General features: G+C 45.5%; 2 protein-coding genes and 1 non-coding gene across 3 annotated transcripts; all 3 read right to left on the bottom strand.

Moving 5' to 3' along the window:
* Positions 1-61,192: 61,192 nt before the first annotated feature.
* On the bottom strand, positions 61,193-104,705 carry LOC113877605 (heparan sulfate glucosamine 3-O-sulfotransferase 3B1). Its single transcript, XM_027517844.1, has 2 exons — positions 103,751-104,705; positions 61,193-65,033 (listed from the first exon to the last, which is right to left on the bottom strand). The coding sequence occupies exons 1-2, from the start codon at positions 104,296-104,298 to the stop codon at positions 64,415-64,417; spliced, it is 1,167 nt and encodes a 388-aa protein (XP_027373645.1). The 5' UTR covers positions 104,299-104,705; the 3' UTR covers positions 61,193-64,414.
* Positions 104,706-129,902: 25,197 nt separating this feature from the next.
* LOC113877069 (protoheme IX farnesyltransferase, mitochondrial) lies at positions 129,903-238,853 on the bottom strand. Its single transcript, XM_027516804.1, has 7 exons — positions 238,708-238,853; positions 233,637-233,770; positions 231,562-231,883; positions 215,466-215,590; positions 157,623-157,693; positions 143,633-143,865; positions 129,903-131,740 (listed from the first exon to the last, which is right to left on the bottom strand). The coding sequence occupies exons 1-7, from the start codon at positions 238,748-238,750 to the stop codon at positions 131,337-131,339; spliced, it is 1,332 nt and encodes a 443-aa protein (XP_027372605.1). The 5' UTR covers positions 238,751-238,853; the 3' UTR covers positions 129,903-131,336.
* A 7,836-nt stretch (positions 238,854-246,689) lies between these two features.
* On the bottom strand, positions 246,690-246,760 carry TRNAC-GCA. Its single transcript has one exon. It is a non-coding gene; the product is annotated as a tRNA-Cys (tRNA).
* Positions 246,761-288,358: the final 41,598 nt, after the last annotated feature.

Raw genomic sequence — 288,358 nt, 5'->3', positions numbered from 1 at the left:
AGTGCTATCAAATTGTTTGTAGGCTGCTCCTTGATGAAGGCTCTGAACCTAAGATTTGCTATTTCTAAGTTACAGGAGATTAACAGGTATTCAGGTTAAAGACTAGCCTCAGCATTGACTTCTTCTCCTTAAGACAGCTTTGCTAGGAGAATAGATCTTAAAAGTTCTCATTATAAGAAAAAAATTCTAACTCTGTGTCATGATGGATGTTAACTAGACTTGTGGTGAGCATATCTCAATGTATACAAATATTGAATCAGAAAACAATAAGAATTCCTTCCCATGGCAACTTGAAATAGATACTGGGGGTTTTGGCTTCTCATAGATGTTTTCCCTAGGACATATTTGCATTGAAAGAATGCTATGAGAATACTCATAATCGAATGAGACAGACAAAATACATGCACGTGTGCACAATACACAATATACCACACACACACACACACACAATCACAGCTTCAACTTCAGACTGATCTGTAGGAATAAGTTCTTCAGCAAGGATTTCATTTCAAGGAGGAGCTGTCGCTGATTCATCCTTGTGTTCTCAGAGTCTGAGACAATATTTGGAATACATTTGGCACAATCAAGACAAGAAATAGAGCTGGAATGGGTGTCTCCCTCTGCGGTTCTGTTGTTTAATCCAATCTCTTGCTCCATCTAAAATGGTTTCAGGAAGCAGCCAGGAACAAAGTCATAAACTACAGAGTTTCTAGGTCCACTTTGGACAATCCTTAACGAGCGACTCTGGCTGCAGCCCATGGAATCTAATCTCCTCCACTGTCAAAAGAAGGTAGAACCAGATGACACTTGAGGAACCTTCTAGTTCTTATCATGATCATACCAGGTCAGACCCAACATATAAATAACTACGGTTCATCAGAACGTCAGAAGACAGACACGACAACCCACACAAAGCAGTCTGCAAAACTGCTCCTTATGCAAAGCTCCAAAGATTTTTAATGTGTTTTCTTAAGTGTCAGATTTGTTCACTTGAGAGTTGAAAAATATATTTAGTCACATGCCCCAATTAAAAAAATAAACAGCATTCCTGATCTATTCATCAGAGCTGTTCTAATCACTGCTAAAAATAAAGCCTTTACCCTGAGCTGCATCCAAGTCATAATAATTAAATACCAAGGAGCAGAAGCTTGAAAGGGCTGAGGTCTGATTTCATTCCAGATGTGCATTTTTCACTGAGTATCAAAGTCACAGAGTTTCTGTGGGGCAGCCAAGGCGGCTCGGTGCCAATCTGAGAATTTTCTTTGACCTACAGAAAGCTAACCTGCTGGACCTGAAATTCTGAGTGAGCTGAGCTCATCTTCCAGGGCTGCCTAATGTTTTAATGACCTCAAATTGACTTTAATCTACCTATGAACACATGTGTAATCACAGCGACGTATCAGCCTAGAATAACTTTCATAATATGTCCATCTCCTAGCATGTCACATTGAAGACCAAGGCAATGAGATAGTTCCCGAAGACTAACCTTGTCCTCTGCCTCCCAACCCTCTCCGGTATAACATGCCTTTCAGAGGTTAATAAGGCTACAAGGTCGTCTTCTCCACTGGCTAGTTTTAGTACAAGCCAATGTGAAAGTGGAAGTTGCTCAGTCGTGTCTGGCTCTTTGCTACCTCATGGACTATACAGCCAATGGAATTCTTCAGGTCAGAATACTGGAGTGGGTATCCTTTCCCTTCTCTAGAGGATCTTCCCAACCCAGGGATCGAACCAAGGTCTCCCTCATTGCAGATGGATTCTTTTCCAACTGAGCCATCAGGATAGGTCAAGGAGGGAAACATTTTCTCTCCCGAGGTGCTTGGAGAAAACCATCTTTGAGGATTATGTACCATTTTAAAAACAATTCCAAACGTCGATGAGACTGTTTGTCTGTTGAGATAGGTGTGTGAAACATTCAACTTGGCTGCCTTGAAGGTCAATGCTTACAAAGCTTAATTCAATAAATATTGATCATTTTCAACATTAAGGGTATGCAAAAGAAGGAGAAAAAGATGAAGGAAACAAAGATGAATGGAAGAAGGAAAGACAAGAGAGTAACAGAGAAACAGGAGTAATGGGCTCAAGTGATGGAAGAACAAGGAGAAAAAAGGAAAAAATATTTTATCTGCCTTACCTCTTCTCCTTAACAAACAATGAGTTCCCTGTGACAATAGTTTAACAGATAGCAATGACAAGATGTACCTAGAAAATTTCCCAATTCCAGCCCAACCTGATCTTCTCGGAGGAGTCGCCCAAGGTCACATGAGGTCAATGATAAGACCCGTGTGCTGTGGCCCCTCCCTCCATCCAGTCAACCTAAGGGAACTCAGTTGTTGTTGAATTATTGAAGGAGCCCCAAATGATGCTTTAAAGAATTACACAACAGACCTGATCTATCTTGAGAAATTGAAAAAAAAAAAAAAATTGGTAAATTTGTTGGAGTCAGGTGAAATTTCACCAAGGATGAGTGTTTTCCCAGCCTGCTAGGGTAGCTGAGAATCACCAGCCAATGTTCTTCAAAATCTGTGTGAGCCCAGAGCATCTCGGAAGGCCACCATCTGCCCAGATGTCTCAAGGACACAGTGTCCCTCCATCACTGCTTCAGGGAAGTCGAATGTTTGGGGTCACCATAGCAGGACAACATGCATGCATTTGTATTTTCTCTATAGATTTTTCTTCCTTCCCACTTCTAACTGGCAGCCAGTGTTGTGTTTTGCCTTCATGGGTTTTAGAAAGTGGAAAATCTAGAGCTGTGTTTCTTCTTATCTTTGATGAAGCCTAAATTAGTTGATGAGATTAAGCTAAGGGTCTGAAAAGAGTGACAGAGACCGGGAGTGCCTTTAGGACAGCAAGATGGGAGCAAGAGGTGCTGGGTCCTCCTTAGGAAGAGGCGTGTGGCTTTTGTCCTGGCCTGGATCTGGGTCTCTGTGGTTTTCCATGGAGGAGACCAGAGCTCAGAGGGGACACCTGTGAAGTACAGAAGGACTCTGGCCATAAGACCCACAGGAAATTTGGAGCAGAGACAGTGGGCATCTCAGGGGGACTGGTGGTCCCTGGGTCTAGGGGCTTCTCTACACTTTGATGCTATGTCCAACCAGGTATCCAAGGCCACCGTGCATACCTGTGTGATCTGTGTCCTGCACAAAGTTGCCTGGCCATGGCGGCAAGAAGTAGCTGGATTCCAGCCTTCATTCATCTCACCAAGCTATGCCCCATGGCACAGGTGTACCTCCTCCAAGAACAGCTGCCCTTTCCCAGCATCCTTAAAAGTGCCATATGGCTTGGCAGTGCCCTTGCTTGAGAGACAGAGCATCTCCAGTGACTACGCATCAATTTCCCATCGCTAGAGGATGATGGGGGGCTTCCCTGGTGGCTCAGTGGTAAAGAACCCACCTGCCAGGGCAGGAGACACAAGAGATGTGGGTTTGATCCCTGGTTTGGAAAGATCCCCGGGAGAAGAAAATGGCAACCCACTGCAGTATTCTTGCCTGGAAGATCCCACGGACAGAGGAGCCTAGTGGCCACAGTTCATGGAGTCACAAAGAGTCTGGTACGACTTAGTGACTAAAATAAAAGCCACAGAGGACTATGGGAGATGCTTGCAGCCGGACGTAGGTGCTTAAAGAAAGAAAGCAGTGGAGTACCAGTTGTAGACAGAAACTCATACCCTCTACACTGGACACAGCGGCCGGCCTGTTTCACATCACAGTCACAGGCCAGCGTGCCTGTCTGTATCTTAGAAGCACATCGTCCAGAGGCTCTGTCCCTGTAGACATGCAACAGAAGATGCAGACGGCTCATTAGTTCTCACTCCCAGGGAGGCGGCCGTGGAGACTTATTAGATGTGACTCCACCTGGGTAAATTAGACGCCCTCAGACCCACCCTGGAGGCCAGCAGCTGGGATGAAGGTGGAAGACCATCTCCCACGAAAGCAGTGCCGAGTCCGGGAGGCAGTTCTGTGTGTTCTGAGGCACACACAGGCCTCCATTCACCTGGGGTATCCAGAGTGGATACTGTCCCACCTCCTTGGCCCAGGACCCCTGGTCTCTGACCCATGCAGATCTCAATCAGCCAGAGTTATTCCACTGTGTCCAGGCTCTGTCTTCCTTCAAAATCCCTAATTGTGTGAAAGCCAACATTCCCTTGAGCCACGGCCCCCACCTCCATGACTGGATCATCCCATCTCCCCCTCCCCACCCCTCACCTCTCCCAAGTGTGTGTCGCGTTTAGTTTCTTCTCTTAATGAACTGTGCCAATCATTAAGGAAATGCTGCTGGAACCTTATTACTCTTGGCCATCTTCCACTCATTAGCCAGCAAGCCAAACAAACATCGCCATTTATTGCTGCTTCCAACCTCCAAGTCCAGCCAGGCACTTCGAGATCCCATCAACTTTCCCATCCACCCCGCTGAGAAAACACAGTCGGGCCAGTGCTCAAGAAACATAAAAAGATGTTAATATTGTACCAATAACCGTGAGCAGAGCTGCACGCCAATGATTATACATCCGTTTCCTGCCTCTGGTCTCTTCCCCAGACCCTCCATGGAATAAGTAATTAGAGGAAGAGTCACGTGACCCATAGCTAACAATAGGGATGCATTTGGATTCCCCAGTGGTGAACTCTTTGAAATGTACACACACTGTTTTGTTTTTTTTCCCCAACTTTAAACTTTTTATTTTGCATTGGGGGGGTGGGGCAGTGCTTCCCTGGTGGTTCAGACAGTAAAAAAAAATCTGCCTGCAATGCAGAAGACCCAGGTCCAATCTCTGGGTCAGGAAGATTCCCTGGAGAAGGGAATGGCTACCCACTCCAGTATTCTTGTCTGGAGAATTCCATGGACAGAGGAACTTGGTGGGCTGCAGTTCTTGGGGTCTCAAAGAATTGGACATGAATGAGCAACTAACACACACAGTCGATTAACAACGCTGTGATAATTTCAGATGGACAGAGAAGGGACTCGGCCATACATGTACATGTATCCATTCTCCCCTAAACTCTGCTCCCGTCCAGACTGGCACAAAACATTGAGCTGAGTTTCCTGTGCTCAGTACAGTAGGTCCCTGATGGTTACCCATTTTGAAGATAGTAGTGTGTACCTGTCCACCCCAAACCCCTTAAATATTCCTCCCCACCACCCAGCAACCATAAGTTTGTTTTCCTGTGGGTCTTTTTCTGTTTTCTAAGTTCATTTGTATCATTTCTTTTTAGATTCCACATAAAAGGGATGTCATAGGATACTTCTTCTCTGTCTGACTTCACACACTGTTTTTGTTGATGTGATTAAATATCCTTTTTGAGTTGTATCTGAGTTTTGGCAGAAGGTTGGGCGTGATCTCAAACTAAGCTGAAATCTCATTACTATGATCCACTTGTACTAATAAAACTTCATCCTTGATGTTGCGTGCAGTGACCCCTTGGTAATATCAAGGCAAAGATCCAGGTGTCACAGGGGTCCCCCCAGGAAACGGAAGCTAGAGACACCGTAACTGACTACAACACCCAGAAAGAATCCACTCTGATCTGACCCAGGGAAAATAACGTCCAAACTCTCCAATTCCTTTCAGCCTTTGGGGGGCGGGAAATGCATTTAAAAAGAAAACCTAATTACATTCATCGCCAAGAAAGCAAATTTAGATATGAAGAACCAGCTAAGTTTTTCTTCTGCTCTTTCAGCCACTTCTGGTGCTTCTTACAAAACCACATCAGACAAGTGAAACCCCCACTGAATAAGCAGAAGTGAGTTTACATTAGGCCAATGAAAACAGCAGATGCTAATTCTGGAAACTCACATGAGGTCACTTTGGCTTCATCCTCTGTCTCTTTATGTAAAGCAAACAAATGCCTTCTTTTGTTTGCTCTGTTCTGTGACTAGATGCTGCTGGCCGACTGTGTCCAAAGAAAGCTGGTAGGATTAGGAAACGCCCACTCTGCTTGAGACTGCAACCTCAGTCCACTACCGCAACCCCTACTTAGAGAGTGCTCCTAGGGTGCAGAAGCCCTTGAGCATCCAAAACCAAGGAGTGTCCGAGAAGGGAAAAGTAAGAGGGGCCACATGCCCAAGACCACGAGTGGAAATAGACACCCAGGTGAAAGGCCCTGACGTGGGTCTTCTTCACAAAGGATGCTGAAAACAGACCAACTGTGCATGTGGGCAGGGTGTCCCAGGTTTCAAAGCACTTTCTCATTTCGTTTGCTCTTCACACCGGCTCTGAGAGGTTGTTTGGGCAGGTGTTATGCCCATTTTACAGATGAGAGACTGAGGCTGAGAAAAAGCAGATGACTTGTGTGAAATCCTGCGGCCAGTAAAGAAAAATAGAGGCTTTGATGCAAATCCCAGTTCCCTTCCTGCTGTTCCCATGAAGGATGGTGGTGGTGGGAAAGACAGGATGCAGTTGTGGGTAAACTCAGCCCTGGGTTCTGATTGAGAAGGGACTGCTCGCTCCTGCCTGGCTTGGGCAGCCCCCTTTGTGACCAGGGTGCCGGAGGGAAGAACACTGTGCTGAGGTTGCGTGGGCAGTGGTCCCTGGAGACACCTGGAGACAGAAAGGCACGGGGCCCACTGGAGTGGTTCACCTTGGATCAAGCACCTCAGGCCGCATGGAACTCGTTATCCTAAGGGCCTGTTTCAGTGGAGAATTAAGAGGTCAAGGAAGGCTTTGAGTAATGATATGGTCAATTGATGCAAATTGGATTATTAAGAAGGGAGCCAGGACTCTGAGGGCTTTTCCCCTTGTGCTTGGGGGTGATGCCTGGAGGAGGGACTCAGACACTAATCCTCAGATGGCCTGATAGGGGCTGAACCAAAGGGGAGTTTTCTGTGCAGACCATTTTTGTGGTTTTGATAAATAATCCCCTGGGAACAATTGAAAACACTTTGGCGCTGGGACAGGGCTGACATCAGTGATAGAATCCTAACTCTTTTTTCTTCCATTCCTACTTTTGAGTCTTTGGAATACAGCCTTTGCAATAGATTCATTTACAGCCTTTTGGAATAGATTCATTTCTGACTAATTAAAAAAAGAGAAACAGAATAGTAAGACTTCCATGAGTCACATTTCCAATAGGCTATGCTCACCTCATAGCAGGTATGGTCTGCTAAGTTGCTTCACTCATGTCTGGCTCGCTGAGACCCCATGGACTGTGGCCTGCCAGGCTCCTCTGTCCATGGGATTCTCCAGGCAAGAATACTGGAGTGGGTTGTCATGCCCTCCTCCAGGGGCTCTCCCAAGCCAGGAATCGAATCAGCATCTCTTTTGTCTCCTGCATAGGCAATCTTTCTCAAGATCTTTACCTTCAGTGTCAGTTTCTTTCTTTCTATATATATATATACACACACACACACACACACACACATATACAATCTAGTGTAAATTTTTTTGCACCAGGGAGATTCTTATGCACTGATTTTTTTTTTAATCAAAGGACAATAAGGAAGCAAAAGGTGGAGAGGAGATGTGATAAAGTTGTAGGGACCGAGCAAATAGTTCTCCATACAAGGCAAACAAAACAGGGAAAACCCTAAGTAAAGGGCTCCCTCTGCATTATGTGCCTCGGTGATAAAAGCAAATGGAAAATTTCAATTAACTTGATGGAAAATCATTGTAAAGCAATGATACTCCAATAAAAAATAATAAAAGAATAAAATGAATATCTACAAGGATACTTTGTATAGCCAATATTTTATAAAAACTATAAATGGAGTATAACCTTTAAAAATTGAATCACTATGTTGTACACTTGAAACTATATAATACTGTAAATCAACTACACATCAATAAAAATAAATAAATAAAAGATATTAAAATCTTTAAAAAGTGAATGGAAAGAAGGACACTGAACAGAGATCTAGGAGAACAGGAATAAAAGGAAGTAATAAGTACCTTAGGGCTTCCCTGGTGGCTCAGCAGTAAAGAATCCACCTGCAATGCAGGGGATGTGGGTTCCATCCCTGAGTTGGGAAGATCCTCTGGAGAAGGAAATGTCAACCTCCTCTAGTATTCTTGCCTGGAGAATCCCATTGACAGAGGAGCCTGGCAGGCTATAGTCCATAGAGTTGCAAAGAGTCAGACACGACTGAGCAACTAAAAAACAACAATTAGTACTTTGGGGAAGAAAAGGATTGAAATCTGAATCATTCCAGTGGGGAACACCAAAACCCAAAGCAAGGCACTCTGTGTATAACTAAGAAAGAAAGTACAAGAGCAGATTAAAGAAAGTCCTAAAGACTGGGGTCATCGGTCTCTCCCCCAGATGACCAAGCACTCAACCATCCTGCAAGTGAATGAGTCCAGACTCTCCAGCCCACCATCTCCCCCATCACAATCTTGTACATTCTTCTTCCCAAATTATCTCCCTATTAAGTATGTCTGACACACACCACACGGGCTCCCTGGACGGCCACAATCTAAAATAAACAATGGTGAGGAAGGTTCCTGTGATACCGTCCGGTTCTAATCACCATAGGATTTCATGGTCCTTGTTAACTTGCTATCAGCAGCCACTGAGCTGAGTACCGCTTAGTCCAGTTAATCCCCCCCTGGACAGTAGGAAGGTTTCTCAAGTAAAAGCTGTAAATCTTGGCTGCTCCCACTCCAGACGTCCAGCTCATTAGAGCAGCTAGAGATGCATGAAGCTTATAATGACAGATTGTCCGCCACCTGTCTGACAGTGGGGTCCAGGCACCGTCTAAACACACCCCCAGTGGGGGGAGGAGTGGCGTTTCCCTTCTTGGGATTCCAAGACCCAGAGACGGTGAGGAGAGGCTCCGGGTCTCGTGGATGAAGGATGGACGGAACTCTGCAAAAGTCAGAGACATTCCTCAGGGTTCTGTGGTCCTCCCTCCTTCCCAGTGGAGAGGAACCAAGACACAAGACATGTTTCCCCAATGGGGAGGCAGGTGAAGGCCCAGGAAATGGTTCTGAATCCCCATGGTGGGAGAAGGAATCTCTTGTGATTTGTTGGTAGAAAACACAGCTGCTTGTGTCAGTACTCTCCTTCCCAGGATGTAAACATTGGAGCTGCCTCTCAGCTTCTCCCTTGGCTCTTTCTTCCTTGCTAATACCTGCATATACTTTCCCTATGATATCACTGCTCTCCCAACGCCAGCCTCCCAGTCTCAGTTCAACTTCTTCACCTCTGATGGAAACTGGTGCCACTGCCTGGTTTGTGGGGTTTTTTTAAGATTTTTTTTATATGGGCCGTTTGTTGTTGTTAAGTCTTTTTAAAATTTGTTACAATATTGCTTCTGTTTTATGTTTTGGGGTTTTTTTGGCCATAAGGCATGTGGGGTCCTAGCTCCCTGACCAGGGCTGGAATGCACATCCCCTGTGTTGGAAGGCAAGGTCTTAAGCACTGGATAGTCAGGGATGTCCCACCATTGCCTTCCCTCTCCCCTCCGCTACCTCTCATCCCATCCTTCATACTAACCTCTTGCTAAGGCAAAACTTTCTTCCCTTCTCGATTAACCTTGTGAATAGTGGCTCCTCTTCCCCTGCTTCTAAAATCTGAACACTTTATTCTGGCATCAAAGGCTCTGCATCACCTGGCCCATGTAGATTTCCACCATGCTACCCACAGCTCCAGCAGATGAACTTTACCGCAGGAGTCCCCTGCGCCCACACCAGATTCCCCTGCCTTGCGTCTCTGCCTGGCTTTGCTCTCTCTCTGTCTGTCTAGTCTGTAGCCCCAGGTCACACAGGATTACTGTACCCCTGAAACATAGTCTGAATTGAAATACACAGGTCCTGAGACATAGTAGGAAAGAAAGAAAACAAAACCTCACTTTTATAACCAAATCAACATGTGCTATAAGATTTCTAAGACCGAATACACAAAATGCTTTCCCCAGTAGCTCAGCAAAAAAGAATCTGCCTGCCAATGCAGGAGACATAGGTTCGATCCCTGGGTTGGGAAGATCCCCTGGAGAAGGAAATGGTAAGCCACCAGTATTCTTGCGGGGAGAATCCCCATGGACAGAGGAGCCTGGTGGGCTACAGTCCATGGGGTCACAAAGAGTCGGATATGACTGAGTGACTAACTCACATGTTATATATTATTTTACTTATATATAAAATTGAGAGTGTGAAAGATTTATGTTAAGGAATCAGCTCATACAACTGTGGGGTGGTCATGTGTGAAATTAGTAGGGCAAGCTGGCCAGCTGGAAATTCAGGTAAGAATTCACATGGCAGTCTTGGGGAGAATGTCTTCTTTGGCAAACCTCAGTCTTTGCTTTTGAGGCCTTCAACTGATTAGATGAGGCCCACCCATATTATAGACAGAAACGTGTTATACTCAAAGTCTAAAGAGAGGGAAGGAGTTTCCACTTAAAAGCCTCAAGCCCATGGGGGCAGGAGGAGAGACGTGACTGTCGGGACCCACAAGCACAGATGAGTGGTTGGCATGCATCCCCCCACAAAGTGCTTCCTCACCGCACTAGAGGGCTTCTGCCTCTCTCTCCTGGGGCAATACCTCAGAGATCTGGCCAGAGTCCACACATGGTCCCGTGTTTCTCTGAAACAGCCCGAGGACACGCGTGTCCATTGCTTGGAGCAATGACCACAGCCCCCACCACCACTTCCACTTCCTGACGCCCACTTGCTGCCTCACACCTGAGCATCCAGTCTTCATCCCATCGCCTAGATTTGAGTGTTCTGGAATACAGTTTCCCAAGATTCCTAACATCTTGATCTCTGCTTTGCTGGTCTCAGTATTCTGTCTTCTGGGGGGGAAAAAAAATGTTGTGTGGAAAGGGAAATTAACAGTTGATGAGTTCTAACAACAGCACTGGTGCGTTTTCAATTAATCCTAACAGCCTCTGAAGCTCAGGGAGGCAAAGTAACTCTATTAGTCTGAGTTGTTTTCCATGGAAATGATAGAAACCTAACTTAAACTAGGGAAACCCGAAAATGAGATGTTGTTTCCATTGCTGAAAAGTCCAAAGATGGAGCTGATAGATCAGGCCAGGCTGACCCAGCATTTCAGAGGAGGCCCTGGGAATTTGTGACTTTCTGTTTCTCAATTCTATTTTCCTTTGTGTCGGCTACATTGATAAAAGTGGCAGACAAAGCCACTGGAGCCCTGAGTTTACATTGTCCAAACAGCTGGCAGTCCAAGCAAATGGTAATAATAACAATAATGATGTCTCCTTTCTTAAAAGTTCTTGCAAAATCCCTATGGCTGGTTCTCATTAGGCCAGAGTGGATCCCATGACTATTTTGAAGGAAGGATAGGGTTAGCCTCCCCAAGACCACATGACTTAAAGTTGGGGAAGGATGCTTTCCCCAAATAGAAAATACGTTTTCCCCAAACATATTTTTAAATGTGTTTATCGTCCTCCTCTTGTAGGTCTTGTAGAAAGAACTGATGCTTTTGAACTGTGGTGCTGGAGAAGACTCTTGGGAGTCCCTTGGACAGCAAGGAGATCAAACCAGTCAGTTCTAAAGGAAATCAACCCTGAATATTCATTGGAAGGACTGATGTTGAAGCTGAAGCTCCAATATTTTGCCCACCTGATGCGAAGAGCCGACTCACTGGAACAGACCCTGATGCTGGGAAAGATTGAGGGCAGGAGGAGAAGGGGGTGGCAGAGGATGAGATGGTTGGATGGCATCACTGACTCAATGGACCTGAGTTTGAGCAGGCTCTGGGGATTGGTGATGGATAGGGAAGCCTGGCGTGCTGCAGTCCCTGGGGTTGCAAAGAGCTGGACACGACTTAGCGATTGAACAATGACAACAAATCATCCTCCTCAAGACAAAGAGGAAGATTGACTGGGGAACGACTCCCACACCAGGGGCCACAGAAAGGACCACAGCTAATATTTTAAGACTTTCCATTATACGTATTTTTAAAGCACTCAGTTCTTCCAGCTGGTCCCTCCATTTGACACATGTTCTTGTGGCTTGGTGGTCATACCTTGGTACCTGCCCATATCTCTGTTCTGAAAATCACTACCAGCCATAAGTGGAGGATTTTAAAGCCTGGCTCTGGAGTGGGGCGAGGCAATGGGGCAAGAAGAATTAGCCTCATTACAGGATTTAAACTAGAGCATTCAAACTCAAACTTCCTTTATCCCATTTCAAATATTTGTTCTGCAGAACAGTATTCTCTTGTGATGTAACAAGGAGAAAAGTTTTCATGATCAAATAAGGTTTGGAAAATAACACTTAATATCCTCCTTCTTGAAGACTCTCCCAAACTCTGGGAAGTTCTTCAAAGAGGGACCAGTTGAACTCGTTTGATGCAATGTTTACCAAATTGCTCTGTCTTCAAAACACTCTTTATAAGAGACAAATATTAACATCTTCAGAACAAAATGATACATAATGAGAAATACTGATCTGAGGGAGTACCAGTATACCAAGGCCATGGGTTTTGGGATAGTTCAGCAGGTAAAGAATCCACCTGCAATGCAGGAGACACAGGAGACTCGGGTTTGATCTCTGGGTTGGGAAGACCACTTGGAGGAGGAAATGGCAATCCACTCTAGTATTCTTGCCTTAAAAATCCCATGGACAGAGGACCCTGGTGGACCACAGTCCAAATGATTACAAAGAGTTGGACATGACTGAGCAACTAAGCATGGCATGGCATGGATCAAGTTGAGCATATGGATAAAGCTCTCCAGTAGATTCAAATCTTTGGATAACACCTAAGGATTATTGTTTTTGTTCAGTCGCTAAGTTGTGTCTTATTCTTTGTGATTCTGTGAACTGCAGCACTCCAGGCTCTCCTGTCCTTCAGCCTCTCCCAGATTTATTTTTACCGGATGGTGATGCTGCAAAGGTGTGAGTGATGCAGGAGGAAAGAAAGCAAAGGGAGGGGAGGCATTTTCCTGCCTGCTGAGTGTCTGAGAGGCAGCAAGGCAAGGCCAGGAGGAAGGGAACCCCCTTTTTCCCTCCTGGAAAGAGAAAACAGAAACACCTGGGTTGTCACCTTGAGAACTACCTTGTCTAAATCTAGACTTCACCCGCAACATTGATCACAAAGGTTTACATTTTCACTCATAAAGTCACTCTTCTCTCTGTATGTCCGTGGGCCCCTAATTAAAACCAGACCCCAAGCTGTATGTAAGCTGTGATGAAAATAGTCCCCACTTACATACAGGATTCTTGGGACCAAGAATAATTCAGGAAACCAAATATGTGTGTGAAGATGAATGAACAAGGATATTCATCGCCTCATTACTTAGGAGGAAGAAAACTGCTCAGCGATATGGAAATAGTTAAATAAATTATAGTGTATTTGTATTATATATTACAGCTATTTAGAGTTATTGATCCTGAGGAATGTATAATGGCATGGGAAACTGTTTATAGAATTATATGCAATGTAAAAAGCAGGATAAAGTGTACACAATACAGTTCCAAATTGATTAAAAAAAAAGGGAAAATGTGTGTGTATATATATATATATATACACACACACACACGCATATATATATATATATGTATGTGTGTGTGTGTACATCTGTATACACACATTTGCTCCTACACATGTCTATTGGGAAATACTCTTAAAAGGTTAACTGTATTTTTGTCTCTGTGGTGGGATTGTGGGTATATTTATTTATTATTTACACATTTCCTAATCTTCTAAATTTTCTGCAGAAAGTCTCTATCATTTGTAGAATTGGAGGAAAAAAAACACCTCATCATAAAAGTTACGAAACTCCCGTTCTGCCAGGGATCAGATTCTCTTCTCTTAATATGCACTGAAAATAACTGGTTTCACCCGAGGATCAAGTGTCTCTGAAATACTCCCACCAGGCTTCCTTCCTGCTCCCCATTCTGTTGTTTGTTATTGTTCAGTCGCTCAGTCGTGTCCAACTCTGCATCCCCATGGGCTGAAGCATGCCAGGTTTCCCTGTCCTGCACCATCTTCCAGAGTTTGCTCAAACTCATGCCCATTGAGTTGGTGATGCCATTCCACCATCTCATCCTATGCCACCCACTTCTCCTCCTGCCCTCAACCTTTCCCAGCATCAGGGTGAAAACCTAACTGAAGAGAATGGGAGAAAAATCACACAGAGCTGCCACATCAGGTCCTGTTTTCCATCCAGATAATGCTTTGCGGGCACAGAGGGGAACAGAAGCCATGGACCACTTCCACTGGCCTTCTCAGTTTTGCACACTGGGTCCCTTTCTGCTCATGTGCCTGGATGGCCAAGATGCCATGTTCATGTTCTTCTCCCACAGTGTCCACCTGGCATGAGCCACCTGGCTGATGTTACCTGTACGTAACGAGTGATCCCGAGTAGAGTTACAGTGTGGAAGCCACCTGGCAGTGCTGCAGGTTTCATGAATATCCTTGGGAAGAAAGGAGCTTGCTCTGCATTCCCTGAGGCCTGTGGTCTTTCAGGAGCACTGTCTTGAATCTCATCACTTGAAAAGTGTCCTGCAGCTCCCTTCTCCACCCCCAAATCACATGCCAGCTGCTGGCAAACACCCGTGTCCCAAGGAATGCTCTAGTGGTCATCCCCACAGACTTTTCTGGCCTCTTTGATTGATCCCAACTGGTTACTTGGGAGGAGAAAAGGGGGTGTCCCATAGCTGGGCTGTGGGTTCACGTTCATTGCCCTGAAGCAGGGTTGGATACTGCAGAGTGACAGCTGTGTGCATGATCAGGAGATTCTCCACTGGAAGCAACGCGTCACCTGGAAGGGTGAGGAGGGGTTGGAGGGGCAGCTGGAACAGATGCAGAGCAGACCAAAAAACACACAAACAGAAAAGCCTTTCATATTATACTGAAAGCAGCCAGTCTGTTTTCATTCACAGACAGCATGATCATCTATATATAAAATTCAATGAAATGTACAAAAAACACCGGCTCATTGGACACGAATTTGAGCAAACTCTGGGAGATAGTGAAGGACAGTGAAGCCAGGTATGCTGCAGTCCATGGGGTCACAAAGAGTCACAACCTAGCAACTGAAAACACACACAAAGCTACTAAACTAGTACACGGAGGATACAAACTTGATATACACAAATCAGTTGTGTATCTACGTATTAGCCATGAGCAATCAAAAGGGAAACTAAAAACACATCCTTTAAAGCATCATCAAAAAATATGAAATACTTCAGGGTAAATCAGACACAGTAAGTGTGAGAAGTTTATACTGAAAACGTCTTGCTGAGAGAAATTAAAGAAGACCTAAGTAAATGGGAAGGTATATTGTTAAGAGGTCAGTTCTCCCCAGATTGATCTATAGATTTAACACAATTCCAAGAAAAATCCCAGCAGATGTTTTTATAGAAATTGACAAATTCTAAAGCTCTATAGAAATGTTGAGGACCTAAGTAGCCAGAACAACTTCAGAAAGAACAAAAATTTATTATAAAACTATATTTGTCCTGTAGGAAACGAGTTGCCAGTCCAGGTTCGATGCATGATGCTGGATGCTTGGGGCTGGTGCACTGGGAGGGCCCAGAGGGATGGTATGGGGAGGCAGGAGGGAGGAGGGTTCGGGATGGGGAACACATGTATACCTGTGGCGGATTCATTTTGATATTTGGCAAAACTAATACAATTATGTAAAGTTTAAAAATAAAATAAAATTAGAAAAAAAAAACAAACTATATTTGTCGAGGCAGTATGGTACTGGCAACCAGAGAGACAAATAAACCGGTGGAACAGAATTAAGCATCCAGAAGTAAGCCCAGCAGTATTAAGAAAATTGACTTTCAACAAAGGTGCAAAGGCAATTCAGTGGAAAAAGAACCGTCTTTACAACACATGGTGCTGGAAAAATTGGATATCCATATGCAAAACAACTTCAATCCATTCCTTACCCCATGTATACAATTTTACTCAAAATGGATCACAGACCTAACTGTAATATCCACAACTGTAGAATTTCCAGAAGACAATGTAAGAGAAAATTTTTGCAAACACGAGTTAATAATTCTACAGTGAATAATCTGTACACAGGATTTTGTTCTGTTGGATGTGTGTCTTCAGGGTAAATTCCTAGAAGTAGCATTGCTGGGTTGAAGGGTAACCAGGTTTGTAGTTTTGTTAGATATTGTTAAATTCCCCACCATAGAGGTTGGACTATTTTGCATTCCCACCAGCAGCATGTCTGAATAACTCATTTGGGGTTTCTTTGTTAAAAGAGTTGGTTGGGATTTACCCTCAGAAATTTATTTTCAAATAGTTTGGGGCATGAGGCCAAAGCATCAAAAGTTGTTAAAAACGTGTAGATGATCCTGTATAACCAAAATTGAATCTTGTACACAGTATTTTGTTCTGTAGGACAAATTGAACACAAAAGATTTAACTCTGAAATGAAGAAGAGACAGAGAAGGAAAAGGAGAGCCTGAAAAATGAGACAGAGATGATGCATACAGAGAGGAAGGATGGGGGAAAGAGAGCAGCATGCCAGAGAAGACCAAGGGCAAGAACAGACAAGAGCTGTCAGGAGCACCCAGTGTCCATGACATACTGTGATTTATCATAAGAAGTACATATTTGGTCTCCGTCCCAGTTTCTGGGACAGAACACTTAAAACTCTCGGAATTTCCTAAGAGATGAGAGCTATAAAGGTGTCTTTCATTATGTTAATGAGATGACTCTTGGAAAGTACCTAAGGGTGGGGGCTGCCAGGGGGACCAATCCAGTGATTAGAGAGTTGGAAGCTTTAGTCTCATCCCAACCTCCAGGGAGAGAAGAGGGTCTAAAGATTGAGTTCAAGCTTTGGGGGGCAGTGATGTAACCGATGATGCCTGCGTAATGTTGTTGTTCTGTTGCTCAGTCGTGTCCGACTCTTTGCAACCCCCCTGGACTAGCCTAGCACGCCAGGCTCGTCTGTGTATGGAATTGTCCAGGTAAGAATACTGGAGCAGATTGCCATTTCCTCCTCCAGGGGATCTTCCTGGACCAGGGATGGAACCTGCCTGCGTCTCGTGCATTGGCAGGCTGATTCATTACCACTGAGCCACCTGGAAGCCATGGCTATGTATACAGCCTCCATTAAAAACCCAAAGAAGTTCAGAGAGACCCAGGGTTGGATCTGGGGAGAACAGCATGATCAGAGAGGGCTCAGAAGCTCTGCATCCTTTCCCCACACCCTGACCTCAGGCATCACTTCCACTGTCTGCTCCTGACTTACATCCTTTTAGAATAAAACAGCAATCTAGTGAGTCCGCAGGTTCTCTGAGTTCTTGGAGTCACTGGACCACTTAGTCACTCCCAAAGAGGGAGTCATGGGAACTTCCTACCTGTGGCCTGTTGGTCAGAAGTCTTAGGTGACAAACTGGATTTGCAATTGGTGTCTGAAGTGGGAGTGGGACTGAGCCCTTAACCATGGAATCTGATGTTGTCTCCAGGTGCATAAAGTTGGAGTCTAGTTCAACTGAAGGACACCCAGCTGGTGTCTAAGAATCACTGGGTAGTGGTGGGGGGGGAACCCCACACATTGAGATTGACTGCAGAATCTTAATGTCACTAAGTTAAGTAGAATGGGTATAAAAAATTCCCATGGGAGGGATTCCTCTGGTGGTCCAGTGGCTAAGAGTCCATGCTCCTGAGGCAGGGGGGCCTGGGTTGCATTCTTGGTCAGGGAAATAAATCCTGCTTGCTGCAACTGAAGATCCTGCTAAGACTTGGCATAGCCAAATGAATACATATTAAAAAAAAAACAAAAACTGCCCATGGAATCTACTCTCATGCAGGCTGCAACAGGTCTTATAAGAGGTGTCCTAGTGTGGGGAGTCGGACACGACTGAGCGACTGAACTGAACTGAACTGAACTGAATGTGGGGATGGGAACGGGAGCCAGGATGAAGTGAGTTGAGAAGGGCAAGGGAGGTAAGTTGATCTAGACAGTAAGTTCAGAAAACTCCTAATAGAGTCTAAAGGTGAGATCATTTTTTAAAGGATGAGAATGTTAAAAAAAAAATGTTTATAAGTGAAGGCAATCGATGAGCTTGAGGAGAGATTGGCTGTTCAGGAGAAATAAAAGATAACTCATACTATAATGTTCCTAAGAAAGAGGAAGAGGATGAGGTCTGAAGCATGCTTAAAGAATTGGTTTCCATCAGGAAAAGAAACAGCTCACCAGTAGAACAAGAGAGAAGGAAGACCAGAAGGTACAGATCAGATTGTCTGGTAGGACCAGGATTGTTGAGGCTTGGATAGCAGGATGGTTGAACTATTCCTACTAATTGTGTCTGTTTTCTGTGAAGAACAAAATCAGGGAGTCTGCTCAGAGATTATGAGGTGGGGAAGCTGGGAGTTGGAGGAGACTGGAGAAGGCTTGGATCAGCCGCTACAGAGGGTCAGAGTACAAGTTGACCAAAGACATCTGAAAGATGGTCCAGTTTTCAAGGTCAACAGTCATGAATATATGATGGTAAATCCACCCTGTTGTGTTCTTCTCCAGCTGCTCACATACAGAAAGAGAGAAAGTGTAGAGTGGATTTCTCTAGGATTGGAGGTCAGCCAGAAGGAGCATGATCAAAGTCCAAACGGGCAGGAAGTTTGGGGAACTGGCAATAGGGCAGCTGAAATAATGGCCATGACATCTAAGTGGGATAGATATCGACAGGAAGAAGAGGGAAAACAGAAAATAAAGGGACTGGAGGTCACAATGAGATAAAAAATGACTTAAGGAGTTTTCTTTAAAAAGCCGAGCTGGTTGAGACTTCCTGGCGGCCCAGTGGCTTAGACTTCACCTTCCAATGCAGGGGGTGCAGGCTCCACTCCTGGCTGGGGAGTTAAGATCCCACATGCCTCGCAGCCAAACAACCACAAAGTAAAACAGAAGCAGTATTCTAATAAATTCAGTGAAGACTTTTAAAATGGTTCACGTCAACAATAAACAATCTTAAGAAAAAAATAATGAATTTAAAAAAATATCTGAGCTGGAAAGGGTAAAAGGTGTGGTCAGTAGAGGGTCCCTGCAATTAGTGACACTGGAAATGATGCTAAGACTCAGACAGACGGCAAGTCACAGAAGTCCCTGGAGAGAAAATTAAAGATGGAAAACGTCAGCGTGTTAGATGAGTGTGTTTGATACGTGAACTTTGTTTTCTCTGCCCTTTAGTCATTTGGAAAGTATGCTTCCTGGTTTTATCTCGACCAGTTCTTATTTTGAGGTTTAAAAACTACATCCCGGAACATTTATTTCACCAGTTATCTCTATTAAGAATAAAATAATGTCCCCCTGGGAACAATGAGGAAATTGTATTTTCTCCTATCGTTCTGTCTCTTGGTTTTTGTTTTTGTATGACAGGACATTAGACTCGAATTATATTATAATTAGAACATGATCCTTTTTCAAATGTTGCCTTTTACACTTCCATTCTGTTTTGTGATCAAATTTATTAACATAAAACAACCATCTGAAGACAGGATTTTCCCTGTGCTTCTTTCGGGGGGTCACTGCCATGACTGTCACTTTTCTAGAGTTCTGTGTTTTTCTTTATTCCACCTTTAACCTAGTGGCTCAGATCGTAAAGAAACTGCCTGCAATGCGGGAGACCCGGGCTTGATCCCTGGGTCAGGAAGATTCCCTGGGGAAGGAAATGGCTACTCACTCTAGTATTCTTGCCTGTAGAACTCCATGGAGACTATTGAGCGATTAACACTTTTCCTTTCACCTTTAACTAAACCAAGTCTTTGAGTAACTTTGTTCAGGTTCTAAGTATGGGTTGTACATCTAAGAACCTTCAGTGATTCAGATATATATATATTCAGATTCTTTTCCATTTTAAGTTATTACACGATATTGAATATAATTCCCTGTGCTATACAGTAGGTCTTGTTTATCTATTTTATATACAGTAGAATGTATCAGTTAATCCCAAATTCCCAATTCATCCCTCTCCCCTCCCCTTCCCTTTTGGTAACAATATGTTTGTTTTCTATGCCCGTGAGTCTGTTTCTGATTTGTAAATAAGTTATTTTGTATTGTTTGATTGATACTTTAATATATTGACTTTTTAAAAGTCTCTATATAGAAACATCTTAAAAATATGTCACACTTTGAATCATTCCTTTGTACGACTTACACAGTGCCCAGAGCCTGCGAAATGATCCATGCATGGGTGTTAAACAGAGCTATTGTATTAACTGTGGAAAAATTAAAAAGGAGGAATTGTCCCTCTTCATATCCTAGAAGGGCTTCCCTGGTGGCTCAGCTAGTACAGAGTCTGCCTGCAATGCAGGAAACCAGGGATCGATTCCTGAGTTGGGAAGATCCCCTGGAGAAGGAAATGGCAACTCACTCCTTATGCTTGCCTGGAGAATCCCATGAACAGAGGAGCCTGGCTGGCTTCAGTCCATGGGGTCACCAAGAGTCAGACATGACTGAGTGACTAAGCACACAGGCAAGTCTTAGTTCTGCATTTTTAGAAGGAATTGATGGAATTTATAGGAGACATTGAATGGGAGGAACAGAATTTTTTAAAGACAGAAGATTAAGGTTTATTGAAAGATAAGTATCCATTCCCCTATTTCTTTCTTTTTTTTTTTTTTTTTTACTCCAGATGGTACTAGAACCCATCATTCCCCTATTTCTGATCATACATTCAGAAATGTATTCATTTCTGAAGTTGAGAATGTAGAGAAAAAGAGAAAGAGTTTGAGGGGTTTTAAGGTCAGGAAACAGGTCAGTAGATGCGCCACCCTGCAGCCCATCCACACAGCTCAGAGCAAATAAACATTCCTGGATCTTTATTTCTTTATCTGTAAGTGAGGAAGAACAATACCAGGATGAAAGACTTGGAATCTCTAGTGAGATCATGGACAACTGTAAGGAATGGCGCACGCATCTGGGGGCACCCTGCACTGGTCCGGCGCCTCCGGGGACACCAGCCTCCGGGACCACCTCTATCTACATCCTCCGGGGCTTGTGACTCAGAGCTTCGTCTCCTGGGCTCCGCTGGCTCCTTCTCTTCTACGACAGACCTGGCACACAAACCATGAAGCTCTCCCTCGCAGATGTTCCAGCACACCCGTCCCCACTGGGAACTCCCGGTGGCCTCAGCCCTGCTGACCCGCGGATGTGCTAGATCCATGGCCATCTGTTACAGTGCCCTGTCCCTGGCAGAGTGACCCCAAGACTCAGGCCACGCTCTCCTGTGCTCACTCGTCTCACCCAACCTGTGAAAACACAGGCACCTCTGTTCTCTAACAAGCCGTCTCTGAGCAGAGGACCCGACAAGAAGGGGATGTCCTCTCTGGAGATGCAAAATGACTGTTCAAACATTGGGATAATATCTCCAGGTGATCATGTGCATTAACATCAGATCAAGTCCAAACTCAGCGCAACTGCTTTGTTACTTGACTGCTATCAAAACTGCAGTATTTTATTGTCAATTACTAAATTAATATCACATTACAAAACATTTGGACTAAAGAAAATAAAAATTACTCCACATTTCAAAAAAAAAAAAAAAAAAGTGAGCAGTTGTGAAATCATGGACACTCTGGCATGCGTGTATGCTTAGTCAGTCGTGTCTGACTCTTTGTGACCCCATGGACTATAGCCCACCAGGCTCCTCTGTCCATCGGATTTCCCAGGCAAGAATACTGAAGGGGGTTGCCATTCCCTTCTCTAGGGGATCTTCCTGACCTAGGGATCGAACCCAGGACTCCTGCCTTTCAGGCAAACTGTTTACCATCTGAGCCACCAGGGAAGCCCTGGCAGTGGTCCTTTAAGAGATATTTCCAAAAATAGCTGAAATAAGCAAAGCATCCAGAAAAATGTGGTCTCTTTGCCCTCTGGCCTTCCCGGCAGACCTCCTCAAATGCCTCTATGTTGCCTCATGCCCCCAAGAGTGGGGCTATTTATTGCACCCCACACTCCAATAGAGGTTCAATTAAAAATCAAAACCTGGCAGCAAGCACCTGTTTTCTTGTCAGACACATTGTAAATTGCATAAGAACTATTTTGGTGCAATTTACAACATTGGAAATAAAAACACACTCATGCGACGATTTGTCTGCTGTAGCACTGGGAAGTCTGGATGCCTGGGCTCCTGGTCAGAAGCTGGAAAGTGGCCAATGAAAGGAACGTGCTTGGGGGTGGAACACTTCTAGTGGTGACCACCAACAACCAGGAGAAATGCTCTTCCCCTCCTCTGGGTGCTGTGTAGGAATGAAATGGACTATATATATATATATATATAATTGATTTATTTGGCTGCTCTTGGTCTTAGTTGCAGCACACAAAATCTTCATTCTTTTAGTTGTGCCATGCAAACCCTTAGTGGCAGCATGTGGAATCTAGTTCCCTGACCAGAGATCGAACCTGAGCCCCCTGCATTGGGAATGCAGTCTTAGCCACTTGACCACCAGGGAAGTTCTGAATAGTATATTTAAAATATTAAGCACAGCATCTGACACATTGTATTTTACAATTTTTTAAAATTTTATATTGGAGTATAGTTGATTTTTCTGGATGCTTTGCTTATTTTGGCCATTTTTGGAAATATCTCTTAAAAGACCACTGCCAGGGTTTCCCTGGTGGTTCTGATGGTAAAGGGTCTCTGCATGCAATGCAGGAGACGTGGGTTCGATCCCTGGGTTGGGAAGACCCCCTGGAGAAGGGAATGGCAACCCACTGCAGTATTCTTGCCTGAAGAGTCCCACGGACAGAGGACCCTGGTGGGTGATAGTTGATGGAGTCACAGTCAGACACGACTGAGTGACTGACACATATAACATAGTTGATTAACACTGTCGTATTAGTTTTAGATGTACAGCAGAGTGATTTGATTATACATACAAAAATCTATTCTTCAAATTCTTTTCCCCTATAGTTTATTACAGAGTGTTGAGCAGAGTTCCCTGTGCTATACTACAGGTCCTTCTTGATTGTCTATCTTATATACAATAGTGTGTATATATTAATCCCAACCTCCTAGTTTATCCCTCCCCCTGAGCTTTCCCCTTTGGCAGCCATAAGTTTGATTTTTATGTCTGTGAGTCCATTTCTGTTTTGTAAATAAGTTCATTTGTATCTGTTTTCAGATTCCCCATATAAGTGATATGATATTTGTCTTTCTGTCTGAGACAAATACTTCACTGCATACTTACTTCACTCAGTATGATAACTTATAGGTTCATTCATGTTGCTGGCACTTGTATTTTAATAGAAGCAGAGAGGATTGGAGGAGGCTGACTTTAATAATAGTAACAGAAGTCATCATGATGGTAGTGATAGTACTAATAAATCCTGAACTAGAGTCACGAAGAGGTAATCTGTCCAATCTGTCTTCCCAGAGTCTAGGAAGGCTTAGTAAAGACACAGAAAGGCAGATTTTTAAAATAGGATAGGGTACTCATGGGAGTACTTCCCAGGTGGGGCTAGCAGTAAAGAACCCACCTGCCAGTTCAGGAGACGTAGGAGACACGGGTTCAGTCCACAGAGTCACAAAGACCTGGACACGACTGAGCAATAAACAACAGCTGTTTATGTATATATACACATATAGTTGTTGTTCAGTCACTCAGTCGTGTCTGATTCTTAGAGGCCCCATGGAATGCAACACACCAGGCTTCCCTGTCCATCACCAACTCCTGGTGAGCTTGCTCAAACTCATGTCCATCAAGTTGGTGATGCCATCCAACCATCTCATCCTCTATTGTCCCCTTCTCCTCCTGCCCTCAATCTTTCCCAGCATCAGGGTCTTTTCTAAAGAATCAGTTCTTCCCATCAGGTGGCCAAAGTATTGGAGCTTCAGCTTTAGCATCAGTCCTTCCAATGAATATTCATTGGAATATTAGTCCGGAAGTTAGTCTGCTATTTTCTGCCATCTTCCCCTTTATCACTGGGAAAAATGAAAGTGAAGTCACTCAGTCATGTCTGACTCTTTGAGATCCCATGGACTGTAGTCTACCAGGCTCCTCCATCTATGGGATTTTCTAAGCAAGGGTACCAGAGTGGGTTGCCATTTCCTTCTCCAGGGGATCTTCCAGACCCAGGGATTGAACCCAGGTCTCCCACATTGCAGGCAGAGGCTTTACCATCTGAGCCATCAGAGAAGCTGGTAGGAAAGGAGAGGAAATAAAAACAACATCTCTGCTTCTCCTCCTGCCCTTCTTAATTAGATATAATATTCCTGGAATTCTTGGTTATAGGGATCTTCAGAATTTGTCTCCCATGGGCTCTAAAGGCCAGGACTTTCCACCATCACAGCTAAATGGCATTTGGTAACTTAGAGAAAGGTCCAAAGTTTTAATTCTGGGACACCCCAAAAAAATGTAAAATAGACTTCTAAGTCTGTCCACAAGGCAGTTAGAGTGTAACTGTGATGCATACAAGATAAGTTGCTCAGACTCACCTGGACTTCTAACAAAAGGACAGAAAGTCAGAGAGAATCTTGGCAAAGCTTTGTTGAGTCAGTGCTAAAAGATAGAAATGAATATGTGTAATGTAAAGCAAGGGAAGTGACTTTAGTAAGCCTTATATATTTATATACCAGAGCTTATTAAAGTCACTTCCCTTGCTTTATATCTCAGAGCTTGCTAATTTATAAACCTTCAGTCACCCACAGCTTGAAAAATTTCGCACTTCTGGTGAGGGGAGTAGTCATTCATTTATACATTTGACAAATATATAACAAGCTCAGTCTTCAGGGAGCTCACAACTCAAGCACTTGCCCTCGACTGAACAACTCACTGGAATGTCCACTAATCTTTTCCTCCCCTCCCCAGCCCCAGTCACCTCTTAATTGGGAGCCCCTGTCTCTTTTCAGAGGTAGATAAAGACCGGGATGACAATTTAGAGAGTCAGCAAATAACACTCTAGAGATTAAATTCTTATCAATTACAAAACTCAGCTCCAGCTTCTCCTTTCTTTAACAGCTCAACCTTTCTGCAATTAGCTCAATTCAAATGAGAAAAAAACCTCTCACTGTCCCTGAGGGACCGGGCTGGTTGTTTCATTCATGTGATTAGTATTGTTGCTATTGCTATTACTTTTCAGTTCAGTTCAGTCACTCAGTCGTGTCTGACTCTTTGCGACCCCATGAGTCACAGCACGCCAGGCCTCTCTGTCCATCACCAACTCCCGGAGTTCACCCAAACTCATGTCCTTCGAGTTGGTGATGCCATCCAGGCATCTCATCCTCTGTCGTCCCCTTCTCCTCCTGCCCCCAATCGCTCCCAGCATCAGGGTCTTTTCCAATGAGTCAACTCTTCACATGAGGTGGTGAAAGTATTGGAGGTTCAGCTTCGACATTAGTCCTTCCAATGAATACCCAGGACCGATCACCTTTAGAATGGACTGGTTGGACCTCCTTGCAGTCCAAGGGACTCTCAAGAGTCTTCTTTAACACCACAGTTAAAAAGCATCAATTCTTCAGCACTCAGCCTTCTTCACAGTCCAACTCTCACATCTATACATGACCACAGGAAAAACCATAGCCTTGACTAGACGGACCTTTGTTGGCAAAGTAATGTCTCTGCTATTGAATATGCTATCTAGGTTAGTCATAACTTTCCTTCCAAGGAGTAAGTGCCTTTTAATTTCATGGCTGCAATCACCATCTGCAGTGATTTTGGAGCCCCCAAAAATGAAGTCTGACACTGTTTCCACTGTTTCCCCATCTATTTCCCATGAAGTGATGGGACCAGATGCCATGATCTTCGTTTTCTGAATGTTGAGCTTTAAGCCAACTTTTTCACTCTCCTCTTTCACTTTGATCAAGAGGCTTTTGAGTTCCTCTTCACTTTCTGCCATAAGGGTGTGTCATCTGCATATCTGAGGTTATTGATATTTCTCCTGACAGTCTTGATTCCAGCTTGTGCTTCTTCCAGCCCAGCGTTTCTCATGATGTACTCTGCATATAAGTTAAATAAGCAGGGTGACAATATACAGCCTTGACATACTCCTTTTCCTATTTGGAACCAGTCTGTTGTTCCATGTCCAGTTCTAACTGTTGCTTCCTGACCTGCATATAGGTTTCTCAAGAGGCAGGTCAGGTGGTCTGGTATTCCCATCTCTTTCAGAATTTTCCACAGTTGATTGTGATCCATGCAGTCAAAGTCTTTGGCATAGTCAATAAAGCAGAAGTAGATGTTTTTCTGGAACTCTCATGCTTTTTCAATGATCCAGTGGTTTTAGAAAAGGCAGAGGAACCAGAGATCAAATTGCTATTACTTTTACTATGATTTAAAATTTTTATTTATTTATGGTTGCACTGAGTCTTCACCGCTGCTCTCAGGCTTTCTCTAGTTGCAACGAGTGAGGGCTACACTTTGTTATGGTCCATGGGCTTCTCTCCCTGTGGAGCTCAGACTCTAGAGCACAGCCTCTGAAGTTGTGGCATACAGGCATAGTTGCTCCGAGGCATGTGGAATCTTCCCAGAGCAGGGATCGAATCTGTGTTCCCCACATTGACAGGTGGATTCTTGGCCATTGGACCGCCAGGGAATTCTGTATTACTGTAAGTATTGTTCATACATATAGACTGCCAATGATACATTGTGTTGATACATATAGGGCATATAGTGCCAATGATACCTATAGTGCCATGTACATACAGTTGATACATGTAATATACATACAGTTGATACATACAGTGCCAATGATACATTGTGTTGATACATATAGAGTGCCAATGATACATGTATCCAGTGCCAGTGATACACTGGAGAAGGAAATGGCAACCCACTCCATTTGCCTGGAAAATTCCAGGGATGGAGGAGTCTGGTGGGCTGCAGTCCACGGGGTTGCAAACAGTCAGACAGGACTTAGCAACTGAGCACGCAGTACTTACTCTGTGTCATATGGTATCAAATAAATACACATACATTTAATGTGCGTAGTGGCTCAGTCATGTCCCACTCTTTGTGACTCCACAGACTTTAGCCACCAGGCTCCTCTCTCCATGGGGAGTCTCCAGGCAAGAATACTGGAGTGGGTTTCCATGCCCTCCTCCACACACTTAATAGTAGCAGGTTATTACAAATAATAATATTATCATTCCAATTTTACTATTCTTGATTAAAATATTATTTATTCTCAATTAATATTAATAAGTGGGGAAACTGAGTCAAAATAAATTAGGTAACCTACCTCAAATCACCCAGCCTAGTAAGTGGCAGAGCTAGGATTTGAACCCAGGCAGTTGGGTAGCAGAATTCATGCTCTGAACCACAGCAACACAAAGCAGCTAGATTTTAAACATGTTTATTCTGGCCTGTGAGAAGATAAAGTGTTTGTTTTGTTGTTGTTGTTCACTAGCTGAGTCATGTCCAATTCTTTGTGACCCAATGGACTGAAGCATGCCAGGTTTCCTGGTCTTTCACCATTTCCCAGAGCCTCCTCAAATTCATGTCCATTGAGTCAGTCATGCTATCTAACCATCTCATCTTCTGCCTCCCCCTTCTCCTTTTGCCCTCAATCTTTCCCAGCATCAGGGCCTTTTCCAATGAGTTGGCTCTTCGTATCAGGTTGCCAAAGTATTGGAGCATCAGCTTCAGCATCAGCCCTCCCAATGAATATTCAGTATTGACTGGTTTGATCTCTCTATAGTTCAAGGGACTCTTAAGAGTCTTCTCCAGTACCTCAGTTCGGAAGCATCAATTCTCCGGTGCTCATCCTTGTTTTTGTTTCAACTCTCACATCCACCGATGACTACTGGAAAAACCACAGCTTTGACTATATGGACCTTTTTTGGCAAAGTGTGCTAAATTGTAACTCTATGCAGTGCTTCCTTCACTGAGAAATTCTTGCCGTGAAACCACATTGGCTGAGCTAAACAGTATGTGTAGTCTCCTAGCTGATTTACATTCTGGTTCAGAGTCTGGATCTCCTTAGCAAACAGTTCTTAACTACCACTTGTAGACAGGCCACTAGTGAGTAGGGCCCTTGAACCACTCTACTATGCTGCTGTTCTCCCTACCTCTCCTACAAGACCCAGCATCCACATTTCTTCTGTAAGACCAGGATTGTTAGCCAGAGATGTACAGAGAAGTCAGGACGGGTCAAACACTATCAAACAGTACAAAGAAAATCTTAAATGGATGAAAAGATTCCCAGGTCCCATCTCACCCCTCCAAGTAGCATTTAATATCTCTAAGATATAGATGCCTCTATGGGAACAAATTCTTTCCAGACGGATGTACAGAAAGGCTTCTTCCAGCATGGCAGCAGGAGCCCTTTGTAATTTAGCTTAGCTTTGAACCCACTCTTGTAGGATGCAAAATAAGCCAAATTATGGTTACCCTCTCAGTAAGAGATAAGACTTCAAGATTTGCCTTTTCTTTTATATGGATGACCCGAAGCTATAGCCGGAGAAGAGTGCTCAATTACAAAGCACACTTGAAATAGAATCCTGTTTCAATCGGTCAATTAGTATGGAATTTGGACTGGAGAAGTGCAATTTCATGTGCCAAATGTGGAAAGGTAAAGAACTGCAAACACATGCAACTCTTTGATGCAACTGAAAATTGGGACCTGAAGTTCCCAAGGGCTTGTAAAGGCAGGAACGGCCACAATTTCCCTAGGGGAGCACCAGGAAAAAAAACCAGTAAGGCATCATGAAACTTTGCAAAGGATCCAGCTAATTTTGAAGATTGGATTCCCCACTGAACATATGCTGAGAGAGTACAATTTAGTGGCCAGATGCGGGCTCTGGGTTAATCCCCGGCTCTGCTGCTTATAGATTTGTGAGCAACACACTACTTACCTCCTGTGCTTCTGTTTCTTTATCTGCCATGAGGTCTGCCTAATAAAGACTTGATGAGGATTAGCTAAAATGCCAAGCAGAGGACCTGGAGCAAAGTAAGCACTCCGTTGGGGCTGACCCTTATTAGAATGCACGGATCACTCCCATTTTGGCTTCTGCACTTTAAATTTGGGCAAATGTGCACCTTTTGGAAGCCTTCATTTCTTCATCAGTAAAATGTTGGTAAACGAACCTTCCTTCCTCCACCTCCCACTGGGTTGTTATAAAGATTAAAAGAGATAATACATGTAAGATCCATTATAATGCAATACCTGGTATTTAATAGGAGCTTGGTAAGTGGTTAACTGCTGTAGCCATTACGGTCCAGTCAATTAGAAGGGGGAAAGTAGAAGCAGTGACAGATTTAATTTTCTTGGGCTCCAAAATCACTGCAGATGGTGAAAGCAGCCATGAAATTAAAAGACACTTGTTCCTTGAAAGGAAAGCTATGACAAACTAGGCAGAATATTAAAAAGCAGAGATATCACTTTGCTATCAAAGGTCTGTATAGTCAAAGCTATGGTTTTTCCAGTAGTCATATACAGATGTGAGAGCTGGAACATAAAGGAGGCTGAGTGCCAAAAGAATTGATGCTTTAGAACTGTGGTGCTGGAGAAGACTCTTGACAGTCCCTTGGACAACAAGGAGATCAAACCAGTCAATCCTAAAGGAAATCAACCCTGAATATTCGTTGGATGACTGATAACTAAAGCTGAAGCTCCAACAGTTTGGCCACCTGATGCAAAGAGCTGACTCATTGGAAAAGGCCCTGATGCTGGGAAAGAATGAGGGCAGGAGGAGAAGGGGGCTACAGAGGATGAGGGGATTGGATGGCATCACGGACTCAACGGACCTGAGTTTAAGCCAAATCTGGGAGATGATGAAGGATAGGGAAGCCTGATGTGCTGCAGTCCATGGGGTCACAAAGAGTCTGACATGACTGAGCGACTGAACAGCAACATCCTTAAAGGCCTGGAGTGAGAATCACAATTTAAAAAGAATCTGTAAGAATAGCTAGGTACTTGATAAGGTGCTCAATAAATGTTGTTCTCTTGTTCTGCCAGTTTTCATATTTATGCACAGCTCTGCTTACACATACCCAGGAAATACCAAGTAGCTTGGAATCCATGTCAAATGAAGTACAGTATTAAAAAGTGAACAATTCACTGAAGTCTTATAGTAACAGTCAACCAATCAACCAGCCAGTTGATGGGTTTGGGAAGCCCACCCACACACATCCCCCAGCAGGTGGGAACCTCTCCTGGTTTTCTCAGACACGAGGCATCGTTTTCACGGACTGTTAAATCAAAGGCAAGGTGAAAATCACTGTCATTAAATGGGAGAAGAAAAAAGAACTTGGACTGAGATTTGTACAGGAGAAAACAATATTAAAATATCCCCTGAAATGTTTCCATGTCATTAATAAGAGGAAGAAAACCCCTTCCTATCTTTATTACCAAAACTAACTCCCTTTAAATCTATTCCTTTGTTCATTTCTGATTTTCAGCAGTTCACATCTCATCTCCCCAGTGAAATCTAATTTCCATAAACGCTTTACGGAATTCAAAGAGGACAGATTGCTGAATCTTCCTAATATGATTAATAACTGCTAAGAGGGTATAACACAAAATTAATGGGAACATTTAATAATTCTCCCATTGGAATTTCCTTTGCCTTGAGTTCCCGGCTGGGAGAAAGTTAGTGTGTACTTTCTGTAGATGGTAGTGTTTAATGGAAACTTTGCAGAAATTAGAATTAGACCTTTGGTGAATGGGGATCTTTAATTTAATTTGTTTTTACTGCCAGAACACGGGGAGTGACTCATGGCGTATTACACCAGCAGGCAGCCCGTTTAGAATTCAGTTTTGTTGTGATCACCAGGGTAATGACTTCTCTAAGGCCTAGTGTTGGGAGAACAGCGTGGTTTAGTTATTCCAGGAATCGTAAATGTCATTAATAAAGTCCTAGAGGAGCAATCGCATCGCAGAGCAGCCTTATAAACACGGGACTCTGGTCACTCTTCACATACTTGAGAGGGGAGGGGGATGCCTGTACTGTGCTGGGGGAGGGGAGGAGAGAGAAGGGGGAATGGGGCCCTGAAGTTTACTTGGATTTTTTTCCCCCTTAAATTCTGTCTCCAGTTTAAAACACAAAAAAACAACCCTTTGTTGCTAAATTTTTTTTCCAGTGTATTTATTTTTTTAGTGGTATTTATCAAGCTTATTCTTTTTAAAATTTATTTGCAGTTGGAGGATAATTGCTTTCAATGTTGTGCCATACAACAAAGTGAATCAGCCATTAGTATACATATGTCCCCTCCCTCTTGAACCTCCCGCCCAGCCTTCACCCCATACCTCCCCTCTAGATTGTCACAGGGCACCAGGTGCAACTCCCTGTGTTATACAGCAAATTCTCACTAGCTGTCTATTTTGCACAGGGTTATATATATGTTTCAGTGGTACTCTCTCATTTTGTCCCACCCTTTCCTTACCGACAGATGAATGGATAAAGGGTTATGGTATGTATATACAATAGAGTATTACTTAGCCATAAAAAGGAAACCATTTGAACCAGTTCCAGTGAGGTGGATGAACCTAGAGCCCATTAGACAGAGTGAAGTAAGTCAGAAAGAGAAAAACAAATATCGTATATTAATGCATATGTATGGAATCTGGAAAAATGGGACTGATGAAGCTGTTTGCAGGGCAGGAATAGAGATACGGATGGAGAGAACATTCTTGTTGCTAATTCTTGGGTTGCTGTCTGCATTCTGATTCTGTGGTTCCCACCACTGCCAGGGAGAGCATGTCTACCCAGAAAGAGCCCAGGAAGGTAGGGTTTGAAAGGCAAATGCTTCTCTGAGGTGCACATACACACCCAAGGGATCAAAAAACAGGGACTGAAACAGATTATGCTTGTATGCCAGAGTTCATATCAGTATTTACAACAGAAAAAAGGTAGAAGCACCTCCAGTATCCATCAAGGGATGAATGGATCAACAAAATGGGGTGTTTTCATGCTGTGGAATACTACTCAGCTGTAAAAAAGGATGAAGCTCTGACACCTGCTCCAACATGGATGAACCTTGAGGATTTTGTGCCATGTGAAATACACCAGACACACAGGGACAGATAATACATGAGCCCACTCACATGAGGTCCCCAGAATGGTCAGGTTCATCAGACAATGAGTAGAATGGAGATTACCAGGCTCTGGGATGGAGACAGAATGAAGAGTTAGCCCTTAATGGTCAGTTTCTGTTGGAGGAGTGAAAACATTTTTTGGTGATATGGTGATAGTTGCACGACGTTGGGAATAAACTTAATACCACTGAACTAGACTCCTAAAAATGGTTTTTATGTTATGTATTATGTATTTTATGACAATAAAAATACTCCCTAAAGTAAGGAAAATGCACTTCAGGAATCTTTCTTCTGCTTTTTCCTCCCTCCTTCCTAAACCACCCTGTTTCTCTTCTCCTCTCCAATGGAACGCTCACCTTCCCATATCATCCTTAAATATGGGGATGGGAGAGGAAGTGCCTGCTCATAGCAGATGCTCAATTAAATGGTCTTCCCTCCCATCCATGACTCTGTGTATAAGTGAGACTACAGTGCCACAAGTTTTCTACTGTTTCTCTTTCTATCTTGTTGATTTTATTTTTTCTTTCAAATGAAAGCATTTAAAATTACTTTTACTGATAGAGAGTCTGGTTCTTTCAGAACCTGTTCTTGTCCTACACTGAGATATGCTCACACCACAGTCAGTGTTGGGAGAAGGCTTTTAAAATAGCCTATTAAGAGGATGATTTTATTTAGAATTCAGCCCATAAGAGACAGCAGCAGAAAGCCAAGAGAAAAGCAACTCATATCATCCCCAATTCCAGAGGCACACCAGTTGTCTGATTGACAGTTTTTATCACAGGGACCCCGAGACTGAAATGGGGTCCCACCTGCCTTGTACACACACCTGTCACAGAGACAAAAGTTTCAGCAGCTCTTTCTTAAGCTTGAGGAGTTAACGTAAACGCTAGCAACAAAAGCTAGGGTTTTTCCCTCGCTTTTGTAAAAAGGAGTATTAAATAAACTGTTACACCTGAGAGAGTGAAATCCCCGAAATGAAATATTTTGATTAGCAGATTGAGAGCGGTGACAAAGCTTTTCCCTAGGTTCAACTTTATAATAAAATATGTGCATTCAATCGGGATTAGAAAGGCACCAGTTTGTACCTAGATTGTTTTTTATTGTAAGATTTTTTTTTTTTTTTGATGTGAGCCACTTTTAAAGCCTTTTTTGAGTTTGTTACAATATTGCTTCTGTTTCATGTTTTGGTTTTTTGGCCATGAGTCATGTAGGATCATCAGAGAAGGCAATGGCACCCCACTCCAATACTCTTGCCTGGAAAATCCCATGGACAGAGGAGCCTGGTGGGCTGCAGTCCATGGGATCGCGAAGAGTCGGACTCGACTGGGTGACTTCACTTTCACTTTTCAGTTTCATGCATTGGAAAAGGAAATGGCAACCCACTCCAGTGTTCTTGCCTGGAGAATCCCAGGGATGGGATCACATAGAGTCAGACACGACTGAAGTGACTTAGTAGCAGTAGCAGCATGTAGGATCATAACTCCCTGACCAGGGATTGAACCCGCACCCCTGCATTTGAAGGTGAAATCTTAACCACTGAACCACCAGGGAAGACCCACCTACATGCTTTATTGATAGTTAACTCTCAGTTTTCTTACAAGGAGGAAATAATCCTAAAATACAGATTTGATAGGAGTTATTTTTACCCACCTCTTCTCCCTTCCCCCTAAAATTCATAATTTGGCTGGAGAGATAGACTGGAGAGGGTTTTTCTTTCTTTCTTTTCCCCATTTGGTGTGGCTATTTTCTTCCACAATCAAAAAGCATTCCTATGATGTATAACATGCTATTGAATGTTGCTAAGATGAGTTGTTTTTAATAAAAGGCTCTACTTCCAATTGTAGGGTCTCACACAATGAAAAAGCTGACTCTGGCCTGTTTGTCAGATCATCCTGAGATGCTTATTATTGATATCTAACCTCTGCAGGGGGCTCAGTGGTAAAGAATCTGCCTGCCAGTGTAGGAGACACAGGAGATGCAAGTTTGATCTCTGGATCAGGAAGATCCCTTGGAGTAGGAAATGGCAACCCACTCCAGTATTCTTGCCTGGAAAATTCCAGAAGGACAGAAGGAACAGAAAGAGCCTGGTGGGCTACAGTCCTTTGGGTTGCAAAGAGTCAGCCACTGAGCACGCACACACTACTACCCCTAACCCCTGTCAAATGGCATGGTTTTGTATTACTCCTGGTAATAGCTTGTGCCTACATTTTAAGGAAATGAACCAAGAGTTTCTTGGGCAATGAGCTTAGGAGCATACACCCATAAAATAAGGACAACAAACACATACATGACTGTTTTTACAGGGCTGAGTGAAGGCCTCTAGAGAGCCTAGACTCTTTGAAAGACTATGCTGTCCCCCATCTCTTTGTGATTCAAAACACAATAAAAAACAATAATAAACTGCACTTACTGCTATTATTATTGAGGCAGATTGTTTGCATTGCCTGGGCTTTCTTGGGATTAAATGGCACACTTTGGAAGCCCAAGTCATGGCTTTGGCCACCCAGGTGCTAAACCGAGGCCCCTCCAACACAGCATGTACACGGGTCTGTGGTTTCTGCCGCCAAGAAGCCTCCTCGAATGGAGCAATTGATCCAGTGTTTCAATCATCTCACGTGACTAATTGGATCGACCATTTTAATGGAATTGTCTCATCCATCCAAACAGTCAGTCAATTAAATCTAGCATCAGTTTAACTGATCTCCCCACCTCCCCCGCCCCTTCCTCCATGGAACAGACCCAATATCTGAACACAGGGAATTCACAGGTTGTTTTCACGTCATGTACACATGGCCTTAATGACGGAACTGGACCCGTGCCACCGCTGAGTTCATCGACTACACAACAATCACTTCCTGATACGTGGCCCCTCCCTGCCACCTTCTTTCAAACAAAATAACATCAGCTCAGTATCTATTGGTACAGCGGTCAAAGAGCTCTTGGCTTGAGCCTTCCAGGTTCTGAAATGTCTTCATACAAGTTCTGCCAAGATATACTTTAGAGGGTAGACACCTACCTACTCCGTGAATTATAGCTCCTACAAGCACTTACATGCATATCTGAGTTTGGCAATGTGACGATACCGTCCAGAAAATTCACAGCACTTTCAAGTAGAAATATGCCAGCCTGTTTCTCCCATAAACATATTTGCCCAAGTCCTCATTTTTTATTCCCAAACTGTGGTCACCTAGGTACAGACAGCATCCAAGTCTTTGGTGCTTTAACTGTCCCTTCCTGGGCACATATGAGGTCCCAAATGCCCATTAAAGGGGATTATAGAGCTGTCATAAAGGGTTGGAGTGTGTAAATTGATACAACTTCTACAGTGGGCAGTAGAGCAAAATCTTTCAGAATCGCAAACACATACATGCTTTGTTCACGAAGTTCACTTCTCAGAATTTGTCCTACAGATACACACACTCTCCGATTTATGGCATCACCTAGTCACTGTAGCTTTGTTCAACCAGCAGAAGATTGGAAATTACCTAAATGTCTGGTAAAATATGTTATTGTAAATGTGTACAATATTCAGTCATAGCAAACATGGAAACTTTTTATGCATAGATATGGAACTGCCTCCCAGATATAACATGAATGTTTCAAAAGTCAAAGTGAGGGACTTTCCTGACGTTCCAGTGAGTAAGAGTCCATGCTTTCAATGAAAGAGGGCACAGGTTTGATCCCTGATCAGGGGACTAGATCCCACATGTTTCAAGGTGCTGCCCCCACAAAAAAATTTTTTTTTCTGCACACACTTTCCCTCTTTCCTTGTTTTTAGGGTCAGTCTGTACACACTGTCAGATCATATAACCATGGAGAGTGCCGTCCTGTGCCCTTTTTAACTCCCCTTTAATCTTAGTTCCACAGTAACTTGATGTTGAAAGCTCTGCACTAGCCCTGATGCCACTGCCTCTGACTGTTTCAGTTCTAAGTGCTCATCTTCTAGAACATTCCTCAGTAAGGGATTGTCTTAAAGATGCTCTGCCTTTCCCTCCAGCATAAAACCTTGTGGTCAAAAGCTGATAATAACTGAATTCTTTTCCTGAGTCCCTGGCTGCTTTTACCTCTCATCCAAAAGCTTTATTTTTTTAATTCAAAGCCTTTGCTCAAATATGTGTCTGTGTTGGTCATTCCGGGTTGATACTCTCAAAGACACGGTGAATTTCAACGTGTAGTTTCTAATCTTGTCGTATTTCAGAAATGTTCTCTTGCTTTATAGTTCCTGCTGCTGCTGCTAAGTCGCTTCAGTCGTGTCCGACTCTGTGCGACCCCGTAGATGGCAGCGCACGAGGCTCCCCCGTCCCTGGGAGCCTCCAGGCAAGAACACTGGAGTGGGTTGCCATTTCCTTCTCCAATGCATGAAAGTGAAAAGTCAAAGTGAAGTTGCTGAGTCTTGTCTGACTCTTAGCAACCCCATGGACTGCGGCCCACCAGGCTCCTCTGTCCATGGGATTTTCCAGGCAAGGGTGCTGGAGTGGGGAGCACATCACATTGCTTGTTTCTCTGGAGACTCACGTTATCCTGAGGTCAGACGCCATGGCTGCACAGCTTGGGTTTCACACCTCCAAACACAGCTCCTTCTCTCTCTCTCCTTCTCTCTCTATTTTTCTCTTTCTCTCTCTCTCTTCCAGGCTCTTACTGACTACAACCCTCACTTTCCATTTTCCTCCCTCCCTGCTCTGTCTTTACTTGATGGCTTTTTTTTTTTTTCTTTTCCCTAAAAAGACCATACACTCCTTAATAACTAAGCCATCATCTTTTCCATCTTTTCTGTAGCCCCAAAACTGTCTCCACACTGCTCTGAGCTCCCTGCAGATAGCCATCAAATATTCTTGTAATCAAATCAAATAACCTCTTTGCCACCAACTAGCTCTTGGTGGACAGTAATCATCTACTTCTTTCAGTGAAGGAGGGGTTGTGATAGAGATCTGAAAGCAGAAAATGCCTTCAAATTTTCAATAGGTGTTTGGGAGTCATATGACCAGCTGCCCCCTCGTTGTGGGTCTTGCCTAATCTGCTGTCAGAATCCTGGTTGGAAAGCATAGACTTCTCCCGCTGGGTTTGATTGTTTGGTTGAAAAAGTAGTGCATAGCTTCATATATCATTATTAACAAGGAAGAAAGGCCATTAAAATTTTTACTTACACTCGCTGGATTTGTGGTCACTTTTTGCCTCTCTTATACACTTAACTTTGTTTAATAACATTGTTCTCAGAACGGATTCTATTTTTCATAATGTGAGTCATTTTTGTGTACTATATTGAAAAAGGTCCCTTATTTTGTCTTTGACTAATATTGTGTTAGTGTACCCCAGATAATTAAAATAGTATTCAAAGTCTTGTTTTTCATCTATTAGATTTAAACAGTTTTTTTAATCTTTTCTCATTCATAATCAAATTAGATTATTTTTATCATCCTTTTCCAAAATCACTTATAAGCAAAACAGTTTTCAAATGTTTTTGCTGGCAGGGCCCCATCCAAAATATTTTGAAAAAACATTTATTAAAAAAACTTTTATTGCACGTTTACATAATCACAAAAATATCACTTCCAGTTCTTTATATTTTATGAACATTTGTAAATAAAATGGTTATGTCGTTCAAAAAGTTTTTTCTTCAATAGGTCAATCTAATACTCAGCAGTCTAAAGACTCTTGAGAGTCCCTTGAACTGTAAGATCAAACCAGCCCATCCTAAAGGATATCAACGCTGAATATTCATTGGAAGGACTCACGCTGAAGCTGAAGCTCCAATGCTTTGGCCACCTGATGCAAAGAGCTGACTCATTGGAAAAGACCCTGATGCTGGGAAAGACTGAGGGCAAAAGGAGAAGGGGGCAGCAGAGGATGAGATGGTTAGATGGCATCACTGACTCAATGGACATGAATCTGAACAAACTCCTAGGAGATAGTGGAGGATGGAGGAGCCTGGAGTGCTGCAGTCCATGGGCGTCACAGAGCGCTGGACACGACTTAGAGACTGAAAAACAGCCACCACAATTTTTTTAGATTGCACATATGTGAATATTTTTCCTTACGTGTCTGACTGACTCCCTTCAGTATGACGATCTCTGGGTCCATCCATGCTGCTGTAGACCTTGCTGATGGCTTAAACTGGCTTGAATGAAGAACTGGAACACCACCGACACAGGGCTTTGGTGCGAGAATGCTTGTACTACACCTGAACTTCCACAAAGATAAGCCAACTCTGCAACATTCCACCGTATACTGCCTCAGAAAAAGATCAGTAGGTCCAGACTAGTCTTCGGAATGAGCCATCGTTCTGGTCTAGAGGACAGATAAAGACAACTAGTTCCCAGTGATCTGGATCTTCCCGGTCCAGGATGGATGTGAAATCTTCCTTGTTTCAGAAATGGCAAGAGAATATGTGCCTGAAAAGCTAGTTTTGTTGCTTGAATCCATAGACATCTGGGGCTTCCCTGGTGGCTCAGTGGTAAAGAATCTGCCTGCCAGTGTGGGAGATGCAGGTTCGATACCTGATTTGAGAGGATCCCACATTCCATGGAGCAACTAAGTCACAACTATCAAGCCCACAATGACTGAGCCTGTACCCCAGAGCCCGGGAGCCACAAGAACTGAAGCTCATGTGCCCTGCGGCTGTTCTCCCCACAAGAGAAGCCACCGCAATGAGAAGCCTGTGCATCACAGCTAGAGAGTAGCCCCCGCTCGCTGCAACTAGAAAAAAGCCCTGTGCAGCAATGAAGACCCAGCACAGCCAAAAATAAATACATAAATAAATGAATTTCAAAATAAACCAATAGACATTCAAGGAAGCCTCATCAACAGTAACACTGGGCCATTTCTTCTAAAAGTGCATTTAGAGAAATGATTCTTCTCAAGAGCAAGAACTCTGTTTATATTTTCCCTCTTCTGAGCAAATTTACTCAGGAACATGGAAATCCTGATGCTATCCACGTGCAAACACTCTGAAATCCAACCATCCTGATGCTATCAGACAGAGGCTTATAAAAAGAGTTTATCAAAGTCAGGGGGTCAATTAAGGTGAGTGAAAGAAGCCCGGGCCCCAAAAGACAAATACTGATGATTCCACTTGTATAAGGGACATGGTGTAGTCAGATTCATAGACACAGAAGGTAGGACAGTGAGGGCTAGGGGCTGGCGGAGGGGAGTGAGGAATTATTGTTTAACGGTAGAGATTCAGTTGAAGAAGATGGAAAGTTCTGGAGATGGATGGTGAAAGTTGTATGACAGTGTAGACGCTTTTAATATCACTGATTTATATACTTTAAAATGGTTAAAATGGTCCATTCTATGTTTTATATATATATATATATTACCACAAAAACTCGAATTGTGGTGCAAAGACTCTTGAGAGTCCCTTGGACAGCAAGGAGATCAAACCAGTCAATCCTAAAGGAAATCAACCCTAAATATTCATTGGAAGGACTGATACTGAAGCTGAAGTTCCAATGCTTTGGCCACCTGAGGCAAAGAGCTGACTCATTGGAAAAGACCCTGATGCTGGGAAGGATTGAAGGCAAAAGGAGAAGGGGGCAGCAGAGGATGAGATGGTTAGATAGCATCACTGATTCAATAGGCATGAATTTCAGCAAACTCTGGGAGATACCAAAGGACAGAGGAGCTTGGCATGCTATAGTCCGTGGGGTTGCATAGAGCTGGACACAATAGTGATGGAACAACAAGGGACTTTAAAAAAAACAGTGAAGCACAAGGAACTCGAAAAGAGTTGGACATGACTGAGCAGCTGAACAACAACAGCACAATGAATTCCATTCTATCTCTGCAAACGCTGAATGCAATCCAATATTCAAGCCTGAAAATGTAGAGGAAGGTGGTTTGGGCTTAATTTTCTTCCATGTGGCTGAACTCAGTTCCTCTGATCCAGAACCTTACTCCTCAACCAGACCCCAGGTATCATGGTGAGTGGAGGCGCAGGACTGTGGCCTGTGTGTGTGAGTGGGTGTGTGAAGGGACTGGGTGAATTTACGCAACTGAGCAGAGTGGAGGTAAACACAGGGCCAAGGAGACTACACTGCAGGTGAGAGGTCATAGAACAGCATTGGGCAACAGAGATTTCTCCTACAGTAGAGACAACTTTTAGGAGCACAATTAGACAAAATGCGTTTTTATTTTTAAAACTTGAAGATCTCATATCTACCACCTCCACTTAGAAGAATTTATAGTCAGGAAGAAAATGTAAGTATATATCCAACACTTTAGGCACAAGAACGGTTTGTTGTCGTTCAGTCACTAAGTCGTGTCTGACCCTTTGCGATCCTATGGACTGCAGCATGCCAGGCTCCTCTGTCCTCCACTATTTCCCAGAATTTGCTCAAACTCATGTCCATTGAGTCAGTGATGCTCTCTATCTCATCCTCTGCCACCCACTTCTCCTCCTGCCCTCAATTTTTCTCAGCATCAGGGTCTTTTCCAATGAGTCAGCTCTTTGCATTATGTGGCCAAAGCATTGGGGCTTCAGCTTCAGCATCAGTCCTTCTAATGAATATTTAGGGTTGATTTCCTTTAGGAAAGGGAAAAGTGAAAGTGAAAGTCACTCAGTTGTGTCTGAGTCTTTGCGACCCCATGGACGATACAGTCCAGGAATTCTCCAGGGCAGAATACTGGAGTGGGTAGCTGTTTCCTTCTCCAGGAGATCTTTCCAACCCAGGGATTGAACGCAGGCCTCCCTCATTGCAAATTCTTTACCAACAGAGCCACCAGGGAAATCTATCCTTTGACAGATTTGACCTCCTGGTCTTTGATAATTTTCAAGAGTGGTTTTGAACCCCAAAGAATCACATAGCAAATGCTCAACAAATACTTGTTGGTGACCCTCCCCTCTTCACCCCTTGTTGAGAACTGAGTAAAAAGCCAGGAATCCTAGGTCTCCACGCTGATGAGCAGAGTACATCTAGTGGGACACCTGCAGGGTGGTTCTCGCAGCCTGGTCCCCTCCCCAGGCACCAGTCAGAAGCCTGCTGTGTCCCGCTGCCCATCAAACACACATTTTCTCTGCTCATAACAACCATTTGCCAAAAGCGTCATCAAACAACTAACTGCACATTAATTGAACTTCCGAAAAGAATGTGCCCCGGGGTGCGTTTAACGGAAACCTTACACACTAAGGTAACACGATTCTGTAAAACACAAACCAACACTGTCAGAAGGCTGCTAGCCCACCGATGAACAAACTCACCAAGCAGATACGTGTGATTCCATGGCTGTACACTGAGTCCTTCTCAGATTGCTTTATCCAGATTTTTGCTGTCTTGGTTGTTGTAATGCTTACTGCACTGCCATATAATCCCGAATTTGTACAAAGGGGTGATTAATACTAAAAAAATACCCGCATTACTTGAGACACATTTCTGAGGTTTACAAGAAAAACTATCCACATAGATGGGCTGGAGTCAGGGCTGTCTGAGGAAGGGCATTCTTGCCTCTTTGGATCAACGAAATTGATGGAATGATGGTTAGGGGAGTAAGAGATGAGGACATTCTTGGGTGGTTCTCGTCTGCCTCTGTGAGTGGGACGCTGAGTTTTCTCAATGGCTAAGCACACCCACTTGGGTTTTGTAGCATTCACCCTGGGAGCTCCTCCACGTCCCGCGGCATCCACCATGACCATGAGCACTGCCTGGAACAACTCCTACCGCCCTCACCCTGATCTGCCCCTGCCATCGGTCTCTGCCTGGCCTCTGGGAGCCCCCCCAGCCAGAGTGAAGGTGAGGCAGGGATATAATGGCTCCTGCTGGTGCTGCTGCTAAGTCACTTCAGTCGTGTCCGACTCTGTGTGACCCCATAGACGGCAGCCCACCAGGCTCCCCCATCCCTGGGATTCTCCAGGCAAGAACACTGGAGTGGGTTGCCATTTCCTTCTCCAAAGCATGAAAGTGAAAAGTGAAAGGGAAGTTGCTCAGTCATGTCTGACTCTTCGTGACCCCATGGACTTCAGCCTACCAGGCTCCTCCATCCATGGGATTTTCCAGGCAAGAGTACTGGAGTGGGGTGCCAATGGCTCCTGGGAACCACTCAACCCCTGGCTGAGAAGACTTACGGGTAAATAGCTCTGTTCTCCTTCCTCTTGGGTGGGGCAACTCTGGAGTTTCCTCTGTAATGTCTCCTGGGGATCCCCAGAGGCACTGAGCTTAGGTACTCACTGTGAGAATTGCTCAATAATGAATGCATTTTTTAAATTTTACTTTTAACTGAAGGATAATTGCTTTACAATGTAGTGGTAGTGTCTGCTGTACATCAACGTGAATCAATCATAATACTATCTATCTACTTATCTATCTATCTATCTATACATCCCCTCCCTCCTGAGCTTCCCCCTGAATCCTCATCCCACCCCTCTAGGTCATCACAAAGCTCCGAGCTGAGCTCCCTGTGCTAGACAGCAGGTTCCCACTAGCTGTTTGTTTTACACATGCAGTGGATATATGCCAACTCTACTCTCTCAATTTGTCCCACCCTCTCCTTCCCCGGCTGTGTCGACAAGCCATTTGAGCACTGGTTTCCTTCCACGTCTCTGTCACCCTCCTCCCTGCTGATGTGTCTTAGGATCACCTCCCAAATAAACTACTTACACAAAATCTTCACCTGAGGACAGCTTCTGAGAAACCCAAACTAGGACTCGATTTAAAGAAGCACATGTCATAGAGAACAACTTGTGGTTGCCAAGGGGAGAGGGGTTGTGTTGGAAGTTTGGGATCAGCAGATACAAACTATTATAAATAGAATGGATAAACAATAAGGGCCTACCGTGTTGCACAGTGAACTATATTCAGTATCCTGTGATAAGCCATCATGGAAAAGAACATGAAAAAGAACGTATATATGTGTTTAACTGAATCACTTTGCTGCACAGCAGAAATGGACACAACATTGTAAATCAACTATGTTGCTGTTGTTTAGCTGCTAGGTTGTGTCTGACGCTTTTATGACCCCATGGACTATAGCCGGCCATGCGCCTCTGTCCATGCGATTCTCCAGGCAAGAATACTGGAGTGGATCACCATGCCCTCCCCCAGGGGATCTTCCTGACCCAGGGATCGATCCTGCATCCTCTCCTGCATTGCAGGCGAGTTCTTTACCAGCGTCCCACCTGGGAAGCCTGTAAATCAACCATACTTGACAAATACGTGTTTAAAAGAAGCACATGTCAAAAGTGGAGTCTTAAGTTATTATTTTTTCTCTCTCCGTGGGTCCCCTTCTAACTGGTGGAACATAGCTGAGCATCTCTCCTGCACTGAGACCCCAGGTCCAGGCATCCCACATGATCTCTCAGGGAGACAAGAAGAACAAAGCTCATCCTTTCCCCGACCCACCTCAGCACCCTGCTCTGCCCCACGCTCCCCCCTGCCAGCTGCTTTCAGTTGTCTGCACCTACAGGGTCCCCAGGCAGATGTGGGGGAGAACGGGTTCTCACCAGGGTGGAGCGGGACGAAGCACAGCTGGGACCGCCGGCAGGGGCCTCTGCCAGGAGCCTCCCCCCCGGGGTGACTGTGTGCCCGCCTGCCGGACTCTGCAGCCCTGCTTCTCTGCAGTGACCCCGGGTTTCCATGAGCCTCCCCTCCCAACCCGCTGTGTATCCTTGATCTCAGTTTGCTTTTCTGGCCCCTGACCCCTCTGTCGGCCCAAACTTCAAGTGTTATCAAGCTCTTTTGTCCTCATCTCCGCTCTGTCCTGACCGCCTGAACCGGCCGTCATCACCACACAAGCACAGAAGGAGGGGGCAGTTCATGTGGTCAATTGAGTGGTTAAGAAGAAAAGAGGTTGCTCTTATTTCTTTTTTAAAAAAGCAAGTAACTTGTTTAACTTGCATTGATCAACCATTTGACCTAATCGACTCATCGGTTCTGACGGTCAACCCGATAGAATTGGGTAAACAAATGGGGAAAAGCCAAGAGTTCAAGGCCTCCCATCCTTCCTTCCTTCTGATCTGAGAGTGAGGAAAATCGCTACCAAAGAAGTGGAGACTCCAAGCTCGTGCTGTCAATAGACCTTCTTTATTTCATGAAACAGTCGTGTTTGAGGACACATAGCTTCATCTTCTCTGGGGTTTTAAAAACATTTTGTAAATCTCTTCTAGAAAAATAAAAGCAAATTTCTCCCAAAGGCATCCATGCTTTGGGTGGTATGTTAGGTCTTAAAATGATCTCACTGAGCAGATAAGTAGGTCATCCTGAAACCACCTGGAAAGTCTTGGTTTTAAAAAAATCGTCAAAGGAAAACATAACAACAGTGGAGGGGACAAAGCGGAGGGAAAGTCCAGAATTCCATCAGCCACGCACATACATGCACATAGGTATACGCTTTCCCTGTAGACTCCCAAATAAGGCTATGCATCAGTCACCTAAAAAAACGGGGACTTATTTCCCCAAACAGAAAAATAGAAATACTTTAAAATATATTTAATATATTAAGAAAACACACATCTTGGTGTTTTATCTGTTGGGCTACAGCTAAGGCAGTGTTTTTCATTCTTTCATTTCCCAGCATCATTTAATAAATTCGTAAATGGCAACCTACTTACTTCAGTATACTTTGCTGGGAAATCCCATGGACAGAGGAGCCTGGCGGGCCACCGTTCATGGGGTCAAAAATGAGTCGGATACAACTTAGTGACTAAAACCAACAATAACATCCCATTTACAGTGAAAATAAAAGCATCTAAAAGCTCTGAATACATAAGCAAATTGATTATTTTGACAAAACAGATTCATCAACATAATTGAAGATGTGAGTAATTTTTAAAAAAAATTATATCCACGTTTCAATTTTTCTGGAAAGTAATTTGACAAAATTCAAAAAAACTTTAAAAATACTTATTCTGGGGAATTCTCTGGTGGTCCAGTGGTTAGGATTTCCTGATTCCACCTCAGGGGGCAGTGTTGCAGTGTTGACTATAATACAAACCTGGAAGCAACTTACATTCCAACATTAGAATTAGACATAAGAGCAAATTATGATATATTTATGCTATAGAATATCATCAAAATTATCACAGTGAAAAAACAGTAATAATGCTCAACTGCTGCTGCTGCTGCTAAGTCACTTCAGTCGTGTCCGACCCTGTGCAACCCCATAGACGGTAGCCCACCAGGCCTCCCTGTCCCTGGGATTCTCCAGGCAAGAACACTGGAGTGGGTTGCCATTTCCTTCTCCAATGTATGAAAGTGAAAAGTGAAAGTGAAGTCACTCAGTCGTGTCCGACTCTAGCGACCCCATGGACTGCAGCCTACCAGGCTCCTCCGTCCATGGGATTTTCTAGGCAAAAGTACTGGAGTGGGGTGCCATTGCTTTCTCCAATAATGCTCAAAAGTAATGTTAAATAAAATAGGATGTAAAACTGCATAGTTGGTGTAATTTCAACTAACTTATGAGCAAGATACACACACACATGTGATGTCATTCACCGCTGACCCACCGATGATGTTCACAGGGACAGAAGTCTGGAAATTTTGTGTTTCCCCAATTTTACAGAGAATAGAACTTTTCTAATAAAATGAGCCCTACCCATGGGTTGGTTGGTGAGACTCATTCACTCAGTACTTGATTCCATTACGCACTTCTGTGGTTTTAGAACTCAACATGCAGTGAATTTTCAGGAATATCTGAGGATAAGGGAAACCAAATATTCAATCAATGACTCAATGACTTAGCAAATACATATGAATAAAAAGGACTGGAGGAAAAAAAAAGGATTGGAGGGAAATTACCCTTAAACAACACATTTTTCTTAGGGGTGATATTATGTACATATATATATATAGAGAGAGAACATATATATAATCATTACTAGCCAAGGAATTAATGCTTTTGAACTGTGGTGTTGGATGAGACTCTTGAGGGTCCCTTGGACTGCAAGGAGATCCAACCAGTCAATTCTAAAGGTAATCAGTCCTGAATATTCATTGATAGGACTGATGCTGAAGCTTCAGCTTCAGTATTTTGGCCACCTGATGGGAAGAACTGACTTACTAAAAAAGACTGATGCTGTGAAAGACGGAAGGCAGGAGGAGAAGGGGATGACAGAGGATGAGATGGTTGGATGGCATCACCAACTTGATGGACATGAGTTTGAGCAAGCTCTGGAAGTTGGTGATGGACAGGGAAGGCTGGCATGCTGCAGTCCATGGGGTCAAAGAGTCAGACACGACTGAGCAACTGAACTGATTATTATGATAATAAATATTATATAAAATCACTACTATTATTTTATGTTCTCCTGCATTGCAGGCAGATTCTTTACTGTCTGAGCCACCAGGGAAGTCCCTTACAGTAAATATATGTACTATATATACATACATACATATATATAGGGCTTCCCTAGTGGCTCAGATGGAGAAGGCAATGGCAACCCATCCCAGTACTCTTGCTTGGAAAATCCCATGGACAGAGGAGCCTGGTAGGCTGCAGTCCATGGGGTCGCTGAGGGTCGGACACGACTGAGCGACTTCACTTTCACTTTTCACTTTCATGTATTGGAGAAGGAAATGGCAACCCACTCCAGTGTTCTTGCCTGGAGAATCCCAGGGACAGGGGAGCCTGATGAGCTGCCATCTATGGGGTCACACAGAATTGGACACGACTGAAGCGACTTAGCAGCAGCAGCAGCAGCAATGGCTCAGAAGGTAAAGAATCTGCCTGCAATGCAGGAGACCCAGTTTTGATCCATGGGTCAGGAAGATCTCCTAGAGAAGGGAAGTGCTACCCACTATTCTTGCCTGGAGAATTCCATGGACAGAGGAGTCTGGTGGGCTACAGTCCACGGGATCACAAGGAGTCAGACACAACTGAGGGACTTTCACTTTCCTCCTATCCTGGACATGGACAATTCTTTCCGCAGGGCCCACAGTGTGACTGAGTCCCCTTCACTGGCATACCCCTCCATGATCTCTCTCCTTCCCGGTCTCATGTACCCCTCCCTTTCTCCTACTTCCTGGGGTGACCTCGAATGGGAAACACCTGCACCCACATCCTTGCCTCAGGCTCTGCTCTCAAGGGAGCCCAATGGGGACACTTGGCTCACAGTGGCTTTTCAGTAAATGTTTCTGGATTGGATAGACGAGTGAATAAATTCTCACTGTGCCTGGTTTGGGCTTAACAGTGTCTGGCAAATCCTTTTCTCAGAAAGGGTGAGAAATCATTACCATAAACCAGCCTGTGGTAAAAAGAATCAACACAAAGAAATTTCAGGATAAACTTGCATCTCCTTCTTTTCATAGAACAATTTCATGCTATTTAAGTTATTTGTACAACCCATGGACCGAAGAGCCTGGCGGTTGCAAAGAATCAAACATGATGGAGTAACTGAGCACCCATGTAAGTTATTTGTTTTAATAAATAAGGCATGTTTCCCCAAAACCCAGGCCACAGTATTGTAGCCATATTTTTCCAGGTAAGGGAAACAATCATTCCAACCAGGAAGAGAGCCACCATTTTCAAAGGACCACTGTGGTCAGTGTATTTTTGATCTCCCTTCTTTCTGAACAAATAAAGGTCATGGGGTAGAAATCACATAGGTCACTTTTGACTAGTTACACATCATTAGGAAGATATTTCAGCTCCCCTATTCATGAGTCTCCTAATTTTCTTGGTGGCTGCTTTCAACATCTGTGAACAGCTGGACAAACCCAAGGAGCTGGGATTGGTTCTTATATGGCCAAATATAAACAATCATTGGGACACTGATTAATTTCTCAAGACTCAAAAATAATTAAGGTAACAGTAATCCCTCACCCACACACTCCCGAATTCTTACAACCATTTAGTGGGGGAGGCGGTGGAGGTCAGCCATGAAATCCTGTTCCCATTACTGCCCTGTAGGTTGTTACATGGTGTACCCTTGAGATTCATTAGGGAAAAAGACCCTTTGGCTGCCTGGACCTACAAGCTGGGAGCCAAACACCCATGCAAACCCCGGGGAGGGGAACACCTCCTTATGTAAACCTACATCAGAGAAGGTGCTGTGGTGTGTGCGCTAAGTCCCTTTAGTCTTTGCAACCTCATGGACTGTAGCCTGCTAGGCTCCTCTGTCCATGGGATTCTCCAGGCAAGAATACTAGAGTGGGTTACCAGGCCCTTCTCTAGACACAAGAGAATATTTAAAGGTAAATACCTGGAAAGAATTGAGAGCAGGGACTGAGATAGTTCACTCATAGCAACCAAAAAGTAGAAGCTACCCCAGGATCTGGCAACAGATGAATGAACAAAAACTGTGGTCCATACACAGAACTAAATAATATTCTGCCAGTAAAAGAAGAGGGTTTTCACTTCCTTCAGCATGGATAAACTTGCAGGATAGATGCTAAGAGAAGTAAGCCAGTCACACATACTGTATGACTCCACTTTAGAAGGTTCGTAGAGGGGTCAAATCCATAGAGACTGAAGATAGAATGGAGGTTGCTGGGGGCTGGGGGAGTGGAACAGGTGATTCGTGTCTAAGAGGGACAGAGTTTCAGTTTAGGAAGATGAAAAAAGTTCTGGAGATGGACAGTGGTGAAGGTTGTGCAACAAAATGAATGAATTTAATACTCCTGAACATATACTTTAAAATGATCAACGTGGTAAGGTTTATGTATATCTTATAACAATTTTAAAAAAATTAAGCACACATCTCTACACTAGGTCTTAGAAATTCAATGCCTCCAGGGATCAGGCAAGTAGCTCAAACAATGATACTGCAGGCTGTCTTTGTCCATTCAAGCAGCTATAATAAAATATCACAGTTGTTGTTCAGTCACTAAGTCCTGTCTGTCTCTTTGTGACCCCATGGACTGCAGAATGCCAGGCCTCCCTAACCTTCACTGTATCCTGGAGTTTGCTCAAATTCATGTCCATTGAGTCAGTGATGATATCTAATCATCTCATCCTCTGTTGTCCCCTTCTTTTGCCTTCAATCTTTCCCAGCATCAGGGTCTTTTCCAGTGAGTTGGCTCATCGAATCAGATGGCCAAAATACTGGATCTTCAGCTTCAGCATCAGTCTTTCTAATGAATATTCAGGGTTGACTTCTTTTAGTATTGACTGGTTTGATCTCCTTTCAGTCCAAGGTACTCTCAAGTCTTCTCCAGCACCACAATTTGAAAGCATCAATTCTCTGGCATTCAGCCTTCTCTGGGTAGTTTCAGAACAACAGACATTTATTTCTCACAGTTCTGGAGGCTGGAATTTTGAGATCAGGGGGCTAGCCTGGTCCAGAGAGGGTCCTCTTTCAAGTCATGGACTTCTTGCCGTGTCCTTAGCTGGGGGAAGGACCGAGGAGCTCTGTGCAGTCTCCTTTAAATGACACTAATCTCATCCATGCATCCTTTTCCCACTTTTTGCTTTGTGCCTCTCTTCCATCTGGTAGTTCCTTTGGGGAGTGATATCTTTTACAACACAGCAACTCCTCTAGATACGAATGAGTTCCAGTCTGAGAGCACATCTGTAAGTCCAATTTGTTCATAAGTCCAACAAAATTAGCCTAGCTACCCAACCAGCACAGCAGGCTATATCATTCTGTACCATAATGAACCCTAAGTTGTTTCAGTCGTGTCTGACTCTGTATGATCCTATGGACTGTGGCCCACCAGGCTCCTCTATCCACGGGATTCTTCAGGGAAGAATACTGGAGTGGGTATTCCTACTCCAGGGGATCTTCCCTACCCAGGGATTGAAACTGCATCTTTTACAACTCCTGCACTGGCTGTGCTGTGCTGTGCTTAGTCTCTTAGCTGTGTCTGACTCTGCGACCCCAAGGACTGTAGCCTGCCAGGCTCCTCTGTCCATGGGGATTCTCCTGGCAAGAATACTGGAGTGGGTTGCCATGACCTCCTCCAGGGGATCTTCCCAACCCAGGGATTGAACCCAGGTCTCCTGCATTGCAGGCAGATGCTTTACCATCTGAGCCACCAGGGAAGCCCATGAATACTGGAGTGTGTAGTCTATCCCTTCTCCAGGGGGATCTTCCAGACCTAGGAATTGAACAGGGGTCTCCCCCATTGCAGGTGGGTTCGTTTTGTTTTGTTTTTGTTTTCAGGTGGATTCTTTACCAACTAAGCTACCAGGGAAATCATAGGTGGGTTCTTTACCACTACAGCCACCTAGGAAACCCCACTGTACTGTAATAGGTTTATAAAACTTTCTACACATATAGTACATTTTTTAAAAAAAGAAGATATTTTGAATCTTACAGTATGGTACTTTGAAAAGTACAGTAGTCCAGTACAACAGCTGGCAAACAGGGGTTGGCATCCATGAACAGGCAGGAAGAGTTACTGACTGGAGGTGGGAGAGGAGGTGGGAGATGGTAGAGCTGAAGGATCATCAACAATAGGAGACTTGGAGGACAAGCTTCAGTGTCACTCATGCCTGACATGGATGGAACACACGTTCGCACCTTTGAAAGTTCACAACTTGAAGGTTCATGTATAGGGGACCTACTGAACAGGCAATTTCAGTCAGTTCAGTTCAGTTCAGTTGCTTAGTCGTATCCGACTCTTTGTGACCCCATGGACTGCTGCATGCCAGGCTTCCCGGTCCCTCATCAACTCCTAAGCTTGCTCAAACCCATGACCATTGAGTCGGTGATGCCATCCAACCATCTCATCCTCTGTTGTCCCCTTCTCCTCCCACCTTCAATCATTCCCAGCATCGGGGTCTTTTCCAATGAGTCAGTTCTTTGAATCAGGTGGCCAAAGTATTGGAATTTCAGTTTCAGCATCAGTCCTTCCAATGAATATTCAGGACTGATTTCTTTTAGGATTGACTGGTTGGATCTCCTTGCAGTCCAAAGGACTCTCAAGAGTCTTCTCCAACATCACAGTTCAAAAGCATCAATTCTTCGGTGCTCAGCTTTCTTCATAGTCTAACTCTCACGTCCATACGTGACTACTGGAAAAACCATAGCTTTGACTAGACAGACCTTTGTCTGCAAAGTAATGTCTCTGCTTTTTAATATGCTGTCTAGATTGGTCATAGCTTTTCTTCCAAGGAGCAAGCATCTTTTAATTCCATGGCTGCAATCACCATCTGCAGTGATTTTGGAGTCCAAAAAAATAAAGTCTCTCACTGTTGCATTGTTTTCCCATCTATTTGCCATGAAGTGATGGGACTGGATGCCATGATATTAGTTTTCTGAATTTTGAGTTTTAAGCCAACTTTTTCACTCTCCACTTTCACTTTCATCAAGAGGCTCTTTAGTTCTTCTTCGCTTTCTGCCATAAGGGTGGTATCATCTGTGTATCTGAGGTTATTGATACTTCCCCAGCAATCTTGATTCCAGCTTGTGCTTCATCCAGTCTGGCATTTCACATGAAGTACTCTGCATATAAATTACATAAGCAAGGTGACAATATACAGCCTTGACATACTTTCCCTATTTGGAACCAGTCTGTTGTTCCATGTTCAGTTCTAGCTTTGCTTCTTGACCTGCACGCAGACTTCTCAGGAGGCAGGTCAGGGGGTCTGGTTTTCCCATCTCTTTCAGAGTTTTCCACAGGTTGTTGTGGCTTTTCCCTTCTCCAGGGGATCTTCCCAACCCAGCAATCGAACCCAGGTCTCCTGAATTGTGGGCAGATTCTTTACTAGCTGAGCCACAAGGGAAGCCCAAGAGTACTGGAGTGGGTAGTTTATCCCTTCTCCAGGGGATCTTCCCAACCCAGGAATTGAACCGGGGTCTCCCCACATTGCAGACGGATTCTTTACCAACTGAGCTATCAGGGAAGCCCAAACAGGCAATTCAGTGAGTAAAATTCTCTGGACTGTGTGAGCCACTCCAGTGAATTAATTGAACCCACAGAGGGGATTTGTAAGATCCTCCCACCTATAGCCATGTGGTCAGGAGGCCGATGACAACCTGGACTTGTGATTGGGATCTGGAGCAGGAGGCAGGACAATCTGATCAGACTGAGACCTCACTCATGGATCTGATGCCACCTCCTTGGTGGTGCTGGAAAACCCACATAACCAGATTCAGTACTAGAATTATTTTACCTCTCAACAAAGTTTTACCTGTATGAGGTCAAGGATCACACCCACTGTCAGAATATCATAGGTCATCATTAAATGTATTCTGAGTAAGTGTATTGTAATAACTAAGACCTTTTAAAAAGCAGTATGCTTTAAAACTCTTTAGTAATTACATGCAACTTAAGTAATTGCAATTGTACTTATAACTTAATACTTTTCTCTTTAAAATTAAATGGTTCTGAATCATGGATGGATCTAATCCTGGCCATGCACCAAGCTTGAGAAAAGCTCATTTTAATTTACCTTGAACCTTTTTTTGACATGAATTATGGGAAGAAAACTTTAAGGCTTCAGCACTAAGTGTGTGTCTACTAATAAAATGTGATTTTGGAGTAATCTGGCATAAGAAGGCTTTGAAGGAGACACAGTGTAAAAAAATTCCCCAAACGAGTTGAAACTGAGTGCCTTCTGAGGTGTGGAAAGAGGCAGGTGACTCAGGGAGATGTCATTTAGGTTGGAAGCCTTGAAGAATTCACTGACATGCATAACTTTCATTTATAAAACCAAACATCTTGAAAAAAGAGAAGAAAAATGTGAATAGAGAATTTAAGGCAAACAAAAGCAGAGCATGATTAGAGGTGAACACAGCTTCCTATGGTGGCCCATAAAACTGTGTCATGGGGTGCAGGCCAGAAAGACTGTCCACCAGAAACTTTAAAAGTCTAAAGAAGTGAGTAAAAGAATTTACTACTCAGAGGCAATCACAACAATATTCTTGCATAACACATATTTCAATGTGTTTTAAATCATTGCGATAACAATGAAGATACAATTTCATATCCTACTCTTTTTCATCTGATACTACAGAAAATCCATTTTTTCCCAGATAACTATGGCTAAAAAAGAGGGAAAGTGGGACTTCCTTGGTGGTGCAGTGGTTAAAGAATGTGCCTATCGATGCAGAAGACACAGGTTCAATTCCTGGCCAGGGAACTAAGATGTCACATGGCATGGGGCAACTAAGCCCTCCTGCCTCAACAATAGAAAAAAAGATCCTGCTGCTGCTGCTGCTAAGTCGCTTCAGTCGTGTCTGACTCTGTGCGACCCCATAGACGGCAGCCCACCAGGCTCCCCCATCCCTGGGATTCTCCAGGCAAGAACACTGGAGTGGGTTGCCATTTCCTCCTCCAATGCATGAAACTGAAAAGTCAAATTGAAGTTGCTCAGTCGTGTCCGACCCTCAGCGACCCCATGGACTGCAGCCCACCAGGCTCCTCCGTCCACCTAGTGCCGCAATTAAGGCCAATAAACAAATATTTTAGGAAAATTAAATTTAAAAAAATTTAAAAGAGGGAAAGCAATTCCATGATGTCTTTATACAGGTCATAGCCTTTGATTCTGTGTTTGTCTACTAATTCTGCTTATATCTAGACTAAGAAAATAATCCAAAATGGATAAGTATGTCTAGAATTTTCACTGAAGCATTATTTGTAATAGTAAAAAATTTGGAAACAGGTAGATTTTCCAGTAACAGGAAAAAGGCTAAAGAAATTATGATAAATGCATAAGATGGACTACCTTACAGTCATTAAAAATGATGTTTTCTAATAATGTGTATTGTCAAAAGCATGTTTAATGAGTAAACTGCTGCTGCTAAGTCACTTCAGTCGTGTCCGACTCTCTGCGACCCCATAGACGGCAGCCCACCAGGCCCCGCCGTCCCTGGGATTCTCCAGGCAAAAACACTGGAGTGGGTTGCTATTTCCTCCTCCAATGCATGAAACTGAAAAGTGAAAGTGAAGTCGCTCAGTCGTGTCTGACTCTTAGCGACCCCATGGACTGCAGCCTACCAGGCTCCTCCGTCCATGGGATTTTCCAGGCAAGAGTACTGGAGTGGGTTGCTATTGCCTTCTCCAATGAGTAAATAAGTTCTGTTAAATAATTAAAGTAGGATACAAAATTATATACTTTTTATCTAGTCTATATAATATACATGAATAAATTTATATACAACTGAATATTTGACCTATGGGTGTTCAGCATGATTAATTCCAGGTGGTAGGAATCAAATGATTTTTATGTTCCCATTATATTTTTCTATAGTTTTTAAATTTTGCATAATAAGTAGGCACTAATTTCCTTATCCAAAAGGGGAAAGATAATATTTTAAGAAAGTTTCTTGATTGAGTTAATGCAGAAAAGTCATTAGAAATAAAAAAAAAAAAAAAGACTTGGATAATTCCACACTATACATGAGTGATAACTGTAGATAAATCATACTTGTATGACAGTCCTTAATTAGGTGGAAATAGTAGTACTTAAAAAAACTTTCTTGGCTTCAGTTTTAAAGCTTTTGCTTCATAAATTCCAAGCTAAGTACTAGAGCTGTCAGACCCTCCAAATCAATCACTGCATTTCCAGACCACATTTTTTTTTTTCTTTACGACACTTTTGAAATGTTATTTCACCATCTTAGGGACTGAAGATGATCGAGACAATAGAGGATTGAATTTTACCAACTCTTCAAGTCAAAATTTATTTTTTCAGGGACATATTTATGTTTCTTGCCTCTGAAATAGGGCAGTCAGTGCACAGAACAGCCTGCCAAAGGGAAAGATGCTAATGTTCCATGAAGAGCTTAAATGGGTTTTCTTATCAGTAGTATAGTTTCCAAGCAGGCCAACCCACAAGGCCATGGGCAAGAGCAGACCCCTGAACAGGGCCTGGTGAGCTGGTTGCAAAGAAGGGAGCAGCTCTCGGCCCCAGGGAGGCACTGTTTCTGTCCACATTTGCTTTAAAAGTTGAGGCTGATTATTCTACTGGAAAAGATACAGACTCAGGGTCAGACAGGAGGGTAAGTCCTGGATGGACCACCTGAAAGGTGAGTAACTATTTCGACACTTGCTTCACCTCTCTTGATAGACTTGAGTTTATCCTTGGTATGGCAATCAGGGGGCTTCCCTGGTGGCTCAGACCGTAAAGAATCTGCCTGCAGTGCAGGAGACCTAGATTTGATCCCTGGATTGTGAAGATCCCCTGGAGAAAGGCATGGCAACCCACTCCAGTATTCTTGCCTGAAGAATTCTCTGGTCAGAGGAGCCTGGCAGGCCACAGTCCATGGGTCACAAAGAGTCAGACAGGATTGAGTGACTAAGTACACATATGGCGATAAAAGTTCTTCCAACAGTGAAAAAAAAATCTCCAGCTTTTGCAATTTTGGCCATTGATTTTTGTTTTCATTAATTTTTTAATTTGTATTTTTTGGCTGAGAGACATGTGGGATCTTAGTTCCCTGACCAGGGATCTAACCTGCACCCCCTGAATGGGAAGTTCAGAATGGCAACCCACTCCAGTATTCTTGCCTAGGAAATCCCACAGAGAGAGGACCCTGGTAGGCTACAGTCCATGGGGTCTTGAAGAGTCGGACATGACTTAGCAAATAAACAAAAAACTTTAATGATAAATTGCATTAAACCAAGTCATCAATCAGCAATTTGAAACACTTGATGCCTCATGCAATAGATTGTTTATGTATGTGTATGTGTGTGCTGAGTTGTGGCCAACTCTTTGCAACCCCATGGACTGTAACCCACGAGGCTCCTCTTGTCTATGGAATTTCCCAGGCAAGAAGACCGGAGTGGGTTGCCATTTCCTACTCCAGGGGATCTTCCCGACCCAGGGATCAAATCTGCATCTGTTGCATCTCCTGCACAGGCAGGCAGATTCTTTTCCACTAGCACCACCTGGAAAGCCCCAATAGATTGTTTGATGCTATGCAAATGCCTGGATCCCCAAGAGGCCAAGAAGCCTTGAAGAACAAACATTCAAGGTGAGATATTCCACAGCTATTGACCAAGTTATTATTGGACATTTGGTTCCATTCATAGATCACTGAAGAAAAAGAGTTCAATAGTATCAGAACAAAACCCTTTAAAAAAGAAACAATTATTATTTTAAAACTCAGTGGAATAATAACATTTTTCCCCAGGGTCCCCAGTCTGGCTAAGATCTTCTCTGATTTCCAACAGTTCAACCTGTCCTTCCAGGCTCCCAGATACTTAAAGAGCTCATTTGAACTGGTGGTGCCCATAATGTAACATCTGGGTAAGCAGGTCACCTGGAAAGGCAGGGGTTGGTCAGCAAGCCAGGATCTGCCACAGCCACCACCCCAACCAGGCCCTGATTCTGATGCCCCCCTATCACTATGGCAACGGGTGCAGCCTTCTTCTCTTCCCATCTCCACCCGGGTTTCGTTCCATTGGTTAAAGCAGTCACATCAGCAAGTCAGCATGATACCCTAGTATGTGAGTGTCAGGAGGTGTGGCTCACAGGGGTCACCATCCACCACAGGCCGTTAGAAGAGACCCTCCCTGAGGAATTCAAGCAGATGGGGGCTGAGATCTGAAAGGTGAGTGTCTGGTTAGCAGGGCAAGGAGTTAGGAGAATAGTATCCACAGAGAGAAAGAAAACTACTGCAGCTGGAGCGAGGGGACCAAGGAGGGATGTCCAAGACAAATGAGGGGGTCCGGGTTTATGTGAAATGTAACGGGAGGCTGTTTAAGTGCTTTTAGCCAAAGGAGTGCACCGTCCAATCTGAGTTGTGTTAAAAGATGCTGCCAACTTCTGTGAGCAGAAGAGCTTGCAGGGAGCAGCAGGAAACGCGTGGGCGGCCAGGTGCAGGGCGACTGCAGGAGTGCACGGATGCAATGGCAGCTTGTACCAGGTGTCAGAGGACAGGAAGGAGTGGATGGATATGGGAGACTTCTGGAAGTCGTCTTGACAGGACTCATGATGGATTGGACGCGAGGAATGTGCAGGAAAGAGATGCCAAGAAAGCCTCCAAGTTTTCTGGTTTGAGTGCTACAAGCAGGCGAGACAAGGGAAGATTTAGAAAGGAGAACCTATTGAATGGATTTCAACTGGGGGCATGCTTTTATTGGAGATGCTCAGGGAGACGTCCAAATAGGTGGGAGGTGGGGGGTGGGGCGCAACTGGCTGGAGGAGTTTGCAGCTCAAAAATAGTTGGACTGCAGTGAGCTTGCTTGCTTGAACTTGCCTGTGATACCATCTTCTGTTGGCCCCTCTAGAACCCTCTTGCCCCTCCCCCAAGGGGCAAGTCCCCATGGATCCGCCTACAGTTTCCAATTGGCTGGATTCCTGCATATTTGCATTCTTGCAAGGATTGATTCTCTTCCTCTGCCTCCTGACCACCGTCCAGCCAATCACCTGGTGGCATCCTACCGGTCCGAGGGTTTGGCCCTTCCCTTCCCCCACCCCACGTCTGGCTGGACCCCCGCTGTCCTGGCTTCCCACAGTACCTCCTCACCGCCCTTTATCACACTGAGTTGCATCTTTGCCTCACCCAAGAATTCCTCGAGGCAGGAAATGTGTCTTGTTTAGGTTGTGTCTGGAGCAGCCATAAGCACTCAGTAAATATTTACTGAATGAATGAACTCATCTCTGGCCTCAGCCTCTTCCTGCTCCAAGTCATAGGGAACAGCGCACCCCAAACAGGCATCTCTGAACTTCCCTCCCATCAGACGACTCCCCTTCCTGAGGACTTCCGGAGCCTTCTGTTGTTGACGCTTCCGATGGAGACGTGGTGGCGTCTGGTGCTCCTTCTTCTGCTAAAGATATCGAAAGAGAAAGCACGCAAATTTTGAGGTCAAGATTTGTGGAGAATGGTTACAGCTTCATCTTTATAAAGATGAAAAAGAGCCTCTGACACCTGCACAGATATGTAGGGAGGAGGGACGAGCATCAGTGTGTTCTATTCACCTTTCTCAGGACTCTATGCCCTGGGGTCCTTAAGCCCTTTTTAGTTCCCATAAGACAGACGATCCCAGGCTCTCAACTGGAGAAGGCAGGCTTGAGCCCGCAGATGTATGACTACAGCAAGTCTTGGGCAGTACCGTGAGCACTTGATCAACTTTAACCCCCAGTATAATAAACATGAGTGGGAATGAAAAAAAAAAAAAAACTAGATGCTAGTGATGGGCACTGTCTGTTCAGATAAGCTTCTTGTAATTGAGAAGGTGACCCTGAAGGAATCTTCCACTTTGAATGGCCCATCAGCACCCCTGAGGAAGTCAACTGTGTATTCAGTTGTGAAGGATAAGGAGAAATAACAATAGATCCCATACAAAGTGCCAGAAATATATTGGTGAAGACTGAATTGAGACCGGAAGACGACATAAGGGATTTCAAGGATTTGAGCTCTCTTTTTAAAATCCCTGATGATAAATCTGTCATCCCACTTTTGGGCAGTTTCAGGGACAGGTCAGTCTTTCCAGATGGCGCTAGTAATAAAGAGTCCACCTGCCAATGCAGAAGACATAAGAGACCAGGGTTCCATCCCTGGGTTGGGAAGATCCCCTGGAGGATGGCACAGCAACCACACCGGTATTCTTACCTGGAGAATCCCGTGGACTGAGGAGCCTGGAGGGCTACAGTCCATGGGGTCACAAAAAGTCGGACACAACTGAGCGCTTGTCAGCAGCAGCAGGAATAGGTTAGTGATGATAGCTTGAGGGCTGCCACATCAAAGAGGACCCAGTGGAGTGAGGGACACCAGGTGGTGATGACCACTGTTTGAAATGCTGCCAGATGGACTTTCCCTTAGAGAAGACCCAGAGTTCCAAGGGGTGACTGCTTAGTGCTGTTCTCAGTAAAGAACACGGAGCAGAGGAAAAGGTACCTGAAGAAGAATCCAAGCTCTCCAGTGTTAAACTGAAGTGAAGTCTAGGCTCTCACACGCTGGTTTTCAGACTTTAGTAGGAATCAGAACCATCTGGAAAGCTCGTGAAACCCAGAGCTTCTGACTCAGTAGGTCTGATACCAGGTCCGAGGATTTGTGTGTCTATCAAGTTCCCAGGGAATGCTGATGTGGTCCAAGAAACACACACAGAGAACCAAGGCTCTCAGCCTCAGCTCCATATTAGAGAGTCAGTTGGGGAGATTTTCATATTATAAAAATTTTTTCAGGTTTACTGAGATATAACTGACACATACCATTGTGTAAGTTGAAAGGGTATGTCTTGATTGAATATGTTTATAAATTGTAACTTAGGGAATTCCCTGGTGGTTCAGTGATTAGGACTCTGCGCTTTCACTGCAGGGGCATGGGTTTGATCCCTGGTCAGGGAACTAAGATCCCACCTGCCAGGTTATGCAGCGTGGCCAAATCAATCAATACATTAATTAAATTGCAATTTGATGATCACCACTGTATCAGCTGGGCTTCCTTAGTGGCTCAGAAGGTAAAGAATCTGCCTGCCATGTAGGAGACCTGGGTTAGGTCCCTGGGTAGGGAAGATCCCCTGGAGGAGGAAATGGCAACCCACTCCAGTATTCTTGCCTGGAAAACCCCATGGACAGAGGAGCCTGACTGGCTACAGTCTACGAGCTCCTCTGTCCTGTCCCATAACTGCCATTTCTTTTTTTGTTTGTGGAAAGAACCTTTAAGATCTGCTTTCTTAGCAACTTTCAGGTACAGAATACAGTATTATAAGCTATAATCACCATGCTATATGTTAAATACTCAAGCTTTTGTAACTGGAATGTTGTACCCTTTGACCAATATCTCCCCATTTCCTCCACTCCCGGCCCCTGGTAACCACCATTCTGCTCTATTTCCCCAAGTTTGCCGTTTTAGATTCCATACATAAGTGAGATGACACAGTATTTGTCTTTCTCTGTCTGACTTATTTCACTAAGCATAATGCCCTCCAAGTCCAAGCTCAGGGAGCTTTTGTACCAGCGTTGGGGCCTTGTCCCCTAGAGATTCTAATGTAATTGTTCTGAGGTGTGTTAGAGCGTCAGTAATTTTTAAGACCTCTCTAGGTCATCCGAGTATTTGCCCAAGCTTGAGAAATACTGCTCTAAACTGTGCCATCAGGTTAATGAGTAGATTTTAGGTCCCTTTTATTACCTTTCTGTAGAAAAAGCAAGAAATTGATGGGCTGGGGTGCGAGGTCAGGTCAGCACTCAAGACCCACAAATATATCAACCAGTGGCATACTCCTGGGTTTGAAGGAGTGAGCTCTATAAAATGCAGGCTTTTCAACACCAAATGTTAACTGGAGACCTGTTTCTTAGCTGAGCAGCAGGCATCCCCCCATTTGGAGGGGTGCTCTTCTCACTACCTTTCCAAAATGGTAAGCTGGACTCAACCCCAAAAAGCAAATCGTTCCCTCTTCAATTCTCTTCCCTCCTTCATGGCAAGAATGCACATCTCAGGTTAAGTGCAAGCCTTCAACAGGAGTGACCTTTGCCAGGAGCAGAGGTTAGCTTATGGCAAACATGGTTTGAGTTATACATAACTAGGAATTATTAGCATCAATTAGTTTTTGTTCTATTAATATTTATGCTTTTAATTACAATCGCTTCTTTATGGCATGAGAGAATGGCTATTCACTTGAAACTGTTAAGGTGTTTCCTTTTTAAATTGAATAAAATTTCAGTTCCACAAAATGAATTAAATCCAAGACACCTAATATACACCATAGTGCCTACAGTTAACAATACTATAGTGGATTCTTAAGAGTTTGCTAAGAGGGCGGGTCTTGTGTAAAATGTTCTTACCACAAAAATATAAATAAAAATAGTGGGTGGGGGGGACTTTGGAGGTGATGGCTATGTTTATGGCGTTGGTTTCACGGGTGTGTTCTTACACTAAACTCATCCAGCGGTATACGTTAAACATGCACATTTTTTGTATACCAATCTCGCCTCAATAAAGAGGCTTATAAAACAAACAAAAATAAGAGGTCAGGATTCTTGAGCCTTAATTTATTAACTTAGTGTCGGCTACTTTAAAATGCAACCAGAGGGACTTCCCTGGTGGTTCAGTGCCTAAGACTCCGTCTCCCAATGTAGGGGGCCAGGTTTGATCCCTGGTCAGGAAACCAGATCCCACATGCTAAAACTAAAGATCCCACATGCTGCAACTAAGACCAAATAAGACCACAGCCAAAGACATAAATATTTTTAGAAAATAACAATAAAATAAAATGCCACCAGAAAGTAAATCTCAATTGAAAATTTTAAAATATCAAGTAGAAGAATGAATCGAATGTTTAAAGTAGTAAATAATAAACCATATAACCATGGAGATGGTATGCTTTGTTAAAAGAAAACAGGTTGTTTGCTAAAGATATGGACCCTGATGCTGGGAAAGACTGAAGGAAAAAGGAAGAAGGTGCCAGAGGATGAGATGGTTAGATAGCATTACGGACTCAACAGATGTGAATTTGAGCAAACTCCAGGAGAAAGTGGAGGACAGGGGAGCCTGGTGGGCAACAGTCCATGGGGTCACAAAGATTTGGACACAACTTAGTGACTGAACAACAACCACCACCTCCCTGTCCATCCACAACACATAATAAAACACAGAAGTACCCACGAGTTGGTAAAATATATTTTATTTGTTCATACAAAGAAATAGTATGAATTACCAGAATTTCATTTTCCTAGAAACATCTTTCTCTGTGTAAAATTAATTTGTGTTATACATAGGACAAAATACTTGATTTAATTTTTTTTTTTCCTTTTTGTACATATTGGCTATTCTAACATCCAGGTTATAGAGGAAACAGCTAGGATTTGCACAGTATTTCAGATTACTGGGTTGAACGAAACTCAGTCATAAATTAATGTTATAAAAGTGAAAAAAAAAAAATCTAACCACACCTTGAAGTTTTATTGACCATCTTTCTTGATCAACTGAAAAGAAAAAGACATGGACTTCCACCTTGGCCTTTTCGACACTGAGTGTCTCTAGTTGAATGGACTCTTCCATTTTTCCTTTCTTATGAAAATATCCTGGCAGGACCTGACACTCTGTTTCTCCAATGTCTATAATGTACCTGTCACTCAGAGTGACTTCCTAGGAGGAAGGAGACAATTTCTCCTCCTTCATCTTCCAACTAGATGTTCATCATGCAGTCTGTGTACCTAAACACCTTTCCAGGTCCCACGTACCAAGTTCACAGACTCCTGGACAAACACCTCAAAGACAGCGTGGGCTAGATAGGAATAACAGAAACCTCCAATTATTTTCTCAGCATTTTTGTTTGTTTTTAAACACACTGAGTGGAGTAAAGAGTACCTCATGAATATCAGAGCTTTTCCTGTAACCTGGAAGAAACCCAAAACGTGTGTTAGGACAAAATTTGCCAAGAGGTGATATGGCGTTTGCCTTCTAGCAGCGAAAAAGTTAAGTTGGTGATCTTGCAGATGGCTGGAACAGGAAGAAAGTTAAGGCCTGATTTTATGTGTTGCCTGACTTCTCCAGGAGGAAGGCATGTGGGCCCTGTAATAAGTATCACGCGATGGAGTGTAACCTTGGGAGCTGTCGGGAGCAGTCAGAAACCACAAGCCCTCAGACCCCTAGGAAGAGATGCACAGGAAATATGATTTATTTGTCTTCCACGGAAAAACTCACTCTAGTCCTTCAATGCTAATTATCAACATCTGTTTGGATTCAAGGATTTGACCTAGAATGGAACCTTGACTCACTTCAGTGTTCATGACTAAATGACCCTCCTTCAAGCTGAGGATTTCCTGTTTCAGTTTTAAGGCAGAGAATAAACAACTTAATCAAAAATGGTCCAGCTTGAAAAGACAAGCAGGGACCCGGAGGGGAAGGAGAAGCTTGTGTGCATTTCCCCCACGGCTTTGTGGCAAGCCCTTCTCTGAACTACTCTGCAACTGGACATCACGTGCCACATCAGGGCACCAAAGCGGCCAGAAAGCAGACGGTGCAGGAGCAGGTGGTGGCTGTGGACTGACTCGGACTTGAAGCCATGTTCTACTGTAACGGAAAAGAGGCGGTGTTCCGGTTTTATTTCTAATTAGCTTTCTGACTGGAGAAATGCATGATCAATCAGCACCCTTATGAGGATGTCTCTGACACCCAAGCAGCAAGAAGGGAGAACCACCCCGTGATTATGGGCGTTCCCCTAAGTGCAGGTTCACCTCGGCTTGGTAGAGGCAGTAACAAAGCTATGGAATGATTATAGCATCTCAGGAATGCACAGCTCCCTGCCCCCTCCCCATGTCCATCCTCCTATACCCAACCTACATGATGACAGTTTTGCTGCTAAGCACAGACTAGCTACGTGGGCAAAGACAAATCAGCTTATCGGCAAGACATCCCTTAAAGACCAGTGTTTTGTTTCTCTAGCGAGCGAGTTATCGCATAGAACAGACAAAAGTGTCCTTTGTAACTACTGCAACCCAACCAGGTTGACCACATCTTCCCATATATTCCTTGATGAAAGTATAATGCAAATGACAGTTCTTTGATGGTAGAACCATTCTGGGTTAGAAAACTGAGGATCAAGTGAAGAGATTATTATTATTATGTCATATTGCTATACGGTTACCCAAGAGCCACTAGCTGGTCAGCATCAAATGACTCCCCCAGCCTTCCCACCCCACCCCTCCCTCCAGAGAGAAGCAGAGGAGAGCATTCCACATCAGCAGCTACTAGGCTGGTACTTCTCCTGCCGGGGCCTGGCTAGAACAAGAGATAGCCCAGGCTCGAGTGTCACAGGCAACACGGGGCCAGCGTTCCCAGTCTCTTTTTATAAGAGCCACTCCTGGTTCTGTCTGGCTGTTGGCTACAGACTATGTTGTCTGAGATGAGCTAGAAATTTCAAGGAGAGGAATTCCAGACCCCAAATGGGGGCTGGTCCTGGCATCTTGGTGGAGTCAGGAGGGAAGGCACCTGACCCCTTGAGGTCTTGACACCCAGCACCCCTGGTTTATGCTGGTCATTCTGCTAGCCGGGGGGATTCTTTGGTGTGTCAAGGCAAGAACTGTCTGCCTGAGAACAGAGCATGATGCACTCGCATGCAAATTAGAAGGGAGCATCTTTATTTCTAAAGCAGCAGCCAAGCACAGGACCTGGGAAAGGTGCTGTGGGGTGGTGGGCGGGGGCGGAGGGGGTTCTGACATTTACATACACTTCAAGCCAGTTGATGAACTGGGGATGGGGCAGAAGAGGAGGCAAGGCGGCAGCCTTCAAAATCAAAAGCTAAAGTCCATGAACTTGACCCCTCACCAGCAGGCTCTAAGAGGACATGGATGTCCCTGCCAAAGTAGCGATTCTCCCCAGTGCTGAGTGGACTTGAGGGGGTGTGGGGGCGGGGCGGCGGACCTAGCACTGTGGTCTGGAGTCTGCGCCCTTGGACGTGTCAGAAAGTGGCCGAGGAAGCTGCCACGTGGCAGTCTGTCACCTCAGAGCTCCCAGAGGTGGCCAGGCAGCCAGGGAAACTGGAGTTTCAGAACAAGGAGATGACAAATGAATCCAGACAGCGATCGAAGGCTGCATACCCGTAACAACAAAAATCTCAAGTTGTGCTTTTCTTTAAATACAATGGGTAGAAAGGAAACTCAAAGGAGGAAAAAAAAAAATGGAAGCACCATCCATTGCAAGGACAAGAAAATATCAGAAAACACTTTGGAATGTTAACAGATTACGTGACTCTCTAAAAGAGTGTGGCTAGGCAGCTCAGTGAATTAATTGCTTATGAATTAAAAATAAATTATTATAAAATAGATTTCTGTACATTTTACATACATATAATCTCTCTCAATATTTCCTAAGCCCAAGAGGGTGCCATCAGTCCCAGCCGAAGTCGTGGCCCGTCATCTGGTAGAACTTGCGGTTGAAGGGCCGGTAGAAATCCCGCAGCTGCCGCAGCACCTGCACATCGATCTCGGGGTGGGGTCTGCCCTTGGTCTTGCCCAGGCAGTGGGGGCGGCCGCTGCCCTCCGCCTTCTTGAGGCAGGGGAAGCCCTTGGTCTGGTTGAAGTAGAAGTGCTTGTCCGAGATGATGCGCTTGAGGCCCAGGAAGTCCTGCACGCGGCCCAGCTCGCCGGCCGGGTCGCGCACCAGGCGCTCACCGCTCACGAAGAGCATCTGGCGGGCGGGGAAGTGGCGCAGCCAGCGCTCCAGGTGCTCGGCGTACAGGCCGATCTGGATGGCGCTCCACGAGCGGTCCACCAGGCCCGCCGAGCGGTTCCGGAAGGCCAGGCTCTCGAAGCTGGGGATGTCGGGCCGCTTGGAGAGCGTCTGCGTGTAGTCCGACACGGCCCGGGTCACCGGGTCCCGCACCACCACCAGGAGCTTGGTGTCCTTGGACATGGCCGAGATGCGCGCGGGCGCCTCGCGCGTCACGAAGTAGCTGGGCGTCTTCTCCATGGTGATCTGGCCATCCAGGGTCCTCGGCATCAGGTCCCTGCGCGGAGTAAACAGACCAGGGAGGGTGAGAGGTCACAGCTCTTTGGTCACACGTCTCAATAGCAATACTTTTTTTTTTTTTGCTATTCTTGCTTTTTTTTCTGATTTATTTTTTAATTGGAGGGTAACTGCTTTAAATATGTTAATTTCTGCTGTATAACATCCATGAACCAGCTGTATGTATCCATATATCCCCTCCCTCGAGACTCCTTCCCACCCATCCCGCCATCCCACCCCTCTAGGTCATCACAGAGCACCGAGTGGCAATGTCAGCACTTTTAATCGTGGCCCCATCTAATTTCAATGCAAGTCGAATTTCAGAGCTGAGAGATATAGGTACGTCCCATCTGAAGGTTGGAGGCCAGATGCTCTCCACCTAGGATGGGAAGGCACTTTAATTTAGGGTAGAAGGAGTAAGATTCGACCTTCTCTGAGATCTTCCCCCCAGTGTCACCTCTCCCTTATTTTGGGGGGTATTCAGCTTTTAGATGGCCCCGAATATCTGACTTCAGAACACAGAGACCTCTGGCCTCTGGATACGTGCCTTTCAAAATAATATCACCTGGAGCGCCTAGAGATTTTGGTGTCCACGTGTCCTCGCTTTCCTGCCTTGCTGTGCTTATCACATTGGGACAAAAACCCTGTGGACACAGGAAGGAAAATGTCCCCTGGGCCAGTCAGGGTGTACTAGCATCGACACAGTGACCACTGACCAAACGCCTTCACTGTGAAAGACATCCCTGAAGGCCTCGAGGCACACAGCTGCCAAGAAATCGGGAGGATTCAGATGAAGTATAAACTGATGCGAAGAGAGAATTTGCTGAGACACAATTCTAGAAGCCTCCAAAACTACTTCAGATTCCATTTTTTATAGCTAGCTGGTGGAAATCTATTTTTTATAGATCCCTGGTGTATGATGCAGGGAGCTCAAATTCAGTGCTCTGTGATAACCTAGAGGGGTGGGATGGGGTGGCAGGTGGAAGGGAGGTTCAAGAGGGAAGGGACATGTGAATGCCTATAGCTGATTCATGTTGATACATGGCAGAAACCAACACAATATTATAAAGCAATTATCCTCCAATTAAAAATAAAGAATTAAAAAAGAGACAGGGACTTCTTTGGTGGTCCAGTGGCTAAGACTCATTCCTTGCTGCCAATGCAGGGGTCCTAGGCTTGATCCCTGGTGAGGAAATGAAGGGTCCACATGCCACAACCAAGACCCGGTACAGCCAAAATAAATAAGTTAATAAATACATATTTTTAAAGGGAGAGAGAGACTTGTATGATATTTATTTATTGCTGCATAATTTAAATGTAACTATATAGGCAGAACTTGAGCAAATTCCAGGAGATAGTGGAGGACAGGAAAGTCTGGCAGGCTGCAGTCCACGGGATCGCAAAGAGTCCGACGTGACTGAGCACCTAACACTCAGGCTGTTCTAAACGTCCAGCTTCAAGCCATCCCTAATCTGCTGAGACCAAAAGTGCTTTACGGACATGTTTATAGAAATGATGATATAAACTCACACGAGCCAGAAAGGGCAACAGACTCCTCCTTCACAGCGAATTAGAGGAAGCGGGCGTCTCCCTGATGGGGGGTGGCCCCACAACCCTGCAACCAGCCCCAGCTTAAGCTAAAGCTGGATTAACCCACTTTGACCATGTACCACTTAGATGAAGGTAGCCCTGTCATCAGGCTAATTCGATGGAGGATTAAAGAGGGCCTAGCTCTCAACTTATTCTGCATTTCCCTCAAAAGCAGGTCGAGTCTGATTAAGTCCGAATTTTTTCCCTGTGTTCAGCCACCTACATCTAGACCAAGTCTACAAGAAGGGTTCAATAGTCAAAATCCAAGTGCTATCCCTATGACTGAAGAAAACCTCACCCGCCACATTCTCCAGGGCCACGCACGTGGGGCAGGTTTGGAGTCTGTCTGTAGAGGGTCTGAGTGACCGAGCACAGGCGCTGAAGTCCAAGCCCCTGGTCTGACTTTCAGCACCCCATGGATTGAGGTGTGTGCCCCTCACCTGTCCATGCCTCCATTTTCTCAATTGGTCTGTGAGAAAAAAGATGATGCCCACCACCCAGGGTTTCTCCTTGGGACCGAGCCTGGGAGTGAATCGGTGCCAAAGAAAGGTTGTCAGTTCCCTACTGTTGACAGCGTCAGGGAAAGGGTGCAAGGAGGCAAGGGTCACACGCAGGGAGTGGTCACTCCCTTGGTTCACCTGTAGAGGAGCCATAGGGATGCCCCTGGGACAAGCAAAGCTTCAGGAAGAGTGGACGTGGCTCTCTGCCCACCTAGGCTCCAGAACCACCTCTGAACCTTTGCTGCATGCATCCCCTCGACGTCCCTAAACAAGGGCCTGGCGATCATGGAACAAAATGGCCAAGTGAGAGAGCCCATATCAGGATGCGCAGAAAAGGAACAGGAAACGGTCACCATCTTATAGTCCAAAGGCACAGCCCACTCAGCCATAATGCATCTTTGGACCAGGGTCAGATTCTTGGGTGACCCCCTGCCACGCTGCAGTATGAGCTCCAAAGGAGCCCGTCTCCCCAGGACAGTCCAGAGGTTGCACACAGATGTCAGCAAGCACTCAGGGTCTTAAGACTTTCCCTGTTTATCAATAACAGCTGGGGAACTGCTGACACGGAGTCTCAGTCCCCGTCCACTGCAGGCTCCACAGCCGCCTTTCCCTGAGTGTGTGTGGTGTGGACACAGAGAGCTGATGGGCGAATGTGCTACGGGGTTCTCCATCATTTCAGCAGGTGCTCCCTGAGTCCTCTCCATGGGTTTCCAGGTGCATTTCTGGGGCAGGGGGAGGGGAGTAGAATAAGCCACACGAAATATGTCTCTTTGGGTTAAGGATTATTTTAGGCTGATTATTTCTAAGAAACAATGGACGTTGAAAGGCTCTGAAAACCAGTTAATGCTAACTTTTAGTAAGAGACATTTATATTTATAAGGGAAATGCTGGGAAAGATTGAAGGCAGGAGGAGAAGAGGGTAACAGAGGATAAGATAGTTGCATGGCATCATAGACTCAGTGGACATGAGTCTGAGCAAACTCCGAGAGATAGTGAAGGACAGGGAAGCCTGGCATGCTGCAGTCCACGGGGTCACAGAGTCGGACACGACTGAATAACAAGAGTGTCTTCCTGTCTGTACCAGGAGGAGAAGACTGGCTATATCTCTAGAATCTCGTATCCATGGAGTTAAGTCTGCCCAACAGCTGTGCCCTTATCTACTGGGCTTTTTCCCGCCACCTCCCAGAACTGGCCTCCCCCTTCCAAAAATCTTTTGTCTCCAGCTGGAGATGGCATTTAAGATGGAGGCTTGGGCTGTTTCCAAGACTTGCTCAGGTTTCCTGGGCATCTCCCTTGTACACAGGAGGGACACATGTTATTAAACTTGTTTGTTTTTCTTCTGTTGACTGTCTTTTATTACAGGGAGCTGGGTTGGGGTGGGAGCATCTCAGCTAAGAACCTTGAAAGGAGGGAAAATTATTTTTCCTCCTCTCTCCTGGTCCCGAGGCCTGGGCTCAGACAGAGTGGGGCATCTCCCCAGCATGGCCCAAGAAGTGTGCTGTTGACCCATCTGGGCAGTTCTTGCCTCTGTCAAACAACTCTTCTGTCACCCTCCACCCTCCCTGCCTCCCAGGACCCCTGGTCCTGGAGCGAAGCCCTTTCCTATTCACTTCCTGGGCCCAGCTTCTTCCCACCCGCATCCTTCACTGGCCAGGCTCTCCTGTCCAGACACTCAGAACCTCTCCGGGCACAGCAGTGGCTCTGAGAAGAAAGGATGGAGACATGGCCGAGGGTGACCCCCCTTACGTGGGCCCTGCAGCTCACCCCAGTGACCCCTCCAGTGGTGGCTCCAGCCGTGGACGGGCCTCCCAAGCCAGCAGGTGGGTTGCAGTTAAATTGAGCAGCTCATTAGGAAAGCCAGTTTCTCAAACTGATAGCCACAGCTAATAATCTAGGCGGTGCTTTGGGGCTGTCAGAGAAATTTTCACATACTGCGCCTCACCTAATCCCTCGCGCACAAACCTTCAAGAGAGCACTGCCAGCCCCAACCTACTGAGGAGGGAGCTGGGGCTGACGGGGAGGGTCACCCGCCACCAGTAGGCCGAGAGCTGAGACCCGGAGTCAGGCCCTCTGATACCATCAACACGCCTCCTCCACCCAGCCTTCTGCGTTTACCCTATTATGATGAAATATACAAAGAGCTACACACCTGTCTTTTCTTTAAAGAGATACCTGTATTTCTTCTTCTCATTTGGAGATTAGCATCTTAATAATAGGTATTCCAGGGCTAGAATCACATGACTATGATCATAATTGTTCAAAGATGAGTCAGATTTCGAAACAATAGATGTCTTAGGCTCACACACGCTTGCTGCTAATTGCATAGGATGAGGCTGGGGGATCAGGACAGGATGGAACAGTAGTTCTTCCTGCCAGACGCTGCCCCCCATCCCCACCCCATCCTCCCCTCTCCACCACGTGGGCAGGAAGGGACACTCTTCCACACCTGGTACACATTCCCCACACTGTTATGAAGCCAGTGGACCTGGAGGTCTCTCTGGGGCAAGTCTCAGGAAGATGCATGCTCCCACCCACCCATCCTCAGGACAAGAAGAAGAGATGCTAAGCAGAGGTTTCAGGTGCCACCCACGACATTCAGGCCTGGGGATGACCAGTCTAGGAGCATCAGGGCCCTCAAAGACCTGGACCACGGAGCAGGAACCTGGGAAACTGCAGGATTTGCAGCGGATATTTCAGGCTTTCAACATGTTTCAGGAAACTCAAAAGAAAGCAATGGGCCCCTTGGCAGTGGCGGGATTCAGCCTTGATGCCGAGGGTGCTGGATGCCCGGGCCCTGCCCTAGACCCACAGAATCAGGCCCCTGTGGGTGGGGTCCTGACAGGGGAATCTCTCTGATGATGCCAACCTGCAGCCAGGCTGGAAGTTGTCACCCTGGGGCATCCATGAGCTGGCAGCTGCTCTGTACTTCAGCCCCTTATTCTTCGGATGCCCTGTGCACCTACGGGTGTAGGGCACGGTGCTGGGTGGTGATAGAGGGCCCCCATGATCAAGAAAACAATATTGTTAACAGAACAAAAGCTGTTCAGCTAATCCAAGGCAGGATTTGAACCAAATTCCTGGAGTAAAGTCTAGAGAACTTGGGGTCGTATCCTCCCTGCCAAAGCAGATCAGGACCCAAAGGGAGGGTGATGCCCACCTGCCAATGCATGAGACACAGGTTCGATCCCTGGGTCAGGAAGATCCCCTGGACAAGGAAATGGCAACCCACTCCAGTATTCTTGCCTGGGAAATCCCATGGACAGAGGAGCCTGGCAGGTTACAGTCCACGGGGGTCACAAAGAGTCAGACACGACCGAGCAACTCAACAACAACAAAGACATGCCTGTGTGCAGATGCAGAGAGATGCGCGCGTGCGCGCACACACACACACACACTACACACACACACACACACACTACACACACACACACACACACACTACACCGAGCTAACTCTCAAACACAAATCAGGCTCTGAGTAAAACAAAAGGAGGCACACTGAAAGAACTAGAAGAAACTCGCGTGATGAGACTAAAAGATGCATCTAACTCTTTCATCATCTAAAGTTAGATAATATCAACACAAACAGAAGAAAAAGAAAAACAACCAGGTGAAGAAGAGTACAAGCCCCGAATTATCTAATTTACGCTTTTGCCAAACTCATGGCTTAAAATGAGACTAAGGTCTCTTCATTTTTGAAAAGCTCATGACACTAAGATGCATTGATGTCAAAATGACCACTGGGCCGTTTCCTCTTTCACAGGCTTGTGGCAGGTGAACCAGGAGGATGTCTAGAGTCCGGTTTGAGGACACAGAATCTCAGCCCCGGGTCTGGGCGCTCACCTGCACCTGTGCCTTCGCCAGACTCAGGAGTAGCTGGGAGCCCACCTGTGGACTCAGCCTCCCGAGGGGCGTGGCCGTCACGGGCTTTGGAGAAGCCCAGTGTTTACAATGAACAGCCCATGTCTCGACGGGGCTCTTATGCGTTACCTCGGAAAGCAGACTCTTAAAAACAAACCTTCAAGCCAACAGGCGGAGGAAATTTGAATGAACCAGACAAGTTCTAAAAGCCTTGTAATTCTGATGTTCTTCAGCAGCCAGTGTTGCCCTAATTTTCTTTTTCTGCTTCTTTTCTCTCTTTGGATGGCATGTCGGCTCCCAGAGTCCAGCAATTGAACTTATTGTTGGAACTGGCAAGTTACACAAGAAAAAAGAGGAAGATTATTGAGATGGGTGTAACCCATCGCACTACAGCCAAACAGATGCTGAAACACTGACACAAAACAGATGATGGAAGTGAATGAACTTGAACTTCAGAGAGCAGACAAAGCTGCAAGCCGCAATGGGGTGGGGTGGGCCCAGCTCCCTCTGGGACTGAGGAAAACTAGAAAGAGGGGAGGATGGGAGGATGACCTCTTTGTTTGGTTCCAGAAACACCATATATATATATATATATATATATATATAGACAGTAGTATAGATAAAATAGATAAACAAGTACCTGCTAGATAGCACAAGGAATGCTACTCGATATTCTATAATGATATATATGAGAAAAGAATCTGAAGAAAGATATAGTTAAATAGATGCTAAGTCGCTTCATTCGTGTCCGACTCTGTGCGACCCCGTAGACGGCAGCCCACCAGGCTCCCCCGTCCCTGGGATTCTCCAGGCAAGAACACTGGAGTGCGTTGCCATTTCCTTCTCCAATGCATGAAAGTGAAAAGTGAAAGTGAGTCGCTCAGGTTGTCTACTTGAAAGTTACACAGTCTTCTAGCGACCCCATGGACTGCAGCCTACCAGGCTCCTCCGTCCATGGGATTTTCCAGGCAAGAGTACTGGAGTGGGGTGCCATGGCCTTCTCCAATAGTTAAATAGATAGAGACGGGTATATGTATAACTAAATCCCTTTGCTGCACACCTGAAACTAACATAAATTAGTTGTAAATCAACTCTACTCCAATTAAAAAAAAATAAAAGAAATAGTCTCATGTTTCCTGACCTCCAATAAAGATCTTTTTTCTTCCTTTTTAGAACCTACTTTTTAACCTACTTACATAAATCATCATCCTGTCCAGTTCTATGATTTTGGAAAATGCACAGAATTGTCTAACAGCCAGCATCACAGTCATAATCCAGCTCAATTCCCTCACTCCCCACTCTTTCTCTTGCACTGCTCCTTTCCATCAAAATCTAAAATCGAACTCTGTGCACAAGGCAAATCCCCTTACAAATGGCCCTAGGCTGCCCAAATCCTTGTGTTGATACCATTGGGACGGAAATATTGATTGAGAAGAGAAAATGGTCAATAGACTTAGACGATTTGACATCACAAATCTATTTACCATTGCTTTAAAAGAAGAAGCAGCTACAAGTTGTTTCCAGGTCTCTGTCTTCCAGTTCTGGCTCCTAACTAGCTTGGCCCCCATCCCCCACCTCACCCCCACATCCCTGCGTCCTTGGCTTCCTGGTCTGTAAATCAGTACCACAGAGAAGGTCAAATTCTGATAAACTGCCCTGAGGACAAACTCAGGGTGGGGAGGACAGGCCAGGGAGCCACGATGCCATATCATCTTTAGACTTCCCAAAGCCCACATCCTGGTGGCTCAGATGGTAAAGAATCCACCTGCATTGCGGGGGATGTGGGTTCGATCCCTGAATTGGGAAGACCCCCTGGAGAAGGAAATGGCTACCCACTCCAGTATTTTTGCCTGGAGAATTCATGGACAGAGGAACCTGGCAGGCTACAGTCCATGGGGTCACTGAAGAGTCAGAAATGACTGACTAACACTTTCACTTTCAAAGCCCACATCCAGCCTCTGAGAGCTCAAAAGCCCATGGTGCGGCCAGGAGAAACCTTTACAAACAGAATAATCAGCCTCTCTAGGAAGGTTACATCTCTCCTCCCACCCTGCAAACAGATAGTAAACAGTCAAACCTCCTCTCACAGTCCCAAATCGGTGTGGGAAGTAAGGATACCCCCCTTAGAAGGGCTAAACAAATAAGGTGCCATTTTAAAAAAATAGCTGTTAAGTCGCAAGTTTCAGCTGCAAAACTCAAAAGCCCTGGGATCCCAGGGATGCAGGGAGTGGGACGCTGAACAGAGCAGAGAAGGGTGAAAACACCTTGAATGATACATCGTGATGGACATGTGGCAACATGTCACACAGTCAAGCCCACAGAACACAGCTCAGCTAGGGTGGACCCTGCTGTGAACCGTGGACTTGGCGTGACGCCTGATGTGTCGGTGTGAGCTCGTTGTGACCAGTGGACCACTCTGACGGGGGGTATCAGTGGTGGGGGAGGCTGTGCTTGAGGGGGAGCAGGAAGTGCATGGGAATGTTCTTGAACCCTCATTTGAATGCCCATGCTTGGTTTCCAGAACTCTGCCCTTTCTGCTTGATTTTGCAATGAACCTAAAACTGCTTAAAAAAAGAAGAAAAAGAAGAAGAAGGTTGAGATCCTGTCTGTCCTCATCCTGTCTGTGGACTACGGCTTCCTCCTTGGGAAGGCCGGGGTCACGCACCCTCGTGTCCTCAGCCTGGGCCACCAGCACTGGTGGGCCGTGCTCATGTGAGTCTTTTCCGTACCCTCGCCTTCCCCTGCAACTCTGGGCCGAGGGCTCCTCCTGGGATGCTGAGGCCACGGCACCTTTGCATTCTCTATGCTGCCTCCTTCACCCCCAACCACTCAGGAAGAAAGAAAACCCTTTCCTCCTGGGGTTTGTCCCTGATATCTTGACCTGTGAACACAGGTAGGACATCTTAACCTGTAAGCAGCATAAGGGACTAACTCTCCAACTTCCTGCCTTGAAAATATATGACAAAAAATAAACTCAGAAGACAAACAAAAAATAACAAGCCTTCTTTTACGAAAGGATGCCCTTGGGTTCTTGGGATCTGACTGCTCTCCCTTAGCCTTTCCTCCTGGGCTCAGAGGCCCACTGCCCTGCCTGGTCCGCAGGGGAGGGAGTTAGGCTGAGGTTGGCTGAGTGCCTCAACCTCCCATCACTGAGGCCAGGGAAGCACTCAAGTGGCCAACTTGAAAAGGGTAGAAAGGGCTGCTGGGGGCGTGGAGGTGGGGGGGATGCTGCCTGGAGGAAAAGTGCAAAGCTGCTGACAGTCCAGGAGGTGACAGATGCTGACAGGTTGGGGGGAGAGGCAGGGGGACATGTCCCCAGGCTTCAGCGGGCACTGGGTGCTCTGGAGTTAAATCATTTTAAAAGAAAAACCGGGGAGAGGGGCTTCCTTGTTTGTCCAGTGATTAGGAATCCGCCTGCCAGTGCAGGGGACGTGGGTTCAATCCCTGGTCTGGAAACTAGGACCCCCTGTGCAACGGAGCAGCTGAGCCTGTGAGCCACAACTGCTGAAGCCCACGCGCCCTGCAGAGCCCGTGCTCGAGAAGCCACCGCAAGGAGAAGCCCACACACCGCAACTAGACAGCAGCCCCCGCTCGCCACAACTAGAGAAAGTCCACACAGCAATGAAGACCCAGCAGAACCAAAAGTAAGTAAAAAAAAAACAAACCTAGGGGGAAGAAAAAGAGCAGTCTCCAGGGTCATTACCATCCTAATCGAAGAGGTTTCTGCTGTGACAAGTGTGGGCAGCTGGGGTCCTGTTTCCCGAAGGCCTGTCTACCAGCCCTGAACCTCCATCCCAGGTGAGTACCCCAAACTGTCCCCAGGGCAGCGTCCTTCTCCCTTGGGAGTTTGTAAGTCACAGTGGACTTCAGGTGGATGGGGGACAAAGACAAAGGTCTAGGCTTGTGGCTTCTCTTCCCTTGCAGAAGATGAGAGCTGCAGAGATGAGAAAGGAACTCTTCCTGCAACCTCGACTGTGGACCAGGAGACATGGTTGCTCCTGAGACTTGTAACTCGAGCTGTAAGTGGTAACCCTGGGAAGTTTCATCTTTAAAGCAGTTTTCTTCCCTGGGGAGGAGGGAGGAGGGCTGGGAGGAAGGTGGGGATCAGCCCTCGGCCCCTTCTTATCTGGAAACTTCTTCCTTTGTAGGAAGTCTCTGAGCCCAAGGATTGGAAAGCTCCCTTTCAAAGGGCCACACATCTCCATAAATAATTATCTCCGTTTGGGCGAGATGTTTGCATATCAAAGAACTCCTTCGGGAGTGTTTAAAATAATTTAAAATGAAATTATAAATAGTCTGTTGTTCTCCTCGTTTCTCTGGTCCCTGGAGCAGTTGGGCTCCCGGAAGTGATGTCATTATTCATTATGAAGTGTACTGGGTCTTTTTACTTACTTTATTAAAAAAAGGTAATGGGTAGGAAAGAAGAGACATAACAAAGGATGGACTCCCCCAGGCCCCCTCCTCTGCCAGCCCTCGCCCCTTTCGCCCCTCCCACCCCTCAACCCCCACCGCAAGGATTTGGCCTCCATTGTATGAGAATTTCAATACTGCTCAGAAAATGAAAAGCCTTTGAGTGCCATAAGGGGGTGGTGCTCAAAAGAGCATCTCGCAGCTCTGGGTCAACCCAAGATTCCTTTCATTTTGGCAGAATCCTCCACTATAGACCCTGCTTCACAAAGGCCTGAGTTCCTGTTCCTGGAAGGGACTGGGGGGGCTGGGGGGCAGAGGGAGGGTTTCAATTAAAAGCTAATAGCCTTTTGTGTCTGGGCGCTCTGGGGCACTGCTCGTGTTTATTAGACCTCACTGTGTGCGGGCACAAACCATGTGAAATCAGAGTAATCTGTGCCCCCCGTTTCCTGGAAAAAAAAATTGTTTTTGATCAATAGAAAGAGAGGAAAAAAAAGTTTTCTGGGAAGCGCAGTCTTTAGAAAGTAAAATCAGCCTGTCTGTGGGCAGGGGGGTGAGGGCAGAGCTCAGGACCCAGAGGGAAAGGAGACCTCGGCAGCACAGACAGATGTGGGAAGGCTGTCCCTCCCTGGACAGATTCTTCTCTGTGTAGACCCGACCCGCCCTCACTTCTGATCCGTGTGGGCTTCCCCTCTGGAATCCGCTTCTTCTCCCCGGGGTGCTGGGAGCCTGGCTCTGCCTGGGTGACTCCCCAGCAACAAAGGGCCAGCCCTCAGGCGGCTGCACTGGCTGGTATGTTTCACAGGCTCCTGAAATCCTCTCCCAGCTCAGGCTTCACCCCAAGAAAGGCTTCCCCCATCCCACCCCACCCCTGTGCTCTTGGCAACCAGGTACAAATGTTAGTAAACAGACCCTCACTCAAGAACCACTCAGCACCACCAGTCAACACAGAGTGGATGGAAATCACTTCCCCACACAGGGAAGCACCCCTCTCCTCCACCGCCCGCACCCAGGATAAGGGGAGGGGGCTTCCTGACATAGCGAAGTCTACCCGGTGCTGGACGCTTGAAGCCTGGGCCTCTGGTTCCTGCGCAGCCGCTGACAAGACTTGACACTCAAAGCTTCGGGCTCAGTGTAGAAAAATTAATGGGTGACTTCCTTAACTCAGAACGACAACCTCCAGGTCCATCCGTGATGCTGCAAATGGCATGATTTCATTCTGTCTGACAGCTGAGTGGTATTCCATTGTAAACAAACGTGATACAAAGGAACTTATTTACAAAACAGAAACGGACTCACAGACTTAGAGAACGAACTTATGGTGGCCAGGAGGAAGGACAGGGAGAGCGGATAGTTGGGGAGTTTGGGATGGACATGTACACGCTGCTACATTTAAAATGGATAACCAACCAGGACCTACTGTGTAGCACAGGGAACTCTGCTCAGTGTTACCTGGAAGACTGGATGGGAGGGGAGTTTGGGGGAGAATGGATACATGTATATGTATGGCTGAGTCTCTGCTGTCTGAAACTATCTCAACATTGTTGACTGGCTATACTCCAATTCAAAATAAAAAGTTTAACCATAAAAAAAGTTGATTTTGACACTAATAAAAAAAAGTTAATGGGAATTTTCCTGGCGGTCCAGTGGTTAAGAGTCTATCTTCCAGTACAAGGGGTGTAGGTTTGATCCCTGGTCAGGGAGCCAAGATCCCACATGCGTCGTGGCCAAAAACCTCAAACATAAAACAGAAGCAATGCTGTAAAAAAAAAAAGTCAATAAAGACTTAAAATGGTCTACATCAAAAAATCTTTTAAAAAGTGAATGGACTGGTTTAAAAGGGTTGTTGGCTTTAAAATTCTATAAGGGGACCCTTACAATCTCCATCTCTCCCACCACACCCTCATGCCACCTCCCTCCCCAGCCAGTTGTAGGTTGGCACAAGTCGGTACAGGAGAATCTATACAAATATTTTATAATGGAATAGGTGCAAAGGGTACTTTAGGCACCTTGAGGATACAGGTCAACCCCACGAATGTAATTCAGACAGAGGTTACTGTCAAGGGCACCCCCAAACTAGGCAACCTAGTGCCTGAGGAAACAGAAAGGGAAGTAGAGCTCAAGGTCAGGCTGTGGGTCCTTAGGCAAGTTGTCTAACATCTCTGAGCTGTCTCTCCTCATTTGTGAAATGGAGATACTTTAAAAAAAAAAAAACAAAACAAGAATGAGACTCAGTCGTAGTTCATACGTGAACAAGCTCCTAACACAGCGAAACCCTACCTAAGGGTAAGGTGGGATGACCTCCACTCATGTCCCCACTTTATCTCCTTTGACTTACGGCTGTAGGTGCTAGGGAGATTTCTAGGGAAATATTGCTAAGGAAAAAGAAATTCCACGTTGGTTCTCACATTCAAAGTCTCTTGTAAAACAAGTATTTGAAAGTGTCTCCATTTCCTGGAATTCTCACTTGTGCCAGGAAGGATCCCATGGGTGGACCTTCTTTCTTAATCCCCTGGTAGGACCTTGGCAACCAAGGAAAACCAAGCTCCCCCTCTTGCATTGATGTTACTGAACGGACGTGATGATCCAAGCCAAAAAGGAGCAGGAAATGAGGCAGTCTTTCATACGAACGCATCCTGCCTCAGAAGGTTCTTTCTTTCTTTCCTTCCTTCCTTCTCTCTCTCTTTCCTCCCTCCCTCCTCTCTCCCACTCTCTCTTTCATCCCTTCTTTCTCTTTCTTTCCTCCTTCTTTCCCTCCCTCTTTCTTTTCCTTTCTTCCTTTCTTGCTCTCCTTCCTCACCTCTTTCTTTCCTTGGCAGAGAATGAGGTTTACATGAAGTAAAACAGTCCGTTTAGGGGCAGGAGCCATCTGAGACTGATGAAAAGAAACAACCCAACTGCTGAAACCAGATCCACAGAGTGAAGACTTGACATAATCCGTTACCTTCCTGCCCCCTGACTGCGGGGCCAGCGGGAGTTGGGGATGAGAGAAACCCCAGTCAACTCTTAAGTCCAAGACAATGGCTCCATCCTGCTCCCCACTCCCCTTCCACTTGACAAACAGAACCCCATTTTATGGTTATCAGCTGAAAACAGTATAAAGTAAATTAGGTCAATAAAAACCCCAGACATAAGTTTGAGTAAAGCTCAACGGATGGGAAATGAGAACAAATAAACTCCCCTTATCACAGGCTCTAAATAGCTAAGAACATTTTAGAGAAGAAAAGAGGTGCTTTCTGCCCATAGAGAACATCCCTGGGAGTGTATTAAGCTGGAGACAGACGCTGCAGACAAAGAAGACCCGCGGTTTCACGGTTTCTTATCTCACACACCTAGCAGCAGCAGCACTTTCTTCCCAGTGGGTCTAGGTGCTTGAAGGTGTCTTGAGACAGGAAGTGGCACGCAAGGCTGATGGAAAGTCTAAAGACACCCATCAAAGTCTACCCTCTCCTATGCTTATGGAGACTCTCAGTTTGGAAAGGATGGAGGCTTCTAAGAGCCAATTTTCAGGAGGAGAAAGGTAAGTGCAACCTCCTCAGAGTCTCATCCACTTATTGTCACAGACACCATTTTTTATAAAACCTCAATACATCTGTAACAGATTGCTAAGCAGAGCCCAACTTGCCTGTATATTTCATGTCCGAGGAGAGGAGAAATGCAAAGTCTTGGAGGCTTGAAGTTTTGCTTAAGTGTTCTGGATTATTTGAGCATATTCCCTCATGACGGTTCATATTCTGTGAGAACCTTTTGGTAGATGGTGAGTCTTACAACTTCCAGCCTTGCTTCTGTTCTTGACACAAAGCATTCCCTCCCCCTCCCCCACAACTCCCGCAAGGGAACAAGACTGCGAGCACCAGGGGGATCAAATAACCAGATGGTTAGTGAGAGGGCTGCTAAGAATTACAAGTGAGATTAGCCTTTTACCCTGCATTAGCCCCCGTGAAAAACTAACCCTGTAACTACTTTTGAGCCTAATGATGATTTCTAAGAACAAGATGTTTGGTTCAATCTTATGGCCTGCCATATTTTGTTTTGTATTTCTTTGGACGGTACCTCGTAAGACGGTACATCTTCAAAAGAAATACAAGAAAAAGGGCAAAAAACCTGGGATAGGAAGCACTGGAAAATAATCTGCTGAATGAACACATGAAGGAATGAAAGGAAATTAACTTGCAGTGCTTAAAGCTAATGACTGGGGGTCACAGGGCAAATATGTAAAGAGAATTGGGGGCAACCTGGGATGATAAATTACCATTTGGGGAAGGTTTGAAAATGGTGACCATATCAGGATCTGAATGCCCAAAGTAATTAATCCTAGAGCAACATTTATGTACCATCACACCCATTACATTAAGTGACACTATTCCATCAGGAGGCCATCCACATAAAGAAGGTCTTGACCTTGCATGCTAAGCTACAGCAAAGAACAAGTCCCTTATTTCACCTGAGGGACAGACGCCAGCCATGAGCTCCTCTCACTTTTGAACTTTGGATGCCCCGGAGTTTTGAGGGGGGCAGTAATAAACCACCAATGGATATGAATCTGAGCAAACTCTGGGAGATGGTGAAGGACAAGGGAGCATGGCATGCTGCAGGCCATGGGGTGGCAAAGAATCATACATGACTTAGCGACTGAACAACAACAGTAAGAAAAAGACTAGGAATGTGGGCAGGATCTCTCATGGATGGTTAAAGAATCAGGGAATAGACTAGAATCAGGGAAGGACTAGGAATGTGGGTGGGATGGCGGGTGGGATGGCTCGTGGACGGTTAAGGAATCGGTGACATGGCGTGCAGGGATCATTCACAGGGACATTTCTTGCCCTCAGGGGGCTTACTGTGTATTTGGAGAGAAATTCCACATCCAGGAAGTTCCCCAATAGACACTGCATTGAAATGTGCAAAACAAGCATCCATAAGTCATGTCCTTCGGGACATCTGCAGCTTCCTTGAGCTGGTGCCAAGGCCGAGGGGAACAACAATGTCAAGAAGAAAAGATACCCAAGTGTAGGAGCATAAGGCAGTGGTTGAGACACTGGGCTGGGACTCAAGTTTATTTGTTTGAGGAATGGTGAGAAATAAGACTACAACGATTAGGAAGTGGCTGGAGTGGCCCCCTTTCCACTCTGCCCAGCCCTTCCCCCACTGCTTCCCCAACATCTTTTCCAGAAGCCAAACCTAGAAAACTTCACAGCTTCTCATTATGTTGAACAAGATGTTCAAGTTTCCTGGCCGGGAATCTCCCTACCTTTCCAAAAGGACATGCTTGTCCCATTCCTCCATTCTTACCCTTCACCCCAGCCACGGGCAAGCAGAGTCCCCCTCCTTCTCGTACGTTCCTACAGCACTCATTCCCACGCTAGGCTGGGTTAGCAATTCTTGCTCCCTTCTTATGATCCTACCCTGCCAACAGCCTCCCTGCAAATATACACATGTGCGTGCACCCACACACACACACACACATACATGTTAGCATACCCTTTCTCTAGCTGCTATTATCTACTTCCAGGGGGTTGAAGCCTGGACTTTGCCTTATTTGCACTGTGGCCCAAATCAATGGCTCTTAGATGAATGAAGGTGCATAAATAAACAATCGCTAGAAAGAACTTGGATTTGATCTCAGACAATGAGAAGCCACATCAAACATGGGAGTGAGCAACCTGAAGGTGTATCAGGAGTCGGGGAGACAGATCTGGGCTGTTAGCTGATGATAAACTCCGTGAGGCTACTGAAGCTCAATATAAGAAGGTGTAAAGAACACTGGAATAAGCAGAAAAGATTACTGGGCGTCTCCAGTGGAAAACTGAACAACACGTTATCTGGAGATAGCTTTCTTATTGCTTTTGAGATATTTGGCAACTCTGTAAATTATAGATAACAACATGGCAAGGCAACATGATTCTTGACCATAGGCATGCAAATAAGTGCCTTCTGGTAGAACTTCTGTGGGTTTCCCTCTCCACTGCCCACTACATGGGAAAAGTCAAGTTCGCCCGCTTGTAATGTCATCTCAACGTTCCTTTATTCCAAGGAAACTGAGGTTCTTTTGACTTCTTTGGACCAATGGTAACAGCTGCCATGTTCTCTCATTAATAATAAGTAAAATAAAATCCTTAACATGGTCATTAAGGAAATATAATCCTTAACATTGTAAGTGGATGAATCATGATTTTACCTTTTGCCTTTAGAAAATTATCCTTTACCAAAAGCCTGGATTAGCCATGTGCTTTTCATAAGAGTGCTATCCAAACGAAGATGTGGTTCGTATGTGTACGTGTGTGTATACACATATGGATTTCCCTGGTGGCTCAGATGGTAAAGAATCCGCCCGCAACGCAGGAGACCAGAGTTCAATCCCTGCATCAGGAAGATCTCCTGGAGAAGGGAATGGCTACCCACTCCAGTATTCTCGCCTGGAGAATTCCATGCAGTGGAGCCTGGCAGGCTACAGTCTACGGGGTTATAAAGAGTCAGACATGAGTGAGTGAATAACACTTTCAGTTTCATACATGTACACACATACAATGGAATCCTACTCAGCCATAAAGAGAATGAAATAATGCCATTTGCAGCAACATGGATGGACCCAGAGATTATCACACTGAGTGAAGTAATTCAGACAAAGGAAGCCAAATGCCACATGACATCAATTATATGTGGAATCTGAAATAGGACACAAATGACCTTATCTATGAAACGGAAATAGACTCACAGACATAGAGAACAAACCTGTGGTTGCTAAGGAGGCAGGGAGGGATGGAGTGGGAGGCTGAGGTTAGCAGATGCGAACTATTACATAGAGAATGGATAAACAAGGTCTGACTATGTAGCATAGGGAACTATATTCAATATCCTGCAATAAGCCATAATGGAAAGGAAAATGAAAAAGAATGTATATATATATATACACACACATATATATATATATACTTTTCTGTACAGCAGAAATTAACACAGCATTGTAAATCAACTATACTTCAATAAAATAAATATAAAAAGAGTGCTATCCACACCAGTGGCTTTTACCCCATAGCATCCTCTTGATACCAACCACCTTCCCATCTTAGTACCAAGAACAGTCATGCTTTCTGTTGCGCAAACAGCTCGTTTGAATGACTTCTGTAACTGAGGCCTGTCTGTCTGTGAAGGCTGCCATGAAGCTGAAGGTCATGTCCACTATGTGGCCCCCACTATGGATTCTCCTTTCTTACTCTCACATTTTATGTGTTTGTGGCCCTTTAAGTATCCTTCAAAAACCACCTGAAGTATGTGTTCAAGAAGGCGGACACAGAATAAATGCAATTCCGTAGATCTGAATGGGAACGGGGTATGGGGGCGAAAACAACGGGACAGCTGATTGGAAAACACACTGAAGGGAGGAAAAAAGGAAAGCAGGTTAGAGATGAGGAAAGACCTTCAGTTTTTTAAGCAAGATGGATCAAGATGGACGATTATGGGTTCTGAGTTCACCCACAGAAACTGTGGCTTCCAACCCACTATTCAGGATGCAAGTCAGGACACAATGAAGGTGCTCAGCCCAGAAATGATATAAACACAAGAGGGTTTAGGATTCAATGTCTATGTAAAAAGCAGAAACGGAGATAAGGTGAACATGACCCCAGATTCTAAGCTAGCTTTATATCCAGACAGATTAGCCCAGGTGGGGTGCGAGGCTCCCTGGCAGGCCAGCCTGGAGGCCGGGGTCGTGAACGACTGCCTCTCCCTGCAATGCTCAGCACTGCCCTCCATTCACTGACAAAGCCAAATAAAGACCTTTAAGATGCTACTTTCCCAAATGAATCCACTTCCAAATCCAGGGCTGGGAACACACAGCACTAAGCCTGTGAGCAAACACTCCTAAAGAGGAGAACAAGAGACTCCTCTCTGCTGCCCCATTAGCACATTCGGGAAGTTAACATACCTCCCTTCCCCCTGCTACTCCCCCCAAGGACACTGTTTCCCTGGGTTGGCTGAACGCACATCAATTAACTTGTCACATGGAGTCAGGCAGGACCGCCAGGTACCAAAACGAGGCATGGAATCAACTGACTGTAAGGATCCCAAGAACTGGAGTCCTGACCATCTTTTTTCTCTTCCCTTTTTTTTTAATTGAAGTATTGGGCTTCCCAGGTGGTGCTAGTGGTAAAGAACTCGCCTGCCAATGCAGGAGACAGAGAAATGGGGATTCGATCCCTGGGCTGGAAGATCCCCTGGAGAAGGTCATAGCAACCCACTCCAGTATTCTTAGCTGGAGAATCGTTTGGACAGAGGAGCCTGGTGGCCTACAGTCCATAGGGTGGCAACGAATCGGACACGACTGACGTGACTTAGCATGCATAGTTGATATATATCATGTAAGTTATAGTTAAACAATATAGTGATTCTGTATTTTCATACATATACTCCATTTAAAGTTATAATAAACTATTGGCTAGATTTCCTGTGCTGTTTAATATATCCTTGTAGATTATTTATCTTATATATAGTAGTTTGTACCTTTTAATCCCCTCTTTCTATCTTGCCCCTCCCTCCATCCTCTCCCCAGTAGTAACCACTGGTTTGTTCTCTGTGAGTCTGTTTCTGTTTTATTAATTTCATTTGTTTGTTTTATTTTTTAGATTCCACATAAAAGTGGTATCATACAGTATTTGTCTTTCTCTGATTGACTGATTTCACTCAGCATAATACCCTCCAGGGTCATCCAAGTTGTTGCAAATGGCAGAATTTCATTCTCCTTTACAGCTGAGTAATATTCCATTGTATATGTACATACCACATCTCCTTAAGCTGTCTCCATGAATGTGTAATTCTGAGAGATTTCTTTATGAGATAAATACAGTGTCTATCCAGGAAAGGACCCCTTTTCCTGGGGCCCCTCTTCCTCTGAAGAGAGAGGGTTCTCCTCTCACTCGGGTCAGAAATGGGGCTTATTAATTATCATTACAGAATGTTACCCTTGCTGCCTGCAAAACAGGCATGCGAATCTCAGAGTCATGCCCTCAGAGCACAGTGCTCCCACTTTTAGGGGTTGCAGAGAATCTGGGGAAAGGGCTGTGTTCTCTGGAATCTCTAAGATCTCACATGCTGCACAGTGAGGCCAAGAAAGAAAAAAATCTCTCAAAATTCCAGCGTTCTGCAGGGGAAAAAACACTTGCCCCAAATCCTAAGACCAACCTCAAAGACCAAAATGGTTCTATACGGCTCACCCAGAAAGCTCTGCTCCCCACTCTGCTGGGGACAAGGAAAGAACCAGGATTGCACACAAGGTGTTTTCAGGTACCACAGACAGAGGCTGCATCCACTCTGCTCTCCTTCTTCTCTTTAAACAAACCAGGTGCAGAAGGCAAAGCGAGCTGGTTCTAAATGTCCAGAGGCCAGAAGTCATGGCTCAATCCATCTTTAGAAGCGGGGAGATACACAAAGCTGTGCCAGGCTGAACAAGTCTCTCCAACCAAGAAAAACAGGCTGATAAATTAGTTCTGCGAAGCCACAGAGCAGAGCCCCCAAGAATCAACTCAATAGGCTGCCTCCTCTTCTAGCTCATTAACTATTTGAGATTACCATCATGTGGGGAGTCGCTTCTCAGCTGGAAATTAAATTAGCCTGGCTATAAACCAGGAATGTCGAGTGGAAAGTATCTGATGAGCCATCCTGGGGAAAAAAACTCCACCACCCAACACCATCCCCCAAGCAGCTTACTCCCACCCTCCAAGCTGGGCCCCTCGGTGCAGCGTCTCTTCTGAATGATGAGGAAAACAACACAGCCAAAGGGGCAAGACTACTTTCTTGGTTTTGATTTTCAGAGAAAAGCACAGTTCACCAGGGCCGCTCCTAGTCAAATAACCAAAGACGTGGCTTCATGAGACGAAATGGTCAGGAATGTGGCATTCAGAAAGAGACAGAGTAACAAGTGTTCAGATTAGAAAGAAAGATTAGAAAGAAAGGAGAGAGTGAGGAGGGAGAGGATAAACACATAACACACAACTAGCATCCTTGGGGATGCTCCATGCACAGTCGTCTGCCCAGTGAGGGGGCAGCAGGTCCTGCCTGCACCTTCACAACAGGTGTGTGCTTGCAAAGCCACCTCATAATTACCAGGTTTGGCATTTTGGCGCTGGCAGCTGGGTCCGCGCAGATCCTAAGATTTCAGGAACCAGCCTCTGCAGGGCTGTTCCTGCCGCGGGTCTGTGAGCCGAGAAGTAGAATTTCTAATTACACGGCTTTGGGCTTTACCCTAATGACAGGCTCCATCCAGGCAGGCAAAAAGCACGCAACTAAGAGGATATAGGTCTTCGAGCTCATCCTGAGAGGCTCCTAACGCTTGCCTTTTTTTTTTCTGGATGGCATCTTCTCTGATCACCAGCAAAACAATTCCTGTTTCATACTATTCAGTGGCACCTTGTAAATACCTCTTCCAAGCTGAAATACTTGACAGAGAGGAAAAGAAAGATGCATGATAAACTGTATTAGTTGCCCCCTGGTTGTTAAAGGCTCGCTCACCAAAGACCTCAGTCCCCTTGATGCTGTTTTCCTCGCCTTCCTTTCTTTTCTGCTGGTCCTTCCCTCATCCACGACGCTTTTTCACACAAACCTCATTGCCTTTTCATGTGTGTTCCTTCTGCCAAGAAGACCTCCTTCCTTACTTGGTCTGCACACGAACTCCTATTCATCCATCAAACCCCCCACCAAAATCGTCCTCTCTGAAGCCTTTCCAGGGACGCTCCTTCCCCACTTAGATTTAATCAGTCCTCCTTCTGCAATATTTCTTTGCCTTGAGCATCCTTCTCTTTTTGCCTGCATTACACATGACTGTATTTAGCCACCTCACCCCCTGCCTTTGCTCGCACACTCTATACCCAATATCCACATCATAGGCTAAGCCCTGTCCCCGCCCTCATTTACAGAGACCCCAATGGGCACCACTTCACACTAAGAACAAGGCTAAGAACACAGACAGCTTCCTCTCTGCCCCTAACCTGCCCTCTTTCTTTGATCTCTGATCACAGTGGCTGCTCACAGGGGCCTGCTCTTGTGGGCAGGGACCTTAGATCCTTTCTCTTCCTTCAGGTCTCTTCCCACCATCACCCCTTTAAAAAGGCCTAAAATAGCCCTTTTCTCCCATCATCCTCTCCCCCACAACTCTCCATCCCCTCTCTCTGTTTTATGTCTCTTCATGGCTCCTAATCACCGCAGGGGATCTTCTATTTCTGGTAGTTTGCTTGCGTATCGGTCTCTCGCCCATCTCCCTAGTAAATAAAATGTAAGCGACAGGAGGGCAGGATCAATGCTGACAAAATAGGCAATCAATAATATTTGTGAGATCAATAAGTGGCTGCATCCACAGAGCCTGGCACAGAATAGCTGCTCAGTAAATTAATAAAATCAATCTGCAACTAAAAGGAAAAAAGCTTACATCTGTGGCCATTCTAACCCAGGGACACCACAAGTTAAGTGAAACCAACTGGATTTGTCCGCAATTCTCCGTCCCCATAGCTGGTTTTCAAACGACACAGGCCACAGGGTTTGTGCTGTTGTTCTTCGGTCGCCAAGTCATGTCTGACTCTCTGCAACCACGTCGACTGCAGCACTGCTGGCTCCCCTGTCCTTCACTATCTCCCGAAGCCTGCGCAAATTCATGTCCATCAACTCAGTGATGCCATCCAACCATCTCAGCCTCTGTTGCCCCTTCTCTTCCTGTCCTCAATCTTCCCCAGCATCAGGATCTTTTCCAGTGAGTCAGTTCTTTGCATCAGTGGGCCAAAGTATTGGAGCTTCAGCTTCAGCATCAGATTTGTGGAGATACCCCTAATGCTTACCACCCCTAGGTGGTCCTCTCGAGAGATTTCACTGAGGAGAAAGAAGCCAAAGGATTTTAGAGTTGAGACAGAACAGCCCCAAATCTAAATTAGAATGCAATCGACAAGCAACCAGCAGTCGGCAAATCCTTCAGGGAGGTCACGTGCTATAGATGAGTGGGACTGAACCCGAATGGTGCTGTCACCCGAGAATTATCTTTACCTGCTGCCCAGACCACAGCTGCCCACTAGCGCCGGGTCCACAGCTCCAGCATTTGGGACCTGCCTCCCATCTGCCACAACTAGGGGGTGAGCAACCATGGAGGATACACGCCTTAGGTGCCAAGCCCTGGCACTTCCCATCCCCAAATGCAGAGTCCCCCAAAGACACCATCTGGGGTAGGTCCTCAAAACAAATGCAAGCTTGAGTCTCGAGGAAACTGGGACTCATTCTCCCTCCTGCACAAATGCTCCTTTAACAGAACACACACACAAAAAAGCCACAGGCCTGTTCCCTACTTCTGTTTCCAGCTGGGACTGTAAGAAAACAACCCTAAAAATAACCACGAGTGACAGAACATCCCCCTGGAGGGGACGGATGGAGAGAGACGGGGCCGGTGCACAGGGTCCGACACTGGTCACATGTGCAGCCCCCTTACCCAGAGCCCCTGGCCAGACTCTCCTGGATCCACCCCTTGACCTCTGGCTCTGGTTCTTCTAAACTGAAATAGTCTCTGGATCAGGGAAATGCAATTCTAAGCCAGGCTTGACCAATAACTCCCATCACTTTTATAAGCCAACATGGGCCACTCCCAAGCTTAACTGAGTTCCTTCATGGTAAGTGGTGGGAATAGGACTGTATCACTCTGGGAACTCTGGAAACCAGGAGCCCAGAGTGCTCCTCTCGGATCTGCCCAGGTTCTGAGGCAATGGCCAGGGTTAGACCTACCCAGCAGGGCCAGGGAGCAGGGGCAACGTGGCATTCTCCCCTGGCTTTCTCTGCTTGCTCAGAATCTCACCCCAGAGGGATGACGGGGCTGCCCCCGCTGCAGAACCGGGGACCAGAGGAGGGGGCGGGCGGTCCTGCCTGTGGGCTGCCATCTGTTCCTTCCCCACATCTGCAGCCCAGTTGGGACTTGGGAAGAAGGGCTGTCTTTCCCCCACAGCCCTTTGGGACAGTCACCCAAGTCCCCAGAGACGAATGCTGGGTTCTGTCCCTGCTCCTGACCACCACGGAGACACAGACTCCTCCTGGAATTCCAAGAGCCTCGCACAAACCATCCAGTGGGGTTGCGTGTTGTCCACCCAGAAAACCATCCATATACATTTCTTGCTTTCTCTGCCTTGGAAAGACCACATCATTTCATTTTCCTTAAAAATACATTCATATGATTCATGCATAATTTGTAAAAAGTCTGAATTTCTTCAGTATGGGAGGCTCTGCTCACCCCAAAATCTCCCAGTGAGTTGAAGGCCTAGCTTCAAGATAACATTCTGCCTCTGAGCCGGCTTCCTGCACCCTCTCCCCATCCCCAACATGTCCATATCACTCAACCAGGCCTTGCTCTGGGCCTCTGGGCCTTTTCCACAGAGCGGCTCTACCCTGAATGCTTTCTGGGATAATCAGCCAGCAAACTCCTATGCATACATCAAAGCTCAACTCAACGGTGACCTCTCCTTTGGGCCCCCTTCTCTCCGCTCCTCTGGCATTTCTCATTTTGTCCTATATTATCTATCACTATGGCCCATTGCATAAGACTGTGAGCTCCCTGAAGTGACTGACAACAGTTTAACATCTAATTTTTCCAAGTACTTTCACACCACTTGGCCCATCGTTGTTCCAAACCGTCTGGAGGATGCAATCAAATCACGAGGGAAGTCCCATTAGGATGGCCACCCAGACACTCCGATCATGACTTGGCAGGAAGGCTGTGTCGTTACTGCCTGATGCTCACAGTCCCATGGAAAGAGAAGGTGGGTATTAAGTGTCCCGGTAAAAGATACGTAACTTTATAGGAAAGGAAGTGTGATAAGAGTGAAAAGCTAGTCAAGAATACACCATTGAGGACCCCACTATGGTGTGAAACTGTTCACCTCCAGACCGTGGGAAATGCCCTAGCCAGACTCCTCCCCCACCTCCAGGCGGGGTGGGGGGGCCATGCACACAGGCACTCGGATTTCACCCAAGACGAGGAGGGGTCCTTGCTAAGTGCATCAGGAGATAACAAGGTCATTGGAGCAAGCAGAGTGCATGAAGGGAAATGCAGATCCACCCTCCTGTAACTCAAGGTTTGCACCAACAGGGAAACGAATCCCCATCTCACTCCATAAAAGGTCCCACTCATCTCCCTTGCCAGCGACACCCAATCTGAAAGTTTCCTTCGTTTCCAGTGCTGGGACACCAAAGAAGACTTCTAAGTGTCCCCCCCTTGGCCCTGACACAAAGAAGGGAAAATGCATGTTAAGAAAAAAAGGCTATTGGCTTTGTTTGCGGCTCAAGGCTGCCAGTGTTTCCACCTGGCCCTGCGGTTACTTCTCAGGCTTCTGTGCGGGGAGAGCAGTCAGCCTGGGGTGATGATAACACAGATGGAGACCATGGGGGCGACCCTGGACCAGGCAGGGTGCAAAACAGCCTCGCCCCTTTGCCCAGAATCATCAGACATCCTGCTCTGTATAAATAGCACAGAGACGAGCCCTTACCTTTGAAAACAGACATCATAAGCTTCTTGGAAAGCTGAGCCGGCAATTAGCCCGCCGAGGGCACAGCGATGGAAGCTGGCGAAAGAAGCTGGTGGCCAGATCCGACTGTGAGACAATAAGGAACAGTGTGGACTGTGTTCAAGGGAGAGACAGATGCATGCCCCACCCCAGTTCACAGACCCAGCTGTTCTCCAGCTCCAGCCAGCTGCTGCCGTGAGGATGGCAAGCCCAAAACTGTCAGATCCCTCATCAAAAACAGAAAACTGGGGGTGGGAGGATAGACTGGGAGTTTGGAATTGATATGTACACACTGCTATATTTATTTTTCTAAAGGGAAGGGGTTTTGGGGGGGGCGTTGTTTTGGCTGTGCTGGGTCTTCATTGCTGTGTGTGGGCTTTCTCTAGTTGTGGTGAGCGGGGGCTACTCTATAATTGGGGTGCATGGGCTTCTCACTGCAGTGCCTTCTCTTGTTGCAGAGAATCAGTTCTAAGCACATGGGCTTAACCACCCTGCAGCATGTGGGATCTTCCTGGACCAGGGATTGAACCCATGTTCCCTGCATTAGCAGGTGGATTCTTAACCACTGGACCACCAGGGAAGTCCCACATTGCTATATTTAAAATAGATAACCAAAAGACCTAGTGTATATCACAGGGAACTCTGTTCAATACTGTGTAATAACCTAAATGGGAAAAGAATTTGGAAAAGAATAGATACATGTATAACTGAATCACTGTGTATACCTGAAACTAACACAGCATTGTTAATCAACTATGCTCCAATATAAAGTAAAAATTAAAAGAACAGAAAATCTGCATTTGTATGTGCAATCTCCAAATCTGTCAATATCGGCAATAAATTTGCATGTTTTTAAAACACTATAAATATTGCTGACAAAGGTCTGTATAGTCAAAGTTACGCTTTTTCCGGTAGTCATGTATGGATGTGAGAGTTGGACTATAAAGAAGGCTGAGTGCTGAAGAATTGATGCTTTTGAACTGCAGTTTAGAGAAGACTCTTGAGAGTTCCTTGGACAGCAAAGAGATCAAACCAGTCAATCCTAAAGGAAATCAGTCCTGAATACTCATTGGAAGGACTGATGCTGAAGCTGAAACTCCAATACTTTGGCCACCTGATGTGAAGAACTGACTCAATGGAAAAGACCTGATGCTGTGAAAGATTGACGACAAGAGGAGAAGGGGATGACAGAGGATGAGATGGTTGGATGGCATCACCGACTCAACAGGCATGAGTTTGAGTAAGTTCCAGGAGTTCGTGATGGACAGGGAAGCCCGGTGTACTGCAGTCCATGGGGTCACAAAGAGCTGGACATGACTGAGCAACTGAACTGAACTGATAAATATTCATTCAAGCATTTCATTTAAGTCCATCAACAGGTGAACCAATCAGTAGTGGTAAGAGGTAGGACAGTGGTCATCCCTGGTACAGGAACAGTGTCCAGAAGGGAGTATGGATATGGCCCTGGGGACTCTGGAACCACTATTACACAGGGATGTGGCTTGTGAAAATTCATCAGGGTGCACACTTAACAATCGGTACACTTTTTCGTAGGCATATGAATAAAAGTTACCAAAGAAATACATATATATGTATATATGCGTGTGCTAAGTTGCTTCAGTCATGTCCAATTCTTTGAGATCCCAGAGACTATAGCCCCCCAGCCTCCTCTCTCCATGGGGATCCTCCAGACAAGAATACTTGAGTGGGTGGTCATGCCCTCCTCCAGGGGATCTTCCCGACCCAGGGATCGATCCCATGTCTTCTGTGGCTCCTGCATTGGCAGGTGGATTCTTTACTACTAAAGCCACCTGGCAAGCCTAAGTATATATATGTATATATACACATATATATAGGTCAGATATACAGATAAAATTTATTTTCTTTAAATATTATTTTCTTCAAATAATACGGAAAAGAGTACACTTCCTGGAAACAATGGAGGGCCGTTTTGGATAAAGTATACAGGAATCAAGGCCACGCAGAGAGGTAGCTGAAACAGCAGAATTCCTTCAGGTGCTTCAACTTCTATACAGTTTCTCCCAGTGTTGGGGTCGGGGTGAGATGTGTTGACAGGTGCTCGCAGGCAGAGGATGTCATTCAGAAGGATCGATGCACATGGTGGTTCTGGCATGGGTCAGGGGTGGTGACAGCAGGGCTAATGACCTGAAGAGTAAGGTCCGAGTTCTTGGTGGAGGGTAGGAACTCCATGGGCCAGGGCTGCTCAGGGGGAAGACCTTCTCCTGCCAGCTACTGGGGATGATACACAACAGGGAGTGTACAGAGCGGGGGCAAGGGCGGTTAGGTGTCAGATGATGAGGTAGCAGAAGATCGCAGAGGGTTTCAGTGTCATGAGAACTAAGAACCTGAGTGTCCTGCTCGTGGTGGGCAGCTTCCGGGAACAGGTGAGAGAAAGAGATGGGCTGGCGAATGGGGATATGGAGGGGGGCTGAGGTCAGAAAAGGAGCATCAGAGATACAGATCTTATCTCGGAAGGGCATGGGGGATGACGCCAGAGGCTGGGGTCAGTGTAGGGGTGACATGCATGAAAACCACCAGCACCCATGTAAATGTCTTTGCAACAGAGACAAGGCTGAGACTGAGCATAAATTGGGGCAGAAAAAGAGGAAAAAAATATAATCCTGGGGACACTTTAATATAGAAAAGCCTGTGTTTGGGGTGGGGTGGGTAGAAAGAAACAACAAAGGACAGGGCTTAATCTGCTCCAGAAGGAATGTCCTGTTGCATTTCAGCCCGGGAGAGAAGCTCCTAGTTGTGGAGTTTGAAGGGCCCTCAGGAAGGCCTTGAGTTCAAGGGGCTGAGCCACCTACAGACACAGGTGGATGGCAGTGGTCATCTCTGTGAGTGCCCCTTTCCTCCTCTGCAGACTAGGGGAACTCACACAAGAAACAGGCTGCTAAGATGAAACAGGCTCCAGCCGCTGGCTGGCACACAGCATGCCTGGCTTGCTAAAGAGGAGCTGTTTTCTATCCCTACTGTGTCACCTAGTAACTGACATCCCCTCTCCTTCCTTCTTCTCAGCTTTCTCTGGAACATCCCCAGAAAAGTGAAATACAAAATCACATTTCTTAATTTTCACTATTTTATTGCACACTCCTTTGTCTCCTTCCAATGGTTTTTAGATGTATTAATGGTTTTTGTCCTGAACTTGCTCTGACACCTCTTTGAATCTGTAGATTTTAGTTCACTGATGAACACAGGCCCCTCAAGGACAAGCTCATGTCTCTTGATCTTCCCTGGGACTTCAAGTGCTGCCTAGGAGAACCCTTGATAAAAGGAAGTGCTCAAACAGGGCATTTTAAGGGCACTGATACAGTTCTGCTGTTGTTCAGTCACTAAGTCCTGTCCGACTCTTTGCGACCCCATGGATTGCACCACACCAGGGCTTCCCTGTCCTTCACTATCTCCCGGAGTTTGCTCAAACTCATGTCCATTGATGCTGTTGTGTATGACACACTAAAGATGGATAATTGTCATTATATACTTGTCAAAACCCATAAAATGTGTAACATCAGATGTGAATCCTGATGCAAACTAAGGATTTTGGACGATGGTGGTTCATCAGTGGGAAAAAAAGTGCAACTCTGGGGCTGCAGGTTGATGGTGGGTGTGTGGTACTTGTGAGAGGCAGGGTGTATACAGTGTTTTCACTCAATTTCGCTGTGAATATAAAACTGCTCTAAAAAATAAAGACTATGTATATGTTTTTAAAAGGAAATACTCAATCAGGACTTCCCTGGTGGTCCAACAGTTAAGTCCACACTTGCACAGCAGGGGGCATGGGTTCAATCCCTAGTCAGGGAACTAAGATCTCACATGCCACACAGTATGGCAAATAAACAAATAAATAAATGCAAGCTCTCTCTCTATATATATAAAGTAAGCGCAGTGGCTCAGTGGTAAAGAATCCGTCTGCTAATGCAGGAAATGAGGCTGGAGCCGCAGGTTCAATCTGGAATATCATCTGGAATAGGAAATAGGAACCCACTCCAGGATTCTTGCCTAAGAAATGCCTTGGGCAGAGGAGCCTAGTTGGCTACAGTCTATGGGGTCGAAAAGAGTCAGACACAAGTTAGCAACTAAACAACAACAACGAAGTAAGTGTTTGCTGGGTAAGCTTTTTTTTAAGGTACACATAATTTATAAGAATGTATTATTCATTGACTAGCAATGTAGTGCATGCTCATTCATGTCCGACTCTTTTTGACCCTGTGGACTGTAAGCCCACCTGGCTCCTCTGTCCATGTAATTTTCCAGGCAAGAATACTGGAGTGGATTGCCATTTCCTTTTCCAGGGAAATGAGCTTCTCTAGTGGCTCAGGGAGTAAAGCGTCTGCCTGCAGTGCAGGTAGACCTGGGTTCAGTCCCTGGGTCAGGAAGACCCTCTGGAGGAGGAAATGGCAGCCCACTCCAGTACCTTTGCCCGGAAAATCCCATGGACCAAGAGCCGGGTAGGCTATAGTCCATGGGGTTGCAAAGAGTCAGACACAACTGAGTGACTTCACTTTTTACTTTCCCTTTCCAGGGGATCTTTCCAACCCAGGGATCAAACCCGCATCTCTTGTGTCTCCTGCATTAGCAGGCAGATTCTTTACCACAAGTTCCACCTGGGAAGCCCTCATTGACGATAGAAAAAGACTTAAAAGGGTCACCTTTCCCTTCTTCCAATCAGCATTTCAAGTCCATGACAATGTGAGGAGAGTTCCTTCCCTTGCTCTCCTACCCCAGATCACACACACATACTTGGGCATCTATAAATGCTCTTTGCTGGGACAGGATGTTTATTTCTTTGTGGATCTGTGTTAACTGCAGCACCAGCACACGCTAAGTGCCTGGAGAATGAAACAGTCAGAGGAAGGACCAGCATTCGAGTGGAATGGCTGGGCATGCTGAGCCAGGGTGCATTTCCAGTCAGAAGGGGAGGGTTTCCAGCCAGAAGGAGGAGGACTAGTAGGGAGAGACCTTTTAGCTGGGGATGAGGGAGATGCACCTGGAGTGATCTGGAGGTTACCTTTCTCTGTCAGCTGGGTGTGTGGTCTCCCTCAGGGAGATTACTTTAATGCGCACGTGGGCGAAGTCCTGTGTTCCTTCAGCATCTCCTGTGGCAGTAAGCAATGTCCTAAATGAGTCCCTGCACTTTTAGGACAGGTCATCTCCTGCACCGCTGAATAAACTTTCAGGACAAAGCTGTGTGTGCTCAGTGTCTGTGTCTGACTCTTTGCGACCTCATGGGGTGTAGCCCACTAGCTCCTCTGTCCATGAAATCTTCCAGGCAAGAATACTGGAGTAGGTTGTCATTTCCTTTTCCAAGGGAACTTCCTGACCCGTATCTCTTACATCTCCTGCATTGGCAGACGGATTTTTTACCAACTGCATGCCACGTGAGAAAGCCAAGGCTGCCCTCATCCAAACCCACAGCAGAATTCTCAGCGCCACCGTGTAAAGCTCATCCCAAGAGAAGCTCAGATTCTGCCTGAAAAAGGTCAGCTTATTAGTGCGGGCCCCCTGGCCCCCGCTCTCCAGATGCCCGCCAGTGTGGCTGGAGGAGCAGAAAGGCAGCTTCCAGGCTGCCGGTGAAGACATTCCTTCCCCTTAGAGGCAGGGGCAGCTGCAGGCTGAGGGCAAGGGGCAAAGAGACCAAGGGCGCCCGGGACAGCGTGTCCCTGAGGACCCCAAGAGCGCCGTGGGGATGGGCTGGGGAGGACGGGCCCTGACCTCAGGCCAGCAGAGACCCACGATTGGTAAGGGGGCTGAGAATTACTGGGTTTTCCTTGCCCTCCTCTCCTGTCCTTTGGAGTCTTCTCCATCTCTTCATCCTGTCACTTAAAGGGTCACATTATAGGAATGAACCTATTTTTGGTTTTCTATTTGCTGAACTGCATTTTAAATATCCCTTATAGAAGTCAATGAACTGAGAATTACATATTTCATCCCCAGTCCACCCCATCCCACCCCCAAAAGAGAAAGGTGAGGAGTGGTGGTGAGAAGAAAGCAAAGAACCATGCAGGTTGAAAATGGTCCCACTCTCTTCCCCACCCACAGTAAGGCCCGAAAAAGACAAAGCTTCCACACCCAGATCTACAGAATTCATTCATTCAGACGCACGTCCGACACCGCGGACAATGGAAAGGCAGACTCAGACTCCGGCGTCCTCACTGCTCCACCCAACAGAGGCAAACGTTCAAAGAGACACAGATCAGCAGAAAAGCCCAGTTGGTAAAGCGGCTCACAGCATCCGCGAAGCTCGCGGGAAGGATGCGCAGCAGCTAGAAGCCCGGCCCCGCCGCGGGCGGGCCCGCCCCACTCTGGGCGGGGCCACCCCTAAGACGGGCTACCATTGGCCTCCCGGCTCCTGCTCGGGCCAATCAGCGTGGGGCCAGGCCCGCCGGCACCACCCACTGCGAGCGCGGGATGCTTGACCCAGCTGCGCCCAACAGGTGAAGCCCGAGCGCGGCGTGTCGGCTGGTCACGTGGCCGCGGCAGGCGACCCGCTGGGCCGAGGGGCAGCCGGGCCGCGGGCCCCGCCCCCGACACGAGGCGGCGCCGCCATCTGCTTCCTCCGACCAGATGCGGGGGTCCCACGCGACCCAGGGGCCGTGCGCTCTAGTACCCGAGGCCAGCCGGCCAAGGAGCCGCGTTTCGCGCCCTTGACTGCACCTCGCCCACCCCCTCTAGATCCGGGGGCTCCGCGCAAACACCCCTATGGCTGCCAGAGAGCACACACGTGGCCTGTCGGGCCTGCTGGGACTTGTTGGCCACTTCTGTCACCGGACCCTCCCTCCCGCCCCCATTCCTTAAGTCGAGTGTGCGTGAAAAATCTTATCTTCCCAGTGTATATGTACCTTTTTTCCTTCCACTCTCCATTTGTTGCCCCAAGCTTCATGTTGCCTAGAACTATCTTTCCAAGTTTTGTGAGTTTCTAAGCGACTATAATCTTGTTAAGTATTGTGTGGCAAAGATCTGGGGGGGGGGGGGGGGGGGGGGGAGAACAACAGGAATTCTGGATCATGTGCCCCTAAGTTGCTTGATGAACGCATATGGCATCATTCATATCTACTCAAAGGGTAGTTTAAAAGAAGTGACCCCTTGGCAATAAATAGTCTAGCTTGGGCTGAAATGCAGTGTACAAAAATTAGAGCCTTAACACATTTGCCATAGTTAGGACAAAAATATTTTTGTGCCAAGAGTTTATCTGTTCTGTTAACAACTTAAAGTCACAGCAAATTCTTGTCCACACACACACACACATACACACAGACACACTTTTAAAATGCAACAGAAGATATAAATGCCTTGCTGGCAGTACTCTTTATGCAAGTTCTCTCTCCAGACCTGGACTCATAATTTTTAAAAGCAGCTCTCTTTGGGAGGCAATAAAGTGCACTTCAGCTTTGCGATTTAAATATGCTTCATACTTGACACAGTGAAGCACAATTTTTTAATACCCCAGTAAACTTAGGCTACTTTTAGTATTTTTCAAGTCACAAAACAGGTATTTAAGGGAAGAATTTCAGATATAAAGGAAACCAGTATCACTCTTATCGCCATACTGAGAAAATTAATGGGGGATTTTATTAGCATTAGATGTATTTTCACAGTCTTTTGGCTGGAATGAAAATTATTTATTAACATATCAGTAAGCTGGTAATTGCTCCTCACATCCTAAACTTTTCCCCAAATCTAAAATCTGAAAGAAAAAGCAACATACGCTAATATTAGTTTTATTTGATGTTAGTTTTATTTTGGTATAGTTTGAGGAGAATAGGCGAGTTCTAACAAGGTCATCTTTTAAATATATATATATATATATATATATATATATATATATATATTTTAAAGTTTTAAGTTCTATTCCCAAAGAGTTTTCAAAGATATCAGTATCTTATTTCTTTTTGGTCATGGTAATGTTTTCATTTGAGGTAGGCAGCATATTGTATTCATTACCCTTGAAAATATGCCACATACTTGGGGAATTCATTTTGCTGGGATGCCTGACTATCCCAACAGCTTAGCACTGAAATTTCCCTTACTCTCTGGAATCACTGATTGTTAAAAGAGAGAAGTAAGTAGCACCCTATTTGGGAACTAAGTCTATTCACAGCAAAAGAAGTGCTCATTATGCTGTGCCTTGAGACTGGACATTTTGTGTTTCTGTCAATCAACTTAATTTCCATGTTCATAGAATTGAGAGCATAAAGTATTCAAAAACTACTGATATAGAAAGCCATGGGCAGGCAGCCCTGGTCATGTATTTCAGTCGTGAAGCTTCAAATAAATGCTTTTTTTTTTTTAATTCTTGGTGTGCTTTTAATTCTAAATAATTTTGGTGATTCAAAGAGTCATCTCATATAATCAGAAAACCTTATGTCCTACAACATTTTCAACAAAACAGTATATCAGCATATATATCTGGAGTGAGGTTTTTGTGACATATTGATTTTTCAAACTATCAAAAGTTTTTCGTCAGACAAAACATAACAACAGCAAAGCAGGAAAAAAAAACCCAGAAGCTTGTGATGGGTTACTTTAAAAAATATCTAGCAATAAATATAACTTTAGCTGGGAAAAATATCTTTTATAATATAAAATATATTTATATTATAAAAGATAAATATTTATAAATAGTCTACATTAAGTTGAAAAATTTCAATAATCTGGCTCCATTAAAAAAGCAAAATCTAGTTAGTAGCTTAGTCAAATTGCAGTATTCTATTTTGATACATATTTTTAATAATGTGGGTTGCAACCTGATTTTTTAGAGACGAGTTCAATAATAGCGTATCATTTGGAAAATAATAAGTGTAATTTAATTCATGAACTTCAGCATTTTATTTACCTAAAACAAATAGGTTGCTATTTAATATTGACTATTTTATTAACTCAGAGCATCTGGGAAAACACTTATGATTAGGTTAATTTATGTTATATTTTCCCCTCAACTTGTAAAAGATTAATCAACCATTTTATGGTCTAATTTAGGTGCCTAATTGAAAACAGAATCCAACACATGCTACACTGTCTTGCTAATAAATCTTGACAGCTTTGTAACAAGATGGTTTGTATTTCAAATTGTTGCATATAAATGTAGATTTTTGATCTTCACTCAGCAGCTTGAAGTGAGCTGCATATTTGATTTAAATTGGAATGAAAAAACACAGTTACTTCAAAAAGATTATCCCCAATCAGGTCTTATCTTAAAGTTCGCTTAGGGAAGACAGAAACAGTCTTTGCCACCAAGTTTCTGAAAACAGACTAGATAAAGAGGGGAGAAATTAGTTTTCTCAGCATTTGTTAAATTTAAAATGTAGGGAAAGTTGCTATTTTCAGGTATAAGCTTTCCAGACAGAGATTTCTGAAGTTACTGGGTTTTAGATTCTAATACTAAAGCACTCTACTCAAAATGGTAATGGTCTTCTGGCTAAGAAGTCCACATTTTCAGTCTTGATTTGAAGCACTGCACATTTTTAAATGAATAAATTCATTCCAGGAGTTTCTGGAACATCTCCTTTAACCCTGTGTTCTCCCACGTCTCCCAGCCTTAAAAGAGGACAAATGGAGGAGAATAAACTTTCTCTCAGTGGGGACACTTGCCATGTTTACTCCGTCTTTATGTTTGGGGATATTTGTGTCATGTTAGTGACTCCATTGATTCTCACTGTCTGGTGCAGGCAGAGAAAGGAAACTGCCGCGGTGATGTAATTACCCTCACTTGGTTATAAACCAACTTTGGATGTCCTTACTGTTACTATCCTGTTCTGGAGCTGGTCTTCTTTTACGCTGAATGACAAAGTGAGCAACCCTCGTTGAGGTCACTGGAGGTACAAAAGAAAACTCAAACCCTTTAAAAAAAAAACAACTCAGCAACTCAGTTATGAATTCATCATATATGACCAATATCACGTTTTGTCACTTAAGCAAGGGAGAATGGCACAGTGACCTCTGGAGCAGGACTCCCTGGGTTGGTGTTATCAGCTTTGCCACTTTCTAGCTGTGAGACCTCAGGCCAGTGTCTTAACCTCTCTGTGCCTGTGTTTCCTCATCTGCAAAAGTACAGGCTTCCCAAGATCATGATGAGGATTAAATTTGCTAATCCTGTAAAACCTGAAACAGTTCCTGGCACATAGGGAAAACATTCAGTAAGTGTTAGCTGCCAACCTTACTAAACTACACACACTGCACTTTTTTTTTTGTGGCCACAGCATTAAAATGTCAGTTTAGTTTTTATAGCCAAACATGGAAAGAACAGTCAAGGTGGAAAGTCTAAGGAATATTTCCATATATTAAAAAAAAAAATAGTTACACCATATTTGGCTAACTTAAATCCCAAACTGAGGTCATTCAAATTTGTGACAATCTACGAAACCTAAACCAAATCAAAAAGAGAAACTTATTAAAGAATATATACTTAATTTTGGGCTTCCCTGGTGGCTCAGATGATAAAGAATCTGCCTGCAATACAGGAGACCTGGGTTCCATCTCTGGATCAGGAAGATTCCCTGGAGAAGGAAATAGCTACCGACTCCAGTATTCTTGCCTGGGAAAACCCATGGACAGAGGAGCCTGGAGGGTTACAGTGCATGGGGTTGCAAAGAGCCAGACAGGACTGACTGACTGTTCACAGTTTAAATCAATGTTGAAAGCCTAAATGTACTGGGTGGGTGTTTCTCCATCTTGGCAAGTGTGAGGTTCTCTTGAACCACCTGTCTCTGTTTTTCAAACACTATCACCCCCTGCAACAGAAGGTAAGGGCCAGTTTCAAGAGAAGTCCTGATAAGCCCCTCCGGTGGGATCCTCATAAGTACCTGCTAAATTTGGGAGGCCAGATTCAAGAGTAAGCTGAGTGATGAACTGGAAAAGTAAACCCAGAAGAGTTTGCATCCCCGACTAAAACAGACTCTTAGGTTGAAGGGCAGCAGTGAAGAAAGCGGTGACTGAGCACGCAGGCAGGAAAGAGGAGGCAAACTTCCCGACTTCTGGCGGAAGGCAGGTCAGCACCGCATCGCCACCATTGTGGGCTCCATCCCACCAGGATGCCGCCCGATGGTGTCTCGTTTTGCCACGTCAAAGGAACTACTATCAACTTGGGAGCCTTCAAGCAAATCTGCCCAGGCCTTGGGTTACCGGTTAGGCCCGCACCCGGGCTGTGTAGCAGTCCCTGAAACATAAGTTTCCCTCAGCCGCTCCCTCAGACACAGGCAGAATCTCCTTCTTCAACCCATGACCAATGCTGACCCTTGGATTCAACCATCCATTCTTGCCTTTCGAATGTCTTCCCTGTTTCCTATTTTCCAGCTTTGAGGATTTGTTTTAACTACTTGCTTCTGAACTGCAACGCCGGCTAATTATTATTTATACTCTTCTCCAATCCAGTGTCTGATGGCACAGACGGAGCCGAGCAGAGCTCCTCTAGCGAGCAGCAGACTGGGGCCCGCGGACAGAACTCCGCGGGGCGGGGGAAGAAGGGAGCTTGCTTCCTGGACACAGGATTTTAGGAAAAGCCTTCTGGGTTAGGCTTCTTCTCCCGGTGTGGTCTGTTTTTCAAGTTAAAACGGCCGCCTTCAAAATAATTAAGTCCACACATTTGCCCAGACATTCAGAATATTCCAAGTTAATTTAAAAGTTGTAAGTAAGCAGATGGCATTGAAAAGATTCCTTAATCCACTAACCCTGCGGCCACGCACCGCGCGGATCGAGGCAGCCCCGGAACCCAGCTTTGGGGGAGAGCTGCGACGTTTACAGTTCGCTCCTCCCGCCGCGCTCCGCGGGGTCATCGCCGCGGGCGCTGGGCCTCCGGGCCGGACAGTCCGCCCCATCAGTGTAGCCAGGTGACTGCCGGGGGATAAGGCACTTCCCGCCCTCCCCCTCTACCCCCTCCAGCCCCGAGGCCCGGCCAAGCCCCCGCGCCCCCCAAGCCCAGCCGCCCCGGGGGCCACGATGATAGCGGCTGCAGGCGCGCGGCCAGCCTTTCCAGGGCGACTTCGTTCTTTATTCAGCATTTTGAGTCAATCAAAAGGAACGTGGCAGGTGGAGGGCGGCCGCCCAGGAGCCTGCGCGAGTCTTCCTGTGGGGATTTCCACTGCCTGCCCAGGTGCTGCTGGAACCGCCCGACATTAAGGATTCAGTTCTTTTCCTGTCAGTTCCTCCCAGTCCGGCCCCCCGGCGCGTCTCATCTCCGAAAACGCCGGACTGCCTCCGGCCTACGAAGGGTTCTACCTGGAGGGCGCTAGTAACCAGCCTGCCTGTCCCAGCCCCCGGAATCGTTATCCCCCGAGGAGGAGGTGCAGTGGTGGCTGGAATAATGACAACAATACAGTCGATGACAATAGCCGGCAATTAGCGCGGCCCCCATCTGCCAGCCAGGCACCGCACGCGCCGGCGCAGTCGCTCCTTCGCGCGCCGCCCGGAGCGCAGGTGAGGGCGCCGAGGACCCCCGCTAGCTGCCGGGGTCGGGACGAGCATCCAGGCGCCGGGCTCCAGAGCCACCATTCGCAACAACCAGTGTCCAGGGCCTGAGGACGGTGGGAAGGGTGACTGTCAGGCCTGGCTAAACCTCGAGACTTGGGCAACTCCTGACAATAATAAACGTTAGGACAAAAGGGAGGGGGAGGGCGAGTTCGGGGAGAGAGCGGTTTTAATCCGCTCGGCCAGCCCCCTTTTATCTTTCGAGCTCTCCCGGTCCCCAAAGAGGGGATGGGGGCAGGGATGGGGTTTGGTTTGACTCTCTTCTTTTGTTTTCCGAAATCCCCAGCCTCTTGCAGGCTGATTGGACCTGGAGGGGTGCTGGCGAGTCGAGGGAGTTATGTTTGTGGGGGTCGGAGGCAGTGACCGGGGAGAAGGGCCGGACCCCTGGTTGGCGACGAGACTTCCCGAGACCGGAGTCTGGATCCCTTGCTCACCCCCGCCTCACCGGAAACTCAACCAACCCAACATCTCACCCCCAAAGGCTGCGGGAGGCCTTGGTAAGAGGTCGCGATTATGACCCCCGTGGGGTGGGTGGCAATGTCCCTTTGGAGCCGCACCCATAACCCGACCCGAGAACCGAGTTTACGGAAGCCCACGCAACCCACATTTCTCAAATCCATGCACCCATAATATTCTTTGCACCCCGGCGCTTCAAGGGCCCGCGGAGACACGCGTCCCGGCCCCGGGTCTCTCAGCGTCCGGGCCTGGGAAGCGGAAACCGGTGGGCCGTGCTCCGGGCGCCTGGAAGCCTTCAAAGCTGCGCGCCTCCCGCCGGCTGCAGTGCGCGCCTTTGCCCGACAGGGACCAGCACCGCTCCACGCGCCGCGCGCCTGCCCGCTCGCCCTCCGGAGCCCAGGCTGCCGGGCCGCGAGCGGCCTGACCCCCTTCGGAAAGTGAACGGACTCCCTGCGGCCTCCGCAGCACGGTGTAGCTCCCACCCTATCCCCATCCAGACAGCAGAAGCTGCTCTAGAAGTTGGTCTGGGGCGGAGACCGTCCCAAATCCGAGAGGAAAAATAAAACACGAGATTCGTTTGAGAGGCGGCCGCAGTTAGAGGGTTGCGCGCTTTTCTGAGCACCTTCCCAGTCGCTGGCCTCTTTCCTTGAGGAAAGATCGCAGGGCTAATCCCTAGGCACCGTGGGCCGCTGAGCCTGGAGAAGTGTCTCCAGACTGGGGCGAGAGCGGAGCCCAGCGCACCCCGTAAGGCGCTGCGGGCCAGCACCGCGCGGTCGTCGCTCGGTTCCCCTTCCCGCCCGGGTGGTCCGAAGTTGTACCCCTGTCAGCTCTCCGGTGTACATGCCACGCCTGCGTCCTCTCCCCGTCAGGATCGCGGCTGGAGCCCCTGGCCCTGCCCGGGACACTCACCGGTACCAGGCGAGGCCCTTGTCGTAGCTGCGGTCGAAGAAGTGGGGCTCCGCGCCCACGGCGCGCACGTCGGGGTGCACGCGCAGGAACTCCAGCAGCGCTCGCGTGCCGCCCTTCTTCACGCCGATGATGATGGCCTGCGGCAGCTGCTTGCTCCCGGACCCGCTGAAGAAGCTAGAGATGGGGCTGGGGGAGTCCGGCGTCTCGGGGCTCTGCTCCTCCTGGCTCGCGGCGCCTTCGGCCATCTCTTCGCCCGCAGCCGACTGGGTGGCTGGCGAAGCCGGGAACGGCAGCCTCGGGGGAGACCCGTCGGGACCCGGGGCCGGCGGGGCGTGGGCGGCGCGGGACCCGGAGCCCAGAAGCAGCAGCCCGGGCGCGGCGGCGCAGGAGCCGGCGCACGAGTAGACGAGCAAGTAGAGCCAGACGCAGAGCATGGCGAACAGCAGCGCGAGCCTCCTCCTCACCGGCGGCAGGGGCGGCGGCGGCTGCGGCAGGAGCCGGCCGGGGACATCGAGGCAGGACCGGCCGCCGCTCAGGCGCTGCCCCATGCGCTGCCCGCGCGCGCGGCGAGAGGCATGGCTCAGCACATGGCGCAGGGCCCGCCGGAGCAGGGAGCGCGGCGAGAGTTCCCTGGACGCCGGGCGGTTCGGCTTATTGGCCCCGCGCGTCCGCGGTCGCCGCTGTTGCTCTGCCCCAGGTGGCGGCGGCAGCTGCACTGCCGGCGGCTTTTGACATGTTGCCGGGAGGAGCCACAACTGGAACGAAGGTCGGGTGGTGGCAACTGCCGGCCTGGGACTGCGACGCCGCGCTCGGGGCCGGCAGAGCTCCGCACTCCGGCGTTTCGACCCCTCTGGACTGTGTGCGCCGCACAGCCGCTCGCCGGGGCTGCCTCCTCACAGTCGCGTGAACCGAGCTCTGAGCGCAGCCCCGGCGCTTCCCCCGCGGAGGCTGCGAAGGAGGACTGCGCAGGAAGAGCGCCGGAGACCGAGGCAGAGTGGGCGGGCCCGGCCACCGGGAGTGATGGGTCACTCCACCTACCAGAAACCCGGAGCGCCATGCAAATCCCGCCGCTTCGCTGAGGGCTCGGCAGCCAACCAGCTCCCGGAACATGGGGGTGTGGAAAGGCTCTGGGGGCGGTGGAGAGCAATCGGGGGCTGCTGTTGGCTGAGAGACAAGGGGCGGGCCTGGAGGGGCGGAACCAGGGGCTGGTGACAGGCGCAGCTGGGAGTAAGGATGCTGGAGAGACCGCGCGTGCAGGGAAAGCACCGACCTTCCGATCGCTGCACCCCGGCGCCCGCACGCACTTCCGCACTCGTTCCCCAGGAGCCGGGCTCGGCTGCATTTGCTCCTGTGTGCGGACACGCGTCCCCATACAGATGGTTCGCGGGCGGGACGGTGGTGTGTGCGCGCGTTAGAAGTAGGGAAGGGGTGGAAGCGCAAGAGTCTGGCCGGAGATGCCCGCCCACCCTACTCCGGGACTCGGAGGGGGGCCCTTCCGGAACTGGCACGGGTTTAGGAAGTTTAAGTGGAAATCGCTGTCGAACTTTTTTCTTTTTTTAAGTCTCCTTCTTACTGTTTGCTGGGAGTTGATCTCTCTCGGGCAGCAGGTTAACGCTATCGGTGGATGGTTAGATAGTTCCTGAGAAACCATCCTTAGGAAAAAGTCTTCCCTTGCTTCCCAAAGTGCTGGAGAAAGGTCGGGAGAAACTAACAGGGAGTTAAAGGCTGTGGGAATTTTTCCCGGCGCCGAAAAGTGTGTGTGAAAGTTTTGTCCGGATATTGGTTGTTGGGTATGTTGGAAAACGTTCTCTTCCCTTCCCATGAATAAATATCAAAGCCAACATTCGCCTGCATCAGGAGTCGGTTTGATTTGCTGACCTGTTACACGAAGTATTAGGTGTTTTTTCTATGTCAAAAGTCAACTCGGAGCAAATCGATCCCAAAGTTGCACATAAAGTCAACTCGAAGTCTCTTGTCTAGAGTTTCCTCCGTAGAGTGACCAGTCCCGGCCTGGCGGCGGCCTCGCTGCTGCATTGATGCGCCGCGTTCCGGTTGGAAGCTTCGGTTCACCCCGGCGGCACTCAGGAAGTTCTGGATGAGAAGACTCGGCCCCAGAGGGGTCAGCGGGCTTCCCACGCTTGGCCCCGCGTGGTTCCGGGACAGAACCTTCCTTCCGATCCCGACCTCCACGCGGCCCCAGGCTGAGCGCGGCCCCCGCTGCCTTCCCAGTGCGCGCGGGCGGGCGGCGGAACCGCCGATCCCCGGTCCCTCTGCCGCGCTGTCCCCTCCCGAGGAAGTTCCCCAAGTCCCTCAGTCTCGCCGCGAGTCCTGTTCCCCTCCGCCAGGAACACAGCGAGGACGCCCCTCGGTCATGAGCTTCTGAAGTTGGAAAGTGCTGGAGAGCGGGAGCGGCGACCCCGGAGGGTTCGGGTGACCCTGCGGCCCCCACCCGGCCCCCATGCCCAGCTGTGCTCCGGGCGACCTCCTGGTAACTCTGGAGCCCAAGACATTTTCTTATGGAGTGGCTGAGGGGGAAGTAATTTAGGAAGAGAATTCCTCCCCCTTTTATATTCGCAGGGAAATTTTATTCCCAGAGCTCTTTTCCCCTCTCCTTCGGAAGTGACTTATCTCCCCTTAGTTTTTAATTACATTAATTTATTACTAATTTATTTTAAAGTTCTGAAACATGAGAATGTATTTCTGAGCATTAGCTTAGGCCAACTTTTTCTTTTTCTCTTTTTTTAAGCGAGAGGGAAAATGTTAGTGTCTCCGAAGCGTTTGCTCAAATTCGTATTAATTCGGGGAATGAAGTCACTGCCTGCTATCTCTAGGCGGCTTCGAGTTTGGGGACGTCTGTGGATTTGGGGGTGGGTGAGAGTGGTTTATGATTTGTGCGTGTTCACACGAATTGTAGCTACCACACGGATAACTTTGGGCGTGGTTGGGTGTGAATGTTATAGTTTGGTTTTGGTTTTCTAAATCGATAATTCTGATTAAAAATGGTCCCTGTCCTGAGGGTTAGCAAAGTCCAGTGTAAAATAAGAAAAAAAAAAGTCAGTTCGCCGGATATATTTAGGATTTTTTTTTCCAGGGGCGAAGGGAAAGAGTGGGTAGAAGCAAAGACTTGGGCATCGGAAACCGTCAGGAGAGCGCCGCGGAGCCGAGCGACCCCGGGCCAAGTCGCCACCGAGGCCAGCCGAGCGCGTTCGATCCCCACCGCCGAGCGACGGGCGGCGCGCTGACTTGATGTCCTCGGTGATCCTGGCCTGAGCAGCGCCCCGCGGGCAGTTCAACAGGGCGGAGCAACCCTGCCCCGCGACCCTGCGCTTTGACCCTTCTTCCCACTCGGCTGGTCAGCCCCAAAGAGCTCCGCGAAATCCCCGGGCGCGGCGGCCGCTGCTGGCTCTGCCTTCGGTCAAAGCCGTCTCCCCCCATCGTCCCAATCAACTGATGCGTAACCCGAGGTCAGCCTGCAAGGATCTGTCGGCGCGGCCGACCGTGAACCCAATTGGAGATTCTGCCCTTAACCTGTGCTCAGCAGTGCTGGGTCCCCACGCCACGTGACCACCCAGATGCGAGAAAGGCCGCCCTTGGATACATTTATGCCTAAGTTTGGCCAGCCCCGGGAAACCGAGAGAGGAGCGAATGGGATTTCAGCACACGTGGAAGGGCTGTTTTCTCTGGGTTGGTTTTTTGCGCTTACCTAATATGGGATGCTCACCTAGGACCACGGACGGTCTAACTTGGCAGGCAGCCCCTTCCCCTTAGAAACGCACAGGCCGCCCCAGGGGCCACCTCCTGTCCCTCTTCACCTCCTGCTGCCTACCACGCTGTCAGCTCACTATCTGGAGCTAAAATCCCCCATCTGTAAAGCAGGGGACTTGCGCCAAAGTTTTCCGCCTGAAGATTTTCTGGTTCTGGGCTCCAGCCCCTGAGGCTCATCCCGCCCACCCTCCGGCTCCCCCAGCCGGGCCCCCAGCTGCTCGCTGCAAAGGTCGCACTTCCTGGGCTGCCTGAGCTGGTGGCCCGGAGCCCGGTTCCTGTCACCGGAACCCGTGTCCCCTCCCTGCCCCCCAGCCAGGCGACCCCGGAGTTGGCAGCTGCAAGCTCCCTCCACCCTATGCCCCGCTGCGCCCAGATGCCCGCCCGCAGGGGGGCGCTCCGACAGCTGCGGGGTGGGGCCGGGGGGGAGGATCTCGGCTCCCCAACTCCCAGGGGGCTGTCCCTGGCGCACCTCAGAGCCCCCTGTCCTCGCGGAGAGCGCCGGTCAGAGCTGAGGGCTAGAGGCAGGCTAGCAGACCGGCCATCAGAAACCCCTTGAAAGAGTGGCTAGAAGGAAACGGCCAAGTGGAAAGGGCTTCCCAGGCTGCACTCCAGCTGCACTTGAGGGACAGTGTGTCTAGCGGCCTCAGTTGGATCCATCACCCCGGCGCCGGGACTCTGGCAGTTTGAGGTCCCAGGAGGACCCTCAGCACATCACAGAAGAGAGATGACTGCTCCTGTCCTAAGGATAAAAGAACTCTGGTGCTCAAAAACAACAGAAAAGAACTCTTGTGGTTGATGTCCTGAGGAGTCAAGGTTTTGTGCTGATTCCAGCTCCCTCACAGTGGCCTCTGTGCTCTGGGTTTGGAGCTTCCCTTGTCCTCAGGCTTCCCTTATCCGAAGGCTCCCTCTGGGCTGGGTCATCAAAGGCTGGAAGTTTCACTCTTCTGCAAAACACAGCCCCTGGCGGGAAGTCCTTCTACACTGCCTTGCTGTCACCAGGTTCTGGAATGGCTGTCTACTCGCCTCTGCAGATCTAGGGCGGTGATGACACCTCCCCTTTCCAGCGCCAAATCCGTGCCCTCCCCAGGTTCTCCTTCCCCTCCAGCATCTTTGTAAGTGGTCCTTCTGTTACACAACCTGTGCATTACTCAGGTGATGTCCCACAGCTGTCCTGCCAGGACCCTGACTTTGTCAGTGTTAGTTGCAACCCCATGGACTGTAGCCCACTGGGCTCCTCTATCCATGGCATTCTCCAGGCAAGAACTCTGGAGTGGATTGCCCTGCCCTCCTCCAGGGGATCTTCCCAACGCAGGAATCAAACCCTGGTCTCCTGCACTGCAGGCAGATTCTTTTCCGTCTGAGCCACCAGGGAAGTTTGTCACTAGGGTTGCATTACTTTGCCTAATCTGGTTCCCAGCCACTTACCAGCTGTGTGACTTTGAGTAAGTCACACACCCCTTCTGAGCCCCAGTACCGCTGGCTGTCATTGCGCTCCTCTGCTCCAGATGCTGTCAGCCCCCTCTTTCTCCTCTTTCTCCGTCAAGGTCTCCTGGCCGTGGAAATCCTCCAAAGCCGGTCCTGCCTTCAGTCTTTCGGGCCCGCGCTGGAGGAGGTCACGTCTTAGAAATGATGGGTCCAGCTTTAACTTTTCCTCCACAAACTTCCACGGACATGTAAGGCTGCGACTCTCCTAAGTGTCTCCAGGAGGCCCGCTTCCCCAGCCCCTGAGACAGCATTTCTTATGATCCCTCTGGCATTTCTCAAAACCTCTTTGAGAACATAGATGTCCACACCTTTACACCACCAGATGAGCACCCGCCTGACTCCTCCCAACTCCTCCTTCCTCCCTCTTGTCACAGTGGAGGCAGCTGTGGGCTAGCCTGACACAGAGTGAGCCCCAGGCTACTCTGAACCTGCTCCCTTCTCACCTCCCATCTCCTCACCCATGAATCACAGCCCTTCTGTGTGGACACAGACAGGCCACCCAGTCCCGGTCAGTGAAGGACGAGCTGTCTCACACAGCCTCCAGCTGTCAGGCCCTCCAGATTGCAGAGGGTTCCTGCAGAGGCCGGAGGTCATGCCCTTTCCCAAGCATGGGTTGGGGGTGGGGACATCCAGTGACCCCGCAGGAGGAGAAGGCCTGGTCATCCTAGTCAGCTCCAGGCATCTCTGAGAGCCTCCTGCTGGGTGGGCAGAGGATGTGGGGCTCGAGTTGCAGCTGGAGTCTCCCTCTGCCCAAGCCTGCCTCGACTCCTCCTCCTCCAGGTGTTGGTCTCAGGGCAACCTGCATGCTTGTCCAGAGCCCGACCTGACGTATTTCCCTCCCTTTCTAGCTCTTCTCCAATGACTCAAGTGGTAAAGAACCTGCCTGCCAATGCAGGAGACGTAAGAGATATGGGTTCGATCTCTGGGTCAGGAAGATTTCCTAGAGGAGGAAATGGCAGCCCCACTCCAATATTCTTGCCTGGAGAATCCCATGACAGGAGGAGCCTGGTGGGCTTTAGTCCATGGGGTCACAAAGAGTAGGACATGACTGAGCACACGAGCAAGCAAGCCTCCCTCTCTCTGTTGTGCCATGTGTCAGAATGCCCTTCCTTTTTGAGAATGGATAATAGTCTATCCTTAAACCATGGATGGCATCGTGGACTCAATGGACATGAATTTGAGCAATCTCCGGGAGACAGTGAAGCAAAAGGAAGCCTGGCATGCCGCAGTCCAAGGGATTGCAAAGGGTTAGACACGACTTAGGGATGGAACAATAGTCCATCGTATAAGCCACACTTTGTTTATCCATTTATCCATCAATGGACAGTGGAATTGCTTCCACTTTTGGCTATTATGAATGATGTTGCTATAACCAAGAGTATAACCATATTTCTTCAAGACCTTCCTTTCAATTATTCTGGATATCTACCCAGGAGTGGAAGTGCTAGATCCTGTGGTAATTCTTTTCACTTTTTGAGCAACAGCCACATTGTTTTCCATGGCATCTGCCCTGTTTTACATTCCTACCAACAGGGCAGGAATGTTTCACTTTCACCAAAGTGAAAACAAAGGTTTCACTGTCTCCACACCCTCACCAACAATTGTTATCTTATTTTTTCTCATAGCAGCCATCCTAATGGGTGAGACTTCACTGTGTTTTTTAATTTACATTTCTTTAATAATTAGTGCACCTTGCAGTATTTTTACACATTCATAGGATAAACTTTTTATAGTTTATAAGCCCCACTTACAGAATGGATGGGGACATCTGATGTAATACAGAAGAGGAATTTTCAATCACATCAGCATTTAACTTTAAAAATAGAACAGGAATCCAGATTCCTTACCAATACCCTTAAAATCCTGACCTATTTGTATTTTTCAGCCATCACAATGGGACCTTTTCCAGATACCTGTCTGGTCTGTACTGAAACCCACCTTCAGAGACAGTTTCTTGCTGCACACAGAGAGAGCACCCCTAGAAAATGGTGGTTTCTACCACACCCAGGAGTGTGAATGCCCTACAGTCATCTGCTCAGGGAATTTAAAGAGCTTTGCAAGTAGCAGGTGGCCACCTGAAAACCTTTGAGCAGATTCTCCTTGCTTATTGGCTAAAGAGGAACCCTGAGAATCCTCAGCGGTGTCTGGGGGCACCAGTGCTTCCTAGAACTTATCTCCCAAAGGTCTGTATATGGTTCTAGATATTTCCTGCTGATTCCTCTTAAAGTGGCAGGCACTCGCTGGACACGGTGTCATGTGGACCAACAGCCACAGACTTGCTGTATCACACACAGATTTTTCTCAGACCAAAGCCGCTGAAATATAACTCGCGATCCCTTCTAAATCCTGAGACGTGTTCAGCCTGGAACTGTCCCCAGAGCCAGGTGTCTGTGACCCTGTTTTTGCATATCATCACCAGTTTCTCCGGTGTGCCTTTAATAAATGCAGACGCACACTACCTCTTGTTCTCTTTTGCATCCAGAAGGCTGCTGATTCCACGGGTTTCCAGCTCTGCTCCACAGTCCCTTTAGTCTCATGCCAATGTCACACCCACTTCACGATGGACGCCCTGTCCTCTTTCGATTCTGACCGTTCTTCTCTGCTTTCCACTTCTCCCTCTGGAAATCACCTTCGCAACCTATTCCTCATTTCTAATAACCAACAGTCACCAAACAGACAGATGTAACAGATAAGTGAGTTGCCCGTCGTCATAAACGCCACTTCCTGCCCCGCCCCGTCTCCCTGGCTTTGCTAAGTGCATTATGGAAAAAACTGGCTGTACAACCAACAAAGATGGATTTCCTGTTGACTTCCATTAGCGCTTGATGAATTTTGAACTTTTGGGAAACCCGCTTAAAATAGGAACACATGGTACTTTTTGTGAAGTAAGAGTGTGAATATAAAATAGTGATGCTGACTTCATCATCCACGCATGACAATTAGTTCTGAGCCTGAAAGGTGGGTTTTGTCCCCATAGTGGTCTGCCTACCTCTTCAACTCCCAGCATCAGACTTTCAACCCCATTTCCATCCGGAAGGTAAAAAAGTACAAAAGTGAGTCTACTTAAGAACCAGCTTAGTTTATAAAACCCAGAGCAGCTTCTTACTTGGTTTCCCTAATTCTGTGACCTGAGGAAGTTACTTGTGTGTTGAAAGGAACACACTGTCCTGGAGAAAAATTCTCTCTGAGGAAATCGCGTTTAGCATTAATTCAATGGGCGTTTAGCCCACAGGCTCTGCTGTGCTCATCTTAACTGTACTCATCATCACTCATTTCTGCCTGTCCCTCTCCTGCTCAAAGAGTGGTTCTTGGTTGTGTGCACTTGTGGCTCTCAATTCCGATTTCATCTGGACGAGACTATCTGGTTCTGTCACCTGCTTTCCCACAACTCTTTGGAAAGTTAGTAATCTCTCTTTGCCTCAATTTCCTTCTGTAAAGTGGGTGGTAATGCCATCAGGGCTTAGAGCAGTCCTAGCCCCATGCTGGCATCTAGAATATGCTGGCTCTCCGCATCAGAAGTAAATGACCATCACCTCACTCTCCCTTGCCACAATGCCCTCCTCTGTTCTGTAACTCATGATGGCCCATGATTCTCAGATGAGCAATTAGAGATGGGGTGCCTTCAGAACCTCTGGAGCTGAAAACACACTCAGATGTTCTGATCCAACCCCGTAGGGAGCACCCTCCCGCCTTCCACCCCCACGGACATTCCCCCATGAGCATCACTTGAATGCCTCCTGTTCAGATACGTGTCCTGAAACTTGGCCGATGGTGTAGACCATGCCTGGCCGGGTAAGAGGGGAAGGCTGAGGAGGGGAGTCTGAGGAGGCAGAAAAGCCGCAGACGCAGTCTGGGCTTGTAGGTCGGTGTTACCAGATCTTCTAATTTTTCCAGCAAAGCTAAAATACAAAACTGGGTTTTTATGTGAAATTGCCTACATTTTATATGGGAGGGGATTTAAAAAGTTATATTTGAAATAAAATTTTAAAAGAGCCTTGGGGGTCATTAGGCCAAACACAAATAGATCAGACTGAGAAACTCCAACTGGTAACCTCTGGCCTTTACAAACCTCTGTTTCTTCCAGAGAGTTCCTGAGCCCAAGCAGAAATGACAATGTTTGAGTCAAAAAGACTTCTGACTCTTGTTAACAGAAGTGAACACTGATTTCCAACAAAGTGAAGGTCATCTAAGCTGCAGCAAAAGGGGCCAGACTGAGCTTCATCCCCCATGGCCCCCACTCCACCACGCAAGAGACTCCCAGTCCAGCCTCCCTCAGGGAGAAGCCGGGGCCATTGTCGATGGTTCACTTTCTCCTGTTGGTACATTTCATCATTATCCACAGACCAACTCTCCCACTTTGTGAAAACCCTCCTCCACCCCTGCCCTGGCGCCTGGCACCATCCTAGACTGACAGTCAGTGGCCAACAAATTGTTGTTACTCAAAGTAATTAAAGTAATTAAGCACACTGGGTTATTGCATGAGAGTAATAACTTACTTAATGGCCCACTTAAATACTTTTTAATGTCAGTCTGTGGTCTGCTTTAGAGCGCCTGCATTTTAAAGTGAGTGAGATTCTGGATCTTCCACTAGCTCCAAGTCTTGATTCATTCGTTTATTCATTCATGTATTTGTATTTTCTTGAGCTACCTCTTTGGCTAGTCCCTGTGTTAGCAACAGACACGCAGTCCACTGGACTTCACTGGCCTGTGGTTAAGACTCCATGCTCCCCACGCAGAGGGCATGGTTTCGATCCCTGATCAAGGAACTAAGATCCCACATCATGTGGCCCAAAAATTTTTAAATAAAAATTTGTCATTTAGTTGATAAGTCGTGTCCGACTGCTTGTGACCCCGTGGACTGCAGCACACCAGGCTCACCTGGCCTCTCCACTGTCTCCCAGGGTTTGCTCAGATTCAACTCCATTGAATCAGTGATGCCATCCAACCATCTCATCCTCTGTTGTCCCCTTCTCCTCCTGCCTTCAATCTTTCCCAGAAACAGGGTCTTTTCCAAAGATAAATAAATAAATCTTTTCCAAAAAGAAATACATAGAAATCCAGTACATGCCTTCACACAACTCACAATCTGCAGAACCATCTTGACAGCTTTAAATACAGATATAATAAAGGTATCTATTCATTGCATTGGAGAAGGAAATGGCAACCCACTCCAGTGTTCTTGCCTGGAGAGTCCCAGGGATGGGGGAGCCTGGTGAGCTTCCATCTATGGGGTCGCACAGAGTCGGACACGACTGTAGTGACTTAGCAGCAGCATTCATTATACAAATGAAGAAGACAGATTAGCTTAATACATGGACACTAAGGGTGAATTCCATTGGAAACACATAGCCATAGACATGGAATCTCTCCCCACTTCCTGGCCCTCCTAACTGGTGGCTCAGAGACAAACAGTTATTCCCTAAAGGAACTGAGGAAGGCTGAATGATTCCTGCACTGCAAGCTGGCATTGTAGGAACACAGATCTGGAAGAGGCTTTGGTGGGCCCTTGGCTCCATCCAGGAAGAAATTAATGACCTTTGAAAGCAGCATTTCATGACCTTCCATCTGTCTTTGGCCTCAAGGACTCCTGAGTATAAACACAGATACTACCTAGCAATGATTCAAGCCATTAGATCCCATTGGGGAAGTCCAGAGAAAGTTTGTTTTGGTGAATTCAGGCTTGCTCTGGTAAGAAATGATAAAGGGAGTCCCTCATGCTGAAATAAAAGGATGCTGGAGAGCCACTTAAAGTTGGATAAATAAAGATCCTCGATAAAAGTAAATACATGGGCCAGTAGAAAAGCCAGTATTATTTTTATTTTATATATGTTTTAAAAGACAGACACATAAAAATCAAATCATATGATGCTGGACACAGTGTACAGATGTAATCTTTTGTAACAATATAACATTAAAGAGGTGGATAAGGAACTGTATGAGAGCAGAGAATGTGCTGCTGAAGTTAAGTTGATAGCAATTGCAATTAGATTGTTATAACTTTAAGACTTTAAATGTGTCATAGTAACCATCAAGAAAAGATCTATAGGTACATGGAACTCTGCTCAATGTTAGTGGCAGCCTGGATGGGAGGGGAATTTGGGGGAGAATGGATACATGTATATGTATGCCTGAGTCCTTTTGCTGTTCACCTGAAACTATAACAGCATTGTTAATAGGCTATACCCCAATACAAAATAAAAAGTTTTCTTTTTTAAAAAGGAAAAGATCTATAGAAGATACACAAACGGAAGTGAGAAGGAAATCGAAGTGTGTCACTACAAAAAAATCAACTAAGCATAAAAGATGGTAACAATGGAGGAAATGAGGTACCAAAAAACATCTATAAGATGTACAGAATCCAAATAGCAAATGCAGCTGTCCTTCTTATAAGTGGCCACTTATAAGATGTGGGATGTGAGACCAAGGAGAGGAGAGCCAGTACTTTGTGGGTGACTCAGAGGAGAGCTGAAAGAGATGGGCAGACTGACTTATTAGACTTCTTTATTTTTATTTCCCACTAGCCATCTTCAGAAGAGTGGAGAGAGGTTCACGGGATGGGATGGAGGTTTATCTACCACTGGAGGGGGGTTTCTCTTTTTCTTGTCCCACACTGGTCAAGGTTCATCAGTTGGGAGTGACTCCCACAGCTTTCCAGTCTGCATTACCTGGCCCTTCGTTGGTGCAGCACTGCTGTGTGCTGTGTTTTTCAGATTTGAAGTTGGACAGGCACAGAGGTCTGCATGGCAGTCTCCCAGAAGGAATGCCCACCCACAACTTGAGAAGGCAGCTCTGTTTTGATAAAGGGTCTCTATGGATGTCATGAAGGTAAGGATCCTGAGCTGAGATCATTCTGGATCAGGGTGAACCTTACATCTGATGACAAGTGTCCTCAGAGGGAAGAGGAGGACAGAGAAAAGTCCACATGAACATTGGAGGCATAGCCCGGAGTTTGCAGCCAGGAGCCGAGGGGCCCCAGAAGCTAGAGTAGCCAGGGACCCGTCCTCCACCAGAGGCTCCGGAACCAGTGAGGCCACCCACGTCACGAGTGTCAGGATGCGAGTAAGTTTCACTGCTTTAAGCCACCAACCGTGTGGTCATTTGTGACAGCGGCTCTAAGAACTGCATATGAACTAATACACCCATGGGGCTGTCCATACAAAGACCGGGAGAGGAAGAGGCAGCTGAGGAGACAGCGGGTAAGCAAGTGTGTGTCCCAGCTCCTCCTGTAGACCTGCATGGAGGGGGCATGACACCGAAGGAGCAGGTCTGTGTGCAAGCGCCAGGTGGAAAGTGAGGTTGGAAGAAAAGTGGGTGGAGGCTGGGGGCTGTGAGATCAAAGGGAGTCACTGGCTCTTTAAAAGTGGAGGCTGTTGTCCATGCAGATGGTGGCAGGATGGGGAGAGAAAAAGAGACATAAATACAGGGCTGAGATGACCCAAGGAGGGTGGGAAGGGACTGTTGATGGGGATTATCTGGCAAAAACTGAGCCAATGAATGAATGGCTGCAGCTTTACGTGCTGATGATGAGATTGAAAAACGTGCCCCAAAGATATCAGGCCCCAACTCCCAGAAACTGTGACTAATATCTTAGACAGCAAAAGATGTGATTAAGGTACGGGTGTTGAGATGGGGAGGCTGACCTGGGTTGTCTGGGTGGGTTCTGGCTTGGGATGTACATGTCCTTCTATACGAGAGGTTGGCGGTGGGGGAGATTCGCATACACACACACACACACACACACGGGAGACGGCAATGTGTCAGAGGAGACAGAGACTGGAGTGTGATGGTCATAAGCCATAAACCAAGGAGAGGTAGAGGCTGGAGGAGGCGAGGACGGAGCCTCCCCTAGAGGCTGCGGAGGGTGGTTACTCCTGTCAACACCTCTATTTCAGCTCAGTGACTTCAGACTTTGGGCCTTCAGAACTGCGAGAGAACACGTTTCTGTCATTTTTAAGCCCCTCCGCTTGTGGTCAGTGGTTACAGTAGCCCTAGGAATCTTACACACATGGGGTAAGGGGTTCCCCAGGTGGCGCTGGTGGTAAAGAATCTGCCTGCAGTGCAGGATATGCAGCTTCAATCCCTGGGTCGGGAAGATCCCCAGAAGGAGGGCACAGCAACTCAGTCCATCTTTCCAGGAAAATCCCATGGACAGAAGAGCCTGGTGGGCTGTGGCCATAGGGTCACAAAGAGTTGGGCATGACTGAAGTGACTGAGCACACAAGGACTGGTTTGGCCCTAAGTCATGGCTCCTGCAGGAGGACTTGGGGGCTCGTGTAGAGGAAAGGGAAGTGGGGGGCGGAGGGATGAGGATTCCACCCCATAAACATGTTCTGTAGCAGATGCCGCTGGACACTGTGAACTGCACATGCTCAGCCTTGAAAGACAAGAACAGAAATACCAAGTGCTAAACGCGCAGTAGAGATTCGAGGAGGAGGTGGGGGTGCGTGGAAGACTGAGGCCCCTTTAGGAGGCACTGTTGTGAGAAGGCGAACTCAGGACCAAAACAGAAATAGAAAGGACCAGACGCCTGCAAGGAGCAGGCAGTGGGGACGAGGAGGAGACTCAGGTAGACGCCCTGCAGGGCAGACCCACGCGCCCACCCTTGCAGGGAGGCTTTGCGGCTCTGTTTCCAATCTCACTCTACTTCAGAGCTGCTGGCAGTGTCTGCCCGAGGCCAGAACAATTGGACAATTCAGGGAAATTATTCGTCAAACAGTTCCCTGGGGCAGCCCAGTACAGAGCAAAGCATACAAATTCTTTACTCTGGTTCCCCCCTCCCGCAACTTCTAAAATGGCAAGAATTGTGCCCACTTTACAGATGGGAGCCCAGAGAGGTGGGAACACACCCCTGCCATCACAGAGTCCAGGGTCAGACAGACCCGGATTCACGTTCAGATCTGTCTGCCTCCTAATCGCGTGGTTTCACCATCAGTGTGTGGACAGAATGGATATATATGGTCCTGGAAATCTCTGAGGCAGTCAGCCCGAGATGAAACATGTCAGCGTAAGTAAGACACTTAGAAAGAGTGAAGGAAAATCTCTTAAGAGCCACCTCCACATATTAGGGGGCTTCCCAGGTGGTTCAGTGAGAAAATATCCACTTGCCAATGCAAGAGGCACAAGAGATGCAGGTTCCGTCCCTGGGTTGGGAAGACCCCCTGGAGAAGGAAATAGCAACCCATGTCAATATTCTTGCCAGGAGACTTTCATGGGCAGAGGAGCCTGGTGGGCTACAGTCCATGGGCTTGCAAAGAGTTGGACACGAGTGGGCACAAACGCATGCAGGCCCTGTATTAGACACCGGGGGGTGGGGGGTGCATGGACCCTCTGAAATTGCAGAATTGTAGCAGCATGGGTTCATTTTCTAGATGGCAATGGTGTTACCTCTTATGGGAACCTCAAAATACATTAGTCTTACTGCTCTAGACATAAGACACTGTGCCAAGTGTTATGAGTAGCCATCAGTCTTCCTAAATCTAGCTGGCTGCCCATAGCCCACAAATAAAGACGGTGCTTTGGGAAGAGTCTATAAAGTTGACATATAAATATTTTTGTTTTATTTTTCAGCCTCGGCAGCCTCCGTCCGGGCAGTTCTGGTCACATGCAGGTGTGATATAAAGATATAAAAGCTGCCCACTGAGAGGAAACCCAGAAGTTGCCAAGACCTTGACAATTACATAAAGACTCTATTAAAACTCTTTACAGCCTTGTGTCTACAGCCCTGCTCATCTCACTGAAACTTCCTAAACTGCTAGGCTCCCTTCTTAGTGAGGGGACAAAGGTTAATAAACAGGGTGGGGACTTCTTCGGTGGTCCAGTGGCTGAGACTCCGCATTCCCAGTGCAGCGGGCCAGGGTTCGATCCCTGGTCGGGAAACTGGATTCCACACACCACAACTAAGACCCAGCATAACCAAATAAAAAAATATTATTTAAAAAATAAACTGTCAGCCTCCTCTGTATCAGAGAAGTGCAGCTGAGTGAAGGAGAGAAGCTTGAGTCAGCGTCAGGCAAGGATATCCTCCTTACACATTTGTCCTGCTAAAACCCACCTGGACTAGCCTAAGTTGGAGGAGCAGAGCCAACAGGACTGATGGATTGGCTGGTTGGTAAGGAATTGGCTACCACAGTTATGGAGAATAAGTCCTAGGACCTGCAGAGGTGGCCAACGCAGGAGAGCTGACGACAGGGTCTAAAGTCAGGGGATGTTCCAGGTGAAGGACAGGGCACAGAGGGCCACTCTCCCTCCCCACCTCTGTGTTCTATTCCTGTCTTCCACGGACGGGATGGACCGTCCGCACTGGGGAGGGTAAGCTGCGGAACTCAGTCCACTGATCCAAATGTCCATTTTACCCAGAAACATCTGCACAGATACCCCCAGAATGACATCTAAGCAGATAGATATCTGGCCCCCTGAGGCCCAGTCAAGTTGACACATAAAATTAACCACCACACGGGGCAGGGCTCTCATGGGGTGGGGGGATAAAGTAGGAGTTTGGGATTAACAGACATACACTACTACATATATCACAGATAAACAACAAGCACCTCTTTGTAGTACAGGGAGCTATGTGCAATATCTTGTATAATCTTTAAGGGAAAAGAATCTGAAAAAGAATACATATGTATAATGGAATCACTTTGCAGTACACCTGAAACTAAGACAACATTGTAAATCAGCTGTGTTTCACTTAAACACACACACACACACCTAGCTCACACACCATCTGCTTCTTTACCCACTGGTTCACCCCCTCCAGACCAAGAGGAAGAGGGTCCCACTTCCTCTACAGTGAATTCCCCTTCCAGTCCTCCTCCTCGTCCTCACCCTTCAAGCCCTAAACATCCTCAAGAATTGCCTAAAGGTGGAGAAACCAGAAACTTGGGGCTTTCCACGTGGTGCTGGTGGTAAAAAAAAAAAAAAGAAAGAAAAGAAAAGAAAAGAAAAATCACCGGGGTTCAATCCCTGGCTCTGGAAGATCTCTGAGGGAAGGAAATGGCAACCCACTCTAGTATTCTTGCCTGGAGAATCCCTTGGACAAAGGAGCCTGGCAGGCTACAGTCTATGGGGTCGCAAAGAGTGGAACATGACTGGGTAACTTAGCACATACACACGTCAGTCGAGCTAAGGACGAGAAGCTCCATTCTAAGACTAGAATGCATCCATGGGACCTGTCATCTGTGTCCTGCAAAGGAAGAAGATTTCTGTCCACGTCTGCTAAGCCTGCTCACAATCTAGCAGCTTAGGAACACCTGCGGGCACTTCAAGGCCAGCAAGAGGCCATAGGTCCCTCCTGCTTCCGTAAACTCTCCTGAAGCTGAAGCCAAGCTTCCAGTCCATTCATCTGTGAATCGGGGATTATAATCATCGAAGGGACCATTTTAGGTCCCAAGTAATGAGGTGGGAATATCCTAGTGGCCAGCTTCTAAATCTAGATCTCGGGTGATAGTTGATATACCAGACGGTGGGCACAGGCCTGTGGGTCTTGGTGAAGCAAAGTGGCTTCTTGGTGAAGCAAAGAAGCACTTGTGAGCCAAGTGGCTCAGCTGCTGCTGCTGCTGCTGCTGCTGCTACTGCTAAGTCGCTTCAGTCATGTCCGACTCTGTGTGACCCCATAGATGGCACCCCACCAGGCTCCCCTGTCCCTGGGATTCTCCAGGCAAGAATACTGGAGTGGGTTGCCATTTCCTTCTCCAATGCACAAAAGTGAAAATTGAAAGTGAAGTCGCTCAGTCATGTTGGACTCTTAGTGACCCCATGGACTGAAGCCCGCCAGGCTCCTCCGTCCATGGGATTTTCCAGGCAAAAGAGTACTGGAGTGGGGTGCCGTTGCCTTCTCCGAAGTGGCTCAGAATCTCCCATCAATTCTAAGCTGCAGTGTTTGGAGGAAGTTATCCACCGTCTGTACTTACTGTCCCTTTGTCCAGATGGGCACCAGGGTCAGAGCTTCTGGAGCTCTTTCATTCTGTGGGGCTCCCAATAGTACCTTCATGTCAAATAGAAGCTGGGGGAAGCAAAGGCGATGCAAGAGTAAGAAAAGGGACCGGGCTGTGGGGGAGGTGCTAAACCGGAGGGGGTGGGGGCCCGGGGTAGGCTGGGGCGAGTGTAGCCTAAGACCCAGGGGGCCCGGGCTAGATGGGACCCTCCTTAGAGGGGGCTGGCCACCTGGCCTCCTGCTGTGCCCAGCAGCCAATATGTTTTCGCCTTGTCGATGCTGGCGGCTGAGGGTCTATCCCTGGTCTCATTTATCTCGCAGTGTAGTGGGCTCAGGGAGCAGAGGGACCATGGTTCCAACTGAGAGTCTGAAGGGGGAGGCCTTCCTCCTCTCCCGAGTCCCCGGCTGATCACAGAACAGAACCGGCTAAGCCCTCCCTCCCCAGCTGCCCAGCCTCCGTGTTGGAGCTGCTGCCGGAGCTCCGGGTGCGCGAGTGCAGACGTCAGTGCCTTTGATCTCTGAGCACGATGACATAGATTTATCAAATGTTTGCCTCTTTCTGCCTGTTTGAAAGGCTGATTTATGGGATGCAGCCTTAGCCTCCCTTCCTTTCTTGAAATATGAAGTGCTTGTGAATAGCCAGGGTAATATTTAATATCCTGCCAAGGAGCCTCTCACACCGCCTAACAAACTCACTACATCCCGCCCAGTGGACCACGTCTGTTGGGCTCCTCTTTTTGGACTCAATAAATTAGCATTAAAATGCCTCACAGATAATGCCCAGTTTCCCTTTCTAGCTGAGGGAGCGGGGACAATTCCAAGGGAGGGGACCACAGCCCAGGGTCGGAGAGCCAGGCTCTTGGCAGATGCTTTCGTGTTCCAAGTGTCCAGGCAGGAGCTGAACAGAGGGGAACTTGATGCTCACATATGCTCAGGGTCAGAGCGGCTGGAAGACGGACCCGCCTGGCTCGTTCCTGACTCTTCCATCCAAAATGTTCCCTAAACAATTTCCTGAGAATGTGGAAGTGTCTTCCAAGAAGCACTTTACTTGAAGAAGAAAGCAGCTAAAGTTGAAAGGTGCTGATGCAAACAGTCTTGACGGGAACTGACTTAGCTTTAAGGACAGCTCTGCATCTCTGAAGAGGGTGCAGGCCTGGGAAGTCCCGTGGGGGTGGCTGACTTGCTGTAAAGAGCAGATAGTGAGATGCCCTGGGTTTTCACCTTGTTAATGGCCTTGGAATAAATGGACCTTCACTCATGCCTGTATATGACGAGGTTTTTCCTTACAATGAGTTGGGAACCACAGGTGGTACATGATCAGGCTTGCCCTCGTGGTGCTGGGCATCTGAGGGTCTGCAGTCACTGGGCACTGCCCATGCTGGGCCTCTCCTGGGGTCCATTTCCTCACCGTCGGGACCCCAAGGCCTCTCTGAGGACCAGACTGTAAAGCAATTCCCCTTTGCCCAGCCCCTTCTCGGCAGGTTCCTCAAAACTTCATGATGGGCAGGGTCAGTTGTGTCCTGTACATGGGCTGATGGACGTGAACCAGGCTGATCAGATCAGGAATAAGCCCAAACCCTAAGTCAGGCTAATCGGAGCCAGCATCTCAATGTCAAGACTTCCTTTCTCTCTAGTCTTGAACAAGAAGCTGTCACTAGTCACCCAGCTGCCCACCGCAGAGGGGAGCACAGTTACCGGGTCTTCTTGTTTCTTCCCAAGGGGTGGCAGGCAAAAGGCAGGGAGGTTTGCTTTGTTCACCGTGGCACCCCCAGCACCTGGCCCAAGGCACGTAGTAGACAGATATTTGTGAATAAAGGAATGAATGAGTGTCCAGGGGGTGTCTGTTTTTAAGGGGAGAGAGACTGCTATGAGTGGGGCCAACGACAAGCAGAGAGAACATTCTGTCGCCTGGATCAAGCTGTGCCTGAAGTCAGCTGTTTCTGGATCTTTCAACTACAGGAACCAATACATTACTTCTTGTAAGCCAGTTTCAGTCGAGTTTCCTGTCACTGGTAATTATGAATGTAAATTGGTACAGGACGGTAGGTTAAAGGTTAACTAATGAGCACACACTCTGCTGTGACATTAGCTGTAAATTCTTCTCCCAGTTCTGTATAGATTATCTACATCTGGATGTGAACAAATGCCAAATTCAGTCTGAGAGGCCTGAATGAGTCTCTGCCATGATTTAGGTAGGTTTTAGGGCAAACAGCTCCATCCTTATTTGCAAAGTGAGCTCAGGTCCTCTGGATGGATGGGTCACTGGATCATTCAGATTGGAGGGACTCAGCAGGTGGGGAGAGGGAGGGAAGCGAGGAGTGTGGGGAAGTAGTTCCTGCTCTGGAAACTTTTGGGCAGAGGCTTAGGACCCTAGGCCATCCTATCACGCTTGGGGGATCAGTGAAAAGTGTGTTCGTTGCTAAGTCGTGTCCAACTCTTTGCAACTCCATTGACTGTAGCCCGCCAGGCCCCTCTGTCCATGGAATTCTCCAGGCAAGAATACTGGAGTGGGTTGCTGTGCTCTCCTCCAGGGTGTCTTCCTGATCCAGGGGTCAAACTAAGGTCTCCTGCATTGCAGGCAGGTTCTTTTCCATCTGAGCCACCAGGGAAGGACTGTTTCAGGGAGGCTGGACTAGGTGTGGACGGGGGCTGGATGACAGGGTGAGGTGGGCGGGTGTTTCCCACAGAAAGTAGGCCCAGCAGTCTGAGTCAACAGTGACTACAGACAGGAAGAGGACATGAGCTGGGGAAGGGGGCCCCCTCTTGGGGAGTGGCGCCACCCTGCCTCCCTGGCCTGGGAACCGCCGGGGATCTTCCCTCTGCAGTCACCTCTCCCCCCATCAAGGTGTGGACCTCTTTCTGTGCCCTGCACTCTTCCGCCCAGACCCCCTTGGGGTCTCTCCCCTCCTCCATCCTTCCAACTAGCTGTCACTCCAAGGCCTGAGTCTTTTTTCTAAAGCACAAAGCATCACAGTGCTTTGTCCTGAGTTGGCTTCTTATCTTGAAACTCGCTGCACTGAAGGGGAGAGAGGCCAAGGGTCTTGAAGGTACAGAGCCGGACCCTGGTTTCCTGTGGGACTTGGAACGTCTGTACAGAGGCCACCTGACCCCGTGTCCAGGGCACCGAGCAGGAGAGGGGCTCACAGCATGAGATGGAGCTTGGTGCAAACTCAGGTCTGGAAACTGACATGTCTCTTACTGCAAGGAGAAATTTTAGGGAAAAATAAGCAGCATGATGCCAAATGAAGAGGTGAATCCACAAACAATATAAGAAAAAAAAAAAAAAAAGGCTAAGACTATGAATGAAAGACTTGGAAGATCAGCACTGAGGTCCAGTCCACAAAGGACATTAAGTTATTTGCACAGTATTGCCATGAATCTGTATATCTTTTACTTTTTTTAATTTTAAAATTTTTATTTATTTTTAAAAATTTTAGCCATGCCACACAGATTTTGGGGTCTTAGTTCCCCAACCAGGGATTGAACCCAGGCCCCTGGGCTGTGAAAATACTGAGAACTAACCACTAGGCTGTCGGGGAATTCCCTATATATTTTTTAAATGTATTCAGGTATTTTGATTTTGCAATAGTCTAATTTTGTTACTCATCTCATTGTGTCCTTTTCAAAGTCCCTCTTTTATTTTTCTAGCAGAGCTTCCTTATGGCCAATTAATTATTTGGCCAAAGAACCTAGAACCTGAGAACTCCGGGGCAGAAGCAGGAATGGCCTGTTTGTCTACTTCCCGCTTCTGCCGCAATCCCCAACCCCCCTTGCCCCAGAACTCTCCAGACGGTAAGCTCCTGGGGTTGGGGCTGAGTCTGGGTTTGCCCCTTTGTCCCACACCAGGCCCAGCTCATGGCACCTGGATGGTCACTTGCTCAGTGGACGAGAGGGGCAGGCTTCTTCCCTCGAGGATGCCTTGTTTGATTTGTGTTTGTCTGTTTGTTGAAGCTGGGGTGGGGGGCTTGTTTGTGTTCGCCTGGCTAATGCTCTGAGGATTGTTTATCTTGTCACTTGGCCCCTCTTTAGATGTTTGGGATGGAGTTACTCTGCCAGGCACTCCTCTCTGCCACTTTCAGAGTTTCCTGTCTCAACCCCTGCTTTCCCCACCCCCACCCTGAACAGCCTTGGCGGCTCTGTTCTGGACTTCACTTTAGAGAGAGGAGCTGTGGGTAGAGCCGGCCATCTGCTGAGGACAGGCTTCTACCGAGACCCGGAAGCACCATCTTCACTCCCCAGTCTGGCTGACCTGCTGTCTTGCACTTGGGGTCTACTTCCCGCTTCTGCCGCAAACCCCAACCCCCCTTGCCCCAGAACTCTCCAGACGGTAAGCTCCTGGGGTTGGGGCTGAGTCTGGGTTTGCCCCTTTGTCCCACACCAGGCCCAGCTCATGGCACCTGGATGGTCACTTGCTCAGTGGACGAGAGGGGCAGGCTTCTTCCCTCGAGGATGCTGCTTTCCAATGGGTGGCTTTAGGGAAGGGGCCGGAGCTGGAGGAATACTTGTCTCTGCTCCACTGGGACCAACACGAGGTGGGGGCATGGGGTACAGGCCCTGTGCAGTATATGCACAGATTCTCTGTGAACGTGTTTGGAAAAAGCAAAGCGAGAGAGAACGAGAGAGAGAAATTGTGGCCAAGAAGCCAACTTGACTAAGAACACCTTGCTGCTAAGTTGTTGGGCGTTGGGCCAAGACAGCCCTGAAGATATAGGAAAGAGTGAGCATATACTGCACTTTGGAAAACAAAGGCTGAGTAACTTAAGGAAGGAATGATAGTAACTCATCTTGGCTGGACTCTGGCCATTTTCTTCCCGAAACAGTGAGAGCTGTATCTGCCCTGGACTTAGTCCCACAGGGCCTGTACCCCACGCCCCCACCTCGTGTTGGTCCCAGTGGAACAGAGACAAGTATTCCTCCAGCTCCGGCCCCTTCCCTAAAGCCACCCATTGGCTCCTTTGCTCACCGAAGAGGCGCCACCATGCGGTCACTACTGAGTCCCTTCCATTCCAGGTGCTGGTGGACCCAGCAATGAGAAGCTGGCGTGTTTTCCTCACTGAGCTTGGGATCTGATGGTCGTGGGGAGGGGAGGCGGGGGGACTGTGAACGGAGGGGTGAGTGACACGCGCCGGCTGCACACCGACAGGCGCTCCAGGAGACGCCGCAGGAATGGCGGTGGGTGGGGGGTGGTCTGCAGTTAGAGAAGGCAGACCCCAGAAACGAGAGAAGCTGTGGGTGGTGGCCTGGAAGCGGGGGGAGGGCCTCTGGTTAGTGCAGTCCCAGACTGTCCCGTGCGGGGTGGGGGTGGGAACAGGGACTGCCCCAGCAGTGGGGTGAGGGCAGTTTACAAGCTATCTGCTCTTACCTGTTACAAACGGCTTTCCAAGTCGGTTCTGTCTTGATCCTGGGCTAACAGACTGACTACAGGGGCCTCTTGTAGCCAAGAAGTGGTTATTAACTCAAAAAGCACTTCCTTGAATAAAGAAGATGTGTTCATAGACATTAAAGAGAATGAAATAATGCCATTTGCAGCAACATGGATGAACCTAGAGATTATCATACTGAGGGAAATAAATTGGACAGAGAAGGAGAAATATCATTATGACATCCTTTATATGTGGAATCGAAAAAGAAATTATACAAATGAACTTACAAAACAGAAAGAGACTCACAGACTTAGAGAATGAGCTTATGGTTGCCAGTGGGGGGAAGGATGGGGGGAAAGGATAGTTAGGGGGTTTGGGATGGACATGTGCACTCTGCTGTATTTAAAATAAAGAACCAACAGGGACCTACTATATAGCACAGGGAACTCTGCTTAATGTAGCAGCCTGGATGGGAAGGGAGTTTGGGGGAGAATGGATACATGTATGTGTATGCCTGAGTCCTTTTGATATCCACCTGAAACTATCACAACATTGTTAATCAGCTATACCCCAATACAAAATAAAACATTTAAGAGAAAACAGTGTGCTTATAACAAGGGGAAAAAAAAAGTACTTCTTGAGCACGTAGTCTGGGCCGAGAATCACTTGAGATACTGGAGAAGGTGCTGAGGAGATGACGGCCCTGCCTCCACAGGGCTTATGCTCTACAGAGACAGATAATGAATTAGTCAGGAGATAAATACAGAGATGGACACAGAGTGTCTTACAGCCATTTCAGTGAGGCCAGAGGGTGATCCAGGGTGAGGGGTGGTAGAGGAGCCCAGGAAGAGGGAATGAGAGGCTTCCGGCAGTTGAGAATTGTGGCGCAATGGGCAGGATGGTGTGGGGGTGGGGGGGATTGGCAGAGGGGAGGTGGTTCTAAGATCAGAGCGGGGAGCAGAGCTAGATCATGGAGGGCCTCACAGGTCTTGTAGAGATTCTGCATTTTATTCATGGAGTGAAGAGAAGCCCTCAGGGGATGGAGAACAGGGGCGTGTTGTGATCAGCCTGGAACCTTGGCAGGATAACAATGGCTGCTACATGGACAACTCAGTGGTGGGGACAAGGGAGAGAGAAATTACGAGGCCATGAGGGTGGCAGTGGAGGAAGTGAGGGGAGGTCAGACACGAAGAATGTTTACAGGGGGCTCAACCTGTGGCCAGACGCTGGCCTCCTAGACATCCTGTGACGTGCACAGGGGGGACCAGCAACAGAGTGACAGAACCTGAATTAGGAAGTGAGTGTCGGAGGTTCTTTGATCCAGAACACCTCTTTACCTCTCACATTTGCTTGGAAATTGTAATCTCTCCAGCATGAGGTCAATTATGCGTGGGTTTTCAATAAAAAAGAAGCAAGTAGGGCCTTCCCTCATGGTCCAATGGTTAGGACTGCACTTCCACTGCAAAGGGGTGTGCGTTAGATCCCTGGTTGGGTAACTAAGATCCTGCAAGGAGCGAGGCCAAAAAAAAAAGAAGCAAAAGTACACTGCTCCCACTTAACTTTTCCTCTTGGCAGTTTATAAACTTATTTAAAATGTTTGACAGCTGATGGGAGAAGACCTAAAGCATGCGTGGCAAAGCTGAAGGCAATCGCTGGACCCTGTTTGTCTTCCACTTGCTTTGTATTTAGCTGCCTGTTGGTTGTCACCATCGATCCTATAAGACGGATGGAGAAAGTGTGCCCTAGACAGATGAAGTGCATTGGCGGGGATCGCCAGCTGGCCGATCATGGCAGGGAAAACGCTAAGGCAGCAGCACTCTGACCTACTTCTTAAGTGCGTTCTCTTGGGCTCTGAGCATGTTGTTAGAAAGGTCAAGTGGGCATTTCCCCAAACATTTTCTCCCCTGAGTTCCTCCTGTGGTCAGTTACAAGGGTCCTACTATTTAGAGTGTGTCCAGAGGGGTGGGTGGCTGTCAGAGGACAGAGTCTCCAGCTCTACCTAAATTCAGAAGTGTGAGTGTCCCATCACACTGGAGTCAGCAAGCAGAACAAGCTCTGCTCAGGTCCTGGCACTGCATGGGGAACAGGAGTGCTGTGTGTGCGTGCGTGCTCAGTTATGCCTGACTCTGTGCAGCCCCACGGACTGCAGCCCGCCAGCTCCTCTGTCCATGGCATTTCCCAGGCAACAATATTGAGTGGGCTGACATTTCCTACCTCCAGGAGATTTTCCCAACCCAGAGATGGAACCTGTATCTCTTATGTCTCCTGCATTACAGGCAGATTTCTTACCACTGTGCTACCTGGGAAGCCCTGAGTCCCAAGCTACTTTCTTAGCAAAACAAACAGCACATGAGGATGGATTGACAGAAAAATAAACTGTCAGAGGGATATTCAACTCCATACATCCTCAGAGCAAAGCAGTCTCCAACAGCCTTGTATTTCTCCTTCAGCATCAGGGCCTGGGGCACTCAAAACGTATTTAAAGTGCAGTGAAGATATTTGTATTGGGCAAGATGTACCCCATTTTTCTGTTTGAAGACAAACCAACTGTGGGACCGGGCAACAGCGTCCCCCTCACTGTGGGCCCACGGAGAGGGACCCTGGGTGAAATTAGGTTTCATCCATAATGGATGCAGTGTTTTTACTAAAAGGAAGCTGGTACAATTTTCCCAGTCAGAAGGAATATTGTGTTGAGTCGTGTTTTTTAAAAAGCTAAATAGGGAATTGGAACGACCCTTTTCCTTGTCATTGGTTTGCTGTATTATGAAATAACCCAAGTTCAAGTGCAATCCTGTTGAAGCTCAGGCTCCTGCTCCTGCCTGCATGGCCCCTCTAGCCTTGCAGCCCGGGGCCTGATGGCCTCACGGCTGAGTGACGCTCACGTCCAGACCGGGCATCCCAGGCTGGGCTCCCGACGTAGGCAGGGAAACGCTGGGGTGAGCAAACTCAGACCTTCCTGTCTTTAGCCTTCAGTCTTAGGAGGCCCTCTGTATGCGCTCGTGCCACCCCAGCATGGACTGCAGGCTTACCCAGTGACCTGCCGGAAGGATGCTTGGGCGCCCGGGCTTCATCCGCCTGGCAAGTGCTGGCGGTCAACGGTCAGGGCCAGAGCCCCCGGCTCTACAGGTGAAGCCGCAGGATGTCCAGAGGCCTGGATGAGCAAGCAGCGGTCTGGGCTCTTGGGAGCGTGAATACCACATTCCCGTGAGGGCCAGGGGACAGGGTTTGGGAAGGTGGTCCTCAGAGGGTGGCCCCTGGGAGGTGTGAGAGCAACGAGGGCGGGGCAGTGAGGGGTTATCGAGGTTTGAGCGCTGAGGAGCAGGGGCGCTGTTCCTTATGCAGACCGTGCAGCAGGCACTGTATATTCCGAGCAGGAGAACAACAGGTAAGGAGGTGGGGAGGCCCCCAGGCCCACTTCCAGGGCGATGGAAGGGAGACTGGGTGACTGAGCAGAGGGTGGGGGGTGGGGGGATTCCTTCAGGCGCGCCGGCTGCTCGTTTCCACCCCAGCGCCTGCCAGTCCCATGGCCGCTCGTGACAGTCAGGCAAGTGTCACCCGTTCTGCCAGGAGCCGCAGACGAGTGGAATGATGCCACACACACTGTGGCTCGAGGTGCAGGTTTATTGCAGCAGAGAACCCACGCGCCTTACAGATCTTTGGGCTGGGGACCGCCCGCCAGACGCGACTTTGTCAGTTCCCGCAGCGCGACCTGAACACGGCCAAGTAAGTGCAGTCAAAAATCAGATGCTACCTGCAATCGCTTTGGGCATTTTCAGAGAAGGGACATGTTGAATGTGGCTGAAACTCCCAAATAAATTCCTCCCAGGGCAGCAGTGCCCCGGAGACAGAGTAACTAAAACATCCTGTTAAACCTCAAGGCCTTCAGGCAAATGGGACATCCGGTAACTGGATGATGAGGCGGACTTGGGGGGCTGGGGGAACCGCTGGTGTCGGAGGCCACCCCTGCCTGCGGGGACCCATGCACCACCCCCCCTTGGAGGGGGGGACCAGAAGCATCCCCACTAGGAGTCTGGCTTTTGCTTCTGGCTCTCCAAGCCGCTGGCTGTGTGGAGGCTACTTTCTAAGTCCTGAAGATAGCAGGGTGGAAATGTTTTTCACCAAAGGAACAAGGATGTGAGCTGTGAGGGCTGGCTGGCCCAGCTCAGCCCCTTCTGACTTCCCTTCTCACTGGACCCTGAGCCCAGCTGACGAATGCAGCAGTGGTTGAAAAGGGAGAGGTGGGTCAGAGCCGGAGGGGCTTCTGGCTTTAAGTCTAACGTGCCCCTTCTAGAAAGAACCGCTCTGACACCACCTGTGTGGGACAGTGGACTTTAAAGATGCCCTCGGTTCCCTGGGGTTTCTGAAATGCTGCTCCCTAACAGGATGGGGACAAGGGCCGGTCTGAGATTCCCAGGTAACCGTTTGAATCCTCCCTGAGGTGGGCGGCAGCCAGTACTTGGTGTTCTATTAGCATTTGAGGGGGTATGAGGCTGAGAACATGGGGCAGGAGCTGGGCCCGGCTCATTCACAGAAGGAGGGCTGCGGCCGGCAGCTGCATTTACTCTGACGCAGCCTTTGAGGGACCACAGGCCACAGAACCACAGATGCCAGCGTGCGAGTGAGCACCTTGTCTGGCCTCCCTGGCCGGCAGGTGGGGAGGGCCGAGAAGCAAGGTGAACCTGCACTTCGACCTGAGGGAGAAGACGAACCAAGTGGTGGGGTCGGAGGAGGGCCTCTGTAACAACCCTCAAAGGAAAACAAGCAAACAAACAAAAAACCCACCCTCTCCTTGTGTCAATCCACAGAGCCACTCCGATTCTCATTTGGGGAACATTTTGGATATCACCATGAAAAAGTCCAGTGGTCACTGAGCACCAAATTATTTTACAGCCTCGTTTCAAACGCAGCAAGTTTGCTCCTGGTGCTTTGGAATAACCAAAATATTTCTTGCCTAACAGCAGAGTGAAAAAAAAAAAAAAAACCGAAAACCCTGCACGTCTCCCTGGACGTCTTCTGCTTTTCCCAGAGCGGGCGGCCGTCAGCTCTGCGGAGCCCCCGTGCCCTCCTCCCCCGCTCGCCGCTTGCAGGTAAGCATCAGCAGCAGGAGCAGAGGCAGGTGCCAGAGGCTGCAGAAGAACAGCTTCCGGGAGCTCTTCCGGTCCGCGTCCCGGTAGAACCGGAAGCCGAGGTAGGAGATGTACAGGTTGATGGGCAGGGCGATGACCGGGAAGGTCCAGGTGGTGACGTCCAGGGCGGGTGCGGCGACGCACATGGCGAGCAATGCCAGGCAGTGGCGCAGGGCGACGCGCCGGCACAGGGCCGGGTGGGTGACGGACATCATGCAGTAGCCGCCCCGGGAGTAGTCCTCACGGAGGCCCCAGCTCAGCGCGTTGAAGTGAGGGAACTGCCAGGAGTAGAGGATTCCTCCCAGAAGACAGGCCCCTGCATGGAGGGGGAGGCGGGGAACCAAGACAGGCTGTCGTCAGAGGTTTACACAGGCATCTCCTCCGCCCGCCCCCAGATGGCGGCGGCCCGACCTGAGCGCTGCACCCCCTCCCACCACACTCCCAGCCTCCCCCGGGTCCTCTGCTCAGAGGCCGAGCTGGATATGGAGGAGGAAATGGGCTGGGGCGCTGAATCCTCTACCGCATCCCACGTCCTCACGGCGGGGGAGGGAGGCTGGGCACCTGGGCACCTGGGTTCCCACGGGGCTGAGCACCTGTGGCTCCTGCCCGCTCTCTCCGCCCCCACCTCCCCCCCGCCCCAAGTGCCCACACCATGACAAGGGAAGACACGTTCAAGGGCAGCACTGTCCGGTGAGAACGCTGGGCTGCGCTTTTCTCTCTGCTTCCCCCAGCTGGCTTGCGAGTGAGGGGCTTGGGTGAGAGATGGAAGGACCCTGCTGGCAGCTCCCTAATGGGCACCACCAACAGAACCTGAGTGCCGTGGGCAGCCCGGGAGATGCGGGGGTGGGCGCCACAGACAGGGCGCACAGGTACACGGCCGGCACCGCCAGGAGGGCGGGGTACTCCACAGCAGGAGTGGAGAACCCAGAGTGGCACGGGGGTGCTGTGTCCAAGGCAGGGCAGACACCTGCCTGTCATCTGCAGTTTTTTAGGACAGGTGAACACCTGAGCATCTCTCCTCTGGAGCTGGGTTTTCCCTAAAACACCCTGGGGTGAAGGCTACCAGTTACTGAGCACCTCCTACTAACAGACACTCTGTCACCTGACTTAATGTGACTGCAGGACTTTAGGCAGATTTTATAATCCTCATGAGGGCTCCCCGGTGGCTAAGAATCTGCCTGCAATGTGGGAGACCTGGGTTCAATCCCTGGGTTGGGAAGATCTCCTGGAGAAGGAAATGGCAACCTACTTCAGATTCTTGACTGGGAAATTCCACGGACAGAAGTGCCTGGTGGACTACAGTGCAGAGTCACAGAGTTGGACACGAGCGACTAAAATAACACATAATCCTCATGAAGCAAACGAATCAAATGATGCTAAGTTCTCTAACAAGAGGTGAAGGAGGAACTCGGCAGGAGCATGTCTGATTTTCACCCTGGTTCCCCCACTGCACCGGGGCTGTGTCTCCCCAGGGGGCCGCAGCCATTCCTGGGAAGACAGTTCAGGTTCATTCCTCCTCTGCGCACACAGGACATGTTCCCCGAGTGCCTACTAAGAGGCCAGCATGGTCTGGGAAGGCTGTCAAGTCCCCCCATCCATTCTGACCCTATCTGTAATTAGCACATATACATCTTAGTTCATGCAAACACTCCAATCTGAACAGTAAAAGAAGCAGCTTCTATTTGTTGAATCTGCTGGCAAAGAAAGGATGGTGCCTGCCACCCACTGGGGATGACCCTGGATGTCAGAGAGGCAGCGGCCAGCAAGGAGTCCAGAGGGCGGGGAGCGCGCAATGCAGTGACACTGACGGCTGCGACTCAGAGACTCAAACAGGGCGACAGGATGCATGACCTGGGAGTGACTGCTCAGGGAAGACCTTCCCAAAGGTGACGGAGAGCCACGGCCAACTCCACTATCCTGCGCAGGGTGGCTCAGTGTGTGTCCGGGGCGACGTGAAGGCTGCGGTCAGGCTGTGTGTGTGTGTGTAGACAGGCTGGTGAGGGTGGAGCCCCCAGTGCAGGGGTCACCAAGGAGGGGTGACGGGGGGCAGACGCTGATGCCTTTCCTCCAGGCGGTGGACATGCACAGTTCTTGGTGGAGACGTGGAGGTTCTCTTAGAGGCCGTCTTAAGTTTGCCCATCAGACATCTGCCCCATGAAGACCTGGCGGCTCGTTCACAGGCCCCGTGGAGAGGAGACACGTCCAGACTCTCATGCTCCCAGCACCTTCCTACGGGCAGGGCTGCCCTCACCTCACAGATGAGAAAGATAATCAACTTGCCTGAGGCTCTTCTGCACCCCTGGCACCTTCTCCTACGAAGTTGCTGCCAAACAGCGACTGACATCGTTTGGTGGTCGGGCTTCCCAGGTGGCACTAGTGGTAAAGAACCCGCCTGCCAATGCAGGACACATAAGAGATGTGGGTTCAATCGCCGAGTCGGAAGGTCCCCTGGAGGAGGGCAGGGCAACCCACTCCAGTATTCTTGCCTGGAGAATCTCATGGACAGAGGAGCCTGGTGGGCTACAGTCCATGAGGTCGAGAAGAGTCAGACATGACTAAAGAGACTTGGCACACACGCATGCCTGGTAGTCATCAGAATGTTGGCCACATTATGGGGGAGAGGAAGGCTTGGACAGACAAAGTCCGTTTATTAAGTAAGAGTGCTGGTACCTTAAAAAAAAAAGTTTGTTCTCCTGCAAACACACAGACGATATTCTTCTTGACAGTGAGCACCCTCAGGGAATTAGTGAGACAGAAGCAAGGCTGGACCACCCAGGTACAAGTGAAGTGGGAAACAGGGCGACAGAAGGCCCGCTTCTCCCTCGTGGTCTGATGACAAAGTAGAGCCACCCCCGGATGTCGGAGGGACCAGCACGGAGGAGGCAGTGTGACTGGTTCTTGGGGCACCAGCCACTGAGAGGCTCTGAGCACGGCGCCAGCCCAAGGGGGACCAACAGGACAAGCTGTGTCCCCTGGGCACCGACATCGCGATCATTAGAGGTGGGGGAGGGGACAGGTAAGCCAGGGCTCAGGAGCTGTGCTGCTCTTGAAATGGCCGAGAAAGAACCAGCGCAGCTGGGAAACCAGCCTGGAAACGGTGGAAACATCAGGCTCCCATGTGGAGTCTCGCTTGTCTTTCTCGAAAGCCCTCTTTTTTCGTGTGCCAGCCGGACTGTTCTGTTTTGCTCAATACACATTTTCAGGTATGCTTCTCCTTAAAATAACATAATTAAAAAAAAAAAATCATTTTCCTAAGAGTAGCATGCTGCTTCCTCCGGGGGGAGGAAATTGGGGTAGGGGTTTGGCTCCTGTCACAAATGAAAAGAGCTTTAGAAATCACAGCTGAGCCTTAATGGACTGTAATCACACGTCCCCACCCCCGCCCAGTTCTCCTCCGCTGCAGCGGCCTCAGCTCCTATGAAAGATGTGAAACAAATGACCGTCTCCATCGAGATAAGGCGAGTGAGCACAGGAAGCCTGGAATTAGTCTGGGGGCTTGGGGGAACCCACCTTCCTTGTGGGGGAAACATAGAGCCCTCAGTTTCCTGACTCAAAGGCCTCTGCTCACCCTCGCCCCCACAGAGCAGTCAGCTTGTACTGGGCCTGTGTTCTGCGACAACAGATACTGACTGCACACCCACTGTAGGGCAGGCTTGGTCTGCCCTTGAGGCCCTTTTTCTGCTAGCGTCTCCCCACGGACAGAGACAATATAGGAGGCACAGGCCGGGGGATGCCACCTTCAGTGCAGGGCTTGAGGGGAGCTCACAGGAGCAAGACCTCAGTTGGCCCTGAGGAGATCAGGGAGGGCTTCCTGGAAGAGGTGACATGTGACCTGAGATCTGAAGATGGTCTCTTTGAGTTTCAGTCCGTTCACTCAAGCGATGCGTGTTCTTGTTTTCAATGTATTTCCTCATTTTCCTGCCTAGCCGCAGAATCTTCTTATCTACTGGGTTTAATCATATCCAGAAGGCATGTCTGCTTCCTTTCTTTTAAGCAAATATCTGTGGGTCAATGAATACACAGAATACGGCAGTCTGTGATGGTTGCCGCAACTGTGCCTACGACTCTCCAGAGGATGGGTGAGGATGGATGACTCCACGATCCTGTTTGCAGGCAATTCCGGAGGAGGTCCGGGGGTCGGGGGCCTTCCTTCCTTCCCTCCGCACACACAGAGAACACGGGAGCTCGCCAACTGTGCTGTGTGTGCGGACGTGAGGAGAACCCATATCTCCCGGCCCCTCCCCGATTAGGGGGGCACCTAGGTGAGCAAGGCCAGCCAGAGTCTTCCCAGCCACTCCTGGAAAATACTCTTAAAGCCTCTCTCAGCCACCTCCACACCACCCTAAGGTGCGGAGAGCCTCACCCTGTGCTGGGGCCCATAGCATGAAGCACTTCTGTGTTTTGTGGCGAACCGAGTCAAGGTGATCCCAGCCGAGCAAGTTCCCAACACAGCGGAGATGAGATGCTCCAAGCTAGAGCTCCAGCTCTGTCGGAACTCTTCCAGAAACTAATCCCTTCAAACAGACTGCAGTGGTTGCAGCTCACTCGCTCTCTCTGCTGCCCTGCGGGCTCACATTCAGCCCTTCCCACTCCGACCCCAACCACTCGCGGCCAGCCGCTGTCCACGAAGGGCCTTGAAGAGCAAGAGACGCGGCCCCAGCAAAGCCTGTGCTGGGCTCAGGGGCCCTCCCCTGCCGACAACGGGCTCCTTCTCCACGCGGCCCCCACCCCTTGGGAGCTTTGGGGTGATGGCTCATGTAAACTGGGGGCTTGCTGGGGGGTTGGGCTTGGCCAAGCCTGAAGCTTCAGGGCCAGCGATTTCAAAGCCTTGTTTCCGAGGGTGAACACGAAGGCGCCCATGAGACCGATCAGCCTCTCCCTTGTGATGAGCCTCCAGGATGCTGCAGAAGGGGCATGGCGACACAGGATAGGTGAAAAGTCCCCTGAAAATAGGAAATGGGGTGGCAGTGGCCGCCTGCCCTTGAAGGTTCTCCAGAAGGGACAGAGAGGGATGGAGAGGCGAGGCAAGGAGGGGGAGATGCTCACCCTTTCCCCGCTCCCCTGGCGGTCCCTGCCCGCCATCCACGAGCAGCCCTTCGCAGTTTTGTTTGAAGCAAAGTCGAGAGCAGAGGCAGCACAGAGCCCTGACTCCCAGGAAGTCAGGGCTTCCCTCCCCTTCCTCCCGGTCCCTGGGTGTTTCCTCACCTGCTCCCCACGCCTCAACTCACACTTGAAGGTCTGGCCCTTTATCACACAAACACAAATCTGTTTGCTGAACAGAACTGACTCTACTCCGGGCCGGGTGGCATCCGCCAAGGCCCAGCTCCTGTGATCCTGACCAGCTATGTGACCCAGGGGTGACAAGGCCGGATGCTGTGTACCCAACGGTCGCCAGTTACACTGCTGAGCTCCGGCTGGCGGTGTGTTTTTCATCCCTCCCTGCTTAGGAGTTTGTTTTTTCGGCTTAGAGCTCTAAGTATTGTTTGGTTTGCTAATATTCCCATAATGTTCCCTGTTTACCCTGTCTTTAGAAATGTCATTTATCTTAATCATCTCGTGGTCTAAGGCTAGGTATGGAAAAATCTCACACGAAAGGAGCTCACTCGTTTTCTAGTCTGATTTCGAAGCGAGGCAGCACTTTAAAGAGAATCTTCAAAAGTGCTTGGGTTAAACAGCAGCTGGTACTTGTAAGCCCTCAATAAATATTTGCGGAATGAATGAGTGAATTCTGTCCTACCTTCTCATCCTGGAATAAAGGAGGTAAATAAGGTGAGACAGTATCTAGCATTTTGTAGTTTACCAGCAGGGGCTAAAAATCCTCATTCTCTGTTTGTTACTAGAACCATCCATCTGTTGAGTGTCACTTCCTGATAAGAGCTTGTTCCCGAGTCCTCATTTGTATCTGAAAGTTGGCTGACATAATTAATGTCAACCACACAACGACATCAGAATTACAGACCAAAGGCGACTCACAGACCTCTATGAGCCAGTCACCAGACCCATCCCATAAACTCCCAAGACCTGGGACTCACTCAGACTTAGGGAAATGACAAAACAGAATCTGAGCCTTTTTAAGAAATGGGGGGCGGGGGCGGGGCAGTGGGAAGAGAGGTGGCTTTGGCGTGGAGGAGGCGGAGGAGGGGAGGGCAGGACTGTAGCCTGAAGCCTCTGAGATAAACTAGACAGTCTCTGGAGGTAAACACTGTCAAGAGGCTAATGCGTGTGGCTCCAGAGCCAGAGTGTCTGCTGTCGGGCCCTCACCCACGGTCCCCACCCCCCCGACCCTCCCTAAGGCCCTCAGGTCACCACTTTCCTCGCTGGCCACTGCCTGCAGAGTCAAACCAAGCACTTCTGTGCCTCAGACAGCGAGCTGGCTGTGCTAGGGGCTGGCCCTCTTACTCAATCTTCCTGAGTTTTAGGTGGTAAGCATTTTTAATATTTTCTGCTAACAGCAATGAAGCCAAAAAAAAAAAAAAAAAAGGCAGCAAAGTCATTGGGTAGGTGGGAAGAAGGGTCTCAGAGGAGAAAGGACACAGGAAAACCCCTTGTCATGGTCACCTTTATTGGCACAAGAGTGTTTTCGGGCTGAGCCCTGGCCGGGCCCGGCCCCTCTGAAACCAAAACTCCCCTGGGAGAGAAGAGCCACCTCTTTACCGTTCTTTGTGCAGCTGCAAACCAGCAGACACGGAGAACACCTAGCGTTTGTTTAGCTTTGACAGTTTCCACCCATTAATCTGTTTGTCTTCACCTTCCACCTGGCCCCCCAGTCCTGCTTCACAATCACCCCTCCCACCCTAGGCTGGATTCCCAAGGGGCGGGTCAGCACGGGCTTTGTACCCTCACCACTGGGGCATCGAGACCACCTCCGGGAGAAGTTCTCTCTCATGTGTGATGAAAACCAAGCAGACAGCAACGATGCCATCGTGGGAAAAAGAAACTAGAGCCCAGGGCTCTCCTCACGCTTATCTTACATCTTCGCTGGAGGCCGGACAGCAGGCCCTTCAGTGTTCGGGGCCCTGAGGTCTTGATGGCCCCGTGGCCACCACAAAACCACAGAAAGATCCAGATGCTAAGAAGTGAAATGAAGTTGCTCAGTCGTGTCCGACTCTTTGCGACCCCACGGACTGTAGCCTACCAGGCTCCTCAGTCCATGGAATTTTCCAGGCAAGAGTACTGGAGTGGGTTGCCATTTCCTCCTCCAGGGGATCTTCGCGACGCAGGGATGGAACCCAGGTCTCCCGCATTGCAGGCAGACACTTAACCGTCTGAGCCACCAGGGGAAAGGATTAGATGCTAAGAAGGGGGAAGGGTGATTCCAAACATGGGATTTCTTTACTCCATCAGCCGTCTGCGAAGCACTGTTTTCTGCAGCTATTTAATCTGGTATCTTTCCTCCCAATGGGGTGGCCAGTTCCTTCGAGGAAGGACCTTCAAGGTGAGGCTTGGGGATCCCCATTGCACATGGCCCAGAGCTGTGGCCCCTCACTTGCGATCACTGTCCACCAAGCCCCAGGAAAGGGCTTTAGCACAGGTCTGCCTGGTCAGGGGCAGTGTCTATAGAGTGCTGGGGCTGGAGTGTGAAGTCCTAGCTGACCAGCTGGGGAAAGTGAGCTGGAGTGGGGAGGGCATGGATGACGTTCTCATGGAGGCACTCATGCCTCCCGGCCCCCACGCACACGCTCTCTTCTCGGAAAGCACTTCCCCTCTTCAAGTAAATGGGACGTGATTTAGTTCAGAAGTCACTTGGCTCCAAAGTCTTTGTGGACAGACTCGGGGGGCCAATTTAAGAGAGCCCAGAGGCCCCGCTAAAGCTCTCTGCTCAGTGATCACCTGCCTGCCTCTCCCTGAAGATGCTGAGACAGGAGGAGTCCGTGGGAACTGGACTGGGTTTGGTGACTGCATCTCACAGGGCCCTGCATGGAGTCGGCTGTGGGGATGGTTCAGCAGGGGAGTGAGACCAGCAGCCCGGCCTCTGTCACCACCTTGCCCCTCTCCGCAAACGCCACCCCCCGCACTGTGCCCTGCAGCAAGTTCAGCAGAGATTTCCAAACACCTCTGTCCTCATGGCTGCTCATGGTGATCAGTCTTTGGAGGTTTAAAGACAAGAAGGGTTGGAGATGCCACAGAAGAAAGGAAAGATTTCTGGCTGCTTTTTTTTTCCCCTCTCAGAAGGGGTCCTTCAAACAAACACGACCCCTAAGATAAGAACCCAGAAGAGATATGACCACCTCGGTGGATAACAGAAATGGCCCCGATACCGCATCAGTGACAGGACCATCTGCCACGCCCTCGGTCCAAATTCCTCTGTGTTTCCAGAGCATTCTGCAGTGAGAACACTCTCTGGTTCTGTCTGTTCAGACTGGCGGTTCTCAAATGTGGTCCCTGGATCAGAGGCATGAGTATCACGTGGGAACTTGTTAGAAATGCAGGTTCCCAGGCCCCATCCCAGATCTACTGAATCAAAGCTCTGGGGGCAGGGCCCAGGAACCTGAGTTTTAACAAGCCCTCCATCCAGGGACAATGATGTATACTGAAGTTTGAGAACCATCGTTTTGGACTCTGGCTGGTGCCTTCCATGTTAGAAAATGCAGTTCTAGAAGGTGACCAAACTATATAAAATGCTAGCCAACTTAGTCCCTAAAGTCCCAGCGATACAAATCTTTCAACTGTATTCTCTCAGATTCTGCCTCATCTTTTTGTGTGTCATTTTCTCCTGTACTCACAGCTGATGCTCAAGAAATATGTGTCGATCGATATCTGGTGACTGACTTCGGAATATGTTAATTTTTCCATCTGGAAAACGGAAGGTACTTATTCACTGATTCGTTATTTCATTTATCCAATTCATTCCAAGATTTATGGCTTAGCTTGAGTTGGCTCTGCCTATCAAATCAACGTTTTGAAACTTTTGAAGCAATCTACAGCATCACGTTAAGTAGAATCACTCTTTTTGTATAAACCTGACAAGGCTTTCTGTTGTTTCAGTCACCAAGTTGTCTGACTCTTTGCGACCCCATGGACCGTAGCCCTCCAGGCTCCTCTGTCCATTGGCTTTCTGGGGCAAGAATACAGGAGTCAGTTGCCATTTCCTTCTCCAGGGGATTGTCCTGACCTGGGGATCAAACTCATGTCTCTTTCATTGGCAGGTGGATTCCTTACCACTGAGTCACCTGGGAAAACCCGATGAGGCTTCGGGTGTATGATTCGATCTGTGCTGGATTAGGATTCTGGGGGCAGTAAACCATGCCGTTACCGTGTGCCCCTCAGTGCATCTTAGAGATCTGTAGCGAAAGGATGTAACAGAGTCAGTTTCAGAGGTCACAGAAGGACCTTGTGTGTGTGGTTACTCAGCCTGTCAGGCTGCTTTGCGCTACACCAGGGTCAGTCCAGGCAGTCACAGGCTTGTTGCTTAGGATTGAACATGCATTCTCGGCTGTGGTCTAAACAAAGCACAGCCTGGCCTGAGCTGCTCTGTGTGAATGAGTTTGTACACACATGATGAGATCTGGATTGCAGAAACACTATAACTCAAATTCAAGGGGGAAAAAATTTACTTTAAATATGACTGCTAGTCGTTTAGCCAGACCCAGACTGTGGCTGAACAAGGGCTCTGCCTGGACATGCGTCCTAAGTGGGAGGACCTGAGGAGCGCTTGCTCTCTGGCCTCCGGGGATGGGGCTCGAGCCAACGTGTCCTGAGGCCCAAGCTCCTCGCGGGGAACTGCTGGGAGGATGATGGGGCCTCCAGCCTACAGCGGGAACCGTGGTCCTTGCACCCTGCATGAAGAGCTGGCCGAGTTCTCCACGGCCGCAGACTGACTGCCCTCGCATCCCTCCAGAGGCACCTGCCCCTGGGGCTGTCACACTTGGCCCTGACCCTGGCCCTGGCTGGGATTCCCTAGACAGAAAAGGCACTTTGGGGTGCCTTGCTCCTTGTGCCAGGTTTGAGGAAACTGAATAGGACCTGGGGCTGCGTCCAACAGATGGGTGGGTGGCCTGGCACAGGCGTCCATGTGTTGGGGCAGCAGGACCCGGGTGGGAACAGAGCACATGGGGGAGGCAGAGCCGGGGAGCCACCTGCTTGCTTTCAAATGTCTGGGCATCACTGGAAAGGCCTGGAGGGGAGAGGCAGGAGAGGCTAGTTGGGTCAAGGCTGGGGCTCCAGGCAGAGCTGAGCAGCAGGAATCTGAGCAGGAGGTGCCCAGATGTGCACTTAAAAGTTTACAATTGAAAACCGGGGGAGAAACTCACACGTCATCCAGTCCAGGGATGCCAGACCTGTGCCCTCCCCTCCCTCTTCCCTCACCCAAGACAGAGGTCACTATCGGACCCTGTTAGTGACTTGGTTTTTCCAGTAGTCATGTACAGATGTGAGAGTTGGACCGTAAGAAGGCTGAGCGCTAAAGAACTGATGCTTTCAAACTGTGGTGCTGGAGAGAACTCTTGAGACAGCAAGGAGATCAAACCAGTCAATCCTAAAGGAAATCAACCCTGAATATCCATTGGAAGACTGATGCTGAAGCCGAAGCTTCCAATACTTTGGCCCCTTGATGTGAAGAGACGACTCATTGGAAGAGACCCTGATGCTGGGAAAGACTGAGGGCAGAAGAAGAAGAGGGCAACAGGATGAGATGGTGTGGGGTTGCAAAGAGTCGGACATGACTTAGCAACTGAACAGCAGCAATGGACCCCAGCGCTCTTCCCTGCTAAGCCAGTAGACATCTCCTTGTCTGCAAAGCCACAGCCAAGTCACTAGGAATTAATTGCTCAGAGTCTGCAGACGAATGAAATCTCACGACCTTCCTTCATTTGCAGTAATACACCATCTCTATGAATGAGGAAGACTTAACAACAGCTCACTGAGTCTTCACAACAGCTCAGGGAGAGAGGCCGTGACAGCCTCGTGGGAGGCGAGGAGGTGGCCACCTGAGGAGGTGAGGTTCTGTTCTGAAGGGCAAAAGCTAAGCAGGGAAGGGGGCGCCAGGGTTCCAAACCCAGGCCCCCTCCCCCAGGGCCACCACTGCCTCCCACTCGCAAGAGACTCTGGTTTCAGGTTCGTCACAGAACAGACCGGCAAGGACGCATTAGGATATTATATTTGCAGATTCATGAGACTCCGCCATTACAGGATATTAAAGCCTCTCTAAGAGACCATCCAGTCAAGGTGTCCTCGCCTTTGTGAGCTTGCCAGGATGGAGTGTAAGGGCTTTTATGAAAGTCTCAGGGATGTGGCTTCTGGGGCAACGGTTTATGGTCACCGGCCTTCTGATCGCTCATTTGAAAAATATGTACTTAGACAGACTGCAAGAAACCTCACCACTTCCTTCCTAAGTGTCGGTCAGGAACACTAATTACTTGACTAATTAGACTGTGAAACTTCCCTTACAGATGGTAAGAAGGACCTATTTTCACCCCACAAATTTAGCCGTGACATCCCAGCCAAAAACCTGGAGGAGTGTTTCAATGGTTTTATTGTAGACAGCATGAACAATTTAAGCAAATCATATAAAAATAAATTAGAAACTAATGAAAATAGTCTGTCCTCTCTGAAGAGGGGGAAATGACCTGGTTCTGGGGGAGGGAGGAACCTGCTGACGGGGCTGCGTCTGCTGAGCCAGGCGGGTGGGGGCCCAGCCCCGACACCTCCTCAGGATGTGGGCCGACCCTCCGCAGACAGGCCTCACTTGGCTCCTGACTTTCAGGCACTTTCTTCTCATTCTACATGTCGTCCTGTTTCCTCCCAGCCGTTCCCCATGCAGAGAGCGTCTGCTCACCCAGAGGCCAGGCCGCACGGTCGCCCTGCAGCTCTGCACTCAGTGCTTCCCATGGCCACATTCATTCGATTGCCAAAGGACTGCTGCTGTTCTTTAGCTGCTAAGTCCTGCCCGACTCTTTGTGACCCTGTGGACTGTAGCCCACCAGGCTCCTCTGTCATGGGATCCTCCAGGCAAAAATACTGGAGTGGGCTGCCATTTCTTCCTCCAGATTCAGGGATCAAACCCGTGTCTCCTGCATTGGCAGGTGGATTCTTTACCACCGAGCCACCGGGAAAGCCCCTGGCAAAGCACTAGCCCAGAATAAAACGTCTACCACCAAGCACCGCAGCCCAGGGAAGGAAGCAGGCTCTGACTCGCGGTGGCCACTCATGGGAGCTGCTGCGGGGGGCACCCACGCCTCGGGCCTGTGGAGAAAGAGGCTGAAACACTCACCAGCATCCAGGCTGCCTGTGGCCGCAGTCCAGCCCATGACAGGGGGGATGGCCCCCACGACCGCCCCCACCCACGTGTTGGCGATGCTGACCCTCTTGAGCGGGGTGTAGCAGCAGGTGTACAGGAAAATGTTGAAGAGGCCCAGGGCGCCCGTGAGTGGGTTCACGCCCCAGGTCAGCAGGGCGACTCCAGGAACCGCACAGCATGTGGCGAAGGACACGGCGAGCAGTGGGCTGGAAGAGAGAGCAGGGAGCACAGGTCAGTGTGCGCGGTCAGAGCCGAGCAGGGGCGACTGGGCCTGGGGCAGGGAGTGAGCTGGAGGCAGCGCTGGCCTGGCCTCCTCCTGGGCCCAGGACATCCTCTGGATGTCATTTAACACGAGGAGGGACTTGCCTGCCAGAGCGCAGCTGCTCCTCCTGTATTTGCCAACCGGGGTTCACAGAGCGAGGAGGGCGGAGGCCTCTGAACCCTGGGTTTGAAGGGAGGCCCTGCCCTACCCCTCCCTGGCCAGGGGTTGTCCCAACCTCCCCATGCCCATCTGGGCAGGAGCGATGACGACCCCCCACCCCGGGCTGAGGGGAGGGCCGCCCGATTTGTGCCTGTTCTGCACACAGTTAGGCTGCACACCTGGTGGGAAGCAAGCGGTTGTGACGGATGAAGCCCTCGGAACCCAGTATTTAAGATATGGGCACAACCAGCATCTTACTTCTGGCAGAGTTCTCCCCATTTATTTATCCTTTATTTAAAAACATCACCCAGTTAGCAATAATGGGTAAGACTAGCGTGTCTGAGTACACCTACGTATAATAAATTACAGGCTCAGCATGGCACCAGCTCCACACAACGAGGAGACTGTCCGCAGTGACGGCACTTCCTTGGCCGGAGCACGGTTTATGGACACGTGACTTTCAAAAGAGGTGGCACAAGGCTGTACGTCAAATAAACGTCTACAGCGTAAAGATGACCGCAAGCCTGGCCCTCAACAGAGCCTGCTTTCTGAGGTGGACTTTGTGTGGCATCTTGTGAAAGGCTTTGTGGGAGCCTGGATGAACTGGGTCCACCAGTACCTGCCTGTCCTCATTCTTCCCGAAGCAATCTAAGCAGGTGCTCGAGCCCGCTTCCCCGAGGAGAAGCCACGGTTCACTCCTGGGCTCCAGCATGTGCCCACAGGGACCTGGGAGTCGCCAGTGCACAGCTCTCAGGGTCTCTGGTTTTGGTGAGGCCATAAGGGCGAGGGTGGCCGTCTGTCCCCTGCAGACACGGCCTGTGTCTGGGACACTGCCCACCTGCCCCTCAAGGAATAAGACGAGCTGGGGGTGGGATAGGAGGGCAGCAGAGCCCACCTGCCAGAGACCAGGGGGTGTCGAGGTGCTGGCATGTGAAGGGGGTAGGACCCTTGCAGAATCCTGGCTCCCACGCTGACCTGGGGACCAGCACTGACCCCTCTCTCCCAGGCTATGATTGCTTGGGCCTGCAGGTGGAATTCAATGAAATGGGAGTCTTGATGGAAAGAGAGACCATCCGAGGGGTATGTTGTCCTGGCAACGGTGATGGAGACCCTCTAACCACACCCGAGACTTGGTGCGTGTTCAATCTGACAGTGAGTTGCCATCCCCTTCTCCCAACCTCCTTTGCATCTGGCATCTGTGAGGCCCCCTAGAGGCTGCTCAAGCCACCCTGTCCCCCCTCCATCCCTCCCACCCGAAGACCCATAGCTGGGGTTCCTCCAGGGCTCATCTCCCTTCCCAATCCTCAGAGTGATGGTGGCAGCTCCTCTCCTGCCTTCTCAGACTCCAGCCCTTCAAGAGACAGCTTTCGCTCTTCTGTAAGAGTGACAGATGCCCTCATCTTGACTTCTTCCCCCCATTTTTGCTCTCATTTTTCAAGGTAGACTCTCCAGTTTTGCTCTTGCATAATCCCCTCCCTGGTTGGGCTTTTACCTTCTGCCTCCACAGCCACTGAGCGCCTGCATCCTCACCTCAATGGCCTTGTTTACCCTTCCCCCAAGGTTCCAGCCATCCTCTCCGAAGCCAAGCCTGCCCACAGAACGACTGCGCCCACGGTTCCACCTCCTGGTCCCCCCCTCTCCTGCTGCACACCATGGAGCTGGACTCCCTAGTGTTCCTGTCGGGCAGCACACACAATCTTCCAGAGGCAAGGGGAGGGGGCTGCCTGGGGTCACTTCTCACACTGCTCTAGAAAGAAGACCCAAAATGGTTGAAAAGCAGGGCAAGCATTATATCTGCTCTTCTTTCAATCAGGTAGTTCATAGCTTATAAGAAAGATATTTTTTTTCCCTATGGCACTCTAAAAAGCTAGTTTTATTTTGGGTGGGAGAAAGATGTGGCTCATAAACATTTTTATTTTTCCTGAATTGGACCTTGTGTAAAAAAAGAAAAAAAAAAAAAACTGTTCACTCCTTCTCCAAGGGCTCTGGAAGCCCATCAATTCAAAGGTATTAGTGTTATGAAAAGACCTTTCACAAAAGCACGTTTGAATTTAAATGATTGAGATAGGTGATTTTACCCGGAAGTTTAGTTTCTGATCTTTGTCAGAATCACAGAGAATCATGAGGTTCAAGTTTGGTGTTTAAATCTGCGCTCAGGGGCACAAATGAAAACTGGGGAGGCTGACAAGGCACGTAAATAAGAATGAGGATATTTACCCAGGAAGCCATGACCATCCTCAGCACCTAGATCCTTGAGGGACCCACTTCCTGCTGGTCCAAGGAGCTGGGGTCAGCTCATGTTGTGGGCAAAGGTGCTCCAGTGGCTAATTCTGTGAAGTTTATGTTCCTGTGGTTTACTTTTCATAAGCATATATGTTTATCAACAGAGGGATGGATAAAGAAGATGCTTCACACACACACACACACACACACACAATGGAATATCACCCAGCCATAAAGGAGAATAAAAGAATACCACGTGCAGCAACATAGATGGTCCTAGAGATTATTATAGTAAGTGAGGTAAGTCAGACAGAGAAAGACAAATACCATACGATACCACTTATGCGTGGAACCAAAAAAAAAAAAAATGATACAGACAAACTTATTTACAAAACAGAAGTAGAGTACAGAGGTAGAAAACAAAATTATGGTTACCAGGGGATGGAGCGGGAGGGATAAACTGGAAGACTGGGACTGACATATTCACACTACTGTATGTAAGGTAGATAACTAATAAGAGCTTACTGAATAGCACAGGGAATTCTACTCAGTGCTCTGTAACGGCCTATGTGGGAAAAGAACCTTAAAAAAGAGTGAATATATGTATATGTATAACTGATTCACTTTGCTGTATACCTGACACTAACACATTATAAACCAACTATACTCCAATTATGTGTCTCTATAGGAGGTTTTCTGAGAGACTCTATTCTTGTATTTAAGGGCTTCCCTGGTGGCGCAGAGGTTAAAGCGTCTGCCTGCAATGTGGGAGACCTGGGTTTGATCCCTGGGTCGGGAAGATCCCCTGGAGAAGGAAATGGCAACCCACTCCAGTATTCTTGCCTGGAGAATCCCATGGACGGAGGAGCTTGGTGGGCTACAGTCCATGGGTCGCAGAGTCAGACACGACTGAGCGACTTCACTTTCATACTCCAATTAAAACTTTTTAAAAATAAAATAAAAAGTATGTATTCTCACCCTACATTTGAGAAAAGGCGGGGGGGGGGGCGGCGGTAAAAAACCATGTTATAAAAGTAACGTACATTCATTTCAGAACATTTAGAACTAAATTTAGAAAATCACACAAAATATTCTAAATTAGCTATTCAAAGAAACATGTTGGTTTATATCTTTCTAGCTTTTTTTCCAATGGGAAAATATGTCTACTTTTTGTCTACTTGATATGTCTACTTTTAACTGAGAACACAATGAACTGTGGCTCTGTTATTCTATTTTCAATATATCTTAATAATTTCCCTATGCCATTAAGAATAACTACATCATTATCATTAATGGGGCTTCCCTGATAGCTCAGGTGGTAAAGAATCTGCCTGCAATGTAGGACGACCTGCAATGTAGGGTCAGGAAGATCCACTGGAGAAGGGATAGGCTAACCACGCCAGTATTCTTGGGCTTCCCCTGTGGCTCAGCTGGTAAAGAATCCTCCTGCAATTATCATTAATAGCTACATGGCCTATTTGGTGGGCAGGCCATGATAAATTCAGTCAGTATGTCCACTTAGTATTTTTCCATTGTTTTAATTAGAAATAATGTTGGGATGAATATGTTACAGACAGGTCAGTGTTTACAGCTCTGATTACGATAAATTCTGAGACTAGGTTCCCAGGTCGCTAGGGCAGATGACGTGCACATTTTTAGGGGTTTTGACTTGTACCCCAGCCTGTACTCGAGAGTTTATTCTCTTTACCTCCCTCCCAGCGGTATACGAGAAAGTCTATTCCCAGGATCTGTATCAATACTGGGCATGAAATTCAAAACAAAACAAAACTGAACAAACTCAAACAAGTTCGCTGAGACAGTCTTATCCCCATTTTACAGATGAGAAACTGAGATTCGGAACCAGGACCTGTACTCAGGTTTCCTTCTGGGCTCATTCATGTACCCTGGGGGTTCCCCTCTAACCAATATGTGGGGGACACTGGTCTAATGCCACCTACTGACCATTTCTGGGGTCTGCTGGAGAATCCCATGGACGGAGGAGCTTGGTGGGCTACAGTTCCTTTAGTTCACACCACTTCATATGTAGCTAACTTCCTGCTGTATCCCCTGAGATGGAAATGACTGGGAGGCACAAATTATTTTCATAAAAAGGGACAGACTTGGGATGTAATACACTGAGCAAGACAGACGTGGTCTTCATCCTGGGGGCGATTATCCTGGGCTGGGAGACAGTAAGATAGGCAGGATGTCGAGTGGGGAGTGAGCTGCCAGGGAGCAGGAACCTAGTTCTGGGGTAGCAGGGGTTTGGGGTGGACACAGGAAGTTCAAGGACTTTTAAGCCAAGCCTGGATGGACAGATGGGGGGTGGGGCAGGCAAAGGGTGGGGAAGCATGTTTCAGGGGTGGGAGGGGTCAGAGAGCATAGGTCGCGGAGGCCATGGGGAGGCCTCTGGGCAGAAGTCCTTTCTGCTTCTTAAATCGAGGAAGAAAAGGGTCTGACCTGCTTCTGAGAAGGAGCCCTCTGCCTGCCAGGGGGGACACCATTCACTTCCCTCTCAGAAGAAGTCCGCGTTAGGTACTTTTTTTGAGGAAAGTGACTTGCCATCACCCCACTATATAATTTTTATCACATGCTTACTTGAGAGAGGGCTTCCCATGGCTCAGATGGTAAAGAATCTGCCTAAAATGCAGGAGACTCGGATTGGATTCCTGGGTCAGGAAGATCCCCTGGAGGAGGGCATGGCAACCCACTCCAGTATTCTTGCCTGGAGAATCCCATGGACAGAAAGCCTGGCAGGCTACAGTCCATGGGGTTGCAGAGTCGGACACAAGTGATTGACTAAACAACAACAAACAACAGCCTGTAATCTACCCTCCAGATACCCCCAAACCCACGTGGAGAGAGGGAGGGTGGCAGGGAGTAGGCCCCCTTCTGCCCAGTGGCCTTGGGCAGACTGACACCAGGGCTGTCTCTCTCAAGGCTTCTTTTGACTTTTTTTTTCCTGGACAATTTTGTTACATTTTGAGACCCGGGTTCGATCCCTGGGTCAGGAAGATCCCCTGGCAAAGGAAATGGTAACCCACTCCAGTATTCTTGCCTGGAGAATCCCATGGAGGGAGGAGCCTGGTAGGCTACAGTCCTTGGGGTTGCAAAGAGTTGGACACAACTGAGCGACTTCACTCACTCACTCACTCACAAGTTAAAGGAAGCCTTGTTTGAAATAAGGCAGAATAAAAGAGTTAAATAAAAGAAACGTGAGGGTTTTGGTTAGAATCTTTGTTTACAGTGAAAATACATCAGTGAAAGAAGCAAAGGGCTCTTTTTGAGACTGGAAACAGGAAGAGGAGGAGCAAGAATAAAGAGAAAATAAATCAAGTGGGGTATCTGGTTTATTTTTTTAAAATTCTGATTTACCATGAAATCTTTAAATATCATGGTGATACTAAAAGTTGCTTAAGTTTAGCTGTTTTAATAAAGACATCTGTTTTTGATATAGAGAAAGATTAGAAAAGAATGATCATGTCTCATCTTGGTTACATACAACTATGGTTTTCTGCCTTACTCTCATAAAATATGCTCAGAGCTAAATCTCAAAGACTTGAAGGACAATTTTGTCAAGCACCGATTTCTTATTATTTTAGGTCAATTATTTATCATACCCTTTCTCCTAATCATACTGCTCAGCCCTTGATCAAAAGACCAACCTCCTCTCCCTGTTCCTATGGGTTCTGGTAAGTACCCTGAACCTGGAGAAGGACACCCTTTGCCCCGTTATTTCTCCTTTTATCAGTTATTCTTCATTTAAAATTTTTGTTTACATTTTTATCACTCTTTATTGCTCCATTCATCATTTAATTTCCTTAGCAGTTCATCTCCACTTCAAGTGCTACTCTGAGGCCTGATTTCTAGACCTAAGATGGGAAGGAAGGTTAATAAGGAAGCTTCCTTGGGTTTCCTCAGGCTGGGGGTGACCCCAGAGAAAGAGGGCCTCCAGAATGTCAATTATTAATTATAAATTATAAAGGTGAGACAGTGTGAAACATGTTTCTAAAGATAACAGTTATAACGGAAGAATATTTCTATTTTAAATTAAAACTTTAAATCAAGAATTTGATTATAGCAAGTCACAAAAATATAAATCAGAGCCAGAAAAAACTAGGTTGATCACACGCAAAACATTTTTAAAAAATGTGCTCTTACAAATCTATACCACAGTAGCTGTGATGGCTTTCATTGAGAAACGAGGAATTAATATGTCTGTGAGTGGATACTGCTGAAACGAATTTATGAAGGAGAGATCATAAAAGCAGGTGAATGGGCATGATGATGTTGCGAACATTTCTAATTGTCAATAAAACAGGAAAAAAAAAGTACAAATAAGGAAAACAGCATTACTTGATGGATGGGGAACAGAGGTGGGAAAAGGTCCAGCAATTTTCTTGAACTAAAAAAAAAAAAAAAAATTCTTTCATATCCGTTTACTCATTCATGCAAATAGATTCACGGCTCATGCTGAGGGTGGAATGATTGTTCATTTCTAAACTCACATTCAAAACTGAATTACATTTTAAATGGAGAGACCTTTCTACTGAGCACCAGTGTGAGGTCTTTCTACTCCCGAGTTTCCTGCCCAAGGCTACCACGGAAAAGAAACTAATAGATCCGAGTGGCGGGGAATTTGCTAACACGTTTCTATGAATTATTTATTCTTCCCATAAAATCTAGTACTTCTTTGTTTACTAAACACCAACCTTTACTACCTCTATCAAAGTGTAATTTTCTATAGAAATTAGGAACAAATGAGAATATACAAGCTTTGATATCTACTTATTCCATTTAAACACAATTTAAATTGCCTGACTTTTAAATGAGTTACTGGAGAAACGTGGCCTTTCTGTTTAAGTAATGTGTCAGAGAGGTCTATAAAATGTTATATGAAATCAAGAAGGCATTATATTCTAAGCAGCTCTGTAGGTAATTGGTTTACACAAAAACTAATCTCATACTGCTTGGTCATTTTTCCAGAATAAATGATTTTTAAATTATAAAATTCCCTTTCTTCAAAAACAACAACAACAAAAAACTCAAAAGCGTAATCAAACCAAGCCAATTTAACTTTAATTTCCTGAATAAATCCCACATTTGAGCTTTGACCTGAGTTTTTTTGGGGAAGTCTCCACAAATAACTGTTTTGAAAAGAGGTGCTCTTACAAATCTACCACATTAGCTGTGATGGGTTTTATTGAGAACCAAGGAATTAATATCTCTGTAAGTGGATATTGCTGAAATGAATTTATGAAGGAAAGATCATAAAAGCAGGTAAACGGGTAAGACAGGGGTCCCGGATCTTCCAGGGACCTGGGGGTGATAGAGGAATTCAGTAGGTGGTCCCTGCCCTCACGGGTGTGAGAAAACACTGAGACCACTACACTGGAAACTTGGTTTTCATGGACAGAAATAGGAATCTTCTCCTTAAGAATTCCAGAACCTTGGTGCAAACTGCACATTCTTTTTTAATTGGAGTATAAACTTGCTTTACAATGCTGTGTTAGTTTCTGCTGTACAACAATGTGAATCAGCTGGATATATACACATATCCCCTCCCTCTTGAGCCTCCTTCCCATCCCACCCCTCTAGGTCATCACAGAGCACCGAGCTCAGCTCCCTGTGCTATACGGTAGCTTCCGGCTAGCTAGCTATTTTACACACGGTAGTGTGTCAATGCTATTATCTCAATTCGTACCCTCCTCTGCTTCCCCCACTGTATCCACAGCCCCTTCTCTATGCCTGTGTCTCTATTCCTGCCTTGCAAATAGGTTTATCAGTACCATTTCCCTAGATTCTGTATAAATATATCGGTTAATATATGATATTTGTTTTTCTCTTTCTGACTTACTTTATTCTGTATGACAGACTCTAGGTCCACCCATGTCTCTACAAACGACCCAATTTCACTTCTTTTTACGGCTGAGTAGGATTCCATCGTATATACGTACCACACCTTTATCCATTCATCTGTTGATGGACATTGTACCATTCATCTTTATATGCCCCGTACCTAAGGCTGGGGCCCAAAATGTTGACTGAAATAAACCTTTACAAATCAGGCAAGACAGAGAATGTGATCTTAAGATGACTGCTCCCACAACATCAATCAACGGGAGTAGCCTTTGATGATGACAAATCTTTTCACATCGTCTAATGTGAAAGGAAATGGCAACCCACTCCAGTATTCTTGCCTGGAGAATCCCATGGACAGAGGAGCCTGGCAGCTACAGTGCATGGGGTTGCAAGAGTCAGACACGACTGAAGCGACTCAGCACAGCACATTTGAAAAGAGAGGAAGTGAAGTGACAGGAGGTTAGACCAAACGATTCCAGGTATTAATAAAGGTGTTTGCTTCTATGACTTATTTCTCACGTGACTGAAAGGATTGGCTGTGTAACTGTGATGTGATAGTTAACTCTTTATATTCATGGTTCTTAGAATATTGTAGGTATTTTCTGGTTGTAAACAGGGGCCTGGGGCCCAAAGGATCTCCCATGCCCAGGATTGCTGTCAACAAATACTGACAACTCACGATGCTTCCAAAAAGTCATGAATGCATTCTTCCTTCTTATGACAATGAGAGAAAGAGAGAGAGATTAATGTTGAGGAGATACCCGTGTCCCTCTCATTCATCCACTGTGATGATTCTGCGTGATGATATAAAAACAGACTTTCCTCTGCCTGTTTTTCCTACTATCGTTTGGCAAGATGGAATGATTTTAAGGACAAAGTTCTAGACATTAGCACCACTGTTCTTAGAGTTGAGACCAAATCTGTTCTTTCTGCCACTTTTAATGACTGGTGAACACTAAAGAAAAAGAAATTTCTACACTTATAAAATGTTTATGCTCTTATTACATTTGCAGTATATACACACCGAGAGACTAATCATAACCACCCGGACCCTGCAGAGCTTCACCCGGGCCGGTATGTGTCTACTAGACCAGCATGACAGGGGGATGAATAACATTCCCAGGTCCCCTGCAGCCCGCTAAATGTTTACATTTGCTTAAGTGCTTACTGGTAAAACCTTCAGTAAATGTGAAAAATGTCTCCTGTAAATCCCTATAATACTTTGGCTAAACCTCGTTCTTGAAGTTAATAATGCCAACTAAACAATCCATTCATTTCACTTCGAAAACTCAATCTTCATCACTCATTTCACAACCAGGTATGGGCTGCCCCCAATTCCGAGTGTTTTAATTTATCCCCTCGAAGACTAACCTTCCTCTCTGCTCTTATCGCTCCATCTCTCCGCTCACAGCCCACACCTAAACCTACAAGTTCTGGATCACTCTCGTTGGATCCATTAAGTTGGGAAAAGTAACGCTGACATGTATTCTTTCCCTGTCAATGTGAGGGAGCTGGAAAATGGATAATTCAAAGGAGACGGAAAGAAAATAACCAAGAAGGCCCAGCCCATGTCTGATTTCTTCAGGGAGCTTTCACTGCCCAGCTGGTCTTTATCGGAGTCTTCCCTTTCTGACCTCCCAGAGAACTTCTTGTTTGTACCAATTCTTTCCATTTCCCTTGATCCATGTCTATGGGCTGCCCCATCTCATCTGCTAAGCACTTTATGCACGTGGCATAATTTTTCCACCCAGATTCAAGGCCTTTTGAGCATGATTTAACAATAAAACTGACGGTGCTGGTTCCACTCTAGGTAATCAATACCTTCTTAATGAATTGAATTAAACAAGGGAATTACTGAATTCTAAAACACAGAGATGGCCTTGACATCCTTAAGATCAATTTTAGTTAGAAGAGACCAGGAAAAAAGTTTTTACTTAGAAAAAAAAAATACACAAGCTATATATATCTCTCTTAGAAATATGAGTCTGCAGGGCTTCAAGTTAGAGAAAGGTGTATATCTCTGTTCTGTCTGAAAACTAACAGGAGAGTGAAGAGAAGACAGAAAACCCCAACTAGAATCAGGAAATGCTCCCACAGAAGAGTGGCCAGGTCCAGGAGGACAATGAGAGGATGCTCAGGTCCATGACCTGACATCACTGCTCAGAACGTCTCCCTGAGGCTCCGACTTGAATCAGAGAAGGACTGGGGAATGCAGAGGGTGCTCTGGGTGGGGGAGAGGACCCCAGTTAGAAGGCGACCAAGTAGAATCAGGGCCAAGGGTGGCGCAGGCTGCTGGATAAAGCAGCCGTGTAGGAGTGGCCTGGGTGCTGCCCCCTGCCGCGAGCCCCGCACCCATGCTTAACTGTCCTCCACTCCTTGCCCTCGGCCCTGGGCACTGGACCGGGGCTCGGCCAGCAAACATTCTCTCACCGGGCCTTGGGCCTGACACAGAGGACTCGGCCAGCAGGCCTGGGGGTCAAGGCTGAGGTTCCTAGTTTGATGATGAGTCAATTTAAGTGGAAGCAGGGTTTGAAGGGGCGTCCCAGGTGGCGCTGCTGCTGCTGCTGCTAAGTCGCTTCAGTCGTGTCCAACTCTGTGCGACCCCATAGACGGCAGCCCACCAGGCTCCCCCGTCCCTGGGATTCTCCAGGCAAGAACATTGGAGTGGGTTGCCATTTCCTTCTCCAATGCAGGAAAGTGAAAAGTGGAAGTGAAGTCGCTCAGTCGTGTCCGACTCTAGTGACCCCTTGGACTGCAGCCTACCAGGCTCCTCTGTCCATGGGATTTTCTAGGCAAAAGTACTGGAGTGGGGTGCTAGTGGTAAGGAACCTGCCTGCCAATGCAGGAGACATAAAAGACGAGGGTTTGATCCCTGGTTCAGAAAGATCCCCTGGAGGAGGGCATGGCAACCCACCCCAGTATTCTTGCCAGGAGAATCCCATGGACAGAGGAGCCTCGTGGGCTATGTCTATAGGGTTGCACAGAGTCAGACACAACTGAAGTGACTTAGCACGCATGCTCGGGGCTTGAAGACCCAACATGCAGAGGAATGAGGTGGAAGCAAACAGTAGCCTGGACACGGGGGTGGAAGGGATGAGGGGATGATGCCTTCTAGAAGACTGGTGGTAAAAAGAGGAGAAGAAAGAAAAACCAGATGGAGCAGCTGACTGGACAGGCTCCTCTCTGTGACAGAAGGACTGCTCATCCAGATTTGAAGTCAGAGGGGAAGGACCCAGTGGAGTGGTAGGGCTGGCAGAAGCGCTTGGAGGCCCAGGGAGGCTGAGCCGAGGACCCGCACTCTGCAAGCTGCTCTCCTGGCCCTGAGCTTGGTGATCAGAAGGCAGAAACAGGGTCCCCAGCTGCCAAAAACAGGTGTCAGATTCTGGCAGTGATAACCTGCGGTGGACGACACCTGGTCCCATCCTCCCGGAAGAAACAAGGGCTATCTGAGGAGGAGTTTCTGAGGACATTCACTCTGGAGCACTCCTTATCCTCTGACCCCTCCCCTCTGCCACTTAAAAACCACAGAGTCCTCTTTATCCAGTTAGGATCAGTGCTGCAAGCAAAACTCAGAGCTTCATCACACGGAAGGTGTTCAGGGACACTGGACGCGTGCGTGACAGGTAGGTGACAAGAAGGAAGGACGATACTCGTGAGGGTGTAAAACAACAGAAGAACAGGCAGCTCGGGGCGTCAAACTCCGTCTTGATTTTGCCCACTCCCCCAACATTGATTTTGCCCACTCCCCCTTCCCCTGGCGTCATCCAGGCTCCAGAGCCCTGGTCCCCTGGGCATAGCCTTGGCCATGCTGACGCTCAGCCTCAGGGGCACAGATGCAGGGGTGTAGCCCCCAGTTAATAGAGGTCAAGTCTGCGGGGAGGAGCTGATCCTGGGGGTATGAGTGCCGTCCTGACCCCGGAGCTCCTCTCTCCAGATGTCCTCAGATGTAGACGCCAAGCTCTCTACCAAATGCACCGAGACTCCGGTCCAGCCTCGGGCCTCAGGAATGCTTCCTCAGTGATGTGGAGGACACGGTACTCAAGTTCATCAGGTGGCCCCCGAGCCATTAAAGACTCAGATAGATAATTCTGCCACAGAGGCCCGGAGCCAGAGGAAAAAGCAGAGGGCCTCGGGGTCAAGTGTTTCCATAGGAAACTGAACCAGTCACCTGCGATTACTGCTCTCCGGACAAGACCACCAGAGAAACTCACAACCGGCCCTGCGAGAGTGAAGAGGGATTCACACGTGTCATCTTAATATAAAAACACTTCTTCTTTCTGCTAAACACGTAAGAAGCAGTCTTTTCCCAAATAGTTAACGCTTTTTTTTTTTTTTAACCTTAAAAATTTTACACACGCAGAATTGGCATTTTATGTAGGTAACCGACAGATAGTTAAAAGTGCTGTCCTCTGTATTCTCCTTGGGAAAATGAAGCAAAGAATAATGCAATGTCATGGATGTTTATGGCCATGAAATGGCATTTTAGCTGTAAAGATTTTTTTCTCTTTGATTCTCAAAAATGTTAGAGAAAGTTTTTGTGGCCTAAGATGTAAAGGGTGTGTAACTACTTCAAAACTAGCCAGTTATCTCAATATGCCTTGTTTATCAAGTATGTATTCAGGGTCAGTTTTTCCAATATCTGAAGCGTCAGAGACAAACAGTAGCTCAGTAAAAAGCAAGGCGTGAGCACAAAGTCTAGCAAACGAAGCCCCCGGGAGGACTTTCTCAAGACGCTGCGAGGCGCAGTCCATTCAGCCCATGTAGATCAGCCCTAAGGCAAAAGTAGATTCTACTCAGAGTCATCCTTCATGATCCCCTGAAGTCACCATAAAGGACACACGGGCTTATGTGTGTACAGTTCTGGGAAACAATGACTAGGTGCACTGAAGTCTGATGATGGCTGGATTAAATTAAGAGGGAACAAAAGAAAAAAGTCTGTGTTTACAGGGCTGGGCCCTCAGAGTATCTGCCTCCGAGACAACTCTGCAGAGGTGAGAGGTGGAGAGCTGAGAGGGTTCTACATCCGGGTGGTGGATGCCCTTCTGTCTTCATGCTGATGACACAGGCGTGGACTTTGGCTGTGCTCCTGAGGGCGGGGGTGGGGGGTGGGGGTGGGGCACGGCGGTATTCTTCTCACTTTACTACACAAGGCAAAATACAGGGAAAAGGGGACTTCTCTGGTGGTCCAGTGGTGAAGAATCTGCCTTGCAATGCAGGGGACCAGGGTTCCATCCCTGGTCGGGGACCTAAGGTCCCACACGCTATGCAGCCACTAAGCCCGCATGCCACTGTGAGAGAGTCAGACCACCGCAAGGAAAGATCCTGCAGGACACAATCAAGACCTGATGCAGCCAAATAAAATACATAAATACTTTAAAAAATACAGGGAAATGATTTGGGACGGATGCGCAATGGAACGTTTTGTAACATGGAGGAGACAGACATTCATGATTTTACCTGATCTGTCCACGAACCAGAGGTCTGTTCTTTGTCCTGTTCATGTTTGAATCAAACGGAACCTCAAAAAACTGCAAAAAGATTGAAAAAACAATTAAATACAGCATGAAATAGTTATTTTCTTTCTGCTTTAGTTCTACAGTTTTTTCCACAGCAAATTTCATTTTAATTTTGATACTGTGAATACTCTCGGTACTCTTGAGAGAAAAGTTCTCTGTCCAGAACACGCAATACTTTGAAAACCATGGGTTAAGTACATGGATGTGTTAGAATCCCAGGGACGGGGGAGCCTCGTAGGCTGCTGTCTATGGGGTCACAGAGTCAGACATGACTGAAGTGACTTAGCAGCAGCAGCAGCAGTGTTCTTCAAAGCCACTGCTTCAGGTTTACAGCATTAGTGCCGTACACGATTTCAGAATCTTTCACGCATCCTGAAGACTGTGAATCAACCAAGAGTCAGCTGACCTCGGAAAATGGGCTGCTGGAGTCAAAGGCCAGGTCTGAAGGAAATATTAATAAGAAGTCAGATGGGGCTGTACACAAGCATTTAATTGTCTCCCATTCTCCTACCACTGAATAAATGTTAACAGCATTTACTCTCATGTTTCAGTATCGAAGTTACAAAGGATAGAGGGAGACCATGACTCAGCTGTACATCCATTCATGTGCTGAATACTGGGGTTGTTTCTCAGTTTTGCCTATTAATACTGGAGTGGGTTGCCATTCCTTTCCCCAGGGGATCTTCCCGACCCAGGGATCGAACCTGCGTCTCCGTGGATTCTTTACCACTGAGCCACCAGGGAAACCCCCCATTTCCAACCACTGAATATATGTTAATAGTCTTTACTCTTGTGCTACAGGATTATAGCAACAGAGAAGCAAGGGACTCTGTGACTCAGCTGGAAGAGAAATGAACATGCCCTAGAGATGAATAAAGGGGCTTTGCCTCCTCTTTCAAGGAGTCTATCAGTGACTTGTTGGTTGTAAGGGGGAGAATTTAATCCTGTTTATTAATACAATTATTTTGCCATCACCTTATCTGGAAGTATGACTGAAGGGTATGTCGAGCACCAGGCTGACCAGGGCGAGCCCTGAGGGGTCAGTGCCGTGTCCATTCAGCTCACTGGGAATGAGGCTGCCCAGATGCCCCCTCCTTCCAGCTCTAGTCTGGAGCACCTGCAGAAGCACCTGGAAGGTGGGAATGCAGGAGCAGCCATGTTTACACCTGCAAAACTGGCGTGAGGTCAGGCATGACTGTGGCTACACACAACAGCTGGGACCTGTCGGCTTGCACTGCTGGCCCTGAGGGACACTGCGCCTGCAGCTGCCCTGGCTCCTGCTGGACCTCCCTGGGCTGCAGCCCACGCCCGAGCTCGTCCATGTCTCGTGACCTTGGGCCACGTCTGTGTGCTGCTCTATGGCCAAGCGTACCGCTCTCCTGCAGGTCACCTGCACCATCAAAGCAGTGGGAAACGGACACCATGGTCCAGTTTGCTCTCCTACATCTGGGATCCTCCTGCGGATTCTGGGTCACTCGGGTCTGCTCTCTTCTGCCTTCCCCAGGCCCAGCACCAGATACAAGGCCTGCATCACACCCAGGGTTGCACCAGCCCACAGCATTCAGGCCTAACCCCTGTGGTAGACCCTCGTATCGTTCACAGTACCGCATCCTGATCAAACCTTAACTGATACAGACCTCTTCTCTACTACTTTCAACAGGGCCACTGTTTACAAAAGTAGTTAATGGTGGCTCTCTGGCAAAGAATCTACCTGCCATGCAGGAGTTGTGGGTTTGATCCCTGGGTTGGGAAGATGTCCTTGGAGAAGGGAATGGCTACCCATTCCAGTATTCTTGCTGGGGGAATCCCACGGACAGAGGAGCCTGGCGGGCTACAGCCCATGGGGTTGCAAAGAGTCGGACACTACTGAGCGACTAAACGACAACACAACACAACTGTTCAATATGTTCACCTTATCTATGATCTCAATGACAGGCTTCCTAAGACTGGCGAATTTATCATCCTTAATGTCAAAGAGAGCTATACAAATAGGCGCTCAATAAATGACAAAGTAAATAAACCATCCCTGAAGATAAATCTATTTGTAGAGTGAGTTACACTTTGAAATGATTTATAAGTGTTAAAAAATTCTTTGCCTGTGAGAGTCTATATTCCCTACTGAAGGAGTTCAAGTTACACACATCCCGTCTGCTCACCTTCCCTCCCTCCCTCAGTATTCAAACACATTCTGTATTTCTAATAATCTTTCCTTCATGACCTATTAATTTGACTTCACAGGACTAATGAGGATTCCAATTACAAATCATGTTATTTAAATGTGGGTAAGGTGTTATCCAATATAACACAGAAACTCTTGTGTAAATAACTTTCTTGGCAGTTCTTGAGTATCTGTGCGCACGCACCCAAACACACACTCAGTTCAGGAATTCTACTGAAAATTTTCATCTGGATGAAAAAGAGATGTTATTGTTTCTATGTTCCTGGCAAGTCCGTCATCCAGAGATGGGAACTGAGGTCTAGGACGCAGCAACTGAACTCCAGGGTGCCACGACTTGGCATCAGCTTCTGTCTCTCATGGATGCTGAAATGTATCAGGACAAGCAACATCTGGGTACAAATAGCAGCTAACCAAGACCTTCGGGTCCTTTCAGGGAGGGATCGACAAGTCCTCCCAGCACCATGGGATCAGAGCTCGTTATGCTGCTTCTCATGCATTTTCTATAATGCTTTTCAGTTAGGGTCACGGCTTTGGTCTGGCTATGGAAGCCATGTTCCCAGAACATAAAGCAGTGTATCTTCAGGTGAGACATTTAAGCACTTTAGAACATAGAGCTGGTTTCATCTACTCACATTTCCCCGCCCTGTGCTTTATCATCCTTTCATAATGTTATTATCGTTTAAGTTGGCTCCAACTACTTGGAGCCAAAGAAGTAAAACTCCTACAACTGATGTTGAAACTAAAATACCAATGCAGTCTTACCAGCCCTTAGAACATACTGTTCGCTGACTTTTTCATGCATCCTCCCTGCTTTGAATAATGCCCGCAGTGGTTGGCTGCTTTGGGGAATGCACGCGGACAACCGCTCAGCCCAGGCCCCTCCTCTGAAGGCTCAGGTCATTAGGTCTCAAATGGCCATGTCACCCCGTGCTTCACCCCACACCTGGACACAGTAGCTGGTTTACTGAGGGGGTATCTGATTCAAACAGTCTCTGCTTGGGGATTTAACAAACCAAAAGCCCAGAAAAGTATGCCCTCCCCACTCCTGGGCTGCCTGTGGCCACAGAGCAGGATAAATGGAAATGGAGGAGAGGTCCCACACTGACGCCTTGGATCCATTACCTCCAAGGCTCCATCTCCACCTTTTCTAGCCTTGCGTGCATGCGTGCTAAGTCACTCAGTCATGTCCAACTCTTTGTGACACTATGGACTGATTCTCCAGGCAAGAATACTGGAGTGGGTTGCCATGCCCTCCTCCAGGGGATCTCCAGCTTAAGCCAACCCAATATGGGTCTATCCCTTTAATTTCAACGTTCCAACAGAGGAAGACTGTAAGGACGTCAAACATGAGAGCAGTTGCATTGTCCAGGAGGGAATGATATGTGCTTTTCCCTCAGAAAACAACTTCTTTTCTACTTATGTTCATTTCCAAAATAAGTTTTTGTCCTAGTCTCTTTTCCCTTATAAAAACCCATCAACCTTTTGGAAGTCCTTTCATCAAAAACCTCCCCTCTTACTCAGGGTCCGGATCCCACCACCCACTTTCCCAGCTCTCAGATGCTCCCCATATCCTGCCCTCTACTAGCCCAGGAGCTGTTCTACGCGGCAGACTCGGGGCCGCAAGTGGCAGAAACACACCTGAAACCAGCTCAGAGAAAAGCGGGCCTTTATGTCCTATAGCGGGCTGTGCCTGCTTTAGGGATTTCTGAGTCTGGCGCCACACGTACTGCCATGATTCTGGCTCTTTCCATCTCTCGAGTCTCTTCTGGGTGCTCCCGCATGCAGAGGTCTTCCAGGAAGCAAAACGGCCCTGGCAACCCTAGACGCTCAAGCTCCTAGTTGACCCCAGCAGAAAAGCTTATTTCCTGACAGCTCCAAAACAGAAGTCCACAACTACCATGGCCATGAATTCCAGGGACGAGGGGGTGATGTGACCACAGGGAGGGAGAGGTGGAGAGACACAAAGACACAGTACCCCACTCAAACGACGAGGATTGCCTTCTCCAAGACAAACGCTATCACCAGAAGAAAACAGGAGGACGGTAGACAGACAGATGCAGTGAAATTACCTCTAACTCACTGCAAAGCTAATGGCCCCAAATCATTTCCTTTCACACGTCACACCTATAAAATAACTTGCCCACTTTCGTCCTAGTTTAAGATGAGAAGCATTAATCAATAGAAACGTAATAAATAATTTATATTAATCTTGTCTCAGAATCAGTTTGGGAATCAATAGTTCTATCTGTTTATTTAATAGGGTGGTAAATGGATCATATTTTCCCTCCTCATAGCCACATGTAGATACAAGTCACTATTATACCAATAGATAAATATTTATTAGATGCCTAACATGGGCTTCCCTGGTTAGCTCAGTGGTAAAGAATCTGCCTGCAGTGCAGGCGATGCGGGTTTGATCTCTGGGTTGGGAAGATGCCCTGGAGAAGGAGATGGCAACCAGCTCCAGTAATCTTGCTTGGGAAATCCCATGGACAGAGCCTGGCTGGCGGGCTATCGTCTGTGAAGTCGCAAAGAGTTGGACATGACTGAGCGATTAAACAACAACAATAAACATGAGATCCTCACTTTTCTATTATACCATGCTTTTTACATTAGCAGATAATTATTATTACCCAAAGAGATGTTGCTCTGATAGAAAACATACCTATTAGCCCTTCTAACAGATAATTACATACGTAAGATACTTCTGAATTTTTGTGAGCCAAAATGAAATAGGCACCAAAAGTGGGGAGAAATAGAACTCGGCCCATGTGATGAATTTCCTATTCTCACTCTGATTAAGTATACGTTATGCAAAAAGTAGACATATTCTAGAGCTGTCCTTAAGTCGGGCTCAGGAAATATTGACTTTGATAACGAGGTGCAGCTTTTTTCTTTTTCTATGCTAAATAATGGGGGTGATGCGACGTTCTTCTAAAGACTCAAAAGAAAAACAAATGCATGAACCTTGTCGGAGTTTGTTTTTCCATCCATCTTCTCAAAGCTGTCAACAAGTGTTTGTCATTCCAAGACGGCCCAGAGCCTCCCAGGTCCAAGATAATGTCTCAGACCAAGTTAAAAGGGATGTTAAATAAATAAGTTAAAGTCCTCGGAGGGGCACCTTATCCAGCAGGGTCTCATACTGCTGCTCGCAGCTCACAAGGCAGTTAAGATATGCACTCAGCCTGGTGTGTCCCACTGTCACACCAAGAATCAACAAACTAAGTGGGACTCACTGTTGCCATTGATTCTTCCCCATGAAGTATCTGAAATAAGGTGTGTGTGTTCACACATGGTGACTGGGGCAAAGTTCGCCTCCAAATCTGCTACTCAAGCCATCATTAAGCTGTGTGTTAAGGCTTCACCACCAAAATGTCACATGACACTTATTAGAGCCCTAAACGACCACATCCTGTGAGTAAAAGAAAACTCAAAAAGTCACACTGGTTTTGAGGAGCTTCAGAAATGGTGAACCCTTTCTCCTACCAGAGGGCTCTCAATTTATAACACTGCTTTTTGAAAAAAGATGGAAGGAAAGTACACGGAAATATTTACAACTGGGTAGAGAGGATGGATTGGAGAAGGCAATGGCACCCCATTCCAGTACTCTTGCCTGGAAAATCCCATGGACAGAGGAGCCTGGGAGGCTGCAGTCCATCGGGTCGCTAAGAGTTGGACACGACTGAGCGACTTCACTTTCACTTTTCACTTTCATGCATTGGAGAAGGAAATGGCAACCCACTCTAGTATTCTTGCCTGGAGAATCCCAGGGACGGGGGGAGCCTGGTGGGCTGCCGTCAATGGGGTCGCACAGAGTCAGACATGACTGAAGTGACTTAGCAGCAGCAGCAGCAGCAGAGAAGATGGAGAGGTGACTACTCTTTTTGTATCTTACAACTGTCTATAAAGGCCATGTATTTTCTACTTAGGGGGAAAAATTAATAAAAATTTTTACCTACATGAGACAAATACAAAACTTGAACAGACTCTTTTTGGATTAACCAATAATTACCAAACGTATCCAGTATAAAGCCCATAGTGAAGCCTTAGCCAACAAAGTGAACCTTGTTTCCCCCAGAAAGAACCACAAGGTGAAAAGTGGATCCTAAATATTTCCAGGGACACCCATTTCCCCATCCTCTGTGCCACTTCTTTCATTCAGGCAACTATTTTATCATTTGGCCTAGATTACAACACCTCCCAACACTTCCTGTCTGCAATACTGACCACTCCCCCCACCCCCATCAATTTCAAACACAATAGTCAACACCATCTTTTCAGGTACAGACTTGATTATTCTAGTTCCCAGAACAAAACTCTCCATGGCTCCCTCCTGCCCAGGGAGTCAAGTCCAGCGCTCGCACATGGCATGGAAAGCCCTTCACAGAAGCTCCGGCCCCTTTACCTCCCCCAACCTTCTCTTCTCTTCCCCTGACAGGCTCTGCTCTCAGGGTCTGAACTGCTTGTTGGGTCCTCAGTTTGCTGTCAGTTCTTCCACAGTCTCCCACGTTTCTCTGCAGGGACCCATAGTTGTTGCCAGGCTGCATCCGTCATCAGTGCAGGACTTGGGGCAGGGGTCTGCCCTTCATTCTGGTGTTCTGTGTGACCTCAGCTGTGGAGTCCGCCCAACAACCACCCACAGGACCATAAGGATTCACTACAAGTTCACAGTCACCAGCGTCAAAGGGGCTTGGACCACTCACTCCTGGACCACCCCCTTTGACCTCTCTAGCCCACTGGATCTGCTCCTCTCCACAGAGTTGGTTTTTAATCTGGTTCGCTCTTAACCCTCCCCATGGACAGAGGAGACTCGTTGGCCGCAGTCCAGAGGATTGAATAGAGTCGGACACGACTGAAGCGACTTGGCAGGATGCATTCTCAACCCACATGCAACCTCCACCTTCCCTCCACCTGGGCTGGCGACCCCATGCCCTCCCACCTCCCAGAACACCCATTCCACGCGTCAGCCCTCTCCCTACAGCACATCCGGTCTGCATCTTTTGGCTGCGTTGTTCCTATCCATATCTCAATGTGCTTCATTTCCTCCAACCCCGCACATCTCCTGACATTATCAGCTGATGTGAACACAAGGTGAGCATTTGGAAACGAAAGGAAATGGTCTCTAAGATGACGTGAAGTCTGGGGCCCTCATCTTAGCCAGCATGATTAGTAGCAGGAGGTGTCTGTGGCAAGGTTATGAACCCTCCAGAAATCTCCCAGTAAGCTCCAAGGAATTTCTATTCTAACAGCTGCCAAGGACTATAATCCTATCTTTGCAGAAACCATTTTTAAAATAGTTTATTCTGATGGCCAGTTTTGGAGAACAGGAAACAAATAAATGCATGAATGTCCACTAAAGAAGACTTATGTGAACAGACTAAATCGCAAATATTTTCTTTAAGCCCACCTTTGAACTCAGATTTCACAGATTAAAAAAAATTAACCTTTCCTCAACTAGTGATACTTCATCCTAATCTAAGAGGACATAAGACTAGCAAGTTAATAAATTCCTGCGGATTCCTCCACAACTATTAAAAAAACAGGCATGTTCACTGAAACCATTAATGGTGATAATACAACATTCTGACCTCTGAAATAGTCCCCTAAAATACTATACAGAGTTTAAATGCCACCCAGAGCATAGAAGATGAACATTTTAAAAGGCAAGAAATAAGTAAGATCACCTTTGTCTATAGAGGAATCCACAGCAGAAGAATGATGATACTCGACAAGAAAAGGTGGTATAACAAGTTGAGCAATAAAACTGGCCAATCTGCAAAGGCTCAGATGCTGCCGTAATAACATCTGGTCCCAGCGGGGTTGGGGGGTGGGAGCCAGAGAAATCATTAAGCCATCTGAGACGCTCCAAACAAAGAAACTGTAAAATTCTGAACTATAAAGTGAAGGAAATACACTTAATCCCGGAGGGGTTGCAGTATGTATTTCAACTGGGTGATCCCTTCTCCAGTGAGGACACGGTGATATGCCGAAACCTGGAGTGACACAGAATCTCAACCGACTGGATGTGGCCCGGAGCCAGCCCGCGCCAGCACCCAGGCACCTGTTGGTTTAATCCTCGCATTACTCCAGACACCCAAGGCGGGTGGGGGTGCAGAGAGGAGGAGGCCAGGGGAATGGGGAAAAATACATCTCATTCATTCTGCCGATCAGAGAATGCATATCTTAAAAAAAATAGTTACATGTGCTTTCTGTAAATGTTCAATAACGTGTTAGAAGATTAACACATTTCTTCTAAGATTACGGTTTATTTTTTGAACTTCAGATCCTAGAGGGTGCAAAGGGAGATGTTTGTGAGTAAGCAACTACTTTACTTACTATATTATCTTAAGCAAAGTGACTCGAAACTCTCTTGAATGACCCTGTTTCCTTCTGTCACTGAGATTCTACGATGGGGGTACAATTATAGTTGCGTTTCAACTTCAATAAAATTTCTCTGCTGCCCATTTTCCCAGATCATTCTCAAATAGTCTTCTGCCAATTAGCTAAAGTTATTTTTAAATAAGCTTTTGAAAGTCTTTGTTGAAAGCAGGTGTATTACAAAATGTGCTTCTTTAGGAACTTATGTGAAAGAGAAAAAAAAAAAAACTGAAATGGTAAATAAAAACAATGACTATTACATCAAAATAGTAAGAGATAAAATACTTGTATCAAAAAATAAAATAGCACATAAAATATACTGGGGCATTTTCAAAGCTTTAAGATGGGAACACAGGTGTTATATGTGTAAGTCGTCACTAAGTGGAACACTTTAGACAGCTTTTCACAATCTTTTCTGTTCCTCTATTCCCACTGCTTTTCTTTCAGTCTAATGACTGGACATGCCTCAATTCTGTGTCTCATATATTCAGAATATATATCTCAGCACAGACGTGGGCCTATGGTTCCTTTGCTGAAAGACAGGAAACGGCTGAAAATACTTTTGGTAGGGCAAGACACCTGTCATGCACAAGGATGGGATATTGGGTAACTTCCCAGGACCCTCAAAAGTTGAAGTATATATAACTTCTTTCCTGAGGAGCTAAACAAAAACTAGTGATACAACATGGTTTTCATTTTTTGAGAGCGGAACATGTGCACTGACCACCTTACAGAAAGACCCAGAAATAACACAGTGGTCAATGCACAGAAGAAAAGCTTTCCATCTGTACACAGAATACCTTCAGCCCTCCTGTTAAAAGCAGACTAGGAATACATGCTTCCTTTTCTAAGATATGTGGATAAAAATTCCAGATTACTCAGAGTTTCTAGGAAGAAAAGGTAGAATAGAGTTCTGAGGTTCATTTTGAGTTTTTCAATGAGAACTTTTTAAAAGTTTTAACTTAATTAAACACAGCATATAGAGAACTTAAATATGTCTAACCTTTCTGTTAAATACTAACGTAATCCCAGAAAGTGGACAAACATTTAAAAATGCCCATGAATTACAGTAGTTGACTAGTGTCTGTGAATTTATTAGTATGATTATGCAGCTTAGATGAATGGTGAAGCCACTTATCGGCCATCAAATCCCAATACTTAAAGAACTGTAACTGATGACATGTCCATGTATTTTCTGTCTGTATCACTGCCTCAGAGGCAATTCTTGGAACATCGGGAATATACATGCTTCTCTATGTTTGCACAACTATCTGTGGGAAGTGGCAATCTAGTTTTCTAAGAGCAATGTCTTAATGAAACACTTATTAAGAAAAGGTTTTGATTTTAATGACCACCTTTCTTTCCAGTTTCTTTTTAAATACACTCTCATGGGAGGGCTTCCTAGGTGGCCTAGTGGTAAAGAACCTGCCTGCCATTGCAGGAGATGTAAGAGACATGGGTTTGATCCCTGGGTCCGGAAGATCGCCTGGAGGAGGGCAGGGCAGCCCACTCCAGTATTCTTGCCTGGGAAATCCCATGGATAGAGGAGCCTGATGGGTTACCATCCACAGAGTTGCGAAGAGTCAGATATGACTGAAGGGACTTGGCATGGCACGTGGGAGGGCAGGTTTTCTAAGAGATGTGTATCCTTCCCTCTTTACTGCTGGTGATGCAGGACAAGAGCAGAAGGAAGCCTCCATGTGGCGATCAGTACAATAGCAAATGACGAGGTGCTGGCACCAGGCAAATGCTAACTAGTACCCAGGGTCACAATTTACACATGAAACATGTAAAAACTTCTTTGAATGCACATTCAATCAGAGATTTTACTTTAGAAATACCAAATGGACCATAATTCACCTATATTTTAAAAAATCTTCCATATCAGGTACTGCTTATCTCCTGTGAGGTATTGAAATCCTTACATTTATATGCCAGGATAAAATATTAATAGTAAGTAACAACAACCACGGCCACCCCCTCAAAATCCACAACAAATGGAAAGGTAAACAGACCCTTTATAATTAAATCTGTAATGATAAAAAATCAACGTTAGATAATAAGTGTCTTTATAAAAAACAGTCTCCCAAATCACCTAACCATTAAGGCATTTATTTTAGTTTATCAGTTGACAGTGACTTTTATTCCTCAATGAGACTCGTACTTCTCATTCTTTAAAAGGCAGTCTTTACAGGGATAATACAAATTAACAAGACAAGTCATTCTTGGAAGAAAGGGTTGGGATTTTGTCAATTGATCTTTAACAGATAAATCAGCACTATGACTTACAATTAGGGTTAAAGATCCTAGACAATATTTGCATATGAATTCCTGGAAGAATGTATGAGGAACAAAAATAAAGCAGAATCTAGTGTATACTAACATATTTTTCAAAATGATAGCTCTTATAATCAAATATATTTGAGACATCATTTTATTTATCATACTGACAAACATTTTTAATTTTTTAAAATTAAAATCAATTCTATTAGAAGTTTATTATTTTTTTTTAAGAAAATTACCATCACAAATCAAGATTTTGAAAGCTACGCAACCAAGAGATCAGATGTAATACTGCAATTAAATGAACAGGCTGGATGAAGGTTACTGGTCACACATATTACATAATATTGAATAATCTAAATCTTGTATTGTTTCATAAGATGTCAATGAAATTACTATTAAGAATATAAAATGCTTGAATTAAAACAAAACCAAACAGGAACATGAAAATAAGAATATATTATTTCAATATCACTTACAAAAGAAAAAACATTCTTATGAAGGGCAGTAAAGGAACTCGAAACTTAACGAGTTTAGTTTGTTTTTAATAAACTCCACTTCTGAAATAACATATTAAGGAAATGATCTAGAAGTAGAGGAGAAAACTACATGATGGAAATTTAAATGGGGACTTTCCTAGTGGTCCAATGGTTAAGAATCCACCTCCCAGTGCAGGGGGGACACTGGTTCAATCCCTGTTCAAAGAACTAAGATCCCAGATGCCACAGGGTAACTAAGCCCAAGAGCTGCAAAAAAAGAGGCCACGACTAGGACCCGATGCAGCCAAACTAAGTAAATAATAAATAAATATTTTTAAAAAGTTAAGTGTCTGCAGTTGCTTCTAACAGATAAACACTGGAAGAGAACTCAAGAAATGCTTAAAATGTGGTAAGAACTTTATGGACTATCAGGCGGTCATTAAAAATGATAATTAAGACTCTAATAGTACAGAAAAATGCTTCAAACACTAAGAATGCAGTTCATAATTTATAATTTGTCCAGAATGCTGGGTCTATGGGTTTTTGCTCTGTTTTCCAAATTTTGTTATTATTATTATGAGAAAAATAATAAGCACAGAGAATAAACTATACAGATACATGTGGCTACATTTTAAAAGATTTGCAGATGGTCTGGGAATATTTTTTAAAAATTAAATGTTACGTTACATTTTCCCAACCACATTAAATCTTTTAGGTTTTCCAAAACCCATTACATACGTAGAAGTTTCATCACAAATGCTTTTGAAGGTTAGTTTGAGGGAGAAAGTCTTTATAAACATGGCAGGTCAAACAGACTTCGAGAAGAAGCTCCTTTTAGAAAAGGTTTCTTCACTTTTAAGAACTCTCCTTTAAATTATATTTTCCATAGCTTTATTTGTTTATTCATGGCTGTAGCTTGCTAAGGCCATATTTCTCAGAATTTTTATTTTTTACTTTTACAGCGTGGTCTAATATGCTCAAGAATTTACAGACACTGAGACCAGCAAGCTAGGACTACAAGCCGAAACCCTTTCCAATATTAAATATTAGAGGCAACAGAGGGATTCTTCTAGGTGTCAACAGAAAGCCTCATATGAACACACCTGCAGTTTCCACTTTGAGCTGTGATGGTGAGGAACAAAATATCTAAGCCTGTAATCACTATGTAATTTATTTTACTTTCAAAAAAACCACTGTCTTGTTTAGACACTACAAAAATAGATAGGTAATTCCATTTGAAACATTCTTTAAATTTGTTATCAAAGAAATAATTGACAGAACCTGGCTAATCTTGTGAGGGTTCATTCAAATGTTAGCTTCTCATAATAACCAGTCACAACCTGAGGCAGGTGAAGACCTATAGTAGGTTTCATAACCAAATGAATGTAATGGACAAGCAAACACAGAACGGCAATGGGACAGTGCCTTCTTAACACTGATACGGCTAAAGCAATGCACTGACTTATTCTGAACGAATCAAGAATAACGTCCCATTAGTGGTGTCACTCACAGGGGGCTTACTATTTCCATGCCTGGGCTCAGTGTTTTGTGCATTGTCTTATCCCATCCCCCACCCTCCCCATCTTCTTTTCAAAATACAATTTTAAAAATCATGGATTGTTTTTGAAGTCTTGATTAATCAAACACATACCCCTTGCATTGGAAGGTGAAGTCTTAACACTGAACCACCAGGGAAATCCCAAACCTTATCTCTGTTAGGTAAGTATTACCACAGTGTTCCTTCGAAAGATGAGGTAACTGAGGCCCAGACAAGGAATTAACCAAGGTTGTAAGGCTTGGATTTGAAAGCGGGCAGGCTGAGTCCCTGTGCTCAATCATGGTCCTACACGCCATCCAGCACCGGAGGCTTGAGCATGAGACACCCCTGGGATGAGGAGGTTCTAAGGTGCTGTGAGACAGAAACCCTGGCTCCAGATCAAATGCTAAGTTGTGTCCGACTCTTTGTGACCCCATGAACTGCAGGCAGCATGCCAGGCTTCCTTGTCCTTCACCATCTCCCGGAGTTTGCTCAAACTCATGTCCATTGAGTCAGTGATACCATCCAACCCTAAGATCCTTAATTTATAATTTAATAAGAGGCAGCATGGTAAGATTCACAGAAATGCAGATGATCACTGCTGAAAGTCAGGTTCAGGGGGAGGAAAGACTCTGAGTCTCAGGACCAGTACATCCAAAATATGGCCCACCAGGACTGGGGTACAAGATTCCTGAGAACTTTTAGCAAAAGTTTATGTTTAAAATATTGTATAATATCACTTATAAGTGCAATCAAGAAAATCAGAACAAATGAATTTATTTGCAAAGCAGAAACAGAGACCCAGACATAGAGAACAAATGTATGGATACCAAGGGGGAAGGGGGGAGATGGGCTGGATTGAGAGATTGGGATTGATACTATCGATATCTATGTATTAAATATTTACACTATTGATACTATATATTAAATAGGTAACTAATGAGAACATACTGTATAGCCCAGGGAACTCTACCAAATATTCTGCAGTGATCTAAGTGGGAAGGAAATCCAAAAAGAGGAAATATATTTATGTGTATAGCTGATTCACTCAGAGGTACAGTAGAAATTAACACAACATTGTAAAGCATGTATACTTTACATCTACACTATACTCCAATAAATTTTTTTTTAAAAAGTCTATGTTTACTTGTCCAGCTACTGCTTAAGAATGGTTGGGCTAACCCTTCACAAGTAAGAAATAAGAACTTAAAGTAACATTTCTTGCCACCAACATGGCGGTTATCATTAGGGGTATAACACAATAATCTGGAGACTACATTTCAAATGATCTTATTCTTTTCAAAAAGAAACAAAGATATGCTCACTTGCAGTGGAATCAGTTATAAATTATTGGACACAATTCCAATATCCAACAATGTGGGCTTAGTTAATGCAAATTTTGCTTTATTTGTAAAACAGTGTAACATACAAAATTGATAAAAAAAAAAAAAACCTTTTAAAAGCAAATAATATTCAGTAACATGTGAAGTTCATGATTTGGTATGAAGAGAAAAAATAAAATTATGACATGCCATATATAGTATAACGCCTGTGTATGTGCATTGAAAAAAGATTAGACAAGAGCTATAAACCAATATATACTCCTTTCTAATGTAGTGCTCAAAATTCTCCAAGCCAGGCTTCAAGAGTACGTGAACGGTGAACTTCCTGATGTTCAAGTTGGTTTTAGAAAAGGCAGAGGAACCAGAGATCAAATTGCCAACATCCACTGGGATCATTAAAAAAGCAAGAGAATTCCAGAAAAACATCTATTTCTGCTTTATTGACTATGCCAAAGCCTTTGACTGTGTGGATCACAATAAACTGTGGGAAATTCTGAAACAGATGGGAATACAAGACCACCTGACCTGCCTCTTGAGAAACCTATATGTAGGTCAGGAAGCAACAGTTAGAACTGGACATGGAACAACAGACTGGTTCCAAATAGGGAAAGGAATACATCAAGACTGTATATTGTTACCCTGCTTATTTAACTTATATGAAGAGTACATCATGAGAAACGCTGGGCTGGAGGAAGTACAAGCTGGAATCAAGATTACCAGGAGAAATATCAATAACCTCAGATATGCAGATGACACCACCCTTATGGCAGAAAGTGAAGAAGAATTAAAGAGCCTCTTGATGAAAGTGAAAGTGGAGAGTGAAAAAGTTGGCTTAAAACTCAACATTCAGAAAATGAAGATCATGGCATCTGGTCCTATCACTTCATGGGAAACAGATGGGGAAACAGTGGAAACAGTGAGAGACTTTATTTTCTTGGGCTCCAAAATCACTGCAGATGGTAACTGCAGCCATGAAATTAAAAGACGCTTACTCCTTGGAAGAAAAGTTAGGACCAACCTAGACAGCATATTAAAAAGCAGAGACATTACTTTGCCAACAAAGGTCCGTTTAGTCAAAACTATGGTTTTTCTAGTAGTCATGTATGGATGTGAGAGTTGGGCTATAAAGAAAGTTGAGTGCCGAAGAATTGATGCTTTTGAACTGTGGTGCTGGAGAAGACTCTTGAGAGTCCCTTGGACTGCAAGGAGATCCAACCAATCCATTCTAAAGGAAATCAGTCCTGAATATTCATCAGAAGGACTGATGTTGAAGCTGAAACTCCAATACTTTGGCCACCTGATGCAAAGAACTGACTCATTTGAAAAGACCCTAATGCTGGGAAAGATTGAAGTCGGGAGGAGAAGGGGACAACAGAGGATGAGACAGTTGGATGGCATCACTGACTCAATGGACAGAGTGTGAGTAAATTCCAGGAGTTGGTGATGGACAGGGAGGCCTGGCACGCTGCAGTCCACAGGGTGGCAAAGAGTTGGACATGACTGAGCGACTGAACTGAACTGAAAGGAAATTTTAATCACGTGTGTCCCTTTAATGGTCATCACCGTATGAAATACTTGAAAGAACTGAAATTAGAGGATTGTGATTTAGTTTATTTTAATGTAGTAAAGGGCTTCCCTGGTGGCTCAAGAGTAAAGAACCCGCCTATGATGTAGGAGATTTGGCAGGAGCCATGGGTCCCATTCCTGGGTCAGGAAGATCCCCTGGAGAAGGAAATGGCAACTCACTCCAGTATTCTTGCCTGGAAAATCCCATGGACAGCTCATGGGGTCACAAAAGAGTGGGACATGACTTAGCGGTTAAACAATAATGTAGTAAAATTGCTAGGTTGCAGAAATATGTTAAAGAAATGTTTTGAATGTCTCTGTTAGTCAAGAACAGCTTGGAATTAAAGAGCTCTGATAAAAATCACAAAACTGTAGGTCTGCATGGAGTGAAAAAAACCCGAGAAATGTAAGTAATTTATTTGAGAACATGCTGATGAATCTAGACATAAACTGCACTTGACAGCTGAAAACAGTGGTGATTTCCCAATATCGGACTGAAGAATCCCCAGTCCGCCCCACTGCCCGGAACGTCAGGACTCAAATCCCCCTGTCCTCGGACACCCAGAGCATGGCCTTTCCAGTCTGCCTTAATGCTATTTAGTTTTTCCTACATTCACTCATTTAAAGTGATTTGCTTTAGAAAGCTCTCATAGTCTATAGATAAACATGTATCAGACTCCTAATCACACTCCTAACACTATCCTTAAGATTTTCTGTATTAAAACATTAAATATATGGTGACTCTTGCAGGGAGAATTATTTGTATTCTCCTTATCTTTGCTCAATATTTTAAAAGAAGTGTTAATTGTTTACTTCTGCTTTGTATATATTCATTTCCAAGAGGAAAATTACTAGGTTAAAAGCTATAAATACTTTTGGACCTACCAGTCAGACATACATGTATTGTGTTCACTCTAATAATCTAATATTTGTTTTATAATACAAACTTCCCATGTCATTAAGTGTTACTTGGAAATGCTGACTTTTACGATATTCATAGTATGCCATTATAGGGATAAAACATAATTTAACTGAGTCCGTTTTGTTTGTTGAAATCATGTCCAATAGATTTTAATAGGTATCGTATTTGCTATCATATCATATCTTGATAATTTACTTTACAACATTTCTAGAAATGGACTTTCTTGGTTGAAGAGAATATACATTTTTAACAATTTTAAACTACCAAAATTTCCCTCCAGAAAGATTGTCGCAATTTACATTCTCCACAGCACTGAGAGGGCCTGCCTTCCAGTGTTTTCACTAACATTATGTAAAACAATTAAAAAAAGAGAAAAACAAAACAAAAGCATATTTACCTATTTAGTTGTTAATCACCACATGTGTCTTTTCACTGATTTAAAAGCAGTTTCAACATAGGATACAAACTAAACTTTACAACTTCATAAAAAGGCTTAAGTTAATAAAGCACTGATTGTGAAAATGAAGCCATCAGCACCTGCAAATATCTGTATGAACAGGCTACAGTCAAGCATGTTTTTCTGTCTTCTTTCACTATAATTAATTCCTAAATTAATTCCTAACATTGTGAGTCAAGGTAGACATCTTGTTCTGCTAACCTCATAAATAAGATAATTAAAAAAAAAAGAACACCCTGGCAAAAACTGTTTTGAAGGAGGAGATTCACTCTAAGTTTTGACACGCACATATCAAGAAAACAAGTAAGTACAGCGGGCAAACAACCAAAGACTCAACTGGGCTTTAGGGGGAGAAATTTTCTGAAAATATCAGTACACAGCTGCAGCCAAGACAACTGCAAAAAAGAGGGTGAAGCAGACTGGTAATGCATGAAGGCAAATCTAGACGTTTGGGTTAACAGCGAGAGAAATGTCTAGAAAGATGTCTACGTAATTACCCAGTCTTTCCTTGAAAGGACGCTTATTACTCAAAGGTCAAGTGCGTAAGTCACACCTCATTTTTCTGTCGTATGTGAAAAAGAAACTGCTGCACACAAATTAATTTTCTAGATTAACAGAGTAATTTTCTATTTTGAATAACCAAATGTTTGTAAAATTAAAGTCAAATTTTGATGGAAATGTTTCTAAAATTTCTATTTCTGAGCTTTCAAAACTATTTACTTCTGAGCCTCGTCTGACATTGTTTGCAGTAACTGAGGGTGCCTGTCTTCACAGATTGCTCTAATTCCTCAGGTTTTAAAAATGTATCACCTTTGTTTTCCTTTTTTGTTTAATGCCAGCGTTTTCTTCTTCATCTTCATCTCTAACCCTTAACTTACTATTTTTAATTTTCTGTCCTTACTTAAACACAAAAAAGACTAGAAGGGAAAGGGAAAGAAAAAAAAAAAAAAAAAACAACAACCAACCAACCAAACCACTTGATTAAATATTATATTTTATATACTTGATTAAATGCAATTATCAAAGGCAGAGCTTTTAGGGTAGTTCTCAATCTCTATTCCAACCTCTTTTGTTTACTGTGCAAATGCCAAACATTTCTAGGTTTGAAAAAGATTTCAATCAGAGGTGTGACTGACTTGCAGTCCTGAAATCTAAAAGTTTCAATAAGGCTGAAATGGGTGAAGGTGGTCAAAAGGTGCAAAAGTCCAGTGAAGAAATATATCCTGGGGATCTGAGGTACAACACAGTGGCTATAATAAGACTGTGTTGTCTATTTAAATGTTGCTAAGAGAACAGATCTTAAAAATTCTCTTCACAAGGAAAACAAATCTGAAACTGTAGGGTGATCATTTTGTGATATATATAAATATCAAATCCTTATATTATACACATGAAACTAATATAATGTTACATGTCAATTATATCTCAGCTTAAAAAGAAGTCTAAAAATTCCAATAGGTTAAGTAGTAAGATGGTGAGAAACAGTAAGTCCAAATTTGGACAAAACTCTGAAAAATGAAGATGATGTTCTTTATATACATTTAGAGAAAAGTATAAATATTTTATTGCTTCTACAATATAATGCTAGAGACTTTCCATGTCTAATACAGCGTTTTTTTCAAAGTGCAGTTCCGGGGCCGTGTGCGTGGGAATCCTCTGCGATGCTTAATCACAAGGCCCCACCCCGACCTTCTGAAACAGAAGAACATCTAGGAGTGGGGACAGGAGTCTGCCTTCTCCATCAGCTCTACAGGTGATTCTTTATATCCATAAAACCTGAAAACTACTAATCTAGCACCTAAAACCGGTGATGTGCTTGCCACATGCCAATACGTTTTTGTTCCCAACAAAATAGCTGCATGAGCTCCAAAGAAACTTTTATCATTACGGTAACGGTTTATTGCCAAAATTATTCCAAGATTTAACTTAATATAATCTGCGTGTTCCTCTGATTTTAAAAAAAACAAAACAAGGTAAAATGTGTCAACAGAACCAATGAACTAAACTGTGCAGGAAAAAAGGGAGCATTTCACGTAAATTTATCTTTAAGAGTCAACTCTTCACAAATGAACAGCTTTACAGTATGGATCTTTGTGCCCACAACGTAGGAACAGAGATATCATCATATATATATTTAAGATAATTTTTATATGCATAGTTATGCACAGTTGCTCTTTATTCAGAATGAAAGGAAAAAACAGTGCTATAATTTGGCTGTGTGGACCAAAAAGCATTCTGAAAACAAAGGCGAGCGGGTATCCTGACTCTGATGTTGCGATGGTTTTACAAGACACCACTATGGAGGGGAAGCTGGTGGAGAGTATATGAGATCTCTTTGTATCATTTCTCACAACTGCATGTGAGTCTATGATGACTTCAAGGTAACGAGTTTAATTTGAAAACAAACAAACAAACAAATCTCCAAGGGCATTTAATTTAGGCTAGAACTAGCACTTTGAAAGCTGTACCTTCTGCTACTGAAGTTAAATGGCACTGCTGGCTTTTTCAGCCCTTATTAAGCCAGTTGATTTCAAAATTCTCTCCGAAACTGTGCTACACCACACGTATTCCTCGGGAGCAGGTTTAATTTCCTTTTTATGTGCTTGCGATCCCTTTTTAAAGGTGAAAACATCTGTGTCCCACATACAAAGCAAAATTAGGCTTTGCACAGAGTCATTCTCTGCTCTGAAACCCTATCTGACAAACGCGATGCTTTTCATCTCCCAATATGAGCAACCACTAAGGTAATTCTAAGACCCAGTTAATTTTTTCCAGAAAACAGACAGTTTCTAACACACAAGTTGTTTACTAAAGCAAACAGAGACTGTAACTTTGTATTTTTATCTCGATTTTCTTTAAGAATTCGTTAACAAGCATGTAAGCGTATCATCAATAATATTCCAGAAGGTCACAAGTGTCAGCGACGACTGGATGAAATGTGAAAAACTATACTCTTTAAAGATCTAGATGGAATGGATTGTGAATAATCATTGCTTTTCCCTTCAGACATTAACATCTGTTGAATTTGAAGACATTATGCAGTCTATATCACGAAGTCTTTTGATTACAAGTAAATGAAAAATTATTATTAATATTTACAATTTAACACTGACTCAAAGAACTGTGGTGAACACCAAGTTCCTCTCTGTAAAAGTTAAGTCATTCAGCATCTATGTCATGTTTTACAAAAAGAAAAGATTTCTATATGGTAACACAGAGCCTCGCTTATGCCGCCCAAAGTCAACATAGACCAAAACTTCATGAATTAAGATTTTATTAGAGTTAATGAAAAATCTGAATTACAGACAAATTTTTTTAAAAAAGGATGTTTCCTTCCTTGATTTCAACTATGATAATAAGAGTTTCATGAATTTAAACTTTATTTAATTAGTCATTCCCATCATCCATACTGGAATCAGGGTGAAACGGACAATCACGTAGAAAACTCTTTCATTCTACAGAATACCATTTTAAATACTATTTGGTGTTGGTAGCGACAGCAGGCATTTAAAATACTTGATACCAACTGTTTAAGTGTCTTCAAATATATTAATATTTTGTCAAGTTCTCTGTATTACACATCAAGTAAAATTACAGACCATTTTTGTTAATTCAATGAATCACACCATTAGCTATGATAAGGGCATACAAACAAAGATATAGAACCCATACTCAAAGATAACTCCTAATTAAAAGAAGCTCTTCAAGCGCTTTACTATTCTGATTTAATCTGAAAAATAATATTGGATTTCTTCAGAAATATTCCATAAATTGAAGCTTTCACAAATCTAGTTAGTATAAATTAGTACAATTTAACTGTAGCTGCAATAATACAGCTTAATGGTTAACCAGAGGTTCCCTCAAAACTGCCTTTAATGTATGTCACAGAAGTAATTTATTAACAATTTATTTATTTAGTCCTAAATAGGCATTTCTAAAATACTTCCAGTTATTTTAAAAAATACATTCAACAAACTACAGTTATGACATCTTTGATTTTTTATTTTCATGGAAAGTACAAAAGTAACCTGTAGCCCAATCCAACTAGATGGATACAAAGTTTAGTTACTAAATACAAAGTTTTAAAGTTTTATTCTATCATTTCTAATCAAGAAACCTAGTGAATAAATGGCTTATTTTTAATAGGTTGCTGGGAAATTCTAGGAGAGTTTTTCAAATTCACATTCACCCAAGCGTCACCTGGTTCCTCTGGAAAGAATGTTACAAGCACCACACATCCCCTCAACAGAGGGGGAAGCTACAGGCATTACCACACTACACATTTTTAACTTAAAAAGTACACAATGTTGTAGAGTTATTATCCTCCAATTAAAAATAAATAAATTAAAAAAAAGAAAACTGGCTTTTCCCACGGTTGGCACTGCAGTCCAATCAACTAACCTGCAAGAGGCTGAGAGGAAATTATAAAAGGAAAAAGAAAACATGAGAAATTATTAGTCTTTGTCTTTGTCCTTTGTATTGTGTTTGCTTCACTGCTATTTCTTTCTTTTTTTCCCACTTTGCCTGCTTATCTTCACTACACAAAAAAATTTGAAGTTACATTTTTTTTAATTATCAAAATCAAGGATAAGATGGAATTTCTTGACTTTTCTTTATCTAAAACAAGGGATATGCTAGGTTAGACTCCACAGTCCTCTCTCGTTTCATTTCTTAGTCTCTATTTAATATAAGATGGTAGCTAAAAGTAAAAATAAAACTGTATTTGAGGATTATTTTTAACATATCTTTTCTTCCCATAATAATGTTATTCATTGAAATTACATTTACAAAATTATTTAGACATTGTTTTTTAGCTTTCCGATTAAGAATATTATGAAGATATATAAAAATAATATTATGAAGAATTAAGTAAATTTATATTTATTTCCAGCTTAAAAAAAAGTTCAACAAAATCTCCAGTTGACTGAATTGTACTGTTTTCTTTAGGAACAAATCTAAAATGAACTAAGCTCAAAATAAGAACAATTAAAAAGTTCTAATGACATAATTCTTTCAACATTAGATTATTAAATATCTATAGTAACAGTGCATAATTTTTATCTATTATTTAAAGATTTCTTATGCTATGATTTAGCATATAAGTAAAAATAACCAGGATTATTCTTTGACACAGTTTCTTAAGGCAGCAAACAGTTTTTTTTCTTCTCAAATGACTTAATAGGTTAAGAGGTTAAACTAAGTGAAAATGCAACACTTTATCAAAAAACTATCCTACAATAGGCCAAAATAATTGTAAGATGGAAAACAATACATAAAATTTAATTTTTAAGATCAGGAGAACATCATGGATGGAAAATTTAAAAAAAAACAACTATTATGCTCATACACCATGACGACCATTCATTAAATTGCTTATAAACCAAAAGCAAGAGAAAGCAGAGAATCAAGTTAAGGTATAAAGGATCATACCTCCACGTTGTTTAAAACTGATACATCAGTTGTTTAACTTCAGATAAAACTTTCTCAGGTGAATAGTTTGACCATCTACACTTACCCTCCCTCGGAATTTAAAATAACAAAAGCACAGAACCTGGTTTCATATAAGTATCTTAGGCACAAGTGATCGCACAGCTGTGGAAATCTACGTCTCAAATATCAAAAATTCCTGATATAATAAAATGGTGTAAACTTAAACCACCCATTTCTAATCCAATTACTTTATCTCCTCATCTCATCTGCAATGATTTCATGATGTTTGAATAAAGAATGATGTGGCATTTTGTTCGTGATTAAATTCTAACGCAGGATGGAGGAATATTATGGAAAAGGAAACCCAGACAAAAGCAGGCTTAAGCATTTTTAAATATATACAACGGATGAAAATGTACAGATCCTTAAGGAAATGTCTAGTTAGAAGGAAGTCGTAAACAACTCATTGGTTCTTCATTTTATCATTTAATCCCCCAATTTTTTTTTAGCTGGAAAACCCTCTGAATGAAAGGGACTCTGTCAACAAGCTACTGACTTTGGTTTCAGAATCTCCTTTGTAATCACTCTCCCCGCTGATGAACATCAGCAGTGCAACTTACAAAGCAGCGTTCTTCACTGCACTGAGTCTGTCTAACCACTCCTCTGCATTTACTGCTGTCACATGCTGACAATGTTGTATAATAATTTTCAGGGAAAAACCTGTTTCATAATTTTTTAAATATCAATGCTTTCTGAATTACTGCCATTCGAGTATTTGAAATGGAATGCCATCTGCGCCCTTGGCCCCATCCAGCATATTTGATGGCACAATGTGATCACCTGGTCACATTCAGCGACCTTAACTCCCTGGGAAAAGCTGGGCCCAGAAGAGAGCCCCTTCCCAGGGGTAAAGACTTAAGTTTCCCTGAGGAAAATGAGCTGTGAATTGGAGCTTCCCTCTCCTACTCCCTTGATTTTTTGCTAAGGGGTCCTGCCAGACATGGAGGCAGTTTTAACGTCTCCCTAGGTTCTCAAGGGGGTTTCCCAGGTGGCTCAGCCTGGGAACCCGCCTGCCAATGCAGGAGACTCGGGTTCGATTCCTGTGTCGGGAAGATCCCCTGGAGAAGGAAATGGCAACTCACTCCAGGATTCTTGCCTGGAGAATCCTATGGACAGAGGAGCCTGGTGGACTACAGTCCATTGGGTCACAAAGAGTCAGGCTCGACTGAACGACTAAGCCACAACAAAAGGCCCAAGAAAGGAGAAAAGTCAGAGGCAGAGAAGTTCCTCTGGGGGTAAGAAATCAGCCGGGGAACAGAGAGGAAACAAGCTAAGACAGGGCTTTCTGTGCCTCCTCAAATTGTTTCCTGGGCTCTGCAGACGACCATACCTGGCACTCCAAGCTGCTGCACAGGTTAATTAGGGAAGCGTGTAGATACGGCATCTTCGCCTGGCATATGCTATGTGCTTATTTATCCTCACCCTAAACTCAGCATTCAACAGTTTTTTAGTTTGAATCAACCTATTCTCACGGAATGTTTGAAATTTTTCAGCCTCAAAGATTTATCAGTAAATTACCTTTAAATGGCATTTCACAGCTTACGTAATGTTTTCACGTACATTATTTCACTTGGAAGTGTTTTTTTTTTCATACACGCGTTTTTATAAACCTTAGGCAAAATGAAGACAGGAGGTCTGTGCCATTTTTCGTGTGTCATATCCTGCTTGGTTGCTTCTAGATTTTCTCTTGGGCTAAGATTTAACTGCATAAAATGCAGGTCCTTTTTGCTATAAAGACTTGTTGATGCCAAGTTTTGAACCACAACATGTCAGTGATACAACGTGGGAGCAATTCAAAATATCTAACCACCAATGCAGCATGGGCCTGGGGCCAATCCAAAGGGATGCTGTCCCCTACCCCAACTCTCAGGTTTCAGGTCCAGGGAGTCCTGGGTTGGTGGGGATGGGGTGGGGAGAGACTGCCTTATTTACCAACGCATAGCTTAACAGCCAGTGTCTGCCAACTAGCGGCCCTGAACACAAGGTTTTTATCCCTATGTTTAAAGTGGACCGTTTGGCTCTACGGGAACCAATGGGTCCTGAGGACTCATTCTTCTAATCTCACACACGGTCTTCGATGCCTTGATGTCCCTTCTTGTACATTATACAGTTTTTTTCTACTGGCTGCACCAAGAGGCATGCGGGATCAGCATTCCCTGACCAGGGATTGAACCCGTGCCCCCTGCATTGGGAGCTCAGAGTCTTAACCACTGGACCACCAAGGAAGTCTGTGCACGTTATACATGGCAGATGCCCCCAAAATGGCCTTCTGTGATATAAACTCTAACTTTTGTACATCAGCTGACAAATAAAACATCTGAGCTGTTACCAAGTGTGGTTTTCTATTTTCTCGCATTTGACTTTGGTTGTACTGTTGTTTTTGTCTCAACAGTAGTATTAGGTTTTTTACTACTAAAGGTATTTAAATATTTTATTGAGTCTTCTCGCATATTTACCTAGTGAGTGAGTGTGTGTGTGTATGTAAAGCGTAGCTACTTTACTAGTGATCAGAGAAACTTTTTTTTTTTTTGGCCGCAGCGTGTGGCATGCAGATCTTAGTTCCCTAAGCCCAGAGTCCACCAGCCCACCCAGGGAAATCCCCAGAGAAACTTTAAAGGAAAAATTTTCCCATAAACTTGCACCCTTTGGCTTCTATTTATTGGATTAAGCTGAGAGATGGTGTATTTAACTGTGAAGAAGATGTTTAAAATTTTAAGATGGGAGACGGCCGAGACAGTGAGGACCACAGAGACGACGGCCAAGAAAACAAGTGTGATGGTGAGGACGATGACCAAAGAGGAAGTTCTAAAACCAACAGACCTCATTTAATTTTTAGAGAAAAATTCTTCAGTGTACACGTTAAAGGCCTCAGTTTCTATGTGAGAAAACTGGGGTTTTGTGGGTAGTGACATATAAACACCCCTATTAAGTGGAGCTGGCATATGATTCTAGGCCTGTTCTGCTCCCAAACTTGTGACCTTCACCAGTATATGATTACAGGGGCTTTTGTCTATTAAAAGCAAGGTACTCATTTACAGAGGCAGTGATTGGGCTTCAAATCTCCCAATCATTGATGACCATTACTGAGATTTTATCTTAAAAGAGGCAAAATTACTCAATAACAAGAATATAATAGTGCCTTGACTTGTGATAACATTTTACAATTATGGGAGCAATGTTTTCCCAGAAAAGTAAAAGTGAAAGTGTTAGTTGCTCAGTCATGTCTGACTCTCTGTGACCCCACGGGCTGCAGCCCACCAGCCTCCTCTGTCCATGGGATTCTCCAGGCAAGAGTACATGGGCTGCCATTTCCTTCTCCAGGGGCTCTTCCCGACCCAGGGATGGAACCCAAGTCGCCTAGCATTGGCAGGTGGGTTCTTTACCACTGAGCCACCTGGGGAGCCTGTTTTCCCAGGAGGGAGGAATGATTCTGAGGGAGGTACAACACATTCATTCACAGGATACTTATTTCTTCAGTGCAATTTAACTGGGGAGTAAAAACTCTCCACTTATGTCCAGAGGATTTTACTTCCTTGACTTCTGTTGGAACGCCTGAGTGGCAGGGGCTGACCTTAGCATGTCCACTCCATTCCCCCAGGAGAAGAGATGAGAGAAGATGCCGGGCTCACAGGTGTGCACATGTGGGACTAAGGAGTATCACAAGCTAATCTATGTCGGCTTCTCAATATGCGACTACAGGGCTTCCTATACAAGTCGATCCTCAGGCTGAAAAAGGAGGCGGCGGCTTACAATCTTTATTTTTTAACAAATAAAAACAAAACCACTGATCCTATTTGGCTCGATTTCACCCAGTCATCCTGACCTCTTGCTAAAACACTTCTGCAAAAGTGGACTTTCCTGCAGACGTGCTTTTCATGTACGGGAGTTTGTTTTTGTGGAGCACCAATAGCCTGCATCTTCACCCCTTTTGCTAAAGGGGCACGTGGCTTACAGCACAATGAAGAAAATGACTGAAGCGATTACCAGTGGTTTTCTCAAAGGGCCTTGAAGAAACAAGGTAAAGGCAAACAAAAATACAGGAGGCTGAAAGAAGCTGGTTTACCCAGATAAGCCTAAAATAAAAATAGCTCTCCTACATAACCACAAAGAGTAAGATCCTGGCCAAGATTATAAAGGATGCAAACACCACAGGAAGTTTTAAGCTGACTCAGGCAGTATGTGTATAACTAGAAATCAAACAACGGGATTCAGGTGGAGAAACTGGGAACTTGAATAAATAGTTCTTCATGGCAAGGGGTTCATCAGCTGAGGAAAGGTTACATTATTTATATGGTGATGCAGAAAAACAAAATACTATTTCATCAAAGGGAAGAAATTTCATTTGTGCAAACTAAAACTGAAGCCTGATGTGCCTGGCTGTATCTTAAATCTACAGAAAAAGATTTATTTTTACTAATGCAAAACGGGTGCTTAAAAGAAAATAAATGTAGAAATACAGATTTTAGAAATGCACCTTGAGATACACTCTTCTTAAAGCTGAACACTTTTGTTTGGGTTCTGTACTCCTGCCGTAACTCAGTCCAGCTGTACAATCATAAATCCATCCGTAATGTACTTAACTGACCCCTCTCAAAGCACCCTGCCCGCCTCCTCCAAGAACCTTTTTATTTAATTATCTAAATATTTGAGGTGAAAGCATTTTTACAAGAATTCATGCATGCCAAAAAAAAAAAATTAGGAATCTCCAAATAGGCACACCCTATTCGGAGAATTCATAATTTGTATCATAAGTCACTCAATTTTGATGGTTTATTCTCACCAAAAGAGTATTTGTGAAGTTATTTCTGTCCAGAAATATAAAACAGTATAAGAAGTATAATAAGCATGAATTATAATCAAGTCACAGCTGAAACAAAGATATCTGACACTTAGTGTTTTTTATTAATGACTCAGGAAAAGCTTTTTGTCAAATGGGCATGTTCAGAGCTCACATTTTATCTTGTAAGTATATGACAAACTAAAGGAAAAAAAGATTACAGCTGAAAATGTAAATGCTCAAACCTAGAGCATTAAAATGTAGATGAAACAACATTGATTTATAACCCTTTTGTGTTTTAAAATCTACTCATAAGCATATGGTAATTTTTCATATCTTTTTTAATTAAAAATTCAGTTAAGTGAAATTGCTTATTAAACTATGAGAGGTATCAAAAAGAGTAAAATTAAACAGAAAATGTTTACACTGTACAAAAAAAAAAAAGATAAATCAGATTTATATACAGCATCTGCAACAAATTTGAGGTACTGGCTAAGGCTTTAAGGTTCTACGCTGTAATTTAAAAACCACACACACAAAGATTCGAATTACTATTAAAAATGCAACTTTTGAACAAATTAAAAATACTTCTGAAGGTGGTGCTAACTTTGATGTGGCCCTGTTACCAGACTGTTTTGGTACCTGAAGGCAAAAGAGTAACTTCTCAGTAGCATCTAATTGATAGAACAATACCTAAGTGTGCAAGACAAAATTAAAAAAAAAAATTACTTTTTATCTTTAAGTACAGGATATTAATAATTTAAACATAGGGCAAAATGCATAAATTCTCAGTGAAGCACACTCACATACATAACATTTTTATTTAATAGAACTCACTAGCTCAAATAACTAGTTCTTAGTCTTGACCTATCTGAATATAAGAAGTAGAATGTATTTACTGCATTTGAACTTTTCTTCAATAATCTTAAAACTTTCTCTGCTGCAAAGAGAGTATTTAAAGTGAGTCTGGCTTATTTTCATTTATAAATGTTAAGGCTTTACATTAGAATATATCTTATCTCTCCCTCTTCACCATCAGTATGTAAAAACATCAGAAAACTGAGGGAAGAATAATAAATAGCTGAAATGTGCTTATTATGGCAGACTTGTGGCCGATCCCATTCGAATGTCTCGACGGTATAACTTTACTACCAGGAAAAGTAGATACAGGAAGAACAGTCTTCAGAAAATAAGTTACTCAAAACATTAAACTCACAAAAACATATACCTACAGTAGAGAAGTTGATTTAGTAGTAGAAAGCAAATAGCTCAAATTCATACATTGCTCCATAATCTACTTTAAAATGAACTCTCTTTAAAAGAGCTGAAGTTAATTCAAAACTTATACCATAGTCTTAGTCAAATTAAACTATTTTCTTTCAAGATTATATTTCAAAGATTTAAATACAAAGCCTGGGACTTTCAGTCCTTTGCATCAGATGTAGGATTCTATCATTTAAGGAAAGATGAATTACAGTTATTAACAATCTAGTTCTTCTAAAGTTAAGAAAAAGTCAGAAACCAAACCAATATGATTTAGCATATTTCAGTAATGCCCATACTGAATAATACTTAAATATTTCCTTGAAATTTTAAACATTAACTAATCAAACATCACAGGGAGCAAAAAATATAGATGTTAATACTGCAAGAGCTTGAGAGAATTAAACACCAAGTTACCAAAGGAATATTATCAAGTTCACCCTATTGCACCCTCCTGCATGTCCCATCCAGCAACCCCCAGTCCCCTACAAACACTCTCATAATAGTGAGCTCAATAAAGATGATTTTCATAAAAAAAAAAAAAAAAAGAACTGTAACCACTGTCACCATTAAACACACTTGGTTCGATTAAATGGCTTAAAAAATGTATACCAATAAAAGTATAGAATGCCCTATTAACATTTAAACACATCTGTATAAAGTCTGAAAGTTGCAAAGAGAAAAAGATTTACTTTCAGTTAATTAGTTGTGGTAACAGGATGTTTATTAAAGCTGGATTTATTTTTTAAAAAATATACACTACACATCTTCAAAATGGGGAAGAGGATTATAGAAATCAAAAACTTCTAAAAGTGTGTTTGAATGCCGTAATTCAAGAGTTTATACACTGAACCTTTTATTCAATGGGTCCACTAAAGGAATTTAAATTAGTGAGACCCAAATGGCTTAAGTTTAAATGGATATTGATGGAGAAGTAAACATTTGGCTACGTTTTAAAAGAAAGATAAAACGGTAAAGTGCCTTCAAGCTAAACATATTTAAAATAATAAATAGAAAGTAATGAAAGATGCATCCTTATAAGGAATGAGGGGCGGGAAAAAAAAAAAAAAAAAACCCCGGCGATGAATCAACACAAGTACCCCCTTATTAATCGCGGTGTTTTGTTGGAAGCATTTTTCTAATTGACACTGAATTAGCATTTACTATCCCAGAGAGGGCTCTCCGTGGCGAACACTTTAATGGAGGTTGTCTGATGGCTTTGGCTCGTATTAGAGGTGTAACAAAATAGATTTAGCGCCCGGCGTTGGCCGTGGTGGTAGGGGTGGCCCCGGGAACAGCCCCCTCCTCACCCGCAGGACTGTGCGTGGAAGCCTGCCCTTGACTCATACATCGGGTCTCCTGAAACAATGTGTTAATTATGCATTCGCTGTGAGTTCAGACACTGTGCTTAATATGATTAGTGCTGCTGTCTACCCGACTTAAGGGCTGATGTGTATTTTCAAGGCTGAGAGTGAATTGGATGCCTTCGACTACCCAGAACATTCGCTGTGAAGTCTTCTCAGGGGCTGGACAAAGGATGTGGAGACGCACAGGCCTCGGCTACCGAGGCCTGGTTCAGCTCTTCAAAGTCTAGGCATTTCCCTTTGTAATCCCTGCTCCAGTTTGTTTTCCTCCCCAAAGAGCTGCGTTTCATCGTCTGGCTCTGGACGCTGGCCTCTGAACATGTTTTAAATTTTACAATGTGGTTTTTGGTATGGAAGTAAAACTTTATTTTTCAATAGCCCAAATGTTTTTCTTTCAATGAACCTCCTTGGTCCAAGGCTAATTTGGCAAAGAATGGCTTGAACGCTGTGAGAATCACCAATAAGCACCTAAAACCTCACTCTTGATGGTTTCAGGAACCTTATTACATTTTTATTAATAAGATGACAACGCGGTATCAGAAGGGCACGCTGTCAGCTTCTATCAGCCGCAGGAGCAGAGCCTGCTATTTTCGGTGTGTGTTGAAAACTATGGCCCCCGTGAAACGTTTCAACTGGAGGTGACAGGATAAAAACATTCCTGGAGCTATTTTACCAAGGTGCATTCATCAGTGACAACCTGTGTAAATACATTTAAAGATGAAGTTCACGTTTCATTGTTCACATTTCAGGGGGGAAGAAACCCAACCAGCGTCTCATAAATCAATTTGTCACCTGCTTTTACTGGCCATTTTCTATTGGGTTTCAAACCAAAGTGAAAACTGATAATGCAGTAGGAGAAAGAATGAGACTGAAACAATTCTACATGAAAAGGAAAATTTCTAAAATTGGGGAACACTTGTTTCACGTATAACTTATACACTGGTTCTGATTCAACATTAAACAACAACAACAAAAATCCCTGGTGTTTGCCACATTCACAGGCTGAAAACATCCAACCCTCACATGGCTGCTAAGAGTGAAAGTGGAGATTTCACTTTTGACAGTGCAGGGAGAGGCGGGCAGGGGAGCCAAGGGGCACCCGGAGCATGCAGGGTGCCGGGCACTGGACCCCTGACGGCAAGACCCTGATGGACACGTCCCCTCTGTATGTAATTTCCACAAGTCATCAGCTAACAACGGGCGCCATGAGATGAATCACCATCCTAAGTACCAAGAGGCCCATTACCAAATTACACATGTGACATGGACCACAGGGACCAACAGCCACCAACAAAGGCAGCAACACCTCCAAGCTCATGTTCTGAGCGAAGTGAGAAAAAATAATCAACTCTAGATCAATTCATGGCAATCCTCCGTTCATGGAAATCAGGGGGAAAAAAACTACTGGTGGATTCTTAGAAGAAGGCACACTTCACTGAAACTATCCCCCACTGCTCCATCCTTGATAGAGTGGCACTGATGTGTAATAAACACTAAATACCAGTCTCTCTAAAGGGGCTGCCCCCAATTCACAAAGTCTACGCCAAGTTCAAGAGATGAAGCAGCTCTTTCTACAGCTAGGATGGAGCTGTCTGAGTCTAACAGAGTGGTCACTCTGCAGTATTTGACGCAACAACTGACCTATTTATAGCAGAAAACCAGAGTCAGGTACCTGATTTATTCTTTAGAGACCCACTGTGGCAGCAGCATGAGAGAGAGAGAGAGAGACGTGAAACCAACCCCATGCAATCAACTGTAACCTCTGTAAACACTGGATCTGCTTTTCAGTAACACAGGGCAAGTCAGGTTTCACAGCTGAGTACCACTGACGTGGGCACTGAGAAAAGAGGAGAAGAGGGAAAAGCACTTGACAATGAAGGGCCAATGGTCCACGTCTGCACATCATATGATTTGACTTAAAAACAGACTGATGAGAGATCCTTAAAGCGCTCTGCACATACACACAGGCACCTGCTGTTCGCAGGCTGGTGCCCCTCCTTGGCCCCCTGAGCATGAGAACTCTGCTCTCTGCATAGAACGCACTGCTCCCACCGTCTCACATTGCTTAACTTGGAGGAGAGCGGATTTCTTCCTCAACTTCACAGTTTCTTTGGGATCCACGATTTGCATTAGCATGTCATACCAAATAGACCACAGAAATAACATTCACATTCTCTATTGAATGCCTTTCCTTATAAACTGCCTTCCTAGTTTTATGATTGGTATAAAATTTTTCTTTTTAATCAGACAAATTAGTTTCATATGTCTCCATCCTTTTCCGAGCTACTTCATCCGCTCCGGGAAAAAAAAGCCCTGAGTTCTGAGAAAAGCTTTCATTTTCACAGCTTGTGCATCAATAATATGACCTATGTGAGTCCATTTCTAGACTCCAATAGTCTTAAGAAAACTACTGCGTTGAGGCTGCTGAGAAGAGAGTTACGATTGGGGAAATTCAGATTCATGATGAAAGATTTTGAGTCTGCAACTTAGAGAAAAGCTCTGAAACTGTCGCCTCCCCAGACCAAACGTTCACTGCATGCACTGTGAACAGGCGGACAGGTGCTGTGACAGGAGAAATGAAGGCCAAATTTGGGCTCTGGTGCCCCCGGCACAATGAGTTCAACTCTGAATCTCAGGATCCCGAGCTGTGCTCCTGCTCAGCCTCTTTCTCTGCACCTCGGAGAGCTGGGGAGGGAGGGAGACCAAAGATGGGCTCAGGAGACAGCTCTGTGCACTGAGAGGGGCCCCCGAAAAGCCAGGCAGTGCTCTCCCATGGCCCTCTCTCCATCCACATCCTCTCCAGAAGCTGGACGGGCTTGGCTTCTGCGCTCAAGACCTTCTTGCAGCAGGAAGGCCCCATGTAGGGGCAGCTCCCCCAAAGGCAAGCACTAGAAACATTAGCTAAACTTCTTAAGGTTCAGGGAGGATTTAGCTGGTTTCTGGCAGATGCATACTTAATTCAACATGGTTTACTGAATGAATGGTATGCCGGTCATTGGACCATCCAGCACTTGGCTTTCATGATGACCGAGAGGCTGAGTCTCAGCCATCCCAGTCACTTGGCAGGACTTCCTTCAGTCGGCCAAGGGCATCTTTCTGCCTCAGAGCATCCCAACAGTCACTGCCACCAACCAAGATTGCGGTCAGCCCTGAGCTTAGAAGACCTCCGACTACAGGGAGAGAGTGGAAAGCAGACAGATGGGGCAAGGCTTCCGGTCCTCATGTAGAAACCCCAGAGGAGCAGGGCAGATCCAGAGAGCACTGCCAGTGAAGGGGCGACAAGACTCTGGGAGCAGGTATCCCTGGTGTGGAGGTTTGGTCAAAGCAAGGCTGGAAATCTGGTAGGTGAGTCAGGGTCGAGAGAGGGCTCTGAACTCAAGCAAACTTCCAGTTCTGTCATTTGCCCAAGTGATCTGGGGCAAATCACTTAACTTCTCCGAGCATCTGCTCTTTTTCTAAATGTTCTACTTTAAGTTGGGATTGAACCCGAGTCCTCTGCATTGAAGGGCAGATTCTTAACTACCAGACCACCAGGGAAGTTCCTGAGTATCCATTTTCTCATCTATCTAGTGGTGAAAACAAGACTTGGCTTACAGGGTTGCTATGAAGATAAAATCGGATGACGGACATAAAGTGCTTGGCGACCTAAAGTGATGCTATTATTAGCATCATAATGATCATGGTTATTTGTGGAGCAACAAGCTGAAGTCGGAGGAAGCAGTGAGTCACCTGGAGGCCTGGCAGGCCACAAGCAGAGCAAAAATATATATATAGATATTTAAATTATATATCTGAATATATATTTATTTAAAGCATAACCTACTTGACAAGGAAGAAGGAGTCACAAGAACTTAGGGGTGGAGGTACCCCTCGGCAGGCACAGGGGCAGAATCAGGGTGACCCCTGGCCTGAGGCATATGGCATTCATACTGCTTCAGTGGGGACAGGAACCAACCCTCAAAATCAATCTAGTAACAGATTAGATAGGGCTTCCCAGGTGGCTCAGTGGTAGAGAATCCTCCTACAATGCAGGAGACACAGGTTCGATCCATGAAGTCAAGAAGATCTCCTGAAGAAGGAAATGGCAACCCTCTCCAAAATTCATGCCTGTGAAATCCCATGGACAGAGGAGTCTGGCGGCTACAGTCCATGGGGTCGCAAAGAGTTGGACAGGACTGAGTGACTAAACAACATCAAAAGCAGATTAGATGGAAGATGAAAGCAGATTACTGGGAACACACTTGAACAGACAGAACAGTGTGGAATGAGAACAGGGGCAGCATCCAGCAGTTAAATGTTAGCCCCATATTTATAGCTCTGATAATAGCGAGGTTCTTAGTGGGAGGTGAGCTTTCATAACAGTCCATGGACACCCACAGGCACAATCCCCCTTAGCGAAGCAGGCCTCCTACCATCTCTTCCCTCACTGCTCCCTCGACAAATTGGACATGTGCCAATGAAAAACATCTACAGAAAGAAAAGTCATCCAAAACGAAGGATGCCAGCCGACCAGGTTCATTTCCCACTGATGTGACCAACTCTCATCAGGTCAGCAACTAACAAGTTCGTGGTCCCCCAACCACCACACTGGAGCATCAAATGGGAGTAAGAATGCGTAAGAAATGATCTTCAGGCAACCAAATGTGCCTAAAATTAGCACAGCCTAATTTTAACATTTTTGAAATTTCCATGAAAGCAGAAGTTAGGGAATTAACTACTTAAAGAAATTTAAAGAGAAAGTTTGGCGTCTCTTAGAAAAAAAAAATTTTTCCCCCCAAGTTTATGAAAATGCATTGTTGATCATTTCCTCACCATAAAAAAGTCCAGGAAAAATGTTTCCTCTCATCATAGTCTTATTTATAACTGTATTAAGCATCTCTTGAGTTTCACTATTTTTAAAACATTAAGCAAAGAAACTATGATAAAACTATGACCAACTATGAAAAGTGGGCGAGCAAGGACTCGGAGACATCACAGATGGCAGCTACCGATGGGCTCTGCGGGGTGATGGCGACTTCACATTGGAGGCTGCCAGAGCTCGTCCAGGGTTCTCAGTCCCTGGAGGAAGGGGACTCTGGTCACAGCACAGTGGCTGCCACCCAGGCCGGCAGATGCATTTGCATGCTAGTACAGTCAAAGCTCTGCGTGAACTAATTTCTCAGAACGAAGGCCCCTTTTCCCCTCAAATCCATTTCTTCGTCCTTATTATCACTATCACCTCTGAGATTCCTGTTTCCTAAGTCACTGGGGCCGTGATGACAATATGCAATTGGCCACTCGCCTCGAGGCTCTTCCTAGTCAGTGACTCTGCTACTGAAGCAGACCCGACTGAAGACTGTGACACTTGATGGCCTGGCTCCGCTCTGTGACCAGCAACTTCCCCTCTGTCTCCTGCCATCAGAAGCCCCCCTCTCCTTATGGCCCAGTCACGTCCGTGCAATGCCTGGGCTCAGGCTACTTCTTCCAACTGGATCCATCCTCTCCTCAGCCTCAAATCCTGCACACTCTACCAGGCTAAACCTCTAGAAGCCTGAGACCATCTTTCTTCTGAGACATCCTATGCAACTTTATTTCTCTTATTTATTTTGTACCTTTAACCCAAGTTACCTGTGTGTGTATCTACTTCTTGGGCTTCCAAGGTGGCTCTAGTGGTAAAGAATCCACCTGCCAGTGCAGGAGATGTAGGTCTGATCCCTGGGTCAGGAAAATCCCCAGGAGGAGGGCATGGCAACCCATTCCAGTATTCTTGCCTGGAGAATCCCTGGACAGAGAAGCCTGGCAGGCTACAGTCCATGGAGTCACAAAGAATCAGACACGACTGAAGCAACTTAGCACGCACGCACAGGCGTATCTATGCCCCACTAGGCTGCAAGAACAGACATAATGTTCCATTTGCCCGTCTCCAATGCCAGCACATGATACAGGCAGATGCCATTATTACCATCTGCATTTTACCAGCAACCGACATCAACATATACAAGACAAAATAGCTGAAAACAAGTCAAACACATGAACCAGTTGCTTCCATAAAGGTATGAACTACAAACTTACATAAAATATGCAAAGTGGGACCAGGAGATACCACCCGGGGGCAGATGAAGAGCCCCAAACAGCAGAGTTGGTGGGAAGGGGAGACAACCCATGGTGGCAAATCACCACACCTGCAGTTTTGAGTGAAACCCCGCACAGCCCGCACCAGGGCAGATCTGGGCTGCAGAGACCTCTGTTAGCTGAGTGGGGAATAAACAGGGGAAATACCAGTGGGGCCGCTGAAACCTGCCCACACGAACAGTGGAAACAGTACCGAGAGGTAGTAGAATGTACGTTCAAAAAAAATCCTACCAGTAATAACAAAAGTAATCTTTGGAAAGCATTTGCTTTTTACTCTCAATTCATAAAAGAAGTAAAAGAAGACACGACAACATACTTGTATGGGAGAAAAAAAAGCTTCTTGAGTACAGGTATATGTAGACAGAAAAACGGGAAAAATGGGACTTGATTTTTCATTCATTTGACTGCACTGGGTCTTAGATGTGGCATGTGGGATCTAGTTCCCTAAGCAGGGACTGAACCTGGTTCCCCTGCATTGGGAGCACGGAGTCTTAGCCACTGGACCACCAGGGAAGTTCTGGGACTTGATTTTAAAGGAACTAAAAATCTAAGAGCTGACTGAGAAAACTTAGGAGTGAACGTTAAAAAAAGGGAAAAGGTCTAAAGTTTAGAAATTACATTTACTAAGAATGTAAAGTGTGAGCAAACAGGAAAAAAAAACAACCCTGTGTATTCTTTTGATTCTTCTATGTGCTTTTCTCCCCTGTATCTTAAACTTTCTGGAGCTGGGATCCATCTGCACGTTGGCTGGCCTACCTAATGCTGTTTCATGTTATATCTGTACCTTCCTGCCCTTAGTCGCTAAGTTGTGTCCGACTCTTTGTGACCCCATGCACTGTAGCCCATCAGGCTCCTCTGTCCATGGAATTCTCCAGACAAGAATACTGGAGTGGATTGCCATGCCCTCCTCCAGGGAATCTTCCCGACTCCAAGATCAAACCTGGGTTTCCTGCATTGTAGGCAGATTAGCAAATAGTCTTAGGAGCTGGGAGATGCTTTTGGATAAGAAGACTGAATAGTGTAAAGATGCCTTTTCCACAAATAAATTCGCACATACAGTGCAGTTCTAATGAAAACCCCATTTCTAAAAAATACTTCAAAACAATGATTCTCAACTTCATCTGAAATAATAAGCTGATGAGAAGCACCCAAAGAAAGTCTTGAAAAAAGAACTGCACCGCAAGAGAGTTGCCCCTGACCTCGCAGATATCAAAATACATTACAAAGATAAGCTTCTTTAAAGGGTGTGGTTTTGGAAACACCAGAAGGAACAGATTAGTGAAATAGAAATACATCCAAATAAAATAGAATGGTAGCTATTTTGAGACTGGCAGTTCAAAATGATCCCTGGAAGGACAAGCTAACAATTTAAAACCATATTAAGTTAAATCACCACCTCATAACTTATTTTTTTTTTAAGGTAGAAGGCCTTTCTAGTTAGCCTTCCCAAGGGAGATATCATCACAAAATGACAGATTTGAATATTTAAAAATGTAAGGCTTCCCTATACTCCAAAATAACAAATAAATGTAAATCAAGGGCAATATCAAGGACAGTTTTGGAAAAATATCTGCAACAAATTATTACACACCAAAGGCCTTTACATGTCATTTGAAAAGAAAGTGTCTTCATGCTAAAATAGACAAAAAGACATGACAGGACAGCCTTGGCCACTGACAAACTAGAAAGTACAATGACTAATGAATACTTGTAAATAACACACTACAAACGTAAGACTCATTTCCTTTTCTTAAGACCTAAGATGCTTCCCTGATAGCTCAGTTGGTAAAGAATGCAGGAGACCCCACTTCGATTCTTGGGTCAGGAAGATTCGCTGGAGAAGAGATATGCTACCCACTCCAGTATTCTTGGGCTTCTCTTGTGGTTCAGTTGGTAAAGAATCTGCCTGCAATGACGGAGACCTGGGTTAGATCCTTGGGTTGGGAAGATACCCTGGAGAAAGGAAAGGCTACCCATTCCAGTATTCTGGCCTGGAGAATTCAATGGACTGTATAGTCCATGGGGTTGCAAAGAGTCAGACACAACTGAGTGACTTTCACTTTCATTTTTTTCAAGATAAGTAAGATGAGAAAAGTGTGTTGGTTGATGTGAAGAAACTGAACTTGGGGGCAGGAGGTGGGATGCTCACCAGGGCCTGGGGGGGTCCCTGGCAGGCTTGGAGCAGAGGATGGCTGCTCTCATTCGGGTTTTAGGTCACCCTGGGATGTCATGGGCTTCCCAGATGGCTCAGCAGTAAAGAAACTGACTGCAGTGCGGGAACCACGGGAGCCACGGGTTCGATCTCTGGGTTGGGAAGATATCCTGGAGTAGGAAATGGCAACCCATTCCAGTATTCTTGCCTGGAGAATCCCATGGACAGAGGAGCCTGGTGGGTTACAGTCCATGGGGTCACAGAGTCGGACAGGACTCAGCACCAGAATGTTGTGCTGACAACAGGCTGGACAAGCAGCAAACCCCAGTGAGAGGCTATGCATAACCCAGGCAAGTCATACTAACCATCCTCCAGCCACTCCTCAACCTCTACAGCTGTGTGTGTGTTTGTGTGTATGTACACAATCAACATAGTGTCCCGATGGACTGAATATAGGGTCTGAGAGAAAACCAGGGACTGTGGATGACTCCCGTCTCTGGCCTGAGCAACCATCAATTGGACTGACAGCAGCTGAGACCGGCAGTCAGAGCAGGTTTCTGGGGGGGAAACCAGAAGGTGGGTTTTAGAAATTGCCTTTCTGTTGGCATCTCACAGAAATCGAAGCGGAACTGCTGAGTGGGCAGCAGGATATGTGAAGAGTCTGGGCTTCTTTATTTTTTATCTAGTTTTCCCCTCTGGTAAAGTTGTTTCTTTCTCTCTTTCTCTTTTGGCTGCACTGGGTCTCTGTTGCAATGGACGGGTTTCTCTAGCTGTGGCGTGTGTGCTGAGCGGCCCCACAGCGTGTGGGGACTTAGTCCCCCAGGCCAGGATAGAACCTGCGTGTGTATTAAAGGCTGAGAGTGAACTGGATGCCTTCAACTACCCAGAACGTTCGCTGTGAAGTCTTCTGCATTGCAAGGCGGACTCTTCACCACTGGACAGCCAGGGAAGTCCCCACGAAGTTTCTATGAGGAGATGCATCAGTGGACTAGGTTTTCACTAATAGCTACTTGCTGTAAGCACAGAGAACACATAATTCATGACCTCCAAATCATTGTGTAATACCAACTGGTGAAGAATAATTTTTAAAAGTCTTTGAATGACAAAGATGAAAGGAATAAACACTCTCTTTAGTGTTGTGTGAGAAAACCTGCTGTGCTATTAGAAATAACTTTTACATCATCATTAACTTAAGCTTGATTCTATCTGCCCCTGAAGTATTACTCAATTTTAATATAACTTGTTTTATCGCAATCTTAACGCTAACCCTTTCAAAGATGACTAATAAGTTTCCGAGACAATCTGTACAAACAATAGGATTATCCTCTTCTCCACCTTGTAAAATGTGATTTTTTGACTAACAGCTGCCATGAGGTTAGAATAACAAATGCCCAGGGCAACAATGTTGACTTAGGCCCCTTTGACCACTGAGCTACCTGATCATTTGCCAGCTCATTTTCTCATTCAACAGCCTTCAGTGAGTGCTGGGCGCCAGGGATTAAGAATAATAAAAAATAATGCCCTTACAGCCAAAGAGGGGCTCAGAGGCTAGGGAACATTCGGATGTGTAAAACATAACATGCAACCTAAAAAATGGTGTCACAGAGAGCAAAGAGGAATTATGAGACGAGAGCAGAAGGCATGAACACCCAGAAGAGGTCAAATGAAGTCCTAACACAAAAGCTTACGGAAAACACGGACTAAACAAATACTGATTAAAATGATCTTACCGGTGGAAATTTGCTGTATGACTCAGGGAACACAAACTGGGGCTCTGTGACAATCTAGAAGGGTGGGATGGGGTGGGAGGTGGGAGGGAGGTTCAAGAGGGAGGGGTCACATGTATACCTATGGCTGATTCATGTTGATGTATGGCAGAAACCAACACAAAATTATAAAGCAATTATCTTCAATTAAAAATAAAATGAAAAGAAAACAAGAGATTGGGAAAAATAAAAACAGATGAAACAAGAAATTGGAAAAAAGTGATCTTAGTGTAAAAGGTTAATTATATTGATAATATGGGAATATTTTTGTGCTACCACATACTAATCTCTAATGGCTGTACTTAAGAAAAACCATTTAAGGTGTTTTCTATCATGTCAATAAGAATTATATATGTTTATGACTGCAATTCTTCCATTAAACTACTTAATTCTGACATATTCCTCAAACACCTAGAGTAGACCTCTTTTGAATTCAATAAACAAGGAGCCCATTAGACTGAGGTATCTCTAATATCTCAGCAGCATGTATACCCAAAACAGAACCTAAGCCTGTAAATGTTTCAAGGTGAAGGAGTCAATACCTAAGAACAGCCAATCACAAACTGCCAGCCATGTTCCCAAATTAGGTGATCCCTGCAGCCACAGCCAATCAGACCGTTTCCTGGTTTTATTGGCCTCTGTCTGTGCAAAGCCTTTCCTTGGTTCTTGCTTAGTGGTTAGCACCCCTAACCACTTCTGGTTTGGTGTTGCCCAGCTTGCATGGATTTTTGCTCAAATAAACTCTTAAAATATTGAATACACCTCACTTTACCTTTTAACATCTCTTTCACAGAGGATGACAGTGTCTATGTCATTTGCTGGCAGCCTCAGACACTTTGTAGTAAAAACATCAATAGCACATCCAGAGACAAGTCTTTGATCAATGAACTATTAATGAATGCTGAGTTCTTTACTCTTACACTCTCCTCTGTAGACATTTAGAAAGCAAATCCAGAATTCTACGTTCGATGACTGTTTAGATTTCAATTTGACTGAAGTGATAAAAGTAAGGAGGCAAACAGGCATGACAAAAAAAGTAAGAATGACATGTTTATATTGATTTCTGTTTTTGTGAAAGGAACAGTGTAACTAACTGGCTAATTCAAATGATTTTGTTAAAAGTTCATGCAAATTGTTTAAAACTATGCTTAGAAAAGAATAAAGATACTTAGAGTATCATACTTCATCTGCAGGTGGACATTTGTAGGGGAAAAAAATGGGCTAATCATGAAAAGGCTGATTAAGACATGTGGATCACTATTTAAATACTTAAGCCAAGAAACATACTAATATGGAACGGCACGAAATGTAAATTAACACAGGATCTGGTCTTTTAATTTGACAGCTGTTTGACAACTGCAAAATGGAAAATTGACCTCAGACAACTGCAAATAAATGAGAGACGATTAAGGTAAAGAATTTCACATGGAATGATACAATATCCATTGTAGTAACTTCTCACAGGGGGATAGATAAATGCAGGCTGGAATTTTTATTGTCTTTGAAGGTGCTGGTGCTCAACGGACTTAAATTTCATAGAATACTGTGTGGTACTCTCTTATAATTAATGGCACTTTCTGAAACATAATGCCACCACCACCATTGGTGGAGAAATAATTGTAAACACATTTGAAATTTCCAATTTGAAAAATTTCAAATTGTTTCTTGAAGCAATTTTCAGCTGACCTTCCTCCACTCTACCTTTTGCTAAAGCAGTACCACACCCCCTTTTTTAAAATTGAAAATAATGAGCTCTTCTATGGTACAGTTTGAGAAGACACAGGTGTTCAAGAAAGCCAGGCACTTCATCTCCCAGCTAAGATTCAGTGGTGGCTCAGTGGTAAAGAATCTGCCTGCCAATGGGTTTGATGGCAACCCACTGCAGTATTCCTGCTTGGGAAATCCCATAGGCAGAGGATCCTGGCGGGCTACAGTCCATAGGGTCTCAAAGAATCGGACATGACTTAGTGACTAAACAACAACAACAAAAGATCTAGTGGCTTGATTCTATCTAATCTACTGAGATAGTTTGTACTTTGCTTTTCTTGGCACGAAGAAAATAAGGGGAGAAAAGTACACGCCACCATTTAGCTGTGAAGAATTCTATTTTCAGAAGGCAGACTTTTTTCTTCTTCTTAAAAAAAGTGTTGATAAATGATAATATATAAATTATGTCCTATTTCAAAGGCCAGACTTGGGGGTGACCAAAGAATTTCCTTGAATGTTCAGGGAAAATTCAATCCACTGGCAGGTTTTGTCTGGTCTACATGGGATTAAAAAAAAAAAAAAATTTGAGCCAACATTTCACATTGAAAGCTCAGGAAATTTCCCAGGAAAACCCAAGTGTCTACTGAAAAAAAGATGGAGGTTCTAGCTGCACGGGTTCTGCTCAGGCCAAACGTAGCAGCTGCTCCTGGGCACTCGCCTTCCAGCTCATCAAGGCCACCATGCAGCCTGACGAGAAGTAAAATGTGGGAGGAGGAGAGTCCAAAGCATCTGCCTCTGAAAATGGAAAAAACTGCTGAGGGTAACTGAGATGGGTTCCCCGTAATCACAGAAGAGCTTTAAGAAAAAATCCCTCATCTCTGAGGCATGTCTATACTCACTTTCCAGCAAGACTGCTTCCTACAAACACTGTTAAGAGTCCCAGGAACTAGGCAGCCTATCGGGAAGGGGGTTGCCCAGCCAGATCTGTGCCCAGGGAAGTCCCTCCTCAGGCCCAGATGCCATCCACAAGAAGACACAGGTGAGTGCTGAGGTCAAGCACAGGCTTCCAGCATCACTCCCTGATCACCTTCCTGTGTGTCCTGAACGCCTTAACCGCTCACCACAGTTGTGAGTTTACGTTTATCTGTGTCATTAAGAAAAAAAAAATTTTTTTTAATTTAGCTGCTCTGGGTCTTAGTTGTAGCACATAGGGTCTTTGATCTTGTTGCAGTATGCAGGATCTTAGTTCCCTAACCAGCGAGCGATGGAACCTGGGACCCTGCATTTGAAGCATGGAGTCTTAGCCACTGGACCACCAGGAAAGTCTCTGTGTCATTTTTTGACATCAGTTCTCTCGCCAAACAGTAAGCAACATTCATCACCGACTTATTCATATGCTGAGCTCCTACGATGTGTCGGCCAATTTTTAAGGATAAAACCAAGGCTCTGTTCTTGTCATGCCGACATTACAAGTTGGGGAAACAGACAAGAAACCAAAGGACACATCACAGGAGAGGAGAGGAGTGCAGAGGGTGGGCGTGCCCTTTACAGAAGCGGAAGCTGGAATGAAGCCTGGACACCTGTGAGGAGGTGGTGGGCGAGGGAACCTGAGGGACTCCTGGGCAGGAGACTTCCTGAGGGGTAGGGGATGGTGGCAAAAAGCTGCGTGGCTGGAGCGGGGTGAGCAAGGTTGCCAGGAGGAGGAGGGCAACCCTTAGAGGGCACCTGGGGTTTTACTCTGAGTTGATCCATCACCCGTCTCTGACATAACTTCCTTCTGTTTGTCCAAGATCTTTATCTTTCCATCACAGGAAACACTTTGGATGTTCATGCCACTCCCAGCCCACAGACTGCAGCCCCTCCACTGTTCTCAAGTCCAGGCTGCTCTCCCCTACCCCGATGCCTTCACTCTTATCTGATGACAACCGCCAGCTTCCGGTTTCAGCTCCATGTTCTCCTTCTGTCTCCTGCTGCCTCTACCCATCTCTACACAAAATATGCAGGCCCCCCCCACAAAAAAAGCCCAAACTGAACGATCATTTATTTGCCAAGACCTGCTCCTTCTTCTATATTCCCCACCTCACTAGATGACACTCTATCCATCACTCCACATCTACCCAGTATTTGTTTTTTCCAGTGGTCGTGTACAGATATGAGAGTTGGACCATAAAGAAGGCTGAGCGCTGAAAATTTGATGCTTTTGAACTGTGATGCTGGAGAAGACTCTTGAGAGTCCCTTGGACAGCAATGAGATCAAACCAGTCAATCCTAAAGGACATCAACCCTGAATATCCATTGGAAGGAAAGACTGATGCTGAAGCTGAAGCTTCAATACTTTGGTCACCTGATGAGAAGAGTCGACTCACTGGAAAAGACCCTGATTTTGGGAAAAGATTAGAGCAAGAGGAAAAGGGGGAGACAGAGGATGAGATGGTTGGATGGCATCACCGACTCAATGGACGTGAGTTTGAGCAAGCTCCAGGAGACAGTGAAGGATAGATAGTGCTGCAGTCCATGGGGCTGCAAAGAGTCGGACACAACTGAGCGACTATATTTTTACTTTTTTCGGCACTAGGACACTGAATGAAGGATCAAGTCCTCTAACTTGATACCTCTCCTAATGGCACCCTTTCAAGCTCTCATGATCTCTGCTTCCTGTCTGAAAAGGTTTGTCCTCAAGCTTTGCTTCACAGAATGCCTAAATCAATTTTTTATAGAAAGAAAATCTGCCTACCTCCTTTCCTCATTCAGTAAATTCCTATTAATAAGAATAGTAGAGTGGGTAACCATTCCCTTCTCCAGGGGGTCTTCCCAACCCAGGGATCAAACCCAGGTCTCCCGCACTGTAGGCAGCTTCTTTACCATCTGAGCCACCAGGGAAGCCCAATAAAAAGTAATAATAATTAACGTCAATTGCCTACTTTCTAAGTACCAGGCCCTTCTTTAAGAATCAAATATGTCATTTAACTTTCTCAGCAACCTCCTCTGTTGAGAAAGTTAGGTGCCCAAGTCACAGGTAGACACAGAGCTGGCACACCAGCCTGGTCAGGGAGCCTGGGCTCTGCCCTCAGGCTCCTGACCTCTCTGAGCACCTCTCTTGTGCAGATAAACAGACGGGGGTGATCAGATGCATCCTTACAAATCATGAAGAGCACCGTGAAGGGACAGCGCAGGTGTGATGCAGGGCAGCAGTCAGGGGGCAGGTGGGGCCTGCTGCCACTGCGCTGCCTGGTCCCTCACCACGGTCCTCCCCTCTGCCTGGTGGTGTCTCCCTGTTAAAATATCTATTGCCCATCTTTTGCTTTTCCACGTAGACTCTGAGAGAGAATCAACCTTCCTGTCAGCGCAGCACATGACACAGGTGCCCAGGGAGTGTCTGCCATGTGGCTAGCACTTGAGCTGCTATCCCTGCGGTGGAAGGAGGTGGGCGCTAGAGAGGGACCAGACCACACAGCCTCCGTGGGTCAAAGCTAGCATTTTCTTCTCTACCCTCTCAAGAGCTTGAGAGCCAGCATGGGTATGATGGCTTTATGACCACCCACCAGCGGTTGCCCAGCACCTCCAGGGGAGTCTGGGTGCTTGACCCCCCACCCCCGCTAAAAGCCCTGCAGTGGAACCTCACAGCATCCTCCCCACCCCGTATCTCAGGCTTCTGCTGTGCTGTGATGGACACACATCCTCTGGCTGATGTTTCACGTCTCTGGGTCTTTACTTATGACGTTCTCGCTGCCTGGGAAGATCTCCCCTCATAACATCCACCTAGTAAGTGCCCACCTCACCTTCAGAGGCTCTGGCCCCTTCTCCAGGAGGCTCTCCTGACCTCCAGAGGCTGAAATGACCCCTGTCGACCCCTCCCTCGTACACCTACAGCACGGCCCGACTTCTACCCCTGTGTAGAGCTGCTCTGCTGTATTGTTTTACTGCTCTTATTTATACAACTGCCTTCCTCTGCCACACTGGGGGCTGCTCTTTTTGATCACTCGTGAAAGGAGTCAATACTCGTGTGAGGATCCTTCCTGAAAATAACTTTCAAGAAGAGATGGCCACACTGGATGAGCATTTCCTACTACCTAAAGAACTTCTTTCCACCAGGCAGGGGAACATCAAGGGGATTTCAACAGCCTACCCCTCCTTGATAATTCTGACTTGAACTAAGCAGAATAAACAAAATTCTGTGCAAGTGAAAACTAGTTCAGTCGCATATTCCTGACTTTCAAAGGCATTAAAGCCAAGTCCTGAAGCCTAAATGTTCACTGAGCACTTAGGGAAAGGGTCATTTTTTAATACAAGCTGACTGTACTTAAGCCAGGATGGCTAAATATCTCTCTGCTAAAAAACTTAGGAACTGTTTTTCTTCTTCTGTGAAAACATGTCAGACTTTGAATTGAAGGCCTGTCTAACTGTTCCAGGTTAACCACGTGCTTATTTAAATAAGCTATGTTGCCATTCAGTCATTTATTCAAGAGTAAGTGAAAACCAAGGGGGTAGGGGTAGAATCCATGCTCAGTCCCTTACTAATACCCTAATTTACCAAATCCCTGAATATTTTTATAAGAATTGATAATCTGGACTTAAGAGTTTTATATTCTTAACACCTGATGTTTTGGTTAATCCCCATTATTTTAAATTAGGAGTTGACAGCATTAACTTTGGAAGAGAAATCTTTATTCACATATCTTCAGAAAGCTGTTTAAGGTAATTATACACAGCACTGTTTAATCCTTCTTATTAGTTCACCTAATAGCAGTAATATGAACGACTGCAATTTTCTACATCATCAGCCATAGTTTTGCTAAAAGCAACACCAGACTAACATAATTTTTACTCAGATATGTTAATGAAAATATTAGGATGTTACACTAGACTTTCATTTCAGCGTTACTTTCCTTTTTTATGAGCTAGCAGGTAAACATCCTCCAGGATTAAAGGAATCTCATTGGAACAAAAGCATATTATCTTAGCATTGTAAGGTTACACAGTATATTTTAAGGTACAAAGATACTCTATGTTACAAGTATACATAAATCTTATTAACTACTAAATTTTCTCTTTTGTTTCATCCTATCTTTACGTTCCATCACTCAGATCCTTCAGAATGTCTTTGTTCCCCCTTGTGATTGCTGCTTCCGGGAGAAATCTGGCATAGCATCTAAAGGAAACGCCAGCGCAAGGTTTTCCTTAAGATTAATCACACAGGTAAGCAATTTCCCCTTCTTGCCAAACAGTATTTTCTAAAACTTCTTAGAAAATCAATAAGACAGGGCTGGGTGGTCGTGGCAATGTGAATTTTAGGATTTACTTTAATCACTTACACACACATTTTAAAGGTCTGATAGCTTGCCTAAAGCAGTATGGAGCTCCTTTACTGGTTAGAAATAGCAGGAGACAAAGGATTCTCAGAAGTCAGTCTGTTTTCAAGAGCACAGGCCTCACAGACCTGTTCCACTGTCCACTGCCGACACCCTGATTCCTCTTCAAGAGTCTGGGAGTTTGGTGTGGAATTCAGAACCATCAAATGACTCCAATTCTAAAGTATAAATACTAAAGCATCCACTTTTTTCATGTGTTAAACTTTAAAAGCAGTGACTAAGGCAAAGAGAATATGAGATGGTCTCCCAGGGTCAGTCTACATGGTCAGGTTCGACAGCAGTGTCATCAATGAAGAGTCCATCTAACCCAGAAAACAGCAGGGTCAGGAGGAGGAGGGGCTGTGGTTCAGAGCAGAGAACAGATATGTTTACGGGATTCAGAACAAGCTACTGGGAAAGGCAAAACATAACTGAAGATTTTGGGGAAAGAAAGATAATTTGGGAAGAAACTCAACTTGACCCCTGCTGGCTGGTGAGATGGAGCCAGCCAGGGAGGAAGCAGGTTTCTATTTCCCAAATCACAGTCAAGCACGACCCACTACTCAGAGATGCAGCCACAAAGCCCAGCTCCAGAAACCCAGATTAGCCTCACTTCTGTTATCTCCATGCGAGTCTCAATTAAATATCTGCTTTTTTGATTTATCAACCTTTTTTCACCAATAGTACAAGTATTAGTCGCTCAGTCATGTCTGACTCTTTGTAACCTCATGGACTGTAGCCTGCCAGATTGCTCTGTCCATGGAATTTTCCAGGTAAGAATACTGGAGTGGGTTGCCATTCCATTCTCCAGGGGATCTTCCTGACCCAGGGATCAAAGGTGGGCCTCCTGAACTGCAGGCAGATTCTTTACCATCTGAGTCACCAGGGAAACCCAATATTTTTCACCGATATTTTTTAGATTTATTGGAACTGACAACGCAACTCCACAGGCCTCTGAAATGGCAGAGCACGAATGACAGCTGCTGAGCCTAAGTCACCACATGTTCAAACACCGGGCAGGTATTACACACTGCTGCTGCTACTAAGTCGCTTCAGTCGTGTCCGACTCCGTGCGACCCCGTAGATGGCAGCCTACCAGGCTCACTAGGAATACATAAATATGCATATTCACTCACACACGCACATATTCACACACACACACACACGCACGCGCGCATATTCACTCACACACCCACACACCCACACACACACATTATAGTTTGCAAGGCTAACCCAGGGCTCTGGGTTAACACTGAGGAAAACAAACACGTCTCCTTGCCATTCTCTATATTACGACCCTAACTAGAGACAAATGGATGGTAACCAGATTCTCCAAGTGGGCCCAAAACAGGCCAAACTTGTATATTAACAACAATCACAACAGCTAACATTAACGGAGCACTTGGCTTTCATAGAGATGAGGGCCTCAAATCCTCCCATCTCACTAGAGACGGAGATGTCACCAGCCCATGAAGGTCCCCTCGCCTCGGGGCTCCACAGCGAGAATGCCAGCAGTCACCTGAGCAAAGGTGACTTGTTCAGCGGCAACAGCCCTCATCTGAGTGGTGCTGAGACTAAAACATCCGAGTGAGAGGAAGAAGCAGCGAGCTTGGGGTCGCACCCACAAATCCTGCTCTCAACCCCGCCAGGCTCAGGTGTGCAATCAACAGCACAGCTAAGCGTCACTTCATTCTTCCACAACACAACCGGGTGGTGCCACCGCACAGCCAGTTAATGCGGCACGTAAATCATAAACACTGTCTATGAACCTATGTTCAGACCACTGTCGACTCTACATCTGCAGGCAGAGCTTCACCTGGAGGTATTTAGGTTATGAATTCCAGTGCCAAACTCACTCGACTCGGCTGGATCATTCTGGAGCAGAGAATCAAATGTAATTTAGGAAGTATTTGGGGTTTTATATATATAAATGCAGGAAAAGAGACTCGGCATTGAACGTGCGTTTTCTTTCTGATGTTGCTCAGTAATGCTCATCATTTGCCTTCTATGAAAAACACATTTAGCTGGAGACTCCCATGTGCTACTCAGAGACCCTGCAGACCCAACTTAGAGCAGTAGCTAATCCGGGTTGTCTGAATGAGCCACAAGTTGTGGATTTCAGAGGTCTTGGAGGGAATGCGAGTCGCCCACCAGTTAAAACATCAAAGTCCAACAAGTCACAATATTTGGGAGAAAAATACATTTCTCGTATATTGATTTTTCTTATACACACGATGTTCTATAAATCACATCGCCGGCGCTCGCTGACATCAGTCGGACTCGCCCAGGATACAACACCAGGTTCCCTAACCACTTCTGTCCACCATGGAAGATGAAAGTCAGTTCCTATTGCTTAAGGCAGAATGCAGAGTCAAAACAAAAGAAACATCAGAGAAAGCGAAAATGGAGAGAGACGCTTTAGATATTAATCTTGTATTCGCTGGGAAAACAGGAAAATCTTTATCTGTCTCCTCTCTTGCAGTTTAAAAGCCTGTGGATTTTCTTCTGCCCTGCCCACCCTATAATTCAGAGCTCTTTATCCAAAGCTCTTCCTTTTTACCTTATTTCAGCCGTGAAAAGTCTCTCAAGCATTGTCAGTATCAAACAAAAAACACGTCTCTTCTTGACCCCATTTCATTCACACCTCTTGATCTCTTTCATTTCCTTTCATAAAAATTCTTCAACATCCACAGATACACCAGACCCCAAAGATAACAGAGCCTTATCGCCTTTCCCTTTCTAATTATAACCTACCCCTCAGATCTGAAACTTGACTTACGTTTTGGGCCTTTCTTGTAATTTTCTCCAAAATAACGTCTCAGAGAACATCAATAGTTCTTCTTAGAGCTAAGTCTAAGTTATGAATTCATTTGTCATCCATTTGATCTTTCAAAAGAGTCAGTTTCTGAAATCCTATAAACCTAGATTTAAACAAGCCCTAGCTAATACATGTGAAATGCTCAGAACATGACTTGGCATCTGACAGGTGTGAAGTTAAGTATCAGCTATGACTGTTGTTATGATGGAAACTTCCTGCTACTTCCCTTCACTTCCCCCGTAAATATCCCTTTTTTCCATTATGACTTCCTGGGCAATTTCACCCTGCTGGCCCGCTCTCTGCTGTGGGAAGAGGGGATGGTTGCTCGAGATCAGGGAATCCTACTTACCAGTATCAAGGAGTTAAGCGTTCCCCTGCAACAACACAAGTGCCTGTAACCACAGTTGGAAAGTGACTGGGAGCACCGGTCATGTGGACGAAGGGACACTGAGCTTTCACAGACAGGAGAAGATGACCCGCTGGTTGAAGGCAGGAGGAGGCCGACCTCCGCTCAATAGAAGGAAGACATTTCTAGTCACCAGGTTGCCCATCGATAGAGCCAGGTACTCTGGGTTCGATCCCTGGGTTGGGAAGATACCCTGGAGGAGGGAATGGCTACCCACTCCAGTATTCTTGCCTGGGAAATCTCATGGATAGAGGAGACAGGTGGGCTACAGTCCATGGGGTCACAAAGAGTCAGACACGACTGAGTGACTAATGCACCCTGCAAGCAAGTGACAACTGTAGTAATCAATTTCTGCCAGGGATATTGTAAGAACTAAAGAATTCATCAAACCTCTTCAACAGCTTACTGATGGCAGAGTAGTAACGGAGGGAAATACTCTTTGTCTGAGTTGCAGGTGCTCACACCCAGCACCACAACTGGCACGACAGTAGGTCCAACAGGTGCCTACAGAGAGAGTGAAAGTGAGGCAAGCCAGGTGGCCTGGGTCCAGTCGGTGCACTTGAGAGGAGAAAAGCCAGCGCCTGAGCCCCGATATTCTGATACAAAGATGCTTTTAGCACAGCTCACTTATAGTGAAGGGCTTCCCTTGTGGCTCAGCTCGTAAAACATCTGCCTGAAATGCAGGAGACCCTGGTTTGATTCCTGGGTCGGGAAGATCCACTGGAGAAGGGATAGGCTACCCACTCCAGTATTCATGAGCTTCTCTTGTGGCTCAGCTGGTAAAGAATCCACCGGCAATGTGGGAGACCTGGGTTCAATCCCTGGGTTGGGAAGATCCCCTGAAGAAGGGAAAGGCTATGCACTCCAGTATTCTGGCCTGGAGAGTTCCATGGACTGTACAGTCCATGGGGTCGCAAGGAGTCAGACATGACTAACAGACTTTCACTTTCATTTACAGCGAAAGAGGTGAAGTTTTGGTGGGCTACGAATAGAAAGACTGGTGATTTCCTGTCTGAATTGGAACACTTGAGAGTCCAAAGGGGCATGAAGAGTTATTACACGAGGAACAGCAGCACAAACCAGGCCGTGTGGTCAACCTGGCCATCAGCGGGCAGAAGAAACGTGAGCCAGGCTGCCCGAGGCTGAAACCATAGCCAGGATCTCAAGTAAAATCAGAAGGAGAAATTATCAAAGCAGCAGTTCTCATTGGAGGGACTGTGGTTCCCAAGGAACACTTGGCAAAGTCTGAAGACATTTTCATTTGTCACACTAGGGGGGTCGGTGCCAACAGCACCCCGTTGGCAAAGATGGGGACACTGGGAAACACCCCCCGGTGCTGAGGACCATTTTCCAGCCCAACCGTCAGGAGTGCCGAGACTCAGAATTTCTTTATTAAAAATTACAAGATCTGACTGAGTTAACATATGAAACATCGGCATTTAAAAAACCCCGCCCAAAGACCGCAGACCATATTCAAACCCTACAGGACAAAAGTTAATCCAGTCTACAGACAGCAAGACCTCTTGAACGAAGGCATATGTCCAGCAGCAAAATGGGCTGACAAACAGAAACAGCAAGTAAGCATTTAAAAAGTCTCCTGACGAAAAAAACCCAACTCCACCTCCTGAGTAATCAGAACACCTTGAATCAAAAGGGCAACATCTAAGGACACCTATAGACCCAGCATAGGTTTCAGGGTCAGTGAGAGCAGTCCCGGGGCACCAAATGGAAGTATAAGCAGATTAAAGCAGAGACCTTCAGGAAGAAATTTAGCTGCACTTAAAACACACATCGTTTTAAATTTTAACGTTCTTTTAGTTAAATCACACAGCTTCAGCAATCTATCTAAAGAAATAGTGAAGGACGGGGTTCAAAGATTCAGCTGTAAGAATTTCAGTTCAGGATGATTTATCTGGGCAAAAACTGAAAATCCCTAAAATGTCAAACAAGGAGAAACTGATTAAACAAATCATGGTACATCTACAGAAGACTCTTAAAATCATGCTATAAGGCAAATACTGACATGGAAAGACGTTCGTGATATACTACTTAAAGGAAAAAATATATAGAAACTATGCATATTACATAAACCATTTCTGTGAGATATTAATATATGCCTGAAGGTATGTGTGTGAAAAAGGCCTATACAGCAATAACATAAATCAAAATGTTAAGCAGTGGATCTCTTCGGTGCTGGGCTACAGGCCACGAGGGCAGGGCTTGTTGCTTTTTCTCTACTGTGACTCTAACACTCAGAACAGTGCCAGGCACAAGCAAAACACAACATTTAAAATGTCAGTTTTACTTATTTATAGTTTCTTACAGATTTTGCAATAAACACTTAATTTGCATAATAGTTTCTGCCTTCCTGTGGCTTTTTTTTTCACACTCATAAAGCAATGGCATTTATTTAATATTTTTACTTACAATGATTCACCTTTTTTATTGGGATTTAATGGCACAATAATTTTTTCAATGTTGCTTTTAAAAAAAGAATAATTCAACGGTAAAACAAAATGTTTAACAATAGAAATGGAAACAATGCCACCTATCCCTCAGGGTTGTAAGGTTTAAATAATAATTTGTGTGAATACACTCTGTAAATGCTAAGGCACTGCATGAATGTTAGAAATTAATTATTCTGCTAAAATCATACATTCCAGAGTTAAACCATTGTCACACATGCTTTGGCTGGTGGCCTTCCTCCCAGCAATTTTACTTCCCGTATTTTGTCCTCTAACAACAAAGGTGTGTGTGGCATCACTTGTAGGAGCAGAGCTAAAAGGGCAGAGGACTGGCTCAGAGGCTGCGGCATAGCTGTGAAATCAAACAGTGCGTCATTATTAAAATCAACCTGTATATATGCACTTATTGATACACACTCTTGATCTTTATTTAAAAAACTCATGCATATGTAACATAACTAAAATAATCCTACTTCAGTTCAGTTGCTTAGTCGTGTCCAACTCTTTGTGATCCCATGGACTGCAGCATTCCAGGCCTCCCTGTCCATCATGAACTCTTGGCATCCACCCAAACTCATGTCCACTGAGTCAGTGATGCCATCCAACTATCTCATCCTCTGTCGTCCCCTTCTCCTCCTGCCCTCAATCTTTCCCAGCATCAGGGTCTTTTCAGATGAGCCAGCTCTTTGCATCAGGTGGCCACAGACTGAAGTTTCAGCTTCAACACCAGTCCTTCCAGTGAACACTCAGGACTGATCTCCTTTAGGATGGACTGGTTGGATCTCCTTGCAGTCCAAGGGACTCTCAAGGGTATTCTCCAATACCACAGTTCAAAAGCATCAATTCTTTGGTGCTCAGCTTTCTTTATAGTCCAACCCTCACATGCATACCTGACTACTGGAAAAACCATAGCCTTGACTAGACGGACCTTTGTTGGCAGAATAATGTCTCTGCTTTCTAACATGCTGTCTAGGTTAGTTATAACTTTTCTTCCAAGGAGTAAATGTCTTTTAATTTCATGGCTGCAGTCACCATCTGCAGTGATGTTGGAGCCCCCCAAAATAAAGTCAGCCACTGTTTCCCCATCTATTTGCCATGAAGTGGTGGGACCAGATGCCATGATCTTCGTTTTCTGAATGTTGAGCTTTAAGCCAACTTTTTCACTCTCCTCTTTCACTTTCATCAAGAGGCTCTTTAGTTCCTCTTCACTTTCTGCCATAAGGGTGGTGTCATCTGCATATCTGAGGTATTGATATTTCTCCCGGCAATCTTGATTCCAGCTTGTGCTTCTTCCAGCCCAGCGTTTCTCATGATATACTCTGCATATAAGTTAAATAAGCAGGGTGACAATATACAGCCTTGACGTACTCCTTTTCCTATTTAGAACCAGTCTGTTGTTCCATGTTCAGTTCTAACTGTTGCTTCCTGACCTGCATATAGGCTTCTCAAGAGGCAGGTCAGGTGCTCTGGTATTCCCATCTCTTTCAGAATTTTCCACAGTTTATTGTGATCCACACAGTCAAAGGCTTTGGCATAGTCAATAAAGCAGAAATAGATGTTTTTCTGGAACTCTCTTGCTTTTTCAATGATCCAGTGGATGTTGGCAATTTGATCTCTGGTTCCTCTGCCTTTTTTAAAACCAGCTTGAACATCTGGAAGTTCACAGTTCACGTATTGCTGAAGCCTGGCTTGGAGAATTTTGAGCATTACTTTACTAGCATGTGAGATGAGTGCAATTATAATCCCACTTACAGCTTATTAAAACAGTATCTGTCATGTCAAACAATCAAAATGGTTGTGATGATAATTTTCTGATAATTTTTATCTTTCAATTTGTTAATTCACTCTACTTGAGCTCACTCAGCTTTTTCCTTTTGGCCTCTCTGTTTTCAAGATAAGATCAGTCAAAGCCATCTATAACATTTTATTTTCCAGTCGCTGAATTTTATGGATTGTTTTCAGCCCTGGAAGGCACTCCCACTCTCAAGCTGCCCTATGGCTTTAAATGAAGCATGTGTATGGTTTACAAAACATGGGTGTAATTGCTTTTTACATTTTCATGTTAGTGGTTTCTTACATATACATGTATCTCTTTATGCATTAGTCAGGACTTCATATATCAGAGGCTAAATCTCATTTTCCCTCCTTAAAAGAAAGGTTAAGAACTGCTTTCCAAAGCTTTATGTTTCCTACTTTTACACAGAGAGATCACAGAAGTAGGGTATAAAGAATAAACACTCAGAACTAAATGAATAACAGCAATGAGAAGTATTTTTAAAAACATGAAATGTTACTTGAATCCTTCTGTAAATGGGACAGGGGACATTTTCTTCCCACAGAACTCTATCAGAAGCTGGAGATCGGTCTTGCACACCAACCACACTTCTGCACTCTTTTAGTGGGAAGCCAGCTCCTTTAAAAAACCAGGAAGCTCTTCCTTTTCGACTGTTTCTTTCTCTGCCTGCTTTCAAAAGCTCATGCAAATCCTTGTGGCCTTGTGCTCTTTGATGCTAAAGAAAAGCATCGATGAAAATGGCCTCACCTTCCTTTATTTTATGAGACTGCTTAACAACACTAGAATTAAAATATCCCCAACGTTATTTAGAAAATACTGTCATTTGAGAAGCTGACTCTATAATAATGATGAAATTCAATGATGGAAATCAGTGAGATATTTTTAAGTATTACAAGGCTTCCAAATGAAATCAGAGCCCAAGACAAGTGGAGGGAAGCAATTCGGATAAACAGGAGAGGATGAGGAAAGTATTTGTGTGCCCAACAACCCTGACTGAGGGTGGACACCATGCCCAACGCTGCTGAGGCCTGTGGGGGGTATGAGAAAGTTCTAGAAGAAGAGCGGGACAGTTGTGTGTGTGAGAGGCAGGCAGGGCTAGGACACAAGCCTGAGGAAGAGGCAGGATAAGACTCTTGGCATTTGTCATCACAGAAAGAATCCCCCTATGGAGGCTGTAGCTTCCTGAGCAGTTTAAAACCTACAAAACCCAACTCAGCCGCTGGAGCAAACTGTGAAATAACATGGCCATCTAAACGCATTTCAACTTCAAACATTTCTAAAACCTTGGTTTGTGTTCAGCTTCCATAATAAACTTCTGCCTAATATAAGTCATTCCACTTTATTTCCTCCAGATATTTCTTTGCTACAATTGAATGGTTTTACTCCATCATGAATCCTTGACCACCTTTTTATTCCTTTTGGTGGTGATGGTGGGGGGCAGGGGGTCAGACAGCTCCAACTCAAGGCCAGTCTATTTTTTTTAAAAGACTTTTTAATGTAGATCATTTTATTTATTTTTTTATTTCATTTTTTAAAGTGTTTATTGACTCTGTTACATCTGTTTTATGTTTTGGTTTTTTCGGCCCCAAGGCATGTGGGATGTTAGCTCCCTGACCAGGGATCGAACTCATACCTTCTGCCTTGGAAGGCAAAGTCCTAACCACTGGACTGCCAGGGAAGTCCCCCACTCTGTGTCATCTTTTACAATATCTAGGGACAATTTGATGTTTATGAGCTTGTGTTGCTATTTTCTGAGTCTCCATACTTTTGTCTGAAGCCTCTATTAAAATCTATGTAAATGCAACAGAAGACAACAATTGATATTATTAATCTTATGACCTGGATTTATAACTACTGAATACATACAAGTGATAATTTTAAAAATATTTTGAAAAATAGACCCACAAATAGTCACATAAACCCAATTTGCTTATACTGCTTTTTATTCAATCGTCATTAAAAACGTGTTCATTGTGAAACCGTCATCAATCTCTTCGCTGGGGAACAAGGGAGGGTGCAACAGGAAGAGATGGCTTGTGGTTTACAGGAGGGGTGTGGGGCGGGGGCGGGGTGGTGAGTAGAGCTGCTTGAACCTCCTGTAGCACCGTTTTGATGTAAAATCGGAACAGAAATTTAACTTTATTTGAAATGCATTGACCCTTCTCCAAGCAGCCGATAACACATGGTAAAAGCACACCGATTCTAGATGTTCCCGAATGAAAAGGCTCATGCTTTGCAGACTACCAGCGCATGCATCCACTTGGCCAACCTGTTTTCCTGCTGGTAACTTCAATTCCTGTTTTAAAACCATGCCAACTCCTCTTGGGTGTTCTGGTGAGGAGAATGACTTTCTTTACGTTTTAGCCAAGACTTTCCCATCACAATATCTTATGAGAAAGCCACAGGGCTGGGGCACACACTGCAGTGACCAGGCTGGGGAGGGGAAGGCATTTTAGAGAATTATTTTGACATTTAAAATAACAGGGAGGGGAAGAAGCATTAAAAATAATGTGCTAATTAATTTTTTTGATATATTCTGATTCCACGGGCCAAGTTTACTGAGGACTGAATTAAAGAATTTTTTTTTAAAGATGGATGTGCTTGTTTAAAATACACTGTTTTGCATAGTGGTGGTTTTAAAATGCAAACAAGTCAAACCAAAGGAAGAACAACACATAATAATGTAAGCTTGGGGGAATGTGCCTGAAGTCGGAAAGAGGAGAGAGGCTGATAGCTCTAAAGCACTTTCTAAAAAATAAACTATTTTAATTGAATTAATTAATTAGCTTGTTTTTTGGCTGTGCCATGTGGCATGCGGGATCTGAGTTCCCCAACCAGGGATCAAGCCTGCATCCTGTGTATTGGAAGCAGAGTCCTAACCACTGGACTGTCAGGGAAGTCGCTCTAAAACACTTTCCAACCTTAAACCCTGGTCATTTGAGAAAGATACTCTATTGCTCTCGCTTCTGAATATACCTGAAAACGTTTCACCTGAAAAGAAAAAGACAGACTGGTTCGGGACCCCAAACCTTGCAAGACACGCAGCGTTCCAGGCTCACAGGACCTTCCCAGCAATGGGTGTGATTTGGGAGGGGTCTTTTTCTTTTTAAATGCCACAATATGACAATCTCAGAAGAAGCGACGATAGCCTGACCCGGCTGAAAGGTGCTGCACTGACCTGATTGATGGAGTTGGCAGCGCAGGAAGCCAGGCCTGTTCCAACAAAGGTAAGCAGGAAGCAGGACCAGTCAAAAGGCGCTGGAGCCAGGGCGAAGCCAGCCGAGGTGGTGCTGACGACCAGGGCTGCAACACAGAAACAAACCAGGGGCTGTCACCAGGCAGGGCGGAGGGTCCTGGCCATGCAAGCCTGCCTCCAGGCAGACCAATCCCACCTCAAGAGCACGGACTGCAGGCTCACCTTTCATTGGAAAATTAAGCTTTACAGAACATTATTCCAATAATAAAAACTCTATGTTTACTATAGAAAAATGCCATTACATCCAAGAGTGAAAACTAAGTGGGTGTTTCAGATCCAGTCGTTCACTTATTCATTCAACACTCACTCACTGCATACCTAATCCACAACCAGTACCTACTAGACGTGAGGCATTGTGCTGAGCAGGTTAGGCTCTATTCTGCCTTGAGGTCCTTGTACTTTTTATTCCCTCTGCCTCTTCCCCTGGCTGGATCCTCCTCATCTTCCAGGTCCTGCCTTAGAGATCGTATCTTAGGGAGAACTGCCCCATCATCTCATGTGCAGGAAGCCCTCCAGGCTGACAGTGCCCTTGCGCTTCCTTTCTGGCACTTGTCACTCTCTGGCTTCCGCCTGGAATATAAGCTCCATGGAGGCAGGTGCCCTGACTGTCTGGCTCGCTGCTACTTTCGGGGATCCCAATGCATCAGGCAAGGAGTATTTATTTTGAGCTTTGTAAATAGGTTTAAAAAATCAATTACCATCATGGTGGAAAAGACAGTACCATTATCAGTGAAATGTCAAACTAAAAATACTGTAAGAAGAAAATTCACTTTGTTTGAAATCAAAAAGGGTATGTAGTTGCACAAAACCAATGGTTTTTCTTTTTATTTGCCCCCAGAGCTTGACTGCGGAGAAGGCAATGGCACCCCACTCCAGTACTCTTGCCTGGAAAACCCCATGGACGGAGGAGCCTGGTAGGCTCCAGTCCATGGGTTCGCTAAGAGTCGGGCATGACTGAGCGAATTCACTTTCACTTTTCACTTTCATGCATTGGAGAAGGAAATGGCAACCCACTCCAGTATTCTTGCCTGGAGAATCTCAGGGACGGGGGAGCCTGGTGGGCCGCCGTCTATGGCATCGCACAGAGTCGGACACGACTGAAGCGACTTAGCAGCAGCAGCAGAGCTTGACTGGGTGATGAGCAATAAACACAGAACATGTAATTTTTGACTAATGGGTCAACTCTTGAGCTGAGAAGAGACACCAAGTAGTTTGCAAAAAAACTGACCGAGAGAAAAGGATAATGCTTTAGTAAGACTTAGTAATGATTAAATCTACAAAATGGAAATACTGCCTCATTTAAAAATATACAAATTATAAATGGTAACACAGATTAAAAAATGACAGGGACCATTATTACTAGAGAGGAAGAAATCTGAATTTTTGTAACACATTTCCAAAAAAAGATCAAACGCTAACGAAGAATGTATTTTTACTTCATCAAAGCAATTAAAGAAAGAGAAAGGGAAAGAAAATTGATAAATTGTAAAATTGACCGAAGCAATATTCTCGCACAGCACTGCCATGATGGTAATTAAACTTTTCATTGATTTCCAGGGGATTCATTACGTGGAATCATTTTGCAACACCAGGATCTCATTAAAAGTGAATGTAATATAGTCTTTCATTAATAACACTGGAAATTATATTTTATTTGGTAATCTCGTATTCTGTCCCTTCACAAATAAACAGAAAATCAATGTGGCCGATGAAGCTTGACCCATCCAGTAGAGGCCCAGGAGCACTGTCCTGTAGTCCCAGGGGAGACTCCGGAGACCCAAGGAAGAGAGACAGCCCCACTCTGATGAACTCCCCACAGCAACCCTGCTCGTGGGTGGGTGTCTACCCCACACAGACTCCGCAGGCACCTGGGGAGATGCTGGGTGAGAAGGCAGCCCCAACACCCAGCACAGCTGCAGCTCTGACCTCTACTCTGCCTGGAACCGACACAGGGTCCGACATTAAGACTGGCCACACCGCGTCCTCCCACTGGCCAACATCACTGACGAGGAGACACCAGATACGGTCTCTGGTCTGCCTGCCTCCTCTGGGAGAAGCCCTTATGTTCTCTATAATTAAAAAAATTTTTTTTAAATTTCACAGTCACAAGCAGGCACGCCCTGGCTGGCCCAGAAGAAAGCAAACCTCCTTGAAGTGGGCTGCCTGGGGGCCATGTGGTAGAGAAGCCCAGGCGGCCCCCAGGAGCACAGCAGTCCAGGGACCTCAGTCCCAGAGACACAGAGAGATGGACTCTGCCAACAGCCGTGGGCCCGGAAGTGGCCCTGAGCCCCAGGTGAGAAGCAAGGCCCCGACCCACACAGTGACTTCAGCCTGGAGGGACCCTGAGCAGGAACCAGCCAGGTCAGGCCTGGACTTCTGACCTTTAGAAACTATGAACTAATAGCTTTGTGCTACATTAACCTGCAAAGCTGTTAATGCAGTAAGAGAAAACTAGCAATACTGTAAGGAGGGTGGCATTTGAGGAAGACGAGACTTGAGGACACAGGGGACGGACTGGAGTGGAGGGAAGATGGCTTAGGAACCACGGAGAGGCCTGCAGGGCCTCAGGGAAGGGACAACGGCCTGGGAAGGGCGGCAGTGGTGCAGAAAGAGGTAGAGCAAATCACCCGCAGGCACAGGCCTTCAATAGGGAATAAGCCTAAGAGATTACAGCAAAGGAGCCAAACAATTCAGGAACTCAGAGAACAAAAGGACCACAAAAGGTCAAAGGGAGCTTGGGGTCAGCTAATCTCTGTCCTGATGGAGGGGTGGCTTCACCGGGGCAGTCTCCTGTGGGATGGGTCTCAGTCGCTCTGTCCCTCTGTTCCAGGCCAAGTCAGGACAACTCCCTTGAAATACCTAGCTCTGGGTGTAACTCCTATCTCTGGAGCAACACTGCACAAGCTTCAGTCATGCAAATACCACCACCCCAGCCCCTGTCTCTCCAGGCACAGCATCCGCAGGGACCAGCCACACGGGACCTCCAGGCTCCTGTCCACAGCGAGTGACACCTTTCAGAGACGCACTAGTTTCTACCATAACAAGGGCGCTCAGGCCAGTGCCTGGCAAATCTAAGGGCCTAAAAAGTGGTGCTCTTGGTAACTGTTAAAATGTGGTTCGAGATGATCTATTTTTCCAGCCACTATGCTTAGACTTAATGTTTCAAAGCAGTGCCTTAAGGAACATTGACAAACAACAAAACACTTCACACAAGCTCCGTGTGCCCCAGTTTTATAACATCCAGGGGAGGGACCACAGCACAGTCCTTAATAACAGTGGACTAACTATGATGATGACAAAAACAAAACATACATTTGGGAAGCACTCTGCAATGCCAAAGTGCTTTTACATTTATTTAAACCCCGGAAACACTGCACTTCAAAGCAGTGTGTGGATACTTCAGCGTTATGGGAAGAAAACATGAGAACTTTAATTCATATTTCACTTTTTAACTCTTTCTTCTAAAACACATATTGTACATATCATAAAATGAATATAATACATTGGGATGAGCGCACATGAACTTTATTTACAAGTAACAACGATACATTTTTGTTACATATGGCATTTATATACAATAGCATAAACATTTTATAAATATACACACATGCACTTAAAATTTTTTACTGATAAAATACACGACCAACAACCTTTGGAGAGGCCTGCTCTAAAATAAGCAGCAAGGCAAGCACTGGTGGGTAGCATGTCCAATTTTATATGTGGAGATCCAGGAGCCAGCCAAGGGCGGTGAACTCAACCCTTGGCCTGACCAAGGGTCATGTAAGTTACACATGATATATGGCTCTCTGCTATATGGGTTATTCTGTAACAAGTCCTGCAAAGAAAGACATTTTCAGAATAAAATTCCACTGAAGGAAGGGAAGACCAGCTGTGCTCAGTTGGTTGGTCATGTCCAACACTCTGTGACCCCATGGACTGTAGCCGCCAGGCTCCTCTGTCCATAGGATTCTCCAGGAAATACTAGAGTGGGTTGCTATTCTCCAGGGGATCTTCCTGACCCAGGGATGGAACCTGCTTCTCCTGCACTGGCAGGCAGGTTCTTTACCAGTGAGCCACCTGAGCAAACACACACACATACACACCACCCAGCTGATGACATCACCACCAGCAGGCCGGCTGAGCTTTCAGGATATCCTTGCACACGAGCCATGATGCTCCTGCAGCAGAGATCCTAAGGAGAATGGCCACAAGTCCCCGAGCAGGGAGCCCACACCCCGGGGGAAAAGTTCCCCTCGCCCCACCCACCGGGCACACGACCCTGCTTCTGCACCTAGGGGGCTCCGTCCCTGCAGAGGGTGGCTCCATGGGTCCTAGCGCCCCAGCTCCAGCTCATGGTCTGCTTCCAGAGCAGCAAGCAACTGCTGAAAGGTTTTCCCTTTTCCAGTACACAAGAGGTTTTCTTGAAGCAGTGGCTTAATCAAGAATGATTTTTTATTTTTTTGATAAAGGCTCAATACTTTGAGAACTGCTGGTCTCTGAGTACAAGCATAATGAAGGTGCTCATGCACCTTCTGAGATCATCCATTAAAAAGAACTTTATCTCTTTTCTGAGATCATCCATTAAAAATAACTATAAAGATGATATTAAAAAACTGGTCATCTACATCCTGCTTCATCTCTCTTTCACTGCCTCGCTGTTTTTCAGCCCTGGCCCCAAAAAGAATTAGCGTGAAAAACAAAACTCCAATAAATCAATTCAGATAATTATCAACTCTGATAAAAGATTTGCTTGAAAGATGGAAACCGCTGACTAAATGAGAGTTTGAGATTCTCTATAGATTTCAAATTATCCTTGTGATCTATTATATCTCATTATCCTTGAGAGCAGGGACTATGCAATATTATAACCCAAATCTTATAGACCTGAGGTGTATTTTCTTTAAATCTCTTTTATGTACAAAGCAGCCAGAGAACAGACAGTTGATGAATTTGTGTGTGGCTTTGTTCACCGGTGGCTCCAAGCAATGGAATGTTTTCGTTAACGGATCTCAAAGTTCAAAACTATACAACTTAATTAAAAGGCGGGAATTAGGTCTTTTCTGATTTTCAAACGAACATGTATTTTTTACTTGATAGCTGTACTTATGACTTCTTCCTCTCTTTTCATTTCTGTTAACACCATAAGCTTCAAATGGCTCAATTTCTAATTTAAGTGAGTCTCGTAGGCTTCACAGCTTGGCTGCGTTCCGTGAACCTTCTGACAATTCTGTTACCCACACACGTATGGAGGAAGGTGGTAATTCTTATGCTTATTGTTTCGTTCAGATGAAAAGTCAATGGATGAGAGACAGGGTACTTTTTTCCTCAGCTACATTAAACACAATCAATCAGAGAGTAACTGACTACAAACCGTGACCACATCAGGTTAAAAGATAAAGACTTCTAATGGAGATTTTTAATAACACAGCTGCAAAACTAGGAACTTGCAGGGCCTTCTAGTTTTCCTCTTTATTTTTTTCATACTTGGTGACCAGAGGTGGTGGTCTTAAAAATCCAGGCCCAAATTCAAACTCCTAACTTCAAATTTACTGGGCATCACTATTACGAAAATGAAGCACTCAGTTCAGTCCCGAGGAAATTCCCCAGGAAGCACTTGGTTTGCATCCACGGCATTCAGAAGAGGGAAATGAAATAGCCATCAGGTCTGTATAAAAAAACACATCCAGAAAAGCTGTTTGCATCCAAGTTAATTAGGCAACACTGAGTGAGACCCTAAGATTGTTCTTTCAATCACAGTTTTTCCTTGAACCATCGAAGCTTTTCTACTTTGACATCCTATTTTTAGTTTTCCTTTTCAACAAAAAAACATTTCTTCTCAGTAGACTCAATAACCAACACTTTATGATCTTTGTAATTAACTAAAAGAAGTTTCCATAAAACTGATGCTTATTAAGCTTTTAAGAAGTAAAAACAATCCTTTTGAAATATCAGTTTGGCAAGAAGAAACTGTTAGTCGAGCAGTTTTTACTAAAATAATGAAGATTGTTCTCGGTTTCATATCAATGACAACGGGTGAGGGTGACATGGTGAAAAGCAGACAGAAATATGAAACACAGTGGCCCAAGGTCACCTGTCACAGGTACAATACTTTACAGCTGCTACTAAATACTCATTGGAAGGACTCATGCTGAAGCTGAAGCTCCAATACCCTGGCCACCTGAAGCGAAGAGCTGACTCATTGAAAAAGACCCAGATGCTAGGAAAGATTGAGGGCAGGAGGAGAAGGGGTGACAGAGGATGAGATGTTTAGACGGCATCACCAACTCAGTGGACATGAATTTGAGCTAATTCTGGGAGATGGTGGAGGACGCAGGAGCCTGGCGTGCCACGGTCCATGGGGTCACAGAGAGTTGGACACAACTTAGTGATTGAACAACAACAAAATATTCAGCTATTACATCACAGGAAAATGATTATTTGTACTTAAAAAGCTAAGCTGTTTTAAATTCTACAAATTTTTGCAAGAGAGTTCATTATAGCTTTTTTCCCCATAAGCTTCTATTTTTTGAGTATCTATTATGTGCAGGGCAGGAGTGAGGCCCTGGGAACGCAACAAGCCACGGAGATGGATGTGGTCCCTGCCTCGCGGTGCCCACAGGCTGGTGGAGATTCAGACAAGCCAACAGGCACAACAGCAAAGCGCGGAAGCACGTCAGAGGGTGGAGTCACGGACGCTGTGACAGCTAAGGGCTCCTGACCTAGACACCTGCTCAAACTGAGGTCAAAGGTGAAGACAAAGGATGAGGAGGAGCTGGCCTGGGAATGGGGAGGAGGGCCAGGTGTGAGTGCTAGAGGCAGAAAAACAGCGACACAGGGCCACGGCGTAAGGGAGCACCAGCCAGCCTGCCCACCTCCTCTGAAGAGAGCACCACCCATGCGAATACAGGTCAAAAAACATGCCTTGTGTTTTAACAAAACACTGCTATGTTAGCACTCCTCTTTTCATTCTTAACCTCCAAATTTACCATCCCTTGCTTAAGATATAAAAAAAATGCTACCACGCAAAAACTTTTTAGCACTTAAACCGATAACCTGGCAGCAGCCTTTTAAATTCACTCTTGTAAGGTTCTCATTCCTTAACCTCAATAAGTAAGATGCTACCGTACTTCACTCTGAACTAGAAACTAGGCCCTTGAGGACACCCCAGAATGATAATCAGGCACCTGCAGGGCTGGGGAGCCATCGTCCAGTCCCCTCTAGAGATGCGGCTAACACAGCCGCCAGGGACGGGGGAGGCCTGACTGTGTGCAGAACCTAAGAGAATGCCACGGGTCCACAGATGCGGCTGGCTGCTGATACGAGGTGGGGCTGATAGGAGAAGAGACAGGCAGAGAAGAGAAAAGGCAATGACCTGTGAGAACCCAGATAAACCAAGAGTTCCCACTTGATGAAAACCAAAGCTCGCTTTTTGTTTGAAATGGGGAGCAAGGTGGTTTGCCGAGCATGAAACTGAGGTGGTGGAGAGGGTGTCGAGTGAGTTCTTCGGATAATAGTTTCTCAGAGTAGGTTCTGGGGACCATGCCAACCAGGGCCCTTTGTTAAAATACAGATTCCTACGCCCCCATCCCAGACCTAGTGTGAAAGAGTTTATGGAGACGAGGCACAGGAATCTGCATTTTAACAGGCACTCCAAGTAGCTCAGACCACACGTGGCGATTCAGAAACATTAAAGGGAGTGGAGTTCTCCAGGTGGATAATGGAATCTGGGGCAAAGAAGACAACTTAACAGGATGACAGGCCCTCAGTGACTTCTAAGTGTAACAAAGGAGCGAAAGAGGGGCTGCCTGGCTCGCTTCTTTGTTCTGCTGAAGTTTCGCCATCAACCTGAACTATTCAGTGTAGCCTTGGGTCAGCTGGTCTTCCTCCATGGCACAGTCCAGTGAGGACAGTGCCCCAGCACACAGGAGGAGTCTCAAACACATACCTGATGATCAAGATGGCAGGGAAGACTGCCGACAGACAGGCACATACCCATAACCAGCCCTGGGAAAGTATAGGCGGAGGCGGCAAAGCAGCTTTATTTAAACACGCCGCACAGGAAGCCCATGTGTGGTGTGGTCCCACAGCAGATCTAGAGGCGCGGTTCTACTGTCTTTGGAAAACTAGGGGCGGAAATCTGGGCAGCCCGCATCCTGTTCCTGGGAGGGGACGTGCTGCATAAAAAGACAGCCTGGTGGGTGCTGTGAGGACATAGGGAAGCTGGCTACAGACAGCATTGACCAGGCTGGACTTAGATGCTCTGTTTTTTTTGAATGATAGAGGTATTCTTTACCCCGTCCCTTTTAGCTGGAGAAGCCATGCTTGCTGTACAGCCCTGGCCAATAAAATTTAAGGAGATATTCCTATCAAAACCTTCCCCTCCCAAGTAAAAAGCCTGCCCTGGCTTGCTCGATCTTAACTCCTGGACCAGGGACTGAACCCGCACCCTCGGCAGTGAAAGCACAGAATCCTAGCCACTGGACCACCAGCGAATTTCCTAAAAAGGCCAAGTCTTGTTAAGGAGGTTTCTGCCTTTCCACATCATCCCCATCTTCATTCTTTCTGCCTGGAATACAACATGATGAGGGGGGAGTGGCAGCCACCTTGTGGCTACTACTTGAGGACAAGAGCCAGAAGCTAATGAGAACAGAGCAAAGAGCAGGGGCCAACTATGTTAACAAAATCCCTGAGCACTAGCTCTCGACTCCTAATCTCAAACTCCTTGATACGAGAGTATATAAACCCTTCATCTGCTTAAGTCACTGTTCTTCAGGTTTTCACTTACATGCAGCTGAGCCCATTCTCAACTCATAGCTTCTTCTCTTTCTCTTCATAAAAGCTGTCAATGCATTTTTGAGAATGATTACCATCCTCATGAAATTTAGCTCTACATTCCTCTAGCATCTACCACCCATCTCATACTTAAAATCAATCCAATTAATCTTGGGCTCTTTCTCTGGTAGCTGAGCTGGGAAAGAATTAATCTCAAACTGTATTTAAAGCAGTGACATCATCAGAAAACAGAATAGCCCAGATAAAAATAGTTTTCATCTAACTTGGAACACTGGCTGAAGCATCTACATGGCCCGCTCCCACCAGAAACCAACTGAAATGATGGAATAAAAATGAAAATTAGAGAAAAACCTACATCAGCAATAAATTAGGTAAAGAGTGGATACTAAAACCCTCAAGAAATGTTTGTTAAATACAGTGCAGATGAGATGAAACTGAAGACAGATGCTGAAGGATGACTTGTGCCTTTCACTATTTGAATAGCAGAAAATGACCAACTGGTGAGAAAATGGATGTGTGGTGTGTGCTGAGTTGCTTCAGTTGTGTCCGACTCTTTGTGACCCTATGGGCTATAGGCTGGCAGGCTCCTCTGTCCATGGGATTCTCCAGGCAAGGACACTGGAGTGGGTTGCCGTGCCCTTCGCCAGGGTATCTTCCCAACCCAGGGGTTAAATCCGAGTCTCTTATGCCTTCTGAATTGACAGGTGGGTTCTTTACCACTAATGCTGCCTGGGAGGGGAATAAAGGCTATCTGAGGGGACGCTGTTTTTCTGGCTGCTGTGGAGGGTGAGGAATGAGGAGCAGAGGCCAGGGTGAACTGTGGTGACCTGGACCCACTTTATGCAACAGCAGGACTGTGCTGGGGCAGCTGCGCCCCCTGGAAAGGAGAGAGAAGGGGCCGGAGCAGAGAGGATGCAGAGCCCTCCTTGATGTCGTTCTCACCGAGTCGAGGTGGAGATGACGCGGAGGCCCTCAACCCGACGGACAGGCCCCCACCCACACGGCCCCCCACAGAGGGTATGCCTGGCAGGGGCGCTGGAGAAAACGCTGAGCACAGACACCCTGTGTGCTGAGAGTGGAGGCAGACCATGGGAGAAACCAGACTTGGGAAGCAGGGCGCTGGCACGGTGGTTTCAAAACCACACTGGAAAAACCTCTTTAGAGCAGAAGTTCCCTTGCTGATGCTCCCTCTGCAACTCCTTCAGGCCACAGGAATGTTTTACCAGTAACAGACCGAGAGTCTCCGTCCTCGAGCTGAAAACGCAAAAGAGGCACCCAGGGATGCCACGTCACACAGGGAGGGGTGTTCTCGTGCGCTTTTGTATCTTCACAAAACATCACTTATTAAAAGAAAAGGCCACCAAAAACAGTGGCACAAAAAGATATTCACAGAATTAGGATTTTTTTTTTTAACTGTAGAAAACATTTACATTATGATCTTATTTTTGTTTAAAAAGCAAAAGTATTTGAATGGCATGTATAGAAAAACATTCTGTGTGTGCGTGTTAGTTGTTCGGTGTATCCAACTCTTTGAGACCCCATGGACTGTAGCCCGCCAGGTTCCTCTGCCCATGGGGTTGATTCTCCACGCAAGAATACTGGAATGGGTAGCCATTCCCTTCTCCAGGAGATCCTTCCGACCCAGGGATCAAACCCAGGTCTCCTGAGCCAGGGAAGCCCCAGAAAGACATTCTAGAATACACCAAAATCATCAAAACAGGTCTCACTTGGATGATTATATTTAGAATTATAAGGAGAGTCCCATCCTTCCCATTTTGGCTTCTCTGTATTTTCTATTTGTTCTAAAAGTAAAACTCAGTAATGCAAATACTGCTTTAACATTTATCAAGCATACAGATATTAAGGTAATTATTTCAAAATATATATTAAAATTTAAGAAACTATAACACAATATTTTTAGGAAAATGTGAAAAATCTTTTATGTGGTATCTGAGAGCTGATAATTATAGTACATTGACCTTTAAAAACTATAAGCAAGCTAAAATAAAATTGCATCCTCTATTCTTGGGGTTTTTTTTTTTTTTTTTCTTTTAATAAAAAACAGCATTCTAGGTTCCGGAGAAAGAAGTCCAAAAACTAGCAGGCTGCAGTTCACATCAGTTCTGTCAACAGCCTAATCTATTGGCTTCAATAAACAAATTATTTTAGTGTTCTGGTCTCAAAAAAAAAAAAACGTGCTGCAGCTTTTCAGCACAGACATTATTCAGGAAAACATTTCTGCTTTTTATTGACCCATATTAAGTGTTAACTTGGTTGAGTCACCAAAGTGTCTTATGATCCTAATCCAAATAAAATTTCTTCACCCCAGTGTGGTCCTTGCAACAAACTCCAAAAACATATTGTAAATAGCTCGGCTGGCAAGAGAAACTCAAGGGAGACACACTATAACTTCTTTATAAACTCAGTCTTACTTCCTTTCATAGAAAAAAAACAAATCTTTAAACGGCATTAGCTCCTTCAGACTTTGGCCCAAATCCTGGTATAAATGCAAAAGCCCCATCCTGCTGCTACTCTGCTGTCCTACAGATGAATGGGACACATGGTCACTACACGGCTCTTCCTTAGTCTACAGCTTATTATCCTTGGTGTGTTACAGCTATACACGAACGAGGCGAAGGAAGAAAGACAAGTTCTATCAAAGTGATAGCTGCCTCCCAGGTATTTCTGCCTTGGCTATCATGACCTATAAATGAATTGCCCAAGATGTAAAGAGTCCAAAAGAAACCAATTGATAAACACCAGGGATTTTCTTTAAAAAAAAAAAAAAAATCCTGCAGACTCCAAGACATGTATGAATTCAAGTCATAAAATAAACAGGGAGGTAAGAGGTCAAATAAGAGAGTTGGGGTCACTCGAAGGGTGTTGCCTCTTTAAATGGAATAAGCAGAAGGAAATGACTTGAATTCAATTAGCTCATCCAGAAACTGGGGGCAGGGAATATATAAAATGATACAAGAGACGTTTACTGCCGGGACTTTTCCATCTGTGGCTGCAGGGAAGGCTGCTCCCCAACCCACGTGTGCATCTTGCCCATGCACACCTCTCCTGTGTGGTCCAGACCTCCCCCCCAAGCCCCTGCCTACAGCTGCTCCCATGCCAGTCATGGCTAGGGTTGCTCAGGCTCTCACGGGAAGGAGGGGGCGAGCCCTCCACGCCCGCCAGACCACGGGGGTCTGTGCTGGCCCTCTGCCAGCACATCGCCTCCCTCAGTTTCTCGAAGGGTGGCCCAGGACCACCTGCATGCAATCATCTGCACCCGTGCCAAGGTGCAGAGCTCCAGGTCCCGTCCCAAGGCTCCGGGATCTGATCCCTGGGGATGGTGTCCAGGAAGCGCCACGGGAACACACACATGTGCCATGCGAGCTTCTCAGCAGACTGAAGAGTTGAGGCACATCCTACACACTGCACAACCGCCGCTAAAGAGCGATTTAGTCATGGCTGGAGATTTCAGACCACGTTTTCAGGATGAAGCCCTGCTTGGATACACATCACTCTAAAGGTACAGAACAGAAAAAGCAATACAACAGCTGGAAGGAAGGAAGATGCTCCCGCTAAGCCCCCAAATTGATCCTAAACCGACTGTCACCCTTTCCCATATACCCTTAAAGAACTAAGCATTACGAAAACAAACTTTAAGACGTCATTCGAAATTAAATATTTAAAAGTACCTCATTTGAGACTCTAAGAAGAAGAAACACTGATAATTAGTTCCTGATTTAGCAGCCTGTCAATGTTGACTTCCTAACTGCCAGATAAAACAACTCCATGGCCAGGCTTCTTAGGAGACCTCTAGCATTTAAGTGTTGATCACTTCCTTTATGGGCCCTTTCCGTGATGAAGCCCTCTCCTGTTTCCCTTCCTCTGACCACATATTCCCTTGCAGGCCCCATTACACACTCTGCCCAGTCCTTAAAAGCGGACTGGCCCCAAAGTCTTGTCCTTGGCTTTCTGCTCTGGCCACTTTACACCTGACCTGCTCACCACCATGGCTTCAGGTCAATCCTATGCTGAAGACCCTATGCTCTTCCAGCCCGGGGGTCCTGTCCTTCACAGCTAGTGTTCCCTGGGCAACTCCAATTCCGTGTGTCCAGTACTGCCCTCCCCTCACACCTGGTTCTCCTCCCTTCAGTACTGCCATTCTTAAGTCTCAACACAATCATTCATCCAGTCTTCGCTGGAAGTTCTCCAAGGGCAGGGCAGCAAAAACTCAAGGGCCTGCAAGTTACATCACCCGGGTGATGAATTTATTTTTTATTTAAGAAACGAGTGTGTAGGTTTTAACATGGTCGCCTCTATGCAGTTCCCAGATGTCATTCCATTTAACATTCAGTACACCCCTAGGAAGTAAGTTATCATTACTAATTCCACTTTACAGATGGGTAAACTGAGGCACAGACATATGGAACTTGCTCAAGGTCACTAAACTAGTAAGAGCAATGACTTGAGAGCAGGGACTCTGGCCCAGAGGTCACTACACTCTTTCCAGGCCATGACTTTTCTAAGGCAATGACTCAAGTCTGCCAAGGTTGTGTGCCATGAGCACAGAACCAACAGCTGTGGCTACGTTCCAATAAAACTTTATTTACAAAAAGAGGCAAGCCTCGCTCGACGATGCTATCACCAGTTTTCTCAGTCACTCCTACACCTTATGGTGAAATACCTCCGACATGGTCCCCAAACCTTAAAGAATATAGTAAAAATATAGAAGTGCCTGAAAAAAACACAAGTGAAGGCTTCTATAACCTCAGGGTGCTGAAAATATTTCTAAGCATTAAAAAAACCAGTAAGGCTTAATACATGAAAGTTAAAAATTCCAATGGGGCAAAATAAAACAGAACAAAACATCACCAAGTAAACATCATAAACAGAAAAAGCAAAAAGAAAAAAAAGAAAAGGCAAAATGTGACAGAAATATTTTCATGCATGTGATGGATGAAATACTGATGTTCTTTATTTATTGACTGCCAAGAACAGGCCAGAGCAGGACTAAGGGAAAACCCTTGAAAGGATCTGACTGGATATGGGGACAGACTGGTCTCCAGGGAGGCGGGAGGACTGAGCACGGTGGGGAGGACGGACACGCCCAGCTGCTAGGACAGGGGTGGGAATGGGGGACAGGGGAAAGGGAAAAAGCCTGTTTCTGGGGAGGAGCTTAATCATTCTAGGTTACCATGTTCCTTTAAACTTGGGCAGAGTCCAGGCAGGAGGCATCATGAAGGGAAGGGAAGGTACTCTTGAGTTGGTTATGAGTAGATGAGAAAAGGAAAGTCAGTACGGCAGGAAGATGGGACAGAAAGGGTAGTTAGGACCACATGCCTCAGGAGTTCTGGACCTCAGCCTGCGGAGAGGGGGTGCAGAACCTCACAGGGCTAACGAAGGAGGTGAGACTGGAGACGACGCTCTCCACGGAGAGCAAGGAATTAAGACTGACTCCAGGGTTTCCCATCTGGGGGAAGTGAAGAATGCTGGTGTTACTGACAGAAGTGGGGTGATAAGAGAAGTAATGTGCCGGGCGGGTGGGAGATACTGCAGAGCACACAGAGAAAGACGGTCCCGCTGCTGGGGGAACTCGCTTCCGACACCTGCAGACAGAGTGGTCTCATCTTGAGGGTGACATCCTTACGATTATATCTGGGGTCATTCTTAACATGTCAACACATGATTCACACACTGCTTGTGTAAGTGACACAAGGTAACTTCTGCAGGAATGTGATGACTGCTCAGCCATCGTGAGACACACAGATAGCACCTGTGATCAGGCCCACTGTTAGTTACCCTGTGCAAGTCTGACTGTGATCCTCAGCTCCTTTGTCAAATTCCTGTGTCTATCTGTCATCCCTCCAAAAAGATTTAAAGTGAGCTTGGTGGCTGAGGAAAGAAGTCATCTCTTTACCTCCTTCTACCCTGAATTTCAGGCTCAACTCTTGAAAAACAAACAACCAACCACTACTTTTTCCCTGATTTTCTCTACTCCGAAAATGCTCTGTCTCATCTGTTCCTTTCCCAATTCTGCCTCAGTAATATTACTGACCACTTTCTGTCCTCCAAGAATACGTAGTGTTACTATATTATCCACCCATTCCCCACCTGTATTCTTCACCTTATTCTCATCCAAGGGCTTCTCTGGTGGCTCTGGCGGTGAAGAATCACCTGCAATGCAGGAGACGCAGGTTTGATCCATAGATCAGAAAGATCCCCTGGAGAAGAGAAATGGCAACCCACTCCAGTATTCCTGCCTGGGAAATCCCATGGACAGAGGAGCCTGGTAGGCTGTAGTCCATGGGGTTGCAAAGAGTCAGAGAGGACTGAGCTTGAACCACCACCATTCTTATCCAAGAAGGAAAGGAGAGACCAGGCCTTCAGTCTGCAGGGTGGGCCAGAACATGTCTTCTAACAGGATTAGCACAGAATAAGCCATTTTGAGGTTGAGCTATTAGATGAGGTGACAATAAAGCTCGGCCAGACTCCCAGGGTGGCTGTAACAACCGAACGACATGACTCATGGGTTAATACCCAAGCAGATACAATAAAATTTGGTGCAGTCTGCTAGGCTTCAGCAAAAACATCTGGTACCAAACCTCTTTGCAGAGAAGCAATCTACATCCCTGGGAACGTGGGACAATCCCAGAGGCCCTATGAGAAGCAACCACAGCAGTGAGCTGGGGGTCCCGGTGCCTGTGGGTCCATGGCCCATCAAGCCCAGCAATGCGGCCCTTCTTGGTTTCAGAACTGAATCGGGCTACATTCTCTTACTGCGTCTTTACAGGACAGCAGCTGTAAACACACAAAAGACACGGAAGCAAACAGGACAGACATTCCGTTTAACTGCAAGTAACAGACTCTTTTTAGTACAATGTGTTGTTGTTGTTTAGTCTCTCAGTTGTGTCTGACTTTTTTGCGACCCCATGAACTGTAGCCTACCAGGCTCCTCTATCCACAGGAATTCTCCAAGCAAGAATGCTGAGAGTGGGTTGCCATTCTCTACCACTGAGCCACCAAGGAAGGCCACAATATGTTCACGGTAATACTATTTACAATTCTGCATAAACAAAATTCCAAAAATTTGATTTCAAATCCCAATTAAGTTGAAAAGAGGAAAAAATACTAAAAGAGGATCTACAGTTTAAAATATTCCTTCAGGGGCAGTAAAAAAATTAGTAGTTTGTTTAACTACAAGAATAGTTTCAAGTAAATCCCAAGGTACCTGTGAGTTTGATTTTGGACAGCCGGGCCAGAATTCCTGGCAAATCATCCACACGCAGCTTCATCTCTTTCCACTGCTTCTCTTCTTTCGTCTCTTTCCCCAGATCTATGGACCCCTCAATTACTGAGGTGGGTTCTGGTTCTATCAATGCTTTTTCACTTGGCTTTCTGGACAGAGACAGGCTGGGGGGTACAAGAGGTCTCATCTCGCATATTTCGGCTTTAGCCTCATCCAAAGAAGTTTTTTCAAGGAAAGGAGATTCTGCTGGTTCTGGCTTCGGTTTTATTTGCTGCTTCAGGCTTCTGTTTAGTTGTGTGACATACTGAATTAAAAAAAAAAAAAAGGTACACATAACTTAAGGAAACTGAGGCCCAAAATGCTCTTACGTGGTTGTTCAATAACACTTTACATCAGTCCGACTTCTACAGTACTTAAAAGATGTTCCTACACCTTTATAAATACTCGCTGAAATAACTCCTATTAGAGTATGTTACATGAGGGTCACTCTACTAAGATATGGAGAGGACAATTAACTGGTTTTCAGATTCTATGACTTAGAAAAAATCCTAGGGGTTTAAGTTCCCTGAAAGAAAGATAAACTGATTTCTTATTCATCTCCCCCAGGATTTCCCCCAACATAGACTCAGAAGCCGCAGGTTTAACATTCCAAATACAGTGCAAAAGTTTTCTAGACTCAAGAGCCCAAGTCAACCTGCTGACTTTCCCTGTGGCCCAGGGAGTAATGCAGAGAGAGGCTCCAAGGGGGCCACAACCCAGGGCTCAGGACCATCAGGGCAGTGGGTGTGTGGAGAAAACTGGGCTGAAGACTCAGACAACCTCTGTTACTTAACTGGCAAAAAGGAGCCACTTAACTGTGGCTAACATCCATGAGGCACTTCACAGTTTTAAACAACATATATCGTTAGACTTTATAGGAGACATGTCTCAGTCAGTCTTCTCAAAAACTGTGAAAGAAGACAGATGATTACTAGTATCTCTCACTTTAATTTTCAAATGAGGAAACCAAGGCTTGGAAACAATCTAACAGAGCCAAGAATAGAAAACTAGTTAGTTACAGATGCTCCTAGAACTGAAGCCCTTTCCTGATAACTAGCTAAGTGACTTTTTCCAATTACATTGCAAAGGCTTGAAATTACATACACTTGTCTGGGGAAGGACTTACAAACTCAGGAATGAATTCAGAGTTCTGTTTACATAAAAAAAGCACCCTATGTATTTGAGTTTCTCTTCTAAATATCCATTATCCTCCATCCCCAACTTTATAAGTCTGATTATTACTAGAAACTAAAATCTCTCATCAAAATGAGTTTTATTAAGTTAAAAGATTTTAAAAGCTAACATGGACACTGTAAGGTTAAAAAAAAAAGATAAGAGAAATGTCAAATAGGACTTCAGATTATGAATTTGCTATTCTTTCATGCTTGCACTGAAATTATGAGTTTTTAGCTGTGGTTTCTTCATTCTGCGATACTTTATGATTTGAGAAAGTGGCAAATGTAAGTTACCATGCTGACGACAACATGGAGTCAACCTGGTCCAAGGTCTACAAACAGACTGAGCTATATTATGAATGCCCACTGTAAAATGCCCAGAAAATCACAAGAACTCAATTTGTTTAAATCTGTTCAGAAGTGCATGTTTGAATCTCACTGCTGATATAAGAAAACAGGGAGGTCCTACTCTTGAAGCAATAATTTCTGTATTACTGATGTATTCACAGAACTTTAAAGAATTAAAAAAGATGAATTATACAGTTCAGCTTTTCCTAACTGTGGCCTACTCAAAACACGCCAGCAACTTTCTGTCTTTCTCCAGACTTAATCAATAAGGTTGAGATCATACTTTAAACTCAAGACACCAGAGTTATTCTGGTTTCAGTTAAGCATAATCAAAACAAGGGATTAACATTGTGGAAAAACTTAAGAGGGCAGGAAATAAAAGTCTTTTTCAAAGAGTACTTGTTGCAGCTCTTCTGACAACAGGAATTTCTGAAATCCCCTTGTACAGGGAAAGTACAGGCAGAGAGCCCAGTGAGCACGGTCTTCTGAACCTACCATGTGCCGGAGGAAGTTAAAGTGTTGAAATGTGACCCACTGCTGATTGACGTTCCTGAGAAGATGCAGGAACCTACGAGGTGACTCCCGCGTGACTCTTCTTTCTAGATACCAGATGCATCCTCCTCCCCAGCCTATCAAAGAAAGAGGAAAAAAATTAAAACGGCCATTATGTATCACCAAGCGATGACTGCTGCTGCTGCTGCTGCTGCTGCTGCGTCGCTTCAGTCGTGTCCGACTCTGTGCAACCCCATAGACAGAAGCCCACCAGCCTCCCCCGTCCTTGGGATTCTCCAGGCAAGATCACTGGAGTGGGTTGCCATTTCCTTCTCCAATGCATGAAAGTGAAAAGTGAAAGTGAAGTGGCTCAGTCGTGTCCGACTCTTAGCGACCCCATGGTCTGTAGCCCACCAGGCTCCTCTGTCCATGGGATTTTCCAGGCAAGAGTACTGGAGTGGGGTGCCATTGCCTTCTCCGAAGCGATGACTAGACCTACCCAGAAGCAGAGCCAGCACCACGGTGGGCAGTGCATGTATGATGGGTCAGAACTCTGAAATGATCTGATCCAGACTCATGAATGAATGGTTATTGATCGGCCCTGCTCACTGTCCGAGTATAATTCTCCAGCAGTTAGGGAACTTGTTCATCTCAGGATCATTAAAAGTGAAAGTGTTAGTCACTCAGTCGTGTCCAACTCTTTGCAACCCCATGAACTGTAGCTCGCCAAGCTCCTCTGTCCAAGGGATTCTCCAGGCAAGAATACTGGAGTGGGTAGCCATTCTCTTCTCTAGGGGATCTTTCTGACCCAGGGATTAAACCTGGCTCTTCTGCATTGCAGGCAGATTCTTCACTGTCTGAGCCAACAGGGAAGCCCTCAGGATAATTATGCTTTTATTACATCAAACATTGAAATGACCAAACCATCAATCTCTTAGAGAATCAAATGTAAAACAATCAGCTTGGTCACTTTCTAAAGAGGATAAAATGAGAAGCCCAATTTTTCTCAATAAATAACTGTAAAGTGAGTGAAGTCCCTCAGTCGTATCTGACTCTTTGAGACCCCATGGACTGTAACCCACCAAGCTTCTCCATCCATGGGATTCTCCAGGCAAGAATACTGGAGCGGGTGGCCATTTCTTTCTCCAGGAAATAAGAGTAAACCAGAAAATAAATTTCAGATTAATATTTTGGCCATATCGGGTAAGCCAACTAAAAGACAGAGGAAATTGCTCTCACTAAAGTATGACTCTATCAAGCTAGTTAGGAAGAAGCTATTTTTGGTATATCCAAATGTGGCTTTTAGTCATTCATCTCTAAACCTTCTCTCAAATATCAACAAACCCAATGCTTCTGTGTAAAGCCCCATCCTGGGAAAGCCTCCGACAGGAACACAGCACAGACATTCCCTGCCGCCCCCTTCTTTTAAGTCTTACCCATCACTTCTCCGTTCCTCAAACCCTAGGGTAATTTTTAATCTTCAAGCCATTTCTAGAGTTGCTATGCCTGTTTCCATCTGCTGAGGATCTCCATGTGGATGGCTTGTAATATGTCTCTCAGAACACTTTAGTCTCACCCTTATCTCTACTCTGTCCTCTACTGCAGATAAAACCATCGCCTACTTGAGATTCCAAGACCACCTTGAACTCTTCCTTCATCACCTAATAACCATCAGCTCCAGTCAACTCGGAAACACTGGTCAAATCTGTCCATTTCTTTCCCTGCCGCTGAGAGATACAGACCCTTATCATCTCACACTTGGATACTGCAGAGTTGTGGGATGCAAACCACACGTCCGGACTTTGGTTAACTCCTTTCCTCTCCAATCCCAGTCCCACAGAGCCAGAGGGTTTCTTTCTGAAGCCCAGAATACACGTCATTTGCCCAAACATGTACGTGTGACTCACTGTCCTGCCCCACGATTTCAGTTTGTTCATCTTTGTTTATGCATCTCCTTGCCTGCAGCGTCCTGTTTCCACTCTGCCTGTCAAATGTCGAAGTTTCTTTCAAGTAGTCTGTCATTCCATACTCTTTTTTGTAGCACTTCTTAATGCAGATTGTTTCTGCATCATTTTTTTTTTTTTTTTAGTTCACTGAAAGCGGAGACTCTGTCCTGACCTCTGCTACAACAGCCAGCAGACTGTCTTCCATATAAGAATGAGATTGAGGGCTGACAACTTAGTCGCCCACATTGCTCACCTCGACAGGGGGAAGGAGAGCTATCACCACCCCATGGTAACCACGGCAATTGTCTTAGATTGGTCCCCTCTTCACTGAAATCATATCCTCAGCCCTCAGGTAAATACGACATGCTTATTTTCCACATCCATGAATATGTGGTGTCTGTATATGTGTATAGGAAGGAATGGTAGTGTTGAAATCAGTCCACTGATTGAAATTTCCTTTGAATTTAGTCCTCTGATAGTCTATCTTTTTCTTGATGGTATGTATTTTTCCTTTCTTGCCTTGACATTGTTCTTTGGGATAACAGGATTTCAATATTAAAAGGTTATATCAAGAAGACACCAAGTTTTATCGTTCTACACCTTAATTTCAAAATCAGTTGTGAGTTCCACTGCTCCATTGAGAAATGTATGTTCCTGGGAGGAAAAGAACCATCTTGGAAAATATCTCTCAAGATTATGTGGATTAAAAATGAGACTTTACGGAAACAAAACCAGCTTGGAAACAGCACTTTTAAATGATGAAAACACTTCATTTAGTCAAAACAATCAGTGTCCAGAAATTTAAAGACATTTTGGCCCTGTGTAAAGAAATATAGGTTTGAAGGTACACATGGCTTATAACAAATGCATTAAAAATCTGGACACAAATGATCACATCCATTATTCACCATCAACACTGAGTCAAGATTGTAGGGCTTTAAAAATGAAGTACGTGGATATGAAATGGAAAGGTTCTGAAAGTTTTCAGTGGCTATAAAACACTGTTAAGCTTTTGAAGAACAGTCGGGCATGACCAGACCCAGGAGGGCACGTAGACACCTGACACAGTCCCAGTGAACCTTTCTGCCCGCTTCCCACCATGCTGCTTCCATACCAAGCACTTACAGTAGACCTTCCAAGTGTATCACAGCAGGCTGCACAGACCACTTAATAGCAGATCTTTTGGTGATCTTTTGGTTCATAGCTTCAGGAAGCCAAGCTGTCTATTAATTCCTCCCATACCAGCATCAAAAAGACAGATCCAGCAACAAACCATTTGAACCATAAGCAGCCCACTTCCTGAACTGGGGAATTCTGAGTAGTGAGGTAGATCTGTCCTATAGGAAGATGAAAATACAGAAATGAAAGCAGAAAAGCACCCCATCCTGAGCAATGTATGCTGGAAAAAACCTCCCTACAGAGGAGATAATTACAGCACTAAGAAAGGATGAGCTGTCTGAGAATGAGTGTCTCAGGTCAGAATTGAACACTCACAGTCAGGGATGGGAGAAGGTCTGAGATTGACTGTCTAGGGTCAGAATCGAACATTCACAGTCAGGGATGGGAGAAGGTAACAAATTCAAAAAGAACCACAGACCCTTCAAATAAAATGTTTCATCGTGGAAAATTCCAATCATATGCAATAGCAGAAGAATCCAATGAGCCCGCATTACTGATCCCCCAGGTTCAACAATGCTCAAATCTCTGTTAATCTTGTTTTAATCATCTATACACACTCCCATTTCTCACCCTCTTTGAGCCCTTTGAACCAGAAGAGACCTTTGAGATCATCTAGCTGAACAGCCTGTTTATAGAGGAGTAAACTCAATTCCAGAAAATACAGTAGATATGCCCTGAGATCACACAGCCAAAATAGACACACAGAATAACAATATTAGGAGAAAAGAAGAAAAAGGAATTTCAGAGTAATTGTGATCAATATTGCCAGATGGGAATTCCACTGAAGGTCCAGTGTTTAGGACTCCATTCTCTTACTGTCATGGGCCTGAGTTTGATCCCTAGTTGGGCAACTAAGACCTCACAAATCCAGTGGCTCAGCCAATAAAAAAAGTTTCTGGGATTTCCAAAGGGAGTCCATCTTGAATATGGACAATCAGTGACACATTTCCCACACATCAGTTATCACCCTAAACCACTGGGGACAAAACAATGCCTAACCTCCACTTTAATGTCTCCATCAGGACAAATTTCATTCATTTATAAACAATTACTCAGCACCAACAATGCACACCGGGTACTGTTTCAGGCACTGGGGACAGAGATGAACCAGACAGAAACCATCCCAGCCTTTACAAGATTCAATCTTGCAGTTGGGAGAAACATAGTAAATCGGTTATAAGCAAGCAAGCAAAGGCTGTTCTAACCATAATGAAGGAAAGAGGGTGATGTGATAAGAGAGGGCCAGGGGTTCTACCTAGATAGTGTGCTCAAGCCTCTCTTAACAGGAAACATTCGAGCTGAGACCCAGGCAAAGGGCAAGAAAGCACATCTACACTAAACATATACTTGTGACAGGTCCTTGCCTGGTGGGATTATAGCAGGGACCACGCTAATGGTAGAAAGACAAAAACCTGGGGGGCGGGGGATGGTTATGGCCCGCAGTCCGAGGTGATCACCGTCTTTATTATTGTCATTATGACCCTTTATATTGGAACAAGGCTTCCGGGTTGGGGGGTTGGCGGGGGTGGGGGGACGGCGGGGAAGCAAAGCACTTGCCAGGTTCTTGTAAGTGCAACGTACGAGTAACTTACACATCGCTAGAACCTAAGGCCCTGAGAAGCCAAGAGGCTCGGGGAGCCCCCAGGTTCCTCTCTCCTGAACCTCCAGCCTCTGAAAACTGAAAGACGCAGCAGACATCGCGTCCCCTACCCACCTCCGGGAGCTAGGAGATGGACGCGGTGTGCGGACCACCGAAACCCCAATGCAAGACTAGGCCCTAGCTCCGAGGCCCCTTCACTTCAGGCAGCCCCGAAGGTCACTTCCCTCACCGATGCCCCAGCCGACCTCGCCAAGGGCTCCCAAGGTTGCAGACAGGCGGAACCACGGTGTAGCACGTGGCAATGAGAAGAGAATTCCCCCAAATCCGTGCCCGAGGTGGGGTGCAGTACCTGTCAGGAGGCGTGAGGAGAGAGTGTGCGGGGATGCGGCCATCACGCAAGAGTCCAGCCGCCCCCTGGGAGCCCCGTGTCCTCTCTCCTCACCGGTTGCTGGGCGCCGCCATCTTCCTTCCCCGCCCCTCCATGGGAAGAGCGACGCGTCCGGTTCGTCACTTCCGGCAGGCGCGAGGCGGAAGCGAAGAGCAGCTGCGGCAGGGGTTAGGGAGACCGCAGGTCAGAGTGGCCCCGGGGCAGAGGGGCCGGGGTCTGAGGTGCTTTCGCGGGGACGCGAGGTACCCGGGGGTGGCAGAGGCTTCCGAGGAAAGACTGCGCGCGACGGCGAGCCCCCGCCTCCTGCCCCGAGGCCGGCATCCCTGGCGGGTCCCGAGGGGCCTGGTGCTAGGCTGGGCTGGGCCGGCCGGGGGCTGCTCGCGGGCCGCTTGCAGTTACCTCTTGGTCCTTCTGGACTGCCAGGAGGAAATGGTTCTGGGGACGGTGCCTCCACCTTCCAGCACCGTCAGTTACAGTGTTACCATAGTCGCCGTTAAGGCGGGAAACGATGAACTCGGGCTCCTGGACCCCAAGCCACCCCGAGGAATCGTCTGAGCAACCCGGGATGAGGAAGGTGCGTGCAGAATTTAAGATTTCGAGCTCTGGAGTGACTTCTGTATCCCTGGCTGCACCTTCTGGCCTTCTGACCTGCTAAACAAATGGCCCAAGTCCCCTGAACCTCGGCTTTGTCGCTGCAAGACGCAGATCCTAATAGTATATATTCTTTAAGATGGTTGAGAGAATTAAATGATGTCTCTGCAGTAGGTACCCAGCCAGAAGCCTGCCACGGCTAAGAACTAAGTTAGCATCTGTGCCCTGGTTAGGAGGGCAGTGGTCAGCAGCTCTCCCTTCGTCTGGTTTTGGTGTTGGATTTCTGCAAGTAACAGTGCACTGAAGGAAAGAGATTCAGTTTCTGAAAGAGGAGAGAGAAATAGGTAACTTGGTTCTAGGAGGATGTTTCTCTGTCTTCAGTGATAAGGTTGTGGGTGGCCGTTTGGGTCAGCTGAGTAGATGCTGACTCTTTGAAAGCCTTGATGAACTTACTGCAATAGATAAAGACCTAGCTTTCTGTAGACAAAATCCTAACCTAAAATGCAGGATCACTCAGTTGACACAGAGCTATCTTTCTAAAAGCAAAATAGATTTCAAAGCCTAAGGATAGGTAAAGGATATGAATAGAGTTTTTCCAAAGAAAATATACAAGTGGCCAGTAAGTACACGAGAAGATGGTGTACATCATTAGCAGTAAGAGAAATATGACTTAAAATCTCTTTTAGATATCACTTCACGCTCCTTGAGGTGGCCCCAGGCAAAAGTACAGATAAGAGATAACACCGAAGTGAGAGTGTGGGGAAACTGGAAGCCTAGTATGCCACGGATGGGAATGGAAAATGGTGGAGCTGTCTTTGAAAACAGTCTGGCAGGTTTTCAGAAAGTTAAGGGGCTGTCACATGACTCAGCCATTCCACTCCTAAATGGAAAAATGAAGACATACTAACTCACCAATAGAATAGGTAGTGACAAGACAGGTCTTGTTTGCTTCTTGCTTGAGGGAGGCCTCCTGCTTAGAAAGGGGCCCGAGGAAAGGTGGATGCTCAGGTCCTTCAGGAGCTGGGCTCCCTGGGAGGGCAGGGGAGGCTCTACTCACACCTCAGGGCTCCTGGGGGTGTGTGTGGGTGTGTGTGTGTGTTTTCAGGGCCGCAATGTGATAATAAGCTGTGTGTGTGTGTGTGTGTGTGTGTGTGTGTGTGTGTGTTTTCAGGGCCACAACGTGATGATAAGCAGTAGCTTCAAAATTGCACCAGTAGAGTTTAGCGTAGAGATAAACACATACAGAGTTGTTACCCAGGTCATAGAAAGGGCGAAAAAAGAACTCTTAAGGTGTCACCCAGGTAGCAGCTTCCGGAAGCGCTCCTGCCTCTGTACCTGGGGGACGGGGACGAGTTCCGGATTATCACAGTGTAGAAACCAGGAGGAACTGCCATTCTACCAGTGCTCTGGTCTCAATGCCCACCCCACCAAGCGGGAACCTCAGGTGTTAGGAAAGCTGCATGCGGCCTCTGCCACTGCTAATGGGGTGAAGAAGCAGTGGAGGGAGGCGCCCTGAAGCCCCAGCTGGGAGGAAGGAAGGAGCCTGGGAGCCCCTCTCCTCCACCCTCACGCATCACTGTCCCTTCGTGGCAGAGCAGAGCAGTGGGCATGGCGAGCCTGCTAGTGTGGTTTGCAGACTCCCGACGATAGCACCACAGGCCCAGGATCAGGGTAAGTTTGGAGCCAGGACAGAGAAGCTCTGTGAGTTCTCAGGTGAATAGCTGTTCTGCTGTAAGTGTACAGGTTGTTGTTGTTATTTAGTCGCTAAGTCGTGTCCGACTCGTTGTGACTCCATGCAGGCTCCTGTGTCCATGAAATTTCCCAGGCAAGGATTCTGTAGTGGGTTGCCATTTCCTTCTCCAGGACATCTTCCCTGCCTAGGGTTAACCCTTGTTTCCTGCACTGGCAGGCAGGTTCTCTACTGCTGAGCCACCTGGGAAGTCTGTAAGTGTACAAATCCACCTCCTCCAAGTTCAAATCACCTAGATTGGCTCCTCGTTTCACTTAATTCCTCCAAGCTGACCAGTAGGGATCCTGGTGCAAGGTCACTCCAGTCAGACATTACCCCTCAGCTGTGACCTTTTCCAGCTCTCCACCCCAGGGCTGATTCCATCCAGGAGCTTGGGGATATCAGAAGTGGAAAAGAAAAGTTCAGGAATGCAAGAAAAGGAAAGGGCAGCAGGGGAATGCACTAGTGTTAACTCTGTTCCCTGCTGTGGCCTTCCACCTCTTTAATCAGCAGACTCTGATATTCGGGGAAGCAGTACAGGCAGCCCAGGAGATGAGTCACAAGTGCCTCCCTCCAGTCCATCAGAGAATCTCAGTCACACTTGCCTTGAGTTTCTGACAGCTAGGGAGGCCCTGTGACCCAGTTCTGGTCCCAGAGAGAGAACAGAAAGCTCTCGCTGCTTGGGCAAAGTGGCTGGGGATAATCTCCTTTACCTCTGAAGCTGGGCGTGCGTAGGGCGGGGCTCTGGCCCTTTCCCCTACCTTTCTTCCCCAGGAAACAGGGCTGAGCCGCCTCGCCTCAAAGCTGTGAAGTGATGAAACAAGCAGCTGAGGGAGGTGGGGTGGGAAAAAAGAGAGTGCAGGTTCTGGATGAAATTGCTGGGGCACCACTGGAGCTTGGCTCCAAGTGGACTGTTCTGCTCAAGCCGCTTCCTGGATTTCCTGCTCATTCCGTCCCAGATGATACAGTCACAAGTGGGACCTGGGAGCTGAGGGTCTTGCCCCAGAGCTTGCTGAGGAAGACAACGTGGAGAAACAGCCCAGATTGTTCCAGACGGCTGAGATGCATAAAGTAGCACAGACTCAGTAGGGTGGCTGTTTCCCCTAGGATGTCAATCCACAGTGGTTTAAATGACGTGCAAATAAAAGAGGCAATTTCGTGCAAACTAGCTTCCTGTCTTGTTTTCTTGGCTGTTGAATGTGTGCCCAATTCCTTTGCTGATGTCAGAATGTCCACATCAGGAAAGCATTCCTTTCCGGGTTTCCTCCTGCTCAGAGTCTTGAAGCCTGGTGAATATGGTAAGATGTTCCAAGTGTCGCAGGAAACAAATCCTATTAGGCACTACTGGTTGGGAAAATCATTACGCATAAAGAGCATCCATAAACAAGTAGGTTTCTGTTAGCTACCAGGAACTCTTAAAAACCGTTCTTACATGTTCTGGTAAGTGACCTGTTGACGTTAAACTGGAGAGTCCCAAGGTACAAGGAGATTTGCTAAAATTAATAAGAAGGATCTGAGAAAGGTTATTCTCAGGAAAAAAAAAAAGAATTAGCAAGCTACTAAGAAAGCATAAACATCACGTCTTTTCTAAATTTAGTTATTTGGTCTCATCTATGGCGGCATGATACCTCCCTGTATTTGTACCTTTAAAACAACAGTAGAAAATGAAGATTCTCAGAACAAAACTAATTAGCAAGCTACTGCTGCTGCGCTGCTGCTAAGTCGCTTCAGTCGTGTCCGACTCTGTGCGACCCCATAGACGGCAGCCCACCAGGCTCCCCCGTCCCTGGGGTTCTCCAGGCAAGAGCACTGGAGTGGGTCGCCATTTCCTTCTCCAATGCATGAAAGTGAAAAGTGAAAGTGAAGTCGCTCAGTCGTATCTGACTCTTCGAGACCCCATGGACTGTAGCCCACCAGGCCCCTCCGTCCATGGAATTCTCCAAGCAAGAGTACTGGCGTGGGGTGCCGTTGCCTTCTCCAAGCAAGCTACTAGGAAAATATAAACAATTACATCTTTTCTAAAGTTAGTTACTGGAGAAGGCACTGGCACCCCACTCCAGTACTCTTGTCTGGGAAATCCCATGGACGGAGGAGCCTGGAAGGCTGCAGTCCATGGGGTCGCTAGAGTCGGACACGACTGAGGAACTTCACTTTCACTTTTCACTTTCATGCATTGGAGAAGGAAATGGCGACCCACTCCAGTATTCTTGCCTGGAGAATCCCAGGGACAGGAGCCTGGTAGGCTGCCATCTATGGGGTCGCACAGAGTCGGACACGACTGAAGTGACTTAGCAGCAGCAGCAAAGTTAGTTACTAGTTCTCATCTATGGACCTTCTTTTCCCTACATTTGTACCTTTAAAACAATAGTAGATGAAGATGTTGATTTTTTTGAAGTAAGTATCAATGCATGTTTGCAAAAGCATGCCATTTCTTTAGCACTTACTATGTATTAAGTTCCTTAACATGACATTTACCTTTCACAGGAACCCAGATGTGTGTCATTCTCATTTTCAGAAGATGAGCTTGAGATCTTAAAAGATTTTAAAAGAAATAATTTTTCCAAGTTCACATAGCTAGGAAGCATGTACCACAACTAGAATTTAAACCTGCCTGATTTCCAAGGCATGTGTTCTTAATCCTAATTCTGGGCCGTCTCCCATATTTTATGTATTATAGAGTCCTTATTATCTGGCCTTTTCCCTACTAGTCGAGTTTCACATTTCATCAAACAAGTGAAGTTATTGAAGTCCAGCCCCCCAAAATTATTCGATTTTGCATTTTCTGACTTGGGTTCAATTTCCTCTGACCTCAGTTTCTGTGTTTATAGAACAGGAATACCAATACCAGTTCCACCACATCAATTCTGTTGCGCTTTCCAAACTTAATGACAGTTCATGTCTGGACACCTTCAAAAAAAGCTCATTCCAGAGACCTGCTGAATCAAAAACCTTTGAGGGTGGGCCTGGGCATCCACAGTTAAGCAAAATGACTTTATTGTTATTTTAAAAATCACATAAGCTTTGTATAAAAATGTCAAGAGTACCGAAAAAGAAAGCAAGACTTCCCAGGAGAAAGGGCTCTCAAGGAAGGTGGTGGTGAGGGTGGTGGCTGTAGTGATGATGAAGATGATAACACCACAGACAACCTCTCTCAGGTTCTTCCCCTTGTCCCAGAATTTACATACCTGGTCTCATCTAATAACATTTTACCTTTTTTGCAACAATCTTGCAGATAACACAGGATTATGCACATTTATAGATCAAGTCATTGGAGCTCACAGTCTTTGAGAAATCTGTTTGTACTAGAACTACTGTGACAAAGTACCACAGACTGGGCGGCTTAACACAGTTGTGTACCATCCCCCAGCTGTGGAGGCTGAAAGTCTGAAATCAAGGTGTCAGCAGGGCCGTGCTCTGTCTGAAGCCTCTCTGGAGCATCCTTCCTGCCTGTCTTCACCTGGTGATCTTCCTTCTGCGTGTGTCTTCACAAGGCATTCTTGGCTCTGTGTGCGTCTCCGTCTACATTTCCCTCTTATAAGGACATGAGTCTAATTGAATGAAGGCCCACCCTAATGACCTCATCCTAATTTGATTATATTTGCAAAGATCCTATTTCCAAAGAAGGTGACACTCCTAGGTCGTGGGGTACAAGACTTCAGCATATCTTTCCTTGAGACACAGTTCAACCCATAACACTAAGGATACAGTGGGTGCAGGGCTGAATTTGAACTTGGCTGATGCTAGAATCTAGCCCTGTGGCCACCAGCCACCACATATCCCGCCTCCAGAAGGCCCTCTGAACATTTTGCCTCAAGCAGGAGGAGAAGTGATAAGTGGGGAGAAAATTCTTGCAACCATTCAGTAACAATTTATTTACAAGAGCACAAAACTTCAGGCCAGTCTCAGACATTTCCTCTGTAACAATTAGATGCCAAGTGACTCCACACAGCATTTTGAGGGGGGAAAAGTTATGAGCTAAAACCCTTATACCCAGCAATTTGTCTTCTAGTGGGCCAGGCGAGCATTCTCAAGAAATTCTAGGGCTCAGAAAATATTCCACGTGTTGAAAAACTATTTGAAGATACATTCCAGTGGTTCAGAGGGTTTGGAATTATATAGACTAGGAAAAAAAATCTCAAAAATAATTTAGAAACCAACATAGGGATTGCCAGCTTTTAACTTCATAAAGGCATTTATAACAAATCAAACTACCATCTTATGTCCACATAATGGCTTCATAAAAGATCGACCATTTTAATGCCAAAAATATTAAAAAGGCTATAATCTGATAGCTACTTCATGGAATAGTTTAGCTTTATGAAAAAATATTTGTATTTAATATATTTTACCCCAGAGGAGTGAAGAACTTATTTCTGAAGATAAGATCTCACCCACGAACGGGTGTTTGAGAACCAGGACGTCACAGGAGCAAACGTAAAGAAGGACAAGTGAAAGTGGGTTCTGGCTAGCGCTCAGGATTCTTGCCACTGGGGGGAAAATATGGTTTGAAACTGACCATAATCATTTCCATCTCCTAAGGAAAATTGCAGTGGGAAAGTAAATCTTTGCAGTGCTACTCCCTTCCACATACAGAGAGCAGAGAGGAGGAGATAGCTGGTTCCCTCGGCTGACATCTGGATTTCCACTCAATCTTTTTCAAGCTCTTGTGAAAACAGCCATGAAAGGATCACTGGTTTAAAATAATGATCTGCATTCGCCCATTTAATGACTTCTCCCTCCCCAATCCTCTGTAAAAGAACACATCTGCCTTTCAAATCGAGGGTCTGCCCATTTGGCTATCATTTCTGCAAATTCAAGTCCAGGTGAGAAAAGAGCCCATCAATCTGCGATTCATAGCAAGTAAAGGGCAAAACTCACGTATGGAGAAAGAAGAGGAGCCGCCAAGCAAAATTCAACCAGGACCTCCCTCCCCAAGCTAAGAGCCAGAGGGGCCGGGAGCCAGGACAAACAGAACCTGGAAGCCAGTGTATCAGGTACAGACAGAGAGGCTGCTTCAAGGGTTCAGTCCCATTTACACTTGGAATGAGTTCCTGCTCTAAGGAAAGAAGGCCAGCGGTGAAGCGGGCTTCAAACTGAAGAAATGGGTCTGAGTCGGGAAATACTGCCCTGGAGTGTTGCCCGAGACCCTCGCTGAGTGTGAGTTGCAATGTCAGTCAGATATGGAGGCTTCCAGGCACCGCAGTGAAGTTCCCACCCTGTCTGTGTTCCCTTCCTCACCTGCAGGCAAATGGACCTCCTAGCTGGTACAAACTAATATGATAATAAAGCATGATTTCCTGGAACTTCCCTGGTGGTCCAGTGGCTAAGACTCCACACTTGCTATGAGGGGTTCGGGGGTGGGGAGGGTGGGCCTGGGTTAGATCCCCAGTCAGGGAACTAGATCCCATATGCACGCTGCAACTAAAGGTCCACATGCCGCAATGAGGATGGAAGATCCTGTGTGCCACAACTAAGACCTGGGGGCAGCCAAGTAAATAAGTGTTGGTCGCTCAGTCGTGTCTGACTCTTTGTGGCCCCATGGACTGTAGCCTGCCAGGCTCCTCTGTGGAATTCTCCAGGCAAGAATACTGGAGTGGGTTGCTATTCCCTTCTCCAGGGGACCTTCCCGACCCAGGAATCGAACCTAGGTCTCCTGCATTGCAGGCAGGTTCTTTACCACTGAGCCACCAGGGAAGTATATAATTTTTTTAAAAAGCATGTTTTCCCATATCACAATAACTACAGAGGTATCAATCTGAAGACATACTGAATAAGAAAATTATATGAATGGAAAGACACTTTTTTGATAAACAAAATTTCAGTATCATTAGGATCAAAGGAGTAGAAATTCAGAAAACCTGATAGTCTCTACCTACTGAATTGGCAGAGATTAAAGAAAGTGATAAGGGTGTAGGGACATGCAGAGTATAAATTTATTTATGGTCGGCCCTCAATATCCACAGGTTCCACATCTTCGGATCCAACTAAGATTTATGGCACCCCACTCTAGTACTCTTGCCTGGAGAATCCCATGGACGGAGGAGCCTGGTAGGCTACAATCCATGGGGTCACAAAGAGTCGGACACGACTGAAGTGACTTAGCAGCAGTAGCAGCAAGCTTTAAATTGAATATATATATATATATATATATATTTAATTCCAGAAAGTCTCTAACAGCAAAATTTGAATTTGCTGCACACCAGCGACCATTTGTGGCTCAGACGATAAAGAATGTGGAAAGATGGCAGTGCAACAGACCTGGGTTTGATACCTGGGTCAGGAAAAGCCCTTGGAGAAGGGAATAGCAACCCACCCCAGTACTCTTGCCTGGAGAATCCCATGGACAGGTGAGCCTGGCAGGCTACAGTCCATGGGGTCACAGAGTCAGACATGACTGAATGACTACACTTTCACTTTCAGCAGCTATTTACATAGCATTTACCTTGTATTGTGCATGCATGCATGCTCAGTCACTTCAGTCATGTCTGACTCTGCGACTCTATGGACTGTAGCCCTCCAGGCTCCTCTGTCCATAGAATTTCCCAGGCAAGAATACTGGAGTGGGTTGCCATGCCCTTCTCCAGAGGGTCTTCCTAACCCAGAGATTGAACCTGGGTCTTTTATGTCTCCTGCATCGGCAGGAGGGCTCTTTACCCACAGAGCCATCTGAAAAGCCCTTACCTTGTATTATGCATTTTAGGTAATCTAGAAATGATTTAAAGTGTACGGGAGGATGTGCATAGGTCCTATGGAAATACTACACCATTTTATATAAGGGACTTGAGCATCCATGGACTTTAGAAAAGACAGAGGTTCTGGAATCAATCTCCATGAATGCTGACGACTGCACTCTCTGGAGGGCAGTTTGTTAAATGTCTCAATAAGTTCCTACTGGGTAGTTTACTTCTAGGAATTCATCCTAAGGAAATAATAATACATTTGTAGAAATAATTATTTATTAAAATCATCATCCAATCTCAGTTTTAGGAGCAAAAGTTTGAAAAGTTTCAGTAATAATTCTTGGTAAATAACCAATATGTCTTGACTGAATAAGTTGTTTCATGTCCATATGAACAGAGATTGTAAATATGGTTGTTAAGGTTGTTTATAGGCATTAAAATATTCATAGGCTATATCTGAATGAATAAAGCAAGCTACCTACAGTATGTTCCTGTTTTAATTTCAGGGAGTTTATATATGCTCTAAAATTTCTAGAAACATTTGTTCAAAATGAGCCGCAGTCATCTCTGGCTCATAGAATTAAAGCAATCTAAAATCTTTTTAATTCTCTGTATTTAAAAAATACAAGTGTTTATTTTGTTGTTGTCGTTCAGTTGCTCAGTCATGTGTCCGACTCTTAGAGGCCCCGTGGACTGCAGCACGACAGGCTCCTTGTCCTTCACTATCTCCCAGAGTTTGCTCAAATTCATGTCCATTAAGTACGTATGACTGAAAAAATGAAGAAGGTGGAGGGGAAAAAAAATAAAATAGAGACTCCCGGAGTGGCCACTGCCAGACTCTGACGTGTGGATCAAAAATGAATGCCTGTTCTGCCCTCATGGCTGCCTGAAAACACACACATATTTCAGAGCTGGCCGCATACTTTGTGGTAGCTTTTTATTCCAAGGGCTGAAGTCTGCAGACAAGCTCAGCCAAGTACAGCGTGTGCCCCCTCAGGTGGTTTTTGGAGCTCAGCAGGGCTGAGGAACACTCTCTCTTTTAAGGAGTCCGTCCAGGGCGCTGAGGTGTTGACAGAATCTGCGCTGAGAACAATGTTTATTTATATCTGGGCACCATCATTCACAGCTAAATCGAGGGCTTTCTCCTAATTTGCTCACAGTTTGCAAACATTTGCAGTTCTCCTCCGCTGGTGATCCCTGTTTGGGTTTGGCTGGGCTTGAGCAAACGGAGAGGAGCTGAGACGCTGAGTGGGGCTGAGCGCTATGCTTACATGATACGTGTTGGAGACACGAAGGTCTCCAGACTCCTGCTTTATACCTTGAGGACTTATTCACATCTGTCCTGCTCTTGCTTTTGTTGTTGTTGTTGTTTAGTTGCTCAGTCATGTTTGACTCTTGCGACCCCATGGACTGAAGCCCACCAAGGTCCTCTGCGCATGGAATTTTCCAGGCAAGAATACTGGAGTGGGTTGCCATTTCCTCCTCCAGGGGATCTTCCCGACCTAGGGGTCGAACCCACATCACCTGCATTGACAGGCAGATTCTTTACCACTGAGCAACGAGGGGAAGCACTGCTCTTGCTAGAAGTTTCTAACTATGTGACTCTGTGTGTGTATGTGTGTGTGGCCAGCTGGGGTGTTGGGGTGAGGGGACCCATTGTAATGTCCCAGTTAGGGATGAGCCATTTATATCCACTGAATGTCTTTATAGAACATGAACATTCCCATATACCTCAGTTTATTATGAAAATTTTCATAATAATATGAAATTTTATGAAAATTTTCATAATTTGAAGATTTTCAAATTTATGAAAAGCAGAGCGATCTGACCCTACCCAAACAGGGGCAGGTGTAACTCTTCAGCAACCATCAACACACAGCCAGTCTTATTCTCTTTCTAATCCCACCACTCTCCCATCTCAACTACTAGACACCACAATGCCTGAAGCTATGGAATTCAAGTTAGAAGCTACGTAACTGTGAATTGTGAGGTGAGAGAGAATAAAGCGAAAGACAACGGAGCTGGACAGACCTGACCTGAAGGGCTTGACCATGACAGTTTCCTGCCTGGTCGGTCTTAGGCCACTTAACCTTTCTGATCTTCATCTGTGAAATGGGAACAGTACGCAACTTACAGAGCAACTAAATACCTTAAACTTGTGGTCCAGTTAAAGGACCAAGCACCCTTCTCTGTGTCTAGCAGGTCCTCAGTTATCATTTCATTACTGTTTCTATTCATCTATCTAGAGTAGAGAAAGAGAAAACCTAAAACAGAGAAAGTCCTCCATAACATCAGAATTTTCAAACAGGCTGATAAATAACCACTGCCCGTTTGCTGAGGTCGTTACTCATATTCCTGAGCACAGGGTGGGAGAACTAAGAAAGCAAAAACAAAACATTTCTGATTTAAAACAGATTATGCTAGTATCTGAGTTGGGTACTTTAGATTCCAGGGTATATGTTTGAATCTGTGCACCTACGAGATGTACATCTTTGTGAAAGAGAAATTTAAATGATGTGTATTTTTTCTTGTTTTTTACTTGTAAATCAGAAAGGTGTTTTTGCATACCAGAGGCTTTTTGAGAAGTATTTACTTTTATTTATTTATGTATTTATTTGGCTGCACTGGGGCTTAGTTGTGGCATGTAGTATCTTTTACTTGGCACATGTGGGCTCTGATTCCCTGACCAGGAATTGAACCCGGGCCCCCTTCACTGGGAGAACAGAGTCTTAGCCACTGGACCACCAGGGATGTCCCCAGAGGTTTTTAAGCACAGAAAACAGAAGGAGAAAATCCATACTAGGAAAAAAAAAATGTGTCTCAATTAGGAAATAAACTTGACAACACTTCTCAGGACTTTTCCATGACTGTCCCCTTCAAATTATAGCTAGGGCAAATTTGGTGCAAATGATGGAGCTGAAGAGAGTTTAGAAAAAGAGCCAAATAGGAAAACTACTGTATTAAACAAATTTTTTGATTCACTGCTTCCAACCATTGCTTTATAGAGAGGGTAGCTAGACACCTTTATTTACCACACCTGCATTTATTTACTGGGCTGTTGCTTTCAAAACGGGTCAAATGTCCTATGTTATTTTAATTTTGTCCTATTTCATTTGAACTGAAACTAATTTGTTCCTTAAAAACAAGAAGATGAACACACTGAACTTAGGTACCTTAAGGTGTTTTAAAATTTCACAGAAAAATAGTATTTAAAACTGATTATTATTTTATAAAGAAATTATGAAATATTTATATTGTTAGAAAACTTTGTCCAAAATGTATGACTTCAGATTATATCCATTACTGAGTGTCAGAAAAGCTTGAATTTGCTTAAGAACTTCTTAAAGGTTGTTGTTGAGAATTCTGCCATTAAAAAAGAAAAAGACAAGCCAAAACCTCCACCTTTCTTTTTTAATAAACCACTTCATTTGCCAAGTTAAGAAATATAGAAATATGCACTTACTGCTGACTTAGAGGACTTCCCAGGTGGCTCAGTGGTAAAGAATCCACCTACCAGCGCAGGAGATGCGGGTTAGATCCCTGAGTCAGGAAGATTCCCTGGAGATGGAAATGGCAACCCACTCCAATATTCTTGCCTAGGAAATCCCATGGACAGAGGAACCTGGTGGGCTACAGTCCACAGGGTCATAAGAGTCAGACATGACTGCGCGACTAAATAACAATAACAAGCTGATTTAAAACATGATGTTTCATGGCGTTAGAAATCTGTCTCAAAAGTAAGTAACGGTACACAGCTGGGCAGAAAGTATAGCAGGTGTGATTCTCAAGCCACAGAGACAGGCAAGCAAGAAATGTTATTTTCTTTGGTGTATTTTATTCCTCTTTTTTTTCATAACCACTTATCTCCTAATCCAAGCTTCTATTCTACCAAGAGTGGGGTAGCTTAGCCAATTGTGGGTTCTCTGCCCTTTTTTCACTGTGACTTAAAGAAAAAGTTCAACAAGTTCTAGAACTCCCAGGACAAGAACTCACAGGGCACACTGGAGGCCTCTGACCTCTCAGATGGACTTCCTTGTCACCTCCGTGCCCCGCCCCTTGTTGCTGTTGTTTAGTCACTAGTCGTGTCTGATTCTTTGCGACTCCATGGACTTGTAGCCCGCCAGGCTCCTCTGTCCATGGGATTTCCCAGGCAAGAATACTGCAGTGGGTTGCCATTTCCTCCTCCTAGGGACCTTCCCGACCCAGGGAGGGAAGCTGCGTCTCTTTTCTCTCCTGCATTTGCAGGCGGGTTCTTTACCACTAGCGCCACATGGGAAGCCCACCCTGCCGCTTGGCTTCCCCAGAACTCTAGTTCTTGCTCAAAACACTGCGGGGAAATAAACTGCCATGCGGGAAGTAGGTTATGAGTAACAGTGTCTCCAGTGACATACTTGAATTTTCTCTTCATGCCCTGAAGAGACAAGGAGCAGATAGCCCAGTCCTGGACATCATATTTATCTTCAACTAGCCAAGTGAGTTCCCTGAATTTCTTCAACATAGCTGGTATCAGATTCCACAGGCAATAAACATTCTGCAACCATCATTTTTGAGCTTCCCTGGTGGCTCTGACAGTAAAGAATCTGCCTGCAGTGCAGGAGACCTGGGTTTGATCCCTGGATTGGGAAGATCCCCTGGAGAAGGGAATGGCTACCCACTCCAATAGTCTTGCCTGGATAATTTCATGGATAAAGGAGCCTGGTGGGCTATAGTCCATGGGGTCGCAAAGAGTCAGACACAACTGAGCAACTAACCATTTTTATTGGAGAAAAACACACTGCACGTCTGTCACATAGCAACCAATTTCTTAAATGTTTTACTTTTAGTTTTAGCCTTATTTAGTGTATTTTAATGTCTAGAAAAAATAAAAATGTGTTGTAAAGCGACAAAGATTGCTTTTCTATAGCTCACACACTACCAATTGCATCTTAAATAACCGTAATACATTCGTCAAAACTAAGAACGTAACAGTGTACAAAATCCCTTACTGAACTACAGCTTCACCTGGACTTCCTGTTGTTGTTGTTTTTTTTAATTTACTATTGTCCTTTCTCTGCTCTAGGATTCGATCCAGGATCCCACACTGCCTCTAGATATCATATCTTCTCTGTCTCCTCCAGAATGTGATGGTTCTCCATTGTTCCTGTCCTTCATGACCCTGTCAATGTGCTCATTTAGAAAATCAATGCAGTCATACCCTCCTCCAGGACTTCAGGATTCCATGAAAAGTGGGGAGGAGGAGCAGATAGCCTTACAGACAGTAGCTGGTAATAGACAGGGTGAAGTTTTAGAAGCAGAAACACCCTCTTTCTCCTTAAAGCTTCTTTCATCCTCCACCTGCCTTCCCCTTTATTCCCCAATCTAATGAAACTCTTCCACTTGGGATTCAGTTTAAATGACCATCCTCCAAGAAGGAAGAGATTCTATTTATAGGTCAAGTTGGTCCTTGCTTGTTTCTGAAGAGGGAAGTGCAACACAGCCATAGTGAGAAGCTCGAGAATGGTTTTATGGAGAAGGCAACAACTTGGCTGCTCTGCTACAACCACTCATGGCGTGGGTCCTCAAGAGACTCGTTTTAAAGCCAGGGCTGCTCAATCATTCACAGTTTCGTTAAAAAAAAAAAAAAAAAGTACTGCAACAAAGTACAAAACCTGACTTAACTTTGCGGGAGCTGCTGCTTCACTGATGCGTGTGCCTTATGGTCTAAAATAGGATTTTAATAAATTTCTGCTCCCGTGGACACATTCAGAGCTGAAGTATTTTATGTCTCGTTTCTGCCTTCCTGCCAAGGCTTACCACTCTTCCTCTCCCTCTGGGTCCTCAGGAAGGCAAAATGCACACTCACCAGGACTTAGAATCCTACTTGCCTTGGGCGCTCTGTCCACAAATCCCAAAATGTGTTACATCAAGTGTGAACAGGTCAGCTTGCTCTCCATCATCTCCAAGGTAATTCTATTTTCATCAATAAATTTAAAGATAAACCATCAAATCAGAAATCGCCATGCTCAAAGACAAATACAGTGAAGATTCACTGAACTAGACTCCACGAACTCCAAGTCTATCATAATCAGTCATAATCACGATAAAACACTTTAAGTTAAAAAAAGAAAAAGGGATGTTCTGTCTTTCTCTGCATATTGTCAGTTTGCTCAGAGGTAAAATAGATCTATTCAGATGTGAGCGGCTATTTCAAAAGAAGGATTGCTCTTATGAAATTAAAGATTTTTTTCTAACATACTTTAGGATCTAGAGATTTTTCTGTGGTAAGGGATTCTGGTGTGTGTGTGTGCTAAGTCGCTCAACTGTGGCTGAAATGTTGTGTCAGTCCAAAAATATGATCCTACAATATCTTCCTCTCACAGTCACAAGGCAATTTAAACATATTTCTCAATAATATTCCACAGGTCATTTGTCTTTCCACTGCTGGTCATACACACTGAGGAAACCCGAATTGAAAGGGACGTGTACCCCAATGTTCATCACAGCACTGTTTATAACAGCCAGGACATGGAAGCAGCCTAGATGTCCATCAGCAGATGAATGGATAAGAAAGCCGTGGTACATATACACAATGGAGTATTACTCAGCCATTAAAAAGAATACATTTGAATCAATTCTAATGAGGTGGATGAAACTGGAGCCTATTTTACAGAGTGAAGTAAGCCAAAAAGGAAAATACCAATACAGTATAATAACACATATATATGGAATTTAGAAAGATGGTAATGATAACCCTGTATGCAAGACAGCAAAAGAGACACAGATGTATAGAACAGTCTTTTGGACTCTGTGGGAGAGGGCGAGGGTGGAATGATTTGGGAGAATGGCATTGAAACATGTATATTATCATATGTAAAACGAATTGCCAGTCCAGGTTAGATGCATGATACAGGATGCTTGGGGCTGGTGCACTGGGATGACCCAGAGGGATGGTACGGGGAAGGAGGAGGGAGGAGGGTTCAGGATGGGGAACACGTGTACACCTGTGGCGGATTCATGTCAATGTATGGCAAAATCAATACAATATTGTAAAGTAATTAGCCTCTAATTAAAACAAATAAATTTATATAAAAAAATAATAAAATGGTCACAGTGGTAAAAAAAAAAAAAAAACTTTTAATATATGAACTATTTGAAACACACCAGCGAAGTCTAGAAAGTTCTGTGACAAGTAATTGTGTACGCAGTAACCTCGGTTACAAACTCAGATTAAACTCAGGGTGAATGTGTGTTCACGTGTAGCCAGATTTCCTTGCGGATAAAGCTATAGGTTTGTCCGCGTCCCTCCCCGCCCTCCCCAGAAACAACCACTGCCTTGATGAGGAGAATAATGATGATTATGATAATGACAGCCATAGAAACTGCAAATCTACTACATGCTGGCCATTATCTGAGCACTTTGCATACATTAGCCCCTTTAAAGCCTTCCACAGACATGGGAGGTCATCCATACTGTTTTTATCCCCCATTTTCTAGCCGAGGGGCTCAGGAAAGATTGGTTAAGTCACTGGCCCAGGTCACACAGGTGGTGACCAGAGGAGCCAGGATTCTGGCCCAGGCAATCTGGGCGCCCCATATACCACCACGGTCCCCACGTTGCTGGGGATCAGTATACACGTCCTCTGAATATACATGCATCTACAATAAATATACATCAGATTTACTTGTATACTTTTTTATAGTATATGATTTGATAACACTTGTGGCTTTTCCCTAGATTTTTCCTGCTGTGAACCATGTCGCAACGAACAGTCTCACACGTTTTTCCTTGTGCGTGTGTTGCTATGTGGCAAACGTGTGCATGCATGGTCGTCATGTCCGACTCTTTGCGACCCCATGGACTGTAGCCCACCAGGGGCCTGTGTCTATGGGATTCTCCAGGCAAGAACACTGGAGTGGGTTGCCATTTCCTTCCTCAGGGCATCATCCGGACCCAGGGAATGAATCTTCCTGAGTCTCCTGCATTGGCTGGTGGGTTCTTTGACCCCTGGAATGCCCCAAAGTAGTAGAATCAATTTGTAGCCATGCCAACACTGTATAAGCTATTCCCAGTAGCCCCACCTGTTCTTATTGGTATTGGAATTATTGACTGATTGTTGGTTATTGATTATTGAGTTTTGTCATTTGATAGGTATGGGATGGTATTTTATTATTCTAGTGTGGATTTTGCTTTGTTTACCAGAGAGATTGAAACCTCTTTCCATTTGTTTATTTGCGCTTCTTTGCTAGTATTGTTTGCTTGGCTGTTTGGAATTTTATTATATTTCAGTTCTATCAAACTAGTTACATGGGTTGTATATACGTTATAGGGACTATTGACTTTCTTTTCCTTCTTGATTTTCTTTTCATTGTTGTCCTGATACACAGCAGTTCTTAGTTTGATACAGTCATATTCTAAGTATTTTCTTTTCTCAATATGATTTATACTTTTGGCACCTTAGATAGAAATGACAGTATTGAGATGTCATAAGGATAGCCTCCTATATTTTCTTTCTAAATTTTGCTTTAACATGTAGATGATTTGGGGGGTAAGAAAGGCAATGCCAAAGAATGCTCAAACTACCGCATAATTGCACTCATCTCACACGCTAGTAAAGTAATGCTTAAAATTCTCCAAGCCAGGCTTCAGCAATATGTGAACCATGAACTTCCTGATGTTCAAGCTGGTTTTAGAAAAGGCAGAGGAACCAGAGATCAAATTGCCAACATCCGCTGGATCATGGAAAAAGCAAGAGAGTTCCAGAAAAACATCTATTTCTGCTTTATTGACTATGCCAAAGCCTTTGACTGTGTGGATCACAATAAACTGTGGAAAATTCTGAAAGAGATGGGAATACCAGACCACCTGATCTGCCTCTTGAGAAATCTGTATGCAGGTCAGGAAGCAACAGTTAGAACTGGACATGGAACAAAAGACTGGTTCCAAATAGGAAAAGGAGTACGTCAAGGCTATATAATGTCACCCTGTTTATTTAACTTATATGCAGAGTACGTCATGAGAAATGCTGGACTGGAAGAACACAAGCTGGAATCAAGATTGCCGGGAAAAATATCAATAACCTCAGATATGCAGATGACACCACCCTTATGGCAGAAAGTGAAGAGGAACTCAAAAGCCTCTTGATGAAAGTGAAAGTGGAGAGTGAAAAAGTTGGCTTAAAGCTCGACATTCAGAAAATGAAGATCATGGCATCTGGTCCCATCACTTCATGGGAAATAGATGGGGAAACAGTGGAAACAATGTCAGACTTTATTTTTGGGGGCTCCAAAATCACTACAGATGGTGACTGCAGCCATGAAATTAAAAGACGCTTACTCCTCAGAAGGAAAGTTATGACCAACCTAGATAGCATATTCAAAAGCAGGGACATTACTTTGCCAACAAAAGTTCGTCTAGTCAAGGCTATGGTTTTCCTGTGGTCATGTATGGATGTGAGAGTTGGACTGTGAAGAAGGCTGAGTGCCGAAGAATTGATGCTTTTGAACTGTGGTGTTGGAGAAGACTCTTGAGAGTCCCTTGGACTGCAAGGAGATCCAACCAGTCCATTCTGAAGGAGATCAGCCCTGGGATTTCTTTGGAAGGAATGATGCTAAAGCTGAAACTCCAGTACTTAGGCCACCTCATGCGAAGAGTTGACTCATTGGAAAAGACTCTGATGCTGGGAGGGATTGGGGGCAAGAGGAGAAGGGGACGACAGAGGATGAGATGGCTGGATGGCATCACTACTTGATGGATGTGTGTCTGAGTGAACTCCGGGAGTGGGTGATGGACAGGGAGGCCTGGCGTGCTGCAGTTCATGGGGTCGCAAAGAGTCGGACATGACTGAGCGACTGATCTGATCTGATCTGATCTGAACAAAGAGATAGATAGTCATTTTTACCCTCTTTCAAGTGAAAGTTAGACCTGTCTTTTCCTGTATGGTGATGTCCCAGCATAATTTATTGAAATCACTCATCCTTTGCCTAGAAACGTGAAATGCTATCTCAGCCATATTTCAGACTTCCATATCTAAGTGATTCTGTCTCTAAGGTCCTTGTTCTCTGTGGCAATAGCACATTGTTCAAACTACTACTGTGGCTTTTTAATGAGCACCAATATGAAAAAAGATCCCCCCTCTCCCTTCTCCTCCTCTTTTTTCTTTGCAATTCTTGTCAAGTTCTTTGCAAAACTCAACAGAGATTTTTATTGAAGTCATAATGAATTCATAGGTAAATTTGGGGAAAATTGTACGCTTTGTAACATTGACCCCTCCCATCCATGATTATAGTAAATCCTTTATTTCTTTCCCCTTTCCATAAGGTTTTGTTGCTTTCTCCATAAAAATCTGACACATCATTTGTCAGGTTTATTTCTGGGCACCTTAAAAGCTTTTATCATCATGGTTAATAATGTCCTTTAACAATAACCATTGATTTTTGTATATTGATTTCTAGCAAACTTACTGAACTTTCCTATTAGTACTAATATTTATTTGCAGATTCTCCTGGATATTCTATGTAAATGTGTATTCTTTGTACTATTTAGGTTATACCTTTTCCACAGACTTTAGCTTTTTATGTCTACTATGTTTTTTAAATTTGAAATTAATTATCAACTGATTAATCATTAATTAATTACTTGATCAACCAAAATCACTGCAAATGGTGACTGCAGCCATGCAATTAAAAGACACTTGCTCCTTGGAAGAAAAGCTATGACCAACCTAGACAGCATATTAAAAAGCAGAGACATTACTTTGCCTGCAAAGGTCCATCTAGTCAAAGCTATGGCTTTTCCAGTAGTCATGTATGGACATGAGAGTTAGACTATAAAGAAAGCTGACTGCCAAAGAATTGATGCTTCTAAATTGTATTGTTGGAGAAGACTCTAGAGAGGCCCCCTGGATTTCAAGGAGATCAAACCAGTCAATCCTAAAGGAAATCAGTCCTGAATATTCATTGGAAGGACTGATGCTGAAGCTGAAACTCTAATACTTTGGCCAGATATAAAGAACTGCCTCATTGAAAAAGACCCTGATGCTAGGAAAGATTGCAGGTGGGAGGAGAAGGGGATGACAGAGGATAAGATGGTTGGATAGCATCACCAACTCGATGGACATGAGTTTGAGTAAGCTCTGGGAGTTGGTGATGAACAGTGAAGCCTGGCATTCTGTGGTCCACAGGGTCGCAAAGAGTCAAGCACAACTGAGTGACTAAACTGAACTGATCAACTGATAAAATGCACTGGTCCTACCTATTTGGTTCAATTATTGCCAACAATTATACACACGTGTCCAGTGAACACCCCAATAAAGATTCAGAGTGTTTTCATCACTCCTAGAAGTTGCATTGCAGTCAATTACCTCCTCCCAACCTTAGGGAACCAACAGTCTGCTTTTTTGTGATTATCAATCAGTTTTCCCAGTTTCTAAATATTGTATTGAAGGAATCACACAGGATATTTTCTCTGGGGACTGGCTGCTTTTGCACAGCACAATGTTGTCTTCAGTTTCATTTATGTTGTTGCCTGCATCAGTAATCCATCCTTGTACAACTGAATAATCGTCCATCGTTTGGATCACCTGCAACTTGTTATCCCATCTCCTCGTTGATAGATTTGGGTTGTTTTGAATTTGGGGCCATTAGGAATAAGGCTGCTATAAATGTTTCAGTTTTTAGCTTTTCTTTTATTTTCTCATTATGTTAGCTAGGACCTATAGCCTAACATTTAACGTGGGATAAGGGGGTATCATGTCATTTTTAACACTTTTGTGTTGTTTTTAACACTTCTGTTGTTGTTGTTCAGTCACTCAGTTGTGCCTGACTCTTTGCAACCCCATGGACTGCAGCATGCCAAGCTTGTCTCTCATCCACTGTCTCCTGGAGTTTGCTCAAATTCATGTCCATTGAGTCAGTGATGCCATCCGACCATCTCATCTTCTGCTGGCCCCTTCTCCTTTTACCTTCAATCTTTCCTAGCATCAGGGTCTTTTCCAGTTAGTTGGTTCTTTGCATCAGGTGGCCAAAGTGTTGGATCTTCAGCTTCAGCATCAGTCCTTCCAATGAATATTCAGGGTTGATTTCCTTTTGGACCGATGGGTTTGATCTTCTTGTAGTCCAAGGGAATCTCAAGAGTCTTCTCTAGTGCCACAGTTCAAAAACAGCAATTCAGTTCTCAACCTTTTTTATGGTCCAACTCTCACATCTATATGTGACTCCTGGAAAAACCACGGTTAACGTCAATATTTCCAGTGGGCTTTTGAAGACATACTTCATCAACTTGAGAGAGTTCCCACTTATTCCTAGTTTCCTTGAGAAGATTTGTTTATTTACCTGGAGCAGGTATCTTTGTTTAATCAAGAATGATTGTTGGATTGTATTAAATGTCTTTTCTGTGTCTTTTGAAATGATCTTTATCCTTTCGTCTGTTAAGGTAATGATAATACTAATCTACCTTTTAAGGCATCTTTACATTCTTGGATAAATCTTAATTAGCAGGGAGATAAGAAATTACTTTGCAGATTTTAAAAAAATAATATGTGATGTCTTACATTTGTCTCTTTGTGCATGCATGAAAGGAGACTAAATTTTCAGTTTTGTCTCAAGGCTTAATAGCCCCATAAAATGAGCCAAATGGATTTTTTTTCCTGTTTTTCTGAAGCAATTTTATGATATTATGATAAAAGTAAAATTATTCCTCTCTTAAAGGCAGAAGATACCTGTAAAACCAACCAGGCTCGGTGACCTTGTCTGCATGCGTCTTAAGAGAGAGCAGCCCCAGGAGGCATGTGGCTGATTCCGTTTCTGTGATAGCAACACGTCCGCTCACATTTTGCATCTCCTCTTGAGTCAGTTTCATCACTGTGTTTTTCCAGAAAGTTGTCCTTTCAATCTGTATTTTCAGGTTTATTGCCATTGTTCATAACATTTATCTTTTATTTTTCTACCGCGACTCTATTATGTTCTCTCAAATCAGACTGTTGTTTATTTTTACTTTAATTTCTTTTCTTTTGATCCTGTAAGCCAGATGTTTGCCTATTTAATTTGTCTTCCAAAAAAGCCATTTTTCCCCTCTCGTTACTCCTTTTGACTGTGTCTTTGTTTGTAATGTTATTAATTTCTGCTCTTATCTTTATTATTTCCTTCCTTCTAATTCCTTTGGGTTTACTCTGCTGCCCTGTTCTTTTTCTAAGAACAGTCTAATCTTTTCCAATCCTTCTTCTTTGTTACATCTGTGCATTTAAAGCTACATTTCAGTTGCTTACAATGGTGTCCTGGAACTAACAGTAGCCAGCTCATTTTGGGTTGTTCATTTTGTGTATTTCTTCCTAATGCCACACTTGATGTTGACAATTTGAAATAGACCTGGTGGGACACTCATACTACAGATGGGCAAATGCTACAAGTGTACTCCCCTGCTCTCGCCATCCCCACCCCAAACACACCCACACACTAGCACACACCAACACTGGGAGCCTCCCGGAAAATATTTAACCATACAACACTTCTTGTTTTCCAAATTTGGTATTTAACGTTTGTATTATGGTTTGATTCTAAAATTCCATTATTTCTTCTCTACTCATTGGTTGCCTAAAGATACATTCTAAAACATTTCCAATCATATTACATCATTTTTATTGTTGCTGTTGACTTTTAATGTCATTGTGACACTAGTGGTAAAGAACCTACCTGTCAATGCCAGAGAAGTAAGAGACACAACCTCGATCCCTGGGTTGGAAAGATCCCCTGGAGAAGGAAATGGCAACCCACTCCAGTATTCTTGCCTGGAGAATCCCATGGACAGAGGAGCCTGGAGAACTATGGTCCATGGGGTTGCAAAGATTCGGACACGACTGAAGCGACTTAGCAGTGACGTAACCTGTAGGATATCAATTCTTGCACATTTGTTCGGACTTCATTGGTAGCACACTATATGGTCAATTTATTTAAAATATTCTTTGTATACTTGAAAACATTCTTTAATTCTCAGGGTTCCACATAGCTCTCTTTAATCAGCTTGTTAACTGTGTTTGTGCAAATAGTCTCTATCGTTACTAACTTTTTGTCTGCTATTTTATCAGTTCTGGGAAAGGAATATTAACCTTACTCTATAGTGGTTTGTAATTTCATTTTTTTCCATAAATTTTCACTTTATATATTTTGAAGCTAAATTCTTAGCTGCATATGTGATTAATACAGCATTCTGATAAATTCTCCCTTTTATTAGAGTCGAACACGACTGAAGCGACTTAGCAGCAGCAGCAGCAGCAGCAGTGTCCTTTTTATCTTTAACGGCATATTTTGCCTTAATTATTCTTTTATCTGTTACTTAAGTCAACACAGTGGCTTTTTTTTAGTTAATAGGTGTCTGGTATATAGCTTTCAGAACTTTATCACTCACCTTTTCATTATATTTCATAAAAAGCATATAGCTAAATTTTCCCCCATCACTTTTACTCTTCTGGTAACAGAACTCTAAGTTGCAATATTTTCTGTCAGTTCTTTGACACTGTTGCTCTGAATCTTCCAGCCTCCCATGTTACTGTAAGAAATTCTGTTGCCCTTTAAGTTGCTCTGTTATTGATAATTTATCTTTTCGTCCTGGGTATTCTGGCTTCCTCATTTCACTATAAAAAGCCTACCTATGAATGTATTTCTATCTATGCTTAGCCTTCCCCTGCTTCTTTAATCTGAAGAATTTATTTATTTTGATCAAGTCTGGAAAACTATCATCATTATGAACACTGTTTCTATTCCATTGTCTTTATTCCCTCTTTTTGGAATTGTTATTAGAAATACAGTTGACCCTTACACAAGTCGGGGTTGTGGGTGCTGACCCTCCATGCTGTTGAAAATTCATGTCTGACTTTACTCAAGATCCCTGGTTCTGCATCCAAGGATTCAAAGGAGCTTTAGACTGTGTGGTACTGTAGTATGTATTTACGGGGGAAAATCCATGTATAAGCCGACTGCTCAGTTCAAGTCTGTGTTGTTCAAGGGTTGAACGGATGTTGACTTTTTTCAATCTCTGTTCCATGTCTTCTAACTTGTCTTTTAAATTTCCTGTCTTCTAATATAGTCCCATCTGTGTTCTGGGCATTTCACCTAGATTTGGCTTCCAGTTCATCAATTCTCTTTCCACTTTATTATTTCTGTACTGTTTAAAACCCCTCCTTCTTCCTGTCACACTATGTTCTCCTTCAGATTATTTTTCACTTACATGTTTGGACTCTAGTTTTCATGTTTCCTTTCTCTGTTGACTTTCATTCACAATGAATCATTTCCCTGTGCATTTTGTAGTTTGGGATCACAAGAGGGACTTTATTTTCCTTTGGGACTCCTGGCAACCTGAGCAGTGTGTTCTGTTTGCTTCTTCTGAACACCCCAGAGCCAGCCCAGCCCAAGAGCAATTTCACATCAGCTTTCAGCTCAGGGATTTCCCACACCATGAATGCAGGGCACAGCAAACGCTAAACACACTGGCCCGAGATGCTGAGTTTTCATGGGAGAATTATTTATTGATTCAGTTTCCTGATTTTCCAGTGAGAGTCATGGCTGAGACAACTTCCATATTGTGCCTCTGGACCAGCGGGCAGGGTTTGAGTCCCAGTTTTCACTGAGTTAGCAATCTATCAAGGGTCGAATTCCTAACTAGCCAGATAAGTCCCTACCCACGCCCACCCGCACCACCATGGCTAGGGTGTGGGGTCATGCCCCTACTTCTGGGGCCTGCACCCCTCTCCCATCACCTGACTTGTATGCTTTCCCTTCTTGTTCTTGAGCACAGTCATAGATTTTTTTTTTATTATGATAATTTTCCATAACATATAATTTACCACTTAAACCACTTTAAGTGTACAGGTCATTGGCACTTAGTACTTTAACGCTGCTGTGCAACCATTACTACTTTCTACCTCCAGAACTTTTTTCTTCTTCCCAAACTCAGACCCCACAGCTTTCTTCTTCCCAAACTCAGACCCCACAGCTGCCTAACACTAACCGCCCCGTCACTCCCCTCCCCACCCCCTAACCGCCGTACTGCTTCCTGTCTCTGTGAATTTGATGACTCTAGGTACCTCACATGCTAAGTCGCTTCAGTCATCTGCTATCTCATGTGATCCCATGGACTGTAGCCCACCAGGATTCTCCAGGCAAGAATACTGGAGTGGGGTGCCATTTCCTTCTTCGACATACCTCACATAGGGGAATCATATAGTCCTTTTTTTTAAAACTTTTTTTTTAACCCGGATCATTTAAAAAGTCTTTATTGAATTTGTTACAATATTGCTTCTGTTTTACGTTTAGGGGGAGGTTTGACCCCAAGGCATGTGGAATCTTAGTTCCCCGGCCAGGGATCAAACCCACAGCCCCTACATTGGAAGGCAAAATCTCAACCACTGAACCACCAGGGAAGTCCTTATACAGTCCTTTTGAGCCTCAGTTATTTCTCTTAGCATACCATCCTCAAGCTCCATCCATGCTGGAGCAGGTGTCCGAATCTCCTTTCTTTCTAAGGTTGAATAATATTCCATTGTATGTATAAACCATGGTTTGCCTTTCCATTCATCCATAGACAGACCCTTGGACTTTTGTTACCTTTGGGCTATCATGGATACTTCTATGAACACGGACGTGCAAATATCAATTCTTCTGGGCACAGATATATTCTAGAAGTGGAGTTCCTGGATCAGACGGTAATTTTTATGTTTAATTTTTTTGGGAACTATCGTGCCATTTTCTACTGTGAAAGTCATAGATATTTAAACACCTGTAATATTTTATCCTGCATTTCTGTAGGTTATTAGTGGGAGGCTATGCATGGGATCCAAGGCTGCTACTTCCCGGAGCCAAAAATCCTGCCTCCTTTAGTTGGTATAATTCTTTCCCCCGACATTACTCCTCCCTTTTCTTACCCAAGTTCTGGGTCTTTCTGTGACTATTCCTGGTCCTGGATACTCATTCCAGAATGGCTAAATGAGTTAAATGGCTAAACTAAAACAGGTCTGTGCAGGCATGTGTGTATGTGTGTTTCCTGATGGCTCAGTTAGTAAAGAACCTGCCTGCCAATGCAGGAGACCCAGAATACTCAGTTCAATCCCTGGGTAGAAAAATCCCCTGGAGAAGGAAATGGCCACCCACTCCAGTATTCTTGCCTGGAGACCTCCATGGACAGAGGAGCCCATTGGTTGCCAAGAGTCGGACACGACTGAGCACCACCACCACCACGTGCCATGTAATTGATTTGTTTGTGGCACTTGCAGCTGAATAAGCAAAGAATACGTCTCTTCTGAATTTGGAAACACAGTGTTCATCTGAGGGAATTTCTGCTTGGACTGGATGTGTGTCCATGTAAAGATATGGGGATTCTTCCTACATAAGAAAATATTTGATCACAAAACTCTGGGGTGTTTTTTCCACTTAAAGTATGTGTCCATTACAAGTGGATTTTATAACCAAGAGTTTGCTAAGCCTCCTTTATTAAAAAAAAAAAAATTAACCAGGGTTTAACATAAGGTGCTATCTAATGACTGAGGTAGAGTGAAATTCTAGTTCTTTTTTTTCTGGAAGTTTATAAGTCATTAAATTTCCCTGAGCATGCTAAATTCTTTTCTCCAGATTTTGCCTTGAGTTTACTGCCACCCTCCCTTAAATTGTTTTTTCTCTTCCTGAAAGTAGAGTGATTAAGTTGCAGCAAAAGTCATTTTTGGCTAAAGAAAAAACTTTGAGAATGTGACTCATTCAATTTTCGGTTATCAAAGAAAATAAAAGTGTATCCCTTTGATTTTGTTGTTGTTATTGTTTGGTCGCTCAGTTGTATCCTACTCTTCGAGACCCCATGGACTGTAGCATGCCAAGCTCCTCTGTCCATGGGATTTCCCAGGCAAGAATACTAGAACGGGTTGACATTTCCTTCTCCAGGGGATCTCCCCCCTTCAGGGATCAAACTCGTGTCTTTGGCATTGGCAGGCAGATTCTTTACCACTGAGCCACCTGGGACGCCTGTATCCCTTTGAAGGAGTGCTTTAATCAAAATTGTATTCACTCCTAAATTTAATCAGCAAACCCTTACTGAACTCCTCATACAGAGATGGTGATGCATAAACAGGTCATGGTCCCTTATTTACACAAAGTTCAATATCAGGAGAGGCCATTAGGAAAGCAAATATTTCAGACAGTTATTTTCAACAGGGTGGCAGACTTGCAGCTCTGACCCACTGTCCCTCTAAAAACAATAAAAATCTGGTTAAAATGCAATCAAAGTTTTAAAAGCCTGTATTGCTAAGCTGTTATATAAATAAATAAGCTGTTATATAAATAAGTGAAAGTATGAATGTGCAGGGATGAGCAGAGAACTAAAGAATATTTGCTGGATCTTGGCAATCTAAAGCTTTTGTTTTTTAAGCTTCAAGGGGCAGAAGACATGGCCTGGGAGCTGCCCAAGGTGTGGTGTTTAATAGAAGGCTCCATCACTAAAGCTGGGACTACTCTTTGGTCCAAAGCCTACCCGTGTAAAATTGAATTTGAAATTCTTTTGACACCCAATGGACATCAAAGAAAATTTTCTGATTGAAACTGTATGCCAAGTAAAGGAAAAAATAAAATAAATGGTCCCCTTTGACATTGTGTTTACGCCCATCTATTCCTCATATGATTTTACTGGCAAATTTTAGGCTAACTGAAATCTCTGAAAAATTCTCAAACCTTGAATTTGATTTAAAGTGATCTTGGGCTGGGACTTCCCTGGGGGTCCAGTCGTTGAGACTTCACCTTCCACTGCAGGAAGTGCAGGTTCGATCCCTGGTTGGGGGCTAAGGTCCCACATGCTTCATGGCCAAAAAAACACAAAACATAAAACAGAAGCAGTGTTGTAACAAATTCAATAAAAAACTTAAAAAAAAAAGTGATCTTGGGTTAGCCATGCCAGCTGGCATCTGGCAGACACAGACATGAACCCTCTTTGAGGGTTTCTCTGAAGGAACCCATCTTTAAGCCTCAAAACACTCCTTTACAAAAACTTGCAAAAGATACTAGTTTGTACAAGAAATGCCAAAATAATAATGAAGTGAGGGACCATGATGGAGAGGCCACAGAAACTAAGAACATTAATATGAAACACAAAAAGATTTCAGATATTGGAATTGTCAAAGACAGGTTGTAAAAGGGTCATATCCAAAGAAATGAAGACGAGATTTAACTAATGAGCAGGGGACAAGGAACCATAAAAATGGTTCAAGTAGACTTGGAAAAGTCAAATAAAACTTCCTCCGGAAATAAAAAATAACATAAATGAAATTTTAAGACTCACTTTCTGAACTTAACAACAGATAAGACCCAGGAGAAGAGAGAATTAACGAGCTAGAAAATAGATACATATAAGTGTTAAAGGCTTAAAAGAGATGGACAGAGTTTAATCAGAAACGCAAAAGGAGGAGAGACAATGAAGGGGGAGAGGGCAAAGTTAATGTTTGAAGGAATAGATGGTGGATAAGAAAATGGCCAGAATGGATGAGAAACACCAGTGCTGAGATTCAGGAAGTCAAAGTTCTATAAGGGATGTGTAAGAGGATAGCCTACCAGGACGTACCATGGTGAAACTGTGGAACACTGGATGTCAAAGGCAAGATCTTAAATGAAGCTGAAGAGAGAAGAGATCATCTAGAAAGTAGCCTAACTTCTCACCAGCAGAAGCCAAAAGTCAGGGTGAAATCATATCTTCCGTGTGTTAAAAATATTTGTTAATTTGGTTGATGAAGTGGGTCTTGGAGGAGGAGTAAGAAGCTTGCACGCTAAGTCACTTCAGTCGTGTCCAACTCTTTGTGACCTTATGGAGTGAAGCTTGCCAGGCTCCTCTGTCCATGGGATTCTCCAGGCAAAAATACTGGAGTGGATTGCCATGCCCTCTTCCAGGGAATCCTGACCCAGGGATCAAGCTTGCGTCTCTGATGTCTCCTGCCTTGGGAGGCAGGTTCTTTATCACTGGGAGGGTCAAAGAAAGCACTACCTGGTATGTAAGTGTTAAACAAAGGTCTTTGCCCAAAACTTACTTGGTTTTCCTTTCCTCAATATTCCCTCATTTTGGTTTATCTACTTGCCTAGTTTGTTGCTATGTTCCCTTTCCAAACATTGTTTACAGTTGCATTCACCTTTCAATCCTTAATGACTCCCAGTGTCTTCAAACCAAACTGTAAATCTCTAATTTGGGCATTCAAGATACCTCGTCAATTTACTTCTAACCACCTTTCCAGCCTTATTTCTCTTCCCATCCCTGCATTATCGGTCAGAGACTACAGATTATGTCTTCGAATGAGCTGACAGCCTTTTAGATGGTATCCGATTGTGCTGTAATCTATTATCTTAGCACTTCCTGCTTTATGCAGTTCTGACGTGCGTGTGTGCTCAGTCGTGTCCTACTCTTGGTGACCCCAAGGACTATAGCCCGCCAGGCTCCTCTGTTCATGGGGTTTCCTAGGCAAGAATACTGGAGTGGGTTGCCATTTGCCTCTCCAGGGGATCTTCCTGACCCAGGTATCAAAACCTCATTTCCTGCATTGACAGGTGGATTCTTTACCATTGAGCTCCTGGGAAGCCTGCAGTTCTGATATATGAACTATTTAAGATTATAAACCTTCCCTTTCCTAATAAGTGAACAATGTGCTCTGATGGAACTTGTTGTCCTTTTTTTTTTCTGTCCCCATCAGAGGAAGCAGAATGTCTTGTACACATGAGGTGCTTAATACATAATAACTCACTTTATTAATTTGCTCCTTGGCTGCACTCAATGTTGCTTGCTCTGCTTAGAACAATCTTCAGGTTTTCTCTACTTCCCCAAATAATAACCGTCTTCTAGCACCAACTCAGATGTCAGCATCTTCAAAAGCTTCCTGTCCAACTCATCACGAGGCAGATGTGACTTTATCCAGACCCATTTCACACCGTACTTCTCAAAAGTTGCCACAGTTAAAAGTACTTGTGTGGGTGTCTTATGGCCCTGCATGCAGTCCTGAAAGACAGTGAATGTTCTCTCAAGTTCTACGTCTTGGCTCTGTTCATCTAGCACCTTGTACATAGAGCACACTCAATAGAATAAAAGAAATCTTTTGACTAGATGGAAAGGCTGGTGAAGGCGTGGGCAGAAATGGGCCGCGGGGGGTTTGTTTAAGGTCTGAGTGGCTAGGGATGGTCTGTGTATGGCCCCTTCGAGGCTTTTCTCTAGGCAACCCCCTGCCGTCCTCCGCCTCTCAGCCTGCACAAAGCTAAGTCTGTGTTTAGAGCAATGCGATTTAAAGGTCACATTTATGAGCAAATAGCTGTGTTTATAAACTTAGTTTGACAAATAAGGGGGCCTTTTGAAATGAATACTGTTTGCTGAAACTAGAACCAAGTTCCACCAACAGTGTACACTGAGTCTGGTTAAGGAAATGTGCAGCCAACGCGGCTCTCACAGCCTTAACTCCCCACCCATTCCTTTTATTTTTTTGAAATGTAGTTATTTAAAAGTTCACTGGAATTTTTAGGCTGGGATTTGTCTATTTTGTGCCAGCCTGCCATCGGCGTGATATTCAGCTCTGAATGGGGGAGATGAAGCCTTGGGACTTGGCTTGATGTTACTCTTTTCAGGTCAGCCACACTCCCAGACACTGGGTTACTTTCTCATCAGGAGAGTCCAGACACAGAAAGACAAATATCATATGATAGTGCTTATATGTGGAATCAAAAATAAAAGGTACAAATGAACTTATTTACAAAACAGAAGTAGGGTCACAGATGTAGAAAACAAACATACGGCTACGAGGGGATAAGTCGGGGAGGGATAAATAGGCAGATTGGGTTGGACACATATACACTACTGTACATAAAATAGATGACTAATAAGGACCTACCGTATAGCACAGCAAACTCTACTCAATACTCTGTAATGACCTATATGGGAAAAGAATCTAAAATAGAGTGGATACATGTGTACGGGTCACTGATTCACTGCTGTATGACCTAAACTAACACAGCATAGTAAATCAACTATACTCCAATAAAAGTCAAGACAAGAGAGATTCCAGAAGATTGTGGGACCAGGGCTATTGGTCCCCCTGCAGACTCAGAGTGTCCCATTGGAAAGGTTACCCTGAGATGGGGGTGGCCTGGGTTTGTGATACAGAAGAACCTGTGTGTGCTCAGTCGCTTCAGTTGTGTCCAACTCTTTGCAACCCTATGGACTGTAGCCGGCCAGGTTTCTCTGTCCATGGGATTCTCCAGGCAAGAATACTGGAATGGGTTGCCATGCCCTCCTCCCAAGGGATCTTTCTGACCCAGGGGTCGAACCTGGGTCTCTTATGTCTCCTGCATTGACAGGCGGGTTCTTTACCACTAGCCCCACCTGGAAAGTCCACAGAAGAAACTTCTCAGCATCAAAACTGGAAAGAGGCACATTCTGACGTCAACTGTGCTGGTTCCTCTGGTTCCCAGTCTCCAGCGGCACAAAGAGAAGACTCCAGGTGGCAAATGACCCCAGGAGCAAACAGTCATCCTAAGGCAGAGAGGAAGCCAACCCAGAGACTGCAACAAGGCCTTCCCTGTGTTTTAGCGAACCAGAGACAATTGTTCTTTACTTGCCAAGACAGAGTTTCAGAGGATGGAAGGTGGAATGATCAGCTAGAGATTCTATCCAGAGGCATTAGGATGCCCACCCTCAAATTTTAAATTTAACAAAGTGTGGAAAATTATGGATGATTGCACTCGGTTCTGTGAGGCAAGAACTAAATTTCAAACCACTTTCTAGAATGGGAGAGGGCACACTGTTACAGCAAGTGAGGGGTCCCGCTGGGGGAGTTTGGTGATGGGGCCAGGGAATCTGGGGGCTGATATTGTTATATCCTCATTTGGTGAGAATAATGGACAAAAGATGATGATGACAAATGACTATTCTTTCATAATATTTGCTTGAGGGGGCTCTACATTTTTACCTCTCACAAAATTGCCTCAAATCACTTAAGGAATTCCACTTTGGAATTACTTCTGAGCTAGTTTATATTTTCTATCTCATCACTCCACAATTGCACCTCATTTTTAACAACAACAAAAAAAGAAATAGTTTCCTGCTTGATCAACCACCTTATTCATCAGAGTTGGCTCTGGGTGATTTTTGGTTGTTTCCAGAAATGAAATCCACCCTCAAAGCTGAAAGATTTATGTAAGTGAGGCTCCTTAAGAAGTGTGACTTTAACTCTGAAGAACTCAAGAGGAGTTCCAGATACATTTGGTATTGAAAAAAAAGATCCAAATCTCATTATTTTGCCATCCAACCTCATACATTTTCATATCTTCTTCTTTTCCATTGTTTTAGAAATGAAACTGACCTGAAAAAAGCATTCCAAGTGCATCAGTCAAAGAGTTGTGCTCCCTCTGTAACTAAATTTCTGCTTCTACAACATCTCTTGAAGAATAAAGAAGGAAAAAGTGGAAAGATTCTATGCAAGAAAAAATAGAGGCGCAAACAGTTCCATCATGAAACTGATGGATCTTCGCCATGCTGCTCTGTGCAGACTCTGCTGGCCTTGTGCATTGGACGTGCAGAATCTTCTGGCTTTGTGCTCTTCATGTTATTAGAGTCCTGCATATTTATTGCAGAAAATTAGGAAGAAAGAAAGGCAAGAGGAAAAGAATTTGGGACTTCTCTGGCAGTCCAGTGGGTAAGACTTTGCCTTCCAAAGCAGGGGATGCAGGTTCCATCCCCGGTTGGGGTGCTAAGATCCCACTTGCCTCATGGCCAAAAAAGCAAAACAAACCCCCAAAGTCCCACAAAATAGAAGGAACATTGTAACAAATTCAATAATGGCTTTAGAAATGGTCCACATCAAAAAAAATTTAGAAAAAGAAAGAATATAAAGATCATCTATAATTCCATAGGTAATTAATTTTGATCTTTCGTCTTTCTGGCCTTTATTCCATGGGTCATATATTTTGTGATGGGCTTTCCTGGTGACTCAGATAGTAAAAAATCCACCTGACAATGCAGGAGACACAGGATCAACCCCTGGGTCGGGAAGATCCCCAGAGAAGAAAATGTCAACCCACTCCAGGATCCTTGCCTGGAAAATCCCACTCACAGAGGAGCTTGGCAGGCTACACTCCATGGGGTCTCAAAGAGGTGGACATGGTTGAATGACTAACACACACACATATTTTGCGACAGATTTAAGTCACTGGTTTTTTGTGTGTTTATTTAAAAAAAAATAAGATGCATGCAGAAATACCCACAAAACAAGTAAATAAAGTGAACTGCATTAATCACTAGTCAACTCCTTCCCCCTTCCCTGTAGACAACCACTACCCTGAAATTTGGAAAATTTTTTTTCTTAAAGTTTTTCATCATATTTGTATCACCCAAACCAAAAGTAATCGTTCCTTTCCTCTCTATTGTCGTCAGTGTGGAATCATGGATTTTTACTTTTTTAAGGGCAGTCATTATTCTTTTCCAGGTTCCAGTTATCCTACGTGTGGCTGGTGGCACCCCAATTAAAGACAATCACTTCCCGTGACCGTCCCACGCAAGCCCATCAACTAGAATCCATCTTTCCCTTCATCACAGCAGAATTTCTCAGGCCCGCCTTCTAGGCTGCCCACCCTGACCAATTCTCTTAGGATCTCTGGCTTCTGTTAGCGAACACGTAATGGTTTTTAGAAATCAAGACCTGAGCAGTCCATGCATTTTGCTTTTGAAGTGTCAATGCCTCAAGCTTCTCTCAGAGGACAGAGCTAGGGAAAAACACACACATAACATATCATGGGCTTGTTGGGGAAAAAACACACTCCTGTATTTCTCCTTGACTCACACACTCATAATGCTTCTGACACCAGTTGTGTGGGTTTTTCACACAGCAAGTAATTCTCTGACACCAGCTGGGTGTCCCATAACTCACTCCGGTTTTGGCACTACTTACACTGTACTAGCATCAGACCCCACAAGTGAAAGGCTCAGCCACACAAGTTGGGGCTTCCCTCAAAACTCAGTTAGTAAAGAATTCGCCTGCAATGCAGGAGACACTGGTTCAATTCCTGGGTTGGGAAGATCCCCTGGAGAAGGGATAGTGTACCCATTCCAGTATTCTTGGGCTTCTCTTGTGGCTTAGCTGGTAAAGAATCTGCCTGCAATGCAGGAGACCTGGGTTCAATCCCTAGGTTGGGAAGATCCCCTGGAAAAGGGAAAGGCTACCCACTCCAGTATTCTGGCCTGGAGAATTCCATGGACTATACAGCCCATGGAGTTGCAAAGAGTCGCACACAACTGAGCGACTTTCACTTTACTTCACACAAGTTGTTCAGTCTCTCAGTCGCGTCCAACTCTTTTCGACCCTCTGAACCATAGCCCACCAGGCTCCTCTGTCCATGGGATTTCCCAGGCAAGAATACTGGAATGGGTTACCATTTCTACCTTATTTAAGGGGGTCTTCTCCACCCAGGTATTGAACCCATGTCTCCTGCATTGTCATACAGATTCTTTACCACTGAGCCACCATGAAAGTCCACAAGACTGCCCCCAAATTTGACACCAATTAAGTCCAAGGTTTCCATCTGTAGTCTAATATCCAGGTATAAACTGGGGTTCCCACACCCCCACTCCTGGTATTTTATAATTTTCTAGGATGGCTCATAGAACTCAGGGAAGCTCTTGTATTTATTGGCTCCTTATAAAGGGTACAAATGAGCAGCCAAACAGGGGCTGGTGGGGAGGAGGGTGTGAAAGCCTCCATGTCGCCTCTGCGCACACCGCCCTGCCGCCTCCATGCATTCACCAATCCCAAAGCTGGAATAGAGGTTCTGTTAAAGAGTCATCTTTGAGCAAATCTTTGGATGCTAGTAATTAAGTCAATCTCCAGCCCCTGTCCCTCCCCTGGAGGTTGGGGAGTTGGGCTGAGAGTCCCAAACCTTTAATCACGTGGCTGGTTCCTCTGGCAACCAGCTGCCATCCTGAGGCTGGTTGAGGGGAGCCACTAAGAGTCACCTTACTAGAATAAACTTGGGTCGAAAGGGGCTCATTCTGTAACACAAAAGATGCTCCTCTCACCCTGATCACTCAGGAAGTCCCAAGGATTTAAAGTAAAAGTCTTGTGCCAGAAGCTGGGAACAAAGACCAAATATATATTTCCTGTTAGGTGGCTCAGTGGAGACATGGATTCGATCCCTGGGTGGGAAAGATCCCCTGCAGAAGGAAATGGCAACCCACTTCAGTACTCTTGCCTGGAGAATCCCGTGAACAGAGGAGCCTGGTAGGCTACAGTCCATGGCGTTGCAATGAGTTGGACACGACTTACTGCACACATATCACAATGTCACAGCTTAACAGAAGACCACAGTATTTTCCTATCCAATCCTGTACTCAGCTTACTGTGATAACACATGCTGCGTAGTCTCTGGAGAAATCTACCATGCACTCATGAGAGAATGAGAATGAAAGAAGGTGAATCATGCCTTTCTATTATTACAAAGATAGTTTTTATCTCACAGACACCCTCCAAGGGTCTCAGGGTCCCCCAGGAGTGACCAGACCACACTCCCTGGAGAACTGGACAGCGGAGGGATCAGCGCCAAGAATTACAAGCTAAGGTTTTGAGATCCTTTGTCTTGATCTTTATGGTATTTCAGCTAGAAATTCACCCTCCAGTAAACAGTTTAAATATCAGCTAACTTTGTAAAAGTTTTCAAAAGTTAAATAAAATCTTAATTTACCTTTGAGACTCCAAGGTAAATATAACTATTAAGACCCTTTCGAGTCAGACCTCCATGAAGTTCCTCCTGCTCAGTTTCTTTGAAGCCAATAGAAAGAGATCGATTTGGGTTCAGAAGCAAAGGCAAGCACTGTTCTCTGCACAGAGTATGGGGAGGTGGGAGCTCCCTCTTGAGCACGTGCTTCCCTGGAGGTGGTGGGTGGGGCTGCTTCTTCAGGGGTCCCCAACCTTTTTAGCACCAGGGACCAATTTCGTGGAAGACAGTGTTTCCAGGAACGTGGGTGAAGGGAGTGGAGATACAGTTTCAGGATCATTCAAATGCATTACATTTATTGTGCACTTTGCTTCTAATATGACGCAGCTGGTGAAGAACCCGCCTGCACTGTGGAAGACCTAGGTTTGATCCCTAGGTTGGGAAGATCCCCTGGAGAAGGGAAGGGCTACCCACTCCAGTATTCTTGGGCTTCCCTTGTGGCTCAGCTGGTAAAGAATCTGCCTGCAATGCGGGAGACCTGAGTTCCATCCCTGGATTGGGAAGATCCCCTGGAGAAGGGAATGGCTACCCACTGCAGTATTCTTGCCTGGAGAATTCCATGGACCATATAGTCCACAGGGTTGCAAAGAGCTGGACACTACTGAGTGACTTTCACTTTCACTTTGCTTCTAATCTGATGCTGCCACTGATCTGATAGTTGGTACCAGTCCCCAGCCTAGAGGTTGGGGACTCCTGTGTAGGATCTCATGGGCCATGGCAGTATTCTCTCCAGGCGGCCCGAGGTCACAGAGTCGGGCCACGTCTCCACACACAGCTCGCTGCTGTCCTCTTGAATCAGGTGTCCCATGGGGCCACTTCTGAACGCTGGCCCTGGAGCTGAGGTGCTGGCTACAGCCATTTCACACCAAGATCTCTGGACTGAAGACCCAGGTATGAGGCCTCTGCACACGGCCCTCTTTGAGCAAGAGAGACGAGACTCCACACAGAGGAAAAGAAAGGTTAGGCTTTATTTTCTTACCCAGATTCTATGTTTATTTCCTGGGAATTGTTCATGTGCTTTGCTAGTGATGTAACAGCTGCTCAGCTTCTCCAGATACCATCATAGACTCAGTGGACAAGAGTTTGAGCAAACTCCAGGAGATAGTGGAAGATAGGGAGGTCTGATGTGTGCAGTCCCTGGGGTAGCAGAGTCGGACACGACGTAGCAACTGAACAGCCTCTCCAGAACCGACCTTCTCCTCCATTCCTGGCCTCTCCTTCCCTGGCATTGCCCTTTGAGGTCATAAATGGGAACCTTTCTCCATACCAGGGCTTCTCTGCACGTGGTCTGGTCACCCCGAGGACCCTGAGACCCTTGGAGGGCATCTGTGAGGTGAAGTCATTTTCATGGCAGTGAGAAGACCTTGCCACCTTTCCTCTTGCTCTTGAGATGATGGTTGCTTAGGCACAGAATCCTCCACTTGTGTCCCACTTGTCCCTGGAAGGGCCCTGGCTGGGCCCCTAGCATCTCTCACATGGTGCTCCCACCTATTCTCTCTGCTCCCCCCAACCCCTGCCCTGCCCCCAAATCCATTCTCAAGGGAACAGCCAGAGCGATCCTTTCAACACCCGACGCCACCAGTTTTCTGCTGAAAATGACCTGATGCTGACTCCTTTCACGCACAGTCAAAGCTGATGCCTTAAGATGCCCTTAAGGTCGTACCTGACCTGCCCTGACTTTTCCCTCTGTGATCCCCTGGCTCCCAACTCTCTCCCCAGCACAGAGACTTCGCTCTGTTTCTGGAACACCCAGACCCGCTTGTGCCTCAGGGCCTCTGTCCTGGAAGTTTCCTCTTCTCCCTGACCATCGCACCCCTGCCTTCCCCAGGCTTTGCTGAAATGTCACCTTTGGCTGCGTCCTACACTGACCACCCTGTTTAAAATACTGCATGCTATTTCCTATGCTGGAATACCTGTTACCCTCTTCATATGCTCTACATTGTATACAGCCTAAAGATATGGGCTTCCTGTAGGCTTACCAGGTGGTGCTAGTGGTAAAGAACCTGCCTGTTAATACAAGAGGCATAAAAGACGCTGGTTCGATCCCTGGATTGGGAAGATCATGTAGAGGAGGAAATGGCAACCCACTCCAGTATCCTTGCATGGAGAATCCCATGGACAGAGGAGCCTGGTAGGCTACAGTCCATAAGTTCACAGAGTCAGACATGACTGAAGCAACTTCGCACACATGCATGCGTGTATATATATATATATATATATATATATACATATATATATATACTGGGAGAGATTGAGGGCAGGAAGAGAAGGGGACGACAGAGGATGAGATGGCTGGGGACGACAGATGGATGAGATCATCAACTCAATGGACATGAGTTTGGGTGAACTCCGGGGGCTGGTGATGGACAGGGAGGCCTGGCGTGCTGCGATTCATGGGGTCACAAAGAGTCAGACACAACTGAGCAACTGAACTGAACTGATATGTATAATTAATTTTTTATCTGGCTGCATGGAGTATTAGTTGCAGCACGTAGAATCTTTAGTTGCAACACATGAGATCTAGTTTCCTGACTGGGGGTTGAACCTGGGCCCCCTGTTCAAGAGCACAGAGTCTTAGCCACTGGACCATCAGGGAAGTCCCGATGCTCTACATTTTCTTTTCCACACCCCTCACTCCAGCACTTACACACTTTTCTCTATTTAGCTATGGTATGTTGTTTATTGTCTGTCTCACTCCGTTAGGATGTCAGTATCACAGGTCAGAGATTTCTGGCAGCTTTCTTTCATTGCTGTATCCTAAAAACCTAGAATGGCATGTAGTGGATACCAAATAAATATTTACTAAATGAATAACTGCAGGTATATGCAAATGTCTTCAAAAAAAAGTAGGATGCTTGGAATATTTGAGGTTGTGATTTAAATAAGACCCATCATCAGGAATTTGTTGAGTGAATTAGTAATCAGAATGTTTTACTCTGCAAGCAACAACAACTCAAGTAAAAGCTTAAATAAGAAAGGAAGGAAGAAATGTGTTCTCTTGTAGTGTAAGCTTCAGGCATGGCTGGATCCAGGAATTCAAATGAATTCATTGGGATTCTGTTTCTTTACTTTCCTCCTTTGGTATCCATTTCATTCTCAGGCAGCTTTTTCCTTTATGCTGATAATGATGCCACAGGCATCTTTAAGCTTTTGTTACCAGTCATCCCATGAGAAGAAAGGTGCAATTATTTCTATTTGATTTTTCTGCTCCCAAGCTCTCTTACTGATGCAGCGAGGGAATATGTATATATGTCTGTATTTATTTCTGTGTCTGGTTCAATAATTGAAAACTACCTGTTTGCTCCATTCAATTCCAACCCAAGAGCACAGGATTTATTTTATTTTTATGCTTTAATTTTTTAAAAATTTTGGCTGTACAATATGTGGGATCTTAGTTCCCCAATCAGGGATCAAATCCCCTGCAGTGGAAGCCTGGAGCCTTAGCCACCGGACCACCAGGGAAGTCCCAGCACAGGGTTTATTTTAGCTTTTGCCTTTTCCCCTTCTCTGACGGTGAAGCTGGGCTCCCATTTCTGTAATTGATTTACTTATCTGATCCCTGCTTCTGTGTGTGACCGATTCCCCTTTTCCCACCATGGCTGAGCCTCCCCTCATGGGATGCCCTCCTCACCTGCTCGGAAAGACTCTGGCCACTGAGCTTCCCTCCCGTTCCTGCACAGATACTGGCCCTCGCTCTGACCCCCTCGACGGCTTTAAGGCTGAATTGTTCAGGATGGGAAGAGGAGAGGAGGGAAGAGGAAGCAGGGTGTCATTATCCTAATTTATGTCAAGTTACCACAAGGCTCCCAGGGTCCCCAGGGCCCTCTTAGGGCCCCCAGGCTATTCCTGATTTCCAGGACATGAATGCCCATGAGGCTCCAAGGTCACTGTGGCGACTTGCAGCTGCCTTTCACCAGCCATGGCCAGGGCTCCTCTCTCTTCCCTGATGTGTTTTCCTCCTGGGCTTGTCCATTCCCTTGTGTTGGATGGATGGAGTCCTAGCCCTCCAGAGCGGGCTCAGTGTTATCTCATCCACGTGACTAGACGGGCTCCGAGTTCACCTCCTAGAGTGGGAATCATGAGTGAATGGCATCCCCCTGCTGGGTGGCCATCCTGAGGCCAACCAAAGCTCACATGGCCCTCATCTCTGCACCCTGGTAGGAGGCACGTCCTCTGGCCCGTGCAGCACCGGTGACTTATGGGAGCAGCTGAGATGAGGAAGTACAGTTAGCATCCCTCATGGCTTATGTTGTACAGGCTGTCAGAACTAATGAAATTTTATGACGGACGGGCAGCGACCAGCTTCCTGGTGTTATTTATCTTTCTCGCTTCTGGCTTGGAGTGCTGGGTGATTTTTCATTTACAGTTAAGGATGCCAAGATGACTAAGCACAACTCACCTACTCAGAAAACTAGCAAATTGTATCAATGCAAAACGTAATTAATAATCATCTAGTGTGAGAAACGGGGAGCAGTTAAACAGGATAGTCTAGCTTCTCTGTTGCCCTCCCTCTCTCCTGTTTTTAAAATGCCAGGGACATCAGGGGTTTATCCTCTGCTCGTATCTGATATTCGCAATATGGACAGTGACAAAAGGTTCTTACGAGCCGTGACGTGGGCCCCCTTGGCTCAATAGATTTATTTGTAGCAGCCTTAGAGTGATGATGCAAATAGATGTAATACAAAGGGGTGTGTGTGCAGTTGCTAAGTTGTGCCCAACTCTTTGCTACCCCCATGGACTGTAGCCTGTCAGGCTCCTCTGTCCATGGAATTTTCCAGGCAAGAATACTGGAGTGGGTTGCCATTTCCTTCTCCAGGGGATCCTCCTGACCCAGAGATTGAATCTGCGTCTCCTGTACACGCAAGCAGATTCTTTACCACTGTGCTACCTGGGAAGCTATATGTGGAGGTGGGGGACAATTAAAAAATAGAAAATTTCACATAAGAAGGGATGGAGGTCCTAGGAGACAGGTTAATCCTAGAGCAAAAAGCCTCAAGATTGTGAGACTGTGTTTATACAACCAAGAGAAACCCACAGAACCAATTAATCACAGTGACCTGAACCTGGGAGATGTATATATTCTGAAAAATTCTTTTGTAAACATGCCAGTCCTCTTATCTCCTTATTCCTGCCGTGTTATCTGAGTTTCCATCCACATCTGTCTGTCCCCACCTGCTGTTGTCCCATCTCCAGACTCTGCAGTTCCTTGCTCCCCACAAATGACTTCCAGGGCAGTCTCTGGTGATACCTTGAATGTGCTTCCTAACAAACGGTTAGGTCTCATGCAACATTTGCATAATTTTTTTCTTTTCTGCCACTCCCATGAGGTTCTGGTGAGTTGTATCCTTAAGGCAGCTCAAATCAGTCAGTCCTAAAGGAAATCAACCCTGAATATTCATGGGAAGGATTGATGCTGAAGCTGAAGCTCCAATACTTTGGCCACCTGATGCGAAGAACTGAGTCATTGGAAAAGACCCTGATGCTGGGAAAGATTGAGGGCAGGAGGAGAAGGGGGATGATAGAGGATGAGATGGCTGGATGGCATCATCGACTCAATGGACATGAATTTGAGCAGACTCTGGGAGATAGTGAAGGACAGGGAAGCCTGTCATGCTGCAGTCCATGGGGTCACAAAGAGTCAAACTCGACTTAGCGACTGAACAAGAACAACGATCCTCAAGGCACCAGAGCATCAGCCGCGTGTCTCTCCTTCAGAGGCTGGAGAATGCTTTCTCTTCACCCGCAGTGTTTTCCCAGGGATTTTTAAATTGTGCTGTTTGTGTTCCAGCACCCTCTAGATTTTTTTAGTAAACAGCTCTGGCGTGGGCAAGGAGGCAACCCTGAAAGACCGACATTGTCCTCTTCTTGAAACCTGAGCCCCAGCGCCCTGACTGAGGCTTTGTAAGGGGCCGCTCACCTCCTCTCTCAGGGCAGGCTCCTTCCAGAGGGCTTTTCGGGGCCTTGTGCGCCTTGGCCGAGGGAGGCCGGACATGCCCAGACCTGTCTGGCTCACTGAAATGGGGAGTGTACTCCAGGTGGCACATCTTGATTAGAAGGGATGCAGGGGGCCAGAAAGCAAGTCAGACACCAGCCTTGCCCTCAAGGACTTTATTATGAGGATAGGAATGTAGGCAATACACAGTACATGTAGTCATGTACAGATGTGAGAGTTGGGCCATAAAGAAGGCTGATGCTTTCGAACTGTGGTATTGGAGAAGAGTCTTGAGAGTCCCTTGGACAGCAAGGAGATCAAACCAGTCAATTCTAAAGGAAATCAGTCCTGAATATTTATTGGAAGGACTGACGCTGAAGCTCCAATACTCTGGCCACCTGATGCAAAGAGCTGACTCATTGGAAAAGACCCTGATGCTGAGAAAGACTGAAGGCCGGAGGAGAAGGGATGACAGAGGACAAGAAGGTTGGATGGCATCACTGACTCTATGGACATGAATTTGAGCAAATTCTGGGGGACAGTGGAAGACAGAGGAGCCTGGCATGCTACAGTCCATGGGATAGCAGACATAACAGCGACTGAACAACAACAACAATCCAACCCAGTGAGAAATTTCCTGTGAAAGTGGATCCATAATCCCACTAAGTCCTCTAAAAAGAGAGACTAATGAGAAATCAGCTCTAGAGAAAAACAAACTGAGAGGTAATGATCATGCAGGAACACTGGGTATTCTCCCCAGGATCCCATGCTGATGAATAATAAAAGTCACAGAGTCCATAATAGAAACTGCTTCATCCAGAAGCTTCTGGAAGGTCCATGCATCCATAACAGCCTTGTTGCTCTTGGTTGTCCTCACTGATAACAGCTGCTTATGAAGTATCTGTTTTCTGAGAACTTGGACTCTGTCCTGATCTGTTTTACATCTGGGAATGAGGTGGTGGTATGTTGTTTTTCTCTTGGGTTGCTGAGGAAGAGAGGCGGGGAGGCACTGGCTTGCCAATGCCCTATTCGTCTTTCTGTTTGTTGTTGCAACTGGCCTTATTAGATTGGGCGAGAGCTGCCAACATTTATAACTTTGGCTTTTCTAATTAAAGTTCCAGTGAAAAGGCAACCCCTCTCCTCTGACTCTCGGCAGGAATGTGCTCTCGTAATGCAGGCATCTGCCCCCTGGGCTAACCTTTCCTGAAACCAGATAAACAAAGTAATACTAATAAAAATATCCATCTGTGCTTAAAGATAAATAGAGCATTAATATACCAATCTGAGATCTGGATTCTTTTGGAGCCAGCTTTAATGATATTAGACATCTGTTACAGCCCGCTTTCCACTCATTTTCCATTTGCACGTTCTTACTTGAAAACAATCGGAAAGCAGTTTGTCTGGAGAAGATGGGGTGCCACCAGACCACTGCCCCCTTAGTGTGTGTTCACATGCTCAGTTGCGTCTGACACTTTGTGACCCCAGGGACTGTAGCCCACCAGGCTCCTCCGTCCATGGGATTCACCAGGTAAAACTACTGGAGTGGGTTGCCATTTCCTTCTCCAGGGGATCCTCCCAACCCAGGAATTGAACCTGTGTCTCTTGTATCTCCTGTATTGGCAGGCAGGCTCTTTACTATTAGGGCCACCTTCCCCCATAGAGGGTGAAACAAATGTATAAGCTAAAGATGTGCCTTAACATTTGCTCCCTTGCTTGGATTTCATCAAGGATTTTAAGCATGGTGGTCTTTTTTCAATTTTATTTTTGGATACCAGAACACCAATGTATTCATTGTTGACAGTCTGTAGAGTTGTGGGTAGACCAGATGTACAGATGTTGGCATGCTCATGACAGTCATTTTCTTTCTGGAGTCAAGATATGAAAGTATCTGAAGCTATTTGTTTACTAGGAGACCAGTACTGTCTCAGCCTGGAAAGTCGGGAGGACAATGGTTTCTCCTAAGGAGAACAGTACCTGGATGGTAGAAACGAGCCTCTCAGGGTTCCTTTAGCATTTTTCACACTCAAGAAGAATTGTAGGCAAGTTGCTACTTACTGTAAGCCAGCTTTCTCCTCCAAAGGGCAGACCTATTGACCTGAGCTTCTTAGATGTAGTAGTGCTGGTTACTGGGCGTGGGGGCAAAGGGATGTGAGCAAGTCAGTGTGGGTGGGGGCCAAGATGACCGGGGGAATTAACAATTGCTACAACAGGGCTTTTCCTGGTGGCTCAGTGGTAAAGAATATGCCTGCCAGTGCAGGAGACACGGGTTCAATCCCTGATTCGGGAAGATCCCACATGCTGAAGAACAACTAAGCCCATGCACCACAACCATCGAGCCTGTGCTCTAGGGCTTGGGAGGGACACCTACTGAAGCCCTCATGCCCCAGAGATGCTCTGCAACAGAAGACACCAAAGTGAGAAGTCTGCACACTGCAACTAGAGAGCGGCTGCTGCTCACCACAGCTAGAGAAAGCTGAAGCCAAAATGAAGACCCAGCACAGCCAAAAATAAATAAGTAAAAAATTTTTTTTAAAAATTGCTACAACGATAGGGCTGGGCTACCTCTGACTTTCAGTGCTTGAAGATGTAGGATGCTCAATCACATCAGCATGAGGGGCAGCCATGGGCAAGACTGGCCAGTCCCAAGTGCTGATGACACAGGATTGAGAGGCAGCTACATTTTCAAGTCGTGGAAGCATTTTTTTTGAACAAAAATCTTACACAGAATCCCAATATGTAAAATATATTTAAGGAGAGCTATTTTTTTTTCTTGAAAAGCAGGAGGTCCATGAAACATTTTTATGGGGGAACAGTTTAACAGTCACTATTCTAGGGATTTCACTGTAGTTAAGAATCCTTGCTTTCATTGCAGAGGGCATGGGATCCATCCCTGGCCAGGGGGCTAAGATCCTGTATGCCATGAGGTGCAGCCAAAAAAATAAAAACTGAAAAACAGAGAGAGAAAGAAAAAGAAGAACCATAATTCTAGATGTTATCAGATGGGCATAAAGTTCTAACATTCTCTGATCCTATACTGTGCTAAGAACTGAGTGTTTTAAGGTTTCTTAACTAGAATTTTATTCCCCTTCACATTTTATATGCAAGTTTATAACTCTAGATAAAAGTTGAAAGAATTATAAACACCCATACACCTGCCTCCTAGACTCAACTGCCAGTGTTTTGCTCTTGCTGTCTCACCACTGCCCATATATTAACATACCAGTTCATCTTACTTTTAAATTCATTTCAAAGTAAGTTGTAGACATCAATACTGCTGCATGCATAACAGGTACTTACTAGAGTTCCATGCCTTGTGCGGTTCTTTCTTTTCTTTTTTAAACTTTTATACCAGACTAAAGCCGATTAACAATGTTGTGATGGTTTCAGGTGAACGATGAGGGGACTCAGCCACACATATACCTGTATCCATTGTCCCCCAAACTCCCCTCCCATCCAGGCTGCCACATAACATTGAGCAGAGTTCTATGTGCTATGCAGTAGGTCCTTGTTGGTTATCCATTTTAAATATGGCAGTGTGGACATGTCCAAGCTTCCCTGGTGACTCAGAGGGTAAAGAATCTGCCGGCAATGAGAGAAACCTGGGTTCAATCCATGGGTTGGGAAGATCCCCTGGAGGAGGGCATGGCAACCCATCCAGTATTCTTGCCTGGAGAGTCCCCATGGAGAGAGGAGCCTGGTGGGCTACAGTGCATGGGGTCACAAAGACTCAGATATGACTGAGTGAACTAAGCACAGCATAGTGTACATGTCCATCCCAAGTGCATTCTTTTTAAGAAGTCAGATTTACATACAATGAAATGAATAGATCCAGCACATAGTTTGAGTTTTAACCATAGAATCATTTAGCGCAAACCCTTATTAAGATAGAAAACATGTCCCTTATCTCTGAAAGTTTCCTGGCCCTTCCCAGCTGGCCACATACCCCAGGCTCCATCTCCTCACTCTGGTGACCACTGTTCCAATCTTTGTCATCAAAGAGTCATTTTACCCAGAGCTTCATTGGAAAGGAATCACCACTTCAGTATCCTGACTTCTTTCATGTAGCAGATTGCTTCTGAGACTCATCCATTCTGTAGCTTTCATCAGCGCCTCCTTCCTTTTAATCCAGGGGGTGGCATTTTTGGCTATGGACTGGAGAGAACTCTGACTTCCGTGATTCATGATCTGATGCTTCCACGCCAGGCCACTCTCATTATTTCTGGCAGAATTAGCTTTGTCTAAACAGCAGCAAGCAATCTGTCCGTAGAGTTCATTTAGTCAAAGCAGCTGACAGCTTGCTGAGAGAATCATTAGAGCCAGTGTCTGAGTGGACCGGGCAGGCTGGTTGACAGGGCCATAGCAGTGACACTTCCTCCAGGCAGTGCCAGTCAGGGGGCTTGTGGCCATCAAGAACACTGCTCTCTTTTTTTTTCCTTTAGCTGTGGCATGTTGCTCTCTACTATTGCTCCGAAGCCAGAAGCTTGGGCTGAATCCTCAACTCTCTTCAGTTCTTTTTTTGTTTTGTTTTGTTTTTATTTGTAATAAAACATATACAACAAAAATTTATTATTAAAATCATTTTTAAAAAATATTAATTTATTTGGCTGCATTGGGTCTTCATTGCAGCACGCAGGATCTCTGATCTTCATCGTGGCATACGTGTTCTTTAGATGGTAGCTTGCAAAATCTTTGGGTGTGGCATGTGGGATCTAGTTCTCTGACCAGGGAATGAACCCATGCCCCCTGCATTGGGCGCAAGGAGTCTTAGCCACTGGACCACTGGGGAAGTCCCTATTTTAACCAGTTTAAAGTGTACAATTCAGTGGCATTAAGGACCTTCACATTGTTGTTCTGTCATCACCACCATCCATCTCTAGAAACTTTTCATCATCCCATACCGAAACTCTATACTCGTTAAACAATAACTCCCCATCCCACTCCATCAACCCCTGATACCCCCATCCTACTTTCTGTCTCTAGGAATTTGACAACTCTAGGGATATCATATAAGTGCAGTCATACAGCATCTGTCCTTTCATGACTGGTTATTTCACTTAACATATTGTCTTCAAGGTTCATACTATAGCACGTGTCAGAACTCCCTTCCTTTTTAAGGCTCAATGGACATGAGTTTGAGCAAACTCTGGGAGGTTGTGAAGGACAGAGGAGCCTGGCCTACTGCAGTCATGGGGTTGCAGACAGCTGGACAAGACTAAATGACTGAACGACAACCAAGAGTCCACTGAGTGTCTAGACCACATTTTCTTTACCAGTCATGTGCTGATGGACATTTAGGTTGCTTCCACATCCTGGTTCTTGTCAGTAATGCTGCAGTGAGGGCAGGTATCTGTTCGAGTCATTGTTTTCATTGCTTTTGGGTATCTATCCACAAGCAGAATTGTTGGATCATGTAGAAATTCTCAGATGGTAAAGAATCCACCTGCAATGCAGGAGACTCGGCTTTGATTTCTGGGTCAGAAAGATCCCCCTCGAGAAGGGAAGGGCAACCCACTCCAGTGTTCTTGCCTGGAGGATTTCATGGACAGAGGAGCCTAGCAGGCTACAGTCCATGGGATTGCAAAGAGTTGGACATGACTGAGCGACTAATACTTTCACTTCATGGAAATTCTATTTTTAATTTTTTTTTTTTTTGAGGAGCCTCCAATACTGTTTTCCATAGTGGCTGCATCAATTTACATTCGCACCAACCTTGCACAAATTCTCCACATCCTCGCCAACACCTGCTGTGTTCTGTTTTCTTGGACAATAGCCCTAGTGATGTGTGTGATGTGGCACCTTGTGGTGGCTTTCACTTGCATCTCTTTAATGACTAGTGATGTCAAGCACCTTTTCGTGTGTGCCTTATATAGATTTCACTTGAGGGGGGTTCTAAGAGTGACCCATGCAGAAGGTCCCACAGGAAGGTTGTGGGCCACAGTAAGGAAATTGAGTCTGCCTTTGAGAGAGGCAGGGGCTGGAGTGTAGCATGATCTGACATTTTAAAAGGATTTCACCCTGGTTTTCTGACCACCCAGATTTTTCCTCCCCCCCCCACTTTTTTTCCCCCAGTGGGAAATCATCTGAGACTAATTATCCACTGAACACTCTTAGTAGCAGTATTTATCATCATCGTCAAAACACACAATGTGGATAAAGAGTTCTATGTTCTACAAGATGCCTCCCTGTGTGTGTGTTAGTCACTCAGTTATGTCTGACTCTTTGGGACCCCATGGACTGTAGCCCACCAGACTCCTCTGTTTATGGGGATTCTCCAGGCAAGAATACTGGAGTGGGTTGCCATTTCCTCCTCCTAGGGATCTTCCCCACCCACGATCATCTCATTTAATTCTTGGGGTGGTTTCTGCAGGACTTCTTTCAGGGCCAAGCACCTTTTCCAAGCTGTCTCCCCAATCTCACCACCACTTCATCACTTGGCCTTTTAAGAGAAGAGCCTGGATGTGCCCCTACATGGTCAGAAAAGGGATTTAGATCTCTTTGGCAGAAAACTCAGCTCTGGCAGTAAGGTCCTAATTCTGGAGTCTTCTTGAGAACAGCCCATCTGTTTAAGGCTAACTCACGGTTGCCTGTGCAGAAGCCACAGGAAATCCCATGTTTCTCCTTAAATGCCGTGTGTCCTCTGCCCTTGGACCCTGTGACTTTCTCTGGGTGGGCTGCTTCCACAGGGGCTCTGGTCAATGGGTTCCTTTGATGGATTTTAGTGGTTCTCCCTCTGGGAAGAGTGAGATTCGTGCATTTATCCTTTCATTCATTCAACTGCTGTGCATTGATTGACTGTCCACTGTGTATAGTAACTACCGTGGACACTGGAAACACAAGGTGAACAAACAGAGAGATTTTGGTGCCTGTATCCAGGGAAGTTTCGATAAATGGGTCAGCAAGACCAGCTAACCACAGAGCAAACCCTGCAGGGCAAAGAGTGGCCACTAGGGAGAAGCATGCTTTTCATCTGCCAGAAAGAAACAAGCTCAGTTTGAGGCAAGAGTCCAGAGTTCCAATAGTTACAGTGTCCCAAGAATCCAGGCGCTGATTTAATTTTTATCATATTGTCTGTCTAACTGCCCTTTAAGTTCAGTCTTACCTGCAGGACTGGGGTGCCCAGAGCCGGTGGACACTGGGCTTCTTGGCCATTGGAGTGTGATTTCTAAGGCACTGGCAAGAATTTTCCAGTTTCTTTCAATTCCTTTAGCAGGGGTGTCAGACGTGTAGAAGGGCTTTGCGGAAAAGCTTGAGCCTTAAGAGGAAAATTCCATCAAAAGACAAAGAACAACTTAGAATCATGGTGAGCTGTAAATGAGTTCATTTATTTCTCAACAAACGTTTATGGAGAAGATCAAGCCAGTCAATCCTAAAGGAAATCAACTCTGAATATTCACTGGGAGGACTGATGCCGAAGCTGAAGCTCTAGTACTTTGGCCACCTGATGCAAAGAGTAGACTCTAGAAAAGACTGGGGCAGCAGAGGATGAGATGGTTGGATAGTATCATCCACTCAATGGACATGGATCCGAGCAAACTCTGGGAAATAGTGAAGGATGGGAAAGCCTGGCGTGTTGCAGTCCGTGGGGTTGTAAAGACTCAGACACAACTAAACGACGAACAATAAGAGCACCTATGTTCAGTGTAGTGTAGGCAGACACACTCCCTTCGTGGAGCTTTCTCTCTCATCATGGAGAAATCAGTTCATACAAAAGAGCAAGCAATTAAATCCACAGAAAAAATATTTAGGGATCAAGAGCTGTGAAGAAAATAGGAAAGGCTGCTGGCAGGATCAGGAGCACAGACGTACCTATAGAAATTTGAGAACCAGGCTCTGCGATGAGGATGTACGGGTAAGCGGTCTAGCCGGGAGGTCGAGGCAGGAAGGACCGGCACAGAAGCGGAAGTGGGACAGGGAAGGATGCAACTGGCAAAGGTGTGAGGCCAAAGGAAG

The sequence above is a fragment of the Bos indicus x Bos taurus genome, chromosome 19, assembly GCF_003369695.1.
Source record: "Bos indicus x Bos taurus breed Angus x Brahman F1 hybrid chromosome 19, Bos_hybrid_MaternalHap_v2.0, whole genome shotgun sequence".
Taxonomy (NCBI): Eukaryota; Metazoa; Chordata; class Mammalia; order Artiodactyla; family Bovidae; genus Bos; species Bos indicus x Bos taurus.
The sequence above is the reverse complement of the archived record's forward strand: the minus strand, read 5'-3'. Positions and strand labels throughout refer to the sequence as shown.

Excerpts from the sequence above, each read along its gene's own strand:
- LOC113877605 (XM_027517844.1), bottom strand. The coding sequence starts at position 104,298 with ATGGGGCAGCGCCTGAGCGGCGGCCGGTCCTGCCTCGATGTCCCCGGC. Across the intron at positions 65,034-103,750 it reads AAGGGCCTCGCCTGGTACCG|GGACCTGATGCCGAGGACCC; the intron begins GTGAGTGTCCCG and ends TACTCCGCGCAG.
- LOC113877069 (XM_027516804.1), bottom strand. The coding sequence starts at position 238,750 with ATGGCCGCATCCCCGCACACTCTCTCCTCACGCCTCCTGACAG. Across the intron at positions 215,591-231,561 it reads GTCCAAAATCAAACTCACAG|CCCTGGTCGTCAGCACCACC; the intron begins GTACCTTGGGAT and ends TCTGTGTTGCAG. Across the intron at positions 143,866-157,622 it reads CTGGTTCGTGGACAGATCAG|CCCACTGCTCGCCGTGTCCT; the intron begins GTAAAATCATGA and ends TCTCTCTTCCAG.